Genomic DNA, 246,093 nt, shown 5'->3' with positions numbered 1-246,093 from the left:
AGTAAAAACTTTTGAATCCCACGACTGAGCAGCTCCTTCCCAGTTGTGCTTCTCAGGGTTTATTATTTTTTTTAAAAAAAAAAAGTTTTATTTTTTAATCAGGGTTTATTTAAAAAAACCCACAAAGTTTTGTTTTGTTTTCTCCTTACCTGTTTATAGGAGGGAAGCAAACCTTACAACTCCTTCAAAAGTCATGTACCTAACGAATCAGGGTGGAAAGAAAGAAAGAAAGAAAGAAAGAAAGAAAGAAAGAAAGAAAGAAAGAAAGAAAGAAGGAAGGAAGGAAGGAAGGAAGGAAGGAGGAAGGAAGGAAGGAAGGAAGGAAGGAAGGAAGGAAGGAAGAAAGAAAGAAAGAAAGAAAGAAAGAAAGAAAGAAAGAAAGAAAGAAAGAAAGAAAGAAAGAAAGAAAGAAAGAAGCCACATGGAATCGGAGGAGACAGACGGATCTCTATTTCCCATCCTCCTTGACATCAAGGTTTAGGTTAATAGAATTCAAAGTCTGGAGAGATTTGAGCAGAAAGCTGAATGGCCCCTTTGACATGCCTCCATTTCCGTCGGACGAGAGTCATGGTTCCCCTCCCCACCAAGTTATCTCTTACTGCTTCTTTCCTGACATCTGGAGGGTCCTTTACACAGGCTTTCTGGAGAAGTAATTGGATTTTGCTCAGGGGAAGCAGCAGACGCAGGATGGCCCGGTGAAGGACAAGCCGTGTCACGGAACAGATAGCCACATGGGTGGGATTTTCCCTCCAGAGCCCAATTACGGGGGACCGAAGATGCTGGTGGCATCGGTGGCTGGCAAGATCCATTCCTGCGGGAGGAGAGTTTGACCTGTCCAGTCATCACTATTGCAGCTCATTACAGAACATTTCCCTCCCAATTCATCCCTCTTAAAAGCCCCCCCAATCCTGCTGGGAGTCTTCAACTTACTACATGTATGGTATTCGGCTTTGTTCGGGTATTTTCCAACGTCATTATAGCTGTGCTTTTAAAGTTGTAGCAACGTTTTGGCAGAATCTCATCTGCCATCATGAAGCTTCTGTATTGTGTTCGTCTGGCAGACGAAAGAACACAATGCAGACGAACACTATACAGAAGCCTGATGATGGCAGATGAGATTCTGCCGAAACGTTGCTACAACTTTAAAAGCACAACTATAATGTCGTGGGAAAATACCCGAACAAAGCTGAATACCATACATGTAAGTACCCACGAAAACTTAAGAAATATCTATATCTGTATCTAATCTATATCTATACCTATATCTAATCTATATCTAATCTATATCTATATATCTATATCTATATCTCTATATCTAATATATATCTATATCTAATATATATCTAATCTATATCTATATATCTCTATCTCTATCTCTATATCTAATCTATATCTATATCTAATCTATATCTGTATCTAATCTATATCTATATCTAATCTATATCTATATCTATATATCTATATATCTATATCTAATCTATATCTATATCTAATCTATATCTATATATCTATATCTAATCTATATCTATATCTAATCTATATCTATATCTAATCTATATCTATATCTCTATATCTAATCTATATCTATATCTAATCTACATCTAATCTATATCTATATCTATATCTAATCTATATCTATATCTAATCTATATCTAATATATATATATCTAATCTATATCTATATCTATATCTAATCTATATCTAATCTATATCTATATCTAATCTATATCTAATCTATATCTATATCTAATCTATATCTAATCTATATCTATATCTAATCTATAGCCATAAAAAAGGCACCAGGTCTTATTTTGGGAGAATGTCATCCACTGACTAATTTCACTTACGCGCATCGCTCCCAGCCTCCTTTTCTCTGTCAGGGGCCTTCAGGAACTTCTTCTTCTGCGGCTGACAAGTCTTTTCTGGAGGCCTCTACAGCCAATAATGGAGTTCTGGATCAATCCAGACCTTTGTTCTCAGCTCCAGAGGCCTCCAGGAAAGCCTTGCCAGCCTTGCCGGCTGCAGAAGAAATGGGCCGGCAAGGCAGGTGTCGGGGTGCGTAAGGCCTGGCTACAACTGTCCAAAGTTAAGTAGTAGGGCAGCTCCACCCCACCATCCCTGCCCTAGTTTAGGGTGATTGCTGGAATCCTGACACTTTCCTTGCATTTGCATAACAAGTTAGTTATGATAATACCCATTTTCTGGATGTGTATAGTGCAACTGAGTGAGCGGTATTTGCATAACATAAGGAAAGAGAAAGGAAGGGAAGGGAGAAGATATGGCAATAGAGAAAAAGGGAAGGGAAGGAAAAGGAAAGGAGGTAGAAGAGAAGGAAAAGAAAGAAGGAAAGGAAAGGGAGAAGAAAGACCTGGCAATAGAGAAAAAGAGGGGAGGGGAGGCAAGGAGAAGGGAAGGGAGGAGAGGAAAGGAAAGGAGAGGAAAAGAGAAGAGAAAAGGAAGAGGGAAGGGAAGGGAAGAAAAGTCACTTTAGTGCAATGGTGAAGGTACTGCGATGGTGAGTTCTAATCCTGCCTTTGGCATGAAAGCTGACTGGGTGATTTGGGGCCAATTACTAGGAGACTATGAGTTCTAGTCCTGCCTTAGGCATGAAAGCTGGCTGGGTGATGGTGAGCCAATCACCAAGGGCCTGAGAGTTCTAGTCCCACATCAGGCCTGAAAGCCAGCTGGATGACTTTGGGCCAATCACCAGGAGACGGTGAGTTCTAGTCCCCCATTAGCCACCAAAGCCGGCTGGATCACTTTGAGGCAGTCATTTCAGCCCAACCCACCTCACAGGGTTGTTGTTGGGAGGAAAACAGGGGAGGAAAGAGCATGCATTAGGTATCTATTGCCCTGAGTTGTCTGTAAAAACAACACAGATGGAATGACGATAAATAAATGAGCAATAACCCAGTTTAAAAAGTTGGGGGAAACGGAAGTGTGTGTAGCGGCCCGCCAGCGTCCAGTGGGGCTGGTAGCAGATTCGGACACTGAGGAGGTTGTGGAAGAACCTGGGCCTGTCCTGGAGTCTGGGGAAGGCTTTGATGAGTGCTTTGTATCAGAGGCAGAGATGGGGCCAAGGCTGTCTGACAGTTATCAGCTGCCTTCGGAATCGGAGATCAGTGAGGAAGAAGAACAGCTGGAGCCTGTTCCCAGTGGGCTCACGCACAGAACTGCCAGATGAAGGGAACAGCTAAGGAACAAGGGCCCACTTGGACAGGTGGACTGTGAATGGCTCCTCCCATAGGGAATAAAAGAAGAGCGAAATGGGAGTGGGATTTTGCAGGAGACAATTATTTCATTTGGGTGAAGATCTGTTCTTGCATTCTTGCCAAGTATTGCCTGATACAGTGTGGCCTCTGAAAGATATCGGCCTGGCAACTCTCCAAGCCTGATCAAGGTCTGTAATTGTGAACTCTCTTGAAAGACTGTTGGCCGGGACTTCGCTGGAGAGGAATTCACTTTAACCTAAATAAAAGGGGTTTATCAGGACGAGGAATCGGCTTCGTGCTGTTGGAGAAACTTAGGCCAGAACAGTGCGCATCCCATGTACCCGATCTGTTGTGCGAACAGTCTCAAAACTTCCCGAGGCGAGAGCTGTTTTGCAAATACACCAAAGCTGGCATTGTGTAACGTTGTGCAATAAGGAAAAAAAAAACAACAAAAAACCCAGAGTGCAAAATCAATTCATAACGCCGACGATTATGCGAACAGATGCAATCCGAAATTACAGAAAGCTGTTTTGCTTACGTGCAAGTTTTGGAAGATGCCACTCCAAAAAAAATAAAAATAATAATCACAATATTTCTGTTCTTTTTTCTTCTTCTTCCTAAAGATGGGTGGGTTGGGGAAATAAAGAACCTCAAGACCCGCTTTTTCCCCCCCCCCCATCTGTCCCGTGCCTGCTAGCCAAGCGATAAACAGCTGGAGCTGAAGTCCAAACAATAATAATTAGAACGATTGTTCTCCTTCAGAATGGCGAATAAGCTGGGATTGGACTTCCCATTCAGCCTAGCACTTCTGCGTAATTGTAGATTGCCTTTTGCGATAATGACTGGTTTGTGCCAGCCTGGAATATATATGCCGTTTTTTGTGTGTGTTTTTTGCAACGCAAGCTATTTTTCCTATTTTGCATCGCTGAGCTCAAATATTTGGGTGGACGGCCGAGATCGGACTTTCTTTCGAATTCTGCTTCTCTGGTCTTCTCGCAAGGAAGCAGAAAAGATTTGTTATTTTCATACTTCATTAAGCGACCGTCCGAAGTTACAATAGCCCTGAAAAAAAGTGACCACGATGACTGCTTTTCACACTTACAAACCGTTGCAGAGTCTCCATGGTCCCCTGATCAAAACTCAGACACTTGGCAACTGACTTGTATCTATGACGGTTGCAGTGTGTGTGTGTGTTTTATGAAGTCGTGGTTTACGGTCCTGAACCATTAGTGTTGTGGCCGGCCAGCAGAGCTGGCGGCAGACTTGGACAGTCGGCAGACTCGGGACAGTGAGGTGGTTGGGAGGAACATGGGCCAGTTCTGGTTCTGGGGAAGGTTCTGACGGGGGCTCTGCGTCAGAGACAGAGATGGGGCCAGGGCTGTCTGACAGTTATCAGCTGCCTTCGGAATAGGAGATCAGTGAGGAAGAAGAACAGCTGGAGCCTGTTCCCAGTGGGCTCATGCACAGAACTGCCAGATGAAGGGAACAGCTGAGGAACAAGGGCCAACTCGGGGAATAAAGGCTCAGGTGGACAGTGAATGGCCCCCAGTGAACAAAGAGGAGCGAAAGGGGAGTCGGGTTTGCAAGAGACAATTAGTTCAATTCATTCGGGTGAAGATTTGTTCCTGACTTCTTGCCAAGTATTTGCTGCTACAGCATGGCGTTTGGAAGATATCAGCCTGGCAACTCTCCCAGCCTGATAAAGGTCTTTAGTTGTGAAATCTCTTTAAAGACTATTGGCCGGGACTTTGCTGGAGAGGAATTCCCTTGAACCTAAATAAAAGGGGTTTTATCGGGACGAGGAGTTCAGCTTCGTGATCTTGGGAAGGTCTAGGTCAGAACAATTAGGTACAAATTTATATTGAAGGAAAGTAGTTTCTCCTCGGCTTAAAACCATATTTTTAGTAACTGCTCTAAGTTACAACGGCACTGGAAAACAGTGACTTATGACCGTGTTTCATACTTACAACCTGTGCTTCATGGTCACATGATCAAAATTCAGACCCTTGTCATCTGACTCACATTTATGATGGCTGCAGTATCCTGGGGTCTTGTGATTCCTTTTTACGACCTTCTGCCAGAGTCACTATAACCACCGTGTGGCTAACTCAACGACCACCATGATTCACTCAACAACTGTGGGAAGAAACGGATGCCAAATTCACTTCATGGCTTTCTCACTTAACAACAGAAACGGGGAGGAGGCACTGTTGTGGTCGTAACTCAAGGACTACCCGGGTGCCTTTAAATCCCGCTCAGTCATGGATCACGCACACAAATCTGAGGGATGATGCAGAACCTTTTATTACAAAAATATCTTGCAAGCGAAAAACAAAACAAAACAAAACAAGAGTGAAAAAAATTATTAAGGTGCAAATTCATACAAACACATACTTTTCTGATCCACGACAAATATATCCCAACGACTTCAATAATGCCTCCCTCCCCCCCTCCCCTGGCCTTAGTTCCATTATCCTTCCTGCAAACCGAGGCCAAGCACTGAGGCTATTTCACAATCTGAGAGGGATGCTCACGGTTGTTTGGACTCCATGTCCCAGAATTCCTTTAGCTGTGGAGGATGGAATTCTGGGAATTGAAGGCCAAGGCTTCAAGCAGGCAATGCCAGGTGGGTGAAGGTTACTCTACATCAGGGATGTCCAGCCTTTTAAAGACTTGTGGACTTCAGCTCCCAGAATTCCCCAGCCAGCCATATTTTTAAGACTTGTGGACTTCAGCTCCCAGAATTCCAGTCAACTATATTTTTAAGACTTCAGCTCCCAGAATTCCCCAGCCAGCCACATTTTTAAGACTTGTGGACTTCAGCTCCCAGAATTCCAGAGTCAGCCATATTTTTAAGACTTGTGGACTTCAGCTCCCAGAATTCCCCAGCCAGCCACATTTTTAAGACTTGTGGACTTCAGCTCCCAGAATTCCCCAGCCAGCCATATTTTTAAGACTTGTGGACTTCAACTCTCAAAATTGCCCAGTCAGCCATATTTTTAAGACTTCAGCTCCCAGGATTCTATAGCCAGCATGACTGCTGGGGAATTCTGGGAGTTGAAGTCCACAAGTTTTAAAATATGCCCACAAGTCATCAAATATGGCTGACTGAGGAATTCTGGGAGCCGAAGTCCACAAATCTTAAGAGTCCCCAAGGTTGGACATCCCGGCTTTACACAATCATTAATCACTTCCCCATTCTCTGTTTTGCAGAATATTGGACCTGCTCACATTTTGACAACCCCCTTCCAAGCAACAGGCTCTTAAGCTTCCTTGTCACTGTGGGAGCGCTCGTAAGTTAAAGCAGTCAAACAGCTGGTGTGTGAGATCTTCGCCATGCTGGTGTGTCAGCCCCCAAGGGCAGCTGTGAGTCAACCCAAAGAGGCCACCTCCTTCTCCGTTGCCTTCATGAGCCTGCAAGCATCACAACCAGCTTTGTTCCACTCCACGGTGTGGCACAGCACGAGGGAGTGAGAACTCGGAGCCGAGCTGGATGAGACAGAGCAGAAGGGGAGGTGGAACGAAAGAGTCAAGCTTCAACAGTGGTTGCCTGCCAGAAGGAACATCTACCTTGGCTTTGTGGGACATGCCAAACCATTGTCTTTCCCAAAGGACGTGCCGTCCTTTAGTCCTTCCTCAGCAGGGATGGAGAAATGGAGGCCTTCAGATGTTGTAGAACTACAATGGCGAGAATGAGACCTCCTGGGAGATGTAGTTCTTCAAGGTCTGGAGTGCCTTGAAGTTCTCCCCTCACTTGGTTTCTGCAAACTAGGAAGGTCCGTGAGGATTTGATAGCTTGCCCCGATCCCTGAATTCCAGCCTCACATCTTCCCTCTTAGATCCTTAACATAGATACGACTTCTCCCCTCGTGTTTAAGAAAAAGCAGGGACCCTCTCCCCCCACAGCTCTACCAGGTGAACCTCCAAGGAAGGGTCAACTCCAAGGTTCTCTGATGGGCTCTTGAATGAGCTATGGTGAAAAGGGGATGTCATCGAACCCAAGATGAAGGAGGCCTTCAAAGGTTTGACGGGGAGCCAACCCAAAAGCAGCAGAGGACAGGAGGGAAGGAAGGTGAGAGGAATCTTCTGCCTTTGGAAGGAATGGCAGATCCCTCAAGAAGGTCCATGTCCTTTCCTGGGACCTGTTGAGATCTTTTGGGGATCCTCAAGACGGACACTGGTTGCAAGATGGACACGGGACTATTGGAAGACATCCCTTCTGCTTCCCTTCCTCCTTCCACGTCCACCAAAATGGGCAGTTAGTGTCCCTAAACATTATAGTTAAGGAGGAACACAACAAGGAGGACCTTGGGAAAAATATACCATCAAGAAGAATGTCGGTTGCTGGTAGCAGGAGCCACAGACAGTGGGTTGCAAAGGTTCGGAGCAGCCTTCCCCAGCTTGGCAACTTCTCAAGTAGTTGGGACTACAGCTCCTATCACCATCTGGAGGGCGTTGGACTTCTTCCCCAACGCTCAGGCCCTTCCTTGTTTTTTTCCCCCCTAATTCTCTTTTCACACTAGTGCTAAGTACACAGTACTACACTCACTTACAAAGAACGTACACAAATATTGGTATTTTTTTTTTTTTAGTTGTAAAAGGAGTATACAGTTATAATGTTGAACAGTCAACATAGCAGTACAGCAGCATCTCGTGAGGTGCCCCTAAACGGAGAGGTCTTCCAATCTTGGCAACTTTAAGACTGGTGGACTTCAACTCCCAGAATTCTGGGAGTTGAAGTCCACCAGTCTTAAAGTTGCCAAGTTTGGGGACCCCTGCCCTAACTTGTAAGGTAGGCAAAATAGACCTCCGTGTTTAGGGAGTGTCTTCTCCTTCCCTCTCTCTTATTCAACTGGACTTCCAGAATGGAGGAGTGAAAAAAAAATATATGAGTGACTTAAGGAAGATGGGAGTGAAAGAAAAACCAGCTCCACAGATCTGACGGGTCGGAAGAGAAGAAATCACAAAAATGAAGGGATGGGTTGACCTGCCCAGGTCAAACCACATCGAGCCCCCGTTTCTCCCTCTTTTCATCTGGAGATGTTTCCCAAAGCTCCATCCGCTTGGAAGGAGATCAAGAAGATATCCCATCCTCCCAAAGCCACCCCCAGCCTCGTTTACTTGCTCAACTGTGGTCCTTCTCGACACCCACCGGATGAATTCACAAGCGAACGTCTACGGTGGAGCTACAGAGAAGACACGGTGCACAATGTTGTAAACTGGGAGGATCTCCAAACGTGGCCACTTTTAAGACATTGTGGACTTCAACTCCCAGAATCCCCCCCCCCCCCCAGGCCAGCCAGCCAGCCACACTCTGGTCTAAACGTCTGGTCCAAATCCTCAACGATAATACAATTTCTCTCCCTGCTACCTTTCAAATGAAGTTCTAAGACAACGGTCTTCAAACTTGGCAAGTTTAAGACTTGTGGACTTCCAATTCCCAGAATTCCTGAGCTAACAATGACTGTGGAGGAGGAATTCTGGGAGTTGGAAGTCCACAAATCTTAAAGCTGTCAAGTCTGAAGACCCCTGTTTTACGATCTTAACCCCACGAGATGGCTGGGGTGGGGATTCTGGGAATCTTCAAAGTGGCCACGTTGGGAGACCCCTGCTGTAGACTGATCTTTTGGGAGACATACTGTCTTTTCTACGAGGATGGTGGAAAGAGCAGGGAGAGCCAACTTTCAGAAACACACACACACACACGCACACGCACACACACTCACACTCACAGATCTTTACCATTAAAGAGTTACTCTTAGCTTACTATGGGAGAAGGCCAGTAACAAAGATCGTGGATGGGTCAGGAACCCAAGTGATTATTCAGCGAGGTTCCCTAATTCCCTAAGGCCCGAGTAGGCCACCGAGGCTGCGATCCATCGTTTCCTTCAAATGAGAAGTCCTTAAGGGAAGAAATGTTGCGAAGAGGAAGAGGAGGAAGAAGAAGAAGAAGAAGAAGAAGAAGAAGAAGAAGAAGAAGAAGAAGAAGAAGAAGAAGAAGAAGAAGAAGAAGAAGAAGAAGAAGAAGAAGAAGAAGAAGAAGAAGAAGAAGAAGAAGGGAGAGTGACACTTGAGAAGGTTTTTCTACGGATTGTGGCCTTGCCAGCAAAAGCCCAACTGAAGCTAACTAAGCTAAAGAGGCACGTCTCGTCAAAGGAGAAACCGAGGAAGTATCTGCGGGGTTAGAGTAAAGCAAAATGAAAGAGACACCATCTTGGCCAAACATGGAGGCGTCTTGTGCCCAGAAGCACTTGGGAAGGAATCTTCTTCCTCCTCCCCTTCTCCTGAAGTCTAGTCAAAGACCTCGGAAGGGGGCAGTGCCCAATCCCAAAGGTTGGCTTGTTTTAGTTTTAGGGGTGAGCAGGGTCCCCCGACGGGAGGAAGGAATAACCTCAAGGTGGCATCTCAGCTGCTTGGGTGATCTCCAAGGCCAACGAGAAGGGCTTCCCCCAGGAGGAGCCGGACGCGGCAACTGGCCTGCATCCCCAGGCCGCTCGTAGTCTTGCTCACCGTCCTCGGCGGCGCGTTGACGAAGTTACGAGGAAGAGCGTGGAGGTGCTCGGGTGAGGGAAAAAAAGCCATGTTAGATCCGTCGTGACGTCTTCCCATCCGCTTGGCGAGCAGGGGAGGAAGAAGCTCACAAATAAACAAAACCAGGATGCAGCTGTGAGTAGCACCAAACAGTTTGCAAGGAACCTCCTCCGGGACCTGGGAGGAGCACGACACCGAGAGTCCAAGCCCTAGCCGAAGATTTCCCCCCCAACTCACTGGTCAGAGGTCCTTTCAAGCCCCCCTTAAGCAGCCACCTCTTCCTCCTCCTCCTCCTCTTCCGGAGAATCACTTATTCTGCACCTGGACGCTGGCGTACTCCGAGCTCGCTTCCTCGGCCTTCGGGGACGGCCGCTTGGGGGCTTTGTTCAGCTGCACCATATCCAAGTCCGCGTAGGTGACGTTGTCCTCGTTGGGCAAGGGTTGCACTGCCTGCAGGGTGGCGTACTCCGACTGCAGGGGGCTTTCCACCCCTGGGCAGGGTCTCTTCTGGGCCACCTTGTCAAAGTTTAGGTCTGCGTAGGCCATGTTGTTGGGGTCAGTGTCCTGTGTGAGCAGCAGCGGAAAGGGAGGGAAGGGAGGGGCAGAGGGGGAAAAAAAGTGGGGATGGAAGGAGAAAAGAGACATTTAAAAAATGTGGTTTTTTTTCTTGTAAGAAGAGAAGAGAACAGGTCAGGGTTGAATGGGGGGGTCCTTGGTGCTCTCTGAGGTTTCTTGCGGACGTTGCGTGACCCAACTGTCTGGGCTCCAACAAATCCACCCCGCATTCAAATCATAAGTCTCTAGCCGCATCTCTCAGAGAAAATAAAATTGATTTATTAGAAGTGGCCATGTTGGTGTTAGTTGGATGCAGCCGATACTAAAATACATCATTCATTTCCCCCTTTCACCCTGGTCTTCCCCTCACCCTCTGGATATATATTCTCCAATGGGACACATCCATAGCCAAGAGTCATCAATTGTGCTCTCCAACAACTTTGGGCTACCAGGGTAATTATCTAGGCACGTAAGGAATGCCTTGTTTTCCCCCACTCCTTTCTGGCAGCTAAAAAGACCAAAGGAATATCTTTTTAGTTGACAGCAGGTTTGATATTTATAATAATTTTGTCAGGGCTCCAACAAATCCACCCCCCATTCAAATCATAAGTCTCTATCCGCATCTCTCAGAGTTAAAAAAAAAAATTGTTTTATTAGGAATGGTCATGTTGGCTTTAGCTGGGTGCAGCCGACATTAAAATACACCATTCATTTCCCCCTTTGACCCTGGATGTATATTCTCCAATGGGACGCATCCATAGCCAAGAGGCATCAATCAGGCTCTCCAGTAATAAACTTGCGCGCCAACAGCTTCGGCTGCCTAGCAATTATCTGAGGCATTTAAGGAATGCACTGCTTTCCCACACACCCTTTCTGCGGGCAACTCAAATCACCAAAGGAGTATTTTTTTTTTTAAGTTGACACCAACTAGGGAACATCATCAGGGCTAGAAAGGGGTGGAGGAGAAGGGGAGGAATAACAGAATTGGAAGGGACCTTGGAGGTCTTCTAGTCCAACCCCCTGCCCAAGCAGAAAACCCTATGCCAGGGATAAGCTAACCTTTCGTCGTTGCATGCTGAAAGTGCAGCGCATGCGCAACCTCTCCCCGGCACACGTGCGCACGCCGCTCTGTGCTCCCCCGCATATGTGTCTCCCACATGCGCCCCGCCCCTGTGCCTGCGTGGCAGACACCCAACGATCAGCTGGCTGGCAGGAGGCGTGCGTGCATTACGCAGTGGGATTGAGCTGGGGCGACGGCTGGTGTGCCGGCACAGATGGCTCTGCTTGTCACTTCCGGCACGCGTGCGATAGGTTCGCCATCATGGCCCTAGACCATTTTAGACCACTGGTTTGTCCCATCTCCAGTGATGGGGCACCAACAACATCTAGAAGCAAGCAGTTCCACTGGTTAATAGCCCTCACCGTTAGGAAATTTCTCCTTAGTCCTAGGTTGCTTCTCTCCTTGGTGAGTTTCCACCCGTTGCTTCTTGTTCTACCCTCAGGTGCTTTGGAGAATAGCTCGACTCCTTCTTTTTGGGGGGGGCAGCCCCTTAAATATTCGAAGACTGCTATCATGTTTCCCCTAGTCCCGTGATGGTGAATGTATGGCACGCGTGCCAGAAGTAGCATGCAGAGCCATCTCTCTGGGCATGCCAACCGTTGCTCGTTGCTTTGGCCTGAATACACGCAAGAAACCAGAAGACCAGGGGGCTGGCACGCATGCGCTCACCGGAAACCGGAAGCTCAACTTCCCACGCGTGCATGTACTTTGGGGACCTGCTCTTCGCGCTGAAAAGGTTCGCCAACACCTGCCCTGGTCCTTCTTTTCATTAAAGTAGACCTACCCAATTCCAGCAACCATTCTTCATATATTTTAGCCTCCAGTCCCCTAACCATCTTCGTTGCTCTTCTCTGCACTCTTGTTTTTAACAGTCTCAACATGTTTTTTGTACGGTGGCAGCTAAAATTGGATGGAATATTCCAGATGTGGCCTTATACCACACTTGGGATGAGGACTATGGGGTCCTTGGGGCTCTCGGAGCTTCTCTGTTTTCTTGCAGACGTTTCATGACCCAACTAGGTAACATCATCAGCGCTAGAAGGGATTGGGATTTGCAAAGGAGAGGAGGAGGAGGAGAAGTGGGAGAAGGAGAGGAGGAGGAGGAGGAGGAAGAGGAGGAGGACTGTGGGATCCTTGGTGCTCTCTGAGCTTGGTTTTTTTTTCTTGCAGTCGTTTCATGACCCAACTAGGTAACATCATCAGTGATAGGAGGGAGTGGGTTTGCGAGGAGGAGGAGGAGGAAGAAGAGGAGGAGGAGGATGGTGATTGTGCGGTTCTTGAGGCTCTTTGGACTTGCTTGTTTTCTTGCAGATGTTTCATTACTCAACTAGGTAACATCAGTGCCAGGAAGGAGTGGGGGATTTGTTCTCTGTATATATCCTCCTCCTCCTCTTCCTCCCCCTCTTCTATTTCTCCTCCCCCCTGCAACCTCCTCCCCTTCTAGCACTGATGATGTTACCTAGTTGGATCATGAAATGTCTGCAAGAACACAACCCAGGCAACCAATCTCTGGGCGCCACAAGAAGCACAAGTGTTGTGCAATCCCGGGAGCTGTAATCCCGACATCTTCAAAAATGGCTAAGGTTGAGATCCCCTGGTGTAAATCCTCAAATATAAGGCTCCCCGCTGCTTTTAAATTAAGGTTTAAGATCTTAACACCACCGGCTTCGATCTGTCTACGCATGGTAGAATCCACGTTTTCTTAGCGAGCAATTTGAGATAAACAACATATGGCTTAGAAAGAGGCGTAAATCTGCCGGGGCTGCGATTCTAATTCTTCCCCCTTCCCGCTAAGTGAGCGGTCTTTCGAACGGGGAGCTTGTGTATGTGTGTGTGTGTGTGTGTGTGTTGGGTGGGTTGGATCCACTAGGCACAGCTCCCAGCATGCCTTGCAACAGGACACTAGGCTTACGGTTTGCAAGAACATAGAAGCACCAAATCCTAGGGCTGGAAGGGACCTCAGAAGGGTCGGCTAGTCCAAGAGTTGCCAATCTTTTAGACCCCCAGGGACCACCAAACTTGTAATTTTAAATCCTGAGGACCAGAGACCCTGGGAAAATCCCCCCAAAAGTCTGCAGGAAAATTCCCCACGCACTTTTCCTACAGGTCGATCGTTCTTTATTTGGGATCACAGGATACTGTCTCCAGCTCTGTCCTCAGGGGATGAGAGAGAGAGAGAGAGAAAGAGAGAGAGAGAGAGAGAAAGAGAGAGAGGGAGAGAGACTTTTGGCTTCATGCAAGGAAAGCAGCAGAAGCCGCAGAAGTCTTTCTTTCTCTCCCCCAAACTCTGCCAGAAATGAATCTTTGTGAGATTTGTCATGCCGGCGCAGCCTCTTGGAGCAGGAGGCCTTGCAGGGCCCCAAAGACTCATTTCTGGCAGAGTTTGGGGGAGAGAAAGAGAGACTTTTGCTGCTTTCCTTGCGTGCAGCCGAAAGCAGACGAAGAAAGGAGCGGAAAGAAGCAACCCAGAGGCCAGGTGAGGCGCGTGGGGTGAGTGGGGCAAGTTCCCCCCCTCTGCCCTTTCCCCCCTCCCCTCACTACCTCGTGTTCTTCGCAATGTAAGCGACGCAAGCCTTGTGTTCCCGCGGGCCATGTGGGCGGCGCTGCCTTGTGTTCCCCTGCAGCCTGGATTAATTGTTTTGGTGGCCACATTTCTCTACAGACCACCAAAAATTTATCACAGACCACCAGTGGTCCCCGGCCCACTGGTTGGCGACCACTGTTCAAGTCCAACCCGCTGCTCAACCTTATACAGGGAGTTGTCAACTTACAACCGTTCATTTAGTGACTGTTTTTAAGTTACGACAGCCCTGAAAAAAGGGGGGACTTGTATGACCGTTTTCCACACCAACGACCCTCGTAGCCTCCCCGCGGTCCTGTGATTTACATTCAGGACGATTGCCACCTCACAAATGACTCGCATTTACGACGGTTGCAGTATTGTCCCCGGGGACGGGCGAGATCCCCTTTTGCGACCATCCTGACGAGCAAAGTCCCCGGGGAAGCCGGATTCACTCTTAACGACCACCGGACTCATTTAAAAACGGCAGCGATTCACTTCACAAAAGCAGCAAGGGAAGTTGTAAAACAGGGCTAAACTCACCTAACAAATGTCTCACTGAGCAACATCAATTCTCTGGGCTCCATTGGTGGTCATAAGTCGAGGACTAACTGCACCATCCTGGTCAAATGGCTTCCCAGACATTTAAAAAAGAAAAAAAACACCCTCCAGTGATAATCTCTGGAGGCAAATAGTTCCCCCGTTTGATTCCCGCCTTCCTCACTGTCAGGATTTATTTATTTAGCATACGGCAGATCGTACATGGACTGCCAACACGGATTACCCTTTCCTCTAGACCAATAAAACACAATCAAATACAAATGTTAAAAAGATCTATATCGAAATACCAACGCGGTCTTCCAATATATGAGAGGCTGCCCCAGAGAGGAGGAAAGCGATTCTCCAAAGCACCCGAAGGCCAGACAAGGAATAATGGATGGAAACTGAACAAGGAGAGAGATTCAACCTGGAAATAAGGAGGAGGGATTTTCTGACAGGGAGAATCAAATATCATCAGATTTGGAAGGGGCCTTGGAGGTCATGGAGTCCAACCCCTTGCCCAAGCAGGAGACCCTACACCGTTTCCAGTGGTGGGATTAAAAAAAATAAATTACTACCGGTTCTGTGGGTGAGGCTTGGCGGGCGTGGCAGGGAAGGTTACTGCAAAATCCCCATTCCTTCCTCACCCCACTGACCTGCTTTCCAGCTCCGTTCTCCTGTGCAGGGCAACCCAAGGAGACAACCAGCCGATCAGCTGGGACTCAATGGGAGGCAGAGAAGAGATGGGGGTTGGCGGGGCCAGTCAGAGGCGGGATTTTCCGGTTCTCTGAACTACTCAAAATTTCCGCTACCGGTTCTCCAGAACTGGTCAGAACCTGATGAATGCCACCTCTGACCATTTCTGACACGGAAGTCCGGTCTCTTCTTGAAAGCTTCCAAGGGATGAAGCTCCCACGACTTCCAAAGGCAACTTCTGTCCCATGGGTTGATTGTTCTCACGGTCAGAAAGTTTCTCCTTGTTTCCAGGGGTTGGACTGGATGACCTGCAAGGTCCCTTCCAACTCTGTTAATCTACTAGATGGAGACTTATCAGCAACCTAGAACTGAGGAGAAATTTCCTTCCAGTGAGGACAATTAACCAGTGGAACAGCTTGTCACCAGAAGTTGTGGGTGCTTCAACCCTGGAGGTTTTCAAAGAAGAGACTGGACAACCCTTTGTCTGAAATGGTATAGGGTCCCCTGCATGAGCTGGGGGCTGGACTAGAAGACCTCCAAGGTCCCACACTCTGTTATTCCTGTTCCTGAATCTCCCCCTCTTTTTCCCCTTCTGCACTGATGTTATCTAGTTGGGGAATGAAACTGAGATGAGCCGGAGCGTAACACAAATGTAACAAAATCCAAAGCACAAATAAATGTCCTTTAATGCCTCCAACTTGGCCTCACCGTTCAATAATTGTCAGTTGGAGATAAAACATACTCAAAAATAGCCTTCAAAAAAAGCAATACAGTCCAAACTTAATGAGCAGAGAGCAGTGAAATAAAAAAACCAAACAATCTACAATGAAAAAATCTCCACAACGGACCAGGATAAGTAATGACCAACTCCAAGGAGATAACAAGGCACAGTCTGTTGGAACGACACCAACCAAGATAACTTCAGCCCAAAATAACACACGCTTTGCTTCTAGCAGCGCTGTGTTGTAATAGTCTCTCTTATAGTCTAGTCTCCCCAGCTGCAACCAATCAGGGGGATCATGGCCGCTTCCTCTCTCATAAGCCAAGTTGCTCCCTTCTCTGTTCCTCCCTGCTTGTTCTAGGATGAAGAGGGGATGGGCCTGGTTCTTCCTCTGGCTGCCCAGCTGGCCTCTGACACAACCTCGGGAGCCACACCTCCACTCCCTCTCGGCTGTTCCTCCCCTCCGTCAGAGTCCGACTCTACCAAGGGCACGACAGAAACTTCTGCAAGAAAACCGACCAAGTTCAGAGACCACCAAGGACACCCCCCCCTCCCCAGTTCAACCCCGAGCTACCCTCTTCTGATACAGGCTCTCCTGCTTGAGCAGGGCGGGGTTGGACTAGAGGACCTCTAAGTTCCCTTCCAACTCGGCTATTTCTGGTTCATCCTATGATTTAGCTCTCTCGATCCCTTTTATCATCTTCGTTGCTTTTCTCTGTAGCCCCCCCAGGAATGGATATCAGGGCTGGGGAGGGCCGGGCAGCTGTTCTCCCAATGATTCCAGCAGTTCTGGGATTTATTTCCCTGGTTCTTTTTGAAGACAAAGCCAGCCAGGCCTTTATTGTGGCAGCAAAATTGTCCCGTTTCTGCAGACAGCTGGAGACCCGCCGGGGATGGCGAGAAAGCAGTGACGGTGCCCCCCCCACCTCCCACCCGGGTGAAAGGGGGTGAAAGGAGGATTGGGGGAAAGCTTGGTTGGCTCAGCAAAATCGCACAATGGCGCCATTCAAAAACCTCCCTCTAAAAATACAACGCACGCACGGCTCTTTTTTTTTTTTTTTTTTTGCGCAGCTGGGCCTTTTCATAAAAAAATAAATAAAAACCTTTCGGGAAGACGGGGGAACGAAAGAAAATAATAATAATAAAAAACCAAAATCTGTGCAGCCAGCAATCTTGTGGAAAAAGGGGCCGATTTCTTCCCTCGACGACTTTCCGTTTTGTAACGTTACAAATATCGAGTTTGGAGGAGACGGATGGGATGGTGGATAGAAGGGAGGAAAAGTGGCTTAAAGGAGGGGAGAAAAAAAACCCCGTCGTTTAAAAAATAAATAAACCCAAACCAAGTTTTTAAAGTCCTCATGATGAAAATGCAAAGCTGCGGGGCTGGTTAGGGCCCTGAAAAATCCCTCTGCCCTGCCTTCGACTTCGTTGTTTTAAAAACATCCTTTGCCTGAAAAAAACAATTACTACCAACCTACTGACTACCTATAGTGAAAACTCCATTGACTCTGCTTCTAGTGGTTTACAATTACTACCGACCTGCCTTCCATGGAGGACCTGTATCCTGCACGAGTCAAAAAGAGGGCTGTGAAAATATTTACAGACCCCTCACATCCCGGACATAGTAAACTGTTTCAACTCCTTCCCTCAAAACGACGCTACAGAGCCCTGCACACCAGAACAACTAGACACGAGGGGAATTTTCCTCCGAACGCCATCACTCTGCTAAACAAATAACTCCCTCAACATTGTCCAACTATTTACTAAGGCTGTATTACTATTACTGTTAATCTTCTCATCATCACTCCTTATCACCCATCCCCTCCGACTTGTGACTGTATGACTGTGACTTTGTCGCTTGTATCCTTACGATTTATATTGACTGTTTCCTAGTATGATTTGATTGCTTATTGTACCCTATGACTATCATTAAGTGTTGGACCTGATGATTCTAGAAGAATGTCTCTTTTCTTTTATGTACACTGAGGGCATTTGCACCAAAGACAAATTCTTTGTGAGTCCAACCACACTTGGCCAATAAAGAATTCTATTCTATTCTGTTCCGTTCCGTTCCGTTCCGTTCCGTTCCATTCTATTCCTATTCCATTCCACTCCACTCCGTTCTAATTCTAATTCTAATTCTAATTCTAATTCTAATTCTAATTCTAATTCTAATTCTAATTCTAATTCTAATTCTAATTCTAATTCTAATTCTACTCTACTCTACTCTACTCTACTCTACTCTACTCTACTCTACTCTACTCTACTCTACTCTACTCTACTCTACTCTACTCTACTCCACTCCACTCCACTCCAGTCTAGTCTAGTCTAGCATAAGTACTATGTCAACTCATAAAATATTTCTATGGCTTTTTTAGAGTTGCCAACAGAAAGGGAGGGGGGAGCAGTGTGGCAGCTTGCAAACTGAAAGTGCATCCCATAAATAGTTTTTCAAAGATAGTAACTAGGTGACTGAAGTTTCTGCCCAGCAAAATTCTAACTGGAGAGCATGACTGATGACTCTGGGCTATGGAGGTGTCCCATTGGAGAGTATGAACTACGATACACCCAGAGGGAAAACCAGGGTCAAGGGTGACAATGAATGATGTGTCTCAGAGTCGGCTACACCTAGGTAGTGCCGTCATGTTAACTCCCAATAAATCTTTTTGGAGTTTTGGAAGTTTGGCCCAAGACTCATTATTTAAATGGGGGTATCTACTGGAGCCCTGACATACTGGTTTACTGAGTACAGAGAGTCCTCAATTTACAACAGTTCATTTAGTGAGAGTTCAAAGTCACAACGTCACTTAAAAAAAGGGACCGAGGACCGTTTTTCACACTTGTGACCTTTGCACGATCGGGTGACCAAAATTTGGAGGCTTGGCAAGGGGTTCATATTTATGACAGTCACAGAGTCTCCAGCTCACAGGAAACACCTTCCGTGACTTTCGGACAAGTGGGGAAGCCAGAAATGTTGGGCTCAATTACGGTCATAAGTTGAGGACTACCTGTTCACAAAATGTGACCTTGGGAAGGGGGGAGAAAATGGATGTCGGAGCTTCAAATCCGGGTCGTTTTGGAAATCCAATGTACTGGTAGCTTAACAACCGTGCCACAAATTGAACCACTGCAGGGGTTCACTTAACAGCAGCAACCAGAAAGCTATTGTGTCATGCCCCTGTTGGAATCTGATTCGGAGGGGGAGGCTGAGCAGCTGACAGGAAGTGGGAGTGTGGCTCCATTGGCTGTGGAGGAAACTGGGGAAGGGCACAGTCTGGCTGGGCAGAGTAGGGAAGAGGTAGAACAAGGGAGAGTTCAGAGGAAGACCCAGGCCCATCCCCTCTTCATCCTAGGGCACGCAAGGAGGAATGGAGAATGGAGCAACATGAGTTGCGTGGCTTATGAGGGAGGAAAGGGCCCTGATCCCCTTCATTAGCTGCAGCTGGGAACACAGTGTTTAAAAAGGGAGTTTGCGCACAGCAACTTGTTGGGAACCAATCATGTATTATCTTGTTTTGGCTTATCTGTGTTCCTGGCGTCTTCCCAACTATGTGTGTTTTGTTGGCCTTTCAAGCCTGCAATTCCTTCTCCTGCCCTGTCAAGTTAATTGCCGCAACGTGGTTTATTTGGATTTTTAGTTACAGTTTGTATGTACTTTGTTTTCAGACTGAATTTCCTCTACTTAAAGGCTGTTCCTGGGAGAGTTTTTTCTCCAGCCGAAGGTAACCTGGACATTGGGGGCAAAGTTGGAGGTATTAAAGGGACTTTTCTTACATATGTGACTGTGTTGCCTTTGTGCCACGACCCTTTGGGTCATCACAGGTTGTAAAATGGGGGAAAAATGGTCACAAGCCACCTTTTTCGGTGCCGTTGTAGAAACAAACTATTGGGGATTACCTGTCATTTTGATCGGCTGCTAAGCAACCCATCGTAAGTTGAGGACAACCTAGATGACGGCCAGCCGCAACCCATGAAACTCAATGTTGTTAAAAAAAAAAAGAGAGAGAGAGAGAGACAACCAGCCTAACTCATCCACCCCAATTATTTTCCTCTGCACCCCAAATTGTGTCCTCTTTTCTAATCCCCGCTACACATTTTAATCCGAAAAAGCTAAAAGGCCATTCAGGGTCACATTTGCCGACTCGCTTTGTCCCCCGTATAGTTTCCTGCTTGAGTGCGGGCAAATCTGGAACTTTTTAAGCCTGTTTGCCATTCGCCTGAAAATTCTGCTGAGTTGCAGAAAAATAAAGAGGAAGATTTTTAAGCTGTAAGATGAACCTCCTAGTCGGGCAATGAAAGCAGAAGCAATAAGCGAGGATTTCGGATTATTCCTGGCTGGTGATGACAACTATACTGAGAATTATTTTCCCCACTAAAAGAAATCTTTTTAGGGGCGTGCCTCGTTCCTTTATCTAGCTACTTCTGCTGTCCTATTAATTCCTAATTATAAGAGAATAACAGAAGAGTTGAAAGGGACCTTGGAGGTCTTCTAGTCCAACCCCCTGCTCAAGCAGAAGACACTATACTACTTCAGAAAAATGGTTTTCATGTCTCTTCTTAAAAACCTCCAGTGTTGGGGCATTCACAACTTCTGGTGGCAAGTTGTTCCACTGGTTAATTGTTCTCACTGTCAATAAATTTCTCCTTAGTTTTACATTGCTTCTCTCCTTGATGAGTTTCCATCCGTTGCTTCTTGTCCTGCCTTCTGGGGCTTTGGAGAATAGTTTGACCCCCCCCTCTTCTTTGGGGCAGCCCCTGAAATATTGGAAGACGGCTATCATATCACCCAAGTCTTTCTTTTCATTAAACTAGACATACCCAATTCCTGAAACCATTCTTCATATCAATCAATCAATCAATCAATCAATCAATCAATCCATCCTTCAATTAGCATAGACCTGAAAGGGACCTTGTAGGTCATCTAATCCAAACCCCTGCCCAAGCAGGAGACCTTACACCATTTCTGACAGATGGGAATCCAGTCTATTCTTGAAAGTCTCAAGGGATGAAGCTCCCACAACTTCCGAAGGCAACTTCTGTTCCATCAGTTGATTGTTCTCACTGTCAGAAAGTTTCTCCTTATTTCAGGGTGAATCTCTCCTTGGTCAGTTTCCATCCATTATTCCTGGTCTGACCTACAGGCGCTTTGGCTAAGAGCTTGACCCCTTCCTCCTCTCTGTGGCAGCCCCTCAAGTATTGGAAGACTGCTATCCTGTCTCCTTCTCTTCCCTAGACTAGCCAGGCCCAGTTCCTGCAACCGTTCATTGTATGTTTTAGTCTCCAGTCCCCTAATCTTGGTTGCTCTTCTCTGCCCTCTTTTTTTAGAGCAGAGGTCTCCAAACTTGGTGACTTTAAGACTTGTGGACTTCCACTCCCAGAATTCCTCAGCTAGCCATGCTGGCTGGGGAATTCTGGAAAGTCCTACAAGCCTCAAAAGCTGCCAAGTTTGGAGATCTCTGTTTGAGAGTCTCAACCTCTTTTTTACATCATGGTGACCAAAACTGGGTGCATTATTCCAAGTACGATTTTACCTAAGTATAAACACATGATCTTGATTCTATCCCTCTGTTAATGCAACCTAGGATTGTGTTGGCTTTTTTGGCAGCTGTCGCACTACGCTGGCTCATATTTAAGTGATTGTCCACTAGGACTCCAAGATCCTTCTGGAATCCTGCTTGGTATGCAAACCTTTCCTTGGTTGTCAAATCCACTCGTTGCTGTGCACAAAAACTTGCAGTTTTTCTCATCCCTGACAAGGTTAAAAATGTGTGGAACTCCCAGAATTTCCCAGCACCCATGTTGAATTTCTCTTATCTTCCTGGATGAGAAGGAAATGTCTTTGAAGAGAAACTCAGAAAGTCCAGTTGCCTCTTGGATGAAAAAACACACACCATCTTTGGTTCCGTTGTCTTAACTAAAAAAACCCACAACTATGTGTGGTGCTGTCACAACTCGAAACCCACCACTTCCCTTTATCTGCGTTGTGTTACGTGTCCAAAGAAGCAACATTTGTTTTTGTGATGTTTGTGTGTTGTATCACCGCCATTCGTGACTATTCGAAGTTGCAACGGCCTTGGAAAAAAGGGACTGGTGACCACTCCTCGCATTTATGACCGTTGCAATATCCCCCATGGTTACATAATCAAAATTTGGGAACTGTAGGACAATGGAAGCATCCCAGGATCACGTGATCCCAGCCAGCTTCAGACAAGCGGGCAATGGAGGAAGCCAGATCTGCTTAACAACCTCATGACTCACTTAACAATTGTGGTGATTTCCTTAATATCCATGGCTAAAAAAACCTGGTAAAACCAGGTATATCTTATTTAACAACCACGTTGTTTAGCAACTGCTCCAATTGTGGTTGTAAGTCAAAGACTGCCTCTAAAGGACCGGCTATTTTTTTTTATCGCCAAGTTTATAGTTTAAAATTTAGCTTCCTCCAATATGGGTAAGCCTTCGCTGTCTCTATTTAAGACAGGGGTCCCCAAACTTGGCCACTTTAAGACTTGTGGACTTCAACTCCCAGAATTCCTCAGCTAGCAAAGCAAAGCTAGCTGAGGAATTCTGGGACTTGAAGTCCACAAATCTTAAAGTGGCCAAGTTTGGAGACCTCTCTGACTTAAGACATATACCCCATAAATTAATTCCCCCCCTCCCCCAGCAGCTTTTAATAGGGCTTCACTTGGCAAGTACTTTACTTACATTTTAGTCCATTTAATTCCTTGCCGATTAACTTTGGAAAGATCAACAGGTTACAAAATTTACTTTGGCCTATAATTTTCAGAAAAGGGTTGTATTTTCCGGCATTTAGGTCGGTCCAAACTTCCTAAACCTCCCTTTAAAAGGTCTGAATTATGGCCTGCGAAAGAGAGCCTGGGCACTTTAAACCAATTTAATCCTTTCCCCATCATGTTAGGGTTGGTCCTTCCCTGGTTAGGAAGTCCACCTGGCCACATTTAAATTAAGTGTTCTGAGTATGAACAGGGCTATGATGTTTCTTATAGTAGAGAGCAGACAGCAAGAAAACACACACACACACACACACACACACAAACACACACACAAATAAAAGCTTTCAGAATATGTCAAGCTCAGTTCTTAGGAACTCAGCCCCTTTAGAGAAAAAAGGCATTGATTTAATTTTATAGCTGGTTTTTAGAAGCCCCTTTTGGATTGTCTGCGTGAAACAGAAAGAAATGCAATTTTTTCCACCACCACCACCCGCTTCCTTCTTATTGAAAATGTGACAAGAAGCAACGGGTGGAAAACGAGTGAAGGAGAAAAATAACCGAGAACGAAGGAGAAATTTCCTGACAGTGAGAGAGAACGATGAATCGCTGGAAGCTTTCGAGAAGACACTGGACTGGGCCACCTGTCAGAAATGGAGAAGGCTCTCCTGCTTGAGTTGGGGTGGTGGTGGAGGGGTGGACTAGATGACCTCCGAGGCCCCTTCCAACTCTTGTTATTCTGTTATCGAGGAGAGATCCGATCTTAAAACGAGGAGAAATTTCCAGACAGTGAGGACAATTAACCAGCGGGAACAACTTGTCTCCAGAAGTTGTGGGTACTTCATCTCTGGAGGTTTTAAAGAAGAGATTGGACAACCATTTTGTCTGAAACGATACAGGGTTTCCCGCTTGAGCAGGGGGTTGGACTAAATGACCTCCAAGGCCCCTTTGTCATGCCCCTGTTGGAATCTGATTCCGAGGGAGAGGTGGAACAACTGACAGGGAATAGGAGTGGGGCTCCGGTGGCTGTGGAGGAAACGGGGGAAGGGCACTGTCCGGCTGGGCGTTCAGAGGAAGACCCAGGCCCGCCGCCTCTTCATCCTAGGGCATGCAGGGAGGAACGGAGAAGGGAGCAACGTGAGTTGCATCGTTTACGAGGGAGGAAAGGGCCCTGATCCCCTTCATTGGCTGCAGCTGGGAAGACTGTTTAAAAGGGCAAACTGCCCAGGGCAACGTTGCTGGAAGCAAAGCATGAAATTACTTTGGTTTGTCAAGTCTTATCTGACTTCTGGTGTCCTCCCAAGTGTGTGTGTTTCATTCTCTTTTGACGTCTTCAATCCCTTAACCTGCCCTGTTTCGTTAATTGCTGCAGCTGTGGTTTGTGTTGGTTTTTATTTATAATTTAGATGTACTTTGGGTTCGGACAGAATTTCTTCCTTTTAAAAACTATTTTTGGGAGAGTTTTTTTTTTCTCCAGCCGATGATAACTGGACATTGGGGGCCAAGTTGGAGGTATTAAAGGGACTTGACCTATTTTTGTTGCTTTTGTGCCACGCCCCTTGTTATTCTCTTATCAGGGAGAGATCCAATCTTAAAACAAGGATAAATTTCCAGACAGTGAAGACGATTAACCAGTGGGAACGACTTGTCTCCAGAAGTTGTGGGTACTCCAACTCTGGAGATTGGATAACCATTATGTCTGAAACGATACAGGGTTTCCCGCTTGAGCAGAGGGTTGGACTAGATGACCTCCAAGGCCCCTTCCAAGTCTTGTTATTCTATCAAATTGCAAAGCGGGTAGTCCTCCACTTACAGCTATTCACTTCATGACCATTTGAAGTTACAAAGACACTGGAAAAAAAAAGTGACTTACGCTTACGACCGTCCTCGCGCTTACGACCGTCGCCCGCATTTCCCCACAGTCATGTGATCAAAATTCGGGCGACCTAACAGCCGGCATAGAGTTGCAGCATCCCAGGGTCGTGCGATTGTCGTTTGGGACCCCTCCCGGAGGGGGAGGGCTTCCCAGAAGCATGGGGAGGATGGATCTGCTTAATGGCCATGCAATTCGCTTAACAACCATGGCTACAAAGGTTATAAAAAATTTGGGATGAACCCCCTTGGAACGGTGTGGGAGTAGGAATGGATTTCCAGAGCAAAAATGGCAGACTACGGGAACCAGAACCACCGCTCAGGTGGCCCTGAGGACACAGATCAACCTCCAAGTGGCCACAACGACCCTCTAAAAGGATGCAAATGACCAGCTGTCTGCAAGGAATACGGATCCTCCTCTTTCCCCATCATCCTGTCAGAACTGAAAAAGCTTCTTGGATGAGAAGCGAAATGTCTTCAAAAGAAAACAAACAAACAAAGGAAATCCAGTTGCCCCTTGAAAATAGCACCTTTGGGACAAACCCTGACCTGGATGACTGAGAATATTTACAGACTTTTACCACCTCTTCGAAAATCTGCCCTACTAAAAAGATTTATGGTGTTAGGATAATGAGGCGTTTTCCCCCCTATTTTAATACAGTGATCCTTCAGAAAAAAATAACACCATTAATCACAGGATAATAATGGCCTATTTGTCTAGGCTGATCACATGTTCTCTCTCTTAAGTGCAAAAAAAAAGAAAAAAAGTTACACCAATTTAGGATGAAAATAATTCAGTTAGCTGGCTCAGTGTTACTGACTTGGAGAGGGATCTTGGATCTTGTGTTGTAAAGCATCTACAGTCATTCCATATTTTCCCAACCATTAGTGCCTGCTGTGGAATATTGTAAACACAGGCCAGATATGAATGGTTTTGATTATATTATCATCATTCAACTTCCTTTTTAAAAACTTGCCCCGCCTCCATCTATTCTCTGCCTCTAGAGTCTCAGTTGGGTCCTCTTTGGTTGCCCTGAATAGGAGAACGGAGCTGGAAAGCAGGTTAGTGGGATGGGGAGGGAATGGGGACTTTACAGTATCCTTCGCCTGCCACACCCACCAAGCCATGCCACACCCACCAAGCCATGCCACACCCACCAAGCCACACCCACAGAACCGGTAGTAAATTTTTTTGAATCCCACCACTGTTTTGGGACAATCTAAAACAATTATGTCCATTTGTCCAAAATAGTATAGGGTCTCCTGCTTGAGCAGGGGGCTGGACTACAAAACCTCACAAGGTCCCTTCCAACTCTGTTACGTTGTTAAAGGGTGTTCTGTTCCGTTGGTTAAAGCTATTTCACCCACCAAGAGCTGACCTCTATAATTATTATTTCTACGCAACATCTCCAAAAAAAAAAAAATTCTACCTGATTCATCGGCGGTGGAGACTTCTCAGCTTCGTGGAGCCTAAAGATAGAACCAAAAACTCAGATCACCAAGGGAGTCAATAGCAAATTTCACACGGTGACTTTTTAAAAACGAAATTAGAAACAACACCTAAAAAAATAAATCCAAAGTGGCCCAGATTTCATATAGGTCTCCATCTTGATCGTTGGCAGCTGCTGCAAAGGAAATGTGATATATATATATATATATATATATGAACCTTTGGGGGGTTTAATGGATAGAGAGCTTGGGGGAGGTGAAAAGGAATTTTCATGTTATCTATTCTGAAAGCAATAAGAATACAGGTTGTCATGGTCCTGTCGTAATCTGATTTGGAGGGGGAGGCTGAGCAGCTGGCAGGGAGTAGGAGTGTAGCTCCATTGGATGTGGAAGAAACTGGGGAAGGGCAAAATCCGGCTGGGCAGAGCAGGGGAGAAGTAGAACAAGGCAGAAGGAGTTCAGAGGAAGACCCAGGCCCGCCCCCTCTTCATCCTAGAGCACGCGGGGAGGAACGGAGAAGGGAGCAATGTGAGTTGCGTGGCTTATGGGAGAGGAAAGGGCCCTGATTCCCTTCATTAGCTGCAGCCGGGAAGACAGTGTATAACAAAAGGCAAGCTGCCTGCAGCAAGCTGTTGGGAGCAAATGTGAATTTATCTGATCTTGTTGTGGGTTAACTGGGTTCCTGGCGTCTTCCCAACTGTATGAGTTTTGCCGTGCTTTCAAATCTGAAATTCCTTCTCTTGCTCTGTCAAACTAATTAGTTCAGTTTGGTTTGTTTGGATTTTAAGTTGCAGTTTGTGTGTACTTTGTTTTGGACTGAATTTTCTACAGTTAAAAGGCTGGGAGAATTTTTCTGCAGGACATTGGGGTCAAAGTTGGAGATAATAAAGGGACTCTTCTTGCTTATTTGACTGTGTTGCCTTTGTGCCACGCCCCTTTGGGTCATCAAACAGATAGTCCTTGACTTGGAACAATTCGTTTAGTGACCGAAGTTAGAATAGCACTGAAAAATGTGACTTGTGAGAGTTTTTCACTCTTGATCAGCCACCATTGAACAAAATGGAGACACTTGGCAACGGATTCATATTTATGATGGTAGCTATGTCCTAGGATGACGTTGATCAACTCCTGAGACTTTCTGGCAAGCCAGTGTAGAAGCCAGACTTGCTTAACAACTGTGTGACTAACTGAACAACTGCTGTGATTCACAAGGTCGCAAAATGGGGCAAAACTCAATAAACGTCTCACTTAACGGCAAAGGTTGTGATTGTAAGTTGAGGGCTTATCTGTATTCTGTGCACAAAAATGGAAGGATACAGGTAGCCCGCACCTTACGACTGCAATTGAGCCAGTTATTAAGTGAAGAGACAGTTATTAAGTGAATTCTGGGAGTTGAAGTCTACGCATCTTCAAGAGTGAGCTTCAGCCATGAGCAAGGCTGTCTGGGGAATTCTGGGAATTGAAGTCCACACCTTTTCAAGTTGCCAAGGTTGAGAAGCACCGCTTCAAATTCTCAGATTCCAAGGAACTGATCATAATCTATGGGATATCGTCATTGGAAAGGCTGGATTTACCCTCACCCCTTCTTTCTAGATTAATTGGTCCACTGAAGCCACCTTCAGATTAATTGAGTTGGGTCATCTAGTCCAACCCACCTGCCCAAGACCCTACACCATTTCAGACAGACAGCAGTCCCAGTCTCTTCTTGAAAGCCTCCAGGGATGAAGCTCCCACAACTTCTGTTCCATGGGTTGATTGCTCTCGCTGTCAGGAAATATCTCTTTAGGGGCTTTAGAAAATAATTTTACCCCTTCCTCTCTGTGGCAGGCCTTTCAATATTGGAAGATTGCTATCCTCTCTCCCCTAGTCCTTCTCTTCCCTAGACAAGCCAGGCCCAGTTCCTGCAACCGTTCGTCGTATGTTTTAGCCTTCATCATCCTGGTTGCTCTTCTCTGCACTCTTTCTAGAGTCTCCACATCTTTTTGGTGACCAAAACTGCATGCAGTACTCTAGGTGTGGTCTTACTAAGGCTTTATAGAGGGGTATTAGTACCTCCTTTGATCTTGATTGTATCCCTCTGTTAATGCAATTTAGGATTGCATTAGCTTTTTTGGCGGCTGCCGCACACTGCTAGCTCCTATTTAGCGGGTTGTCCATTAAGACTCCAAGATCCCTCTCCCAGTTCCTGCTATTAAGCCTGGTTTCACCCAATCTATATGTGTACTTTTGATTTTTCTTGCCTAAGCGTAAGACTTTACTTTTTTTCTACATTGAATTTCATTTTGTTAGATATGGCCCCAGTGTTCTAGTCTGTCAAGAACCATCCATCCCTCCGAGCATTGCTGAACTACGCCTTCCACCATACTTCAGTAATTTGCATTTTGGCTGCTGCTGACTGGGAATACAGTTCAGCAATACATAAATGCTAGAGGTTCCTTAACCTTGATTTACAAGGAGAGATATCAGGGTTTAAGTTCCGCTCCAGCCGTTTTTCAACAGAAATCTTTAGACCAGCCATATAACAGGAACTTCTGTGAAGTTTTTCTGAGTCATCTACCTCAAGAGATTGGTATGTGGTTAATGTGAAATATGGAGATGGAAAAATATTACATATTGTTTTATGTTAAAGCCCCATATTTTAACTCAACTACGTTTTCATGTTGACTGCGGCTATTAGGTTTTTTTTAAAAAAATCTGCATATATTTTTTATTGATGACTTTCTTCTCTACTTTATTATGCATTTTGCTATTCATGTGAAAACACAAGGAACAGATTTAATATTAATCAATAAGTAAATATGTGTTTGCTACAAAGCCTTTAGCGACATAAATTCATAGACCCAGCTAGGTTCCCTGGAAAACATATTCAGGCCCTTAATAAAAGACCTGACATAAATTAAGTAATTAAACTTTATGGTTTGGATCAATGGGTTAGGATGCAATCATTTCTTTTTAAGGGCTGTATGTATCTCAGCTCTGCTCTCACTCAAGGTATCTGGCATTGCAAAAGGTTAATACAATCATAAATATACCCAGCACGTAATTAAAATGGAGGCCAAAAGAATAAAACACAGTTAATGAGAATTCCTGCTGAATGGGGAATTTTACCAGCTGGGGTGGCTAGGAAATACAGCGAGTGTTTCTGGGAAGGCAGTGGAGGCTTCTGGGAATCGTAGTTCCAAGTTTTTCTGGAAGATGGCTAGGTTGGAGAAAATGGATAATGCAACCTCCAAAAATATAGAGAACAATCTAAACCAGTGTTTCTCAAACTTTGCAACTTTAAGAGAGATGAATTTCAGCTCCCAGAATTCCCCAGCCAGCCTGGGGAATTCTGGGAGCTGAAGTCCATGTCTCTGAAAGTTACAAAGTTTGAGAAACATTAGGCATTTTTTGAAAAAGTGTAACATTAGATCCTTTTCCTAGCTGAGTTATTTTAGTCCCTGCTGTTGTGATTCTGAAATTGTTCCAACTTTTTTTCCATTATGTGCTGGGTTTATTTGCTTTTATTACGGTTGTGCTGTGATTGGATCACAATTCTGCCGGTTTTAATGAACGCGTCGCAGGTTTAAGAGCATGGTTGAGGGGGAATTTCTGACTGATTTTTGTGTTATGGCTGTTTCAATTCTCCCTTTGTCTCAGAAGTAAATCTAAATTGTCGAACAAGCAAAAAAATAATAATAATAGGGGGACTATTTCCCTCTGCCAGAAGTTTCCTAGAGCAGCGGTTGCCAACTGGTGGGCCACAAGAGAATTTTGGTGGGCCGCAGAGAAATCTCACCCCCAGAGCATCCTCCCCAAAGCAATTAATCCAGGCTGTGCAGAAACACAAGGCTACACCACCCACATGGCTCACGGGGACCCTCCCCACCCACTCAGTCCTTACCCACTAAACCTGCCCGCTAAATTGCTATTTTTCCTTTTTCCGACCATCAGCTGTCCTTCTGTGCCGGGAGATTTGGATTAGCTAGGAAGCAGGAAATGGTTGGATTTCTTGCTTTCTAGATCTTATTTAGATCTTTGGCTCTGCTTTTAAGCACAGCTGAACCTCCCTTAGGACTGAAGGTTCTATTATTCAGTGCAGACTCACGGCAAGCAAATTTGAGAGACCGAGCTAGTCGATGGCAGATAGATAGATCACTGAATGATTCTGTGAGCAACTCAATCTGCCTGCCTTTGCCTGCTTTGGGGTAAAAGTTGCTCTGTTTTTAATAAAAAATTCAATGGCCATAAAATGGAGCCAGAAACCTGGATTGTTTAGTCTTAGTCCCAGTGAAATCTCAGTGAGTCTCTGTTTCCTTCTGTTGGAGAGTACTGACGTTCCTCCATTTTTCCTTCTAATTGACTGATATTCTTGGATTTGATGTAAGTCTGTTACTGAACTGGTTTTGACACTGGACTTTGTTATTGGATTATCCCTGGACTAAAAACTGACTGATTTAACCTGTGAATGACTTTGGACTTATTTTGAACTTTGCTTAAACCTTTATTGAAAGTAAACAAACTACATTTACTATACAGTGTATCTGTGTGCTGTGTGTGTATTATTCAAACACTACTCTCAGATATGTCTCCCTGTATGCTCTCATTTCTCCTAACGGGGAATTACCTCAACAGTTGATACCCTAACATTTGCTAAGTAAAAACATGGCCCCAAATTTAACTTCACATCAGAAATAATGTCGGGCATTGTTGCTCAATCTTGGCATCTTTAAGATGGGTAGACTTCAACTCCCAGAATTCCCCAGACAACATGCTTTAAGATGGATGGACTCAGGGGTGGGGTTTAAAAATCCCAGTAAATGGTTCGCTGCCCAGTTGCTGGGTGGGCGTGGTCTACTGGTATTTCCGGGAGGGGCGTTTTTCGCCTTCCCAAGGGTCCAGAGGCTTCCCTGGGCCTCTGGGAGGGTGAAAACGGCCTCCCCCGGGCTCTGGAGGTCCTCTGGAAGATGGAAGCAGGCCCATTTCCGGACTTCCTGAAGGCCCGTTTTCCCTCTTGCCAGAGCCTCTGCGCACACCCTGCACTTACCTGCATCCAAAACAGGCTGCATGGAGACTCCTGGGAGGAAAGGGGAGGGTTGGGCAGGACCAGCCGGTTGGTTCAAATACTGGTTCAGTGAGCCAGATGCAAATTTAACATCTGGTTCGCCTGAACCGGTAGAATTCCACCTCTCGGTGGACTTTAACTCCCAAATTTCCCCAGCCAGCAAGCTTTAAGATGGGTGGACTTCAACTCCCAGAATTCCCTAGCCAGAAAGTTTTAATATCGGTGGACTTCAACTCCCAGGATTCCCCAGGCAACATGCCTAAAGATCGGTGGACCCCAGAATTCAACTCCCAGCAAGTTTTAATATAGGTGGACTTCAACTCCTAGAATTCACCAGACAACATGCTTTAAGATGGGTGGACTTCAACTCCCAGAATTCCCTAGCCAGCAAGTTTTAATATAGGTGGACTTCAACTCCCAGAATTCCCCAGGTAACATGCCTAAAGATCGGGGGACTTCAACTCCCAGAATTCCCTAGCCAGCAAGTTTTAATATAGGTGGACTTCAACTCCTAGAATTCGCCAGACAACATGTTTTAAGATGGGTGGACTTCAACTCCCAGAATTCCCTAGCTAGCAAGCTTAAGATATAAAGCATGCCAGATAGGGAATTCTGGGATTTGAAAGTCCACCTATCTGGCATGCTTTAAACTGAGTCCACTTCAACTCCCAGAATTCCCCAGCCGGCATGTTTTAAGATAGGTGGACTTCAACTCCCGGAGTTCCCCCAGCTGTAAAAAGGTCATTAAATCAGGTCGGTCACACAAGTAATCTGCTTTACGATCGTCGTGACTTACAACCTTAATGGGCCGGCTCCGCTACGGTTGTAATTGGAGGAGTGCCTATCTTTCCCAGTCAGACAAATCTGCCCATCGAAGGCTCAGTAAATGAAAGAGAAAAAAAGAGACTTCACACTTTTTATCTTGTTCCAAATACATGGCGAATTTACCCAATTACCTCCCCACAAACCTCCCCCGAAGTGCATTAAATGAATTAATTCCTCAAGCGCCAAAATGATAGATAGCGGAGAAATTCTTTTGTCTTCTTTCTGAAGAGGGCCGATCACATAGTGGAATAATTAAACTAATGTTTTGTCTGGGTGCTTAAATGGAATTTCCTATCGTCCGGCGCGTTTCGTGATTATCGGCTAAATCCAGAAGACATCAAGAGACGCGTTTGTTATTTTTTTTTTCTTTTTTCTTACATCAAGGAAAATTAAAGTAACACTTGGGAGGCTTCGCTCTCTACGATCAGGAAGAGAGACTCTTCAATGTAATTCCTGTGATTTTATGTTATTTTATTTTTTTAGACTCTTTTGCTCAAATTTTTTGGGACTTTTTTTTAAAAATAATCTCAGACGGTTGAAACACTCTCTAGTTAGTAACCTGTGAGATGGTTTCTGATCTCGTCCTCTTGAAGGCTGGAGTCGGGAAGCCGTTTTTTTTTTGGTAATCCTCTTTCCTATCGCAGGTTTTTCATCTCTCCGTAATAGCTTTTACATTCACGCTCTACACTTGATAAGTCTCTGCTTAGTCTGGGGTTTGTTCTTTATCGTAGCATGATGTCTGACCCAGGTTATTATGCTAATCCACAATACGCCTCTCCTTCTCTTTGTCCTTCTCTCTGTCCTTCTCCTTTCCCTCTTTTTTTTCTTTTTCTTCTCCTCTGCCTCCTCCTTTCTTTCCTTTCTTCTCCTTTCTTTCTTTTTTTTCTCCTCTTTCCCCTCTTTCTCCTCCCCATCTCACTTCTCTTCTCTTCCTCCTCCTCTTTTTCTCCTTCTCGTTCTTCCTTCCTCTTTCTCTTTTCTCCTTCTTCACTTTTTTCCACTTCCTTCCTCCTCCTTCCTCCTCTTTCTTCCTCTTCTCCCTCCCTCCTTCTCTCTTCCTCTTCCTCCTCCTTCTCTCCTTCACCTTTCTCCCTCCTTCTCGTCTTTCTCCTCCTTCCTTTCTCCTCTTTTCTTCCTCTTTCTCCTTCTTCCTCCTTTCTCTTCCTTCCTCTCCTCTAGTTTGCCACGTCCTTCCACTTCCTTTCTTCTCCTTCCTCCTCTCCTCTTTCTCCCTCCCTCCTTCTCTCTTCCTCTTTCTCCTCCTTCTCTCCTTCACCTTTCTCCCTCCTTCGCATCTTTCTCCTCTTTCCTCTCCTCTTCTCTTCCTTCCTCCTTCTTTCTCTTCGTTTCCTCTTCTCCTCTAGTTTGCCATGTCCTTCCTCTTCCTTTCTTTTCCTTCCTCCTCTCCTCTTTCTCCCTCTCCTCCCTCTCTCCTTCTTCTCTCCTTTTCTCTTCTCTTTTTCCTCCTTCTCCTCTTTCCTTCTTCCTTCTCCCTTCCTTCTTTCCCCCTCTTTCTTCTCCTCCTCCCTCCCTCTTCTCCACCACGTCCTTCTCCTTCCTCCCTTCTTCCTCTTGCACCATGTGGTGTGATTACACCCCCACCCCCGGAATGGCTTGCTAACCTGACTTTGAGTTAGCATGTTGTCTGCTCCACCTTGCTTTCCATAAATCCAGAGCGATGTCCAGATTGCAAAACGGAAACAGATTCGTGGTTTTCATCGAACAAAATTAGCCGCTGTTAAACAAACCAGTTTTAAACCCTGAATATTAGCCTAACTTTGGCCCAATTTGGTACCATCCATGGAACTGGTTGTAGAACCTGGGGGCTAAGACAGATGGAAACTATATTTCCATGCACCTGAAGTACAAACCAGGTTGCAATGGCCTCTTTAATTTTATTTTATTTTTTCCCCGAATATTTTGATTAAAAGAAAAAAAAAAGAGATTTACCTTACAGACGTGGAGTCTTTACCTAAAAGAAAGCAGGAGAAAAAACACATTAGAAGGAAGATCAATTTTGAAGGTTTCCAAAAATATCCTGCAAAACTTAAGATTCTCACAATAACAGGACAGCAGGAGAGCAAAGCAAATTTTTTTCTGAATTTTCTGACACTAGAGGTAGTCCTCGACTTACGACCACACGGGAGCCCAAAATTCCTATTGCTAAGTGAGATCACCAGGACTCCAACAAATCCACCCCCCATTCAAATTATAAGTCTCTAGCCGCATCTCAGAGAAAAGAAAATTGATTTATTGAAAGTGGCCATGTTGGTGTTAGTTGGATGCAGCCGATATTAAAATACATCATTCATTTCCCCCTGGACCCAGGTCTTCCCCTCACCCTCTGGATGTATATTCTCCAATGGGACACATCCATAGCCAAGAGTCATCAATCATGCTATCCAGTAAAAATCTTGCCTTCCGACAACTTTGGGCTGCCAGGGTGATTATCTAGGCATTTAAGGAATGCACCGTTTTCCCTTACTCCCTTTTTCTGGCAGCTAAAAAGACCAAAGGAGTCTCTTTCTAGTTGACAGAGACATTTGTTAACTGAGCTTTGCTCTGTTTTACGACCATCCTTGCCACGGTTGTTAGGTGAAACTGCTGCAGTTGTTCAGTTGGTCACGTGGCTGTTAGCTGAATCTGGCTTCCTCCTGGACTTTGCTTGTCAAGATGGTCGCAAAAAGGGGATCGCATGACACTGCGACCATCATAAATACCAGCCAGTTGCCAAACGGCCAAATTTTAATCACGTGACCACGAGGGGGAGGGCGTGGGGATACTGCAACAGTGTGAAAAACGGCCCTGAGCTAAATTTTCAGTGTCGTCGTAACTTCGAGCAGACCCTCAAACAAACTGTTGTAAGGCAGGAACTATTTGGATCAAAGGATCAGAATTTGAACTGGAAGGGACCTTGGAGGTCTTCTAGTCCAGCCCCTGTTATTTGTAACACCTTTTCCAGAAGTTCCTGCGGAACAAATTTGGGTGTCAGCCAAAACAGGCTAAACTCTGAGGCTAAATAAATTACAGCGAAGGCTGCCAGGCAGCTGAATCCTTAATAGCTTGGCGCCGTGCGATGCCAGTCAGGTTGGGAAAATGATCCGCCTTAGCCCATCCATCAGCTTCCTGCTCAAGGTGCTACAGATTTATCACCACAATGGGGTTTGTCAGGGAGAGCGTGTTCCTTAACAGCCGTAACTGGGAGAGGGATCTTGGAGTCTTAGTGGGCAACCAGTTAAATAGGAGACAGCCGTGTGCGGTGGCAGCCCAAAAAGCCAATGCAATCCTCAGCCGCATCACATCAGGAAAATTAACCATAGAAATTATGACAATTAGAGACACCACAGATAACAGATTATCAGAATTGGAAGGGACCTTGTAGGTCATCTAGTCCAACCCCCTGCCCAAGCAGGAGACCCTATACCAGGGGTGGGATTCAAAATTTTTAACAACCGGTTCTATGGGCGTGGCTTAGGTGGTGGGCGTGGCTTGCTGGTCATGTGACTGGGTGGACGTGGCTTGCTGGTTATATTATTGGCTGGGCGTGGCCAACTCAATAACACTCACATCGAGGCACGCATCTCCTTGCCTGGCCTCTCATGACTGTGGGGATGCTGCAACAGTCGTAAGTGTGAAAAATGGTCATAAGTCACATTTTTCAGTGCCATTGTAACTTTGAATGGTCCCTCCACACAAGCAAAGTACCAGCAAAGGAGGGGAAAAAAACTCCAGAGAAATTCCTGAGACAGGAAGTCTAGTCCTGCCAAAAATGTAATAAGGGTTAACTGAGAGGCAGTTTCTGTAAGCAACACCAGAATGTTTCCTTCCTGCCTTCCTTACAGGATTAGCCCAGTAATTTCTTCTAACAACTGGTTCTCCGAACTGCTTAGAAGGTTAACAACCGGTTCTAGCGAATAAGTGTGAACTGGTAGAATCCCACCCCTGCCCTACACCATTTCTGACAGATGGCAGTCCAATCTCTTTTTGAAGGTCTCAAGTGATGAAGCTCCTGCAACTTCGGAGGGCAACTTCTGTTCCCTCAGTTGATTGTTCTCACTGTCGAAAAGTTTCTCCTTGTTTCCAGGTTAAATCTGTCCTTGTTCAGTTTCCATCCATTATTCCTTGTTTGGCCTACAAGTGCTTTAGAAAATAGCTTGACCCCTTCCTCTCTGGAAGACTGCTATCATGTCTCCCTTGGTCCTTCTCTTCCCTAGACTATCCAGGCCCAGTTCCCGCAACCGTTCATTGTATGTTTTAGCCTCCAGTCCCTTCATCATCCTGGTTGCTCTTCTCTGTAATTTTTTCTAGAGTCTCAACGTCTTTTTTTATAATGTGGTGAACAAAACTGGACGCAGGACTCTAGGTGTGGTCTTACTAAGACCCTGTCCCACACAAAGACCCCGTCCTCACAATGGATGTAGATACCTTTAAAACATCATCAATCCAGGGGTGGGCTGCTACCGGTTTGCACCGATTTGGGCGAACTGGATGTCAATTTTACATCTGGTTTGACAAACTGGTAGTTGCAATGACTGGCTGGCCCTGCCCACTCTCCCAGGAGTCACCACATGGACACTTTGGGATCCCAGGTAAGCGCAGGGTCCATGCGGAGGCTTGGGGAGGGCGAAAAATGAGCCCCTCAGAGGCTTCGGAAGGCCGTAAACGGGCCTCTTTCTGGCCTCCAGAAAGCCTCCGAAGCCCATGGAAGGAGGAAATGGGCCTCCTGGAGGTTCTGGAAGGCCGTAAACGGGCCTGTTTCTGGCCTCCGGGGAGCCTCCGGAGCCAGCGGGGGGCATTTTTGCCTTCCTGGAGGCTCAAGGAAAGCCTCTGGAGCCTTGGGAGGCTGAAAAACGGGCCTCCTGAAAGTTCCCAAAGGCCAGAAACGGGGCCATTTCCAGCCTCCAGAGCCCGGGGAGGCCATTTTCGCCTGCCTGGAGGCTCAAAGAAAGCCTCTGGAGCCCGGGGAGGGTGAAAACAGCTCCCCCAGCCACGGTGCAGGAGGCCGACTAGGCCACGCCCACCCAGCAACCGCACAGAGAAGCGGTTGCTAAATTTTTTGAAGCCCACCCCTGCATCAGTCTCCAAGGTGATGATCACAGGATGGCCAACTTTCAGAACAGGCCCTCAAGCCACAAAGAGAACTGAACACGGATGTTTACCTTTGCTGTGTCTTGCTTGGATGAGGTAGATAACTGCAATCACCAACACAACCAGGAGTGCACACACCATCACCGCAATGATTACTATGGTTTTGCCATCTGCAGAAAGATTGCATGGGTTAGAGCGGCTTCCTTGAATGATCCTTTGACCATTGATTTACTAAATGTGTTTGTTGAAATATATACAGTATATGGATCTTTGGTTATTCGGGTTTTCTCCCGCGTAAGATTGGAAGTATCTAGGCAACGTTTCGATGAAGTCTCATTCATCATCTTCAGGCTTGTGTCTTCGGCTCTGTGCTTCTCAGAGTAATGTGAGCTTGCAGCTGCTTCTTCCTTTTAACTGCTAGTGGGGTTTGACTTGATTGGGTGGGGGCTTGGCTGTATTCTGATTGGGTGGGGGTGTGTTCTCATTGGTTGGGGTTTTGGCTGTGTTCTGATTGGGTGGGGGATTGGCCGTGTTCTGATTGGCTGGAGGTCCACCAAAGATCCACATACAAATACCCGCGAGAACCTCAGAAAACATATACAGTATATATATTGATTGTCCCAGTCCATCACGGTTCTGGGCACCTCACAAAATAAAAACCAAGAGAAAGCATCAACGACCTTCAGTGGAATAAAAACCTTCTCTAATGTGGTGGAATGTAGTCTGGATTCCGAGGAGGGAGGGGGCTGCTTTCCAGAGGGCAAGGAGGCAACAGAGCTTGCAATGTTGGCTGGCTGCAGGTGTCAACTTGTAAAGCATTCCTGGCCTGCTCTCGAGTTGCCATAGGCAGGAGGGGGAAAAAACTGATGGAGCAGCACTGCAGCCACAACCAGAAGCACATTCCACGCATACCTTCTTCAAGGCTGTATCCCAGGCTACCTGGACCAACCGGAGAGCCGTGATCGCTATAGCCCATGAAAGTGCTGCTCTGTTGGAGAATGTGATTTACGATACACCCTGGAGGGGGAGGGTGGAAACAGGGTCATAAGTGGCCCATAAATTACATGAGGCAGAGCTGACTTCATTTGGGTACGTGCTGACATGTTGCTCCTAATAAATAACTGGATTTCTTTTGAAACTTGGCTGGGGCTCATGGTTTCATTAGGGTATCCGTCAGAACCCTGACAGTGGAATTCTGGGAGTTGGAAGTCCACAAGCCTTAAAGTTCCCAAGGTTGTAGAAGACCCTGATCTGTAGCATCTCCAACCATGATGAGATTTATGGGTTAAAATGAGCTCTCTCAACAAAGCCCAGTCCTATATTACTCGTAGTGTCTACCTCTTGAGCTGGTAGACCATCAAGGCCACCATCAGAGAATGTTTCTGCTCCCTCCCTGTTATTTTCCGGAGAGTATAAGGAGAACCCCCTCTAACTACCGCTTTCTTTCTGTTTTACTAAGAGTTGTCACATCGTTTCTTCAAGGTCATCTCTGAAGTTCTCTACACTCAGCTTATTCTGACCTAGGCTTCCCCCAAAAGCCCTAAGCAGACTCTTTATCCCAGGAAAACCCCTTTTATTAAATGAAGGTGAATTTCACACATTCATTTTCAGCCAAAGGCCTGGCAAACAGTCTTTCAAAGGGTACAATTGGGAGCATAGAACTTATCTAGCCTGGAGAGCTACCAAGTAAATATTTCCAAACGCAGTGCTGACAAGGAAGGACTCAGCACAGAGTCTTTGGGATGCACAGACAGATCTTCACACTGCTGCAACGCATGAATTGTTTCCTGAAAAAGCCCCCTCCCCTTCTGCTCCTCTTTTAATCCCTATGGGAGGGGCCATTCACCGTTCACCTGTGGCTTTACTCCTGAGTCGGCCCTTGTTCCTTAGCTGTTCCCTTCTTCTGGCAGCTCGGCGCATGCGCACACTGGGAACAGGCTCCAGCTGCTCTTCTTCCCCGCTGATCTCCGACTCCAAAGGCAGCTGATAACTGCCAGACTGCCCTGACCCCATCTCTGCCTCTGAAGCAGAGCCCTCGTCCAAGCCTTCCTCAGCCTCCAGGACTGGCTCATGTTCCTCCCCAACCTCCTCACTGTCCGACTCTTGCTGCCAAGCTCCACTAGCCGCCAGCGAGCCACAACACAGCTGGGCCAACCTGCTCTAGTTCTAGAACTTCTCCACCTGGTCCCTGGGCTGAATCTTGGAACAACAGGCCCTTCACTCAAATATTTGGGAAGAATCTGGAGGGCCATGTTGTCCTCAAATGAAGAACGACCAAAGGATACATGACAGAATGAAACAAGGAAACAAGGTAGATGTGTAACAAAACCTCCGAAGAAGCAACCTCAAAGCCCACACTTACTTCCTGGACCACTGCCCAGATGTCTGTTGTCTTCAGATTGCTTGATCAAGAGCGTGGTGGTTTCGTTGACTGGAGACTGGGAATCATGCTGGACCTGGCAAAGGAACATGGAGAAATTCCTGTCTTCGGTGGCCAACATCTCAAGGTTGCTCTTGAGGGAAAAGGTCCCGTCGGGATTCGTGGTCTTCATGCCAACCTTTCCTTTTCTGGCTTGGGCATCCTTGGCAAACAACTCCACTTTCGCCTCTTTTGGATAAAAGCTTTCTGCGTTGCAGCTGACCATCACCGAGGCATTCAGCTGGACGGGGGAAGGTGGGTTGATCTCAAGACGTACTTTGGGAGGAACTGAGCAAAGAAAGCCAAAGAGATCAGTCAAAAGAACGTTGAACTCCTGGTTCCTAGACTGGCAAAGATTTAAACATCTTTTAAACATGTCTGCTAAATGTCGGAAATGTAATCAGACCCCTGGGTTTGTACTATCGTATACCCAAAGGCAAAAAAAATATGGGGACAAAAATACACATATGATTAGAAAAAAACAGTAAAGCAACATAAAACCAGAAATATTTCCTACCAGAAAAAAAAAATACAATAAAGGGAACACAGATCTAGTTTTACATGTGTTAACTGCAGCTAGAATTAGAATTTGCACAACAGTGGAAAAAATAAAGAGATCCCTACAGATGAAAATGTTATTAAAAAAATCAGAATGTGCAGAAATGGATAGACTAGCATTCAAAATTAAGGAGAAGGAATAAACTGAAAACCTTCTAACATGGGATTTGTTTTGTCAATGGCTAACTAATAGAAACAGAAGTTCGAAACTTAAAAGCAAGAAAGAATGATTAACTATATAAGGAAGGTTTATTAAAACGAATAAGTACCATTTCCCCCAAAATAAAACCCTGTCTTATATATATATATATTTTGCCACAAAAAAGGCACCAGGTCTTATTTTCAGGGGATGTCATCCACTGACCAACCTCACTTGCGTGCATCGCCCCCTGGCCTCCTTTTCGCCGTCAGAGTCCTTCAGGAATCTTTTCTTCTGTGGCTGGCAAGGCTTTCCTGAAGGCCTCTGCAGCCGATAACAGCTCTGGATTGATCCAGAGCTTTGTTATCTGCTCCAGAGGCCTTCAGGAAAGCCTTGCCAGCCTTGCCGGCTGCAGAAGAAATGGGCCGGCAAGGCAGGTGTCAGGGTGTCATCTCTCTCTGCAACCTACAGTTCACCTACCTCTTAAGATATCCCCAAGTGTGAAGGTCTGCTGTAGAGGACCATCCAATGATCTGTGTTGGATCTGGCAGGTCAGATGAGACTTCACGTCGCCTTCCTCCAGTGGTATTTCTACCGTGCTCTCTGCTCGGTAAGAGATGCTCTGCTTTTCATCAGAATTCAGGATGTTGGTTTGGGCACCCAGTATTTTTTTCCCATCCTTCAACCAGCTGACCGTGATCTCTTGTGGGGAGAATCCCCCTGTGGAGCAATTGAAGGAGGCCCGAGATCCCGCCGTGATTCTTCGTGTGGGGCCAAGAACCACAGGGTGGGATGGCTTGGCTGAAGGAGAAAGTAGAGAGAGAGAGAGACATCAGTTGATGTTCCTCACAGACAATACAAGAGGCCACGAGATGATTTTTGGCTGGAGAGACTCAACTTTCAACATGGGGATTACTCCCATGTGTCTCATGGTTGACTGGGAACACCTCCCTCCATCCTGTTGTGGCCCACCAGTGGTCAGTGGAGCTGGCGGCAGACTCGGACAGTGAGGAGGTTGGGGAGAAGCATAGGCCAGTCCTAGAGTCTGGGGAAGGCTCTGACGAAGGCTCTGCATCGGAGGCAGAGACGGGGCCAGGGCTGTCCAACAGTTATCAGCTGCCTTTGGAGTCGGAGATCAGTGAGGAAGAAGAACAGCTGGAGCCTGTTCCCAGTGTCTGCATGCACAGAGCTGCCCGAAGAAGGGAACAGCTAAGGAACAAGGGTTGACTTGGGAGCAAAGCCACAGGTGGACGGTGAATGGCTCCTCCCAGAGGGAATAAAGAGGAGCAAAAGGGGAGTGGGGCTTTGCAGGAGACAATTCGTTCAGTTCATTAAGGTGAAGATGTGTGTCTGACTACTTGCCAAGTACTGTCTGCTACAGTTTGGCATTTGGTAGTTATTGGCCTGGCAACTCTCCAAGCCTGATAAAGGTCTGTAGTTGTGAACTCTCTTGGAAGACGGTTTGCCGGGACTTTGCTGGAGAGGAATTCGCTGTAAACGAAATAAAGGGGGTTTTATTGGAACGAGGAGTCGGCTTCGTGCTTTTGGGAAACCTGGGTCAGAACACATACCCTGAAATGAAATGCGGAGGGCCACTTACCAATTACAGAGACCAGAGTGCCTTTCCCTGAAGCCAGCTCTCTCTCTTGGATCCCTGCTCTGAATTTCACACAATAGTAGGTCCCGGCATCTTCAGGCTGGACATTTTGGATGTTGATACTGAAGTCTGTGCTGGATCCTGGGATGACCCTGACCACCCGATTGGAAGCTCCTTCTTTATCGCTGTAAATGGGGGGCTGGCTTCTGTCCAACCCTTTGTACCACCGCACGCCTCCAGGTAAATTTCCTCCAGTCAGTCTACACCTTAGAGTAAGGTTCTCTCCAGCTTTCACCGATATGGTATCCGGAAGTTGGGTTACCTGTATATTCTGCCCTGTAACAACTGAAACAAAAAAGAGACACTTTTGTAACCGGGTTTCCTCTAGGAAGTGGTGACCTCTCTTCTGGAGACAGGGAACCACTCATGGTGCCCCTTTGGAGAAGAGAATCATTTGCCTTTTGTGAATGCAAACCACTTTATATACAGTTAAGGTCTTGGGATTTAAGAGCCAACCAGCAGTGAAGCTGATGCAATATAGGCTAGTACAATAAGAATGAATCGGCATAGCATGGTTATTTCCCTTTAAGACTAGGGATGGGTTCTATCCCTTTAAGAGGTGTTTATATAAAGGCAGCCATTAGAGGGCATGCTCTCTCTCCTTGTATCCTGTCTTCATTGCAGAGTTCTCCGTGTAGAGAAGATTGATTGCTTGTAATTGATTGCTTACCACGTATATTTCTGGATATAACTATTGTAACCATTGTTAAATGTCTAAATGTTTCTGTGTGCTCTGTTTTGCTCCTGGATTGTCCCATAATAGCAGTCAAGCTGCAGACACTCTGACATATACCACTTTATAATGCTTTGGTAAGGCCACCCTTAGAATACGGTATCCAGTTTTGGTCGCCAAGATGTAAAAAAGACGTTGAGACTCTGGAAAGAGTGCAACAAAGAACGGTTTCAGAATTTGGTATGTGTGTCTAGTCTAATGAAGGGAAGGACTAGGGTGACATGATAGCACTATTTCAGTGTTTGAGGGGCCACCACAAATAAGAAGTGGTCAACCTATTGAACTGTGGTGGCACAGTGGTCAGAGTGCAGTACTGCAGGCTACTTCTGCTGCCTGCCGGCTGCTAGCAATTTGGTAGTTCAAATTTCACCAGCTCAAGGTTGACTCAGCCTTCCAATCTTCCGAGGTGGGTAAAATGAGGAGCCAGATTGTTGGGGGCAATATGCTGACTCTGTAAATCACTTAGAGAGGGCTGTAAAAGCACTGTGAAGTGGTATATAAGTCTAAGTGCTGTTGCTATTCCCCAAAGCCCCAGAAGGCAGGACAAGAAGCAACGGATGGAAACTAATCAAGGAGAGAAGCAACCTAGAACTAAGGAGAAACTTCCTTGACAGTGAGAAAAATTAACCAATTGATTCATGACCAGTTGCTTAATGATTGTTCAAAATTAAGACAGGCATCTCCAGAGCCACTTACAACCCGTTTCTGGAATTGTCTAGCCTGTATAGACGCACACACACAGGCACATGGTTGCATTTTGGGCACTTGGCAATGAGTTCAGCTCTGCAGTTGGGTCTGTGACAAATTGCCATGGGACAACTCATCACAGCCAACTCACCCGACCAACTCGCCAAGTCACCATGCCAACGAGCCATGATCAACTTGCCATGGTCAACTAGTCATGGGCAACTCACCATGACCAACTTGCTATGGTCAACTAGCTCTGACCAACTCACCATGGTCAACTTGCCATGGGACAACTCATCATAGCCAACTCACTACAATCAACTCACCAAGTCCCCATGGCCAACACGCCACAGCCAACTGATCACGACCAAATAGCCATGGGAAAACTCACCACGGACAAGTCCCCATGGCCAACTGGTCATGGTCAAGTAGCCATGGTCAACTCACCGCAGCCAACTCACCATGTTCAACTAGCAACAGCCAATTCATCACGACTAACTCACCACAGCAGCTCACCATGGCCAACTCGCCGCGAGACCAGAGTTACACTCAAATAAATGGTGGAATAGAATCATTAAAGAATGGGTGCAAAAGGAGGGAGAGAATGCAATGAGAATGACAAACATTAAAATATTTTTATTATTTATTTTAAATAATTAAAATCGAACGGTCTAATTGTCCTGCAGCGAGTTGTCCCATTCCATTTGCAGTTCACATGGTCGTGATTTGCAATGTTTTCCCCCGTTTCCCGGTGCTTAAGTCTGGTTTTCAGTAACAAAACACCAGTTGGGAGAATCGGATTCACTTAATGGCCGTCGCATTTGCTTAACAACTGCGGAGCTTAAACAACCGCTGTCAAAAAAAAAATAGTTTTAACTTTGAATCTGGTCACAAGGATGCCTTGACTTCCAACTGCAACAATGTACAACTCTTCATTCCAAGATCAATTACCGTCATAAAGACGAGGACTACCTCTAACGACAAGGGAAGAATTGGTTTAAATCTCCCCCCCGCCCCAGTTCCTGTTATGGTAACTGTAAAACCACTTCCAGATTTTTGTTCTCTGTTGATAGGTATAGTGAAGGAGTGCCATCAAACTGTCTGCCTCGAGCACCTTGCCAAGGTAGAAAAACTGGATCATAAAATTGATTTTATGGCACTTTAAAGGAAAACGAAAACACCGTATTTTTTTTTTTTTACAGATGACTGTAATTGCATCAGACCAGAGAAGACGCCAGCTGCTCAATTCAAAGAAAAAAAGTCTTCCTTCCTTGAAATAATATAATACAATTTAAGGATGTTTCATTGCAACATTAATTTCTTGTTAGCACCTAAATCTCTTGCAAAGTGCTAGTTCTTAAAAACTGTCCCTGATGTTTCTGAATGTTTGCTCCCTTTTGCGCTTTGGGAATAGAATTTTTTTCAAAAAAAAAAATGCAGCATAAATGCAACCGTTCCTTGCAATTAAACAATTTCCAAAGCAAAAAGCGTTGTGGATTTTATGTTACACTTGATACACGCATTCCATCTTACAGTTATTGGCTTAGTGCCAGTAACTGTGAGAAGGATCTTAGAGCCCTAGTGAACAACCACTTAAATAGGAGATAGCAGTTTGCGGCGGCAGCCAAAAAAGCCAATGCAATCCTAGGTTACATCAATAGAAGGATAGAATCATTGCACGTGAAGTGTTAGTACCGCTTAGAATGTCTTATTAAGAGCACACTTGCAATGCTGCATTCAATTCTGGTCACCACAATATAAAAAAAGAATAGAAATAGACCCAGAATAGTAAAATAGAATAGAACAGAACAGAACAGAAACAACAGAACAGAACTGAAGAATAGAATAAGAATTAGAATAGAATAAGAATGCAATAGAATAAGGAATAGAATGGAATGGTAAAATAGAATAGAATTTACAATAGAATAGAATAAGAACTAGAATAGAATAGTAAAATAGAAAAGAATAAGAGTAGAGTAGAACAGAACAGACACAGAACAGAATCGAAGAATGGAATAAGAATTAGAATAGAACAAGAATTAGAATAGTAAAATAGAATAGAATTAGAATAGAATAAGAAACAGAATAGAATGGTAAAATAGAATAAAATAGAACAGAAACAGAACAGAAGAATAGAATAGAATAGAACATATGGAATGGAACGGAACAGAATAGAACAACAAAGTTGGAAGGGACCTTGGAGGTCATCTAGTCCAACCCCCTGCTCAGGCAGGACACCCTATACTATTTCAGACAAATGGTTGTTCTATCTCTTCTTAAAAACTTCCAGTGTTGGAGCCTCCACAACTTCTGGAGGCAAGTTATTCCACTGATTAATTGTTCTAATCTCTAAAAAAGATGTTGAGACTCTGGAAAGCGTGCGGAGAAGAGCAACGAAGATGATTAGGGGGCTGGAGGCTAAAACATACAATTGCAGGAATTGGGTATGTCTACTCTAATGAAAAGAAGGACTAGGGAGACATGGTAGCAGTTTTTCCAATATTTGAAGGGCTCCTACGAAGACGAGGGGGAAGAGGGGATCGAACTCTTTTCCAAAGCCCCAAAAGGCAGGACGAGAAACAATGGATGGAAATTAACCAAGAGACAAACAACCTAGAACTAAGGAGAAATTTTCTAACAGTGAGAGCAATCCACCAATGGAATGGCTTGACTTCCACAGCTTGTGGGTGCTCCAAACCTTGGTAATACCCAAGGAGCTTCTACAAAGAAGAGATGGTCAAAGCACCTGAAGACAGAATAAGAAGCAACAGGGGAAAGATGATCCAAGAAAGATCCAACCTAGAACTACGGAGAAATTTGAGAGAGAGAGAGAGAGAGAGAGAGAGAGAGAGAGAGAGAGAGAGAGAGAGAGAGAGAGATTTATTTGGTCTAACCTCTCTCTCTCCCTCCCTCTCTGTCATAAACACACACACACACACAAACACACAGACGCAGGGGTGGGATTCAAATTTCTTAACAACTGGTTCTGTGGGTGTGGCCTAAATTGTGGGTGTGGCTTGGTGGACATGTGACTGGCTGGGCATGGCTTGTATGTAAATATTATAAATATTTATGTAAATATGGATTTTTTTTTAATACAAAAGAGCAACTTTTACCCCAAATCAGGCAAAGCAGGCAGGCAGATTGAGTTGCTCACAGAATCACAGATTCATTCAGAGATCTATTTTTCTGCCATCGGCTACCTGAGTCTGTTGCATAAAATTTGCTTGCAAGCAAATTCACAAAATTAACTCACAACACACCATGTATGTAAATATCAAATTTTTTACTTTTTTTTTAAAAAAAGCAATTTTTACCCCAAAGCAGGCAAAGCAGGCAGGCAGATTGAGTTGCTCACAGAACCACAGATTCACTCAGAGGTCTGTGTTTCTGCCATCGGCTAGCTCAGTCTGCAACTGAATAACAGAACCTTCAGTCCTAAGGGAGGTTCGGCTCTGCTTTTAAGCAGAGCCAAAGATCTAAAGATTAGCTAGAAAGCAAGTAATCCAACGATTCTGTTCCATGCATTGATTATTCTCACCGTCAGGAAATTTCTCCTTATTTCTAGGTTGAATCTCTCCTAGATCAGTTTCCATCCATTATTCTTTGTCTGGTCTTCAGGTGCTTTGGAAAATAGCTTGATCCCTTCCTCCCTGTGGCAGCCCCTCAAATATTGGAAGACTTCTATCCTATCTGCCCTGGTCCTTCTCTTCCCTAGACTAGCCAGGCCCAGTGTCTGCAACTGTTCATCGTAACTTTTAGCCTTCAGTCCCCTAAATAATCTTTGTTGCTCTTCTCTGCACTCTTTCTAGAGTCCCAACCTCTTTTTTATAGTGTGGTGACCAAAACTGCATGCAGTACTCTAGGTGTGGTCTTACTAAGGTTTTATAGAGCGGTATTAGTACCTCCCTTGCTCTTGATTGTATCCCTCTGTGAAGCTTCTTGGATGAGAAGTGAAACGTCTTCAAAGAAAAACCATAAAGCGCTTTTTCCTCTTGAAAAAGCACCTTTGGGTCTATTATCCTATATTCCATGTTCTCTTATCTCCCAGGTTTTTTCAACACACTATCACACAAATGGAAAAGACGCTGTGGCTACCAGATAACAAAATTGTTCTGGGCATCTTTATTGCATACAAAGAACAAACTCAACCTTCCAATTCCTGCTGAATTGCAGGTAAGCGTACAATTTTGCTGTCTAATGCTTCGAGACTTCTGTTTTCACACTGTGTAATAGACATTCATATTCCACAATTAGGCTTTTAAACAAATGCATTTTTATGTAAATCAGCCGTGTGCTTTTGGGATAATGTACCCTGTGTCACTGAATTCCACAGCTGGGAGTAGAGTTGAGAAAAATAAAATCACAAAGAAACTCAGAAATTTCCCTGACTCTTCTAAGGACCAAGGTGGACATCGAAGAGAGCTGAAGATACAATTTCCGTAATTCAAGAAACGGTAAATGAAGATTTTCTTTAGGACAGATCAGGAAGCTGAAGCTCAAATATTTTGGCCACCAAACAAGAAGAAAAGACTCCTTGGAAAAGACCCCGATGTTGGAAAATTTGGAAGGCAAAAGGAGAGAAAGGGACAGTAGAGGATGAGATGGTTAGATTGGGTCATCGACGCAATGAACGAGAATTTGGGGAAACTCCAAGAAGTGGTGGAGGACCAGGGGTGGGATTCTACCAGTTCGCATCTATTCGCTAGAACCGGCTGTTAACATTCTAAGCAGTTTGGAGAACCGCTTGTTAGAAGAAATTACTGGGCTAATCCTGTAAGGAAGGCAGGAAGGAAACATTCTGGTATTGCTTACAGAAACTGCCTCTCCGTTAACCCTTATTACATTACAGACTAGACTTCCTGTCTCAGGAACTTCTCTGGAGTTTTTCCCCCCTCCTTTGCTGGTAGTTTGCTTGTGTGGAGGGACCATTCAAAGTTACAATGGCACTGAAAAAAGTGACTTATGACCATTTTTTCACATTTACAACTGTTGCAGCATCCCCACGGTCATGAAAGGCCAGGCAAGGAGAAGCGTGCCTCAATGTGAGTGATATTGAGTTGGCCACACCCAGCCAATAACATGACCACCAAGCCACGTCCACCACCTAAGTCACGCCCACAGAACCTGTTGTTAAAAATTTGAATCCCACCCCTGCGGAGGACAATGAGGGGGTGGTGGTTTGCTATGGTCCAAGCGATTACAAAGCTGAACATGGCTTAGCAACTGAATGATGGCACATTTTAAGAAGAGATCGGACAACCGTTTGTCTAAAATGTTATGGGACTTCCTGCTTAAGCAGTGAGTTGGACTATACCATTCCAGACAAGTGATTATCCAATCTTTTCTTAAAACCTCCAGTGATGGAGCACTCACAACTTCTGCAGGCAAGACATTCAGAATAAGAGAATAACAGAGTTGGAAGGGACCTTGGAGGTCTTCTAGTCCAACCCCCTGCTCAGGCGGTAAGCCCTATATCCATGATGGCAAACCTATGACACTCGTGCCACAAGCGGCACGCAGAGCCATTTGTGCAGGCACACAAGGCCCAGGCAAACTTACCTCACTGCGCATGCCTCCCAGCTGATTTTTTTTTTCGGCCTGCCAGAAGCTTGAGGGAAGCCTCTGCAGGCTTTGCAGGCCGAAAAATAGACCCGTTTCATCACTTCCTGTATTTCCGGAAATACCGGAAGTGATGAAACGGGCCCATTTTTCGGCCAGCAAAACCTGCAGAGGCTTCCCTCAAGCCTCTGGCAGGCCCAAAAAAGGCCTCAAACAGGCCAAAAATCAGCTAGGAGGCACAGTGCACGTAAGGAGGCATGCCCACCCCCACCGCATGCATTGCCTTCTGGATGCTGGCATGCGAGTGTGAGTGTGTGTGCAAGTTTTGGCACAGGAGCCCCAAAAGGTTAGCCACCACTGCCCTATATCATTTCAGACAAATGGTTATCCAACATCAACTTAAAAACTTCCAGTATTGGAGCATTCACAACCTCGAGGCAAGTTGTTCCACTGATTACTTGCTCTAACTGTCAGGAAAATTCTCTTTATTTCTAGGTGGCTTCTCTCCTTGTTTAGTTTCCATTTGTTGCTTCTTATTCTTTCTTCAGGTGCTTTGAAAAACAATTTAATCCCCTCTTCTTTGTGACAGCCCCTTAGATATTACCAAGGTTTATTCATTGACTAAACATGCTCCCTTGGACCTGTGTGTCTTTCTTACAACCACCCGCAACCTGCAACTGGAATCCACAAACTCCCAGCCTGGTGGATTCAGCTGAGCCTATGGTATATAGATAGTCCTCAACATACAACCATAATAGAACTGCCCCGTTAGAGTTATCAAAGGTCAGTCATGAGTGAGTCACCACATAAGTCAACCTGATTTTGTAACCTTTTCTTGCACTGGTCATTAAGCGAATGTGGCCATTGCAAAGTGAATGCTACAGTCATTAAGTGAACCCATTCTTCACCACAGGGCACTTTATCTATCCCTCTATATAAAAGCGAAATGTCACTCATGCATCATCACAAAATCTCCAGAATCGTAAAACCTACAAACTTGAAATTTGACACCTTTCGTCCTCTTGGCTTCTCGGTGCTCACTAAGAAAGGATTTTTCAAAATGACCATCAGAGCATTAGTACGAGGGCTATCCACAAAATAGATTACTTTTTGCGATAGAAAAAAAAAAACAAAGTGTAGGATTTCTTTTTTATTATATACACTTGAAAGTGACACTTAAATACTACTCTTCAACATATTCACCGAACAAATTGAGGCACTTATCATAGCGGTGAACAAGCTTTGTAATTCCATTGTCAAAAAATCTCAGCCGCCTGAGATTTGAGCCAGTCAGTCACGCCCGCCCGCAGTTCCGCGTCGTCGTCCAAGCGCTGTGTTCCAAGCCAGGTCTTCATCCTCGGAAACAAGTGGTAGTCGCTTGGTGCAAGATCGGGGCTGTAGGGCGGAGGAGGAAAAATCTCCCACTTGAAAGCATTCAGGACTTCTCGAGTGCCGTAATTCGGCCATTTTTAAACTTAATGCATCATTGCCGCACTCCACCTTCAGTGATGATGTTGTCCCCGTACACTTCACACAGTTGCCGAAAAATTTCAATCGGTTTATGGTTTTTTGCCAACAAAAACCTTATCACTGATCGCACCTCAGAACTCGCGGGATTTTCAATGGCAGCACACATTTCAAATGTTTGCTGTGAAATAACGGGCAACGATACGAACCTCCCACAAGCACGACTAGATGCAGACTGAGCGGCGGATGCACAGACCAAAGATGGCCGCGCTAGCTCTGCCCCTTCTTGCTACAGATGAAAACATAATCTATTTTGTGGATAGCCCTCGTATTTTGTATATTATTATTATTAACACACTCTGAGGCTAAGGAGTTCGACTTTCCCTCCCCACCTCAATGCAGTTGACCTAAGCCATGCCCATACTCCTTGTCTCTTCGCTCACACAGCAAATACTGCTTCAGTTTCCAAACAGCCCTCCACTCTCTCACACACTGACAGGATACTAGTCAGAGGAACACCGATGGATGCTGGTAGGCAGAGGCAGAATTTTTTTCTCCCTTATTTTCCTCCCCAAATGTAAGCCCAACCACATAGCTTCGTAGCGAAGCATAGTTATCGAGCTAGTTTATTATAAATGTGAATATACCTCCTTAGTACTTCCTTTGCTCTTGATTGTATCCCTCTGTTAATGCAGCTTAGGATTGCATTGGCTTTTTTGGCTGCTGCTGCACACGGCTTGCTCATATTTAGCTGGTTGTCCACTAAGACTCCAAGATCCGTCTCACAGTTCCTGCTATTGAGCCTGGTTTCACCCAGTCTATATGTGTACTTTTGGTTTTTCTTGCCTAAGTGTAAGACTTCACTTTTCTCTACATTGAATTTCACTCTCTATACTCTGGGAGACTTTTCTAAGCCAGGGTGAGCAAACCACAAACCCACAATTCTTTCCCCCATTGTGTTGTGGTTAGCCGGCAACAGGTGCAGATGGCTGAGGAGAGTGAGGACTCAGATGAGGGGCCAGGACCGTCAGAGAGTGGACTGCTGCCTTCAGAGATTGTGGGGGCTAGAAGCAGTGATGAGGAGTTTCCCGAGGAGCCTGTGCCAAGTGCACATGCACGAAGGATTACTCGGAGGAAAGAACAATTTCAGCAGTAAAGGCGACTCGGGCGTAAGGCTGCAAGGTAATGGCCCCTCCCTCAAGAGGATAAAAGCCAGGTTTGGAAAAGCGTTCTTTGCAGACGGCAAAGAAGCTCTTAAACTCAACTGGTGGACATTTTAATTCGTGTTTGGAGAATTTTGTAAATTAGTTCTTATCTCCGGGTTTTTGGCAGCCTTGACGAACAACTTGGCAAGCCTCTTTCTTGTCGGAGCTAATTAGTGCAAAGCAGCCTCCAGAACAGAATTCCTTATTAAACCTTAAAAGGTGGGGGCTGCTGCCTTTGTCTGTGTTTGCTCTTTGGGAACCCAGTTGGGTCAGAACACGTTGTGAGCAAATTCTTTTTTTTTTTCACCCATCACAAAAGCACATCCATCCTTCCTGCGGTTGGAAAAAAAAAAAACCCCAATGCTTGACTCTGCCAAACGGATCCATTCGCACAGCGCTCTGGACCTTTGCTAAACAACCACGTTACTGTTTATTGTGCCGTGCAAACATCCCTACTGTTTTGGGTCACACTCGACCAGCAAAAATGCAAATGGAGAATGTTAGGCACATTAAAAACCTAATGGGTTTAACAGTCCTTCAGCAATGAGCTGGTACGCACAAGTGGAAAAAAACAACAACCCCTTCACAAAAATAGTTTCACAGCTGTCTCTCTAATATTATCGCAGCTGTCAAAAAGGGCCAAATCCACAGAGAAGAGTCATCAGGACTGAAAGAAGCTGGTTTGGTTTTTTTTTTCGTTTTCATTTTTCTCCAGCAACTTTCTGCCAAGAAAATGGGAAATTAAGACTCTTGGGCAGACAGTCCCAGCTTAAAATGAAATAGAAATATCTAGAGCTACTACTACATTTTCACACGCAAGCGTTCCCAAATCTGCTCTATGTGGATCAATTGTTGGGTTGGTTGTGAGAGCGTCTCATGGGAGTGCTCACAAAATGGCTGCTGACAGGGGGATGGCCAGGTGTGACATGCCCTGTTTAGTGGGTGGACGCGAGTGGTGGGATTCAAATATTTTTTTCTACTACCAGTTCTGTGGGCGTAGTTTGGTGGGCATGGCAGGGGAAGGATATACTGCAAATTCCCCCTTTCCCTTCCCTCCCCACCGCACTAACCTGCTTTCCAGCTCCATTCTCCTGTGCAGGACAACCAAAGAAGACCCAGCCGATCAGCTGGGACTCGGAAGGCAGAGAATAAAGGGGGGGCGGCAATCAGATGCGGGATTTGCCAGTTCTCCGAACTACTCAAAATTTCTGCTACTGGTTCTCCAGAACTGGTGAGAACCGGCTGAATTCACCACCTCTAATGGCCTCCCTTCCAAACAAAGCTGCTGTCGGGATTCCGGCAGTTCCCCCAATTAAATCGTGAGTCTCAAGCCAAACTTCCAAAACTAAACAGGATTTATTGGGAGTAAACATGAGGGCACTACCTGGGTGTAGCCGACTCTGAGAGACATCCTGCATTGTCACCCTTGACCCTGGTTTTCCCCCACCCCTCTAGGTGTATCATAATTCATATTCTCCAATGGGATACCTCCATAGCCCAGAGTCATCAATCATGCTCTCTCCAGTTAGAATTTTGCTCAGCAGAAATTTTCAGTCACCTGGTTACTATGTGTGAAAACATTTATGGAATGCACTTTCAGTTTTGCAAGCTGCTGCACTGCTGGCAACTGTAAAAAGACCATAGAAACATTTTATGAGTTGACAACTAGATTATGTTTATTTTCTCAAAAAGGCTGCAAAATTTTATTCGGGGCTCAGAAACGGCCTGTGATGACCCGAGGCGTGACACAAATATAACAAAGTCACAAAAGTGGAATAAACTTGGGCCACACTGTCCAATTATTCTCGTCTGGATATCAAACTCTTTCAAAAACAGTCTACGAAGGGAGTAAATGCAGTCCGAACCTAAAGTAAACATAATTAGATTTTTTTTTAAAAAAAAAAACCATCACAAACCACAATGAACACAACAGGCCAGGATAATAAATTGCAGACTTCCAAAAGATAAGAAGCACACAAAGTTGGGAGGATGCCAAAACCCAGATGAGCCTCCGGTATTTTCACAAAAACAGGAAGTGACAAAACGGGGCTAGTTTTCGGCCTGCAAAGCTCCAGAAGCCTGCAGAAGCCTTCCTCAAGCTTTTGGGAGGCCGAAAAAGGCCTCAAACCCACAGAAAATCAGCTGTGAGGCGCAGTGCACATGCACAGTGAGGTAAATTTGCCTGCAGCTTGCATGCCGGCACAAATAGTTCTCCGTGCCATAGGTTCGCCATCATGGCCCTGTACCATTTGTGACCATCTCTCAGACTTATGACCGTTGAAGCATCCCCATGGTCAAAATTTAGAAGCTTGGCAGTTAATAGGAGATTATTGTTATTAATTCTTACGGTAATAATTAAAAAGTGATTACATTGTGATAAATTACTATCATGAATTAAAGAGGAGATAATTAAATGAGCTATAAGGCTGGTACATTCAAATTAGTAATTAAAGGGGAAAACTTTTGAATTATTAGAATTAAAATGGAACTTTTGGAATAATGAAATAAGAATATGTGATGAAATTGCAAATGTGACAGTTTAAAATATAAAGTGTAATGAATATGAAGATACGAGAATTATTTAAAATAAAAAGAAATAAGTTAAGGAAGGAATAGAAAATATATAAAATAAATTTGAAGAATATAAGAATATCTGAGAAAAATGTACAGAAAATATGAAATGTGATGATTTGATATGAAATCAAATGTGAAAGAGGAATATGGAACCGAGGTCATGTTGGTATGGAAATGTGAAAACCTGGAACCACTAAAAGAGGTGTTTTTGAACTCTTAAAAAATAAGAAACTTTTTTACAAAAAAATTTTTTTTAGAAGCTTGGCAACTGCTTCAGATTTATGACGGTTAGTCGTAGTGCCCCAAAATCACATGATCCCCTTTTGCGACTTTCTGACAAGCAAAGTCAATGGGGAAAGCCAGGTTCACTTAATAACCCGTGTGACTCACTTAACGAAACCGTGGCAATTTGCTTAATAACTGTGGCAGGAGAAGTCGTACAACGAGGCAAGACTCACTTAACAACTGTCTTGGGAGGCGCGCACGTGCACACTGCAGCTAAGGGGGTAGTGTTGCAAGCGCATCCGTGGGGGCGGAGAGGGTGCACTGCATTGTGGATGCCAGCGTGCGTGTGTGCTATCACGAGTGTGCACACTTTGGGCACACCACAACAAAAAAGTTCGCCATTACTGCCATAGACATACTTTATGAGTTGAAGGTAGCTTGTTTTTTTTTTTCTACTCTATCAGGCTTCACACAAGAGACGGTAAAATACTTTGAAAATCTCATTTTAAAGCTGAAGAAGCAGACTTCCAAAGGGCCCTGAACTCACCCAAATCTCAGCTAGGGTTTTAATGTTATAATTATCAATTTGTCAGACAGAGGAAACGATTAAATACACGATCGGTGGACATTGCTATTAATTATATTAACATGCTAATTTAATCATATCGGCAGACATTAATATTCATCCCGTTAATGCATCCCTTAATTTAATATTGGTATTAATATGTCAACTCAACGTAGTTTTAATGCGTGTAATTGGGGTGTGTGTGTGTTAAAACCCCCTTCGACCTGGTTCTACCCCCTGTGCAAGTTATCGTAGCCGGCTATTTCGTGGCTTATCGTCTTTGAATGAATCAAGATAAAATGTGGTTACAGTAAAGGAAAACCAAATTTAATTATACATGTATTAACAGCAGCTAGAATTGTGTTTGCTCCAAATTGGAAAAGCGATAAGATACCGATAAGAGGGAAAAGTAATTGAAAAAAAAAATCTGAATGTGCAGAAATGAATCGGTTAACATTGGTAATCAAAGAAAAAGAAGAAACGGAATATTACATGTTACGGGATTTATTTTATCAACGGTTAGTAAACAAAACAAATTAAAATGGACAAGATGTGTGGACAAGAATATATAAAGTAATAAGATAAGATTGTTAAAAAAATTGACATATTAGATAATACTTATAAGGAAATGTGTGTCAAGCCCCTGTTGGAATCTGATTTGGAGGGAGAGGCCGAGCAGCTGACAGGGAGTGGAGTGCGGCTCCGTTGGCTGGGGAAGAAACTGGGGAAGGGCAAAGTCCGGCTGGGCAGAGCAGGGAAGAGGTAGAACAAGGGAGAGAGAGTTCAGAGGAAGACCCAGGCCCACCCCCTTTTCATCCTAGGGCACGCAGGGAGGAATGGAGAAGGGAGCAATGTGAGTTGCATGGATTACAGGGGAGGAAAGGGCCCTGATCCCCTTCATTAGCTGCAGCTGGGAACAGAGTGTTTAAAAAGGGAAGCTGCTCACAGCAAGTTGATGGGAGAAAATTGTGAATTATCTGGCATCGTTGAGGCTTATCTGTGTTCCTGGAGTCTTCCCAACTGTGTTTGCAATTCCTTCTCCTGCCCTGTCAAGTTAATTACTGCAGCGTAGCGTGTGTGGATTTTTATTTACGGTTTGTATGTACTTTGTTTTAGGACTGAATTTCCTCCACTTAAAGACTGTTCTTGGGAGTTTTTTTCTCCAGCTGAAAGTAACCTGGACACTGGGGGCAAAGTTGGAGATAATAAAGAGACTCTTCTTACATATGTGATTGTGTTGCCTTTGTGACATGCCCCTTTGGGTCATCCACAATGTGATTATTGTTATATTGGTAAGAAAAGTGTTAATTATAATCGTAAGCACAAGAAATATGTACCTGATCGACACAAAGTTGAAATGGAATTATTGTACATATAAAATAAAAAACTTTTTGGGAAAAAATAAATAAAGAGAGAAAATGTGGACCGCTTGCCAAATTGTAATTTAAAGCAGACCGAATTACAGGTAGTCCTCGAATTACAGCCACAGCAGAACCCAAAATTTAGGTCGCTAAGCAAGACACTTGTGAAGTGAGCTTTGCCCTGTTTTATGAACTTTCTGGCCACAGTTGTTAAGCAAATCATTGCAGTTGTTAAGTGAATCCAGCTTCCCCATTGACTTTGCTTGTCAGAAGGTCGCAAAAGAAGGATCAGGTGAGTCCCCTGGGACGGTGTGACTGTCGTAAATACGAGTCAGTTGTCAAACATCTGAATTTTGATCACAAGACCATGGAGGATGCTGTAATGGTCGTAAGTGTGAAAAACTGAGATAAGTCGCTTTTTTTCAGTGATGTTGTAATTTTGAACGGTCAGTAAATGAACTGTTGTAAGTCGAGGACTATCTGTATAAGAAAAGAGAATACAGTCCTCGACTTACAACCATAAGTCTAGCAGCCATTCATAGTTACAATGGCACTAAAAAAAGCAACATGACCATTTTTCACACTTACGACCCGTCCTTGCACTTATAATCATTGCAGCACCCCACTGATCATGTGATCTCTCTCTCATCTCTCTCCCTCATCTGTCTGTCTGGTGTCTATTATCTGTCTGTCCATCTGTCTGTCTGTCTCTGTCTCTCTCTATCTAATCTATCCACTCACCCACCCATCTATCTATCCATCAATCCATCCACTCATCATCCATCCATCCATCCTGGCTTCCGAGACCGTAATTATGCACACGCTTATTTTGAAAACAAGTCTTGTTTTATTGCAACGCTGGTAATTATGTTCATTCTCAGCCAGTAATAAATGCCAAACAGTCCCTTGAAATAAGCACCCACCTTTCTTTCCTGTGAAGCGCTGTCAATAACAGAAACGCCAAATGAACTAGAAAAAAAAAAAAAACAACCAAAGTACGAAGAGCTTCAAAAATGAATCTGGACTGACCGAACGACTTTGCTTCCTGCAAAGGTTTCTCTACCTTTGCACCTCCTTTATCCCTTATGGGAGGGGCAATCACCTCCCAGCCTTACTCCCGAGTCGCCCCCTTTGTCTCAGCTGCTCTCGCCTTCTAGCAGCTCTGTGCACACGCGCCCTGGGAACAGGCTCCCCTTGCTCCTCTGCCTCGCTGCTGCCAGAGGCTCCGGAGTCAGCAACAACTCCCAGACGGTCCTGGCCCCATCTCTGCATCGGACACAGGACCCTTGTCTGAGTCCTCCCCAGATTCCCGGACTGGTCCCCGTTCTTCCTCATTGTCCGATTCCACTGCTGACTGCACCGGCTACCGGCAAACCACAACACATCCACCCAACCACCCAACCACCCATCTATCAAATCTGTCTACCCACCCACCCATCCAAGTGCAGTACTGCAGGCAAAGTCTGCCCACTGCGGTTCGATCCCGACCAGCTCCAGGTCGACTCAGCCTTCCGTCCTTCCGAGGTCAGTAAAATGAGGACCCAGATTGTTTGGGGGCAAGGCGGATTCTGTACACTGCTCAGAGAGGGCTGGGAAGCGTTGGGAAAAGCAGTATATGAATCTAAGCGCTGTGGCTATTCATTCAACCAATAATTTATGCACTCGCACACAATCACCTGCCGACAGCAGGTGACAAATTCACCTTGACCGACCTTGAAGAGTTGGAGCTGTCCATCACTTGCATTGGGGGGGCAAGGGGGGGCTACCAGAAAATCCCTGCTTAGCTGGAAAGTTAAAGAGTACCCTCACCCGCTATCTTCCCCATCCTCTCGGGTTTTAGTGTCTTATTTAATCTTCTTAATTTTAATCCCTTTGTATTACTTTTTGTTAACCTTTTTTATCATTTTATAAGCCACGCAGTCTCGCTGCAAGGGGTGAGAGGGGGGTAACATATACATCCTTGACTTACAACAGTTCATTTAGTGACCGTTCAAAGTTACAAGGGCGCTGCAAAAAAAGCGACACTTGCAACTCGGGGGGGGGGGGTCACGCGATCAAAATTTGGATGCTTGGCAACTTGGCTCAGAGTTATGACGGTTGCAGCATCCCTGAGTCGGGCGGTCCCTCTTTTACAACCTTCCGAAAAGCAGCCAATGGGAAAGCCAGGTTCGCTTAACAACCGTGTTGTCAACTCATAAAATATTTCTATGGTCTTTTTAGAGTTACCCACAGAAAGGGAGGGGTGAGCAGTGGGTAGGGTCGGGGTTCTGGCAGTTACTCCAATTAAATCATGAGCCGCGAGCCACACTCCCAAAACTAAAGAGAATTTATTTGAAGCTACCATTTTACGTCTGACATTAACCCTGGGCGTAGCCAACTCGGAGATACGTAATTCACCATCACCCTTGATCCTGCTTCTCCCCGCCACCCCTCTGGGTGTATCATCCAACGAAAAATGTCCATAGCTAAGAGTCATCAATCATGCTCTCCAATTAGATTTTTGCACGTCAGAAGCTTCAGTCATCTAATCGGTCTTTGAAGAAAATATGAATGGAATGTACTTTTGATTCCACACTGCCGCCCGCTCTTTGAAACTTCCCCTCCTTCTTTCTGTTGTCAACAATAAAACGTACATACAAAATGTTTTATGAGTTGACAGGCAGCTTGCATTCCATAAATGTTTTCAAAGATAGTTTCGAGGTGACCGAAATTTCTGCCGTGCAAAATTCTAACTGGAGAGTATGAGTGATGACTCTTGGCTATGGATGTGTCCCATTGGAGAACAGGAATTACGATACACCCTGAGGACTGGGGGGAAAACCAGGGTCAAGGGTGACAATGAATGATGTGCCTCAGACTACACCCAGGCAGTGCTGGCATGTTTACTCTTAATAAATCTTCTTTTAAGTTTTGGAAGTTCGGCTAGAGACTCATGATTTAAACTGCCGGAGCCCTGACATGTGTTACTAACTTAACACAGGCACTCTTCAAACTTACAACAGTTTGCTTAGTGACCGTTCAACATTACAACGGCCCTGAAAAAAAGGGACTTGTGACCTTTTTTCACAGTTATAGCATTTTCAGCACCCGTGTCAACTCGTAAAGCATTCCTGGATTGCTCCTGAGTTGCCAAAAGAAGGAGTGGGTGGGAGATCTGATGGAGTAACTCAGTTGCTATGACCAGAAGCACATTTTACATGCATACCTTTCTCCAGATTGTGTCCCAGGTTACCAGAGCCAGCCGAAGAGGTGTGTTTTTTTTACAGCCCGGAAAAGTGCTCAGTTGGAGAATGTAATTTGTGACACACCCTGGGAGGACGGGGGCGGGGGAAACGGGGTCATCGACGGGCAGTAAATTACGTAGGGCAGAGCCGACTGCACTTGGGAAAAGAGCCAACGTGTTGCTCCTAATAAATAATTGGATTTCTTTTAAAACTTGGCTCGAGGCTCATGAATTAATTAGGGCATCCATCGGAACCCATGACAACCCCCCGGCTCATGAGATCCAAATTCAGACGCTTGGCAACCGACTCGTATTTATGATGGCCGCACTGTCCCCAGGGACATATAATCTCCTTTTGCGACCTTCCGACAAGCCAAGTCAAGGGGGGAAGCCAGGTTTCACTTAACAACTGGGTGACTCACTTATCAACGGTGGCGATTCACTTAGCAGTGGAGGCGAGAGAGGTCGTAAAATGGGATAAAGCTCACTTAACCAAAGGTCTCACTTAGCCGCAGCAAGGGCGGTCCCAATGGCGGTCGTAAAGTGAGGACTATCTGAGCAGCTTGGCTGGATCCTTCCCCTTCCCCACCCTGAAGGGAGAGGTGCATTTTTCAGTCCTGCAATTAACTGAGATGCAGCTCCTGCCCCTTTGCTTACACCTGCTCAGTAGCTGAGACTCATCAAGATGCGGTAGAAGGAAAAAAAAAAAAACAGAGCTATTTTTAAAGCCCCAGAATCAGTGCATTTAGAAGTGAATTTTAATTAAGTCTCCACCGCAGGTTGCATTCCAATAATAAAGTTCTTCAGCCCCCTCCTCCCCGCCCGCCCCCTCCAAAAGGGCTGCCTCTGAGAGCAATGGAGCAGAGCTAACAGAGAAAATGTTCTACGAGATACAACACAGGCAGTGATTAATATTTATATGTATGTATGGGTGCAGGTATCTATCTATCTATCTATCTATCTATCTATCTATCTATCTATCTATCTATCTATCTATCTATCTATCTATCTATCTATCTCCCTACCCCCCTGTCTCTCTATCTCCCTACATCCATCCATCTATCTATCTATCTATCTATCTATCTATCTATCTATCTATCTATCTATCTATATAACATCTCTTGCGCTATCATCTAGCTATCTTCACAATGTATCAAATCTATCTATCTAATTTATCATCTATTTATATTAAATATCTTGCTCTCTGTCATCTATCTAGCTATCCTCTAGCTATCTTATCTATGTATCACATCAATCTATCATCTATTTATATCAAATTTCTCGCTCTTTCTATCATCTATCTAGCTATCTTCTAGCTGTCCTTCCTGTCTGTCTGTCTGTCTGTCTGTCTGTCTGTCTGTCTGTCTGTCTATCTATCTATCTATCTATCTATCTATCTATCTATCTATCTAATCTATCTATCATCTATATATTAAATATCTCGCTCTCTACATCTATCTAGCTATCCTTTAGCTATCTTATTTATGTATCACATCAATCTATCATCTATTTATATCAAATTTCTTGCTCTATCATCTATCTATCTTCTATCATATCTACTATCTATCTACCTACCTACCTACCTACCTATCATTTGTCATCCATCCATCCATCCATCCATCCATCCACCTACCTAGTTAAATAGATACAGATATATATTGCAGCATCCTCACGTGATTTACATTGGGATGCTTGACAACTGGTTCATACTTATGATGGTTGCAGTGTCCCAGGACCATGTGATCATCTTTTGCGACCTTCTAACGAGCAAAGTCAATGGGGAAAATCAGATTCACTTAACGACCGGGTTACAAACTTATCAACGTGATTTGCTTAGCAAATGGGGCAAGCGAAGTCGCAAAATGTGGCAAAACCCACTTAACAAATTCCTCCCTTAGCTACATAAATTCTGGGCTCAATTGCAGCCATAACGTAAGTCGAGGATCGTCTGTATTTCCTCAGGGATCTGACTTAATAATTGGTAGCCTTCTCCGGTTTTTTCCCCCCCGGTGTGTGTGTATGTGTGTGTGTGTGTGTGTGTGTGTGTGTGTGTTCCAGTTTAGTTCCAATAGTATTTATTTGGATGTGCTTAGATCTAATGCACATCCTTGACCTATTTTTCTCCATGTTCTTATTTCTTTAACCTTTCCCTGCATGGCTGAATAACCTCAGCCACACCATCCCAGTAGGATATTTTGCCTGAACTAAAATCTACCTTAATTTTAATTTCTGCTTCGAGGCAATGTTGGCAAACATTTTTTCTTTGCCATTTTAAGAAATAGCAGCGGGAATCAAAGCATTGCCACAAATAGGTGACTGGAGGGATGCAGGTTTTTGGAGCACGGCACACAAAGAATTAACAAGATCAACCATCCCCAAGCGATCAGTTTCCCGTTACATCGTGCAAAGAAAGTCTGCAACAGCAGATACTGTACAGAGGTACAACACCAAATGGAAAATCGTGCCAGCCGCAAACCCGTTCATAAAATACGTTCAAATGTTTGGGAATATAAAATTAGAAGGCTGAAAGGGAACTGGGATGGATGGCAGCAACCCGTAGCTCTAGAGCTGCATGCGGCTCTTTGGGCCTCTACTGTGGTTCCCTGTTGGGTGAGCCTACCACTGGCTGACCCCGCCCAGTCACTCCTCGCCTAGCCTGAGAAGGTAAAACACACACACACACACACACACACACACACAAATGAGAGTGAGAGGGAAACCCATTTCCCACAGAAAACATTGGGAACCACAAAACCCGGATAGGCATGGCCGGGGTGAGGGTATCATGTGACTGGGTGGGAATGACATTGAGTTCGCCTTGCCCACCCAGGTTTTGAGGCCCCTGGTGTTTTATTTTCTGTGGGAAATGGGTCCAAATGGCTCTTGGAGAGTTTAAGGTTGCAGCCCTCTGACCTTAGAAAGTCTTCTCACTCAACCTGCTGAGCAATGCTGCGGTTCTTATATGCCATCGTGGACTAATGGTTGTCCTGTCTATTTTTGAAAACTTCATGTAACATCCCAAAGGTGTGCTTTTTCACCTTTTTTTTTTAAAAAAAAACCTGTTCTGACCAAGGCGTCCTAAGACCATAATTAAGCACACGCTTAGTCCAAACAACTCTTGTTTTATTTCAACGCTGGGAATTATGTTCATTCCCAGCCTGTAATGAATCCCAAATAGCTCCTCGAGATAAGCACCCACCTTTCTCTCCTTTGAATTGCTGCCAACCGCTAAAGTGCCAAATTAACTGTAAAAAACCAACTGAAGTACAAAGTTCACACAGAGCTTCAAGGTTGAATCCGAACAGAGAGAACCAAGTTGCTTCCTGCAAAGGTTTCTCTACCTTTGCACCTGCTTTATCCCTTATGGGAGGGGCAATCATCTCCAAGCCTTACTCCCGAGTTGCCCCTTTTATCTCAGTTGCTCTTGTCTTCTGGCAGTTCTGTGCAGATGCACACTGGGAACAGGCTCCCATTGTTCCTCTGCCTCGCTGCTGTCAGACTCTGGAGGCTCCAGAGACAGCACACAACTCCCAGATGGTCCTGGCCCCATCTCTGCATCTGATACAGGACTCTTGTCCGAGTCCTTCCCAGACTCCCGGACTGGTTCCTGTTCTTCCCCACGGTCTGATTCCGCTGCCATCTGCACAGGCTGCCGTTGAACCCCAACAAAAGCACGCAGACACAAACTGAACAACGTGGTACAATGCAGTACAATGCAGTGAGCCATTTGCAGATCTGTACATCGGGGAAACAAAACAGTCACTTTGCAACGCGTGGTACAAGACAGGAGAAGAAACCCACCAGGACTAGATTCAACAACCCATTTGCATTTTGAAGACAGCAAAGTCCACATTTTGGACAGAGAGGAACTCTGGTTTGAAAGACGTGTCAAAGAATATCAGAATTGGAACAGCCCTCCCTCAACAGAGGGGGAGGGATACGACATCATCCATCTCCGGTCTACAACACGGTCCTTTCAGCAGATCCAAGAAGGCCCCACATCCGTTTGCACCACTCAGGTGACCCCGAGGACACAGTCAAACCTCCAAGTGGCCTCAACGACCCTCTAAAAGGATGCAAATGACCAGCTGTCTGCACAGAGTACAAATCCTTCCATCCTCCACCGTCCAGTCAGAGCTGAAGAAGATTCTTGGAGGAGAAGAGAAACATCTTCAAAAGTAAAACCAGAAAGTCCAAGAGTTGGGACAAATTGCATAGAATGTGAAGGATGTGTGTTTGTGTCGATTTTCGTAGTCATAATGTACGCTGAATTTAATTTCGTTGTACGAGGTGGCAAGGACAATAAAGTCACTAAACTAAACTAAACTAAAACCTTCCACTGGGTTGGGGGAAAGGAATGCTCACAATGAAAGCTAATTGGCAATTAAATAAACCAGCCCCAACGCCAGGTAGAAAATCAAGGTATTCCATGTAGGTAAACAAGACACGGTTTGCCAGAAGAGCCCAGTTTAAAGCAAAAAAGAAAAGAAAAAGAAAATTCTGTAAACAATGCTGTTCTCTTTAAAAAAAAAAAATCAATAGGAAGTGGATTAACTCTGCTAGCTTTAGCGTACATTGAAGGGTGGTAAAAAGGATCTGATCATTAAATTTCACTCATTAAAGTGCAGAAGGAACGGAGGAACTTGGTGCTTGGACTGTCAGTCCTTGACATACAACTGTTTTGGAGTGGAGAACAAGAGTGAAGTCGTGAAGTGGGTCAAAACACATGACCGTGCCTGGTTTTTTTTATCATTTTTGTGGCAGTCGTTAAGTGAATCACTCAATAAGCAGGAGGGGTGACCATTAAGCAGATCCGTTGCACGCTTATGACGATAAGCAGATCCACTTATAGTCATAAGTGTGAAAAACGGTCATAAGTCACTTTTTACAGGGCCATTGTGACTTCAAACACCACGAAATGAACTGTTGTAAGTCAAGAACAGTGTGAAAATGGTTATAAGTCACTTTTTTCAGGGCTGTTGTAACTTCCAATGGCCACTAAATGAACTGTTGTAAGTCAAGGACTTCCTGTCCTTGACTTCCTGTCCTTGATTTGCAACTGTTCATTTAGCGACCATTCGAAGTTACAACAGCCCTGAAAAAAAGTGACTTAGGACTGTTTTTTCACCCTTATGACCGCTGTAGCATCAGATGCTTGGGGACTGACTCACATTTATGACTGTTGCGGTGTCCTGGGGTCACACGATCCCCTTTTGTGACCTTCCTGACAAGCCAAGTCGATGGGGAAGCCAGATTCATTTAACAACCGCGTTACCGATTTAACAGCCGGGCGATTCACTTCATGACGGTGGCAAGACAGGTCATAAAAAGGAGCAAAATTCCCTTAACAACAAAAAATTCGGATCGTAAGTTGAGGACTACCTACACACGCTGGTTTGGGGTGAAAACATCACAAATTGTGGTTCACGGGACCGCAGGATATCTTGCTTAACAAACGTATGATTTAGTGACTGAAATTCCAGTCGCGATTAAGGATAATAATAAATTTGTCAACTAAAAAAAAAAAACTCTTTTGGTCTTTTTAGTTGCCAGCAGAAAGGGAGTGGGGGAAAGCAGTGCATTCCTTAAATGCTTCAGATAATTGCTAGGTGACCGAAGCTGTTGGCACGCAAGATTATTGCTGGAGAGCATGATGGATGACTCTTGGCTATGGATCCGTCCCATTGGAGAATATACATCCAGGGTCAAAGGGGGAAATGAATGGCGTATTTTAGTGTTGGCTGGACCCAGTTAATGTCAACATGGCTATTCCTAATAAAACAATTTCTTTTATTCTGAGAGATGCGGATAGAGACTTATGATTTGAACGGGGGTGGATTTGTTGGAGCTCTGACAAAATTATTATAAATATCAAACCTGCGGTCAACTAAAAAGAGACTCCTTTGGTCTTTCTAACTGCCAGCAGAAAGGGAGTTGGGGAAAACAGTGCATTCCTTAAATACCTAGATAATCACCCTGGTAGCCCAAAGTTGTCGGAGGGCAAGATTATTACTGGAGAGCATGATTGAGGACTCTTGGCTATGGATGTGTCCCATTTGAGAATACACATCCGGGGGGTGGGGGAAGACCAGGGTCAAGGGAGAAATGAATGATATATTTTAATATCGGCTGCATCCAGCTAACACCAACATGGCCACTTCCAATAAATCAGTTTTATTTTCTCTGAGAGATGCGGCTAGGGACTTATGATCTGAATGGGGGGTGGATTTGTTGGAGCTCTAACAAAATTATTATGTCAAACCTGCATTAAAATAAAAATAAAAAATCTAAAAAATTAAAATTATCCCCTGCATTCTCCCAGCAAGCGAGGCTAAGGAAGACTCTTTCCTGATGACAAAAACCCCAGTTTTGAGTATTTTTCAGCCGTGAATTGCCAGAGACAGCCAGACATAAACAGCCGGCTGCCTTTCGGTTCACCTAACAACTATCTGCAAAGTGAAAATTGGAAAATTCACATTTTGAAATGTCGGCTGTTATTCAAGGCGTACTTTTGTCCTTCGTACGACTCCTCTGTTGTTCTTGCTGCTGCTGTTGTTTTTTTTTTGTCTTCCTTTTGTTGCAGGGCTATTTGTATTTATATTTCCTGTAACTGGAACAGCGGTTTACCGAGAGCAATTACCAAACAAAAATTAATCTCATTTTGTGGCGTGCAAAAGAGGACCAGTGTCTTCAGGCAGGTACAAGGTCAAATTTCTAATGAACTGGATGGGGGAAAAAGAAAGGAACCCCCGTTGCTTTAAAGACGAAACTGTCTTTGGCACTTTCATAGTCCCTCCTGTTTTCATAGCTGTGTGTCCCCCCTTCCTTTCCTCTGTCTCCTTTCTTTCTTCCTTCCTTCCCTCCCTCTCACCCCTTCCCTTTTCTTCCCTTCTCTTTCTCCCTTCCACAACCTTCCTTCCTCCCTCCCTCTCTTCTTTCTGCTTCTTCCCTTCCCTTCCCTATCAATGTTCCATCTCTTCCCTTCTGTTTCCTTTCCTCTTCCTTTCCTTTCTCCTTCCCTCCTTTCCTCTTTCTCCTTTCTGGCTTCCCTTCCATATCAACTTCCCCCCTCCTTCCCTTCCCTTCTCCCTTCCTTTCCATATCAATCTCCCTTCCTCTCCCCTTCCTTCCCATCCCTCCCTCCCTTCTTCACACCCCTTCCCTTCCTTCCCTTTCCTCTTTCTCCCTTCCACAAGCTCCTTCCTTCCTCCTCCCTCTTTCTCTTTTTTCCTGCTTCTTCTTTCCCCTTCCCCATCAATTTTCCTTTCCTTTCCTTTCCTCTCCCTCTCCTCTCTCCTTTCCTCTCCTCTCCTCTCCTTTCCTTTCCTTTCCTCTCCTCTCTCCTCTCCTTTCCTTTCCTTTCCTTTCCTCTCCTCTCCTTTCCTTTCCTTTCCTTTCCTTTCCTTTCCTTTCCTTTCCTCTCCTCTCCTCTCCTCTCTCCTTTCCTTTCCTTTCCTTTCCTCTCCTCTCCTCTCTCTCCTTTCCTCCCTCTTTCTCCTTTCCGGCTTCCCTTCCATATCAACCTCCCTCTCTCCCTTCTTCCTTTCCTTTCCTTTCCTTTCCTTTCCTTTCCTTTCCTTTCCTTTCCTTTCCTTTCCTTTCCTTTCCTCTCCTCTCCTTCCTTTCCTTTCCTCTCCTCTCTCTCTCTCCTCTCCTTTCCTCCCTCTTTCTCCTTTCCGGCTTCCCTTCCATATCAACCTCCCTCTCTCCCTTCTTCCTCTCCTTTCCTTCCTTTCCTTTCCTCTCCTCTCCTTTCCTCCCTCTTTCTCCTTTCCGGCTTCCCTTCCATATCAACCTCCCTCTCTCCCTTCTTCCTTTCCTTTCCTTTCCTTTCCTTTCCTTTCCTTTCTTTTCCTTTCCTTTCCTCTCCTCTCTCTCCTTTCCTTTCCTCTCCTTCCTTTCCTTTCCTTTCCTTTCCTTCCTCTCCTTTCCTTCCTTTCCTTCCTTTCCTTTCCTTTCCTTTCCTTTCCCCTCCTTTCCTTTCCTCTCCTCTCCTCTCCTTTCCTCCCTCTTTCTCCTTTCCGGCTTCCTTCCATATCAACCTCCCTCTCTCCCTTCTTCCCTTCCCCATCAATCTTCCTTTCCTTTCCTTTCCTTTCCTTTCCTTTCCTTTCCTTTCCTTTCCTTTCCTTTCCTTTCCTTTCCTTTCCTTTCCTCCCTCTTTCTCCTTTCCGGCTTCCCTTCCATATCAACCTCCCTCTCTCCCTTCTTCCCTTCCCCATCAATCTTCCTTTCCTTTCCTTTCCTTTCCTTTCCTTTCCTTTCCTTTCCTTTCCTTTCCTTTCCTTTCCTTTCCTTTCCTTTCCTCCCTCTTTCTCCTTTCCGGCTTCCTTCCATATCAACCTCCCTCTCTCCCTTCTTCCCTTCCCCATCAATCTTCCTTTCCTTTCCTTTCCTTTCCTTTCCTTTCCTTTCCTTCCTTTCCTTTCCTTTCCTTTCCTTTCCCTCCTTTCCTTTCCTCTCCTCTCCTCTCCTTTCCTCCCTCTTTCTCCTTTCCGGCTTCCCTTCCATATCAACCTCCCTCTCTCCCTTCTTCCCTTCCCCATCAATCTTCCTTTCCTTTCCTTTCCTTTCCTTTCCTTTCCTTTCCTTTCCTTTCCTTTCCTTTCCTTTCCTTTCCTTTCCTTTCCTCCCTCTTTCTCCTTTCTGGCTTCCTTTCCATATCAACCTCCCTCCCTCCCCCCTTCCTATTTCGGCTTCCTCCTTCCTCCCCTCCCTTTTCTTTTTTCCTCCCTCCTCCTCTCCTCTCTCTCTCTCTCCCCCTTCCTTCTCCCCTCTTTCTCCAGCAGCTGCTATTCTTCCAAGCCTGGTGTGAATTTATCCTCCGCCTGTTTTGTTTCACATAAGCTCCTTGGTGGTGATATATAGCCCCCTCTCGCCCATTTCCCCTTTTCCACCCACCCCTCCATGGGTGAGCCTCCCACCCAGGCTGAACCATTTGCCAGAGCTCCTCTTCACACCCCTCTTCACATCGGGTAGGACACTAAAATGTGTGTGTTGGGGTGGGGGCGGCGGCCCTTTTTCCAACTAAGCCTTTTAATTTTATTAAAAGGGAGAAGCTTTTGAGAGTTGCTGGTCTCAGCTCTGCAGACCGAGAGCGTGTGCAATAAATCACCAAGCATGGGTGCGCACTAAATCATGAAATCAAGGGAAAATAGTAAGATTTGTGCTTAATGGAGATCCATTTCCTGCTATATACATCTACTTATATATATCGGTTTTATATGGCCACCCCTCTCGGGAAAGCCGGCGTACAGCGAAGTACGAAAAGAGTAAACATATAAAAACAAAGACATTTTTTAAAATAAACACAACGACAACCCAAGGGTGCACAATTAATCCTCGACATATAACCACAACGGAGCCAAATATTTCTGTGGCAAGCAGTTAAACTTATATATCAGTTTTATATGACCACCCCTCTCAGGAAAGCCGGCGTACAGAGAAGTAAGGAAAGAGTAAACATATAAAAACAAGTCATTTTTTTAAAATAAACATAACGACAACCCAACAAGGCATCAGAGTACACAATTAATCCTCGACATATAACCACAACGGAGCCAAATATTTCTGTGGCAAGCAGTTAAATGAGCTTTTGTCCCGTGTTTTGACCCTTTTTTTCCCGCCACGGCTATTAAGTGAATCACATGGTCGTTAAGCGAACCTAGCTTCTCCATTGATAAACAAGCTGGCTTTAGAATTCACAAGTTGTAGTCACGCCATGTTTTGCTTAACGATGAAATGGGAAGTGATATTGTAGGTCCGTCACGGTGCCATGATTTTCCCACTTAGTGACCGTGGCACTTCACGATGAGACTTTCTGATCCCAGTTCTGGTCGTTAAGTGAGGACTACCTCTGTTGGCTACATGTACTGGGAGTTCATTTAGTGACTGTTCAAGTTATGACAGCCCTGAAAAAAGCGACTTAGGACCATTTTTCACACTTATGACGGCTGCAGCATCCCCATGGTGAGGCGATCAAAATTCAGATGCTTGGCAACTGACTCATACTTATGACAGTTGCAGTTTCCTGGGGTCACATGATCCCCTTTTACGACCTTCTGACAAGCAGAGTCAACAAGGAAACAAGATTCACTTAACAACTGTGTTAACCATTGTGGTGATTCACTTAACAACAGGGCCTAGAAAAGTCATAAAATGGAGCCCAATTCACTTAACCACGGTCTCCCTTAGCAATGGGAATTTGGTGCTCAATTGTGGTCGTATGTGAAAGACAATCTGTCTCTTTGGTTCTAAACGAGAAATTAGGATTCATTAGGAGAAAGTGGGGAGAAAAATTAGATTTTGGGGGGCTCCACGTTAGGAAAAAATTGACCACTTTTGAGCGGTGATGAGACATTCTTTAGCAAATGCATTTAAATTCAGCATGAGACAGAGGCTGAAACCATATCACCCTCTGTTAGATTGCTATATATGAAGAACGGTTGAAGGATTTAGGTTTGGTGAGTCTAGAAAAAAGAAGGACCAGGGGTGACTTAGAAGTAGAAGTAGAATTCTTTTATTGGCCAAGTGTGATTGGGCACTCAAGGAATTTGTCTTGGTGCAAATGCTGTCAATGTACATAAAAGAAAAGATCCATTCATCAAGAGTCAAGAATCATCAGGTACAACACTTAATGATAGTCACAGGGTACAATAAGCAATCCAATCATACTAGGAAAAGTCAATATAAATCGTAAGGATACAAGCGACAAAGTTACAGTCATACAGTCACACGTGGGAGGGGATGGGTGATAAGGAGTGATGAGAAGATTAATAGTAATAGTAGTGCAGACTTTGTAAGTAGTTGGACAGTATTGTGGGAATGATTTGTTTAGCAGAGTGACGGCGTTGGGGAAAAACTGTCCTTGTGTCTAGTTGTTCTGGTGTGCAGGGCTCCATAGCATCATTTTGAGGGAAGGAATTGAAACAAGTTTATGTCCGGGATGTGAGTGGTCTGTAGATATTTTCACAGCCCTCTTTTTGACTCGTGCAGTATAAAAGTTCCTCCATGGAAGGCAGGTTGGTAGTAATTGTTTTTTTTCTGCAGTCCTAATTATCCTCTGAAGTCTGTGTCTGTCTTGTTGGGTTGCAGAACCAAACCAGACAGTTATAGAGGTGCAAATGATAGACTTGATAGCAGTCTTCCAGGCTTTGAGGGCCTACCCCAAAGAGGAGGGGGTCAACTTATTTTCCAAAGCCCCAGAAGGCAAGACAAAGAAACAACGAGCCAGCCGTGTGTGGCAGCAGCCGAAAAAGCTAATACAATCCTTGGCTGTATAAATAGAGGCATAGAATCAAAATTACGTGAAGTATTAATACCGCTTTATAAAGCCTTAGTAAGGCCACACCTGCAATCCTGCATCCAATTTTGATCCCCATACTACAAAACAGATGTTGAGGTTTTGGAAAAAGTGCAGAGAAGAGCAACTAAGATTATGAAGGGCCTGGAGGCTAAAAGGTACGAAGAACGGTTGTAGGAATTTGGTTTGGCTAGTTTAGAGAAAAGAAGAATTAAGGGGGGACAGGATAGCAGTCTTCCAATATCTCAGGGGCTGCCCCAAAGAAGAGGGAGTCAAGCTATTCTCCAAAGTACTTAAAGGCAGAAAACAAGAAACAATGGATGGAAAATAATCTAAGTTGTGGGCTCTCCATCACTGGAGGCTTTCAAGAAGAGACTGGACAGCCATTTGTCTGACATGATACAAGCAGTCCTGGACTCACAACATTTTGTTTAGTGACCATTTAAAGTTACAATGGTATTGAACAATGTGACTTATGACCGCTTTTCACAGTTACGACCCCTGCAACATCCTCATGATGATGCGATCCACGCTTCAGATGCTTGGCAACTGACTCGAATTGATGATGGTTCCAGCGTCCCTTTTTTTGCGACTTTCTGACCAGAAAACTCAACGGGGGGAAGCCAGATTCACTTAACAATCGTGTGACTCACTTATCAGCTGCCGAGATTCACTTTGCAGCGGTGGCAAGAAAGGTCGTAAAATGGAGGCAAAGCTCACTTCACAACTGTCTCTCGCTCAGCAACAGAAACCGTGGGCTCAGTTACAGTCATAAGTCGGGGAACTACCTGCAATACGGTCTCCTTCTTGAGCAGGGGGTTGGACTAGAAGACCCCTAAGGTCCCTTTCCAGGCTCTATTCTGAAGAGAGGTTGAATTGTGTCTGATGACATAGATTCGCTTTCTGTGAGTTGGATGACCTGAAAAAAAAAAAAATCTCTTCCCAGTATATAATTTAAGTAGGTAATTCCAGGTCAGGCAGACAAGACAGTCAATTTAATTTCCCCTTCAAAAAATTCCACTCTCTCCATTTTTAGTTTAAGGGAACCGGGCTTTTTGAAGCTGATTTGTTCTGATTTTAGTGGCTGTTTTCATGGGTTTTTTTTTAAATGTGCATTTGTTTTTGTTTTTTTTGCTGGACAGGGACTCCCAGATTCTTGCAATAGCTTCAGAAAAAAGGAACTACTGAGAGACGAACAGGATCAACTTCCATTCAAAGGACTCTTTTATCCTTCAGGACTAAAGAGATCCCAGAAACTCCTACCACCAGCTGTCCTCAAGGTGTGTTGGATTACAACATCTATCGTCCTCCAGATTGGCAGGACTTAGGTGACCGGAGTCCAAGCGATAAGGCTTGGGTGGTGGGGGGAGGAAATTGGCCTCTTTTAGGATGAAGCACATTTGAAGGGGTAGCATCTGGCCAAGCTTGTCTGGGCTTGAGAATCAAGTAGGGTTAGGCTATCCAGATGTTACAGAGTTAGTTGGTTTAAATGAAGAGGAGGAGGAGGAGGAGGAGGAGGAGGAAGAGGAGGAGGAGGAGGAGAGGAGGAGGAGGAGGAGGAGGAGGAGGAGGAGGAGGAGGAGGAGGAGGAGGAGGAGGAGGAGGAGGAGGAGGAGATGATCTCAGGGCGATCTAGGGATGACAGGATAGCAGTGTTCCAATATCTCAGGGGCTGCCCCAAAAAAGAGGGCAGTCAAGCTATTCTTCAAAGCCCCTGAGGGCAGGACAAGAAACAACGGATGGAAACTCATCAAGGAGAGAAGCAACCTAGAACTAAGGAGGAATTTCCTGACGGTTAGAACAATTAATCAGTGGAACAACTTGCCTCCAGAAGTTATGAATGCTCCAACACTGGAAGTTTTTAAGATGATGTTGGATAACCATTTGTCTGATGGTGGTGTAGGGTTTCCTGCCTAAGCAGGGAGTTGGACTAGAAGACCTCCATGGTCCCTTCCAACTCTGTTATTCTATTCTATAATTTAATATAAAGATGGAAGAAGAGGAGGAGGAGGAGGAGGAGGAGAAGATGAAGGAGAAGATGGAAGAGGAGGAGGAGGTGATGGAGAAGGAGAAGAAGGAGAAGATGAAGGTGAAGGGAAAGATGGAGGAAAAGGAGAAGATGGTGATGGAGAAGGAGGAGAAAGAGAAGATGAAACTGAAGGGAAAGATGGAGGAAGAGAAGGAGGAGGAGGAGGAAGAGGAAGGTGATGGAGAAGGAGAATATGAAGGAGAAGGGAAAGATGGAGGAAGAGGAGGAGGAAGAGGAGGAGAAGATGGAAGAAGAGGAGGTGGAGGCAATGGAGAAGGAGAAGGAGGAGAAAGAAGACAAAGGCGAAGAGAAAGATGGAGGAGGAGGAGAAGAAGATGGAAGAATATGACGATATGAAAGAGGAGGGGAAGGAGGAGATGAAGAAGATGGAAGAGAATGAGGAAGAAAAGATAGAGAAGAAGGAAAGGATAGAGGAAGGAGAATGAGAAGAGGAAGACAAAAGATGGAGAAGTAGAAGGAGGAGGGGAAGGAGACAAGGTATAAATTTCCCTTCTTTTTCTTCGAAAGATGATTTTTAACATCATTCGTGTTTCTCTGTCTCTCTGTCTCTCTCTTTCTCTCTCCACCGCTCCCTCCCTCATCCACCTATCCATTTATCTATCACCTCATTTGCAGGAGAAGGATGAAGGCAACACCTTCCCTGCGACTACAAGGTAGAGATGGAGAGGTTTGATTACCAACTACCAGAGAGAGAGAGAGAGAGAGAGAGAGAGGAGCCAGAGATAAATGAAAGACGGGGATGTTCACAGCCAGGTTCGCAAACAGCCAGGCAGCGTGTCAAGTCACCGTCTCTTTTTCACCCCACAAAATAGAAAATGAGGAGGAGGAGGAGGAGGAAGAGGGCCAACCTCTGACACGAAGATCTGCAAGGAGAGAGACTCTTTTGCACAGACGGATCTGAAGCGTTTACATTTCCAGCTCTCCCCGTTCAAAGCCGCAAATTGGCTTGAAGAGAAAAAAAGGAGACAGAGAAACGCTTTTCATGTGAACTTGAAAAAGAAAACAACTTTAAAAAAAAACACAGCAAGCAAGACAAGGTTTGAAGCTGGGCACCGTGTGGGCGCGAGAAACCCAGGTTTGGGGCTGTGTGTGTCGTGAGTGAAAAATCCCCTTAAAATAACAAACACCAGGGTTGTTTTGACATGTTTTGGGCGCACCACCAAGCGAAAAGAAAACTCAGTCTGTTTTATAGCCCGGCAGAACATGGTGAAACTCGGTTTTCTGGGCAGCTCTTACTGCAATGTTGATTCATTATTAATAGATCAATTAGGCCTTGGCTGAAGTCATCGCAATTATTCATAGAAAAGAACGTTCCTTAACACACACAGACACACACAGACAACCAGCTACAGGGCTGCAGAGTCCTCATTCCCAGCCATTTTTAAGATGTGGTGGACTTCAAGTCCCAGAATTCCCTGACCTGCACCTGTGCACTCCAACTCCCAGAATTCCCCAGCTGGCATACACAGACTTCCACACCCAGAATTCCCCAACTGACACATGTGGACTTCAACTCCCAGAATTCCCCATTTGGCACATGTGGACTCCAACTCCCAGAATTCCCAGCTGGCACACACTGACTTCCACTCCCAGAATTCCCAACTGACACATGTGGACTTCAACTCCCAGAATTCCCATTTGGTACATGTGGACTCCAACTCCCAGAATTCCCAGCTGGCACACACTGACTTCCATTCCCAGAATTCCCCAACTGACACATGTGGACTTCAACTCCCAGAATTCCCCATTTGGTACATGTGGACTCCAACTCCCAGAATTCCCTAATCTGAATGTGTGGACTTCAACTCCCAGAACGCCTCAGCTGGCACGTGTGAACACCTACTCCCAGAATTCCCCAGCTGGGGCATATGGACTCCAACTCCCAGAATTCCCCAGCCAGCACACACAGAGTTCAACTCCCAGAATTCCCCATTTGGTACATGCAAACTTCAACTCCCAGAATTCCCCAGCTAGCACATGCAGACTTCAACTCCCAGCTGACACATGTGGACTTCAACTCCCGGCATTCCCTAGCCGGCACATGTGGAACTAACTCCCAGAATCCTCTGTCTGGTATGTGCGGACTTCAACTCCCAGAATTCCCCAGCCAGCATCTGTGAACTTCAATTCGCCAGTATATGTGGACCAGCTCCCAACATTCCCTGGCTGGCACATGTGAATTTTAACTCCTAGAATTCCCCAGCCAGCTTGCTTTTGTGAACTTCAACTCTCAGAATTCTGGGAGTTGAAGTCCACAGGTCTTAAAAGTTGTTGCAATTGAGAGACACTGATTTTTAAAAATGCCTTGAACTAAATAGGTCAGATCTCAAGAACTATTGAAATGCTAGTCTAAATTTTCTGACTGGATATGTGCACTCCAACTCCCAGAACTCCCCATTTGGTATATGTGGACTTCAACTCCCAGAATTCCCCAGCCAGTATATGTGAACTTCAGTTCGCCAGCATGGGTAGACTTCAACTCTCAGAATGCTGGGAACTGAAGTCCACAATTTATTATCCATCAATTTATTCTCCAAAGCACCTGAGGGCAGGACAAGAAACAGAGTTGGCTTGCTGTCAGGATTCCAGCGATCGCCCTAATTAAATCATGAGCCTCGAGCCAAACTTCAAAAAACTTCGAAGAATTTATTAGGAGCGACATACTGGCATGACCTGTATGAAGCCAGACTCTGAGATATGTAATTTACAATCACCTATGACCCTGTTTCCCCCGACCCCTCTGGGTGTATCATTATTCAGATTGTCCAATGACACACGTTCATGGCCTGGGTGTCATCAATCATGCTCTCCAATAGAGGATTTTCATGCCCAGAATACCTGTGTCAGGATTCCGGAAGTTCCCCTCATTTAAAGCATGAGTCTCGAGCCAAACTTCCAAAACTTCCAAAAGGATTTATTGGGAGTTAACATACCAGCACTGCCTGGGTGTAGCCGACTCTGAGACACCTCATTCCTTGTCACCCTTGACCCTGGTTTTCCCCACACCCCCTGGGTGTATCGTAATTCATATTCTCCAATGGGACACCTCCATAGCCAAGAGTCATCAATCACGCTCTCCCGTTAGATATTTGCACGGCAGAAACTTCAGTCATCTAGTTACAACCTTTGGAAAATTATTTATGAAATGCGCTTTTGATTTCCAAGCTTCCACACGGCTTCCCCCTCCCTTTCTGTTGGCAACTCTTTTTAGACAATAGAAATATTTTATGAGTTGACAACCAGGACTAGAAGACCTCCAAGGTCCCTATTCCAACTCTATTTTGATTGATTGTTTGAAGTCTTAAAAGCTGATGTAATTGATGCAACACAACATTCACAGCTTCTGTAATGACGGCCCGTCGATAATGAGACGGGCAGAAATAAGGAACTGTCAATCCAATATCACTGAAGAGAAACGCACAGAAATGTTTCAACTCACCTTAGAGTTAAAGAACAAGGAAGACTCGGAATATTATACAGTTTTGGAAAATTGGTGTCAGTGGACAGATTGTACAGATTAAAGAAGATATATAGATATGTACTGTATATAAATAATTAGAAATATATGGAAAGGTGAAAGATAGATGTGTACTTATAGTTTTTGAAATTAGTCTTGATATATTTATACTTATATCTACATATACAGTATTTTATATTTTATTTATATATATATATATTTATGGATATACATTTATATATAGAAGAATGAGAATGAGAATTGTATACATATAATAGCTAGAAATGTATGAAAGAGTGTTTATGCAACAACGGGGTCTCAGTACTGTCAAAGACGATTGAGATTTGTAAAAAGCTATTTTTAAATTTATTTGTATTTTAATGTTTCAAAATTTCAATAAAGATTAAAAAAAAGAAAAAGAGAGAGAAACACAACAAATTCACAGCTTCTGTAATGACAGCCCGTCGCTAATGAGACGGGCAGAATATAAGGAACTGTCAATCCGACGCCACTGAAGAGAACCCAGAATTTGCAAATGGATAGAGAAAAAGAGACACCGAAACATCAGGTGCAAAAAACCCCAAATGCCCCCCCCAAAACCCTCATCAATAGGGCCAATGCCAATGTCCAAGGCGCCCCTCGCTTGGCGCACCGCCCCTGGCACCACCCCTGAACCTCATCACGCCAATGAATTATTGCTTTTGCACCGAATTAAATTCCCATCAACATTCTCACTCAAGGTTGAGTGTTGAAACCCGGCAACAGCTGGAAAGGGGGAGGCGCGATGCCCCTTCTTAATGAAAAATGGTGCAATTTTATGTTACGATTCCATTTGATCGGGTCTTGTTTTACGGTTTTTTAAAGTGTTTGTTTTCATTATGGGTGTGAGATGGAAGGAAGTGCACGCATGGCAAGGGCTGGTTAGTATTGGTTGCTCTCAGAGTGGTCTGACCCAGGCTTCGTAAATCGTAGTTATTCACAAACTTGTGTTAAAAGCAAAACCTATTTTATTGCAACGCCGGGAATTGTTTTGATTCACAGCCGGAATTAATCTCAAACAGTTCCCCAAGATAAGCACACACCTTTCAGTTCTGTTGAAGTGCTGCCATAAACAGAAGTATCCAATTAACTAAAAAAAGAAACCAACCAAAGTACAAGAAAAAAACAATCAAAGTACACAGAGCTTCAATGATGACTCGGAATTGATCGAACTACTTTGCTTCCTGCAAAGGTTTTGTCATCTTGGCCTGACTTTTATCCCTTATGGGAGGGACAATCACCTCCCAGCCTTACTCCCGAGTCACCCCTTTTGTTTCAGCTGCTCTCGCCTTCTAGCAGCTCTGTGCAAGCGCGCATTGGGAACAGGCTCCCCTTACTCCTCTACCTTGCTGATGCCAGACTCCAGAAGCTCCAGAGTCAGCACCCCACTCCCAGATGGTCCTGGCCCCATCTCTGCATTGGAAGCAGGACCCTCGTCCGACTCCTCTCCAGATTTCCGGACTGGTCCCTTTATTGCCCACTGTCCAATTCTACTGCTGGCTGCACCGGCAAACCACAACACATCCACCCAACCCCCCAACCCCCCATCTATCTAATCTGTCCACCCACCCACCCATCCAAGTGCAGTATTGCAGGCAAAGTCTGCCCACTGCAGTTCGATCCTGTCCGATTCCTCTGCCGTCTGCACCGGCTGCTGGCAAATCACAACACAGGGGTTTTTGGAGCTGGTGAGCGCTCGGATGGAAGCCCACCAGGAGATCCAGAGGTATAGATTAGCCCGGGAATGGGAAAAAGTGCCAAGCCACAGGCTTGCTTAGTGACAGAAATGTTGGCTCCGTTGTGGTCGTAAGTCAAGGATCTACCTGTACTGCAAAGGAACTAGGCTGAGCTGGGGAGAATCCGCTACACCTTGCCTCAGCGGGAATAAAAGCTACAAGTAAGCAGAGTGAGTCAGCCCAAGTAAGTAAATCCAATTTTTTTAAGGTGGCTTCTGGCTGTGTGTTTTAAAATGGATTTGAGCCTGTTTTTTTTTCTTCTTGTTTTATGAGGTGCTTTGCTGCTTCTTCTGTTCAAGCTGTTTTTAAAAGTTTCTCAGCAGTATTTTTTTTTTAATCGCACGCATATGGTTCGCTCCTGACTTCCAGCCCCTTGAAGACTATTCAAGGAACAGCAGGATACACACACAGCGTACTTATTTTAAATGGAGTCAAATAAAACGGGAAGGCTGCGCGAGGGGAGGAGGATAAAGGCAGGCCCCGAAATCTGAGCCAAAACTTCGTTGTTTAGCCTGGCTGGTTTATACAGGTAAGCCATCGTTTAGCCAACCCCGATGGGCACTAGGCAACTCGGTTGTTAAGCAAAGCTGTCCTTAAGCGAAACCAGGATGGGGCTTTCTTTAGCTTTACAGATCTGTTAAGACCATGATTGCCAGTCCTCAACTTATGACCACAATTGAGCCCATTCTCCCTCCCTCCCTCCCTCCTTCTCATTTCCTTTCCTTCCATCCTTCCTCCCTCCTTCCCTGCCTACATCCTCCTCTCCTCTCCTCTCCTCGTTCCTCTCCTTTCTTCCTCCTCCCTCCCACGTTCCTTCTCCTCCCATTCTTCCTTCCCTTTCCTTTCTTCCCTCCCTCCTCCCTTCATTTCTTCTCTCCCTCCCTTGTTCCTTCTCATCCCTCCCTCCTTCTTTCTCCTTCCCTCATTCTTTCTCCCTTCTTCCCTCCCTCATTCCTTCTTCCTTCTTTCCCTTTCTCCCTTCCTCATTTCTTTTCCTTTCATCCTTCCTCCCTCCTTCCCTGCCTGCATCCTCCTCTCCTCTCTGTTCCTCTCCTTCCTCCCTCCCTCCCTTATTCCTTCTCCTCCCATTCTTCCTTCCCTTCCCTTTCTTCCCTCCCTCCTCCCTTCATTTCTTCTCTCCCTCCCTTGTTCCTTCTCATCCCTCCCTCCCTTTCTCTTTCCCTCATTCTTTCTCCCTTCTTCCCTCCCTCATTCCTTCTTCCTTCTTTCCCTTTCTCCCTTCCTCATTTCTTTTCCTTTCATCCTTCCTCCCTCCTTCCCTGCCTGCATCCTCCTCTTCTCTCTGTTCCTCTCCTTCCTCCCTCCCTCCCTTATTCCTTCTCCCTCCCATTCTTCCTTCCTTCCCTTTCTTCCCTCTTCCTCATTCCTTCCTCCTATTCCTTCCCTTTCTTCCCTCCCTTATTCCTTCTCATCCCTCTCTCGTTCTTTCTCCTTCTCTCCTTCTCCCTCCCTCCTCATTCCTTCTTTCCTTTCTTCCCCTCCCTTGTTCCCTCTCCTCCCTCCCTCCCTCCCTTCCTTTCCTTCCTCCTTCCTCATTCCTTCCCCTCCCTCCTTCCCTTTCTCTCTCCTCTCATTTCTTTTCCTTTTATCCTTCCTCCTTCCTTCCCTGCCTGCATCCTCCTCTCCTCTCTGTTCCTCTCCTTTCTTCCTCCCACACTCCCTCATTCCTTCTCCTCTCGTTCTTTCTTCCCTTTCCTTTCTTCCCTCCCCCTCCCTCCTTTGTTCCTTCCCTTCCCTCCCTCCCTCCTTCTCTTTCTCCCTTCCTCATTCCTTCTCCTTCCTTCCTTCCCTCTCCTTTATTCCCTCCCTCCTTCCCTTTCTCCCCCCCCCTCATTCTTCTCCCTTCCTCCTTTCCTTCCTTCCTTCCTTCCATCCATCCATCCATCCTCCCTCCCTCCCTCCCTCCCAGATCAACCTCCTTCCCCTCCTATCTTCCATCTCTAAATGAACAACCCAATTTCCTTAGTATTGGGCTACAAAACAGGCAGCACAACAACCGATTGTGACATTCTTCTTATCTGGCAAATTTGTCTTCTTCCCTTTTTGGCATTTCCATCTGAAGTTCTGGCCGCTGTTCTGCTCAATGCTTTCAGAAAGAAAGAAAGAAAGAAATCTATTCCGACTTCCATCCTTGTTAATAATTCACACACACACACACACACACACACACACACACACACACACACACACACACACACACCATAAGTAGTTCATAATCGTCTGATGGGCTCGGCTACTTTTCCCGCAGCCGTCGCCTGCCAGGTTCCATATCCATCTCATCGAGAGGCCACAACGGCTCAACCTTGCCAACTTCTCAGGTGTGCACACCTCAACTCACAGAATGTTGCAGCCAACATGCTGGGACTCGGAGTCCATGGAGGTTGGCTGTGGAATTCTGGGAGTTGGAGTCCATAAAGGCTGGCAGTGGAATTCTGGGACTTGGAGTCCATGAATGCTGGTTGTGGAATTCTGGGACTTGGAGTCCATGAATGCTGGCAGTGGAATTCTGGGAGTTAGAGTCCATAAAGGCTGGCAGTGGAATTCTGGGACTTGGAGTCCATGAATGCTGGTTGTGGAATTCTGGGACTTGGAGTCCATGAATGCTGGTTGTGGAATTCTGGGACTTGGAGTCCATAAAGGCTGGCAGTGGAATTCTGGGACTAGGAGTCCATGAATGCTGGTTGTGGAATTCTGGGACTTGGAGTTCATGAATGCTGGTTGTGGAATTCTGGGACTTGGAGTCCATAAATGCTGGCGATGGAATTCTGGGAGTTAGAATCCATAAAGGCTGGCAGCGGAATTCTGGGACTTGGAGTCCATGAATGCTGCTTGTGGAATTCTGGGACTAGGAGTCCATGAATGCTGGTTGTGGAATTCTGGGACTTGGAGTCCATGGATGCTGGCGGTGGAATTCTGGGACTTGGAGTCCATGAATGCTGGTTGTGGAATTTTGGGACTAGGAGTCCATGGATGCTGGTTGTGGAATTCTGGGACTTGGAGTCCATAAAGGCTGGCGGTGGAATTCTGGGACTCGGAGTCCATGGATGCTGGCGGTGGAATTCTGGGACTTGGAGTCCACCAATGCGGATTGTAGAAGTCCACATGTCTTAAAGTTGGCAAGGTTGAGCACCACTGGTCTGACTTGGACTACAACCCCTCTAAACCCCAGCCAGCTTCTTGGAAATTTAGCGGACCAACGCTTTGTAGTGATGCTGGAAGGATCGAATATCACGCAGATATTCTCACTAAAAACGGTTCAAAATTAGGCCCAATGGCTAAATCCCTACAGCCTCATTGGCTGTCGGTTTGGACAATATTCTTGTTTTAAACAAAGAAAGGAGATCGACCAATTCCTTTATCCTTAAAGATTGACAGCTCCTCCCAACAAGCTGTTGCTATTGCATTTGTGTTTCGCAATACGAAAAACCATCGCACCAAAACATCACAAAAAAATTATGACACTAATCTGTTCTCCTAATGAGATCTCCTAATCTCCAGCATATTCCGCCCCATTTAAAGATGACTCTAGAGGTGAAAGTGGTGGTTAATTTCTATTTTAACCTCTCCATAATTGTGGTCTGCCGTTGTCATTTCACTACTGTCGAATTTTATCAGCGGACTGTTCAACAGAGAAAAAAATAATTCAGGGGACACTTCAATGGAATACTCTTCAGTACAAGTAGTCCTCAATTTACAACCATTTGTTTAGTGACCGAAGTTACAACGGCACTGAAAAAAAGTAACTCATTATGACCATTTTTCACACTTACGACCATTTCTGCCTTACATCATTCTCATAATTTGGAAGCTTTGACAATCGTTTCATATTTATGACGGTGTTCTGGGCTTACGTGATCGCCCTTTGGGACCTTCCGATGAGCAAAGTCAACGGGGAAGCCAGATTCACTTAATGACCGGGTTACTCACTTATCAACTGCAGCGATTCACTTAACAACCGTGGTATAAAAGGTTGTAAAAATGAGGCAAAAACTCACTTAACTAATATCTGACTCAACCACAGGAATTTTGGGGGCTCCATTGTGGTCATAAGTTGAGGGCCACCTGTACAGGTAATCCTCAACTTACAACCATCTGTTTAGTGACCGTTCAAAGTTAAGATGGCACTGAAAAATAGGGAATTACAAGGGTCCTCGCACTTATAACCACTGCAGCATCCCTGTAGTCACATGATCAAAATTCAGTCGCTTGGCCACTGACTCATATTTATGACAGTTGAGGGGGGGGAAATCACATGATCCCCTTTTGCGACTTTGTGATCGACAAAATCAACAAGAAAACCAGATTCCCTTAAACAACCACATGATTCACTTCACAACTCTGGCAAGAAAACGGAGCAAAACTCCACGGTCCTGCTTAGCAATGAACATGCTGGCTTCCACTGTGACTGTTAAGTCGAGGACAAACCTGTCGCCCAGACATTTTAAAATTGCTGCAGTTCAGAAATGCTGTAAGAGCAGCTAATGGTACTTACATGTGTGGTATTCAGCTTTGTTCGGGTATTTTCCCATGTCATTATAGTTGTGCTTTTAAAGTTGTAGCAATGTTTCAGCAGAATCTCATCTGCCATCATCAGGCTTCTGTACTGTGTTCGTCTGTGTATGTATATATATATATATATATATATATATATATATATATATATATATATATATATATATATATATATATATATATGATTTGGATTGTTCGGGTTTTCTCGCGTAAGATTCGAGTATCTAGGCAACGCTTCGATGAAGTCTCATTCATCATCTTCATCGAAACGTTGCTCAGATACTTCGAATCTTACGCGGAGAAAACCCAACAACCAAAGATCCACATATAAATACCATGAACCTCAGAAAACAAATATATATATATATTTAAATATATATATATTTAATTCCCACAAGCTTCCAATTGAAATTCCACACCAACACAGCAGCCACCAAACGCATCCTTAAAAGAACAGAACTGGCCCTAATTAGAAATGAACTTCACACGAAAAGGTTTCTCCTAGACCAAATCAACAAAGATCTCCTCACACTCCACCTCAGACTCAGCAACAAGATTCACCCTCTACTTTGGGACAAATCCAAACAACTTGCTGTCTGGAGAGCCGAAACACAGACCACCCTCAAGACAGATACTCACACCAACAAACTCAGGAAACTACAACAATGCCAGAAACCAACTCCCCCTCCCCCACAGCCACACATGAAACAAACATTGCACAACATCTCAGACAAGATCCTTACTGAAGCTGAAACCAAGGTCCTTTCAAAAGGATTCAACTTTGCTGTTGCTCCCAAACACATCCCCACAGAAACCATCATATGTGGAGTTGAAACCAGCCTGACCAAAACCAACCCTGATGATGCTAACAAAATCAGACTCGAAATCACCAACATCCTCTGCACTAGCAAACCACCCAAAAGCAACTTATCCAAAGAAGAACAAACTGCACTACTTAACCTGAAAGAAGACACCAGCATAATAATCCTACCAGCAGACAAGGGCAATGCGACAGTGGTTATGAACACATCTGACTACCAAACCAAGCTAACCAACCTACTCCAAGACCCCACATACAAACCCCTAAAGACAGACCCCACCACCTACCTAGAAAAAACTACCAAATCCAAAATAAAAGCCTCCCCCATCAGTGAAGAAATCCAGCAACGAATCATACCCAGAGAAAAATCATCCAGATGCCCCAAGCTTTATGGCCTCCCCAAAATACACAAAGAAGGAACCCCACTCAGACCAATAGTCAGCTCCATAGGCTCACCTCTACAAAACCTAGCCAAATTTCTCGCCAAACAACTACAACCTTATGCAGAATCCATCAACTCACACGTAAGAAACTCATTCCAGTTCATCGAGATCATAAAGAAACAAAACTTACAACCCAGCGACCTACTAGTAAGCTTCGATGTCATATCCCTCTTCACCCAAGTGCCAATAAAAGAAGCCTTGACAGCCATCCAAAACAAATACAACCCCCAAGCACATCCTAGATCTAACCAACCACTGCCTATCCAATACATACTTCACCTACAATGGACAAAAATACAAACAAATAGAAGGAGCACCCATGGGATCACCCTCTCACCTGTCATCGCTAACCTCTACATGGAACACTTTGAAACACAAGCTCTAGAAAAATACGACCACAAACCCAAACTCTGGCTCAGATACGTAGATGACACCTTCATAATCTGGCCACATGGGAAAGAAAAACTGAACAACTTCCTCACACACCTCAACAGCCTACACCCCAAAATACAATTCACCATGGAAACAGAAGCCAACAACCAACTTCCCTTCCTAGATGTCTTGGTATACAAAAGATCCAATGGCTCCCTAGGACACACCATCTACCAGAAGAAAACACACACTAACCGCTATCTACATGCACTCTCACACCACCACCCAGCACAGATCAATTCCGTAACCAAGACACTCATCTCCAGAACAAAATGCTTAGCCGATGAACAACACCAAAAACCGAACTACACACTCTCACCAACGTACTTACAGCCAATGGATTCCAAAGAAAGAAGATTACCCACCTAATCCAAAAAGAAACCCCAACCAAAATCCAAGACAGAGAACAAGAAAACGGCAAAGCCCTCCTCCCATATATAAAAGGCACTACAGACAAAATCAGCAAGATCCTCCAAAAACACAACATCAAAACAGCATTCTGCACAAACAGAAAAATATCCACCATCCTAAGAAACCCCAAAGACAAAATCGAATTAGAAAACCAAGGAGTATACGAAATCCCCTGCACTGCCTGCCCTACCACATACATTGGACAAACTAACAGAAGAATAAATGCACGCATTGAAGAACATAAGAACTCAATCAAAAAAGAAGAAACGACCTCTTCCCTGGTCCAACACCTCAAAGCCACAGGACATGAAATTGATTTTAAAAACACCAGAACTATCGCCAAAACCGAACACTTCAACAGCAGAATAATCAGAGAAGCCATAGAGATAGAAAAACGCCCACACAGCATGAACAAACGAGATGACACTTCCCGCCTTCCAGCCATTTGGAAACCCGCCCTCATGAACAGACGAGTACCTAACATGAAGAAGGACACCAGACCCACACCCATGATAGCCACACAAGATGCCACCACCACACTTCCATGTAGAAAACAGACTCTCACCCACTCAGAAGATGAGACACGACCATGGACCATAAGCTGCACTACAGCTGCATCACTACCCACTTCAAACCCCTCCGAGCCATACATGAAGCAAACCGACACCCACTATGAAGATGCAACAGGACCACGAACTAGAAGCCAAACAGCAAGATCACAACTCACCAGCTCAAATCCCCCAGCAACTAAGACTAACCGAGCACAGCCAAGCCCCCACCTGAACAGAACACGCCTCCAACCAATCATAACACGGCTAACCCCCAACCAATCAGAACACAACCAAACCCCCTACCAATGAGAACACACCCCACCCAATCAGAACACAGCCAAGCCCCCACCCAATCAAGTCCCACCCCACTGGCAGTTAAAAGGAGAAAGCAGCTGCAATCTCACATTACTCTGAAAAGCACAGAGCCGGAGACAGAAGCCTGAAGATGATGAATGAGACTTCATCGAAACGTTGCCTAGATACTTGAATCTTACGCGGGAGAAAACCCGAACAACCAAAGATCCATATATATATATATATATATATATATATATATATATATATATATATATATATATATATATATATATATATATATATATATATTTGTATGTGTGTGTGTGTGTCTCTGTGTGTGTGTATGTGTATGTGTATTTATTTATTTATTTATCTCCCCTCACCAGGCCAAAAAACATTTCACTCCAAAGCAGAGCTGAACAACTTTTGTGACATCCAGAGGCAGATAACCCCGAGAGCCATAATTAAGGAACAAATCTATATATATAAAAGCGAAAGACCACTCACGCATCATCACAAAATCTCCAGAACCATAAAGCCCACAAACATGAAATTTGGCACGTGTGTTCCTGGTGCTCACTAAAAAAGGATTTTTCCAAATGAACCACCAGAGCCATTAGTATTTCCTTTATTATTATTATTATTAACACGTTCTGAGGCTAAGGAGTTCTGCTCCCCCTCCCCACCTGAAAAGAAATCTCTTCCAAATGCAAAACACAAGCAGAGGAGAGGAGTTTCCGTTTCAGTTTCACAGCACCAAGCAGCTTTGGTGCAGAACAGTTCAGCTAAGCCACACCCAGGCTCCTTGCTGTCTCCTTCTTGCTCACACAGCAAATACTGTTTCAGTTTCCAAACAGCCTCCCACTCTCTCACACACTAAAAAAACTAAGCCCGACCACTTAGTTTCGTAGCGAAGCACGGGTATCAAGTTAGTCTATATTTATAAAAGCGAAATACCACTCATGCATCATCACAAAATCTCCAGAACCGTAAAGACTACAAACTTGAAATTCGGCCCGTATGTTCCTCTTGGCTTCTAAGGGCTCACTAAGAAAGGATTTTTCCAAATGACTATCAGAACATTTAGAGTATTTCCTATATTATTATTATTAACACGCTCTGATGCTAAGGAGTTCTACTCCCCCTCCCCACCTGAAAAGGACTCTCTTCCAACTGCCAGTTGCCTCACATTCCGTTACCTCAGTTCAAACCGGCAGACATTCCACTCCTTCCCTCAGGAGCAGCCTGGGGCTCCTTACAGGATTAAACGTCGGTCCCTCCCCAAAATGTCCATACCTTCCACCTATGGAACCACTTCCGGGCTCAAGATGGCGGGAGCGATAGTCCCTTATGTGTTTCAATCACCGACCACCACTGAGCCAATGGATTGTGAACCGGATTTCTCCTTCATATCCCGATCACAAAGTTTCATCGCGAAGCACCGGTAACCAGCTAGTATATATAAAAGATAAAAGTTTCCCCTCGCACATACATGCTAGTCATTTCTGGCTCTAGAGGACGGTGCTCATCTCCGTTATAAAGCCGAAGAGCCAGCGCTGTCCGAAGACGTCTCCGTGGTCATGTGGCCGGCATGACGGAACGCCGAAAGTGCATGGAACGCTGTTCCTTTCCCACCAAAGGGGTCCCTATTTTTCTACTTGCATTTTTTTACATGCTTTCGAACAGCTAGGTTGGCAGAAGCCGGGACCGGTAACGGGAGCTCACTCTATTATGCGGCGCTAGGGATTCGAACCACCAAACTGCCGACCTTTCTGATCGACAAGCTCAGCGTCTTAGCCACTGAGCCACAGCATCCCTTAGCTAGTATGTGTGTGTGTGTGTGTGTGTGTGTGTGTGTGTGTGTGTGTGTGTGTACATACATTTTAGAAGATTGCATTTCAGATGCCCTGGGGAATCTCAGAAAACCAAAAGAAGACATTAGTCACGACTAACCGAGGTTTGATGCGGGGAGAGCGGGGAGGGCTCTCAAATTGAGTAAATTTTGCAAGGGGTGTTTTCGAAGAAAATAAGAGACAACCAGCTTGCCTGCAGCCCCGGTGCAGAGTGAATGCACAGGATAGAAAATTTAATCATCATTTGATGAGAAGACAAGGATGGCTGGAAAAACCCTTCTGAAGAAGGGGGGGGGGGGAAAGGAACAGAGTTTTTCCAGCCTCTTTTTCCCCTCCCATTATTTTTTCCCCTTCATTTTTCAGTCAGGCAGATTTGTCCTCTGCACAACGAAGAAACAAAACGGTTCAGGGCGGTTTGTAAACGGAGAATCGGATAATCATCTTCTGAATCTTGCAGGGCAAAAGTGCGGTTGAAAACCTTGGCCCTCTGTAAGGATCAAATCATAGCCTGTTCGTCATAAACCAGAGTCACTTGTAATAACTGAGAGGCAGTTTGGTCTAGTGGTTAAGGCAGCAGGCTAGAAGCAAGGAGACTGTGAGTTCTAGTCCTGACTAATGCAGGAAAACTGGCAAGCTGATTTTGGGACAATGACCAGGTTGATGGTGAGTTCTAGTCCCGTCTTAGGCATGAAAGCTGGTTGGATGACGGTTTTGTCAAATTACCAGGAGACGGTGAGTTCTAGTCTCGCTTTAGGCATGAAAGCTAGCTAGGTGACTTTGGGCCAATCATCAGGAGCTGTGAGTTCTAGTTCCATCTTAGGCATGAAAGCCAACTGGGTAATTTTGGCCAACCACCAGGAGATTGGGAGTTCTAGTCCCGCCTTAGGCACGAAAGCCGACTGGGTGACTTTGGCCAATCACTAGGAGACGCTGAGTTCTAGTCCTGCCTTAGGCATGAAAGTTGACTGGGTGACTTTGGGCCAATCCCCAGGAGACATAGAGTTCTGATTCCATTTTAGGCATGAAAGCCCACTGGGTGACTTTGGGCCAATCACTAGGAGATGGTGAATCCTAGTCCCGCCTTAGGCATGAAAGACAGCTGGGTAACTTTTGGAGCAGTCATAAACCAAGTTACAACCATTGTACCCAGGGATGGGATTAAAAAATCCCATTTTAAATTTGTAAATTTAAAAATTAAATTTTGCTAAATTAAATTTGTAAATTTAAAAATTAAATTTTGCTAAATTTAAATTTTGGTAAATTTGCTGCCAGGTTACTGGGTGGGCCTGGCCATGGTGACCGTGACCTACTGGAACTTCCGAGAGGGCTGTTTTTTACCTTCCCCAGAATCCGGAGGCTTCCCTCGGGCCTCTGGGATGGCGAAAACCGCTTCTCCCAGGCTCTGGAGGCCCTCTGGAAGCCATAAACAGGCTCATTTTTGGACTTCCGGGTGGCCCCTGGGACTTCCGGATGGCCTTTCACCTTCCTAGATCCTCCGCGTGGACCCTGCACTTACCTGCATCCAAAACGGGCCACGTGGAGACTCCTGGGAGGGGAGGGTTGCGTGGGGCCACCCGGTCGGTTCAACGAACAAGATGTAAATTTAACATCCGGTTCGCCTGAACTGGTAGAATCCTCCCCCCTGATTGTACCACTCCCATAGTGACATGATCAGAATTTGCACGCTTGGCAACCAGTTCAATTTATGACCGTTGCAGCCTCTTACCGTCTTGCAGTCAGACCTGAGACTGGTTTCCAACAACCTTGCAGTCAATTGTGGAAACTGAATTTGCTTAACAACCACATGATTCACTTAATGACCACACAATCCTGGTTAAAGTGGTCATCAAATCAGGTCTGCTGGTCGTGGCACCATGGCCACAACATCCATTCTGGTCTCTTGATGATTCACTTAACAACCATATTGGATAGTGACCGAATTCCCCGTCCTGATTTTGGCCGTAAGTCGAGTACTACATATAGTCTGGAAATCCTACAGAGCAGTGCTTCTCAACCTTGGCAAATTGAAGATGTGTGGACTTCAAACTCCCAGAATTCCCCAGCAACCCCGCTGGCTGTGGAATTCTGGCTGTGGAATTCTGGGAGTTGATGTCCATTGTCAGAGTGTTTGCAGCGTGACTATCATTATGAGACAACCCAGGAGCAAAACACAGCACACAAGAGATTTAGACATTTAACAGTGGTTTGTCTGTAACAGAGATACGTATATGTGATAGGCAAAATACCATACAAGCGAGCAATCTTCTTAACACGGAGAACTCTGCAATGAATACCGGCCACATGGAGAGAGAACACGCCCTCTAATGGCTGCCTTTATATAAATACCTCTTAAAGGGGCAGAACCCATCCCCAGTCTTAAAGGGAAATACCCATGCTATGCTGAGTCATTCTTATTGCATCAGCCTATATAGTCCATCAGCTTCACTGTTGGTCGGCTCTTAAATCCCAAGACCTTAACATCCACACCGCTTCAAGCTGCCAAAGTTGAGAAATGAACTGTTCCAGACAGAAAGCAGCCACCGTAAATCCCAGGACAGGTTTATTTTAATGAAAATTTCAATTTAATCTCTTATTTCCCAGAGGAAAGTAACTCTATATTTACTAGAACTTTTTCTCCAAAAAGGACGAGAAAAGCAATCAATCACCCAGTCCTACTTATTTATCAAACTCCAGACAAAAATCTAAAATTAATACTCATTTTTCCCCAACTGGACAATTGTTTGTGACAGAAACCAGTTGCAAGGATGCCATATGCCCTCCCTCAATGTGTGTGTGTGTGTGAGACAACTTCCACAGGTGTGCACATATACAATACATAGGTAATCCTCAACATACAACAGTTCACTTCGTGATCGTTGGAAGTTACAATGGCGCTGAAAAAAATGGACCTGGGGCCGTTTTTCACACTTACTGACCCTTGCAGCTTCTCGGTGGCCACATCATCAAAAGTCAGACGTTTGGCAACTGACTCACATTTACGACGGTTGCGGTGTCCCAGGGGTCGTGTAAACCCCTTTTTACGACCTTCTGACAAGCAGAATCAACGGGGAGGCCAGAATCACTTAACCAGGTTACTAATTCAACAACCGCAATGATTCACTTAACAACCGTGGGACCAAAGGTCATAAAACGGGGGAAAAACTCACCTAAAAACTAATCTCGCTTGGCTCAATTCTGCTTGTAAGTCGAGAACTACCCGCCTGTGTGTATCTAAGAGAGCCAGACAAAGTCAGGAGGGAAGGGAAGAAAAGAGAGAAGAGAAGGCGATGATAACCAGCAAGGATTAATTAAAATTAATTGACCGTTTAATCACCATTTATTATTATTATTATTTTTTTAATTTACCCTCTGCTGTTATTGTTTTTATAAACAATGCAAGAGAAGGCTTCCAGACCTCGACGAGGCTTTTAGGAAGGGTGACCATTGTGTTGGAAAGGAGACAATGGAAGTGAAACATAATCACACAACAACAGAGTTGGTTGTGACCTTGGACGTCTTCTAATTCAGCTTGCAACCCCGAAGCAACTCAAATGAACAGATTAACGGAGCTGGAAGGGGCCTTGCAGGTCATCCAGTCCAACCCCTTGGGTTAGCAGGAGACCTTACCAACACCATTTCTGACCGATCTCTTCTTGAAAGCTTCCAGTGATGAAGTGAGTCTGGCCGAAACTGGAGACCCTCCACCAAACTCGGTTTCATTGAGGGCCACACCAAGGTTGTGTTTGACCTTGGGGAGGGGTGTGGCCAGCTCGACACCACTCGTGTGTGTGTGGGTCACCTGTGGTGGCCAAGTGCTAAGGCAGGACTTCTCTCAGACTCTCCCTCATTCATAACCAACCTTCCTTCCTTCCTTCCTTCCTTCCTTCCTTCCTCCCTTCAACATCCTTTCTTCATCAATATATCCCTTCCTTCCTTCCTCCCTCCCTTCAACTTCCTTCCTTCATCAATATATCCTATCCCTTCCTTCCTTCCTTCCTTCCTTCCTTCCTTCCTCCCTCCCTCCCTCCCTTCAACTTCCTTCCTTCATCAATATATCCTATCCTTTCCTTCCTTCCTTCCTTCCTTCCTTCCTTCCTTCCTTCCTTCCTTCCTCCTCTCTTCCCCTTTCCTTCCCTTTTCCTTTTCCTTTCTTCTTTCCTGCCCCTCTTTCCTTCTTTTTCCTTCCTCGCTTCTTCCCCTCTTCCTCCGTTTCTCTTTCTCTTTCCTCTTCCCCTTTCTCCTTTCCTGCCCCTTCTTGCATGTTCAAATGTAAAAGGGGAAACTGTTTCTCCTTTGGTTTTGTTTTGATTTTGTTTGGCTAGCCATCTGCTAGAGAAAACTGTCTCTCTCTGTGTGTGTGTGATCTGTGTATGTGTGTAGCCTCCCCAGACGCCGTTTTTTGGCCATGAACGGATTCCTGCCAGTGAAAATGGAGCCCGGGTTGGGTGGCCACCGCCTGGGAGAGCCCCGGACGGCCCTCCTGAGCTCCGTTTTTGCTGGCAGTGTGAGGCATCGCAGGCCGGTTCTTAGCTGTTTCCAGGACAACCCTGCAGGCCGGATCTAAGCACCCTGCAGGCCGGATATGGCCTGCAGGCCTTGAGTTTGACACTCCTGCCCTATACCATTCTGGACAAGTGACTGTCCAGTCTCTTCTTAAAAGCCTCCAGTGTTGGAGCTTCCACAACTTCTGGTGGCAAGCTGTGCCACGGGTTAATTACAGGTAATTCCGCAGGTGGTGAATTCACAGCCGGTTCAGACTGGTTGTAGAGAACCAGTAGCGGAAATTTTGAGTAGTTCGGAGAACCGGCCAATCCCACCTCTGACTGGCCCCGCCAACCCCGTCTCTTCTCTGCCTCCCATTGAGTCCCAGCTGATCGGCTGGGTCTCCTTTGGTTGCCCTGCCCAGGAGAACGGAGCTGGAAAGCAGGTTAGTGGGGTTTGGAACGACTGGGGATTTTGCAGTATCCTTCCCCTGCCAAGCCACGCCCACCAAGCCACGCCCACAGAACCGGTAGTACAAAATTTTTGAATCCCACCACTGGGTAGTCCTTGACTTACGACGACAATTTCGCCCCAAATTTATGTGGCTAGTTTTCCCCCGTTTAAAAACTTTCTTGCCCCATCCGTTAAGCGAATCACTGCAGTTGTTCATTGAGTAACTGGTTTGTTAAGTGAATCTGGATTTCCCCGTTGATTTGCTCATTGGAAAGTCGCAAAAGAGGAATCACGTGACTGCGGGGGACACCGCGACCGTCATAAATACAAGTCAGTTGCCAAGCATCTGAATTCAGGTCAGGTGACCTTGGGGATGCCGCAACGGTCATTAAGTGTGAAAAACGGTCATAAGTCCCTTTTTCCAGTGCCGCTGAAACTTTGTATGGTCACTAAATGAACTGTTGTAAGTTGAGGATTACCCTGTACAGCAAGATGGGTTTTCTACAGGTAGTTCTTGACTTACAACAGTTTGCTTAGTGTCCGTTCAAAGTTACGACATCGCTGCAAAAACAGACTTATGACTGTCGCACCATTCCCACGGTCACGCGATTTACATTCAGACGCTGGACAACTGTTTCATATTTATGACGGTTGCGTGATTCCCCTTTTGTGACTTTCTGGCAAGCAAAGCCAGATTCACTTAATGACCGTGGGACTCATTTTAACAACAGCGGTGGCAAGAAAAGTCGGAAAACTCACTTCACCGATGTCTCGCTTAGCGGCTTAAATTTTGGGCTCAACTGTGGTTGTAAGTGGAGGACTTACCTGTACTTTGGGAGGTGTGTGCGCGCGTGCGTGCGTGTGTGTGTGTGTGAAACACCAGTGGAAGGGTCTCTCTCTTGAGGGCCAGAGAGAGACGGAGCCATCCTGGTTTGGGGGCTTTTCAATCGCTACCGTTTACTTAGGCTGCCATGGCAACAGCCGGGTGAAGATTACATCAAAATTAAATATTAAATTTGGCATATGGTGCCTCGTCGGCTGTGGAGAATGGCTCTAATTTGCTAGCGCAGCTGTTCCCTTGCAGGAACATTCAGGGATAACAGGAAAGACGCGCCTGGTTCAGCAGACGTAAAGCAGTTTTTCTTCCTTTGTGTGTGTGTGTGTGTGTGTGTGTGTGTGTGTGTTTTAACAGATTTCGGGAGGAAAAACATTTGGAGCTGGGAATTGAGAGGCAGCACGTCTGCGATCAACCGTCTAGACTTGGGAAGGTCTTTGGAGCGTCACCCTGGAGCTGTGTAGCCACCGCGGCTACGGTGAAAATATTGGTCAGAGGATCTTCATGAACCGGAACAGAGCACGGTAATAAGGTCAGCCCATGAATAGGCATAGCAGCTAAGTCAGTAACAATGAGGACTGTTTCGAAACCGAAACTAGGCGTGGGTCTATATCCATGATGGTGAAACGCAGAGCCGCTTGTTCAGGCCCGCGAGCCCCGACCCAACATACCTGCACTGTGCATGTGTTTATAATCGTTGCTGCGTCCTGGGGTCGCTTGGTCCCCTTTCTGCGACCTTTTGAGAAGTAAAATCAATGGGGAAAGCAGATTCACTTAACAACCGGGTTACTCACTGAGCAACTGTGGCAAGAAAGGCCGCAAAACGGAGCAAGACTCACTTGACGAACTGTCTCACTTAACAACAGAAATGTTGGGCTCCGTTGTGGTCGTCAGTCGAGTCACAGCATCCCGTGATCACCATTTACGACGTTCCCCGGGGAAGGGTCTTCTGACAAGCAGAGGGACTGGAGGAAACCGGATTGCATTTAACAGTGGCATGATTCGCTTAACGACCGTGGCAAGAAAAACCATAAAACCGGCCGTGAATCATGCCATTGTTAAATGCAATCTGGTTTCCTCCAGTCCCTCTGCTTGTCAGAAGACCCTTCCCTGGGGAACGTCGTAAATGCTCACATCACTTAGCGACAGGCGTTCGGGTTGCGACTGTTGGTTCGAAGTCGAGGACTGCCTATAATCAAACAAAACAAGCCTTGTTGGTCTAATCCTACCGTTCATAATGTTGTGGCCTGTTGGCTGCCAGCCCCTCCAGCAAGCGAATGAGAGGAGGAGGGGGCTGGGAATCGGGGTCAGCATTAAGGCAACCTGAGAGCGCCGAGGGGGAAGAAGGAATGGAGCTGTCAGAGAGAGGGAGAGGGAGGGGGAGGGAGAGGGAAGGAGAGGGAGAGGCAGGGAGGGAGAGAGAGAGAGGAAGAGAGAGGGAGGGAGGCAGGGGGAGAGGGAGAGAGGGAGGGGGAGAGGGACGAGAGAGGAGAGAGAGAGGGAGGGAGAGAAAGAGGGAGAGAGAGAGGAAGAGGAGGGAGGGAGAGAGGAGGGAGGGAGAGAGAGGAGGGAGGGAAAGAGAGGGAGAGAGAGAGGAAGGGGAGAGGGATGGAGAGGGATGGAGAGGGAGGGGAGAGGGAGAGGAGAGAGGAGGGGGGAGAGAGGGGAGGGAGAGAGAGAGAGGGAGGGAGAGAGAGAGAGAGGAAGAGGGAAGGAGGGAGAGAGAGGGAGAGAGGGGGGAGAGAGAGAGGAAGAGAGAGGGAGGGAGAGAGGGAGGGAGAGAGAGAGAGAGAGGGAGGGGGAGGGAGGGAGGGAGGGAGGGGAGAGCGAGAGGGAGAAGGACGGGAGGGAGAGGGAGAGGCAGGGAGGGAGAGAGAGAGAGGAAGAGGGAAGAGGGAGAGAGAGGGAGAGAGAGGGGGAGAGAGGGAGGGAGAGAAAGAGAAGGAGGGGGGGGAGAGGAGAGGGAAAGAGAGAGAGGGAGAGAAAGAGAGAGGGGAGAGAGAGGGAGGGAGGAGGAGAGGAAGAGAGAGGGAGAGAGAGGGAGAGGGGGAGGGGAAGAGGAATGGAGGGAGAGAGAGAGGGAGAGGGGCCGAGGCGGTGCCTGGGCCGGCTGTCAGCCCTCAGATGGACAGTCAACAACCCCCAGGTCCAGAGGTGGCTGATGAGGAAGAGGAGGTACAGCTGGGTCCCATGCCTGACACACGGATGCACAGAAGGCAGAGGAGAGGAGAGCAGTGGAAATCTATGGGCCGGACCTTGGGACGGAAGAGCCACCGCTGCTGGCAAAGCCCCACCCCAGCTCTGGGGATAAAAGGCAGAGGGCGGAGATGAACAGTGGTGGCAGACAACTATTTATCTCCCTGCCAGACAGACTTGTTAGCCCGCTGTGAGAGCGATAATTTCCGCTGGGGCGGCTGGCGCTCCTAATAAAGGAATCATTGCTTCAACCACAGAGGGTTTGTAGCGTAGGGAGAGCTGGGTCAGAACTAATAATAACAACAACAATACTCTAAATAAAACTCTTCCGTACTCCGATCTTTAGCAACTTGCCTTAAATCGGAAACATCGTGACAACTAATTAGCGCCGCTCACCGCCGCCGCCAACCTCTGCCCACCGGATCCGTTCCTTCCCCGTAAACTCGAAGCAAGTGTTTCTAACCTGATTGTATAAATCATACCGCGACAGTCCAAACAAAACAGATCAAAACATCCCGCTGAAACAATGGCGACTTTATAAACAAGAGCCGACAGCAACGGAAACAAACATCAGACAAGAGACTCCTGTCTGTCTATCTATCTATCTATCTATCTATCTATCTAATCTATCTATCTATCTGTCATCTATCTATCTATCTGTCATCTATCTATCTCTGTCTGTCATCTATATTTATCTATCTATCTGTCATCTATATCTATATTAATCTGTCATCTATATCTATCATATCTATCTATCTATCTATCTATCTATCTATCTATTTGTCATCTATCTTTCTATCTCTGTCTGTCATCTATATTTATCTATCTATCTGTCATCTATATCTATATTAATCTGTCATCTATATCTATCATTCTATCTGTCTGTCTGTCTGTCTGTCTGTCGTCTGTCATCTGTATCTATCTGTCTATCTGTCTATCTATCTATCTATCTATCCATCCATCCATCCATCCATCCATCTGTCATCTATCTATCTCTGTCTGTCATCTATATTTATCTATCTGTCATCTATATCTATCATTCTATCTATCTATGTCTGTCTGTCATCTATCTATCTATCTATCTATCTATCTATCTATCTATCTATCCATCCATCCATCCATCCATCTGTCATTTATCTCATTTCTATCATCATCTATTATCTCTCATCTCTCTCTCTCTCTCTCTCTCTCTCTCTCTCTCTCTCTCTCTCTCTCTCTCTGTGTGTCTCTCTCCCTCTCTCCACCCATCCTTGCCTAGAGATTCTTGGATTCAACTCATCTTGACCTCCGGCTTCATTCAGGCCTGCAGAACTCAAACAGGCCTTTAAACACTAGGAGCGTCGTCTTTTTCCACTGCAGTAACCCAATCGCTGCTGAAATTACCTTAGCGCTGAGAGTTATTTCGGTCGTTACATAGATCGTTGTGGTTTTACGGAGGTTATGGATCAGGACATAGCAAATAAAAGGCTAAATACTCTCTGGCAGGGATATTTTGCTCCTTGCTCAGAGACAGAGGCATTTGGTCAAGTGTCGGGGCGGTGTCAGATGCCCAGACAACAATTGGTTCTTTTGGAGGCAGAGACAATGGACCGTAAAGAAAAGGGATTTTAAAGAGCATTATTAGCTCAAGCAAACAGATTTGAAGGCATAACATAAAAAGCAGATACACCAAGCAAGATAACGCCTAAATCTTTTACAGTCTGTCAAGATGTCAAACTCATAAAATATTCCTACGGTCTTTTTAGAGCAGCGTGGCAGCTTGGAAACCAAAAGTGCATTCCCATAAATGTTTTCAAAGATAGTAACTAGGTGACCGAAGTTTCTGCCGCACAAAATTCTAACTGGAGAGCCTGATTGATAATTCTGGGCTATGGAAGTGTCCCATTGGAGGATGTGAATTACGATACACCCAGAGGGGTGGGGGGGGGGAAACCAGGGTCAAGGGTGACAGTGAGTGATGTGCCTCAGAGTCGACTACACCCAGGCAGCGCTGGCCGGATTAATTCCCAATAAATCCCTTTTGAGTTTTGGAAATTTGGTTCGAGGCTCGTGATTTACATGGGGGTAACTGCTGGAAACCTGACATCAGGATCTCTTAAAAAACCAACATCAGAGCTAGCTCAAGGATGGCCAATTTCCACCGTTCCCAATGTTGATTTGAGCGCAGAAGCTCACCATGCGGAACAACCACCTTGCAAGTTTTGATCAAAAGTTGGCGCCAGAATTTCATGCCTTTGCTACGATCAGAAAGACGGCATGACCCGACTGCGTGGCACGTAACTCTGGGACGGGAACTAGAAATCTGAGATTTTCACAAGATGAAAAAATCAAACAAACATTGTAGCTGCGTGAAGATTTTCCCCCCCTTATGCAAAGTTTTTTTTTTAAAAAAAGGAAAGCATGCTAGCTTAGAATGAGCCTAAACTTCTAGCTTTTTCTTCATTTTTAAATATTTTTCTTTAGCAACTAAGATGATTAAAAGCCTGGAGATTAAAACATATGGAGAACGGTTGCAGGATTTGGGTTTGGCCAGTCAAGACAGAAAAGAAGGACTTGTGGGGACATGATAGCAGCGTTACAATATCTAAGGGGGTTGCCAGTAAGAGCGGGGGGTCCAACTTATTTTCCAAAGCAGCAGAAGATAAGAAACAATGGCTGGAAACTAACCAAAGAGAGAAGAAGCAACTTGGAAGTAAGGAGAAACTTTCTAATAGGGAGGAGAATTAACCAGGGGAACAACTTGCCTTCAGAAGTTGTGGGTGTGTCATCCCTGGAGTTTTTTTAAGAAGAGACTGGACAGGCATTTGTCTGAAATAGCCTGAAATAGCCTTGAGTAGTGGTCACCAAGCAAGGGGCCATGAAAAATTTTTGGTGGTCCGCAGAGAAATGTCCCCCCCAAAAAACAACGAATCCAGGCTGCGCAGGAACACAAGGCTTGCGTCGCTTGCATTGCGAACAACACGAGGTAGTGAGGGGAGGGGGGAAAGGGATGAAGGAGGGAACTTGCCCCGCTCACCCCACACAGCTGGCCTGGGCACCGGGCTGCTTCTTTCCGCTTCTTTCTTCTTCTGCTTTTGGCTGCACGCAAGGAAAGCAGCAAAAATCTCTCTTTCTCTCCCCCTAACTCCGCCAGAAATGAGTCTTTGGGACCCTGCAAGGCCTCCTGCTCCAAGAGGCTGCGCCAGTGCAACAAGTCTCGCAAAGACTCATTTCTGGTGGAGTTTGGGGGAGAGAAAGAAAGACTTCTGCTGCTTCTGCTGCTTTCCTTGCCCGAAGCCAAAAGTCTCTCTCACTCTCTCTCCCTGAGAACGGAGCTGGAGACGGCATCCTGCGATCCCAAATAAAGAACGATCGATCGGTAGGAAAACGGGATGGGGGATTTTCCTGCAGACCTTTTTTGGGGGGATTTTCCCACAGTCTTTGGGCCGAGGGATTTAAAATTACGAGTTTGGTGGCCCCTGAGATCCAAAAGGTTGGAGACCCCTGGCATAGAATATCTCCTGCTTGAGCAGTGGGTTGGACTAGAAGATCTCCAAGGTCCCTTCCAACTCTTCTCTGATTGATTGATATTGAAGTATAATAATCAAGCCAATATTTGCGGTTTGCTTCTGACATGATATGCTGCTGGAAATCATTTATTCGGAACTAAGCCTTGTTATTGGCCTCTGCTTATATTACTCTATACTGTCAGGAATTAGTTCTTGGGAATTAATTCCCGCTTAGTAAATTGTAGCCTTGATACGGGTTACTCTTAGTAGAAAGTTGGTTCTCTTGCTTCCGTGTCTCGCTTTTCTATTCTTGGCTGCAAAGCTATCCTTGAAAATATAGAAGAAACTGTAACCCAGGACTATCAGGCCCCATAGATAAAGGAACCCAAGAATAGGGAGTTTCCTGCCTCATAGATTATGAATCCTGCAAGCATTCTGTTCAATAAACAACTCGGTCAGGGAGGGAAACTTCCCCTGAACAAGGCTATGGGAATGCTCCATAGATAAGGTAGGCAGAGACAAGGACCTGAACAAAGAACACATTATCACATCGGTGATGAACTTTTCTCTCTGACTGGGTAAACTTTGTTTCTAACGGGGTAAAATGTGTATAATACTCTGAGTCACTCTTGCAGGGGGTGCGGCCATTCCTTACGTGCATTTTGTCTGTATGTTTTGGATATTTATTTGTTTGTCAAACATGTACAAGATAACAAGAGAAGAGCAACCAGGTTGATTGGGGACTGGAGGCTAAAACATACCATGAACTGGTTGCAGGAACTGGGCCTGGCTAGTCTAGGGGAGAGAAGGACCAGGGGAGACAGGAGAGCAGCCTTCCAATATTTGAGGGGTTGCCTCAGAGAGGAGGAAGGGGGTCAAGCTATTCTCCAAAGCACCTGAAGGCCAGACAAGGAATAATGGATGGAAACTGAACAAGGAGAGATTCAACCTGGAAATAAGGAGAAATTTACAGAAAGCACGAACAATTAATCAGTGTAATGGATCGCCTCCAGAGGTTGTGGGAGCCCCATCAATTGAGACTTTCAAGAAGAGACTGGACTGCCATCTGTCAGAAATGGTGTAGGGTCTCCTGCTTGGGCAGGGGTTTGGACTAGATGACCTACAAGGTCCCTTTCAACTCTGTTAATCTGTAATCTGCAAATAAGGTTAATAACTCTTAAAGCCTTTTTGGCAATGCTGTTACAGTGAGCTCTGGGGCTTAGATCGTTTGATATCGGTACTCCTAGGTCCTTGACAGAGTGAGGGTCATCTAGTATGAGATCGTTTCCTCCTAACTTGTATTTGGTCTTCTGATTTTTATTTTTTTTTGCCCATGTGTAGGACAGAGCATTTGTTAATTGAAATTTGGAGTTGCCAATCGCGTGACCATTCTGACACATTGACAAGGTCGCTTTGTCCGTGGTGTTAAATAATTTTATGTCATCAGCAAAGAGGACACAGCTGCTTTTAATGTTGTGACGTAGCTCATTGATGTAAAGCAGAAAGAGGGGGGGTCCTAAGACACTGCCTTGGGGATATAGTTTGGTCACCCAGTGTCATGCTCCTGTTGGAATTTGATTCCGAGGGGGTGGCCGAACAGCTGACAGGGAGTGGGAGTGTGGCTCCGGTGGCTGTGGAGGAAACTGGGGAAGGGCACAGTCCGGCTGGGCGTTCAGAGGAAGACCCAGGCCCACCCCCTCTTCATCCTAGGGCACGCAGGGAGGAATGGAGAAGGGAGCAACATGGGTTACGGGGGAGGAAAAGGCCCTGATCCCCTTCATGAGCTGCTGGGAAAACAGGATATAAAGGGTGTTTGCGCAACTGTGAGTGTTTCATTATCTTTTGGAAGTCTGCAATTCTTTATTCTGCCCTGTCTCGTTAATTGCTGCCTTGTGGTTTGTGTTGGTTTTTATTTATAATTTATGTGTACTGTGGGGTCGGACTGAATTTCTTCCCTTTTAAAACTGTTCTCGGGAGAGTTTTTTCTCCAGCCGATGATAACTGGACATTGGGGGCCGAGTTGGAGGCATTAAAGGGACTTTACCTACTTGTGTGACTTTGTTGCTTTTGTGCCACACCCCTTTGGGTCATCACACCCCATCCTTTTTCTTTGGCCATAAATAAAAGTTGATATTTTTTGCAAGCCTCCTTCTCGGAGTCTCACTCCCTTTGGCATCTCAGTGGCTCGGGGAAATGTCTGGGACCTTACAATAAGGAGGAGAAATTAAAATAGATCACTAAACTCCCCGCGATAACAATGATATGTCACATTGCCACTACATATGGAAAGGACAGGCCTTGTCTTGGCCAACAAGGGTCATTTTTCTTGTCTGGTGTTCATCAACAAACAGAAATTCAAGGCTAGCCACAAAGGAAGAACAGCATGAAAATGAGCAAAACAACTTAACACGGGAATATTCCTCATCAAGGTCCTTTAACCTTAGACGGACCCAGCCTCATTTCTTGTCTTTTATTTGTAATCTTTACAAGGCACTCCAGTGACATCAATTCTGAGTAATGAACCATTTCCCAAAATCACTACCTTGGGTTAATAGCCGGCAAGATAAATAATCAAGATAAATGTGACATCATCAGGAACCTCATCAAAAACCCAAACATAAATCCATCACCCCCACGTCCATACGTGAGCCAGGAATCCAAAGCACAGGATTACATTATCATGCGAGACACTCGTAAATTGCAGGGTAACCTCACACAAACAGAGAATCGGAACATTCAACCAGGCAGCAAAACAACTCAGAGATTCAGCTCAGAAATGCTGACAACCCATTCTGTCCCCTTCCTCTCTCTCAGATTTGATGCAACCTTGCAATGGCAGAATTGAAGGGATGGAGAATTACAGATGAACGGAGCTGAAAGGGACCTTGGAGGTCATGTAGTCCAACCCCCTGCTCAAGCAAGAGATCTTATGTCATTTGAGACAAATCGTTGTCCAATCTCTTCTTTAAAAATCTCCAGCGTTGGAGCATTTACAACTTCTGGTGGCAAGCAGTTTCACAGGTTAATTGTTCTCCCTGTCAGGAAATTTCTCCTTTAGTTCTAGGTTGCTTCTCTCCTTGATTAGTTTCCAATCCGTTGCTTTTTGTCCTGCCTTCAGGTGCTTTGGAGAATAACTTGACTCTCTTCTTTGGGCCAGCCCCTCAAATATTGGAAGACTGCTATCAGTCCTTCTTTTCATTAAATGAGACGCCCCCAATTCCTGCAACTGTTCGTCAATTAACAACCGTTATTTAGCAGATTTCATATGTTTTAATTTCTAGTCCTTTAATTGTCTTTGTTGCTCTTCTCTGCACTCTTGCCAGAATCTCAACGTCTTTTTTGTATTGTGGTGAACATCTTGAACCCAACTTAAAGTACCTTCATTAGATGGCTATTTATCTCCTCTTCAAGCCCATCCAGTGAAGGGAACCTTCTCAACTCCCCTAAACTTAAAAGGATGACAGGTGGCACGTAGAGACATTTGTGTGGGCACACGAGCCCCAGGCAAACTTACCTCACTGCGCACGCGCACGCCCCCCAACTGATTTTCAGGCCTGTTTCGCCCTACCAGAGGCTTGAGGGAAGCTTCTGCGGGCTGAAAAATAGGCCCATTTTGCCACTTCCTATATTGCTGGAAATACCAGAAGGGATGAAACGGGCCCATTTTTCATCCTGAAAAGCCTGCAGAGGCTTCCCTCAAGCCTCTGGCAGGCCCCCAAAAGGCCTGAAAATCAGCTGGGAGGTGAAGTGCAAGTAAGGGGGTGGCAGCCGGGGGAAATTACACGCGCATGTTCAGGGGGCATGGGGGGATTACGTGCATTGCCTTCTGGGTGCTGGCATGCGAGGATGAGCGTGCAAGCACATGCACAATTTTTGGCACAGGAGCCCAAAAAGGTTAGCCACCACTGCTTTGAGAGGCAGGGGTGGGATTCTACCAGTTTGGACCAGTTCTATAGAACCGGTTGTTACAATTCTGCACAGTTTGGCAAACCAGCAAATCGCACCACTAGCTGGCTCCTCCCCTCCCCCACCCACCCCGCCCAGGAGGCTTTCTTGAGGCCCAGTCAGGGGTGGTATTCAGGGGGTCGGGGAAGAGAGAAGTGGCCTGAAAGCAGAGCTGAACCTTCCTTAGGATTGAAACTTCTATTTTTCAGTGCAGACTCAGGCAGCAGATTGCAGAAAGGTAGATCTCTGAGTGAATCTGTGATTCTGCAAGCAGCTCAATCTGTCTACCTGTCTTGACTGATTTTGGAGAAAAGTTGCTCTTTTTTTAAAATAAAAAAATCAATCTTCACATATATATTTACAATATTTACATACAAGCCACACCCAGCAGTCACACGACCAAGCTACACCCACAAATTAGGCCACACCCACAGAACTGGTTAAGAAATTTGAATACCAACATTGGGCTCTTGAGAAATGCAGATTGGACATCTTCTTCCTGGCCTGTTTTTCAATCAATAGACACCACCACCCCCCGACAAGCTCTGCCACGCCTAGATTCAACTTCAACTTATTTGCTTCCTTCTTTTCTATTACTGACCTTCATTTAGAACTTGGAGAGATTTTATAGCATCAGAGAGAAAGGAGCAGCAGAATTCAGCCTCAGGAGAATACAGGTAGACCCTACAGTCTCAAGCCATACAGGTGTGTGAGAGTGACCAAGATTAAACCATTAAGGTTGAATCAATCAATCAGAACAGAGCTGGAAGGGACCTTGGAGGTCTTCTAGTCCAACCCCCCCCTGCTCAAACAAGTCTTTTCTTAAAAACCGCCAGGGACGAAGCGCCCCCAACTTCTGAAGGCAAGCCGTTCCACTGGTTAATCGTCCTGACCATTAGGAAGTTTCTCCTTAATTGTCCCAGAGGTGCTTATTTTTTTTCTTCCAAGAGGCAAGTGGACTTGTTTTTTTCTTTGAAGATGTTTTGCTTCTTATCCAAGAAGTTTTTCCAGCTCTGAAGCTTCTTGGATGAGAAGCGAAACATCTTCAAAGAAAAACCAGAAAGTCCAGTTGCCTCTTGAAAAAAGCACCTTTGGGGCAACCCTGGCCTGGATGATGGAGAAGCTCCATAGACATTTCTCCTTAATTCCAGGTTGCTTCTCTCCTTGATTCGTTTCCATCTATTGTTTCTTGCCTTCTGGTGCTTTGGAGAATAGCTTGACTCCCTTCTTCTTTGTGGCAGCTCCTCAAATACTGGAATGCTGCTATCATGTCACCCCTAGTCCTTTCTTTTTTCCAGACTGGCCATTACCTGCAACAGGTTCAAGAGTCTTCAAAGTTTAAGACTTGTGGACTTCAACGCCCAGAATTCCTGAGCTAGCATGACTGGAGGGGGAATTCTGGGAGTTGAAGTCCTCAAGTCTTCAAGCTGTCAAGTTTGAAGATCCCTGGTCTAGCATGGGGTCCTCAATGTCAGCCATTTTAAGACTTGTGGACTTCAACGCCCAGAATTCCTGAGCTAGCATGACTGGAGGAGGAATTCTGGGAGTTGAAGTCCTCAAGTCTTCAAGCTGTCAAGTTTGAAGATCCCTGGTCTAGCATGGGGTCCTCAACGTCAGCCATTTTAAGACTTGTGGACTTCAATGACCCCTGCTCCAGGCCTTTGATCATCTTAGTTGCTCTTCTCTGCACTTTTTCCTAAGTCTCTACATCTTTTTTAAAAAATGGTGAGCAAAACCGGATGTGGCCTGAGTAAGATTTTATAAAGCGGTACTAATACTTCACATGATTTTGATTCTGTGCTTACACAACCAAGGATTGTATTTTGTTGGCTGCCACCACACATTTAAATGCCTATGGAGATTCACAATCATACAGGTCATGGTTGTCCCAAAGGTACTTTTTTTCCAAGAAGCAGCTGGATTTTCTGGTTTTTCTTGGAAGACGTTTCGCTTCTCATCCAAGAAGCTTCTTCAGCTCTGACCGGATAGTGGGGAAGAATTTATATTCCTTGAAGAATGCTGGTCATTTGCATCCTAAAAAGATGCCAATGACCAGCATTCTTCAAGGAATATAAATATAAGTGACCATCGTTGAGGCCACTTGGAGGTTCTTCTGTGTCCTCAGGATCACCTGAGGGGTGCAAATGGATGGGGAGACGTCTTGGGACTGATGAAAGGATTGTGTTGTAGACTGAAGAGAGATGATGGCGTATCCCTCCCCCTCTGCTGAAGGCCGTTCAATTTGGACCTAAATGGCGCCTTTAAAACCATCCAAAATGTGCACTTTGCTGGACTTCAAAAAACAACAACAAGAAAGTCCAGTCGCCTCTTAAAAAAGCACTTTCGGAGACTTTGATGTTAGCTCTTCAAGAAGATCCAGTAAAAGCATAACTAAAACACAGCGCAAATAGTTCTGGCCAGGTTTCTTGCAAAACTGCCAAGACATTGCTAAGTGATTTAATTTTAATTAAGTCAGGATTCCAGATTTACAATACGGGCTGAATTTATCCTCAGGGCTTCTAAAATTTGATGCCTTTTTTTATTTTTTTGGTCCGGGGGTGGGGCACGCCATTTGATAAGCTAACGGCTGACTTTTCCAACAATTTCAAAATCCAGATAATCCAGTTCCGACTTTATATTCGCCTGGCAGGAAAACTAACCAGATCGTATTAATACAATTCCAGACTGATTGGAATTCATCAGCCTGTGCTGGCTGGAAGCTATGAATATTTATCCCAGGCAAAACAGGTGTGAAAGCTGGCAGATTTGGGGTGAGGTGGGGGAGGAACGGGAGGACCAAATTTCTCTCCCTCCCTCTCTCTCTCTTTTTCTCTCTGCATAAGTGAACCAAGTTTAGCTCTAATAGAATAAGGGAATAAGAGAGTTAAGGTGTCCCTGATGCTTTCTGGGCTTGGTTTTCTTGCAGATGGTTCATTAGCGAAACTAGATAACACCATCAGTGCTAATCAGGGGGTAGTTTTACTAGCACTAATGAGGTAACCTAGTTTGAGTAATGAAACATCTGCAAGAAAACAACCAAGTTCTGAGAGCACCAAGGACCCTACAGTTGTTGTCCTCCTCCTCCTCCTCCTCCTCCCCCCCCTCTCTTCTAGCACTGATGATGTTTCCTAGCTGGGTCATGAAACGTCTGCAACAAAACATGCAAGCTCAGAGAGCACCAAGGATCTTTCATTCCAACCCCTGAGCTACAAATATTCTTCTTTATTAATAACAGAGGTGGAAGGGACTTTGGTGGTCTTTTAGTAGCCCATCTAGGGGTATTAGGGTGGCTCGGTGGCTAAGAGGCTGAGCTGGTTGATCAGAAAGGTCAGCAGTTTGGTGGTTCGAATCCCCAGCGCTGCGTAACAGAGGGAGCTCCCGTTCCTTGTCCCGGCTTCTGCCAATCTAGCAGTTGGAAAGCACATAAAAAATGCAAGTAGGAAAATAGGGGCCATCTTTGGTGGGAAGGGAAGAGCGTTCCGTGCGCCTTCAAAGGCGATTAGTCATGCCAGCAGCCACATGACCACGGAGACGTCTTCGGACAGCGCTGGCTCTTCTTCGGCTTTGTAATGAAGATGAGCACTGGCGCCCCCTAGAGCTGGAAATGACTAGCACGTATGTGCGAGGGGAACCCCCCCCCTCTCTCTCATCCATCTCTCTCATCTATTTATCATCCATATCTATCTATCTATCTATCTATCTATCTATCTATCTATCTATCTATCTTTCATATGTCTCTCTCTCTCATCTATTTATCATATCTGTCTATCTATCTATCTATCTATCCATCCATCTATCTATCATCCATCTCTCTCATCTATCCATCCATCCTTCATCTCTATCTGTTTCATCTATTTATATCCATGTCTGTCCATATCTATCTATCTATCTATCTATCTATCTATCTATCTATCTATCTATCTATCATTCATATGTCTGTCTCTCTCTATCATATCTATCTATCTATCTATCTATCTATCTATCTATCTATCTATCTATCCATCCATCTATCTATCATCCATCTCTCTCATCTATCCATCCATCCTTCATCTCTATCTGTTTCATCTATTTATATCCATGTCTGTCCATATCTATCTATCTATGTATCTATGTATCTATGTATCTATCTATCTATCATCCATCCATCCATCCATCCATCCATCCATCCATCTATCTATCTATCTATCTATCTATCTATCTATCTATCTATCTATCTATCTATCTATCTATCTATCTATCTATCTTTCATATGTCTCTCTCCCTCATCTATTTATCATATCTATCTATCTATCTATCTATCTATCTATCTATCTATCTATCTATCTATCCATCCATCCATCCATCCATCCATCCATCCATCCATCCTTCTCATCTCTGTTTCATCTATTTATATCCATGTCTGTCCATATCTATCTATTTATCCATCCATCCACCCATCCATCCATCCACCCACCCACCCATCCATCTTATCTATAAATAATGTATTGATCGGCAATCTTACTGAAAGATAATTCTGGGCAGCTTACAATATTAAAAAGATAAGATATTATAAAACAGAATATGAACTAAATCATAGAAAAAAAGATAAATGTTAAACAAGGGGAATCCACCATTGATTCGTGCCTAAAAATAAAAGGAAAGTATTTTCTTTGGCTTGAATTCAAACCAAATTCAAGGTGTGGGGGGGGGAAACCTTTACCTGTACCTTAGTAGTCCACCCCCTACCATGTCAGACAAATGACCATCCAATCTCTTCTTAAAAACCTCCAGTGATGGAGCACCCACAATTTCTGGTGGCAAGCAGTTCCACTGGTTAATTGTCCTCACTGTTAGCAAGTTTCTCCTTAATTCCAGGTTGCTTCTCTCCTTGATGAGTTTCCTTCCGTTGTTTCTTGTCCAGCCTTCAGGGGCTTTGCAGAATAGCTTGACCCCCTTTTCTTTGTGGCAGCCCCTCAAAGATTGGACGATGCTATCATGTCACCCCCTACTCCTTCTTTACATTAAGTGCATCCCCCACGTTTCCTGTGGTGCCGGTAGAAACTCACTGGGGAGGCCAACGCACCACGCCCGCCTCTCTCATCGCAGCCGAAACGAACCGAAAACACCTCAGCCAAACCGAAAAGGCAGGAATTTGGATCCGCTGCTACTCCATCGTTCTCTTTCGACAGGCGGCATGTGTAGGATTGGCACCGTGTTCGGTGCGTGATGGGCTTTGGAGCACAATAACCCCTTCCCCAAATCCTCTTTTCCATCTGTCAACCACCTAGGGAGCTGCACGGCGCCAGGTGGGGAAAAAAATGCAGAAGGGCACGACAACAGGAAGGGGGGATATGCAGCTCAGTGGCAGCCGTGACAGCTGCCAATCTTCCTCAATGGCCTTTGGATGGAGGAGAGGAACTCGGCTAGGGAACAGGATGATTCACGCGATCAACGGCCTCTTAGTTATTTTTATGGATTGATAGTCTGAATTGTGTTTCTCCAGATTGGCAACTTGGAAGACTTGCAGACTTCGACTCCCAGAAGATGGCTGAGGAATTCTGGGCGTTGAAGGCCAGAGATGATGGCGGAAGAATTCTGGGGGAGGAAGGACACAGATGATGGCTGCGGAATCCTGGGAGTTGAAGTCCATAGATGATGGTTGTGGAATTCTGGGAGTTGAAGTCCGCAGGTGATGGCTGTGGAATTCTGGGGAGGAAGTCCATAGATAATGGATGTGGAATTCTGGGAGTTGAAATCCACACATGATGGCTGAGGAGTTTGGTAGGTTGGGCACAGTAGCTGAGGAATTCTGGGAGTTCAAGGCATGTTGGCTAGGGAGTTCTGGGAATTAAAAGCATGCAGGCATGCTGGCTAGAAAAATCTTCGTTTACACACCATCAAGTTGCCAAGGTTGAGAAACACTGGTCAAGGACTCTGCTGGTCACAGCATCTCCTCCTCCTGTTTTCCTCTGTAACAACAGCCCTGTGAGGTGGGCCAGGCTGAGAGAATGTCAACTGCCTAAGGGTGGGCTCAAACCTGGGTCTCTTCATTCCTAGTCCCAACCGTCTCCACTGGACCACCCCAGAAATGCTAGGGTGGGGAACAATGGTCCTTTTATGACTTGTGGATTTCAACTCCCAGAATTCCTCTGGCTGGCTGAGGAATTCTGGGAGTTGAAGTCCACAAGTCATGAAAAGCCCATAGTTCCCCACTCCTGGCTGAGGAATTCTGGGAGTTGAAGTCCACAAGTCATGAAAAGCCCATAGTTCCCATTCCTGGCTGAGGAATTCTGGGAGTTGAAGTCCACAAGTCATGAAAGGCCCATAGTTCCCCACTCCTGGCTGAGGAATTGTGGGAGTTGAAGTCCACAAGTCATGAAAAGCCCATAGTTCCCCACTCCTGGATGAGGAATTCTGGGAGTTGAAGTCCTTAAGTCATGAAAGGCCCATAGTTCCCCACTCCTGGCTGAGGAATTCTGGGAGTTGAAGTCCACAAGTCATGAAAGGCCCATAGTTCCCCACTCCTGGCTGAGGAATTCTGGGAGTTGAAGTCCACAAGTCATGAAATGCCCATAGTTCCCCACTCCTGGCTCAGGAATTCTGGGAGTTGAAGTCCACAAGTCATGAAAAGCCCATAGTTCCCCACTCCTGGATGAGGAATTCTGGGAGTTGAAGTCCAAAAGTCATGAAAGGCCCATAGTTCCCCACTCCTGACTGAGGAATTCTGGGAGTTGAAGTCCACAAGTCATGAAAGGCCCATAGTTCCCCACTCCTGGCTCAGGAATTCTGGGAGTTGAAGTCCACAAGTCATGAAATGCCCATAGTTCCCCACTCCTGGCTCAGGAATTCTGGGAGTTGAAGTCCACAAGTCATGAAAAGCCCATAGTTCCCCACTCCTGGATGAGGAATTCTGGGAGTTGAAGTCCAAAAGTCACAAAGGGACTATCGTTCCTCCTCTCTTCCATAGAGGGAGAGAAAGACTGGCCTAAAGTCCTCCAGGGATGTGTGTGTGCCAATTCTGACTTTTATTTAAAAAACTACAGAAATAATCATGTCTTGCCATGTCGTTCCTCCCCTCATTTGTAAAGTTTGTTTATCTGATCCTTGTTTGGTCGCTGATCTTTCCTCTGTCCTCTTTATTCAACACTTGTCTAAATCTGTGGTCGCTAAGAGAGACCCAATGACACATAATTAATCAACCAAGAAAACAGGAAGGGCATAATTGTTATAGCACAAGTAAGTGGCAACACCTGTTCAATCCTGACCAATCTCCTTCAAACAAAAATAATACAGCTAATCCTCACTTTACAATCACAAATTTGAGCCCCAATATTTTTTCGCCCCCAAAGCATCTCCTTTCTTTGGTTTTGGTGGAAATTACCATTTTCACACACCGTATTTCAAGTCAGTGGCAAGCAAACGTTTTTAGTTGCTTGGAAAGCATGATTTCTCGCTAGCATGATTTCAAAGAGGAAGAGCCATAAATAGAACACATAATTCCTCCTTTTTCTTTCTTCTTCTCTTCCCAGATCTGCCTCTGTCACTTGGACTAATTCGAGGCTTTTCATGCAAACGCCTTTTCTCCTACTCACAACTCAAGGACCAAACTCTTCATTTTTTCTTTTTACTTTTTGGAACCCGTTCCTGACTGTATCTACGCAGAGATGCTAAAAGCGTCACACCGGGATAACAACGTGAATTTTAAAGGAGGGGGTTGGCTCACTGCCGACATTCCTTAGTGTGATTCCAAAAAAAGAACACTGCGAGAAAACCAGCATTGTCTATGAAAATGGTCAGAAGAAAAAAAAAATCCTAAAAAATAAGGTTTCTCTTTCTTCCTTGCCAGCAACACAAAAAGGAACAAAGTAGAAGGTGAGAGATCCAGAAAATGATACACAGACTTACAGAGGCATGCTTTAATTTCCCAAGATTGTAAATCCTAGATGAAAATGGATGCGGAGATCGTAGAAATGCTATAGGGATTCCTGCCTAAGCAAGGGGTTGGACTAGAAGACCTCCAAGGTCCCTTCCAACTCTGTTATTCGATTTCTATTTGTCTAGAAAGGAGAGCTGTGTGAAGCTACACTGGGGAACTATCAGAAGGATAACAGATAATCAGAGTTGGAAGGGATCTTGTAGATCATCTAGTCCAACCCCTCGCCCAAGTGGGAGACCCTACACCATTTCTGACAGATGGCAGTCCCGTCTCTTCTTGAAAGTCTCAAGTGATGGCGCTCCCACAACTTCTGAAGGCAACTTCTGTTCCATTGGTTGATTGTTCTCATTGTCAGAAAGTTTCTCCTTATTTCTAGGTTAAATCTCTCCTTGTTCAGTTTCCATCCATTATTCTTTGTCTGCCCTTCGGGTGCTTTAGAAAATAGCTTGACCCCCTTCCTTCTCCCTGTGGCAGCCCCTCAAATATTGGAAGATGCTCTCCTGTCTCCCCTGGTCCTTCTCTTCCCTAGACTAGCCAGGCCCAGTTCCTGCAACTGTTCTTCATATGTTTTAGTCTCCAGTCCCCTAATCATCCCGGTTGCTCTTCTCTGTACTTGTTCTAGAGTCTCAACATCTTTTTTATAATGGGGTGAACAGAACTGGATGCAGTACTCTAGCTGTGTGGTCTTACTAGGGCTTTATAGAGTGGTATTAGTACCTCCCTTGATCTTGATTGTATCCCTCTGTTAATGCAATTTAGGATTGCATTAGCTTTTTTGGCCGCTGCTACACACTGCTGGCTCCTATTTATCTGGTTGTCCACTAAAACTCCAAGATCCCTCTCACAGTTCCTGCTATTGAGCCTGGTTTCACCCCAGTCTATATGTGTCCTTTGGGTTTTTCTTGCCTAAGTGTAGGACTTTACTTTTCTCTACATTGAATTTCATTTTGTTAGATAGGGCCTAGTATTCTAGTCTGTCAAGATCCATCTGGATCTTGAGGCTATCTTAGAAGCTTGCCAGCGCTTTTCCGGACTAGCACTTTTATCGGAAGACTTTATCGTGATCATAAATTTATTCTTCACACATTATAATTGGATTCCAATAACGTATTTCTCATACCAAAGGATCTTCACGGACTTGAACGCTGGGTCCTATCTAACAAAATGAAATTCAGTTGTGAAAAAAAAATAAGGTTCTATATTTAGGCAAGAAAAACCAAATGCACAGGTATAATGTAGGTGATACCGGGCTCAAAAGTGGTAATTTGTGAGAAGGATCTTAGAGTCCTAGCTGACAATCACTTATACATGAGCCTCTTGCCAAAAAAGCCAACATAATCCTAGGTTGTACAAACAGAGGGATAGAAATTATCATGACCATGTGAAGTGTTAATACCGCTTTATAACTGTGATCTTGGTAAGATCGGATGGAAATACTGCATCCAATTTTGGTCGCCGGGACCTAAGAGACTCTAGAAAGATTGTGCATTTCTGCAGATTCTAGTTTGTTTTTAATTACCTCTTTTTCTACAGGTGCTTCCTCATTTTCCTGTGTTCTGGGTATACAGTTCTTGCTGCCGTCAAGACATGTAATCTCTCTATATAAAAGCAAAATCCCACTCACGCATCATCACAAAATCTCCAGGACCATAAAGCCTACAAGCTTGAAATTGGGCACCTATGTTCCTCTTGGCTTCTAGGGGCTCACTAAGAAAGGATTTTTCCAAATGACCACCAGAGCATTAGTATTTCCTATATTATTATTAACACACTCTGATGCTAAGGAGTTCTACTCCCCCTCCCCACCTGAAAAGAAATCTCTCCCAAATGCAAAACACAAGCAGAGGAGTTTCAGTTTCATAGCACCAAGCAGCTTTAGTACAAAACATTTGAGCTAAGCCATGCCCAGGCTCCTTGCTGTCTCTTTCTTGCTCACACAGCAAATACTGTTTCAGTTTCCAAACAGCCCTCAGCTCTCTCATACACTGAAAAAACTAAGCCCGACCACTTAGTTTTGTAGTGAAGCACAGGTATCAAGCTAGTCAATATATATAAAAGCCAAGTACCACTCACACATCATCAGAAAATCTCCAGAACCGTAAAGCCTACAAACTTGACATTTGCCACATATGTTCCTCTTGGCTTCTAGGAGCTCACTAAGAAAGGATTTTTTGAAATGACCATCAGAGCATTTAGAGTATTTTCTATATTATTATTATTAACACACTCTGATGCTAAGGAGTTCTACTCCCCCTCCCCACCCGAAAAAAAGAAATATCTTCCAAATGCAAAACACAAGCAGAGGAGAGGCGTTTCAGTTTTAGTTTCACAGCTGCTGCAAGCAGCTTTAGTACGGAACAGTTGAGCTTTAGTACAGAGCAGTTGAGCTAAACCATGCCCAGGCTCCTTGCTGTCTCCTTCTTGCTCACACAGCAAATACTGTTTCAGGTTCCAAACAGCCCTCCACGCTCTCACAGACTGACAGGACGCTAGCCAGGAATGAATACCGATGGATGCTTGTAGGCAGAGGCAGAATTCCCCCCCAATATTTTCTTCCCCCAAAACTAAGCCCAACCAAATAGTTTTGGTGCGAAGCACGGGTATCGGGGGGAAATATTTACATCTTTACTTGGTCTCTTCCTAGTGGAATTGGTGGATCTACCTGGAAGTAAAACTCTGTGTATATCTATAGGCTGTGTCTATTCTTTTAGAAAGAAGTGCTGTAGCTGAGATATGATTTGAGACATGATAAATTGACTGATTTAGATAATTTTTTGACAGGTACTGATGAAAAGGTGATTAAAAAACTGTATGGATATTTATCAGAAATTAAACTAGAAGAAGAACAAGTTAAAGAAACTATGATTGCTTGGGGGAAGAATTTTGGATATGGGATTGATTTAGAGAAATGGTAAAAATTGGGGTCTCAAAATTATAAAATGACAATGTCAACAGCATATAAAGAAAATTTGTATAAGATGTTTTACAGGTGGCATTTTCCCCGGACAAGAATAGCCAGAATGTTCAAGAATAAATCCAAAAAATGTTGGAAATGTCATCAGACACCTGGCTCATATTACCATATGTGGTGGACTTGTGCGGATGCTAAAAAATACTGGACTAAAATCCACACGTGGTTGGAAAAAATGACAAAAAAGCATATAGACTTGAAACCAGAGATATTTTTATTGGGAATTTTATCTGAAATATATAGTAAAGTCTTGAAATACCCGATTGTAAATGTATTAACAGCGGCTAGGATTGTATTTGCTAAAAACTGGAAAAATGAGAAAATACCATCCCAGGAGGAAATCATTAAGAAAATATTGGAATGTGCTGAAATGAGTAGATTGACATTTGAAATTAGAGAACAAGAGGATAAACAATTTTATAATATTTGGGATCTTTTCTATCAATGGCTAGACAATAAAGTACAGTAATGAATTATGTAGACTTTTAGAAAATAATAAATATACAAAGATGTACTTCTTTCTTATTATATCTAAAAAATGATTTTAGGATAGATTTGGGATGATAATATGAACTGTTATAAGATCTAAGTAAATTATGGTTATCTTGTAAAACATGAATAAAAGTATAGTCAAATGATTAATGATTGGTTAATAATGATACTAAGGTATTTAATTTTTGATTGGCAATATGAGATTATATGTAATGTAATTGTAATTGAAGATTATGAAATGGAAGCACAAAACAATTTGTAAACCAACCGGCACACTGTATGTACACCTATGGAAGATAGCTTGATGTTTTTATGTTTTGTTTATGTTCGTTTTTAAAAACCAAAACTTTTATAAAAGAAAAGAAATGGGACATTACTTATGTCATTTTTTTCATAGTAAAGTTTAAAAGATTTTCTTTTAAAGAGTTGCAACTTTTAGCATTAAAAATGACTTGAAATTTCAAATAAATAAATAATAAAATAAATAAATAAATAAATATATTCCCTGTATCGTATTTTTTCTGGTACTATGCCTAACATAAAATATTTCTGGCTTACGGTCTTGTCTTTTTATTTCTTGAGCGAGTTGTTAATATTCGTGTCTGGCAGCAGTCCTGATTTCTCAGCAATTTTTTTATTTTTTTTGGTTTGTATCTTTGCACGCAGGGATGACAGCATACAGATAGTAAGTCCTTGACTTACAACGATTCACTTTGCGACCATTCAAAGTTACGACGGCACTGAATAAATGACCATTTTTCACACTTACGATCATCGCTGCATCCCCGTGATCCAAATTCAGGATGCTCGGCAACTGGCTCAATGGCGGTTGAGGATTACCTGTAGCTGGGACATCAGTTTCACGTCCTTTGTCAGGATTCCAGCAATCGCCCCAATTATATCATGATTCTCAAGCCAAACTTCAAAAAGCTTCAAAGGATTCATTAGAGGTGACATCCTGGCCCTGCCCTGTTATGAAGCCAACCCTGACCTATGTCATTTCCAGTTCCCTATCACTCTGTTTTCCCCCTCCCTCCTGGGTGTGTCATAAATCAGATTCTCCAATTGAGCACGTTCACAGGCTGGGTGTCAACAATCATATTATCCAATTAAGGATTTTTCCAGGCAGAAGCTCTGGTATTTTAGTTACAATCTTTTAAAGAGAAGAGTTGGAATGTACTTTCACTTCCAACTGCTGCACTTCTCTTCCAGATTTCTTTTCTTCCCTCCCCCACCCTTTTTAATGGCAACTACTAAAACAGGTGTAGGAATGTTTTATGAGCTGACAAACATATTGAAATATTGAATAACCAAACAATGAAGGATTATAAGTTGAACAAGCAAAGAATGGAAGATTTTAATTTGACATAAATGTTTGTATTATTATTAGAATTATATAAGCTTGCTCAGTGTAATAAATATGAAGATCTGGCACTTAAGAATGGGGGGGATTGGCATAAAAATAACATTGTCAGGATTCCAGCAATCGCCCTAATGAAATCATGATTCTCGAGCCAAACTTCAAAAAGCTTCAAATGATTTGTTAGAGGCAACATACTGGTTCTGCCCTGTGTAAAGCCAGTTCTGGCCTATGTCATTTCCAGGCCCCTGGGACCCTGTTTCCCCGCTCCCCCCCCTGGGTGTGTCACAAATCAGATTCTCCAACTGAGCGCCTTCACGGGTTGGGTATCATCAATCACATTCTCCAATTAAGCATTTTCCCGGGGCAAAAGCTCTGGTATTTTAGTTACAATCTTTTAAAGAGAAGAGTTGGAATGTACAGTACTTTCACTTCCAAACTGCTGCACTGCTCTTCCAGATGTCCTCCCCCCCCCCCCTTTTTAATGGCAACTACTAAAACAGGCATAGGAATGTTCTATAAGTTTACTTCGTTCTTAAACACTGCACGCTTTTTAAAACATGCTTTGTCATTTTATTCTGTTCGCTCTTTAGAAAGACATGGGTGGCTTCTTTCTCGCGGCTTTATTTTTATTTTTTTTAAAAATTGCATCCAATTAACGAGACCAAAAATACATCTATCACCCTGGAAGCCTTTAGAGGAAATTTCCTGGTGGTGTTGCATCCAAGGAAATCACATTTATGACAGCCTAAAGGCAGCTTCTTCCGCATCACGGCTGGCAGAGGCTTCCGAGAACTCAGCTCATACCAGATTTTTATCTCTTTATTCCGATGTAGCCACCCAGCTATGATGGATTTTGTGCCAGATGTGGCTTCCAGCAAGCAAAAAATTATGAAAAATGGGGATATTTTCAACATGGGGTTATTTTTTGTTTTTTGGGAGTGGAATCAAAGCAGAAAAAAACAACAACAATAGGCCTTTACCTGAACTGTAAATCAGGACTTTGAAAAGGAATGGGCTCAAGGCCAGCCAAGCTGAATGCCACGGAATCCTAGACTCGGGGGTGGGGCACAACAGAGGTCATCTACTCCCGCCTGCTGCTCAAAACAGGCAGTGCTCAACTTACGACGGGTCATTTGGTGACCGTTTGAGGTTATAGCAGCACTGAAAAATGTGACTTTTCACAGTTACAATCCCTGGGATCATGTGATCAAAATTCACGCTACTTGGTAGCTGGTTCACACTTATGACCATTGTTGTGTCTCAAGGTCATGCGATTCCCCCTTTGAGACCTTCTGACAAGCAAAGTCCAGCGGGAAAGCTGGATCCACTTAACAACCAGGTTACTAACTTATCGGCTGAGGTGACTCACTCAACAACAGTGGCAAGAAAGGTCGTAAAACAGGCTGAACTAACAAATGTTTCACTTAATCAGAGAAATGTTGGGCTCAATCGTGGTCGTACGTTGAGGGCTACCTAGACATGTAGTCCTCAACTTAAAAACAGTTCATTTAGTGACTATCCAAAGTTACAGCAGCACTGAAAAAAAGTGACTTATGACCGTTTTTCACACTTATGACCATTTCAGGATTGCCTAGAGCCATGATGGTAAACCTATGGCATGCCACAGGTGGCACGCAGAGCCATTTGTGCTGGCACGCGAGCTGCAGGCAAACGTACCTCACAGCTGATTTTTGGCAGGTTTGAGGCCTTTTTCAGCCTCCCAAAGGCTTGAGGAAAGTTTCTGCAGGCTTCGCAGGCTGAAAACTAGCGCTGTTTCATCACTTTCTGTTTTTCTGAAAATACCGGAAGTGACGCAATGGGGCTAGTTTTCAGCCTGCAAAGCCTGCAGAAGCCTTCCTCAAGTCTTTGGGAGGCTGAAAACGGCCTCAAACCTGCCAAAAATCAGCTGTGAGGTACAGTGCAGGTAAGGGGGGTGGCGGAGTGGGGGTGAGGATTGCACACACATGTGTAGAGGGCATGGGGAGCACATTGCCTTCTGTGTGCTGGCACGCGAGCACGTTTTGGCACAGGAGCCTAAAAAGGTTAGCTACCACTGCCCTAGGGTCACATAAGCAACGTTCAGATACTTGGCCACTGACTCGTACTTATGACAGGTGTCCCAGTGTCCCCTTTTGCGACCTTCTGAAGAGCAGCCAGGGGCAGCCAAATCCAATTAACGACTGGGCGACTAACAACAATCGCAGTGAATTCACTTAACAACTCTGGAAAGAATGGTCGGAAAGTGGGACAAAACTCACTTAACAACTGTCTCGGTTAGCAACTGGCTTTTTGGGCTCAACGGTGGTCATAAGTCGAGGACTAGCTACATTAAAGAACTCCTGACAGTCTGTAAGAGATTTGGGTATTATTTTGCTCGATATGTCTGGTTTTTAATGTTATGCTTTTGACTCGGTTTGTCGGAGTTAATAACAAAGCTTAAACATCTCTTTATTTCCTGGAGTGCTGCTTGTATTGGGATCCGAAAGGATCAATTGTCTGGGCGCTTGACCCCGGCCTCGACACTTGGCAAAACAGCAGGTGACGCAAACCAAGGAGCAATTGGGAAAAAAAAACCCCAAACAAACTGGATCACTTCTGAAGAGAATATTGAGAATATTTAGGGGGGGAGAGGATAACGCTGTTGAGACAGCGACAAGTTTTGATCTGTAGATAAAAGCAGACTAAGTATTACTTTATAGGTAACTCAAGGTGATAAACGTATCTAATCCTGCTAGTTTTTTCCTCACAACACCAATTCTGCGAAGTGGAATTTGGTGAGAATGGGCCAAAAGTCCCCCATCTTAGACGTTTGTGCCTAAGGCAGGACTAGAACTCACAGTCACCTGGGGATTGGCCCAAAGTCACCTAGTCATCCTTTGCGCCGAAGGGGAACTAGAGTTCCTCATCTTCTGCTGATTTGGCCAAAGCCACCCAGCCATCTTTTGTGCATAAGGAAGAACTAGAATTTCCCCATCACCTGGTGATTGGCCCATAGCCACCTAGTCATCTTTTGTGCCGAAGGTAGAACTAGAATTCATAATCTCCTGGTGATTGGCTCAAAGCCACCCAGCCAGCTTTCATGCCTAAAGCGGAACTAGAACTCACTGTCTCCTGGTGATTGGCCCAAAGCCCCCCAGCCGGCTTTCGTGCCTAAGGTGGAACTAGAACTCACAATCACCTGGTGATTGGCCCATAGCCACCTAGTCATCTTTTGTGCCAAAGGTAGAACTAGAATTCATAATCTCCTGGTGATTGGCTCAAAGTCACCTAACCAGCTTTCATGCCTAGAGCGGAGCCAGAACTCACTGTCTCCTGGTGATTGGCCCAAAGCCCCCAGGCCGGCTTTCGTGCCTAAGGTGGAACTAGAACTCACAATCACCTGGTGATTGGCTCATAGCCACCTAGTCATCTTTTGTGCCGAAGGTAGAACTAGAATTCATAATCTCCTGGTGATTGGCTCAAAGCCACCCAGCCAGCTTTCATGACTAAAGCGGAACTAGAACTCACTGTCTCCTGGTGATTGGCCCAAAGCCCCCCCCAGCCATCTTTTGTGCCTAAGGCAGAACTAGAATTCACCGTCTCCTGATTTCAAGGCTAAGAATGGGAGACTGGCAAAATAGGCTGATCAACTCAGGCGAAATGAATTCTGAGCCAGTCTTAAAAGTTTAAGATTCTAGTCCTTAAGAGACTTTTGAGGAAAGAGAGAACCGGCTCTCCTGTAGGGTTTGTTCCCACCTCTGTTTGAAGAGCTTCCAGTGCCAGGCCACGTCACCCTTGATAAGGCTGACTTGTAGCACAGGTCGAAGAGCCCTCTCTCCCAAAATGCTTTGGCAGACCCTTGGCCAAGCAGCGGGTGGACTAGAGGACCTCTGAGGGTGCCTCCAATGATATCATTCTAACTTGGGTCTGCCTGCAAATCCCAGGTACTGGAGCAAGGCAAAAATAACATAAAATAATAAAAATAGTGCCTGGCTGACTGCCTCTGATTCAATTTAATTTATACCGAATTAAAATAAAATCAATTAAACACAGCGTGATTGCTCTCTAAGTATTTAATAATTTCCTCCTGCTGTCACGTTTAAAATTACAATTTGATGGCACTTTGAGGGAAGTTTGAGGGGCCGCGCGCAACGCTGGGACATTGGATGATATTTTGGAAAGAAGATTCGGTGTAAAACATGCACTCCTACCTCAAAGTCTACTCCCGGTTTATTTCCAGGTGAAAATCTGGCTGAATTGCTTCTCAGAGCCGAAAGGATATCTAATCAGCTAAACCAAGGATCTCCACCAAACCTTGGAAACTTTAAGACGTAAATACATGCTGCTTGCCAAAATTTGATCATGTGGTTGTGGTCGTAAACGTGAGGACTGGTCATAAGCAACTGGTTTCCGTGCCGTGGTAACTCGAAATGCTCACTAAAAGAATCATTGTAAGGTGAGGACTCCCTATGATCTAATTTCTTGCGAACTGCTAGCCTTTCTCCGAACAGAACAGAAAAACGGAGTTGGAAGGGACCTTGTAGGTCATCCAGTCCAGCCCCCTGCCCAAGTAGGAGACCCTAGTACCGTGATGGCGAACCTAGGGCACGTGTGCCACAGGTGGCACGCAGAGCCAATTGTGCCGGCACGCGAGCTGCAGGCAAACTTACCTCACTGCGCAGGCGTGCGCCTCACAACTGATTTTCGGCCTGTTTGAGGCCTTTTTCGGCCTCCCAGAAGTTTCAAGAAGGTTTCTGCAGGATTTTCAGGCCAAAAATAGGCCCGTTTCATCACTTCCTGTTTTTCCAGAAATATGGGAAGTGACGAAACGGGCCTAGGGTTCATCCAGAAGAGCCTGCAGAAGCCTGCAGAAGCCTTCCTGAAGCCTCTGGGAGGCCGAAAAAGGCCTCAAACCGGCTGAAAATCAGCTGTGAGGCGCAGTGCAGGTAAGGGGTGCGGCAGAGGGGGTGGGAGGGAGATCAGTGGGTATTGCGTGTGCATTTGTAGGGGACATGGGCGCGCATTGCCTTCTGGAGGCTGGCACGCGAGCGCAAGCGTGCGCACAATTTTTGGCCATAGGAGCCCCAGAAAGTTTAGCCACCACTGCCCTAATACACACCATTTCTGAGGGATGGGCACCAATTCTCCTTAACCGCTTTATCTATCAAATTGCCAAAAGGTGGCTGGGAATTTGCCTGGGAGCAGAGTGGGGTTCGGCTGCTGCTACCGGTTCGCCCCGGTGTGGGCGACCCGGTTGCTAATTTTAGGGCTGGTTCGGCAAACCGGTAAAAATCCCACCTCTGCCTGGGCTCACACGGCCCCTTTTGGAGGCTAGGTAAGTACAGGGCCCACCCAGAGGCCTGGAGAGGGCAAAATATGGCCTTCCCAGAGGCTTGAAGAAAGCCCCCCCGGGGGGGAGAAAATGGCTCCCTGCTGCCATGGTGCAGGAGGTCGACTAGGCCATGCCCACCATGGCCACGCCAGAAACCGGGAAGAGAACCCTTTGCTCAAATTTTTGAAGGCCACCGCTGGCTCAGGAGACACGCTCTGCGAAGATGAGAAAGACAGGGAAAAAAGGATGGACTTCTCCCCTCCCTCCAACGGTCCCCCCTCACCCAATGCAAAGGAAATGTGCGACCCCCAAAATGGACAGAAGCTACACGAACACCTCCAGGGTGCTGGAAATCTTTTAATAAACATCACAATTTCTCCATTTTGGGGTGGTTGTTTTATTTTTTTTTTAAATTGCAATTCACCTAAGCCGAAAAATAATTTTTTGTTTTTAAAAAATCATCTCTTTCTGCAAGGTTAAAAAATCATCTCTTTCTGCAAGGTTGTAATGGTCAGACGTTGCCCATGGTGTTATTTTGCAACGAAACAACCAGCTGGGTTTCTTTAAAAAAAAAAAAAAGCACTCTTCCCTTTTTTGACCTCATGAGCACTTAAAAGGGAAATATTTGGTGTTTTTTTTTAAAAAAAATTTCATCTTCCGAGGCTGCACCGATCAGCCAACTCATTCCGAGGAACCCACCCCCCTAAATTCTATATATATAAAAGCAAAATACCACTCACGCATCATCACAAAATCTGCACAACCATAAAGCCTACAAACTTGAAATTTGGCACATATGTTCCTCTTGGCTTCTGGGTGCTCACTAAGAAAGGATTTTTCAAAGGCATTAGTATTTCCTATATTATTATTATAATTATTGTTATTATTATTATACACAAGAATGACAGTATAATAATAACAATAACAACAATTATAATGATAATATAGGAAATACTCTAAATGCTCTGATTGTGATTTTGAAAAATCCTTTCTTAGTGAGCACCCAGAAGCCACGAGGAACATATATTATTGCTGTTATTATTATTATTGTTATTATTATTATTATTACTAACACACTCTGATGCTAAGGAGTTCTATTTCCCCTCTCCACCTGAAAAGAAATCTCTTCCAAATGCAAAACACAAGCAGAGGAGTTTCAGTTTCACTTTCATAGCACCAAGCAGCTTTAGTGCAGAACAGTTGAGCTAAGCCACACCCAGGCTCCTCGCTGTCTCCTTCTTGCTTACACAGCAAATAGTGTTTCAGTTTCCAAACAGCCCTCAACTTTCTCACTCCCCACCTGAAAAGAAATATTTTCCAAATGCAAAACACAAGCAGAGGAGAGGAGTTTCAGTTTCAGAGCACCAAGCAGCTTTAGTACAGAACCGTTGAGCTAAGCCATGCCCAGGCTCCTTGCTGTCTCCTTCTTGCTCACATAACAAATACCGTTTCAGTTTCCAAACAGCCCTCAACTCTCTCACATACTGACAGGATGCTAGCCTGATGAATACCGATAGATGCTGGTTGGGCAGAGGCAAAAATTTTTCCACTTATTTTCCTCCCTAAAAACTAAGCTCGACCACATAGTTTCATAGCGAAGCATGGGGATCGAGCTAGTGATCCATAATTTGGGATCAGGGCAGGTACAAAAAGGTTTTAGAAGTGAAATGGTGTAACAGATCCTGAGGTTTCCAAAAAGTGGAAATTGGCAGCTGAAATGCAATAAACTGAATTCAGGGTCGGCGGACGAAGGCACCTGGCTGTGAGGTGAACTTCCTGCGCAACAGGAATCTTAAATTGGGCTGCTCCAAACAAAGGACTTTTATATCATGCTAGCATATTTCAATAATTCCTGCTACGTTTATCGCTTTGTCTATTGAAACCTTCCCAACAGACTAATTGCAGTGTTTCTTACAACCCAAAGGGGAACTCATCGAATTTGCAAATGATGCCAAACTGGCAGGGATAGCCAACCCCTCCAGAAGACAATCTCAGGATCCAAAAAGATCTGGACAAGCTTGAACAAAATGAATTTTATCCAACCAAATGAATTTTAATGGGGAGAAAAAGCAAAGCTTTTACATTGAAGCAGGAGAAAATCAAAGGTACAAGTAGATTAGGCGAGACCAGGGGTGAGATTCTACCAGTTTGCACCTATTCGCTAGAACCGGTTGTTAGCATTCTAAGCAGTTCGGAGAACCGGTTGTTAGAAGAAATTACAGGGCTAATCCTGTAAGGAAGGCAGGAAGGAAACATTCTGGTGTTGCTTATAGAAACTGCCTCTCCGTTAACCCTGATTACATTCTTGGCAGGACTAGACTTCCTGTCTCAGGAACTTCCCTGGAGTTTTTTTTCCCCTCCTTTGCTGGTGCTTTGCTTGTGTGGAGGGACCGTTCAAAGTTACAATGGCACTGAAAAAAGGGACTTATGGCCGTTTTTCAAACTTACGACTTTTGCAGCATCCCCACAGTCATGAGAGGCCAGGCGAGGAGATGTGTGCCTCGATGTGAGTGATATTGAGTTGGCCACACCCATCCAATAACCTGGCCGCCAAGCCACGCCCACCACCTAAGCCACGCCCACAGAACCGGTTGTTAAAAATTTTGAATCCCACCCCTGGGCGAGAACTGGCTCAACAGTAGTAACTATAAGAGGGACCTTGGAGTCTTGGTGGATGATTTGTGTTTATTTATTGATTTATTTTTATTTATTTGATTTGTCAATTGCTTACAAGATGATAGGTATAAGTATAACCCTAGTTATGAACATATGAAATGGATACATATAAGAAAAATAAAGAAACAATAGGACAGGAACAGAGGCATAGAAATCAAGATCACGTGAAGTATTAGTATATCGCTTTATGAAATCCTAGTGAAGCCACACCTGGAATACTGCAATCAATTTTGGTCATCATACTACAAAGAAGCTACTGGGACTTTGGAAAAAGTTCAGAGAAGAGCAACTAAGATGATCAAAAGCCTTGGAGGGCTAAAACATATGAAGAACAGCTGCAGGATTTGGGTTTGGCCAGTCTAAAGAAAGAAGGACTAGGGGTGACATGATAGCAGTGTTCCAGTATTTGAGGGGCTGCCACAAAGAAATTTAATCTCCAAAGCCCCTGAAGGCAGGACAAGAAACAACGGATGGAAATTAAACCAAGGAGATAAAGCAACTTGGAATTCAGGAGAAACTTCTTAACAGTGAGGACAATTAACCAGTGGAACTGCTTGACACCAGAAGTTGTGGGCGCTTTATCACTGGAGATTTTTAAGAAGAGACTGGACAGTCGCTGTTTGCAATGTGGCAACCAACACTGGATGTGGTATTGCAGATGTGGTCTTACTTAGGCTTTATAAAGCAACACTAATACTTCACGCGACCCACAACACAAACATTTTGCCTCTTTAAAAGCCCTGCAAGGGAATTATTTAGCGGAAGGGATTCCCCCTCCGGCTACTAAAGTCCTGCTTTTACCGCACCGTGTTAATTAGATCAGTGCACAACCCGTCCGGTAACACATCCAGTAAGCCAGGCGAACAGCAACACACCCAGTCCTCTGTGCTGGCCAGGAGGCGGGGGTGTAAATGAGTGAAACCAGGTGTGTGTATTTTGGAGAGATCCAGCTTTCATTAAAGAAGTAATTTGCCTGCGTTAATTTATACGGATGCTAACGAAGCAAAGGCAGTAGGTTTTTTTTTTTTTTTTGCCTACTAGCGTGGAGATGTACAATCTTGACCGATTATGGCACAGCCTCAGAGCAGGAGCATGACGCATCGTGTTTAAGGCACACACCTCGGGTCCGTGACAACTCTCACAAGACAATTCGCCGCAGGACAACTCGCCGAGATTGCACGGATATCAAAGAAAGGGTGGAAGAGAATCGTTAAAGGAAGGATGCAAAAGGAGGGACAGGATGAAATGTTGAATGGCACCAATTAAAATGGTTTTTCTTTATTTTAAAGAATGAAATGGAAGTGTTAAATTGTCCTGCAGTGAGTTGAGTCCTGGGGTGAGTTTGTTTTCCATTCATCTCCTTCCTTAATTCGAACTCGGTAGTACGCTTATCTCAAGTCTAGCTTCGTAAAAAAATTTTCCCTTGGCCAGGTGGGCTAGCATGCCCTTCATCAGGGGGAGGGGGTACACATTTTCCACTCTTCCTGGCACCCCTTTTGGTTCCAAATTCCATTATTCAGAATAATGTCAGGCTGTGCTCCATTCAACATCCAAGAAAGAAATACTTAGACTCTTTTAATTAGAGAAGAGATATCTTTTACTAGAAATGAAGCGGTAGCTACAGTAGAATTCTGTATCTGAGGAATTAGGCGCGTAAATCACATGTACAAAGTGATGGAATTGTTCCTACCCCCAATAGTTCAAATGAGTCTTCCAATTAAAAGTTGTGAATAACACCATGTGGACATCTGCAGGTGGTGGTGAAGTTTCTGTCCGTTGACCTTGGCGTACTTTGATAAAGGTTTGCAGCTGCGCAGAGAAGAGAAACCTAAGCAAGAATGCATTCTTCCCCCCTCCTCATTTTATACAACGCTAAGTTTTTCCACCTCCAGCTCCCTTCCCATACTTGTTCCCCCCTCCTCCCCCCGTTACTTATGGCAGCCGAAAGATGCAAAGCAGAAGTAGAAGATCTTGAAGGCTGACAGTTGATGTGAGTTGACCAGGGTAAGTTGGCCGGGATGAGTTGGCCATGGCGAGTTGGTCATAGTTGGCCACAGTGAGTTAGCTATGGTGAGTCAGCCATGATGAGTTGGCAATAGTGAATTGGCCATGATGAGTTGGCCATGGCAAGTTGGCCATGGTGAGTTGGCCAGGATGAGTTGGACATGGCAAGTTGGACATGGCGAGTTGGACATGGCGAGTTGGCCAGGGTGAGTTGGTCATAGTGAGTTGGCCATGATGAGTTGGCCACAGTGAGTTAGCCATGGTGAGTTGGCCACGGTGAGTTGCCATGATGAGTTGGCCATGGTCAGTTCACCATGGCGAGTTGGTCATAGTGAGTTGGCCACGGTGAGTCAACCACAGTGAGTTGACCATGGTGAGTTGGCCACGTTGAGTTGCCATGATGAGTTGGGCATGGTCAGTTCATCATGGCGAGTTGGTCATAGTGAGTTGGCCATGGTGAGTCAACCACAGTGAGTTAGCCATGGTGAGTTGGCCATGGTGAGTTGCCATGGTGAGTTGGCCATGGTCAGTTCACCATGGCGAGTTGGTCATAGTGAGTTGGCCACGGTGAGTCAACCACAGTGAGTTGACCATGGTGAGTTGGCTGCAGCAATTTGGCTGTGTCAAGTTGTCCCATTCCCCACACCTCTGGCAGCCTGCAGGAAACCCTCGACTTAGAACCAAATGGAGCTCCAAATTTCTCACCATAGGGCAAATCTGTAGGATCTATTCCCCCATTACCTTTGAAGGAAGGAAATCAGTGGTCCGCGATTTAGTTTAGCAATGGTTCAAGTTACATAGGTGCTGAAAAAGACATACGGGCAATCCTGGACTTAGGACCACAATTGAGCCCCAAATTTCTGTTGATAAACAAGATGTTGGTTCAGTGACTTTTGACCCACTTTATGACCTTTCTTGCTACCGTTGTTAAGTGATTCACTGCAATTGTTAAGTGATTCTGGCTTCCTCATTGGCTTTGCTTGTCAGAAGGTCGCAAAAGGGGATCAGTGAGATAGTTGTAAAGTGAGTTTTGTACCATTTTGTGACGTATCTCACCACCGTTGTTAAGCGAACCATAGTTGTTAAATTAGTAACATAGTTAAGAGATTCTGGCCTCCCCATTGATGTTCACATAAGAACTGTCTCGCTTAACAACAGAAATTTGAGGCTCAATTGTGGTTGTAAGTCGAGGACTTCCTGTAATTACAAGAATCTTGCAGGTTCTTGTCATGCACCTGTCGGAATCTGACTCAGAGGAGGAAGCCGAACAGCTGACAGGGAGTGGGAGTGTGGTTCCGTTGGCTATGGAAGAAACTGGGGTAGGGCAAAGTCCAGCAGGGCAGAGCAGGGGCGAGATAGAACAAGGGAGAGGGAATTCAGAGGAAAACCCAGGTCCACACCCTCTTCATCCTAGGACATGTAGGGAGGAACAGAGAAGGGAGCAACATGGGTTGCATGGCTTATCGGGGAGGAAAGGGCCTTGATTCCCTTCATTAGCTGCAGCTGGAAAAAAAGGCAAGCTGCGTGCAGCAAACTGTTGGGAGCAAACGTGAATTTATCTCATATTGTCGTGGTTTATCTGTGTTCCTGGCGTCTTCCCAGCTGTGTGAGTTTTGCCGTGCTTTTTTGCTGCAATTCCTTCTCCTGCCCTGTCAAGCTAATTACTTCAGTTTGGTTTGTTTGGATTTTAAGTTACAGTTTGTGTGTACCTTGTTTTGAACTGAATTTCCTCTAGTCAGAGGCTGTTCCTGGGAGAGTTTTTCTCCAGCCGAAGGTAACCTGGACATTGGGGGCAAAGTTGGAGATAATAAAGAGACTCTTCTTGCTTATTTGACTGTGTTGCCTTTGTGCCACGCCCCTTTGGGTCATCACAGTCCTGTTTGGGCTTCTCCCTTCCATCCCCCTGAGTTGCTTCTTAATTTTATTATTATTAGTGTATTTTTTTCTTTGCTTTTTGCCCCCCCGGGACTTAACTGGAATCTCCTATTTGAAGCCTCTCTCCTGAATCGAGCCCAGAGCGCCGGGCAAACAAACTCCAACGCTGGAAACAAAATCGAACGTATTTCAAAAGCCCGTAAATGCCAACTCTGCAAGATCAATGACAATCCTGCGCTGTAAATCGCTTTTTGAACGCTGGTAGCAAAACTATCCAAACCGTTTACGAGCAACAACACTAGGAGAGGCGTGTGAAAATGGTGCACGGGGAATTGATGTAATTTTTAATGTTAGATTATTCCTCCAATGTAGAAGGGCTGCCCAATTACCCAACCATTCAATATATAAAATTGTGAGCTTGGGTGGTGGCCAAGAGAAATTTCCTAAATAAATAAACGAGTCAAATAGGTCCTGGCCAACTAAAAGAAAATCAATACACAGGCAGGCATCACTAAAACGGGTCCAACAAACACCGTATTTCAAGATTTGAGAGAATAATCAGATTTTTCGACAGTTTATTTAGTGTCTGAGGCAGGATTAGAACTCAGAACCTCTTGGTGCCTTTAACCACTGGGCCAGTGTTTCTCAACTTTGTCAACTTGAAGATGAGTAGATTCCAATTCCCAGAATTCTCCAGCCAGCAATATGTGGACTTCAACTCCCAGAATTCTCCAGCCACATCATGCATAGACTTTAACTCCCAGAATTCCCAAGCCAGCAATATATGGATTTCAACTCCGAGAATTCACTAGCCAGAAAAATATGGACTTCAACTCCCAGAATTCCACAGCCAGCAATATATGGATTTCAACTCCCAGAATTCTCCAGGTATCAATGTGTGGATTTCAACTCCCAGAATTCCCCAGCCAGCAATATGTGGACTTCAATTCCCAGAATCCCCCAGCCAGGAAAATATGGATTTCAACTCCGAGAATTCACTAGCCAGCAATATATGGACCAACTCCTAGAATTCCCCAGCCAGCAATTTGTGGACTTCAACTCCCAGAATTCCCGGGCCAGGAACATGTGGATTTCAACGCCCAGAATTCCCTAGCCAGCAATATGTGAATTTCAACTCCCAGAATTCCCCAGCCAGCAATATGTGGACTCTATTTCCCAGAATCCCCCAGCCAGCAATATGTGGACTCTATTTCCCAGAATCCCCCAGCCAGCAATACATGGGTTTCAACTCTGAGAATTCACAAACCAGCCTGCTGGCTGGGGAATTCTGGGAGTTAAAATCCACACATTTTAAACTTGCCAAAGTTGAGAAATACTGTTTTAATGCAAGAGTGGAAAACAAATATTCAATTAGAAGAAGCAAAAATAATAAACGAGAGAAAATATTTCTCAGTTCCCCAAAGGTGTGATTTTTCACGGAATGTGTGCCTGTTAGGGATCCAAAAAAAAAAACCCAAAAAGCAGAAACAAACAGAACGAAAACAGAGAAATGTACCGTGTTCAACTAAAACTTTTATTTCTAGTCCTTTGAGCAAAAATGGGGAAGGATCTGTTAGAAATATTTCAAGCGAAAGCATCTGTGTGTCTGGAGAATTTGATCCTTCGTTTTCAAAGAAGAATGAAAATGATTTAGAGTGGAGTTGTTGTTTTTTCAAACAAAGCAATTTTAAGATATGTGGACTTCAGTTCCCAGAATTCCCCAGCCGTTAGCCATTGGGAATTTTGGGATTTGAAGCCCACACATTGTCAAGATTCCGGCAGTTACCCCCATTTAAATCACGAGTCTCGAGCCAAACTTCTAAAACTTCTAAAGGATTTATTGGGAGTAAACATGCCGGCACTGCCTGGGTGGAGCCGACTCTGAGACACACAATTGATTGTCACCCTTGACCCTGGTTTTTCCCACCCCCCACCCTCTGGGTGTATCGTAATTCCTATTCTCCAATGGGACACCTCCATAGCCCAGAGTCATCAATCATGCTCTTCAGTTAGAATTTTGCATGCAGAAACTTCCGTCACCTAGTTACTATCTTTGAAAACATTTATGGAATGCACTTTCAGTTTCCAAGCTGCTGCACTGCTCCCCCCTCCCTTTCTGTTGGCAACTCTAAAAAGACCATAGAAATATTTTAAAAGTTGACAAATATCTTTTTCAACATCAGAACACCGGGCTAAACCTATACAAGTGTCCTTGGACTTACAACAGTTTGTTTAATGACCATTCAAAGTTACAACGGCACTGAAAAAAGTGACTTATGACTATTTTTTCACCCTTATGACCATTGCAGCATCGCCAAAATCACATGATCTCAATGTGGAGACTTGCCAACTGACTCATTCTTATGACGGTCATAATATCTCACAAGGAAAGTCAATGGGGAAGCTAGATTCACTTAACAAGCATGTTGCTAACTTAACTGCAGTGATTCATTTAACAACCGTGGCAAGAAAAATTGCAAAACGGGCATTAACAAATGTCTCACTTAACAACTGAAATTTGGGCTCTGATCGTGTTTGTAAGCTGAGGACTCCTTGTTCACGTAGATCTTGATTCACAAGCAGAGTCACAACCAGTGGGCAGAATTTCCACTCAGCGAGATGGTTGTGAATTCTGCCGGTTTATAGGAAGTCATTAAGTGAAACGCTGCAGCTGTTAAAGTGAATCCGGCAGTCGCTGAGTGAATCTGGGTTTGTGACAATTCCATTACCTCAGGATTCTGCAATCGTCGTAAATACACGCCGATTTCCATAAGTCTGAATTTTGTTCCATTCGTTGTGATGCTGTGACCGTCATAAGTCTGAGGACCGGTCTGAAGCCATTTTTTTTCAGAGTCATATAACATCAAATGGTTGATAAATGAATGTAAATTGTTGTAAGTCAAGAACCGTGTTGACAAGGGGTGATTTTAAAAACAATTTTTTACCTCAGGCTTGGTAATGAAATTCAGAGTTCTGAGGATAATTAAGCTTACGAATTAGTTTCCCATGGCATCTTTCTCTTACAAACCCCAAACCATTTTGCATTCTTCAAAGGATTATTTTCTGTTACAGCACATTACCTTGAAATGAACTTTTTTTTTTATTTATTCTCTATTTTATGTCACTAGGTGTTTAAATGAGCCCATTAAAATGCAGTCTAGCATCAAAAATGTCGATCATATTTTTACTGCTTCGCTTGGATTAAAGCCAAATCTGGACCGGGCGTTTTTGACAGATTAAAAAAAGAATAAAATTATCTCTGCAGATGAACAATTAATATGATCCTCTTTAACAATCATGGCCCCCACAAAAAAAGGTTATAAAATAAGGCACAGCTGGATTGGCTTAAACACAGACATTCTAGTCCAGTGGTGGCTAACCTTTTTGGGCACCTGTGCCAAAAATTGTGTGCACACTTGTGTGCGCGCACTCACATGCCAGCACCCAGAAGGCAATGCATGCGTCCCCCACCCCACGCTCCCTTACCTGCACTGCACCTCACAGCTGATTTTCGGCCGGTTTGAGGCCTTTTTTGGTCTCCCAGAGGCTTGAAAAAAAGTCTCTGCAAGTTTTGCAGGCTGAATAATAGGTCCATTTCATCACTTCCGGATTACAGGAAGTGACAAAACGGGCCTATTATTTGTCCTGCAAAGCCTGCAGAAGCTTTTTTCAAGCCTATGGGAGGCTGAAAAAGGCCTCAAATCAGCTGAAGATCAGTTGTGAGGCACGTGCATGAGCAATGAGGTAAGTTTGCCTGCAACTCGCGTGCCAGCACAAATGGTTCTGTGTGCCACCTATGGTCATAAAGCAAGGATTTGTGATCCAAAGCTTGGAACTCTTACTCTAACTACTTTCCATATAGCTTTCCTTATATGCTTTTTATTTATTTTTATTTATTTTTATTTATTTGATTTGTCAATTGCTTACAAGATACAGGTATAAGTATATACATAGCTATGAATACGTGAAATGGGTACATATAAGAAAAATAAAAGAAACAATAGGACAGGGACGGTAGGCACGTCGGTGCGCTTATGCACGCCCCCTACAGGCCTCTTAGGAAAGGGGTGAGGTCAATAGTAGGCAGTCTAAGGTTAAAGTTTTTGGGGTTTGGGGAAGAAACCACAGAGTCAGGTAGAGTATTCCAGACATTGACCACTCTGTTGCTGAAGTTGTATTTCCTGCAATCAAGTTTGGTGCGGTTAATCTTGAGTTTGTATCTATTGTGTGCTCTTGTGTTGTTATGGTTGAAGCTGAAGTATTAATTGACAGGTAGGACATTGCAATGTATGATTTTATATACCATACTGAGATCAGACCGAAGACGGCGTAATTCCAGGTTTTCTAGGTCTAGAATTTCAAATCTGGTGGTATAAGGTATTCTATAACGAGTAGAGGAGTGGAGAACTCTTCTTGTGAAATGTTTCTGGACTTTCTCAACTGTGCTAATATCAGATACGTAATGTGGGTTCCAGACCAATGAGCTGTATTCAAGTATTGGTCTAGCAAATGTTTTGTATGCTCTAGGTAGTAGTGTGATATTACCAGAGAAAACGCTATGTAGGATTAGGTTAACAACTCTTAATGCCTTTTTGGCTATGTAGTTACAGTGGGCTCTAGCACTTAGTTCATTAGAGATGAGTATTCCAAGGTCCTTTACAGAGCTTGGATCATCAACAAGATCTTGACTATTCAGCTTGTATTTTATTTTCTGATTTTTTTTGCCAATATGTAAGACAGAGCATTTATTTGTTGAGATTTGAAATTGCCATTTGTTTGACCACTCTGATACATAGTCAAGATCTTTTTGAAGGGTAGCAGTATTGTCTGTGGTGTTGAATAGCTTTACATCATCAGTGAAGAGAACGCAGTTGCTCTTAATATGGTCACAGAGGTCATTTATGTAGAGTATGAAAAGAGTTGGTCCTAGAACACTGCCTTGGGGGGACACCCCTATTGATAGGTACAGAATTTGATAGGACACTCCCAATTTTGACCATTTGTTGTCCGTTTGACAGGAATGCTTCTATCCAGTTATGCAGTTGTCCAGAGATACCATAAGATTTTAGTTTTAGGAGTAGTTTGTCGTGTATCACTGAATCAAAGGCTTTACAGAAGTCTATGTAGATTGCGTCTATAGCTTTGCCCTGATATGTTTTTGCAGTGTAAGAGTTGCAGATTACAGGAAAGTTTTTTCCTGAAACCAAATTGTTTATTGGAGAGTAGGTTGTTTGTCTCTAAGTGGAGGATAATGGATTGGTTAATAATTGATTCCATGACTTTACAGGTGACGCAGCATAAAGAGATTGGTCTGTAATTTTCAACAAGGCTGGGGTTTCCCCTTTTGAAGATGGGGATGACTGTGGCTTGTGACCATAGATTTGGCAAGGAGCTGGTCCTGAAAGATTTTTCAAAGATCATGCTTAGAGGTTCGGCTATGGCAGTGGATAGCTTTTTTAAGAAGTAAGCACATATTCTGTCCGGTCCAAAAGACCGAGATGGTTTTAGATTGTGTAGTGCTTTTTCAACAATGTCTTCTGTAAAATCGATATGTATTAGATCATTGTAGTTGTCTGTGGTTCGACTAGGAAATACTGAGCATGATCCATTGCTGTTTACAAATACTGAGCCAAAGAATGTGTTACAGATGTTGCCTTTGATGGTGTCGTCATTGCAGTCTTTACCATTAGGTCCTACCAGGGGTGGGATGGACCTTGAATCTTTTAGTTTGTTGTTTACAAAATTGTAAAAAGCATGGGTGGAATTGGTGCAGAGGAGGTTTTCCTCTTGTTTAATGTGATAATTGGTGCATTCAGTTTTTATCTGGTGGCATAAATTTTTGTATTGGCTTTTGAAATTGGCAATGTGACCAGATTTGTTTTTCCGCCAGAGTGATCTCTTTTTGGATTGAAGTTTCCTTATTGTTATGGGTAATCTGTTTTTTGTTTTGTTTTGGGAGTTGTTGTTGGTACATATAGTTTGATGACTCTTTTGACTTCAAGTAAAAATACGTTGTAATGGTCTTCAACAGTACTGCATCCAGTGAATAGAGATTGCCAATCAAGGGATGAGAGATTGTTGTCTATAAGATCATAGTTGCCTTTTTTGAAGTTATAATTGGGGATTACATCATTGTGATGATTTTTGTTTGGGCGTATGTTGAGACAAAAGTCAAACATATTGTGGTCACTGCTGGAACAGGGTTCTTTAGTTTGTATTCCGTAAATTAAATTCAAACTATTGCAGAAGATGAGATCGAGGCAATTGTTTAGTCTATTGTTGTTGGTTACTAGTTGTTCCAGTCCCAGATTTGTTACAGCATTGTAGAAGGTTGTGTGTATGGGTTCAGTTGTACATTCATTTAGGGCCCAGTCAATATGAGGTAGATTGAAGTCACCAAGAAAGATAAAAGCATGTGGGCAGGATGCTGCCCATGTTAGTAGTGTATTTAGCTTGTTTACGATGTCATAATCAGGTGCTCTGTAACATAGTAAGAATCGAAATGTGATATTTAAGGATAGTTCACAGATGACAGTCTCAGGAATAGCAAGCTCCTGGGTAACTTAGATGTTTTTTAGATGTAAGGACTTTTTATAGAAGATAGCAACACCACCTCCTCTACGAATTTCACGATCTGATCGGTAAACACGATAGTCTCTTACTATGGTAATGGAGTCAGGGAGAGATGCGTTGAGCCATGTTTCACAGGCAAATATGATGTCAAATTTAGCCATATTTAGTAAGAGGAGAAATTCAGGTATTTTAGGCTTCTTGCATTGAGTAGCTTGCATTTAAGGCCAGCAGTAGTTGGAACTGAGGTAGTTAGGGGCATGCGTGCCTAGTGTTGGTGATGGTGGATTGGTTGAGGTAGGGTTGTGGTTGAGGGTTACAGGTTGAGTTGTGTGACTTACTTTTGATACAGTCAGCATGGTAGTCAATGTACAGGTCCTTCTCTCTCCATTGTCTAGACGTTTTTTGAATTCAGTGCAGGGTACACGGGGGCGGGCACGTTGCTGTATGGTTAGGTCACGGCGAGAACGGAGGTTCTTATGGTTGGTGTTGGTTTTGACAAGTGAATTTATAGTGTAAATGTAACAAGTGTCATATATTACCACAATAATATATTACCACATATATTACCACAGTAAGAAATATCATATAATTGATACTAAGTTCTATCCACATTTGTGATGGTTCGGGCCTAGAATCATCATACCTATGGCTGTTTCTGCCATTATATGACTCTGTTTTGGGAAGGCCAAATATTTTGTATGGGTTAAAATTAAAAATAAATGTCATATTTATCCTGTAAATACCCCCAAACTCCAGTCATAAGTACCCCACCCAAGACGATGAACAGGACAGATGGCATTAAATCAAAAGAGGTCCAGCTTTGGCCCTTTTAAGACCTGTAGACTTCAACTCCCAGAATTCCCCAGCCAGAATGTATGGACTTCAACTCCCAGAATTCCCCAGCCAGCATGCACAGACTTCAACTCCTAGATATTTTCAGCCAGCATGTCTGGATTTCAACTCCCAGAATTCCCCACCCAGCAATATGTGGACTTCAACTCCCAGAATTCCCCAGCCAGGAATATATTGATTTCAACTCCCAGAATTCCCCAGCCAGCAATGTCTGGATTTCAACTCCCAGAATTCCCCAGCCAGGAATATATTGATTTCAACTCCCAGAATTCCCCAGCCAGCAATGTCTGGACTTCAACTCCCAGAATTCACTAGCCAGCCTTCTGGCTGGGGAATTCTGGGAGTTGGTCCACACATCTTAAACTTGCCATGATTAAAAAACACTATTTTAAAGCAAGAGCAGAAAACAAATATTTAATTAGAAGAAGTAAAAATAACGAGAAAGATAATATTTTGGGACCCCCTTAAATCACATAATGCAATCGATTAAAGGGACAGTTGATTTCCTGGCTTTGATACCTCACTAAGTATCCAAGAACAAATCTTTCCTAATCTTAATGCCACTTTAGTTTTCTTCATGAGGGCGTAAAAATTGCACAGATTGGCAAATAGCATCACCCAAACTATTTAAGATGTTTGGGTGGGTTTAGGAAGTCAGCTCTTACAAGGACATGATTGCGTTGCCAAGATGCTTTAATCTTAAGGCTGGTTATCTCCTTCGCAAATTAAGGAAATGGCTTAATTCTTTAACCAGGTTATATATACAGGTGCACGTAGCTCAGAGGTGGTGAACTCAGCAGGTTCTGACCAGTTCTGGAGAACCGGTAGCAGAAATTTGGAGTAGTTTGGAGGACCGGCCAATCCCACCTCTGACTGGCCCCGCCCCCCTCTATTTTCTGCCTCCTGAGTCCCAGCTGATTGGCTGGGTCTCCTTTGGTTGCCCTGCACAGGAGAACGGAGCTGGAAAGCAGGTTAGCGGGGTGGGGAGGGAAGGAGGATTTTGCAGTATATCCTTCCCCTGCCAAGCCCACCAAGCCACGCCCACGGAACTGGTAGTGAAAACATTTGAATCCCACCACTGACGTAGCTGTCCAGTAACCACTACAATTGAGGCCAACATTTCAGTTGCTAAGCGAGACATCTGTTAAACAAGTTTTGCCCCTTTTCGCAACCGTTCTTGGCAAAGTCGTTAAGCGAATCGCTGCAGCTGTTAAGTTAGGAACACGGTCATAAAGTGAATCTGGCTTCCCCGTTGGCTTTGCTTGTCAGAAGGCCGCAAAAGGGGGCCGCGTGAGCCCAGGACACTGCAACCATCGTAAGTACGAGTCAGATGTCAAGCGTCCGAATTTCAATCAGGTGACCACCTGGATGCTGCAAATGGTCGTACGGGTGAAAACCGGTCGTAAGTCACTTTCTTTCAGTGCCGTTGTAATGTTGAACGGTCAGTAACCCGACTGTTGTTAAGTCTGTATTGCAACTCCCACCTCCCCTTTTCAATGCCTGATCCATTAAGGAAAGCCCTTCCCTCATTTACTTCCTCTGCCCGTTAAGTGACTGAGGGCTTGCCTCTCTTCTCTGACCGTTTTCTATACGGGAAGTCCTCGACATACATCCACCATAGAGCCCAGAATGAAATGAGGGTGCTGCCACAGTCGTACGTCACTTTTTTCAGTGCCACCTCTCAGGATTCCGGCAGTTACCCCCCAATTAAATCCTGAGTCTTGAGCCAAACTTCTAAAACTTCAGAAAGATTTATTGGGAGTTAACATGTCCGGCACTGCCTGGGTGTAGCCGACTCGGAGTCACATAATTTACTGTTACCTTTAACCCTGGTTTCCCCACCACCCCCTGGGTGTATCATATGTCATGCCCCTGTCAGAATCTGGTTCAGAGGAGGAGGCCAAGCAGCTGACAGGGAGTGGGAGTGGGGCTCCATTGGCTGTGGAAGAAACTGGGGAAGGGCACAATCCGGATGGGCAGAGTAGGGAAGTGGTAGAACAAGGGAAAGGGAATTCGGAGGAAGATCTAGGCCCACCCCTTCTTCATGCAGGGAGGATCGGAAAAGGGAGCAACTTGAGTTGTGTGGCTTACGGGGGAGGAAAGGGCCCTGATTCCCTTCATTAAGTGCAGCTGGGAACACAGTGTTTAAAAAGGGAAGATGCGCGCAGCAAACTGTTGGGAGCAAATCGTGAATTATCTGGTATCGTCAGGCTTATCTGTGTTCCTGGCATCTTCCCAACTGTGTGTGTTTTGCCGGCCTTTCACGTCTGCAATTCCTTCTCCTGCCCTGTCAAGTTAATTACTGCAGCGTGATTTATTTGGATTTTTAGTTACAGTTTGTATGTACTTTGTTTTCGGACTGAATTTCCTCCACTTAAAGACTGTTCTCCTGGGAGAGTTTTTCTCCAGCCAAAGGCAACCTGGACATTGGGGGCAAAGTTGGAGGTATTAAAGGGACTCTTCTTGCTTATTTGACTGCATTGCCTTTGTGCCACGCCCCTTTGGGTCATCACATCATAATTCATATTCTCCAGTGAGACACATCAATAGCCAAGAGTCCTCAATCGTGTTCTCCAGATAGATTTTTGGCCGGCAGAAACTTCAGTCACCCAGTTACGATCTCTGAAAAACTATGTATGGAATGCACTTTTGATTTCCAAGCTGCCGCAATGCTCTTTCAAACCCCTTTCCCCTATCCCTTTCTGTTGGCAACTCTAAAACAGCCATTGAAATGTTTTAATGTACATTCAAAATGTCATTAAACGAATAGCCCTAAGTCATGGACCGCCTCTACGGCCTTTTCACCAGCCTTTCCTTTCCTGACACCGGTGTCCACAATCCCGGGCACCAGCAGCGAAGAGTAAAAGACCTTTCAAACGTGATTTTCTTTAAACTCCAAAGTTCAGAAGTTCAGAAGTTGGTCTGATTAAGTTCCCGAAGCTCCCAATTATGTGAGCGCGGAGCTGCAACCCAATTAGCGGCTGCCAAGTTAGATAATCAGCATTTGTCGTCTCTAATCACGAAAGGCCAACAGCGTTCACTTAAATTATCCGTAGAGCTACACAAGCAGAAGGAAGGCGTCCAGGAACCCCACAGGCCGAAGTAAACAGCGGCGTTCCCACAACCAGCTTCGTAAGGTCACTTGAGACAGGGCTCACCAACCCTTGCCCCCACCCACCCCTGCACTGGGCCACTGGCACGCCAGAAACTGGGCTGCGCAAACCATGGAAGCCCCATCCATGGGATGCAGGCGGTATGAGAAACCACAGCTGCTCTGATATAGTTCGAAGTCTAAGTGCTATTGCTATCTATCTATCTATCTATCTATCTATCTATCTATCTATCTATCTATCTATCTATCATCTATCTATCTCTATCATCTACCAATCCATCCATCTGTTCATCCATCCATCCTTCTATCTGTTCATCCATCAATCCATCCATCCATCGTGTGAGGTCGGTTGGGTTGAGAGAGAAAGGGACTGGCCCAAAGTCATCCAGCTGGCTTTCATGCCTAAGGCAAAACTAGAACTCACCATCATTTGGTGATTGGCCCAAAATCACCCAGCTGGCTTTCATGCCTAAGGCGGGACTACAATTCCCAGTCTTCTGGTGATTGGCCAAAAGTTACCCAGCTGGCTTTCATGCCTAAAGCCGGACTAGAATTTCCAGTCTCCTGGTGATTGGCCCAAAGTCACCCACCCAGCTTTCCTGACTAAGGCAAAACTAGAACTCACCATCATCTGGTGATTGGCCCAAAATCACCCAGCTGGCTTTCATGCCTAAGACCGGACTACAATTCCCAGTCTCCTGGTGATTGGCCTAAAGTCACCCAGTTGGCTTTCATGCCTAAGGCCAGACTAGAATTCCCAGTCTCCTGATGATTGGGCTAAAGTCACCCAGCTGGCTTTGATGTCTAAGGCCTGACTAGAACTCCCAATCTCCTGGTGATTCACCCAAAGTCATCCAACTGTCTTACATGTCTAAGACTAGAACTCACTTTCTCCTGGTCCTTAGGCCAGCATCGTAACCACTACTAGACTAGACCAAAGTTATGCTCCTTAGCATATTTTATTTTGTATATAAACAAACAAAAAAAGGTCTTTGTATTCAGTCAGCCAAGCTGCCTAGAATCCCAACACAGATTCATTTATTCAATCAATTTTACATCTAGGCAAAAATAATTCAGCAAAGAAAATGAATGTGTCTGTTTACACGCCTTGGCATCTCCAGGGAGGAATGGTGTCACACGAGTCCTAACATTATCGCTCAAGTCATACGAATGACACCACGGCTATCATTTTCTGTCATGTCAAGAGCACACGTGTCATCATGGCTTTGCATGGGTGCACTGACCCATCCAGCCACTCATCTCCCTTACGTTAGAAAAAAATGAAACACCCTTTCAAAAACACCGTTTGTTCTTCGCATCTTTAATCAACACGACATTTCTTTTTAAGGAAAAAAAAACTTGCTTTTGTTTATACCAAGAGGGATTAAAAAATGATTAAACCCCGCAGCCTTAACTCACACACTTAATCAGTAATTAGCATTCAGAAATAGAACAGACCCCACAGAGCAAAACGGCAGGTAGGTCTGCCAAGTAGGATAAGCTGAAAAATAAACAGGCCACCTAACCATGGTTAATGCTAAGCAACCTTTGCATCAGGGGTGAGATTCTACCAGTTTGCACCTATTCGCTAGAACTGGTTGTTAGCATTCTAAGCAGTTTGGAGAACCGGTTGTTAGAAGAAATTACAGGGCTAATCCTGTAAGGAAGACAGGAAGGAAACATTCTGGTGTTGCTTACAGAAACTGTGTCTCCGTCAACCCTTATTACATTCTTGGCAGGACTGGAATTCCTGTCTCTGGAGCTTCTCTGGAGTTTTTCCCCCCTCCCTTGCTGGTGCTTTGCTTGTGTGGAGTGACCATTCAAAGTTACAATGGCACTGAAAAAAGTGACTTATGACCATTTTTCACACTTACGACTATTGCAGCATGAGAGGCCAGGAGAGGAGAAGCGTGCCTCGATGTGAGTGATGTTGAGTTGGCCATGCCCAGCCAATAACATGACCACCAAGCCATGCCCACCCAGTCACATGACCACCAAGCCACACCCACCACCTAAGCCATGCCCACAGAACTGGTTGTTAAAAAATTTGAATCCCACCCCTGCTTGGCATGTCATGGGAATACAAGCGTTGTGGCCCCACCAGCGGCTGATGGAGCTGGGAGTGTGAGGATCACTTAAATTACTTTTCTCAGTTGCCGTTGCGATTTCAAATGAATGGTTGTAACTTGAGGCCTCCCTGTAATCTTCATGGATTGCTCTTCTAGTCAGCAATGGACGATTGCTTGTGTCCCAACTAGGATAAAATGTGTCTGTCTTTACCCATTCACCAGAAAATGAGGATGTTGTTTTGTATTGTGGCTGTTTTATCACCACGTGGGAATTATATGCAGGCTTTTTGTGACCAGCTTCTGCAATTGCATTAAGCCTGACATTTAAACCATGAATCATGGTTTGTTGTGTGAACCCAGTGGGATGTGGCTCAGTAAACAAACCATGGTTAAACCCAACACCAGCCATACTTTGCTAGAAGGGTTTGTGACATAAAAGCTGCGTCTTGGATTTGACAGCTGGGTTCAACCCCAGACACTTAACCTGGTTCTCAAATTAAACTATTTTTTTCTGGGTTTGCACAATATAGGAAACTTAAATGAACCCAGCAGGCTGGGTTAACAAAACCTCCAATGGGGCTTGCTGAGTGATAGTGTTGTGGCCTACCAGCGGCTGACGGAGCTGTCAGTAGAATTGGACGGTAGTGAGAGGTTCGGGAGGAACCCAGGCCAGTCTTGGAGTCTGAGGAGGATTCGCATGAGGGCTCTGCATCGGAGGCAGAGGTGAGGCCAGGGCAGGCTGGCAGTCATCAGCTACCTTCAGACCCAGACAGCAGTGAGGCGGGGGAACTTCTGGAACCAATTTCCAGCCTGCGGATGCGCAGGGCTTCCAGAAGACAAGAACATTGAGGAAGCAGAGTCCACTCAGGAGTAAGGCCACATTGTGGAGATGATTGGCTCCTCCCATGGGACAAAAAAGAGGAGCGAATGGGACATGAGCCTTTGCAGGAAGCAATTAATTTGTCCGGTTGATTCAAGCTTTGAAAAAAAAAATTTTTTTTTTGCAGAAAAAGCAATGGCTACCAACCTGCCTTCCATGGAGGACCTGTATACTGCACGAGTCAAAAAGAGGTCTGGGACAATATCTACAGACCCCTCACATCCTGGACATAAACTGTTTCAACTCCTACCCTCAAAACGATGCTATAGAGCACTGCACACCAGAACAACTAGACACGAGGAGAGTTTTTTCCCCAAACGCCATCACTCTTCTAAACAAGTAATTCCCTAGACACTGTCCAACTATTTACAAAGTCTGCACTACTATCACTATTAATTTTCTCATCACTCCTTATCACCCATCTCCTCTCACTTGTGACTGTATGACTGAAACTTTGTCGCTTGTATCCTTACGATTTATATTGACTGTTTCCTAATATGATTTGATTGCTTATTGTACCCCAGGACTATCATTAAGTGTTGTACCTGATGACTCCTGACTCTTGACGAATGTATCTTTTCTTTTATGTACACTGAGAGCATTTGCACCAAGACAAATTCCTTGTGTGTCCAATCACTCTTGGCTATTCTATTCTATTCTATTCTATTCTATTCTATTCTGTTCTGTTCTGTTCTGTTCTGTTCTGTTCTATTCTATATTCTAATTCCCCTATAACTATCATTAAGTGATGTACCTGATGATTCTTGACTCTTGATGAAAGTATTTTTTCTTTTATGTACATTGAGAGCATTTGCACCAAGACAAATTCCTTGTGTGTCCAATCACACTTGGCCAATAAAATAATTCTATTCTATTCTGTTCTGTTCTGTTCTGTTCTGTTCTGTTCTGTTCTGTTCTGTTCTGTTCTATTCTATTCTATTCTACTCTACTCTATTCTAATTCTACTCTAGTCTACTCTACTCTACTCTACCCTACCCTACTCTAATTCTAATTCTAATTCTAATAGTTTGGCCTTGACCTACGCTTGGCCATTCATTCTCTGGCCGCATCCCAAGTGCAATAAGGTCGGTGTTTATAAACATTCCCCTGACTCTTTGTGAAGCCTTGCAGGCTGGGAATGAACGTAATTCACAGCTGTGGAAATAAAAGAGGTTTTGCGGGACTAAGATGGTGTTTCATGCTTTCTAAGGAAGCGTAGGTCAGAACAAGAAACGTGCTGGGACTGCCACCAACGGGGTTAAATGTACTTTGTGAGCAAAAACACAGCTTTCTTCTAATGTGCATGTATTGGGCCCGACCCACCAAAATTACTTCAATCCCTCCTGTGCGGCCTACCAAAATTTCTAAACTGAGTTAAGCCTTAACTGGGTTCAGCCTCCCATAAAGATTGATCTATCAGAGCTTTTTTTTTTTCCAACCTGGCCTGCTCCAGAACTGTTCAACTTCAACTCCCATAATCCTAGACAGCATGAAGAGTCCAGTTTCCTTCCCTGACAATAGGCGATGGGAACTGTAGTCCAGTGTTTCGTCAACCTTCACAATTTTAAGATGTGTGGACTTCACCTCCCATAATCCAAGCGAGTTTGAACAATGCAGCTATTATATTCCCTCACAATTGGGTGATGGGAACTGTAGTCCAGGATTTCCCAGCCTCACAACTTTAACTTGTGTGGATTCCATTCTCATCATCCTGGACAACATGGAGAATCCAGCTACCTTCTTTGATGATAGGCGATGGGAGTTGTAGTCTAGCGTTTCTCGACCTTAGCAACTTTAAGATGGATGGACTTCCACCCCCATAATTCTAGGCTGCGTTGGAGAATCCGGTTACCTTCCCTGACAATGGGTGATGGGAATTGTAGTCCAGTGTTTCCAACCTTGGCAATTTTAATACGTGTAGACTTCCAATCCCCATAATTCTAGACTGCATGGAGAATCCAGCGGCCTTCCCTGATAATAGGCGACTGGAACTATAGTCCAGTGTTTCCCAACCGTAGCAACTTTAAAGACGTATGGATTTCAACTCCCAGAATTCTCCAGCTAGCACTGCTGGCTGGGGAATTCTGGGAGTTGAAGTCCACATGTCTTCTTAAAGGCGTCAAACGTGGGGAAAACACGGCTGTGGTCTAACACAAGCCTTCAGCTAGTTAGCAAAAATAGCTTTAAAAAACTGAAGCCATGGGCTGCGTTGCTCTTTGGGCCGGACGAGAGTTGATAGACCTGCCCAGGCATCTATTTATAACACTCTTGAAAAGGCCAGCGCGCATTTAGCCAATGAACTCTGTTGCTCCGTTGCATGACTTGTCAGTGAAAAAGAGCCAGCGGTGTGAGCTGGCTGGGGGAAAAAAGACATTAAAAATCCCAGTTATTGGGTGCCTGAACAGGAGGATATGACCATCCGGGAGTTAGAAACGAAACAGTAAAAAATGAGATATTTTTTTTTAAAAAAAAATGGACGCCTTTAACTCTGATAATAGACAGCGGAGGAGAAATGGATGGGGTGGAAAAAGATGGCTCTTTTTGAAAAGGGGAAAGGATGTATCATAGAGCAATATTCTGAAGCTTGGGAAGATTAAAAGGTGTGGACTTCAACTCCCAGAATTCCTCAGTCACAGCATGCTGGCTGTGGAATTCTGGGAGTTGAAGTCCGCTATTCTGACCGGAGAATTCTGGGAGTTGAAGTCCGCTATTTGGGTTGGGGAATTCTTGGGAGCTGAAATCTGCCCATTCTGGCTGCGGAATTCTGGGACTTAAACTCCACCCATTCTGGCTGTGGAATTTTGGGACTTAAACTCCACCCATTCTGGCTGTGGAATTCTGGGAGTTGAAGTCCGCTATTCTGACCGGAGAATTCTGGGAGTTGAAGTCCGCTATTTGGGTTGGGGAATTCTGGGAGCTGAAGTCTGCCCATTCTCGCTGCGGAATTCTGGGACTTAAACTCCACCCATTCTGGCTGTGGAATTCTGGGAGTTGAAGTCTGCTATTCTGACTGGAGAATTCTGGGAGTTGAAGTCCACTATTCTGACCGGAGAATTCTGGGAGTTGAAGTCCGCTATTTGGGTTGGGGAATTCTGGGAGCTGAAATCCGCTATTTGGGTTGGGGAATTCTTGGGAGCTGAAATCCGCCCATTCTGGCTGCAGAATTCTGGGACTTAAACTCCACCCATTCTGGCTGTGGAATTTTGGGACTTAAACTCCACCCATTCTGGCTGTGGAATTCTGGGAGTTGAAGTCCGCTATTCTGACCGGAGAATTTTGGGAGTTGAAGTCTGCTATTTTGGTTGGGGAATTCTGGGAGCTGAAGTCCGCCCATTCTCGCTGCGGAATTCTGGGACTTAAACTCCACCCATTCTGGCTGTGGAATTCTGGGAGTTGAAGTCCGCTATTCTGACCGGAGAATTCTGGGAGTTGAAGTCCACTATTCTGACCGGAGAATTCTGGGAGTTGAAGTCCGCTATTTGAGTTGGGGAATTCTGGGAGCTGAAATCCGCCCATTCTGGCTGCGGAATTCTGGGACTTAAACTCCACCCATTCTGGCTGTGGAATTTTGGGACTTAAACTCCACCCATTCTGGCTGTAGAATTCTGGGAGTTGAAGTCCGCTATTCTGACCGGAGAATTTTGGGAGTTGAAGTCTGCTATTTTGGTTGGGGAATTCTGGGAGCTGAAGTCCGCCCATTCTGGCTGTGGAATTCTGGGAGTTCAAGTCCACTATTCTGACCGGAGAATTCTGGGAGTTGAAGTCTGCTATTTTGGTTGGGGAATTCTAGGAGCTGAAGTCCGCCCATTCTGGCTGTGGAATTCTGGGACTTAAACTCCACCCATTCTGGCTGTGGAATTCTGGGAGTTGGAAGTCTGCTATTCTGACTAGGGAATTCTGGGAGTTGAAGTCCGCTATTCTGACTAGGGAATTCTGGGAGTTGAAGTTCGCTATTCTGACTAAGGAATTCTGGGAGTTGGAAGTCCGCTATTCTGACTAGGGAATTCTGGGAGTCGAAGTCCTTCCATTGTGGCTGTGGAATTCTTGTGAGTTAAACTACACCCATTTTGACTAGGGAATTCTAGGAGCTTAAGTCTACACATTCTGACTTGGGAATTCTGGGAATTGCACAAATCTTACAAGGTCGAGAAACGCTCTCAGAGAAAACCATCAATCTTCTCTCTCTCTCTCCCTCCCTCTCCCCCTCCTCCTCTCCCCCCCCTCGTTATTTCCGCTTTTCTCTGTGTTTATGCCTATGGATGATGGGAGTTGGAGTCCAAGAATATCATCACTAGTGAGTTGTCAGCTACGCAACTCAGCTTTAGCACAATCAAGCAAGGTGATCAAGCTACTAGGACACCAAACCGGAGTTTTCCTGGCTGCTTTCATGAGAAGCACAGTGCTAACACCGTGCCTTTATGAGTTTGCCTCTACATGTATGGAATGTGTCGAATGGATCGTTGCCAACTTTGTTATTTACATTATTTTATACTACACGGTGCTTTCATTCTGCCGTTGCTTTGATCCAATGAGGCCCTCAGAGTTGTTTCGAAATTGGGCAGCCCTTAACTCTGAATAAATAAAAGCAAGCGGTTAATAGAAGCAGCAATTAAGGCAATAAATAAAGAAATAAATCCCTCCCCTCCATGTATTATTTTATTTATAAAAGGTTTGTGGGCTGCTCAAAGAAAAGAAAACCTTCCCAGAATAGCACTTAATACGCCGAAAATGCAAACCAACTCACATTTTAATGCACTATAATTCTAAGTCACGACCAAAATCTGACAAGGGAGCCTGAATATCCACCACAAAAAGAACTTAAAATAAAATAAAAAACAGAACAATTGTTCAAAACCCATTACAGGTAGTCCTTGACTTATAATGCTTCATTTAGTGACCGTTTAAAGTTGCAACGGCACTGAAAAGAGAGGCTTATGGCCGTTTTTCACACTTACGACCATTACGGCATCCCCGAGGCAAAAATTTGGACTCTTTGGCAACCGACTTGTATTTACGATGGTCACAGTGTCCCCCCGGAGGGGGAGGGGCACGTGATTCCCTTTTACAAGCTTCTGACAAGCAAAGTCAATGGGGAAGCCAGATTCACTTAACAACCAAGGGATTCACTTAACAAGTGCAATGATTCATTTAACAACCGCGGCAGGCAAGGTCACAAAACGGGGCAAATTTACTTAAGAACCGTGTGACCCACTGAACCGCTGCAACGATTCATTTAACTGTCGCGGGAAGGCAAGGTCGTGAAACGAGGGCTGACCCTCTGTTAGCAACTGCCTCGTTTAGCAGCGGGAAATTTGGTCGTCCGTTGACGACCATTTGCTCCATTGCGGCCGTAAGTTGAGGACGACAACTTCTATGCAGGCTTCTCCTATGTCAACTCATAAAATATTTCTATGGTCTTTTTAGAGTTGCCAACAGAAAGGGAGGGGGAGCAGTGTGACAGTTTGAAAATCGAAACTGCATTCCATAAATAGTTTTTCAAAGATAGTAACCAGGTGACTGAAGTTTCTGCCGTGCAAAATTCTAACTGGAGAGCATGATTGATGACTCTGGGCTATGGAGGTGTCCCATTGGAGAATATGAATTATGATACACCCAGAAGGGTGGGGGGAAACTAGGGTCAAGGGTGACAATGAATTATGTGTCTCAGAGTCGGCTACACCCAGGCAGCGCCAATGTTTACTCCTAATAAATCTTCTTTAAGTTTTTGTCATGCCCCTGGTGGAGACTGACTCTGAGGGAGAGGAGGAACAGCCGACAGGACTCCGGAGGTTGTGGAGGAGGCTGGGGAAGGGCAGAGGCCGGCTGGGCAGTCAGAGGAGGACCCAGGCCCATCCCCTCTCCATATTAGGGCACGTAGGGAGGAGAGGATAAGGGAGAAACGTGGTCTACAGGGGAGGAAAGGGCCTTGATCCTCTTCATGGGCTGTAGCTGTGACAACTGAATAAGAGGTCGGACATGCCTATGGGCGAACGCTGGAAGCAAAGCATGGAAATATCTCTAGTTTATGGTTCCTCTCTGAGTTTGGCGTCCTTTCCAGTGTGTGTATTGTTTGTGTTGTTTTTTACTCTTTAGAACTTAAACCGCATTTCCTCCTTCTGATAACTGCTCATGTGGGTGTTTTCTTGTCTCCAGTCACGGATATTTGGAGCTTGGAAGCAAAGTGAAGGAATAAAAAGGGGCTTCGCCGTTTTTTTGTGACTGTGTTTATTTTGTATCCCACCCTGGGTCATCACAGTTTTGAAAATTTGGCTAGAGACTTATGATTCAAATGGGGGAAACTGCTGGAGCTCCGACATCCTATTACATTTAAAGCTTTTTCCCCTTTAAAACACAAAAATAAAAATAAAACTACTTGATTTAATGCTTTGTCGTCCAGAGCATCCAGCCTGGTTTTTAATGGGTGTGTGTGCGTGTGTGTGTGTGTGTGTGTGTGAGAGAGAGAGAGAGAGAGAGTTCACAATTATCCCGAATCCATGTTTCACTTAATAGCCTCTCAAGTTATCTCTGCTTTTTGGGAAGCGGGCGAGGGTACTAATTAAAAAACACCTTTCATTTTAATTGGGTTTTCAGCCATTCTGTGCAAGGGCATCAGATCAGCCCAGCAGGATGTTTCTCTAAGTAGCTGAAATCAAATTTCCACCCTCTCCCTCTTTCCACTCTCACAAGATGATTTTTTTTTTAAATATAAAAGCAGATAATAAAGTCTTTACCTTATTTCTTTTTTTTTTCTTTTCCCCTATTTTACAGGAACAATTTTTTTTTTAAAAAAAGAAAAGCTCGGAAATCACGCAGACGACATAAATCTCACTTGGAAAATGCAGCTTTTTTGTGTGTGGGTTGCAAGCCGTCCTTCGTTGGGGCCTGCTTTCCTGCAAATTAAGGTCACAAAAAACCCCCTTTGGAACAGGAAGTCCTCGACTTACAACAGTTCATTTACTGACCATTCGAAGAGAGCACGAATATCCACTCTAAAAGGAGCTTAAAATCCCCCCCAAAAAACCCCAACAACGGTTTGACTGATTTCACAGCTACGGTGATTCGCTTAACAGCGGTGGCGAGAAAGGGGGTAAAATGGGGAGAAATGCACTCAACGGATGGGTCAACTCATAAAATAGTTCTATGGTCTTTTTAGAGATGCCAACGGAAAGGGAAGAGGAAGCAGTGCGGCTGTCAGAACTCCAACAAATCCACCTCCATTCAAATCGTAAGTCTCTAGCCGCATCTCTCAGAGAAAATAAAACTGATTTATTGGAAGTGGCCATGTTGGTGTTAGCTGGATGCAGCCGATATTAAAATATATCATTCATTTCTCCCTTGACCCAGGTCTTCCCCTCACCCTCTGGATATATATTCTCCAATGGGACACATCCATAGCCAAGAGTCCTCAATCATGCTATCCAGTAAAAATCTTGCCCTCCGACAACTTTGGGCTACCAGGGTGATTATCTAGGTATTTAAGGAATGCACTGTTTTCCTCAACTCCCTTTTTCTGGTAGCTAAAAAGACCAAAGGAGTATCTTTTTAGTTGACAGCGTCAGCTTGCAAACCGAAACTGCATTCCATAAATGTTTTGAAAGATAGTAACTAGGTGGCTGAAGTTTCTGCCGTGCAAAATTCTAACTGGAGAGAGCATGATTGATGACTCTGGGCTATGGAGGTGTCCCATTGGAGAATGTGAATTACGATACACCCAGGCGGTGGGGGGGGAAAACCAAGGGTGACAATGAATTGTGTGTCTCAGAGTCGGCTCCACCCAGGCAGTGCTGGCATGTTTACTCCCAATAAATCCTTTTGAAGTTTTGGAAGTTTGGCTCGAGACTCATAATTTAATTGGGGGAACTGCTGGAATCCTGACCGGATGTTTCACTGAGCAACAGAAATTTGGTCGTACAGTGGTTGTACGTTGAGGACTTGACTGTATTTGCAGCCACATGGAAATGTACCAGTAGGGTGGAACACAGTGTTATGTCACACTGAATCGGTTTAACTGTGAGACGTTTTAACATTTTTGTTATCTTCCCCTTTTCCAAGGAAAGCCACTGCCCACAATGCAACTCACCAATCCAGATGCAGATTTTTATCTTTGGGGTGAAGCAGATTTTTTTATTTTTTCATTTAACGTATGGGGAAATCCTCAGCTTACGACCAACATTTTGAGCCCCAACATTTCTGTGGCTAAGCCACGCGGTTGTTAAAGGGAACTCCCCCCGCCCTGTTTTAGGACCTTTCCTGCCCCTGTTGTTAAGCGAATCCCTGCAGCTGTTAAGTGAGGAACAATGGTCATTAAAAGCAGGACCAGGGGAGACGTGATACCATCTTCCAATATCTATGTGGCTGCCCTCAAAGAAGAAGGAGTCAAGCTATTCTCCAAAGCCCCAAAAGGCAAGATAAGAAGCAACGGATGGAAACGGATCAAGGAGAGAAGCAACTTAGAACTAAGGAGACATTTCCTGACATTGAGGACAATTAACCAGTGGAACAACTTGCCACCAGAAGTTGTGGGTTTTCCATCACTGGGGATTTTCAAGAAGAGGCTGCACAACGGTTCGTCTGAAAACGGTACAGGGTAGTGATTGCTTAACCTTTTCAGCATTGTGCCCAAAGCACGCATGCACATTGCCAAAACGCAATGCTTGGTGCAAGTCCCTGCACATATGCCACACACCCCATGCATGCTCCCCACCCCCCCCCCTGCATGCACAACAGAGGCCCAAAAACCAGCTGGCTGGCGGGAAGTGGGCACGCATGTGCAGCAGAGCTGAGCTGGGCCAACGGCTGGTGTGCCCAGAGAGAGTGCTCTGCATGGCATCCTTGGCACAGGTGCCATAGGTTCCGCCGTCACTATAGGGTCTGTTGCTTGACCAGATTCTGGACTAGAAAACCTCCAAATTCCCTTCCATCTCTTGTTAATCTTGTTATTCCGCGATTCTTCCCTTCGTCCCACGCCCCAAGGTCATCCTCGCAGACCACTAGAGGACGGGAACCTCAGGTCGTAAACCAGGAAGTCGAAGTGTCCTTCCTTAGGGCTACAGATATCTGCAAGAAAGGACTAGCACGTCGATTAAGGGGAAATTTTTAAGATTACTCAGAGTGAGATCACGGAGGGTTGGGCTGGTGGGTGGGAGAAGATGGCTGAAGGTTTCAGGAGAGCTGAGAATAGACTTTTAGCTATTCATTTCGGTGTCCAAACAGTCACCCATATTTCAGAAGGAGTTCAGTTCCCAGCAGGCGGGGGGACCTGCTAATTTTGAGAGGTCTTGAATAAGTGATCTCGAGTCAGCTAAATGGGTCCTGGAAAGGAAGATTTTTCAGGAAATTCCCAGGACTGCTGGCTAAACAACAAAAACGATAATAATCACCTTAGGAAACCATGGAAATGGCAACCACTTTTGTGTCATTGCCAAGAAAACGTACCGGGTCATGATTACTCATTCGTTACTCAAGCTTCTTTTGAACTTTTCACCTATATCCTTCGGGGTACCAACCTAGAACTAAGGAGGCATTTCCTGACAGCGAGGACAATTAATCAGAGTTGCCTCCAGAAGTTATAAATGCTTCAACACTGGAGGTTATTAAGAAGAGATTGGACAGCCACCTGCCTGGAATGGTATGGAGTATATGCAGTCTCTTGCTTGACCAGAAGGTTGGACTAGAAGACCTTCCTACTCTAGTCCAGCACCACGGTGGTGCAGTAGTTAGAGGGCAGTACTGCAGGCTACTTCTGCTGCCTGCTGGCTGCCTGCAATATTGGCAGTTCGAATCTTGCAGATGTTTCATTACAGGTAACAGATAATCAGAGTTGGAAGGGACCTTGTAGGTCATCTAGTCCAGCGGTCGCGGCTCACTGGTGGACTGTGAGGAAATTTGGGTGGGCCGCAGAGAAATCTCACCCCCAGAGCACCCTCACAAAAGCAATTGATCCAGGCTGTGCAGAAACACAAGGCTGCGCCGCCCACCTGGTCCACCAGAGCCTTCCCCGCCCACTCACTCCTTACCCGACAAACTTGCCTGCTAAGTTGCTATTTTTCTTTTTTTCCGACCATCATCTGTTCTGCTGTGCCGGGAGATTTAGATTAGCTAGGAAGCAAGAAATGGTTGGATTTCTTGCTTTCTAGCTAGTCTTTAGATCTTCCGCTCAGCACAGCCGAACCTCCCTTAGGACCGAAGGTTTGCTTGCAAGCAAATTCAGTGCAGACTCACAGCAAGCAAATTTGAGAGACTGAGCTGGCCGATGGCAGATAGATAGATAGATCACTGAATGATTCTGTGAGCAACTCAATCTGCCTGCTTTGCCTGATTTTGGGGGAAAAGTTGCTCTTTTTTATAAAAAAAAATCCAATATTTACATGCATGGTGTGTTGTGCGTTAATTTTGTGAGTTTGCTTGCAAGCAAATTTTATGTGACAGACTGAGCTAGCCAATGGCAGATAGATTTCTGAATGAATCTGTGATTCTGTGAGCAACTTAATCTGCCTGCCTGCTTTGCCTGATTTTGGGTAAAAGTTGCTCTTTTTTTATAAACAAATCACTATGTATATAAATATTTATAATATTTACATACAAGCCATGCCCAGCCAGTCACATGACCACCAAGCCACACCCACAAATTAGGCCATGCCCACAGAACTGGTTAGTGGTCCCTGGTATCTAAAATTATGAGTTTGGTGGTTCCTGAGGTCCAAAAGGTTGGTGACCACTGATCTAGTCCAACCCCCTCACCCAAGCAGGAGACCCTACACCATTTCTGACAGGTGGGAATCCAGTCTATTCTTGAAAGTCTCAAGTGATGGCACTCCCACAACTTCCGAAGGCTACTTCTGTTCCATTAGTTGATTGTTCTCACTGTCAGAAAATTCTTCCTTATTTCCAGGTTGAATTTCTCCCCTGATTTTCCATCCATGATTCCTTGTCTGGCCTTCAGGTGGTTTAGAAAATATCTTGACCCCCTTCCTCCTCTCTGTGGCAGCCCCTCAACTATTGGAAGATGCTATCATGTCTCCCTTGGTCCTTTTCTTCACTAGACTAGCCAGGCTCAGTTCCTGCAACCGTTCTTCATATGTTTTAGCCTCCAGTCTCCTCATCATCCTGGTTGCTCTTCTCTGCCCTTTTTCTAGAGCCTATGGCCCAGTGTTCTAGTCTGTCAAGATCCATCTGGATCTTGAGTCATGATCCACCTGGATCTTGAATCTCACCAGGCTCAAGGTCGACTCAGCCTTCCCTCCTTCCAAGGTGGTTAAAATGAGAACCCACATTGTTGGGGGTGGGGAAAGGCTGAGTAAGATCCTCCACCAACCTTGGTCCCGCTTGTGCACAACAAGGGCGAGAGCTTCACCAGCCATCCTCTACTCCCCCTACCCGCCTTGGTAAACCAGAGGTGAATTGAATTCTCTTGCACAAAATTAATAAGCCGCGGTGACAAGGTTGAGCGAGTTGCATTTGTGGGAACTCTATACAAAGTGGTTTCTTGTGAAGGAGGAGAGGAACTCGAATAGACGGCCAGAAGAAGGAGAGGAAGGAAGCAGAAACGAGAAGTTGGACGTGGTCCACACTTTGCTCAATCTTTCTACCGCAAATGTTTTGCCTTACGTCTGCCTCCCCAGAAAGAAAGAAAAAAAAAACACAGATGCTAATTGATAAGGGACTTGTGATCGGTCTTGCCCATAAGCCACATTGTGATGACCCAAAGGGGCGTGGCACAAAGGCAACACAGTCAGATAATCCGTAGGAGTCCCTTTATTAGCTCCAACTTTGCCCCCAATGTCCTGGTTACCTTCTGGGCTGGAGAAAAACTCTCCCAGGTACAGCCTTTGGCTGCAGAAAATCAAGTCCAAAACGTGGTCAACACAAACTGTAACTATAGGTCCAATCGAGGTAAAGTGAGGTAATTTATCCGGCAGGGCAGGAGCAAGAATTCCAGACGTGAAAGGCATGGCAATAACTCAGCACGATTAGGAGGATGCCAGGAACGCAAATAACCAAAGTCAACAAAAGATAAACTCACGTTTGTTCCCAGCAGCTGCCGCGCTTAGCATGCATCTTTTTAAAACTCTCTTCCCAGCTGTGGCTCATGAAGGAAATCAGGGCCCTTTCCTTCCCCGTAAGCCATGCAACCCATATTGCTCCCTACTCTGTTCCTCCCTGTGTGCCCTAGGATGAAGAGGGGATGGCCTTGGGTCTTCTTCTAAATTCCCTCTCCTTTGTTCTACCTCTTCCCTGCTCTGCCCAGCCAGACTTTGCTCTTCTCCAGTTTCCTCCACAGCCAACGGAGCCACACCTCTGCTCGCTGTCAGCTGTTCGTCTTCACCCTCAGATTCAGACTCTGTCAGGGGCATGACACACATCTGCATAACCCACCATCTGTTCCCCTCCCTCTTCCTCCCTTCTCTTCAGAATTTAAATGTGAGAATGTGCAGAAATAAATAGGTTAACACTTGCAATTAAAGAGAAGGAACAAACTGAATATAATATGATATGGGAATCATTTTATCGATGGTTAGAGAAGAAATATGAAAGTTAGAAACAAAAGATGACCAGTGAAATAGACAATATGTTAGTAGAAGTTAATAAATCAAGATGAGGATTATTATGACAATTAGATATATCATGTATATTAGTAATAAGTTAGAGTAGAGAATTAATACTGATGTAAATGATTATGGGTGGAAACTTTGATTGTTGTCGCACAAGATATTTGTTCCCGGATGACACACTGTTTAAATGGAAGATGGATTGTTTGTTTTGTTTAAAATTAAAAAAAATTGATAAAAAAGAAGAAGAATTTAAATGCTAGATTAGGATCTGTAGCCAGGCCTGATGTCTGATGAATGAGCTAAAGTTTGCAACAAGCCTGTGGCTTGGAATAAAATTGCTTATTTGGGAAAGGGAGCGCAGATGGTCTTCGACTTACAACCATTTACAAAAAATGACTTATGGCTATTTTTCACACTTAACGACCATTGCAGAATCTCCAAGGTCAAGTAATCAAAATTCAGGCACTTGGGAAATGGCATGTATGATGGTTGCGCTGTGCCGGGGTCTTGTGTTCACTGTGGGATGGAAGGAGAAGAACATTGGTGAAGAAAGGAAGACATCAGTGGGTTTGCCAGATCCACTGATCCCCACATCCCCTGGGGAAACCAACTTGATAGGCAGGATCCTGCTTTCTGTTGGCCAAGAAAAATAGCGGCCTTGACAAGATACTCAATATTCCAGATGATCATGTTTGTCCTTCCTCAAGGTCAATACTCCAGAAGACCTTGTTGCTTCTTTCAGAAGGTTTATATTCCAGAAAACCATGTTTGTTCTCCCACAAGATCAACATTCCAGATGATCACATTGGTTCTTTCAGAAAATCAATATTTCAGAGAACCGTTTCTTTTCCCACAAGATCAATATTCTAGAGAACCACGTTTGCCCTTACACGAGGTCAGCATTCCAGAAGATATTTCTGCTTCCATAATGTCAACCTTCCAGAAGACCAATTTCGTCTTCCCATGAGGTCGATCTTCCTGAAGACGACACTGATTCTTTCAGAAGCTCAATTTTCCAGATCATATTTGTTCTCCACAAGGTCTGTATTCCAAAAGACCAAACTGGTTGTCCAACCAGGTCAACATTTCCCCACCAGGCCCAAAAATCTGCACAAGAGAATTTTCTGGCTGTGGAGCTGCAGAAATCAGGTGGCAAGTTTCACCAAGCTCTGTCGTAACATATGACCACACTTCCATGATTGACGCAATGTTAACAAGAAGGAGATCTGAAGCACAGATCTGAGCCTCTGAGAGGACCTTGAAATCACCCAGCTGCCTTTCATGCCTAAGGCCGGACTAGAACTCCCAGTCTCCTGGTGATTGGCCTAAACTCACCCAGCTGTCTTTCATGCCTAAGGTGGGACTAGAACTCACAGTCTCCTGGTGATTGGCCCAAAGTCACCCAGCTGTCTTTCATGCCTAAGGCCGGACTAGAACTCCCAGTCTCCTGGTGATTGGCCGGCCTTTCACTAGGCGGACTCCCAGTCTCCTGGTGATTGGCCTAAACTCACCCAGCTGCCTTTCATGCCTAAAGCCGGACTAGAACTCCCAGTCTCCTGGTGATTGGCCTAAGCTCACCCAGCTGGCTTTCATGCCTAAGGCCGGACTAGGACTCCCAGTCTCCTGGTGATTGGCCTAAACTCACCCAGCTGCCTTTCATGCCTAAAGCCGGACTAGAACTCCCAGTCTCCTGGTGATTGGCCTAAACTCACCCAGCTGCCTTTCATGCCTAAGGCCGGACTAGAACTCCCAGTCTCCAGGTTTCTAACCTGATGCCTTAACCCAGGAGTCCCCAACCTGTGGGCTATGTCCCACTATCTGGGCTACAGCCCGTTTTGCAACAGGGCCACACCAACAGCAGGCGAGCGGGCACGCATGCAGCTCCATTTCCGCGAATGGTAGACACTCGCACACACAAGCACAACTCCATTTTTGCTTGCCCGGAACCTTCTTCTCACCACCCCCCTGGTCCGTCCACGCCAGAAATGTTGGGGACCATGGCCTTAACCCTTAAGACCAAACCGGCTTTCTTCCCAATGAACAGGGTTTAGGGTTGTATCTTTTATGTTTATTCCTCAACACACACACACACACACACACAATTTTATATCACAAGAGAGCCAAGGCACTCCAGCCATCCCTCTGTGCCCAGAAGACATTCAAGAAATGAACTTTGCAAATCTTATGTCAGCTCCCTTCTGGAGTATATCCCATAATACTTATAATACTTATAATTAATAATACTTTTGGAGTATTATTCCAGTATTTGAGAGACTGCCACAAAGAAGAAGGGGTCAAATTATTCTCCGATGCACCTTGAGGGCAGGACAAGAAATAATGGTTGGAAACTAATCAAGGAGAGAAGCAACTTGGAATTCAGGAGAAACTTCCTAACAGTGAGGACAATTAACCAGTGGAACTGCTTGCCACCAGAAGTTGTGGCCGTTCCATCACCGGAGGCCTTTAAGAAGAGATTAGACAGCCGTTGGCCTGAAATGGTATAGGGCAGAGGTCTCCACACTTGGCAACTTTAAGATTTGTGGACTTCAACTCCCAGAATTCTCCAGCCAGCTATAATTCTGGGAGTTGAAAGTCCACAAGTCTTAAAGTTGCCAAGTTTGGGGTCCTCTGGTATAGGGTCTGCTGCTTGAGCAGGGGGCTGGACTAGAAGACCTCCAAGGTTCCTCCCAGCTCTATTCTGATTCTGATCAAGGAGAGAAGCAACCTGGAATGAAGGAGAAACTTCCTGACAGGGAGGACAATTAACCGGTGGAACAGCTCGCCACCAGAAAGTTGTGGGTGCTCCAAGTTGCGGAGGTTTTTAAGAAGGAATTGGACAGTCACTTGTCTGAAATGGTATAGGATCCCCTTCTTTAGCAGGGGGCTGGACTAGAAGGCCTTTAAGGTCCCTTCCAGCTGCATTCTGATTGATTGATTGTATATTGTTGACTTCTGCACGAGCCTGTGCAAAGCCACCTGCCCATGGGGCATTTCAGGACACTTGTTTCAGAGTCAAATGTCCTTTTTCTGTCCATTCGGCAGAAAACTCTCTGTGTGTGTTTCGTGGTTTTGCCTGCTACGTGACTCATGGTGTTTTCTTATTTGGCAGACTTTGATGTTCCAGCTTTGCATTTGAGACAGGAAGAGGAGAAGAGAAAAGAGAAGGATGTCTGGACCGGCCATCCACCTCCAACACATCCGTTGCTTAGTCCATCCAAATCACTCAAAATAGAAGATACGCTGGTCTCCATCATAGCCATTGGACGTGCCTCTAGACCAAGGGTCTCCAAACTTGGCAAGTTTAAGACTTGTGGCTCCCAGAATCCCCGAATCAGCTCAGGATTCTGAGAAATGAAGTCCACGCATGCTGTGAATTCTAGAAAATGGAAGTCCACCGATCTTCAAGGGGCCCTAGTTCCCCATCTCTGGTTTAGACCCACTAAGGAGACAGTTTAGTACGGGGGTTGCCAACCTTTTGGACCTCAGGGACCACCAAATTCATAATTCTGAGCCCCTTGGAGCATAGACCCTGGGAAAATCCCTAAAAAAAGTCTGCAGGAAAATCCCCCACTTCATTTTCCAACAGACACACACACACACACACACACACACACACACAGAGAAAGACAAAGAGAGACACACAGAGAGAGAGAGAGAGACAGAGACAGAGAGACAGAGACAGAGAGACAGAGACAGACAAAGAGAGACAGAGAGAGAGACAGAGACAGAGAGAGAAAGAGACATATATATATATATAGATAGAGAGAGAGAGAGAGAGACAGACAGACAGAGACAGAGACAGAGACACAGAGAAAGAGAGAGAGAGAGAGACAGACACACACAGACACACACACACACACAGACACAGACAGACAGACAGAGACAGACAGAGAGAGAGAGAGAGAGAGAGAGACTGAGACTGAGACTTTTGGCTTCATGCAAGGAAAGCAGCAGAAGCCGCAGAAGTCTTTCTTTCTCTCTCCTCAAACTCCACCAGAAAGGAGTCTTTGCCGGCGCAGCCTCTTGGAGCAGGAGGCCTTGCAGGGTCCCAAACACTCATTTCTGGCGGAGTTTGGGGGAGAGAAGGAAAGACTTTGGCTGCTTTCCTTGCGTGCAGCCAAAAGCAGAAGAAGGAAGAGGCAGAAAGAAGCAGCCCGGTGGCCAGGCCAGGCGTGTGGGGTGAGTGGGGCAACTTCCCTCCCTCCGCCCTTTCCCCCTCCCCTCACTACCTCGTGTTGTTTCGCAATGCAAGCGACACAAGCCTTGTGTTCCTGTGCAGCCTGGATTAATTGCTTTCGGGGGGGAACATTTCTCTGCAGACCGCCAACATTTTCTCGCGGACCACCAGTGCTCCCCGGTCCACCTGGTTGGCGACCACCGATTTGGTACATTCCCCCATCCCAAGTCTGAAACAGTTGGTGAGAATCTAGGGCAGCATTTCCTCAAACGTGCAACTTTAAGACTGTGTTGGCTGGGGACTTCAACTCCCAGAATTCCCCAGCCAGAGCAACCGGTTGGTGGGACAACCGAAGAGCTACCAATTCAGACAAACAAGCTAACAGTAAACCATGGCCTAGTCGAAGAACCCACCACGAACAGTCTCAACAACACTGACAGGGCAAATCAATAGTACTGTATTTAAACAGAGAGCAAACCCCTCCCTCCCTTCTAGCCCTGATGATGTTACCTAGTTGGGTCATGAAACACCTGCAAGAAAAACAACCAAGCTCAGTTATGAAGGGAAGGAGGGAGGAGGGGAAGGAAGGAATGGGAGGCAGCGAGGCAGCAAGGCAGGGAAAGAAGGAAGGAAGGAAGGAAGGAAGGAAGGAAGGAAGGAAGGAAGGAAGGAAGGAAGGAAGGAAGGAAGGAAGGAAGGTAGATTAAATGTGAGGAAAGAAGGTTAATTTGGAGGAAGGAAGGAAGGAAAGAAGGAAGGAAGGTAAATTAACACAGAAAGAAAAATTTGAGGGAAGAAAAGAAAAGAAAGAAAGAAAGAAAGAAAGAAAGAAAGAAAGAAAGAAAGAAAGAAAGAAAGAAAGAAAGAAAGAAAGAAAGAAAATGGATTAACGTGGAGGAAAGAAGGTAAATGTGGAGGGGAGGAAGGAAATTTCATGTTGAGGAAGGAAGGAAGGAAGGATGGAAGGAAGGAAGGAAGGACAGAAAGAAGGAAAGACAGAAAGAAAGAAAGAAAGAAAGAAAGAAAGAAAGAAAGAAAGAAAGAAATGAAAGAGGAAGAAAGAAAGAAAGGAAATTCAGATAGAAAGAAAAAACAGAAATAAAGATAGAAAGAAAGAAAGAAAATGGATTAACGTGGAGGAAAGAAGGTAAATGTGGAGGGGAGGAAGGAAATTTCATGTTGAGGGAGGAAGGAAGGAAGGAGGGGAAGGAAACACAGAAAGAAAGAAAAGAAAGAAAAGAAAGAAAGAAAGAAAGAAAGAAAGAAAGAAAGAAAGAAAGAAAGAAAGAAAGAGGAGGGAAGAAGGTAAATGTGGAGGGGAGGAAGGAAATTTCATGTTGAGGCAGGAAGGAAGGAAGGAAGGGAAGGAAGGAAGGAAGGAAGGAAGGAAGGAAGGAAGGAAGGAAGGGCTACAAGCCAAGTCCCATTTGCACAACTCAACCCCCTGCTCAATCATCACAACATCAAAGGAGCCGGCCTGCCCACAGAGCCTGGCTGGTTCCATCAAACCTCCCCTTCAGTCTTGCGCAAGGGAGCAGCCTGTCCTCACACCCAGCGCAGAGTCACATGCAGGTGGTGTGTGAGTGAATCAGCCTTGCAGAAAAGGAGAGGCGAGGAGGAAGGAACGAAGAGAACCACACGAACCGCAGGCAGGGGATGTGTTTCGCCTACAGAAAAGGCCAGGCTGCAGACATTCCCCTTCCTAGTAGGAAGGCAGGCAGGCAGGCAGGCAGGCACAGGAAGGGTGTGTGTGTGTGTGTGTGTGTGTGTGTGTGTGTGTGTGTGTGTGTGTGTGTGTGTGTGTGTGTGTGTGTGCAGAGCTCAACATCCTTAGCTATAAATTCATGGCTGGTATCACAATTTCTCTCTCCTTCTTTCTTTCTCTCTCTGTCTTTTTCTCTCTGTCTCTTTCTCTCCCTGTCTCTCTCATCCTTTTTTTCTCTCTCTCTCTCTGTCTTCTCCTTCCTTGTTTCTTTCTCTGTCTCTTTCCCTCTCCTTCTTTCTCTCCCTTTCTTTCTTCCCCACCTTTCTCTCCTCTCTCCCTTTCTTTCTCCCTTTCTCTGTCTTTCTCTCTCTTTCTCTCCCTTTCTTTTCTTCTCTCCTCTTTTCTCTCTCTTTCTCTCCCAGTCTCTCTCACTCTTTCTCTCTCTCTTTCTGTCTTCTCTTTCCTTGTTCCTTTCTCTGTCTCTTTCCCTCTCCTTCTTTCTCTCCCCTTCTTTCTTTCCCCCACTTTCTCTCCCGCTCCCTCTCTTTCTTTTTCACTTTCTTTCTCTATCTTTCTCTCCATCTCTCTCTCTATATATGTCTCTCTTTCTCTCCCTTTCTTTTTCTCTCCCTCTTTGTTCTCTCTTTCTTTCTCTCTGTCTCTCTTTCTCTGTCTCCCACTCTCTTTCTTTCTCGTGCTCTCTTGTTCTCTCTCTCCCTCTGCAGCCCACAGCTGCTGCAGTGCCGCTTCCCTCGCACACTTGCTCCAGGGAGAACAACACAGAACGTCACAAATACACAAAGCTTTTCAGAGTCGTCCCCCCGCCCTCTTCTGAGGCCTGCTGGCCATCACGCTCGCACACACTGTGACTGGCACCGCAACCTTGTGCAATCAGGTGATCCGACGTGCAATCTCAAACAGCTGCATCCCTCCCAGGTCAGCTCAGGTCCACTGCGTTTCTGGCACTTGTTTACCTTGGTCCCTTCCAGGTGAGTCCTCGATTTATGGCCACCATTAAGTTCCCCCACATTTCCACTGCTAAAGCGGAACAGTTGCTAAGGGAGTTTTCCTCCACTTTACGATCTTCTTGGCCGCCATTGTTAAGCGCATCGCCACGGGTGTTCAGTGAGGAAGTCCACAACTTACGACAGCCGCCATTCATCCTCTTTGAACGAGTTTTGTTCAGCCAGCCCAGGAGGCTGTTGAGTTTTTGATCCTAGATAGAGCCAGATATTTCTCTCTCTTTCTGGACACAGTGAGAATATACCTGGCTAAACAAAACTCCGCCCTGGCGAAAGGAAAGGCATTCAGCCAGTAAAGCCAGCTCCATTCACTTGCCCAGATTCCACCCCGCAAGGGACGATGGGGGTCGTGTTAAAAGAGGACGAATGGCGGTCGTCGTAAGTTTGAGGACTTCCTGCATTTGGCTCCGGGAAGTCCGCTTCAGACAGCTTCATTCCACTGCTTGGAGCAACCTCGAAAGGAACACCGCCAGCTGCGTTTCACTTTTCCCATTAATCTGTCATCGCAATAGACCGCTAAAGTAGCAACGGGCAATTTATCTCAGGCTGGGAAAGGAAGGGCTCTTAAAAGATGAAAGTTCCCTGCCTTGAACTGGCTGCAAAAAAAATAACGCATTATTTCTTTCTCGTTCTTGCCCAACACAATTTGGGGGGAGGAGGAGGCGGTGGGTAGGTGGGAAACATGGAAGGATCCAACCTTAAGACTTCTTCTTTGGGCTTCTCTTTTTTTGCCAAAGGTCTGAAAAGCAGCCACGGTGTGGATTTTATCCAAAGCCCCAGATCTAATTTTATTTTTATTTATTTCTTCGTCAAGCGATCTATAAGATAACAGATAGAAGTATAGGGGCAGAACGTAGTTATGAATACATGAAATGGATACGTATAAGGAAAATAAAACAAAAATAAATACATAAAAGAAACGAAAGAAACAACCGGACAGGGACGGGAGGCGCGTTGGTGCGCTTATGCACGCCCCCCCCTACAGACCTCTTAGGAAAGGGGTGAGGTCAATTTACACCTGCACTTGCCCAATTCTCAAGACCCAAAGGTGCTTTTTCAAAAGGCAGGCAGGCATTCAGGAGGTAACTATTAATATAGAATAGGAATATATAGTAGAATGGAATGGAATGGAATGGAATGGAATGGAATGGAATGAATGGAATGGAATGGAATGGAATAGAATAGAAAATATGGAATGGAATAGAATAGAATAGAGAATGGAATGGAATGGAATGGAATAGAACAGAATAGAATAGAAAATATGAATGGAATAGAATAGAATAGAATAGAGTATGGAATGGAATGGAATGGAATAGAATAGAATAGAAAATATGGAATGGAATAGAATAGAATAGAGTATGGAATGGAATGGAATGGAATGGAATGGAATGGAATGGAATAGAATAGAATAGAATAGAATAGAATAGAATAGAATAGAATAGGAATATAGGATAGGATAGGATAGGATAGAATAGAATAGAATAGAATAGAAAATATGGAATGGAATAGAATAGAATAGAATATAGTATGGAATGGAATAGGATAGGATAGGAATATAGGATAGGATAGGAATATAGAATAGAATAGGCTAGGCTAGGCTAGGCTAGGATAGAATAGAATAGAATAGAATAGAATAGAATAGAATAGGAATAAAGGATAGGATAGGATAGGATAGGATAGAATAGGAAGATAGAATAGAATAGAAATATAAAATAGAATAGGAAAATAGAACAGAAAAACAGAATAGAATAGAATAGAATAGAATCGGAATAGAATAAACTGGAAGGGACCTTGGAGGTCTTCTAGTCCAACCCCCCTGCTCAAGCAGGAGAATCTATACCATTTCAGACAAGCGTCCAGTCTCTTCTTAAAATCCTCCAGTGATGGAATCACCCACAACTTCTGGAGGCAAGCAGTTCCACTGGCTAATTGTTCTCCCTGTCAGGAAATTTCTCCTTAGTTCTAAGTTGCTTCTCTCCCTGATTAGTTTCCATCCGTCGTTTTCTTTTCTTGCCTTCAGCTGCTTTGGGAAATAAATGGACCCCCTCTTCTTTGGGGCAGCTCCTCAAATACTGGGATGCAACTATCACGTCCCCTCCCCGCAAGGCCTTCTTTTCTTCACCCAAATCCTGCAACTTTTCTCCAAAAGTTTTAGCCTCCAGGAGGCCTTTTAATCCTCTTAGTTGCTCTCCTCTGCACTTTTTCCAAAGTCTCAACATCCTTTTTTTTTTTCCGTAATGAGGTGACCAAAACTGGATGCAGGATTCCAGGTGTGGCCTCACTAAGGCTTTATAAAGCGGGACTAATACTTCACCTGGTTTTGATTCGATGCCTTTGTTTATACTAGTCCAGCTGCCTCTTGAAAAAAGCACCTTTGGGGACAAACCACGATCCGGATGACTGAGAATCTCCACCGAGCCACCGAGCAATAAAGGACTTTATGGAAGTTTGCATCAGCTGTGAGGGTTTAGCGATGCCCTTTGGGATGAATGAGGCAGGAGCGTGAATGGATTTCCAGAACAACCATCGCAAGACTACAGAGCCCATTTGCCGCTTCCGTCTCTGAGAGGCAAACAAGACAGACTCGTCCCCTACAGCCTGCGCCCGGGTTCAACATGGAAAGGAAGGGACACAACAGAGAGAAACATCCTGCAGAATGCACGGCTCCAACTTCTCAATGGAAGGAGGAGACGGATTAAGTTCACAACTGAGGTTTCGAAAGAGAGAAAGAGAGAGAGAGAGAGAAAGAGAGAGAGAGAGAGAGAGAGAGAGACCGGAACGCAAACGCCAAGAGCTGAAATCTACCAACAGAAGTATTTAACAGATAATCAGAGTTGGAAGGGACCTTGTAGGTCATCTAGTCCAACCCTCCCCCCAAGCAGGAGACCCTACATCATTTCTGACAGATGGCAGTCCAATCTCTTCTTGAAGGTCTCAAGTGATGACGTTCCCACAACTTCTGAAGGCAACTTCTGTTCCATGGGATGAATGTTCTCACTGTCAGAAAGTTTCTCCTTATTTCTAAGTTGAATCTCTCCTTGATCAGTTTCCATCCATTATTTTTCTCTGCCCTGGAAAATAGCTTGACCGCCTCCTCAAATATTGGCAGACTGCTCTCCTGTCTCCCCTGGTCCTTCTCTTCCATAGTCTAGCCAGGCCCAGTTCCTGCAACTGTTCTTCGTATGTTTTAGTCTCCACTCCCCGAATCATCCTGGTTGGTCTTTTCTGCCCTCTTTCTAGAGCCTCAACCTCTTTTGTATAGTGTAGTGACCAAAACTGGATGCAGTACTTAGGTGTGGAACCTTCCCCTGAATGTGATTGTGGTGTTATCCAGGAGACACCGGTTCATTTAGGCCCGCGACTTACGACCACAACAGAGCCCAAAATTTACGTCGAAGTTAAACGACATCGGAAAAAATAAGGATTGATTGACACTCTGGGATCATTATACAGCATTCCCCCCTAGGGTCATGTGATCAAAATCTAGGTGCTTGGCCGCTGACTCACACTTATGACGGTTGCTCAAATATTGGAAGACCGCTATCCTGTCTCCCCTGGTCCTTCTCTTCACTAGACTAGCTATGCCCAGTTCCTGCAAGTATTCATTGTATATTTTAGTTTCCAGTCCCCTCATCATCTTCATTGCTCTTCTCTATCCTTTTTTCAAGAGTCTCAACCTCTTTTTTACATTTCTTCTTTGGGGCAGCCCCTCAAATATTGGAATGTTGGTATCATGTCACCCCATCCTTCTTTTCCATCCGTGGTTTGCTCAGATGTCTTTCTTTCTTTCTTTCTTTCTTTCTTTCTTTCTTTCTTTCTTTCTTTCTTTCTTTCTTTCTTTCTTTCTGTCTGTCTGTCTGCCTGCCTTTCTTTCTTTCTTTCTTTCTTTCTTTCTTTCTTTCTTTCTTTCTTTCTTTCTTTCACTTGGGAAAATAGCTTGACCCCTTCCTCCTCTCTGTGGCAGTCCTTCAAATATTGGAAGGCTGCTCTCCTGTCTCCCCTGGTCCTTCTCTTCCCTAGACTAGCCAGGCCCAGTTCCTGCAACCGTTTGTTGTATGTTTTAGCCTCCAGTCCCCTCATCAGCCTGGTTGCTCTTCTCTACACTCTTTGTAGAGTCTCAACCTCTTTTTTTAATAGATGGAACAGGTGTTGGAACAGGTCACAGGATTGATAAAGAAGGCACAACAAACACAACACAACTAGAGTAAAGAGTGAGAGCGGGGGAAAGGCAACCTTTCTACCCTACAGCTGCCTTAAACAGTGCCAGAAAGTCCAGTGGCCTCTTGAAAAAGCACCTTCGGGATAACTGTGACCTGGATGACTGAGAATCACTACAGACTCCATTCTCAAAACATAGCCATGCACCCCAGTTAATTTGGGGAAGCGGTCATCTGAACTCTAAGGCAAAAACCCAGAACAGAAATGGCTTAAGTCAAGAAGCCATTCAGCTCATAACCCCCTCGGTTTCTTAAACCATCTGTATACAACAACAACAACACGCAACGAAGGGCTTTGTGGTCTCTAGATCAGGGATATCCAATCCTGGCAACTTTTAAGACTGGTGGACTTCAACTCCCAGAATTCTAGGACTTCAACTCCCAGAATTCTAGGAATTCTGGGAGTTGAAGTCCACCAGTCTTCAAGCGGCCAAGGTTGGAGACCCCCTGCGTTAGATTTCCTGTTCCAAAGTCAGTGAAGAAGACAAAGTGACAAAAGGGGATCATGTGACACCCACCCAGACACTGCGACCGTTGTTGTAATGACGAGGCAGTCAAGTTGTTTGATCATGATCAACTGAATCATGATGATCTTTATTGGAGTCTAGCCTTGCATTTATACACATTTTTAGTTATCCTCCATCACTGGTTAACTTTGGTTACTGCTTAACTTTCGTTACTGTTTAGCACAGTAATCCATACACTTAATTATCTCTAGTTAAAGTCTAACATATGTTGACTTCCTCTCTCTAATCCTCCTTTAGGTTAGTGACTTTGTTTACCTGAGTTGTATTTGCTTGGAAACATTCTTGATCGGAGGTTTGCCATCCGAGATTGGAACATTCCTGCAATTACAACTCTACAGACCGTCATGTGAGTCAGTGGCCAAGGATCCAGGTTTTGATCACATGATTCCTGGGGGGGGATGCTTTCCTGGAGTGTGAAAAATAATCCTCTATGTCATTTAACTTCAACGTAAATTTTGGGCTCCATTGTGGTCGTAAGTCGAGGACATATGTGTCTCGTGGGGAACACCACAATCACATTCAGGAGAAGAGTCCTGCATCCAGTTTTGGCCACCACACTATAAAAAAGATGTTGAGACTCTGGAAAGAGGGCAGAGAAGAGCAACCAGGATGATCAGGGGACTGGAGGCTAAAACATACGATGAACGGTTGCAGGAACTGGGCCTGGCTAGTCTAGGGAAGAGAAGGACCAGGGGAGACAGGAGAGCAGTCTTTCAATATTTGAGGGGCTGCCACAGAGAGGAGGGTGGGGGTGTCAAGCTATTCTCCAAGGCATCTGAAGGCCAGACAAGGAACAATGGATGGAAACTGACCAAGGAGAGATTTAACCTGGAAATAAGGAGAAACTTTCTGACAGTGAGAACCATCAACCCATGGAACAGAAGTTGCCTTCGGAATTTGTGGGAGCGCCATCACTTGAGACTTTCAAGAAGACTGCCCTTTGTCAGAAATGGTGTAGGGTCTCCTGCATGGGCAGGGGTATGGACTAGATGATCTACAAGGTCCCTTTCAACTCTGTTAATCTGTAATCCCACCTCCATCGTACATGTATCATACGATGATGATACACATTACTACTGCACGTCCTCAGTCCTTCTACTCCATGCATTTAATGCCAGATGCTAAACAATGGGGTTAGACTAGATGACCTACAAGGTCACTTCCAACTCTGTTATTCTGTATCTGTCTGTCTGTCTGTCTGTCTATCTATCTATCTATCTATCTATCTATCTATCTATCTATCTATCTATCTGTCTGTCTCTCTATGTCTGTGTATCTGTCTGTCTGTCTGTCTGTCTATCTATCTATCTATCTATCTATCTATCTATCTATCTATGTATCTATCTATCTATCTATCTATCTGTCTGTCTGTCTGTCTGTCTGTCTGTCTGTCTATCTACAGTATCTATGTATCATCTGTCTATCTGTCTACCTGTCTGTCTGTCTGTCTGTCTGTCTGTCCGTCCATCTGTCTGTCTGTCTGTCTGTCTACCTGTCTGTCTGGCTATCTACAGTATCTATGTATCATCTGTCTGTCTGTCTGTCTATCTATCTACAGTATCTGTCTGTCTGTCGGTCGGTCTGCCTGCCTGCCTGCCTGTCTGTCTACAGTATCTATGTATCATCTGTCTGTCTGTCTGTCTGTCTACAGTGTCTGTCTGTCTGTCTGTCTGTCTGTCTGTCTGTCTGTCTGTCTGTCTGTCTATCTATCTATCTATCTATCTATCTATCTATCTATCTATCTATCTATCTATCTATCTATCTATCTATCTACAGTATCTATGTATCATCTATCTATCTGTCTATCTTCTATGAAGAACCTGGGCCTGGCTAGTCTAGGGAAGAGAAGGGGAGACAGGAGAGCACCTTCCAATATTTGAGGGGCTGCCACAGAGAGGAGGAGGGATTCAAGCTATTTTCTAAAGGACCCAAAGGCCAAACAAGGCACAATGGATGGAAACTGACCAAGGAGAGATTCAACCTGGAAATAAGGAGAAACTTTCGGACAGTGAGAACAATCAACCCATGGAACAGAAGTTGCCCTCGGAAGTTGTGGGAGCTTCATCCCTGGAAGCTTTCAAGAAGAGACTGGATTGTCAGAAATGGTGTTGGGCAGGGGGTTGGACTAGATGACATACAAGGTCCCTTCCAACCAGTGGTGGGATTCAAATTTTTTTACTACCGGTTCTGTGGACGTGGCTTGGTGGGCATGGCAAGGGAAGGATACCGTAAAATCTCCAGTCAGAGGTGGGATTTGGTCGGTTCTCCAAACTACTCAAAGTTTCCACTACCGGTTCTCCAGAACTGGTCAGAACCTGCTTCAGCTCTGCTTCCAACCCTGTTAATCTGTAATCCCACCTCCATCGTACTTGTATCATCCTACTGCAGGTCCTCAGCCGTTCTCTCCTTGCCTTTCATGCCAGACGCTAAACAATGACAGCTGACCCACAACGACAATAAGCATGTCAATAGTCCTTGCTCACCCGCTCCTCCCAAATTCTCCTATTGGGTGGGTGGAGTGTCGGCACAGGAGGCATTCATTCTCAAGAACCATGGGCAGAATACAAAGGGGGCAGTCAAACGTGGTTGATTTTGTCTCTATGTTGCGTCTCCTGCAAATCACTGGATTTTTTTTTTGCACCAGGCCTTGAAAAATACACAACCAGCCCTTTCTTTCTCCTATGGGGATCATCAGTCTGGAGGAGAAGCAACCAGCCAAGTTCGGCCCTCAACCTTAAAAGCTTTTGGTCAACAACATCTTCCCAAACCCACAAGGAAAACGTGCCTTGCTTTTTTTAAACACACACACACACCTAATTTTTACAGTGCTAATACGGTTTGTGATGTGTGAGTCATGGCTTGTACGCCCACCTACTCCTTCCGTCCAGCACCGTAGGAAAGCCACAGTAAAAATCTCTCCTAGGCCTGCCTGCCTGCCTTCCTTCCTTCCTTTCTCTTTCTTCCTTTCCTTCCTTCATTCCTTCCTGCCCTTCTTTCCTTTCCTTCTTTCTTTCTTTCTCTTTTTTCCTCTTCCTTCTTTCTTTCTCTTTCTTCCTTTCTTTCTTTCTTTCTTTCTTTCTTTCTTTCTTTCTTCCTTCCTTCCTTCCTTCCTTCTTTCTTGCCTTTCTTTCTTCCTTCCTTTCTTTTTCTGTTTCTTTCTTTCCTTCCTTCCTTCTTTTATTTCCTTCCTTCCTTTTTCTTTCTCTTTCTTTCTCTTTTTCTTTTCCTTCCTCTTTTCTTTCTCTTTCTTTCTTTCTTTCTTCCTTCCTTCCTTCCTTCCTTCCTTCCTTCCTTCCTTCCTTCCTTCCTTCCTTCCTTCCTTCCTTCTTTCTTGCCTTTCTTCTTCTTCCCTTCCTTTCTTTTTCTGTTTCTTTCTTTCCTTCCTTCCCTTCTTTTATTTCCTTCCTTCCTTTTTTTTCTTTCTTTTCTTTCTCTTCTTTTCTTTTCCTTCCTCTTTCTCTTTCTTTCTTTCTTTCTTTCTTTCTTTCTTTCTTTCTTTCTTTCTTTCTTTCTTTCTTTCTTTCTTTCTTTCTTTCTTCCTTCCTTCCTTCCTTCCTTCCTTCCTTCCTTTCTTTTGTCTTTTTTCCTCCCTTCCTTTTCTTCTTTCTTTCACTTATTATTTTGTAATAGAGGAAGCTGCAATGGTCACAAGTGTGAAAAATTGACATCAGTCACGCTTTTTCAGTGTAACTAAGTGAATGGTTGTAAAGTCGAGGAATACCTGTACAGGAAGTCCTCAACTGACAACAGTCCGTTTTATGACCAGTCGAAGTTACGACGGCACTGAAAAAAATTCCTTAGGACCATTTTTCACACTTACGACCGTTTCAGCATCCCCACAGTCAGGTGATTTATATTCGGATCCTTGACGACTGACTCGTCCTTGTGACTAGTTTGCATTGTTCCCAGGGTCACGCAATCCCCTTCTGCGACCTTCTGACAAAGTCAACAGGGAAGCCAGATTCACTTAATGACCGTGTTAATCATTTAAACGACTGCAGCAATTCGCTTAATGACCATGGCAAGAAAGGTTGTAAAAGGGAGCGGTGGGGTGGGAAACTCACTGAACAAATTTCTCACTTAGCAACTTAAATTCTGGCCTCCCTTTTGGTCGTACGTTGAGGACCAGTGGTAAATCTTCCTTGTTTTATAACCAAGCTTATAAAACCTGTTCCTTGATGAAGAAGCTTTTGTTTTAAAAGCAAGGTTTATACCAAGGATGGGTCTAATGTGTGGCACCTTTAGGGCCTGTGGACTTCAATCCCAGAAGTCCCCAGCCAATTAAAAAGTCATTGAGTTAACAGGATAACAAACTTGGAAGGGTCCTTAGAGGTCCTCTAGGCCAACCCCCTCCTACCTTTGCACATGAAGGAAACTTTATACCAGGGGGGTCCAACCTTGGCCACTTTTAAGACTTGTGGCCAAGATTTTAAGATCCACCCCCATATTCCCAGAATTCCCAGCATGTGTGGCCTTCATTACCCAGAATTCTGGGCTGGCTGGGGAATCCTGGGAGTTGAAGTCCACAGGTCTTAAAAGTGGCCAAGGTTGGACACCCCTGGTATAAAGTCTCCTTCTTGAGCAGGTGGGTTGGACTACTGGACCTCTAAAGTCCCTTCCAACTTTGTTATCCTAATAATTAATTGGCTTTAAAAAATAATAATAAATTTTTATGCTTTAAAAACCAAAAATACAAAACTCTCATTTCCATTAACAGTACTTGTGTCATTGTATATACATGTTTCTCGTTTTTGTGACTATACAACATTTTTATCCTTATTCCCCACCCATTCATACCACCTCTCCCATATCGCGTAATATTCTAAATCGTCCTTGCCTCTTAATTCCATAGTGAATTTGTCTAGCTCTACGCAATCTATTATTATTTATTATTTTTGAATTCAAGCTTCATCTGGTGGTATTTTTAACCACCCTTCCAGCTTTGTGCAAAAGTGATTCTTCAGATGTGTACCGTGATGTCTCTTTTATCTGTGCTCAAATTCCCCTTTAATCATACCTAATAGGAATGTTTCAATCTATGGTTTGTCATCTCCAGAAGCCATCTCTGTACCTTCTTCCAATACCCCTGGTATCAAGTCTCCTCCTTGAGCAGGAGGGGTTGGGATAGAGGACCTCTAAGGTCCCTTCCAACTTTGTTATCCTGTTAATTCATTGGCTTTTTCACTGGCTGGGAGTTGAAGTCCAAAGTTGGACATCCCTCCTTTATACCTTCTTCTCCCCAACTCTTTCTCACACAAAGGCCAGCCATTCAGCCCCTCCCCGTACGCCTCTCCCCCCAGACCCAATACATTTCATTCAGAAAAAATTCAGAAAGGACCCTCCTCTTATTTTGCACACCCAAAGCAGTTGCCACCCTCTCCCACCCCTGAGAACTTCCCCTCTCTTCCATGCCATTTTTTTTTTTTTTTGACTTCCTGGCCCCCAGCCGGAAGAAAAGTGGCACGAGGCCCAGTGAGAAACTTTCCAAGCCAGAAACTAAAATGTAGCCTTTTATATATATATCTAGAGAGAGAGATCAACACATTTTTCATGGTTTTTTTTGGTCTTTTGGTTGATTATTTTTAAGGCGAGAGGGGAGGAGCCTCAGAATCGAACACCAAGCCACCATAAATCAATATTAATCAATCAATCAATCAATAACAAAGGTCTTCAGGTTGAATAAATCAATAAATGTGTTTCTTAAGGCAGAGAGGAAGAGAAGAGGGCAAGAGCCCCAGAGACCAATGCCAGGCCACCGTCAATCAATCAATCAATCACAAAGGTCTTCAGGTTGAGTAAATCAATAAATCAATAAATAATAAATATGTTTGGACTGATTTTTTTTCTTAAGGCAGAGAGGAAGAGAAGAGGGCAAGAGCCAGAGAGTCCAATGCCAGGCCACCGTAAATCAATCAATCAATCAATCAATTAATCAATCACAAAGGTCTTCAGGTTGAGTAAATCAATAAATCAATAAATAATAAATGAGTTTGGATTGATTTTTTTTCTTAAGGCAGAGAAGAAAAGAAGAGGGCAAGAGCCCCAGAGTCAAACATCAGATCACCATAAATCAATCAATGAATGAATCAATCAATCAATGAATCAATCAATCACAAAGGTCTTCAGATTGAGCAAATCAATAAATAATAAAGGTCTTTGGATTGTATTATTTTTTTCTTAAAGCAGAGAGGTAAAGAATAGGGCAGGAAGTCCCGGAGTCAAATACCGAGCCACAGTAAATCAATCTATCAATCAAACCCATCAATCAATCAATCAATCAAAACAGTCTTCGGGTTGAATAAATAAACAAACAAACAATGGTCTCTCTGTTGTTGTTTTCTTAAGGCAGAGAGGAAGAGGAGAGGGCAGGAGGTCCCGTAGTCCAACATGGGGCTCCATAGTTAATCAATCCATCCACCCTAACAGGTCTCTTGAGTTGAATGAATGAATGAATAAATAAATAAAGGTCTTGGACTTGATTCTTTTTAAAGGCTGGGAGAAGGAAGGCAAAAGAGAGCAGGAGGCCCGGCGAATAAATAAATAAGTCAATAAAATAAATAAATACATGCAAACCTGCACGCGCGCATGGACACACTGCAAACGTGGCGCTCGCCTGCCCCCCCAAAAAACCCCTCCACCGACAACAAATCACACCACTCGAAATGTCAAAACTCCCGCAAAAACAGCGCAAAAAACAACAACCCCAAACACGACCGCTTGTTTTTTCCGTTTTGTTTACCTGTCCAGCCGGAAAGCAGCAAAGGCGCCAAGAGAGAGACCCAAAGACCCCGGGAAACCGCGCCGGCCGTTTCCATCATCCTTTTCTTTCTTTCTTTCTTTTTTTGGACGCTGCCCGGAGTGGAGGAAGAAGATGAAAGACGGCAGCGATGACGAAGAAGAAGAAAAAAAGAAGGGAGGGGAAAAAAATAGAAATTTGAGAAGTGGAGGAAGGAGGGAGAGAGGGAGGACGAGCTGTGGGGGGGGGGAGGATGCTCTTAAGGTGAGGGGGGGGCAGGAAGGCAGCCAGTCAGCCTCCGTTTCCAAAATGGGGGTGGTTGGGTTTGCCAGTCCCAGTTCCTTGCCTACCAGCATCGGAGGAAGGAAGGGGGGGGGAGAGGGGGAGGACCAGCCCCAGGTCTCCCTCTCTCCCCCTTCCTCCCTGCAAGCAAACAAACCCAGGACAAACAGAGAGAGAGAGAGAGAGACAGAGAGAGAGAGAGACAGAGAGAGAGAGACAGACAGAGAGAACAAAAGAGAGAAAGAGAGAGAGAGACAGAGAATGAGAGAGAGAGAGAGACAGACAGAGAGAACGAAAGAGAGAGAGAGAGACATACAGAGAGAACGAAAGAGAGAGAGAGAGAGAACGAAAGAGAGAGAGAGAAAGAGAAATCTGCAAGCAAACAAACCCGGATCAGACAGACATCCATCCATCCATCCATCCATCCATCTATCTATCTATCAATCAATCAATCTATCTGCAAGCAAACAAACAAACCCAGGTCAGAAAGATAGAAATAGAGACAGAGAGAGAGGGAGGGAGAGAGGAAGGAAGGAAGGAAGGAAGGAAGGAAGGAAGGAAGGAAGGAAGGAAGTAGATAAGCAGGAGGGAGAGAGGAAAGCAGGCAGGAAGGCAGGGAGAGAGAGAGGAAGGAAGGAAGGAAGGAAGGAAGGAAGGAAGGAAGGAAGGAAGGAATGGGAATATTGGGGGGGTGTCTCTGGCGCCCTCTGACCTGCGTGTGTTTGCTTGCAGACGTTTCGGCGGATTCGATGCGCGCTGCTCTTGTTCCCCAGTTTGGGTCCCGAAACGTCTGCACAAGCAAACAAGCCAGCTTGGAGAGCTCCGAAGGGACCCCACCCCCCCCTCCACCTCCCCCAGTCCAAGTCCAGTGACTGGGAAGACTAGAAGTTACGACCGCTACCCCAAACTCCCCGGCGTTTCTTCCTCCGGACACGTCCGAAGGTGGCCGGACTGGGGTTAGTAGGGGGAAAAGGGGTTTCAATCCGGAGTAGTTCATAAAACCGGGTTCAAGTCACGGTGAGGGGTGGGGGTGGGGGGGGGCGTGCGGGTGGGAGAGGCAAAGGAAGGGGCTCTCTGGAAGTCTGAAGACAACCCCCCCCAAAAAGAGAAAGGAGGCACGTCCGCGCTCTTTCCAACCTCTCCCCCTCCGCTTCCCCGAGACCCCCAACCCACCTACTCATTCCCCCACTCACCGGGGGAGGAGGGGGGCCGAGAGAAGGAGACCCCCGTTGGCTTCTTGGTCCGGGGATCCGAACCGGGCGACCCCGATCCCAGCCCGGAGGGGCGGGCTGATGGTGGTGGTGGTGGGTCGGGGGGCTTCCCGAAGGCTCGGTTACCGCTGGAGCCCCGGGAAGAGATGAAGGCAGCCCGGGGAAGTCAGGCGATGGAGAGGGGGGCGGCGGCGAGGGGAGGTCGTGTTGGCTCGAGCCCCCCACACACACCAAGCCGCCCTGGCTGGCTTTGCCCGCAAGCAGCCAGCCGGGAAGAAAAGAGAGAGAGAGAGAGAGAGAGAGAGAGAGAGGAGGAATGGGGAGGAAGGGAGGAGGAGGAGGAGGAGGACGGGGGGGCTGGGCTTTCACCTCGGCCGCCCCGCTGGCTCCTGCCTCGCTCCGCAGCTCGCCGTCTGTGCGGCTGCCGGTTGAGCAAGAGAAGAAGACCCCTCCCCAACCCTCAAGCACACACACACACACACACACACACACACACACGGAGAGACTTCTGTTGCCTAGCATTGGCTGGGCTCAATTTGGGGGAAGAGGAGTGGGAAGGCTGTGGGAGGGGGGTGAGTGAGTGGGGGTGAGTGGGGGTGGGTGGAGAGGCAGACGTCCCTCCTCCCTCTCCTCCTCCTCCTCCTTTCCCTCCCCTCTATCCCTCCCTCCCTCCTTCCCACCGCCTCCCTCCTCCTCTCCCCCTTTCGAGGGAGGGGCTCCCCGCTCGCAAGGAAGCGCCTGGAATCTCGCAAGTTGCAAGCTGGAAGAGAGAGAGCAGAGAGCGGAGTTGATTTGAGGAAGGGGTGGGGGAGAAGGAAAGAGGGAGGGAGGGAGGGGGAGAGGGGTGGGTGGTGGTCGGAGTTGCTGCAGGGCTGTAAGGTTTGGGGTGCGGGGTGGGGCCGAGGGGAGGGGAAGGGAGGGGGCGCCCAGGCTAAGGTCACCTCTGCTGTGGAGGCGGAGCGGTGGGTTTCCCTTAAGGTGGGCTGCTCGGGGGGGGGGGGGGCCCGCCTGCACCGCGCCCTACCCCGCTGCCTGGAAGATCCTGCCCGGAGAAAGAAACGGGGCTGAGTAGCTGCTCCTCCCGGCCCCGCGGCGGTGCCAGCTGTCCCCCCTCTCCCCGGAAAGTGCCGGCCCAAGCCCGGCCGTGCAGAAAACCTCACCTCCCCGCGATCCCTCGGCGGAGCTCGCTCTCTTGACTTTGGGCGAGAGAGGCCTCGGCGAGCGTCCCGGCGGTTGGGTTGGATCGGGAAGGAAGGAAGGAAGGAAGGAAGGAAGGGGAAGGGAGGACGGCCGGGGGGCGGGGGGACGGGGGGCAGGAAATCGGCAGGAGGCGGAGGGACGGTCAAAGCTCCGCGAAAGAGGAACCGGCGGCGGGTAGGCCGGCCACGGTCTCTTGGAGGGCTGGAAAGGGCAGAGAGGGTGGGGGGAGGGAAGGGAGGAAAAGTAGATAAGCGGGAGGGAGAGAGAAAGAGAAGGCAGGGAGAGAGAGAGAAGGAAGGAAGGAAGGAAGGAAGGAAGGAAGGAAGGAAAAGTAGATAAGAAGGAGGAGAGAGGAAAGAAGGCAAGGAGAGAGAGAGGAAGGAAGGCAGGAAGGCAGGAAGGAAGGAAAGGAAAAGTACATAAGCAGGAGGGAGAGAGGAAAGAGAAGGCAGGAAGGCAGGGAGAGAAAAAAGGAAGGAAGGAAGGAAGGAAGGAAGGAAAAGTACATAAGCAGGAGGGAGAGAGGAAAGAGAAGGCAGGAAGGCAGGGAGAGAAGAGGAAGGAAGGAAGGAAAGGAAAAGTACATAAGCAGGAGGGAGAGAGGAAAGAGAAGGCAGGGAGAGAGAGAGGAAGGAAGGAAGGAAGGAAGGAAAAAAGTAGATAAGAAGGAGGGAGAGAGGAAAGAAGGCAAGGAGAGAGAGGAGGAGGAAGGCAGGAAGGCAGGAAGGAAGGAAAGGAAAAGTACATAAGCAGGAGGGAGAGAGGAAAGAGAAGGCAGGAAGGCAGGGAGAGAAAAAAAAGGAAGGAAGGAAGGAAGGAAGGAAGGAAAAGTACATAAGCAAGAGGGAGAGAGGAAGAGAAGGCAGGAAGGCAGGGAGAGAAAGAGGAAGGAAGGAAGGAAAGGAAAAGTACATAAGCAGGAGGGAGAGAGGAAAGAGAAGGCAGGGAGAGAAAAAGGAAAGAAGGAAGGAAGGAAGGAAGGGAAGGAAGGAAGGAAGGAAGGAAGGAAGGAAGGAAGGAAGGAGGGGTAGATAAGCAGGAGGGAGAGAAGGAAAAGAGAAGGCAGGAAGGCAGGGAGAGAAAGGAAGGAAGGAAGGAAGGAGAAGGAAGGAAGGAAGGAAGGAAAAATCGATAAGCAGGAAAGAGGGAAGAAGGCAGGGGAGAGAGAGAGGAAGGAAGGAAGGAAAGAAGGAAGAAAGGCAGCAGGAGGGAGAGAGATGGAAAGAAGGAGGGAAGATAGAGGGGAGGCAAGAAGGAAGGGCAGGAGGGAGGGAAATGGAAAGGAGGAAGAGAAAGGAAGGATGGAAGGAAGAGAGCAGACAGGTTGGAAGAAAGGGAGAAAGGAAGGAGGCAGTACAGAAGGGAAAAACAAAGGAAGGAATTGAGGGAGGCAGGTGGAAAGAAGGGCAGGAGGAAGGAAGGAAGGAAGCAGAGAGGAAATAAAGTTCCGCCATTGTCCTGAAATCTGGAGCCTTTTTAAAGCGGTATTCCGGCCACGCAGGGTCCTATTGTGGTCTGTTCCATCCTAGAAAGTGAGACGCCTTCCTTCTACCCCATGGAAGGAAGGGCAGTGCTGATCCTCTCAAGCAGCCCCATTTCCAAGGATTCTGGACTTGCGGCTTCTCAACTGCCTTGGCTTCCACCTGGAACTTAGGAAAGAAAATATCTGCCTTGCTCTGTTTGTAGCATGTGTGCAAAGCTTATTTTTAACCCCCACCTTAAGATTGATGGACTTCAACTCCCAGAATTCCTCAGTCAACAAGTCTGGCCTGGGGAATTCTGGGAGCTGGAAGTCCGCCTGTGTAAAATTCCCAGGGCTGAGAAACGCAGCACTGAACAGTCATTCAAGTCAGAGTAGGTTTGCGGAGTAATATTGTAATAATATTGTTAATATTACATGAATGCATAATAAGCATAGTAAGCCGCCCAGAGCTCCTTGATATGGAGGTGAGTGGCCTTACATTTAATACATTTAGTAACTTTGAGCCACTCACCAGGAGACTCTGAGTTCTAGTCTCACCTTAGTCATGAAAGCAGGCTTGGTGACTGAACCAATTACCAGGAGACAGTGAGTTCTAATCCTGCCTTAGGCAAGAAAGCAGGCGGGGTGACTTGCTCAGTCTATCTTAGCCCAACCCACCTCACAGGGTGGTTGTTGTGGGGAAAGTCGGAAGAAGAGGTATTAGGTACGTTAAGTGCTTTGCATTGTTTATAAAAATAAACAAATATGGGATGTAAGTAAATAAACAAATGACACATGATGCCATCCTGGTTGCTCTCCGAGGCCACGAGGAACCCATCGGATGAGGCTGCAGAAATAATACACCAAGCTTATGCAACTTCTTACGTTGCATCGAAACAAATTGTGTGGTTGCTGAGAAAGGTTATGTAAATCGTTTGTGGAGAACAAGTCTGGCTCTGTAGGCTACGCAAAATGACTTCTGTTTTCTGGATTTGCGGGGAATCGTTGCAGCCTAACACAAGAGCAACACTTTAGAGATGGAGACATGAAGAATAACAAGGGTGGGAAGGGACCCTGGAGGTCATCTAAACCAGTGGTCGCCAGCCAGTGGGCTGGGGACCACTTGTGGTCCGCGAGAAAACTTGGGTGGTCGACAGAGAAATGTCCCACCCCCAAAGCAATTAATCCAGGCTGCGCGGGAACACAAGGCTTGCGTCGCTTGCATTGCAAACAACACGAGGTAGTGAGGGGAAAGGGCAGAGTGGGGGAACTTGCCCCACTCACCCCACTCGCCTGGCCTGGCCACCGGGCTGCTTCTTTCCGCTTCTTTCTTCTTCTGCTTTTGGCTGCACGCAAGGAAAACAGCCAAAGTCTCTCTTTCTCTCCCCCAAACTCTGCCAGAAATGAGTCTTGGGGACCCTGCAAGGCCTCCTGCTCCAAGAGACTGCGCTGGCACGACAAGTCTCGCAAAGATTCATTTCTGGCAGAGTTTGGGGGAGAGAAAGAAAGACTTCTGCTGCTTTCCTTGCATGAAGCCAAAAGTCTCTTTCTCTCCCCCCCTGAGAACGGGGCTGGAGACAGTATCCTGCGATCCCAAATAAGGAACAATCGATCGGTAAGAAAACAGGGCGGGGAATTTTCTTGCAGACTTTTTGGGGGATTTTCTCAGGGTCTCAGGGTCCGCGGGATTTAAAATTATGGGTTTGGTGGTCCCTGAGGTCCAAAAGATTTGTGACCCCTGGTCTAAAGGTACAAAACTTGGCTGGGGAATTCTGGGAGTTGAAGTCCACAAGTCTTAAAGTAGCCAAGTTTGAACACCTTGGTTTAAAGTCCACCAGTCTTCAAAGTGGCCAAAGTTGGAGCTGCCTGAACTAGACATACTGAATTCCTGCAATCGTTTGTTGTATGTTTTAAGCTCCAGCCCTTTAATCAACTTCTTCTTCTCTCTTTTCTAGAGTCTCAACATCTTTTTTATACGCTAGTGATAAATAGTCCTTCTCTATCTCCGGTTATGATAAATGGTTGCCTTTTAGGTGGGTAAAAGCTGTAACCGGTCAATATGGTGAAGGAATCTTTCTGCTCTTCTCGTAATGCACATTTCAGAAAAAGTTTATTTTGCCTGACTAGAAACTTTGAACCCTTTGGTGTGACTATTTTTACAGCTGTGCCGCCATCTTTTCCAAACTCGGTTCAAAAATCTCACACTGTCGGGCCAGAAATGCATTCTCACACAAATCGATTAACCGGGGCATTTAAAGACTGGGCACCTAGCTGCCATCTGTTCTGACCTAGGCTTCCTTAGAAAGCATAAAACACAACCTTAGTCCCGGCAAAACCTCTTTTATTTCCAGAGCTGTGAATTATGTTCGTTCCCAGCGTGCAAGGCTTCACAAACAAGTCTTTCAGGAGAATGTTTATAAACACCCACCTTACCGCACTTGGGATGCAGCCAGAGACCAAATGGCCCAACACAGGGCAAGGCCACACTTGCCACAGAGTCAAACAGAACTTTACAAAGCTTGAATTGACCGGACAAACTAATTGCTTCCTGCAAAAGCTCACATCCCGTTCGGTCCTCTTTTATGTCCCATGGGAGGGGCCAATCATCTCCAAGGTGTGGCCTTACTCCTGAATCAACCGTGCTGCCTCAATTGTTCTTGTCTTCTGGTAGCCCTGCGCATCTGCAGGCTGGGAACCGGTTCCAGAAGCTCCCCTGCCTCACTGCTATCTGGGTCTGAAGGTAGCTGATGACTGCTAGCCTGCCCTGGCCCCACCTCTGCCTCCGATGCAGAGCCCTCATGCGAACCCTCCTCAGACTCCAAGACTGGCCTGGGTTCCTCCCCAACCTCCTCACTACCGTCCGATTCTGCTGCCAGCTCCGTCAGCCGCTGGTGGGCCACAACACTATCACTCAACAAGCCGTATTGGAGATTTTGTTAACCCAGCCTGCTAGGTTCATTTAAGTTTCCTAAATTGTGCAAACCCAGAAAAAAATAGTTTAATTCGAGAACCAGGTTAAGTGTCTGGGGTCGAACCCAGCTGTCAAATCCAAGACGCAGTATTTATGTCACAAACCCTTCTAGCAAAGTATGGCTGGTGTTGGGATTAACCATGGTTTGTTTACTGAGCCACATCCCACTGGGCTCACTGAACACAACAAGCCGTGATTCATGGTTTTAAGGCCACAGGGTCCATTGTAATGCAATTGCAGAATTGCTGGCCATGAAAAGCCTGCATATAACAATAGCACTTAGACTTATACACCACTTTCTAAGCAGTTTACAGAACCAGCCTATCGCCCCCAACAATCTGGGTCCTCATTTTACCCACCTCAGAAAGATGGAAGGCTGAGTCAACCTTGAGCCTGGTGAGATTCGAACTGGAAAATTGCAGTAGGAATAGCTTGCAGTACTGCACTCTAACCACTGCACCACCATAGCTCTTAATTAATATAATTAAAATTATTATAATTCCCCCATGGTGATAAAATGGCGGCAATACACAACAACACATCCTTGTTTTCTGGTTAGTGGGTGAAGACGGACATATTAAGATCAGGGATGGGATTCGAAAATCCCAGCAACCGGTTCGCTGCCCAGTTGCTGGGTGGGCGTGGCCATGGTGGGCGTGGCCTACCAGAACTTCCAGGAGCACCATTTCCCCCCTTCCCCAGAGCCCGGAAGCTTCCCTTGGGCCTCCAGGAGGGTGAAAACAGCCTCCCCCAGCTCCGGAGGGCCTCCGGAAGCCGGAAACAGGTCTGTTTCTGGACTTCCGGAACTTCCGGATCGGCCCGTTTTTTGCCCCCCCCAGAGCCTCCACACAGATCCTGCACTTACCTGCATCCAAAACATGGAGACTCCGGGGAGGGGAGGGGAGCGGAGGGCGAGGCCAGCCAGTTGGTTCAGCTACTGCAGTGGTGGCTAACCTTTTTAAGCTCCTGTGCTGAAAAGTGGGCCTGGAAATACAGGAAGTGATGAAACCGGCCTGTTTTTCGGCCTCCGAAGGCTGCAGAGACTTCCCTTGAGCCTCAGGGAGGCCGAAAAAAGGCCTGAAACGGGCTGAAAATCAGCTGGGAGGCATGCGCATGTGCAGCGAGGTAAGCTTACCTGGGGCAAACTTTGTGCCCGCACAAATGGCTCCGTGTGCCACCCGTGGCACGTGTACCACAGGTTCGCCATCATGGAACTACCGGTTTACTCGAACTGGTCCGAACCAGTAGATTTCAACCCCTGTATTAGATCCTGGTTTGGACACAAGCAATCATCCATTGCTGGCTAGAAGAGCCATCCATGAAAATTACAAGTAGACCTCAACTTACAACCATTCCTTTGAAGTCACAACGGCAGCTGAGAAAAGTAATTTCACCGTCATAAATGTGAGGATCACACTTATGATGGTCGCAATATCCCCAGGCTCCTGGGATCAAAATATGACAACCAGCATGTATTCGTGACAATGGCAGCATCCCAGGAGTGTCGGGAATCACGATTTACAACCTCCCAGCTGTTTTTCGACAAGCGAAATCGAGGGAGACAGCCGGATACGGATAATGGCGGTGTATTTCTGTTACCGACTGCAGGGACTCGCTTAACAACTGCAACGATTTTCTTACCAACCATGCCCCCCCTCCCCCCCCGGCCAAAAAGTTGAATTAGATCTGACACAGCTCACTTCAACAGCAGCCTAGCTTAGCCATTGGTCACCACGTTACAGAAAAGAGATTGAGAGTTTGGAAAAAGTGCAGAGAAGAGCAACTAAGAGGATGGGAAACCTGGAGGAAACAGAAGAAGAAGATTTGCAGGATTTGGGGTAAGGCTGGTTTCATGAAAAGAAGGACAGGATAGCAGGGTTGCAATATTTGAGGGGCTGCCACAAAGAATAGAATAGAATAGAATAGAATAGAATAGAATAGAATAGAATAGAATAGAATAGAATAGAATAGAATAGGAATAAGAGTGGAGTGGAGTGGAGTGGATGAATGGAGTGGAATGGAATGGAATGGAATGGAATGGAATGGAATAGGGGGAATGAATAGAAATAGGAATAAGAGTAGGAGTGGAGTGGAGTGGAATGGAATGGAATGGAATGGAATAGAATAGAATAGAATAGAGGAGTAGAATGGAGAATAGAATAGAATAGAATAGAATAGGAATAAGAGTGGAGTGGAGTGGAGTGGAGTGGAATGGAATGGAATAGAATAGAATAGGAATAAGAGTGAGAGTGGAGTGGAGTGGAATGGAATGAATGGATGGAATGGAATAGAATAGAATAAGAGTAGAATAGGAATAGAATAGAATAGAATAGAATAGAATAGAATAGGATAGGACAGGACAGGACAGGACAGAATAGAATTCTTTTATTGGCCAAGTGTGATTGGACACACAAGGAATTTGTCTTGGTGTAAATACTCTCAGTATACATGAAAGAAAAGAGACATTTGTCAGGAGTCGAGAATCATAAGGTGGGGGAATCAACCTATTTTCCAAATCCCCCAGAGACAAGACGGAGAAACAATGGATGGAAACTGATCAAGGAGAGAAATGCTCCAACACTGGAATTTTTTTACGAGAGACTGGACTGGTCCATTCCAGCTCTATTCTGGTTGAGCAGAGGGGTGGACTAGAAAACCTCCAAGGTACCTTCCAGCTCCTCCTATTCTGCAGAGGGATGGACTAGAACAGGGGTCTCCAACCTTGGCAACTTGAAGACTTGTGGACTTCAACTCCCAGAATTCCTCAGCCAGCAAAGCTGGCTGGGGAATTCTGGGAGTTGAAGTCCTCCAGGCTTCAAGTTGGCAAAGTTGGAGACCCCTGGACTAGAAGATCCCCAAGGTACGTTCCAGCTCCTATTCTGCTTCAGCAGAGGGCTGGACTAGAAGACCTCCAAGGTCCCACCTCTATTCTGCTTGAGAGGTGGGTTGGACTGGAAGACCTCAAGATCCCTTCCAGCTCTATTTTGCTTGAACGGGGCTGGACTAGAAGTCCTCTGAGGTCCCTTCTAGCTCCTATTGTGCTTGATCGGATGCCAATTCTGGCCCTTACTGGAGGGCTGTCGATAGAGGGAGAGGCAGAATTGAATGCAGGTTTTTTTTTCCCCCATCTGTCTTGCAACTCCCGTATGTCTTTCCACCCACACCCCCACCAAGAATGGAGCCATTGATTCTTCTAGCTCCTGGACTGATGTGCGATACGGACCCTTAAATAGGGGGTCTGTCTATCGGGTGGCACTGACACCCTCCTACCTCCTCCGGGGATGAGTGGGTGGTATTGTCTGCTGGAGAAGTGGGAGCCGTCGCCAAGCTCCAGAGCTGTGCCAAAATCCCCAAGGGATGAGGTGGGGTGAGACCATCAAATGCACACACACACACACACACACACCCCAGGCAAGGGAAAGGATAATATTTGTCATCACAATTTTTCCAGCAAAAATTTTTTTGGGGGGTAACCCTTCAGAGCACAGGGCTCTGAAAGAGAAAAACATTCTTGATGACATGAGAATAGAATAGAAATAGAATAGAATAATAGAATAGAATAGAATAGAATAGAATAGAATAGAATAGAATAATAGAACAGAATAGAATAGAATAGAATAGAATAGAATAGAATAGAATAGAATAATAGAACAGAATAGAATAGAATAGAATAGAATAGAATAGAATAGAATAGAATTGAATTCTTTTATTGGCCAAGTGTGATTGGACACACAAGGAATTTGTCTTGGTGCAAATGCTCTCAGTGTACATAAAAGAAAAGATTCATTCATCAAGAGTCAAGAATCATCAGGTACAACGCTAATGATACTCATAGGGTAAAATAAGCAATTAAATCATACTTGGAGACAGTCAATCAAAATAGAATAGAATAGAATAGAATAGAATAGAATAGAATTAGAATTCTTTTATTGGCCAAGTGTGATTGGACACACAAGGAATTTGTCTTGGTGCAAATGCTCTCAGTGTACATAAAAGAAAAGATTCATTCGTCAAGAATCAAGAATCATCAGGTACAACACTTAATGATAGTCATAGGGTAAAATAAGCAATTAAATCATACTTGGAGACAGTCAATCAAAATAGAATAGAATAGAATAGAACAGAATAGGAATAGGAATAGAATTCATTATTGGCCAAGTGTGATTGGACACACAAGGAATTTGTCTTAGGTGCAAATGCCCTCAGTGTACATAAAAGAGAAGATACATTCTTCAAGAATCATCAGGTACAACACTTAATGATAGTCATAGGGTACAATAAGCAATCAATCATAATAGGAAACAGTCCTTATAAATCGTAAGGATACAAGCGACAAGGTTATAGTCATACAGTCACAAGTGGGAGGGGATGGGTGGTAAGGAGTGATGAGAAGATTAACAGTAATAGTAGTGCAGTCTTTGTAAATAGTTGGACAATGTTGAAGGAATTACTTGTCTAGTAGAGTGATGGCATTGGGGAAAAAAACTATCCTTGAGTCTAATTGTTCTGGTGTGCAGTGCTCTATAGCATCATTCTGAGGGTGTGAGTCAGTTGCCAAGCATCTGAATTTTGTTCATGTGACCATGGGGATGCAGGGCAATAAAGATCAGGCTAGAAACAACACCAGAATGTTTCCTTCCTTCCTTCCTTCCAGGATGAGCCCTGTAAAGTGGGAAAAAAACAAAAGGAGATTTCTTCCAACAACCGGTTCTCCGAACTGCTTAGAAAGTTAACAACTAGTTCTCGCGAACAGGTGCGAACCTGGTTGAATCCCACCCCTACACCGCGGGTAGAGGTGGGCAGCACATACTGTTACAACAGGTTCGCTGAAAATGTGAGTGCGCGGCTGCAAAACCAAGGGGATTTCCTGCGTTCGCGGAAGGCAGCTGGGCTGCACAGGCTGGGCGAGCGAGCCAGATATATGCAACGGACAGGGGTGGGCTTCAAAAAATTTAGCAAAGGGTTCTCTGCCCGGTTGCTGGGTGGACGTGGCCATGGTGGGCGTGGCCTAGTTGGCCTTCTGCACCACAGCAGGGGGGGGTGTTTTTGTCCTCCCCGGGTTCCGGAGGCTTTCTTCGAGCCTCCGGGAGGGTGAAAATGGCCTACCCAGGCTCCGGAGGCTCTCTGGAAGCTGGAAACGGGCCTATTTCTGGCCTTCCTGAACTTTCAGGAGGCCTGTTTTTTGCCTTCCCCAAGACTCCATGCAGGCCCTGCACTTCCCTGCATCCAAAATGAGCCACGTGGGGACTGCTGGGAAGGGAGGGGTGGGCGGGGCCAGCCAGGATTTGGGGGATTTGGGGATTCTCCAAACTGCCCAAAATCTTAGCTAGGGGCTCTCCCAAAGAGAGTTTTCTGGGGGTGCCTGAAAGTCCAAAAAGTCAAAATGGCCACCGCGTGATCGTAGACCTGCCCATTTTGTCAGTGTTACAACCAAACGGAAGGCGGGGCCTTTGATTTCTGTCCGCCATCTTGACTCTATTGACCTTTCTGGACAGAAAGACATGGCTCATGTTTCGTGGCATGCCACAAATTAAGGGGATTTGTGGTAAGATACTGCGGACCCCGCCAGCAGCCCACCCCAGGGAACAGGATAGCACCAGGGTTGGGAGGCGGGCCCCAGCCGGTGGTCATAACTACCAGCAGGGGCCTTGAGTTTGACACCCCTGCCCGGTACCATTTCTTCTTAAAAATCCCCAGCAAATCCTGCCCCTAAAACACTTGGCCTGCGAGATGAGAATAACCATTTAGCTCCAAGTCTTCAGAGAAAGAGAGAGAGAAAGAGAGAGTGAGAAATCTCAGAGCCCTTTTTTTCCGCCCTCTGGTTCAATTTCCCTATTTAGGAAGTCATTAACGAGAAAAAAAAAACCAGCCTCTTCTCCATTTGACAGACAGTTCTGCAAAAATTGGATTTTTTCCCCCTCCTCCCCTTCTTTATTTAGCCTATTATTTGCAGCCCAATCCCTTTGGCGATTCTCAGCCAAATTCTCAGGGGACAATACCACTTTTCGTATTTAAAAATGACCAGTAAGGCTCTCTTGTCATTGATCTGAATAGGCTGTAAGAGTTTTTCTTCTCTCTCTCTCTCTTTTTGGGTTTTTTTTTTCCCCCTTCCTCCTTCGCTTCTGGTTCTCCTTCACTCCTCTGCCCACCATCCTGACATACATTTTGGGGGTAAGGAAAATAGATCCGCCCAAAGTGCAGCTTGTTCAGCTGAGCGTTTAAACCCCAGAGTTCCTCTCTAATAAATTATGAAAACCCAAAAATGTTGGGGAAGATCGCCAGAGCAGAAAGCAGGAAAGCCGGACTTCCCCAGGTGGAATAAATAAATAAAGACGATAAAAAGAAGCAAAACACACTCCAGAAAGAAAGAAAGAAGGGGGAAAAAAAAGCAATTTTGCAAAGCCAATTTCACGTTCATTGGGTTTTTTTTTTAAAAAAAATTTTTTTTCCCCCCTTAACTGGGTTTTATAAGCCAGGTTTTCCAGCAGGTTTTGCAGGCTTGAGAGAGTTTTCTGGGGTGCCTGAAAGTAAAAAAAGTCAAAATGGCCACCGCGTGATCGTAGCCCCGCCCATTTTGTCAGTGTTACAACCGAACGGAAGGGCGGGGCCTTTGATTTCTGGCTGCCATCTTGACTCTTTTGACCTTTCTGGACAGAAAGACATGGCTCAAGTTTTGTGGCATGCCACAAATTAAGGGGATTTGTGGTGAGGTACTAATTAGGAGGCCACTGATGAGCAATATTCCACCCCATGGAAGATCCTTGGTTGCGGTGTCTCGAGTTTTGTTGTTTTATTTATGTAGGTATCTGTTTCTGTTGTGGTTCGCCAGCAGCAGGCAGGGACAGCTGAGGTCTCAGAGAGCGAGGACTTGGGTGAGGGGCCTGCATGTGATGCAGGGAAGGGGCCAGGACCATCAGGGAGTGGAGTGCTGCCTTCGGAGGTGGTGGAGGCTGGCAGCAATGAGGAAGAGGTCCCCGAGGAGCCTGTGCCCAGTGAGCGTGTGCGCAGGGCTGCTCGAAGGAAAGAGTAGCTGCAGTAGCACGAGTAACTCAGGAGTAAGGCTGCAAGGTAATGGCCCCTCCCTGAGGAGATAAAAGCCAGCTGAGAATCAGAGGTTCTTTGCAGGAAGCAAAGAAGTTTTTGCACTCAAGCCTTGTGGACGTTCGGATTCTCTTAGTTTGTGTTTGGAGACTCTCTGTGTTTGAACTATTTCTTGGCAACTTGATCTGTTGTTCTTGGCAGCCTTGCACCACCTTGGCAAGACTCGTTCTTATCAGAGACAATTAGTTTGAAACAGACTTTTAACTGGGAAGGAGCAGAAGTCGTAAAGAATCATTAAAAGGTTTTGCTGTTACCTCCATTTTGTGTTTGTTTCCTTGGAACAAGGTTTGGGTCAGAACAGTTTCTTTCTTTCTTGCCTCTATTATCCTCAACTTATGACCACACTTTACGTTGCTGAGTGAGAAATTTGTTTCGTCACGTTTTTACAACTTTTTCTCACTGCTGTTTGTTAAGTGAATCACTGCGGCTGTTAAACTAGTCACGCCATCGTTAAGTGAACCACGGCTTCTCCCAAGAACTCTGCTTGCCGGGAGGTCGCAAAAGGGGACACACACACACCCCGGGGACGCTGCAACCGTCGTAAATACGAGTCCGTTGGCAAGCGGCCTGAATTTGAATGATGTGACCCTGTGCAACAGTCGTAAGTCTGCAAAATTGTCATACGTCCCTTTTTTTCCCCCCAGCGCCATCATTAACTTCAAACAGTCACTAAATGAACTGTTGCAAGTTGAGGACGGCCTATATTTTTACAAATGATTTAAGACGGTGAACATCTCCAAGATACCTCCCTCTTTCTATTGTCCCCAAAGAACGAAAAATTCCTGGCTCAATTATGGTCGTAAGTCGAGAACTACCTTCCTATTCATTCTTTCTCTTATATAGAGATAACAGATAACACATAATCAGAGTTGGAAGGGACCTTGTAGGTCATCTACTCCAACCCCCCGCCCAAGCAGGAGACCCTACACCATTTCTGACAGATGGCAGTCCAGTCTCTTCTTGAAAGTCTCAAGTGATGAAGCTCCCACAACTTCTGAAGGCAACTTCTGTTCCATGGGTTGATTGTTCTCCCTGTCAGAAAGTTTCTCCTTATTTCCAGGTTGAATCTCTCCTTGTTCAGTTTCCATCCATTATTCTTTGTTCAGGAGCTCTAGAAAATAGCTTGACCCCCTCCTCCTCTCTGTGGCAGCCCCTCAAATATTGGAAGATGCTCTCCTGCCTCCCCTGGTCCTTCTCTTCCCTAGACCAGCCGTGCAATTCCTGTAACCGTTCTTCATATGTTTTAGTCTCCAGTCCCCTAATCATCCTGGTTGCTCTTCTCTGCACTTTTCCTAGAGTCTCAACATCTTTTTTATAGTGTGGTGACCAAAACTGGATGCAGTACTCTAGGTGTAACCTTACTAAGGCTTTACAGAGTGGTATTAGTACCTCCCTTGATCTCGATTGTATCCCTCTGTTGATGCAACTTAGGATTGCGTTAGCTTTTTTGGCTGCTGCTGCACACGGCTGGCTCCTACTTATCTTGACTTACAGCTGTTGACTTACAACCTTGACTTACAACCGTTCGTTTAGTGACTGTTTGAAGCTACAACCGTAATGAAAAAAGCGACTTACGACCAGTTTTCACACTTAACGACCGTTGCAGCATCCCCAGGGTCACATGATCAAAATCCAGAGGCTCGGCAACTGGCATGTACTTAACGACAGTTGCCATGTCCTGGAGTCAACGGGGAAACCAGATTCACTTAACAACTGTAGCAAGAAATGTCGTCAAATGGAGCCAAACTCACTATAAACAACTGTCTCGGGGCACAACAGATATTTGGCATTTAATTGTAGTCATACGTTGAGGACTACCTGTACAGGTAATTCTGGACTTATAACATTTGGTTTAATGACCTATCAAAGTTACAACGGTCATGGAAAAAAAATGACTAATGACTTAGTGGTGGCATTCAAATTTTTTTACTACTGATTCTATGGGTGTGGCTTAGTGGGTGTGGCAGGGGAAGGATATACTGCAAACCCCCCTCCCCACCCCACTAACCTGCTTTCCAGCTCCGTTCTCCTGTGCAGGGCAACCAAAGGAGACCCAGCCAATCAGCTGGGACTCAATGGGAGGCAGAGAAGAGATGGGGGCGGGGCCAGTCAGAGGTGGGATTGGCCGGTTCTCGTGAACCAGTCAGAACCTGCTGAATACCACCTCTGTTAATGACCATTTTTCACACTTACAACTGTTGCGGTAATCCTGTGGTCACATGAGAGAGAGAGAGAAATTGGATGGATGGATGGATGGATGGATGGATGGATGGATGGATGGATGGAGAGAAACAGACAGACAATCAGACCTGATGCCTTTTTGCATTTGTTTTAGTATTTAATGTTTTAATATTTATTATTTTAATGGTAAAGCTGCCCAGAGTTGCTTTTCAGAATGAGATGGGCAGCATATAAATTTAATAGATAGTTAGATAGTTAGACAGTTAGATAGATAGATAGATAGATAGATAGATAGATAGATAGATAGATAGATAGATAGATAGATACCCAGAGAGAGGGGGCTAAAATATATGAAGAACAGTTGCAGAAATTGGATAGATAGATAAATGATAAGAGATGATAGATAGATGATAGATAAATTATATGATAAATAGATAAGGATAGATATAGATAAATGATGATAGATAGAATAGATGATAGATAGATAAATGATTGATAGACAGATGATAAATAAATGTTAAGAGATGATATAGATAGATAAATGAGAGATAGATGATAGACAGCTGATAGATAATTGATGATAGATAAATAAATAGGTAGGTAGGTAGATAGATAGATAGATAGATAGATAAGATAGATAAATAGATAGATAGATAGGTAGATAGATAGATAGAGGGGGAGGGAAGAGACAGACAGATTAATCCAAATGGAATGTAAACTATTTATAACCCAGTACAGTAAACACAACTAACCAGTGGTGGGATTCAATTATTTTTTACTAGTGGTTCTGTGGGCGTGGCAGGGAAAGGATACTGTAAAACCTCCAGTCAGAGGTGGGATTTGCCGGTTCTCCGAACTACTCAAAATTTCCGCTACCGGTTCTCCAGAACTGGTCAGAACCGGCTGAATTCACCACCTCCGCAACTCACCCCGGAAGATAGTAGTAGGGATTAGTCGGAGAGTAAACCTCAAGGTGTAAAACAGGGCTTGACTTTCCTTCCTGCATTGCATTGTGATCGGAAGCTCCCTTTTCCATTCCTTTGTGTTCCAAACTTCCGCATCTCCCTATGTTCTTGCGATTTGTATATTTCCCTCCTGCCTTTTCTCGGGGTTATTTTTTTTCCCCCGGCTTCCTTAAAAAGAAAAAAAAACAACAACAATATTAACTCCGGATTCCTAGAATGATCTAATAACGGGAGCACAATTATTATTATTATTTTAAATTATTTTTTTTTGCTTTTCAGGGAGATTATCTCTCGCTGGAAATTTCTTCTTCTTCTTCTTGCTTTCTGCATCTGCAACTGTTTTCAGCAGGTGTTTGATTGTATTTTATTCTTCGGAGGCACCTCTAATTACCGTGTTGGTTTTTCCCTCCCCTTTTATCTTTCAAAAGAGAGAAATTTTTTTAACTTCTTCTGGAAGTTAGAAAAAGAGAAGAGGAAAGCGGTAAGGAAAAAAAATACCCCTGCATACCCTCCTAAAACAGGAACGGGCTAATTAATGGGGTATGTTGTAATAAACAAATAATTACAGGGACAAAAAATAAGGAACATGTGTATATATACAATATGTATGTATGTATGTGTGTGTGTACAATATATATATATATATATATATTCTAATTAAGTTAGTAGGGGACCTTGGCTTGAATCAACTCACATCAGGTAAACACTACTGAAGCATTCTATCTGTAGGCAGGTATTGTTGAATAATAAGCAGCTATATCCAGCGTTGTGCGCAACCATCATTTAAATTTAGTTCCACTTGACTTGATTATGGAAAAGCGATGCGGCTTTGTGGGGAAAAAAAACACAGCAGTCCAGTTATTGGAATTACAGTAGACCAGCCTGCTTTTATAGGATGTAATTCAAGGAGAGAAACTATGCCATTTTCAGACCAATGGCTGTCCAAGCTCTTCTTAAAAGCCCCCCAGGGATGAAGCTAGTCTCCCTTTATTTCTTTTGTCGGTAAATTTAAATGGAGCGCCCAAAATAGTTATCCCGGAAGTGACCGCCTGCGAAGGCTCCTGGATTGGGGCTGGAAAGCAAAAGCGGAAGCTCCGTCTCATATTTGGGTAGACCAGGTTGCGCTGCTAGACTGGTTTCATTGGGAAAAACACCCCAGAAATAGAAACACCCACAACTTGTAGTGGGAAGCCGTTCCACTGGTCAATTGTTCTCACTGGTAGAAAATTTCTCCTTAGTTCTAGGTTGCTTCTCTCCTTAACAGAACAACAGAAGAATGGAGTTGGAAGGGACCTTGGAGGTCTTCTAGTCTACCCCCTGCTCAAGCAGGAGACCCTATTCCATTCTGGACGAATGGCTGTCCAATCTCTTTTTAAAAACCTTTCATGACGGAGCACTTACAACTTCTAGTGGGAAGCTGTTCCACTGGTTAATTCTTCTCACCGTTAGGGAGTCTCTCATACATTCCAGGTTGTTTCTTTCCTTGATAAGTTTCCAATCCATTGCTTTTTGTCCTGCCTTCAGGGGCTTTGGAGAATAGCTTGACTCCCTCTTCTTTGGGGCAGCCCCTGAGATATTGGAAGACCGCTATCCTGTCAACCCTAGTACCTTTTTTGCATTAAACTACAGTAGACATTCCCAATTCCTGCAGCCGTTCTTCGTATGTTTTAGCCTCCGGTCCCCAAATCATCTTTGTTGCTCTTCGCTGCACTCTTTCCAGAGTCTCAACACCTTTTTTAACATTGTGGTCAGAGTTGGTGAATTCAGCCAGTTCTGACCGGTTCTGGAGAACCGTTAGCGGAAATTTTGAGTAGTTCAGAGAACCGGCAAATGCTGCCTCTGACTGGCCCCGCCTCCATCTATTCTCCGCCTCCTGAGTCCCAGCTGATTGGCTGGGTCTTCTTTGGTTGCCCTACACAGGAGAATGGAGCTGGAAAGCAGGTTAGTGGGGTGGGGTGGGAATGGGGATTTTACAGTATATCCTTCCCCTGCCATGCCCACCAAGCCACACCCACCACGCCATGCCATGCCATGCCCACCAAGCCACGCCCACAAAACCAGTAGTCAAAATTTTTGAGTCCCCACCAATGCTTGTGGTGACCAAAATTGGATGCAATACATTGGATGTATTCTAGGTCTGGCCTTACCAAGTGTGATGACCCAAAGGGGCGTGGCACAAAAGTAACAAAGTTGCAAAAGTAGGTAAAGTCCCTTTAATTCCTCCAACTTGGTCCCCGATGTCCAGTTATCATTGGCTGGAGAACAAACTCTCCCCAGTTTTGAAAGGGAAGAAATTCAGTCCAAACCCAAAGTATGTCTAAATTATAAATAAAAACAAACACAAACCACAGCTGCAGCAATTAACGGGACAGGGCAGGATAAGGAATTGAAGATGTCAAAAGATAATGAAATACACACAGTTGGGAGGAGGCCAGAACCCAGATAAGACGTGACAAACAAAGATAATGCACACTTTGCTTCCAGCAAAGTGCTGTGCGCAAACACCCTTTATATCCTAGCTGCAGCTAATTAAGGGAATCAGGGCCTTTTTCTCCCCCGTAACCCATGTTACTCCCTTCTCCATTCCTCCCTGCGTGCCCTAGGATGAAGAGGGGTGCGCCTGGGTTTTCCTCTGAATGCCCAGCTGGACTGTGCCCTTCCCCAGTTTTCTCCCCAGCCACCGGAGCCACACTCCCACTCCCTGTCAGCTGTTCACACTCTTCCTCGGAATCAGATGCCAACAGGAATGACATCATGGCACAATATAAAGCGGTGCGAACACTTCACGCGATCCTGATTTCTATCCCCCTGTTAATGCTTTGATTCAAAACATGGCTCACCGTATGAATTATCTGAAGACGTTTGCGAGGGTCTTTAGCCCAGTCAGGGAGAATAAAAGATCAATAATTCAGGAGAGACGCACTGGTGCCAATCTCGCTCCGATTTAGACCATCTACCGGCGCTGTCCTAGAAATCTTTGCAGCTTTATTCAGTTCCTGGCTCCCTGCAAAGGCACCAGGCTGCGTTGTGGTATCGGAGAAGAGGCAGGAGTGACAAACGCAACAATGACAACAGGAGAGGAGGTCAAGAGAGAAAGCGCTCGCTTTCTCTCAAGCTGACCGCGTATAAAGCAAGTTATTTGTTTGATAGGGATAAAATGAATGAGGATTCCATCATAAAACAAATCGATGCACTTATGGTTTAAATTGCTAAACCCACACAGAATCATAAGCTTCTTGGCAGGAGATAAAACACTAGACCTTACATGGAAGCCTATAGATATAGACTTGTGGAATCCTAGGGTTGAAAGGGGCCTTAAAGGTCTTCTAGTCCAACCCCCTGCTCAAGCAGGAGACCCTGCCCTACACCATTTCAGATAGTTGTCCAATCTCTTCTTGAAGACCTCCAACTTCTTTTCACCAATTAATTATTCTCTCTGTCAAGATGTTGTTGCGGTATCCGACCCGTTGTGACCCCACGGACAAGGTTCCCCCAGGCCTTCCTGTCCTCTACCATCTTCTGGAGTCCATTTAAGCTCACGCCGACTTCCTTCAGTGACTCCATCCAGCCACCTCCTTCTCTGCCTTCTTCCCTTCTTCTTCTATTGTCCTCCAGCATTCGGCTCTTCTCCAGGGAGTCCTTCCTTCCTTCTCATGAGTTGGCCAAAGTCTTTGACTTTCATCTTCAGGATCTGGCCTTCTAAAGAGCAGCCAGGGTGGATCTTCTCTAGGACTGACCGGTTGGATCGCCTTGCAGTCCAAGGGACTCGCGGGAGTTTTCTTCAGCACCAGAGTTCAAAGGCCTCCATTATTTGGCGCTCAGCCTTCTTTATGGTCCAACTTTCCCAGCCATACATTGCAACTGGGAAAATGATAGCCTTGACTCTACGCCCCTTTGTTGGCAGGGGGACATCTCTGCTTTTGAGGGTGCTGTCTAGATTTGCCGTAGCTTTCCTCCCCAGGAGCAAGTCCCCATCTGCGGTGATCTTGGAGCCCAGAGCTGTCCAGATATTTTTCCTTATTTATAGGACGGTTCTCTCCTTGATTAGTTTCCACCTGTTGTTCTTATTCCGCCCTCAGCTGTTTTGGAGAATAGTTCGACCCCCTGTTCCCTGTGACAAGTCCCTCAAGTATTGGGAGAGGCTAACACGTCTCCCTTAAGGCTAAAGGTATCTGGTTTCCTTAGTTATTCATCTGTACAGTTGGAACTTCCCCTGCTACCGCAAAGCAGTCTTCCAAGATCTCAGGGGCTGCCCCCCAAAGAAGAGGGAGTCAAGCTATTCTCCAAAGCACCTAAAGGAGAAAAAAGTAACAATTGGTGGAAACTAAACAAGGAGAGAAGCAACTTAGAACTAAGGAGGAATTTCCTGACTCTTAGAACAACTTGCCTCTACAAGTTGTGGGTGCTCAAACACTGGAAGTTTTCAAGAAGAGATTGGACAACCATTTGTCTGAAATGGTCTAAGGGGGTTGGACTAAAAGACCTCCAAGGTCCCTTCCAACTATTCTATTCTATTCTATTCTATTCTATTCTATTCTATTCTATTCTATTCTATTCTATTCTATTCTATTCTATTCCATTCCATTCCATTCCATTCCATTCCATTCCATTCCATCTATTCTGTTCTGTTCTTTTCTGTTCCATTCTGTTCCATTCTGTTCTGTTCCGTTCTATTCCATTCCATTCCATTCCATTCCATTCTATTCTATTCTATTCTATTCAGAGGGGCATCAAACTCAATTTCATTGAGAGCCACCTCAGGGTTGTGTTTGACCTTGGGGAGGGGGGGCAGAGGGCGTGGCCAGGGGGCATGGCCAGCTCAGTGTCACGCATCGAGGGTCTGTTTTTCGGACATGACGGCCTCCTGCAGCCCTCTGCCAATGAAAACGGAGTTCACGGCCCCGAAATGGAGGCTGGGAGGGCTCTGCGCAGCCAGATCTAAGCATCCCACCAGCCAGATCTAAGGAATAACAATAGCACTTGGACTTATATACCGCTTCACAGTGCTTTACAACTTTACAGCAGTTTACAGAGTCAGCCTCTTGCCCCCAATCATCTGGGTACTCGTTTTAACCACCTTGGAAGGACGGAAGGCTGAGTCGACCTTTAGAAGGAAGGAAGAAAGGAAGGAAGGAAGGAAGGAAGGAAGGAAGGAAGGAAGGAAGGAAGGAAGAAAGGAAGGAAGTGTTCCATATTAGCAGGCTTGAAACCCTGCGTTCCCATTGGTCCGTTTCAACCGCTACCTGATTGGTCAGCCTGGGCGGTTATGATTGGCTCGCTAAGGATCTGCCACGATTGGTTAAAACCAAGTGCGGGAGACTTAAAGCAATGTCATTGGCCGCCAAGCCACGGCGAGCTCTATAAAAGCCGCCGCGACTGCTATTGTCTGAGTCCGATCTATCCTATGAATAAAGAGCTGTTGTTTACTGAACCCGAGTCTCTCGTCTCTGAAACCCGACCTTCCGAACTTAACAGGAAGGAAGGAAGGAAAAAAGGAAGGAAAGAAAGAAATGGGAAAGAAGGAAGGAAGGAATAGCCCTTAGACTTATATGCTGCTTCACAGTGCTTTCCAGTCCTCTCTAAGCGGTTTACAGAGTCAGCCTCTTGCCCCCAACAATCTGGGTCCTCATTTTACCCACCTCGGAAGGAGGGAAGGCTGAGTCCAGCCTTGAGCCTGGTGAGATTTGAACTTCCAAATTGCAGGCAGCCGGCAGCCAGCAGAAGTAGCTTGCAGTACTGCCCCCCAACCACTGCACCAGATCCTGCCCCTGGGCCTTGAGTTTGACACCCCTACCATTTCAGACAATTGGTTGATATAAGCCCAATAAACCACTTTGAAAGCCCAGAGAACATTTTCCTCCTCCTCCTCCTCCTCCTCCTCCTCCTCCTCCTCCTCCTCCTCCTCCTCCTCCTCCTCCTCCTCCTCCTCCTCCTCCTCCTCCTCCTCTCTTATGCCAAACAGAATTAAGTTAGGGGTCACCTTAATTTGCTACTCAAGGTTTCCTTTCGGTCCTGGCCTTGATTTCCCCTTTTACTAAAGGTTCCTGGTGTGCCTTCTCCAAGGTCACCTTTACACTGGAGCCCATCAGTATCTGATTAGTTCCTCCTATCACACTCACCACCACAACCTAGCAACACTAATTAATAGATTTCTAAGGCCCATTTCAACCCCTCCATTCATAATTAAAGCCACTCCCTTCTTGTCCCCGTTCGTCAACGATGGAGATCACCTTCCTTCTGCAACCTTCTACGTTCGTTGGCTTTCACGGGCACTTCCACGTTCTCCTTTTACGCCGTTGATTCAGTCTCGACTCTCTACTCATCACGCAATCCAAGAAGATGACCTCTTGTACCCCACAGATGCCATCCGAAGGATCATAGATCTTTGACCTTGAGCGCTCACCGTGGCCTTGATCCACCCCAGCTTTTGAGAGAGATCAAGAAGAAACGGGAGAATTTCAACGAACGCTAGGCAGCGTAGCAACGAAGTCCTCGGAAAACATATATTGCGACGACTGGTGAACGTTGCTAAAAAGGACCAGAGATCAAAATTGCGCAGGCAATGCTTTTATTATCCGGATAATTATCTGGATGGAATTAAATAACAAAAGAGGCAATTTTTAAAACCCTTTCCTCCCCGGGTGTGCCAGGGTGAGAGGAGGCCACGGTGTTTACGAGTTTCCAAGGGCACCCAAGATTGAAGCGTATCCTTTGATCTGTTCTTATCCCAGCTGTTTTTCAAAGAAGCTCTGAAAATAATAACGGCAAAATGCAGAGTGTTTATTTGCTAGCTTTGAACTTTCCGTTCGGGCATCTGTGCGTACCCATCGGGGCGAAAATGCTTTGTTTTCCCCATGTAAAGAGTTTCCACTGTGGTTGTTTTATTTTTTTTCTAATTGGGGGCAGCAATAAAATATTCAGCACCTTTGAGTGGAGAGGTTTCGTGGCGCTTTGAAAAATTGGAACAGGATCTGCGCAGCATCTCCCGGCTTCAATTTTGACTCTTGCAAAGCGGCTGATTCTTTCAAAAATAAAATAAAATTAAAGCCCTTGAGTTAGCAGCAATTCCTTTAGTGACTGTTCCGTGGTTGGATTCAATTTTTTTTTTTTTACTATGGGAGGCGGAGAATAGGTGGGGGCGGGGCCAATCATAGGTGGTATTTGCTGGTTCTCCGAACTACTCAAAATTTCCGCTACTAGTTCTCCAGAACTGGTCAGAACCTATTGAATACCCACCTCTGGACCAGTCCAAGTTGCAACGACCCCCCCAAAAAAGTGATTTACGGTTATTTTCCGGACTTAACAACTGTTGCAACACCCCCACGATCACATGATCATAGACATAGAATAACACAGTTGGGAGGGACCTTGTAGGTCATCTAGTCCAGTGGTCGCCAACCAGTGGGGTTTTTTTGGTGGTCCACAGAGAAATGTTACCCCCAAAGCAATTAATCCAGGCTGCGCGGGAACACAAGGTTTGCACCGCTTGCATTGCAAACAACACGAGGTAGTGAGGGGAGGGGGAAAGGGGGAGGAGGGGAACTTGCCTCACTCACCCCACACACCTGGCCTCTCCTGGCCATGCCTGGCCTGGGCTGCTTCTTTCCGCTTCTTTCTTCTTCTGGTTTTGGCTGCATGCAAGGAAAGCAGCCAAAGTCTTCCTTTCTCTCCCCAAACTCCGCCAGAAATGAGTCTTTGGGACCTTGCAAGACCTCCTGCTCCAAGAGGCTGTGCTGGTGCGACAAGTCTTGCAAAGACTCATTTCTGGCGGAGTCTGGGGGAGAGAAAGAAAGACTTCTGCTGCTTCTGCTGCTTTCCTTGCATGAAGCCAAAAGTCTCTCTTTCTCTCTCTCTCTCTCTTTCTCCCCCTAAGAACGGAGCTGGAGACGGTATCCTGCAATCCCAAATAAAGAAGGATCGGTAGGAAACAGGGTGGGGAATTTTCCTGCAGACTTTTGGGGGGGATTTTCCTAGGGTCTCTGGTCCACGGGATTTAAAATTATGAATTTGGTGGTCCCTGAGGTCCAAAAGGTTGGCGACCCCTGACCTAGTCCAAGCCCCCGCCCAACCAGGAGACGCTACACAATTTCTGATTGATGGCAGTCCAGTCTCTTCTTGAAAGCCTCCAGGGATGAAGCTCCCACAACCACTGGAGGCGATCCATTACACTGATTAATTGTTCACACTCTCCGTAAATTTCTCCTTATTTCCAGGTTCGGTTTCCAGCCATTATTCCTTGTCTGGCCTTCGGGTGCCTTGGTGAATAGCTTGACCCCTTCCTCCTCTGTGTGGCAGCCCCTCAAATACTGGAAGACCACTATCATGTCACCCCTGGTCCTTGGACGCTTGGCAAACAGCTCATATTTATGACAGTCAAAGCATCCCGCCGGTCACACTATCTCCTTTGGCGACGTTCTGATGAGCAAAGTCAATGAGGAAGCCCTGATTCACTTAACAACCATGGGAGTAATTTCACAACCGCAGGGATTTACTGAACCGCCGTGGCAAGAGAGGTTGGAAAACGGAGACGAAACTCACTTAACAACCGTCTTGCTCCGCAGTGTAAATTTTGGGCTCCTCCATTGCGGTCATAAGTTGAGTGGTGCAGTGGCGTAGAGGTAGAGCTCTCGCCTCCCAATCAGCAGGCTGTGGGTTCGATCCTGGGTAGAGGCAGTGTTGTGGTCCAACAGTGGCCAGATTTGGACAGTGAGGAGGTTGGGATGGGACCTGGGTCCAGTCCTGGAGTCTGAGGAAGGCTCTGACGAATGCTCTGTGTCAGAGGCAGAGATGGGGACAGGATTGTCCGACAGTTATCAACTGCCTTCGGAGTCAGACATCAGTGAGGCAGAAGAGCAGCTGGAGCCTGTTCCCAGTGTGCACATGCACAGAACTGCCAGACAAAGGGAATAGCTGAGGAACAAGGGCCGACTCAGTAGTAAAGCCACTTCCATAGAGCAAGTGGCCCCTTCCATAGAGTTTAAAAGAGGAGCAAAAGGAGAATGGGGCTTTGCAGGGGTGTCAAGCCCGAAATTGACATAAGTGTAGCCATTTTAGTTAGGCTTAGTACATAGTCTTTTTCTTACTTTCTCTGTGGCAGTCATGGGAGAAGGGTTTCGGGCTCGCCACATTCCTAAGGGCGGGGGACTGAAGATAAAGAGAGTGTTTTGGCTAAGTGATTCTTCTTCCCGTGGGAAACCGAGCTATTGGTAATTAGGCCCCTTGAGGTGAAGATTTTTGACATCAAGCAATGTTGAATTACTTCCATTGGGGGATGTGATTTTTGGGGGTTGTTTCTAACTTGTAGTATTGTGGGGTAATTCTGGGTTGTGTCTGATCCGGAATTACCGTGGACTTTGCCAATTTGATGCTTTCCTAAATAAAAGAAATTGTTTTGGAAGATGGACTTCGTTCTTTTCTTTTTAAATGGATTTCATCACTTGGAAACCTGACGAGGAGACAATTAGATCACTCCGGCATGCTTGCCAAGTATTGGGGCGTTTGAAAGATAACAGATAATCAGAGTTGGAAGGGACCTTATAGGTCATCTAGTCCAACCCCCCACCCACCCAAGCAGGAGATCCTACACCATTTCTGACAGATGGGAGTCCAATCTCTTCTTGAAGGTCTCAAGTGATGGCGCTCCCACAACCTCTAAAGGCAACTTCTGTTCCATGGATTGATGGTTCTCCCTGTCAGAAAGTTTCTCCTCATTTTTGCAGGTTGAATCTCTCTCCTTGTTCAGTTTCCATCCATTATTTCCTTGTCTTTAGAAAATAGCTTGACCCCTTCCTCCTCTCTGGAGCAGCCCCTCAAATATTGGAATATAGGCCTGGCTCCTCTCCAAGCTTGATAAAGGTTTGTAATTGGGAATTATTGTGAAAGATTGTTGGCTGGGACTTTGTTAAAGAGGAAATTCACTGTAAAGCAAATAAAAGGGAGTTATCAGGACTGAAACTCAACTTCGGGCTGTTGGAGAAAAGCCTAAATCAGAACAGGCAGATATTTCTCTCTCTGGGCACAATGAGAATATATCTGCTGAACAGAAACTCCTCACTGGCGACAGGAAAGGCATCCGGCCATTAAAAACACTCAGCTCCATTCAATCACCCAGACTCCACCCCGATGCAAGGGATTATGGAGCCGTTAAAAGAAGAAGAGGATGATTACAGTTGTAAAAGTTGAACTTCCCCGTCCAGGTTTATAGGTTGACTGCATCGTTCTTGGAACCCATGACAAAAGCTCCAACTCATTCTTGACGCAATTGTTGGAAGAAATATCCCTCTGGTTCAGTTCCAAGCCAGGAGTAAGACATTGGAAACATGGAGGCTGATTGGAAAGAGGGTTGAATGATGGAGTAGAACCACACGGGTTTTGGATTAGCTGACCGCATGGAGTTGAGAGAGGGTGGCTGTGATGACCCAGGATGTGGCACAAAGGCAACACAGTCAGATAATCCGTAGGTGTCCCTTTATTTATCTCCAACTTTGCCACCCAAAGTCCTGGTTACCTTCTGGCCTGGAGAAAAACTCTCCCAGGAACCGCCTTTGGCTGGCTGCCGAGATTCAAGTCCAAAACGTGGTCAACAAAAACTGGAACTATAAGTCCAATCAAGGTAAAAATGAGGTAATTAATCCGGCAGGGCAGGAGCAAGAATTCCAGGCGTGAAAGGCACGGCAATAACTCAACACGGTTGGGAAGACACCAGGAACACAGATAAGCAAAGTCAACACAAGATAAACTCACGTTTGCTCCCAGCAGTTGCCGCACACAGCCTGCGTTTCTTTAAACTTTCTTCCCTGGTGTGGCTAATGAAGGGAATCAGGGCCCTTTCCTCCCCCGTAAGCCATACAATCCATGTTGCTCTCTTCTCCATTCCTCCCTGCATGCCCTACAGTGAAGATGGGGTGGGCCTGGGTTTTCCTCTGAATTCCCTCTCCCTTGTTCTACCTCTCCCTTGTTCTACCTCTTCCCCTGCTCTGCCCAGCCAGACTTTGCCCTCCCCCAGTTTCCTCCACAGCCAATGGAGCTTGAACTTCCTGTTCCTGTGCAAAAACATGTATTCTATTGGTTGTTGTAGGGGTCATAGCTAACTTCGTAGGTTGTCTGAGCTCCCAGAATTGGTTGAAATTTGCTGGGTGATACTGTCAGGGTTCTGACGAATGCTCTCATTAATTCATGAGCCTCAAGCTAAGTTTCAAAAGAAATCCAATTATTTGTTAGGAGCAACACGTCGGCACTTTTCCCAAGTGCAAGTTGGCTCTGCCCTATGTAATTTACTTCCCACCGATGACCCTCTTTCCCCACTTCTCCCAGGGTGTGTCATAAATCACATTCTCCAACAAAGCCCTTTCGCAGGCTGTGGAAAACATGCCTCTCTGGCTGTGTTTGGTAACTTGAGACACAATTGGGAGAAAGCTATGCATGGAAAGTGCTTCTGGTCATAGCAACCAAACTACTCCATCAGATCTCTTTCTTATGGCAACTCAAAAGCAAGCCAAGTATGCCGTACGAGTTGACATATGCAATATCCCAGGTGATTGTGCCATGTGTTGAACTCTGTATCAAGCCCAAAATTGACATATGCGTAGCCATTTTATTTAGCCTTATTATATATTTCTTTTATTTCTTTCTCTTTGCTAGTTATGGGGCGGGGGGAAGGGTTTTGGGCTTGCCACATTCCTGAGGTGGGAGGAGTGGAGATAGAGTTGTTTAGGCTAGGTGGCTCTCCTTCCCGTGGGAACAGAAGCTGACCCTGCTGAGACCTGGAGGTGGAGATTGATGACACACCAGGCAACGTTGATTTACTTCTATCGGGGAATGTTATTTATTGGGGCTGTTTCTAACTTCCAATATTATGTGGTGTAATTCCGGGTTGTGTCAGATCTGGAATTACAACAGACTTTGCCAATTTGATGCTTTCCTAAATAAAAGAAATTGTTTTGGAAGACGGACTTTGCCCTTTTTAAAAACAAACAAACAATGGATTTCATCACTTGGAAACCTAACACTGGGTTTCTGTCTCCCTTAAGAGTCCTGTTTCTCTTTAAGGGGAAATATTCTGCCTTTTATTTCATTCTTCTAGGAGAGGGGTGGGTGTTTGCTTTGTACTCTTATTTTCTTTGGGGGAGAAAAAAAATCTATTTTTTTTCCCTCTGACTGCATCCATTACTGCTCTTGCAAGCAATTTTATGCTGCCCAAAATGAGCTTTTTTCCAAAATTGCTGGTTGTTCAGAATCGCGGGGAGGAACAAGCGATGAGAAAGTGGCACTAGACTAAACAATTGGGATTAGCAAGCCAGGGTGTTTTTCTACAAAATCAAGGCCTCTTGAGTGGGTACCAGCTTCTTGCTGACTTCATCACATACTGCTAGTCCGCAACGTATGACAATCCTCTACTCTTTTCTACTCTATTCTCTATTCTCTTTTCTTTATTCTACTCTACTCTACTCTACTCTACTCTACTCTACTCTACTCTACTCTACTCTACTCTACCCTACTCTACTTTACTCTATTCTACTTCATTCTACTCTACTCTACTCCACCCCACTCCTCTCCGCTCCACTCCACTCTATATTTGTTTATTCTCTGTTCTGTTCTTTTCTACTCTACTCTTTTCTACTCTATTCTCTATTCTCTACTCTACTCTACTCTCTACTCTATTCTACTCTACTCTACTCTACTCTACTCTACTCTACTCCACTCCATTCTACTCTACTCCATTCCATTCCACTCCACTCCACTCTATATTTTTTTAATTTTCTATTCTATTCTATTCTATTCTATTCTATTCTATTCTATTCTATTCTATTCTATTCTATTCTACTCTTTATTCTCTATTCTCTGCTCCACTCCACTCTATAGTTTTTAATTCTCTATTTTTCTATTCCACTCTACTCTTTTTCTAGTCTATTCTCTATTCTTCTCTCCTCTCTATTTCCTGTTCTATTCTACTGTACTCCTGTTCTACTGTACTCTATTCTCTATTCTTTATTCTCTATTCTCTGTTCTGTTCTGTTCTGTTCTGTTCTACTCTACTCTACTCTATTCTACTCTACTCTACTCTACACTCTACTCTGCTCTACTCTACTCTCTATTCTACTCTACTCTACTCTACACTCTACTTTGCTCTACTCTACTCTCTACTCTACTCTACTCTATTCTATTCTACTATACTCTCTACTCTGCTCTACTCTACTCTCTACTCTACTCTACTCTCTACTCTGCCCTACTCAACTCTACTCTACTCTACTCTACTCTACTCTACTCTACTCTATTCCTACAAAATCAGATGCAGCGATACAACGCCTCGCTTATCATCTGCAGGGCTTAAAGTCCAGTGCATCTTTCAATTGTAAGTCAAGGACTCCCTTGCAAAGAGACTGCAGTGTCTGAGGACTGGCCAGTGCATGCTGGGAATTGTAGTCCCATGTCTTAAAATTGCTGAGGTTGACAAACCAGCCTTGGTTGCACTGCGTTGTTTATGTTTGTTTAATTATTATGTGGGGTGCTGCTATTTAAATTGCTGCATTTATGCATTTATTTATGGTGTTCTTGTTGCATTTGCATGCATCATTAGCTATCCCAGAGGCTCCAGTTTGAGATCAGCCGCCCTAGAAATGATTTGAATAAATAAATAAGGGTCCTTTGGGAAAAAAAAAAACCCAGCAAGGTGTAGAATACTATTAAATAATAATCCAGGCATACAAACAGTTTTAGCTATTTAGGTAGTCCTCGACTTATGAACAAATTTTTGGGTGCTGGCTGGAAGTGACAAGAGTGCTGAAAAAAGTGACTTATGACCGTTTTTCACACTTAACCACCGTTGCAGCATCCCTACGATCACCTGATCAAAATGCAGATGCCTGGCAAATGATTCATATTTATGACGGTTGCCGCATCCCTTTTGCGATCAACGGGGAAGCCCGGTTCATTTCACAAATGTGTGAATAACTTAACAGTGGTTAGTGATCTTCTTAACAACTGTAGCCAGGAAGGTCACAAAAAAGCTCAATAATATCTCACTTAGCAACAAAAATTAGGGGCTCAGTTGTGGCCGAAAGTGGAAGGCTACTTGCATATGTAATTTTATTTATCACTCGTAGGGTGAGTTTCCAAAATAATTCACCGGTCTGGGGTTTTATATTTGGCTATACGTTTTATGGGCTGTGTTTGTGGATTTTTATGCACTCGTGCTGTGTTCTATGTCTAGTAGATGAAAAGAAAGGCTGGGGTTGACATGAAAGCAGTCTTCCAATATCTCAGGGTGTTGCCCCAAAGAAGAGGGAGTCAAGCTATTCTTCAACGCACCTGAGGGCAGGACAAGAAGCAATGGGTGGAAACTAATCAGGGAGAGAAGCAACTTAGAATTAAGAAGAAATTTCCTGACTTTTAGAACAATTAACCAGTGGAACTGCTTGTCTCCAGAAGTTGGGAATGCGCAAACACTGGTGGCTTTTAGATAACCATTTTGCCTGAAATGGTATAAGTGCTCCTGCTCTCTGGAGGGAGATGGACTAGAAGACCTTCAAGGTTCCCTTCCAACTCTGTTATTCTGTTCTGTCCTTATCAAGGAGGAATAGAACTAACTAAGGGGAAACTTCCTGACATTAAGGACAATTAAATCAGTGGGATGACTTGACTCCAGACGTTGTGGGGGCTCCGTCACTGGAGGCTTTTCAGAAGAATCTGGACACCAGCAGAAGACCTTGCGCCCCTTGTCCAGGATGGCCTAGGATCTCCTTCTGGAGATGGGGGTCAGACTAGAAGACCTCCAAGGGCCCTGCCCGCTCTGCTATTCTCTGACGCCATTACAAAATGAGAATAATGGAGAACATCAAATCCTATCATGGCTTGCCACAATTGTAGATTCCTTGCTACCTGACCTGCTGTTTCAAAAATGCCCAGGAGTGCCAGAGAGAGAGAGAGAGAGGGAGGGAGGGAGGGAGGGAGGGAGGGAGAGAGAGAGAGAGAGAGAGAGAGAGAGAGAGAGAGAGAGAGAGAGAGAGATGCATAGTTTACTTGGAAAAGGACGAGATATGTCGAAAAACAGGTGTTTATTCCACCCACCCAATCCGTGTCTCTCCTCTTGGAGAAGCCAGAGAGTTGTTAGATGACGTTGGTGCGCTCGCTCTCGCAGAAATTGTGCGGTGCGGGAGGAGAAAGCCTGCTGTGTTTCAGGGAACATTGTGTGACTGCGGTTATGTGTCCTCCCCTCCTCCCTTCCCTCAACCCCGCCCCCCTCACCGTTCCTCAGTGTGCAGCCGCATTTGAACCGAGAACAGAAAATGCTCAGCGTAGCACGAACGTCTTTCAATGCCACAAAAGACACACACAAAAAAACAGGGTGGCATGATCTCCAGCCCATCTGGGAGACACACACACACACACACACACACACACAGAGAGAGAGAGAGAGAGAGATGTCGTTTTGAAATCTTTAAATCCAGGCGGTCGTCGACGTGTGACCACAGCCAAGCTCCAAATTGCCCCGGGCCTAAGCGAGACCATTCATTAAGCGGAGCATGGTCCCGTTTTACAGCCTTCCTTGCCAGAGCTAGGAAGTTGCATCCCTGCCGTTGTTTCGTTCGTCCCACAGTCGTTAAGTGAACCTGGTTCTCCCTCCCCAGTCGGCTCGGCTTGTTGGAAGCGTCAGCTCTGGAAGCCGTATTGAGATCCGATTCTCCCACGCCGCCACAATTGAGCCCTGGGAAAGTGGGAGGGGGGGGAAATTTCTTGGAGTGTATGCAGTTAGACATAATAACATTCTTTTGTCTAAGTCAAGGTCATGTCCTTTCTGCACCTGGGTGAGGGGGAAGTCTCAAGTTGGGACGGAAGGTGATTGGGGCCTATGATGCGATGATGGGGGCAGAGGAAGGATTTGTAGTTTTTACTTATCGTGAGGAAGCCCAGAACTTTCAGATTTGAGATTCACCCAGTTGGTGCCAGTTTACTATCCCAAATAAAAAGGAATCTTTGAGAAGAGTCGTCGGGTGGAATGGAGGGTTGGCGGAAGGCTGACAGGAAGATTGTACACGGAGGTGGCGTGAGTCAGTGGTGAAATGCTACCAGTTCGGCCCGGCTCACCCAAACCGGTAGTAAAAAAAAAGAAGCCTCCGGTGATCAACGGAGAGCAGAAAGAAGAGAAAAGCGCAGGATTGATCCTCTCAACCACCCTTGTGCTTTATCCTCTCAGCTGATGGGTGAGGCAGAGGCTCAGCTGGTGTTTGTAAAAGCTGCACATGTGTGTGCGAAGTGCGCGATCCTTGAATTGGTAGGGAAACTGGCAGGATCCCACTACTGGCGTGAAGTCTCACGGGGATGCCGTCGTAAATACGAGTCAGTTGCCATGTGTCTGAGTTTTGATCACAGGACCCCAGGGATGCGGCAAAGGTTGGGAGTGTGAAAACCAGTCACTTTCGGTAACTTTGAACGGTCAGACAATGGACTGTTGTAAGCCGAGGCCTTCCTGTATCATAAAACACAGCTGCTGCCTCTCAGCTCGGCCAACCTCACAGGGTTGTTGTTACAGTAGAAAAAATAGGAATAAAAAGACGGAATATTATTATTATTACGGCTTTTTGAAGGAAGGGAGCATGTATAAATTCCCCCCGGATTTCTAAAAAGTGAACAAAAATGCACATCAACCCTACTACACAATTATCCCTCTGTGTGTTCCTGGTCATTTCTGCTCTTTTTCACAGTGGTGACAGCAACCCAGACGTAAGCCCTCTGCGAACTTCTAAACATCCTGCTTCTGTGTCGTCCTCATTTAGCGACCTCCTCGTTCAGGGACCATTCACAGCAGTGGTGGGATTCACATTTTTTTTTTACTACCAGTTCTGTGGGCGTGGCTTGGTGGGTGTGGCAGGGGAAGGATACTTCAAAATCCCATTCCCTCTCCACCCCACTAACCTGCTTTCCAGCTCCGTTCTCCTGTGCAGGGCAACCAAAGGAGACCCAGCCGATCAGCTGGGACTTGAGAGGCGGAGAAGAGATGGGGGCAGAGCCAGTTAGAGGTGGGATTTGCCAGTTCTCTGAACTACTCAACATTTCCGCTACCGGTTCTCCAGAACTGGTCAGAACCTGCTGAATCTACCACCTCTGGTTCACAGATAACAACAGTGATGAAAGCGATCCCAGCATGGACGATTTGCAGGCCTGTAAAACAAAGGAAAGTTGGAAGAAGGGATGGTAAGCAGAGTCATGGTTTCACTTAGCGACTGACTTACGATTGATTACTTAGTGACTGGAGTTATGACCTACCAGAAAATAGAACAAGGGGTTTTCAAACCTGACAGCTTTAAGACTTCAACTCCCAGAATTCCTCCTCCAGTCATGTTAGCTCGGGAATTCTGGGAGCTGGAAGTCCACAAGTGTTAAAGCGGTCAAGTTGGAAGACCCTTGGAATAAAACAACAGAGTTGGAAGGGACCTTGGAGGTCTTCTAGTCCAACCCCCTGCCCAAGAAGCTTTCCTAAATAAAAGAAATTATTTTGGAAGATGGACTTTGTTTTTTTTCTTTTTAAATGGATTTCATCACTTGGAAACCTGACAAAAACTTTATACCATTTCAGGCAAATGGCTGTCCAGTCTCTTCTTGAAAACCTCCAGTGTTGGAGCATTTATAACTTCTGGTGGCAAGCAGTTCCACAGATTAATTGTTCTCACTATCAGGAAATTTCTCCTTAATTCCAGGTTGCTTCTTTCTTTGGTTAATTTCTATCCGTTGCTTCTTGTCCTGCCTTCAGGGGCTTTGGAGAATAGCTTGACTCCCTCTTCTTTGGGGCAGCCTCTCAGATATTGGAAGACTGCTATCATGTCTCCCCTAGTCCTTCTTTTCATCATAGTTTGCCTCCAGAGGTCGTGAATGCTCCAACACTGAAGGTTTTCACAAAGAGAATGGACAACCGTTTGTCTGAAGTGGTGTAGGGTTTCCTGCCTGATCAGAGGGTCAGACTAGAAGCCTTCCAAGGTACCTTCCAACTCTTGTTATTCTGATTACCTGAAATGGCCGAGTGACCGGTTCTCATTGTAGTCACTCAGCGAGTACTACTATCCGTGCTTTTGAAAACGAGGTTGTTCATGGAATTTAAAAACGAAGAGGAGTCAGAGTATTATGAGATCTGGAATTTTTGGTACAGTTGGTTGGAAGGTAAACATGAAAGGAACAAAACAAAATCAAATGAAAAGGTGTGATGGAAATTAGCAACATTGCACGCAACTATGTTTGTAAATCTATAATTGAATGGAACTTTGTGTTATATATATTAATGAAAGGAACAAAACAAAATCAAATGAAAAGGTGTGATGGAAATTAGCAACATTGCACGCAACTATGTTTGTAAATCTATAATTGAATGGAACTTTGTGTTATATATATTAATGTAATAAGCGTGAATGATTATTCTACAAAATTTGAGAGATGTCAAATTGACTGAACACTGTCTTGCCTACGTTGCGATAAGCGGAATGTTTGGTTTTATTGTATTTGTATAAATTTGTTTAATAAAGTACTTTTTATAAAAGAAGAAAAGAAAACGGGAATGTTTTCTCGTCCTGCTTTTTGTGGTGGACGAAGCTACATGTCAAACGAGGTCATTTTACATTGGAAGGGTGGATCATCTGACTCGCTGGACAATCTGGAGCCACAGCTTTGCCGGCCTGCGACACTGTGTTGATTTACTAGGACAACATGTTTCACTTCGCAGGGCTTTGAAGCCAGTGCCACAATGAATAAAGTCCGCTTTTGTGTTAGCTTCCCTTTGATGAAGTGCGTTCAGGCGCCAGAGCCAAGAGCACGTGGTTTGGGTGAGAGCACAATTGGGACAAGGGTTCCTTTGAGGTCATCGTGATCCCAAACACTTTGGGGATTTGCAAATCAATCAATCAATCAGGATAGAGCTGCGAGGGTCCTTTGAAGTCTTCTAGTCCACCTCGCCACCCCTTGCCCAAGCAGGAGACCAGGGGTGGGATTCTACCTGGCCAGTCCGGTTCTACAGAACTGGGTTGTTATAATTTCTGCCCAGTTTGGAGAACCAACAAATCGCGCCACTGCCTGGCCCTGCCCTGCCCGGTCACTCCTTACCTGGCATGAGCGCCATCAAACTTGCGTGCATTTGGTAAGTTGCTATTTTTCCTTCCCCCTCTCCCGACCATCAGCTGTTCTGCTGTGTCTGGAGATTTAGATGAGCTAGAAAGTAGGAAGTCGTTGGATTGCTTGCTTTCTAGCTAATCTAAAAGCAGAGCTGAACCTTCCTTAGGAAGCTTCTGTTTTTCAGTGCAGACTCAGGTAGCAGATTGCAGAAAGATAGATCTCTGAGTGAATCTGTGATTCTGGGAGCAACTCAATCTGCCTGCCTGCTTTGCCTGATTTTGGGTAAAAGTTGCTCTTTTTTAAATAAAAAGATCAATATTTAGATCAATATTTATAATATTTACATACAAGCCACGCCCACCCAGTCACATGACCACCAAGGCATGCCCAGTCAGCAAGCCATGCCCACCCAGTCACATGACCACCAAGACACACCCACAAATTAGGCCAGGCCCACCAAACCAGTTGTTAAGAAATTTGAATCCCACCCCTGCAGGAGACCCTCTACCATTTCAGACATGTGGCTGTCTAATCTCTTCTTAAAAACTTCCAGTGACCCACAATTTTCTGGTGGCGTGCTGTTCCACCGGTTAATTATTAGGAAGTTTCTCCTTAATTCTAGGTTGCCTCTCTCCTTGATCAGAATCAGAATAGAGCTGGAAGGAACCTTGGAGGTCTTCTAGTCCAGCCCCCTACTCAAGCAGGAGACCCTATACCAGGGGTCTCCAAACTTGGCAAATTTAAGACTTGTGGACTTCAACTCAGGGGTGGGATTCTACAGATTCGTACCTATTCACTAGATCTGGTTGTTAACATTCTAAGCAGTTCGGAGAACTGGTTGTTAGAAGAAATTACTGGGCTAATCCTGTAAGGAGGGCAGGAAGGAAACATTCTGGTGTTGCTTACAGAAACTGCCTCTCCATTAACCCTTATTACATTCTTGGCAGGACTAGACTTCCTGTCTCTGGAACTTCTCTGGAGTTTTCTTTCCCCTCCTTTGCTGGTATTTTGCTTGTGTGGAGAGACCATTCAAAGCTACAATGGCACTGAAAAAAAGTGACTTATGACCCTTTTTCACACTTACGACTGTTGCAGCATCCCCACAGTCATGAGAGGCCAGGCGAGGAGATGCATGCCTCAATGTGAGTGATGTTGAGTTGGCCACACCCACCCAGTCACATGACCACCAAGCCACGCCCACCACCTAAGCCACACCCACAGAACCGGTTGTTAAAAAAATTTGAATCCCATCCCTGCTTCAACTCCCAGAATTATAGCTGGCTGGAGAATTCACTGCCCAATCTCTCCTTAAAAACCTCCAATAATGAATCACGACAACTTCAGGAGTTAATTGTCCTCATTGTTAGAAAGTTTCTCCTTAATTCCAGGTTGCTTCTCTCCTTGGTTAGTTTCCATCCGTTGTTTCTTCCCCGGCCTTCAGCTGCTTTGGAAAATAAATTCACCCCTCCTCTTGGTGGCAGCCCTTCAAATACTGAAATATTGTCCTCTCTAACTCTTCTTTTCTCTAGACTAGCCAAACCTAAATTCTGTAACCATTCTTCATATGTTTTAGCCTCCGGGGCCCTTAATCATCTTAATTGCTCTTCTCTGCACTTTTTTTCAAAGTCTCAACATCTTTTTTTTTTTGTAATGTGGTTAACCAAAACTGGATGCCGGATTCCAGGTGTGGCCTTACTAAGGTTTAATAAACGGTACTAATACTTCACGTGATTTGGATACTACGCCTCAGTTTATGTAGGATTGTATTAGCTTTTCTGGCTGCCGCCGCACACAGCTGGCTCATATATAAGGGATTGTCCATTAGGGCCCCACAGTTACTACTATTAAGCCAGGTTTCACCTCATCTGTACTTGTATCTTTGGTATTTCCTGCCCTGGTGTAAAACTTTGCTTTTCTTCGCATGAAAATTGCATTTTGCTGGATAGGGCCCATTGTTCAAGTCTGTCAAGATCTTTTTGGATCCCAAGCTTGTCTTCTGGGGTGTTGGGCTATTCCTGCCAGCTTAAGGTCATCTGCACATTTGACGTTCCCCTTCTATTCTCTCACTTAAGTCATTTATGAAGATTTTGAAGAGTACTGGGCCTAAAAGGGAACTTTGTCTTATACCGTTATCATGCCCCCCCGCCACATCTTGAAGCACGCTGCCTGGGGAATTCTGGGAGTTGAAGTCCACCCCTCTTAAAACATGCTGTCTAAGGAATTTCTGGGAGTCGAAGTCCATCCATCTTAAAGGATGCTGGGTGGGAATTCTGGGAGTTGAAGTCCATCCATCTTAAAGGATGCTAGCTGGGAATTCTGGGAGTTGAAGTCCACCCCTCTTAAAGGTGCTGCTTGGAGAATTGTGGAGTTGAAGTCCGTCCATCTTAAAGGATGCTAGCCGGGGAATTCTGGGAGTTGAAGTCCACCCCTCTTAAAGGTGCTGCTTGGAGAATTGTGGAGTCGAAGTCCTTCCATCTTAAAGGATGCTAGCTGGGAATTCTGGGAGTTGAAGTCCATCCATCTTAAAGGTGCTGCTTGGAGAATTGTGGAGTTGAAGTCCATCCATCTTAAAGGATGCTAGCTGGGGAATTCTGGGAGTTGAAGTCCACCCCTCTTAAAGGTGCTGCTTGGAGAATTGTGGAGTTGAAGTCCGTCCATCTTAAAGGATGCTAGCCGGGAATTCTGGGAGCTGAAGTCCACCCTCTTAAAGGTGCTGCTTGGAGAATTGTGGAGTCGAAGTCCTTCCATCTTAAAGGATGCTAGCTGGGGAATTCTGGGAGTTGAAGTCCATCCATCTTAAAGGTGCTGCTTGGAGAATTGTGGAGTTGAAGTCCATCCATCTTAAAGGATGCTAGCTGGGGAATTCTGGGAGTTGAAGTCCACCCTCTTAAAGGTGCTGCTTGGAGAATTGTGGAGTTGAAGTCCGTCCATCTTAAAGGATGCTAGCCAGGGAATTCTGGGAGTTGAAGTCCATCCATCTTAAAGGATGCTAGCTGCGGAATTCTGGGAGCTGAAGTCCATCCATCTTAAAGGTGCTGCTTGGAGAATTGTGGAGTCGAAGTCCGTCCATCTTAAAGGATGCTAGCTGGGGAATTCTGGGAGTTGAAGTCCATCCATCTTAAAGGTGCTGCTTGGAGAATTCTGGGAGTTGAAGTCCATCCATCTTAAAGGTGCTGCTTGGAGAATTGTGGAGTCGAAGTCCATCCATCTTAAAGGTGCTGCTTGGAGAATTGTGGAGTTGAAGTCCGTCCATCTTAAAGGATGCTAGCCAGGGAATTCTGGGAGTCGAAGTCCTTCCATCTTAAAGGATGCTAGCTGGGGAATTCTGGGAGTTAAAGTCCATCCATCTTAAAGGTGCTGCTTGGAGAATTGTGGAGTCGAAGTTGTTAAGTTTGGGCAATGAGAGGCTGAACCAGAGCATGAGTGCAACAAGTACTTTATTATAACAATAAAGGGCTGACCGTGCTTGCCACGCCTGGAACTGGCTCGCAGCAATCAGCAACTGGTTGGATCCCGCAGCCCGCTTTTATAGCTGGCTGCTGGGAAGAACCAACCAATGGGTGAAAGGGAAAGGTCGCCCACGCAAAGGGACTGGACCTGAGTGAGAACTCCTAGAGTCCTCAGGACATAACACCCCCTTCCCCCAGATGCGAACATGCATAGTCCTTGAGGTAGACAGGGGGCTTGTGTTGGCGCCCGGGCAGGCGCAGCTCGGGAACATTGTCTGTCTGTTCAGGGTCAGTCTGTGACGGTAGAGCCGGCAGGGTGTCACCAACGTGCTCTCCGGCTCGGGCATCCCCGGGACTCGCAGGGTTGGTTACTGGGAATGAGCTCCCGTGGACTGGATCGGGCTGGTCAACCCTCTGGGCGCTGTTGTCTGAGTTCGGGCTGTCAGGAACGACTGTAGGTGCGAACTGGTCGTTGGGCACGATGTGGCTGTGAGGCAGATGAGGAGGTTCCCCTTCGTCTGGTGACTCTGGATCCCTGCTGGCAAGGGTGCTGAGGCACCTCCGCAGTTGGTCTATGTGCCTCCTCCAGACGCGGCCATCCTCCAGCCTGACCCTATACGACCTCGGCCCGGTGATGGCTATGACCTCGCCTGGAATCCATAGTGGGTCCCCAGAGAAGTTCCTCGCGAATACTGGCTCCTGTAAAATAAAATGTCTAACCCCCGATGAGGAAGCAAGGGGAGAGTCAGGGCAGTATTGTGGGTGAAGTCTGTCCAATACAGTCCTCAGGCGCCGGCCCATCAGGAGCTCCGCTGGGGACTTATTGGTGACTGAACAAGGGGTTGAGTGCTGGCTCATCAGGAACCGCGAGAGTTTGTGGTGCCAGTCATCCCTGCTGAACCTGGCGAGGGCTTCTTTAGTGGTCCTGACGGCTCTTTCAGCCAACCCATTACTGGCAGGATGAAATGGGGCTGTGAAAATGTGGCGGATACCCAGGTTGGCAGCGAAACGGCTGAACTCGGTCGATGCGAACTGTGGGCCATTGTCGGAGACAATGGAGTCGGGTAGTCCGTGCGTTACGAACAGGCGCGTTAACACGTTGGTGATTGCTAGTGTGGTGGTCGTGGATAGCTGCGCTACGTCAATCCATTTGGAATAGGCGTCCACGACCACTAGGAACATCTTCCCATGCAAGGGGCCGGCCAGATCGATATGAATTCTAGACCAAGGGGCGCTGGCACTCTCCCATCTGGTAGGGGTGGCAATGGGGGGAGCAGGACGGGATTCCTGACAGATGTTGCAGGAACTTACCCAATTGACAATGTCCTCGTCGAGACCCGGCCACCACACGTAGCTGCGTGCTAATGCCTTCATTCTCACGATGCCAGGGTGTCCCTCGTGCAACGCCTCCAGGACTCGGGTGCGCAGCGAGATCGGGATGACCACTCGAGTGCCCCATAGTAGACAACCCTGCAAACTGGACAGCTCCTGCATGCGTAGTCTTAAAGGGTGTGAATTTGTTTTCAACGCGTTGCCCCCGGCCACCCCCTCCTCATCCAGTCGAGCACCTGGCGGCGTTTGGTCTGCCTTGGTTTTTAGCAGCAATGTCAAGGGCAGTGATGGGCAGGTCCAACTGGGTGATCTCGAAAATAGCGTTGACAGGAGCGGGGTCTTCAGCCGGAGCGGGTAAGGGGCAGCGACTGAGAGCGTCGGCGTGGGACAGTGTTTTGCCCGGGCGGTGTATAAGTTTGTAGGAGTAGGCTGCTAGGAAGAGTGTCCACCTTGTCATCCTAGGGGAAAGGACCTGAGGGGTCTGTTTGTCCCCGGCCAGTAGGCCCAGGAGGGGCTTGTGGTCCGTAACCAGTTCGAAAAAATGGCCAAAAAGAAATTCGTGAAATTTTTCACGGCCGCAACAGCTGCTAGGGCTTCCTTGTCGATCTGGCTGTAATTGCGCTCCGTGGCAGAGAGCGTCCTTGAGAAAAAGGCGATGGGAGCCTCGGCACCATTGGGAAGTCTGTGACTAAGTACCGCCCCAATTCCAAAAGGGGATGCGTCTGCTGCCAGTACTAAAGGAAGGTTAGGGTCGGTGGATAAGCACCGCCTCCGGCGTGAGTAGTGATTTGACGGCGTTAAACGCCTGGTCTTCTTTGTGCCCCCAGTGCCAAGGTGACTTTTTATCCAGTAATCTGTGTAGGGGTTCGGCTACTAAGGCTTTATGGGGCAAGAAGGATGCGTAAAAGTTCAGCAGCCCCAAGAAAGCTTGTAGCTCAGTTTTGGAGGTTGGAGTGGGGGCCTCGTGGATTGCCCTAACCTTGGACTCCAGGGGGTGAATGCCAGAGGCGTCAATTTTATAACCCAGAAAGTCCACCTGTCTAGTGGCAATGGAACATTTTTCTTTTTTCAACTTGAGGCCATGCTGTCTGAACCGCTCTAACACTGCTCGCACTCTCTGGAAGAGTTGGGGTCTGTCCCTGGCCGAGACCAAGATGTCGTCGAAGTAGGGTACTACACCAGGGAGGCCCTGTAAAATCCGCTCCATGAGGGATTGAAAAAATACCTGGGGCAACACTAACGCCAAATTGGAGATGCTTGCATCGGAAGGCACCCTGTGAGTGACGATGGTCTGGAGTTCCGCTGTTTGGTTATCAACAGGGAACTGCTGATATGCTTGAGACATGTCCAATTTAACAAAATTCTGCCTGGCTCGAATGTGTGCAATAAATGCTGAATGACGGGCACAGGGTAAGCGCTAACTTGTAAATATTTATTGATTGTTGTCTTGTAGTCCGAGCAAATTCTCAGGCTACCGTCTTTTTTGAGGGTGTGACAATGGGCGTCTCCCACTTGGCGAAATCTGTTGGCTCAATGACCCCTTGTTTTAATAGTTTATCCAATTCAGCGTCTAGTTTTGGCCGAATAGCGAATGGGACTCTACACGTTTTAGTCTGATTGGGACTGCCTGGGGTCAACTGAGAATGAGATGGGGGTTCCATTATAACACCCCAGCTCCTCGCTGAACACATCTGCGTAATCAGCGAATAAGGAGTCAGTGTCTAAGGTTGAGACAGCATGGACTCCTGTTAGCCCTAGGCCGAGGTGGGAAACCAATCGAGCCCCAATAAGGTGGGTAGATTGCCGTTAACTACCACTAGAGGTAGGTGACCTTTAAAAGTTCTAAAACTGACAAGGAACTTGCCTCTGCCGATCACAGGAATGGTCTTCCCCTGGTAGTCCTTCAGGCCAAACTGGCATCTTTGAAGCCGGCTAGTAGATAGGCTGGGGTGGAGTCTCTTGAGGGTGTTCCACGAAATTATTGAGAGCGCTGACCCTGTGTCAGCCTCCATGTGGCACGGTTTACCTTCTAGGGAAACGGAGAGAGAAATTTTACTAACAGTGTGGCAAGTGCGCTTGGCAAGGCGGTGCGTGCGACAGTTTAATACTTGCCTCTGCGGTCCCGCGTGCGAGGACGGGGGTCTGTGTGCAGCGCTTTGGGGGGCTTGGCAGACTCTCGCGATGTGCCCCCTCTTATGGCAGTTGTTGCAGGTGGCTCCTTTAAACTTGCAGGTGGCCCTTTGATGCGATCCCCACAGGCTAGGCACAGGGTGATGTGCTTGGGTGGACCGGTGTTTTCTTGTTTGGTCCCTACCTGCGGCCGTCTGTCGTTGGAGAGGCGGTGGACGTCGTTTTCATCGCTGAGGGTTTCCTCTGCTACCACCTCCTCGGAGTGGACTGGGAGTGATGTCAGCTTGGCACTTGGGCCCTGTATTTCGGTGGCTGAGTTCGTTGCCAGCTCGGCTGCCAAGGCCTCCTCGACTGCTTGTGCGAGGTTGAGGTCTTTTTGCGAGAAGGCGCCTCTGTAGGTGGAGGTCCTTGACCCCACGCAGACTAATTGATCGAGGAGCATGTCCTCCAGGTAGGTTCCAAACCCGCAATGCAGTGCTGCTGTTCTGAGAGCGGCCATATATTGATTGATGGTCTCTTTGCTCGGTTGCTTCCTCATACAGAAAGTGAACCTCCTGGCGATCTGTGAGGGCCTGGGAGCATAGTGGTTGTGAGGATCTCAAGCAACTCCGGACCACGGAACGTTTTTCAACTCCCCTTGGAGCTACGCGCTGCGGCAGTATCGTAAACGGTGGCTCCGCAGTGGATTAGGAAATAGGATTTTTCTGATGCTCTCCCGCATCCGCCAGGCCGACCGCATCGATGTAATGATTGAAGCGGTTCTTATACGATTCCCACTTCTCTTCGTCTGGTTTGAACGCTGGGAATACTGGATTGGAACTCATGGTGCTGGGACCGGCTGAGCTACCTGTGGAAAAATCTCTCTGGGACAACGGGCAAGGTTTTAGTGCTCGTGGTATGCAAGTGATTTCAGCTCTGGAGAGGCTTTTCACTATCCTCTCTCTCTCTCTGGGTTAACCACGTTGGCTGTTAGCCGTTGGTGGTGTCTAGATTCGCGCCAGTGTGGGCGTTAGTGACTTCGCTACAGCGCTGTGCTGTGTCTCTCTTAGGTTTGAAATTCAAATGACAACCGTTTTCTTCACTTGCTGACCGCTTTCTCTGTCGGCGGATCAGCGTTCGCTTCTCTTCGCTTGCTGACCGCTTTCTCTGTCGGCGGATCAGCGTTTGCTCTTTTTGCGTGCTGACCGCTCTCTCTGGCTGCGGATCAGCGTTGCTCTTAATGCCGGCCGATCGCTCTCTCTGGCTGCGGATCGGCGGCTAGTGACTCAGCGGTTGCATGGTGCTACTGGTAGCCATCCCATCCTCGTCGCCAGTGTTAAGTTTGGGCAATGAGAGGCTGAACCAGAGCATGAGTGACCTTTAAAAGTTCTAAAACTGACAAGGAACTTGCCTCTGCCGATCACAGGAATGGTCTTCCACTGGTAGTCCTTCAGGCCAAACTGGCATCTTTGAAGCCGGCTAGTAGATAGGCTGGGGTGGGAGTCTCTTGAGGGTGTTCCACGAAATTATTGAGAGCGCTGACCCTGTGTCAACCTCCATGTGGCACGGTTTACCTCTAGGGAAAACGGAGAGAGAAATTTTACTAACAGTGTGGCAAGTGCGCTGGCAAGGCGGTGCGTGCGACAGTTTAATACTTGCCTCTGCGGTCCCGCGTGCGAGGACGGGGTCTGTGTGCAGCGCTTTGGGGGCTTGGCAGACTCTCGCGATGTGCCCCCCTCTTATGGCAGTTGTTGCAGGTGGCTCCTTTAAACTTGCAGGTGGCCCTTTTGATGCGATCCCCCACAGGCTAGGCACAGGGTGATGTGCTTGGGTGGACCGGTGTTTTCTTGTTTGGTCCCTACCTGCGGCCGTCCTGTCGTTGGAGAGGCGGTGGACGCTGTTTACATCGCTGAGGGTTTCTCTGCTACCACCTCCTCGGAGTGGACTGGGAGTGATGTCAGCTTGGCACTTGGGCCCTGTATTTCGGTGGCTGAGTTCGTTGCCAGCTCGGGCTGCCAAGGCCTCCTCGACTGCTTGTGCGAGGTTGAGGTCTTTTTTTTGCGAGAAGGCGCCTCTGTAGGTGGAGGTCCTTGACCCCGCAGACTAATTGATCGAGGAGCATGTCCTCCAGGTAGGTTCCAAACCCGCAATGCAGTGCTGCTGTTCTGAGAGCGGCCATATATTGATTGATGGTCTCTTTACTCGATTGCTTCCTCATACAGAAAGTGAACCTCCTGGGCAGCGATCTGTGAGGGCCTGGGAGCATAGTGGTTAGTGAGGATCTCAAGCAACTCGGACCACGGAACGCTTTTCAACTCCCTTGGAGCTACGGTGCGCCATGCAGTATCGGTAACGGTGGCTCCGCAGTAGATTAGGAAATAGGATTTTTCTGATGCTCTCCCGCATCCGCCAGGCCGACCGCATCGATGTAATGATTGAAGCGGTTCTTATACGATTCCCACTTCTCTTCGTCTGGTTTGAACGCCGGGAATACTGGATTGGAACTCATGGTGCTGGGACCGGCTGAGCTACCTGTGGAAAATCTCTGGGACAACGGGCAAGGTTTTAGTGCTCGTGGTATGCAAGTGATTTCAGCTCTGGAGAGGCTTTTCACTATCCTCTCTCTCTCTCTGGGTTAACCACGTTGGCTGTTAGCCGTTGGTGGTGTCTAGATTCGCGCCAGTGTGGGCGTTAGTGACTTCGCTACAGCGCTGTGCTGTGTCTCTCTTAGGTTTGAAATTCAAATGACAACCGCTTGAATTTCGCGCCTGATACAGAGCGGCGTGCGGCTCGCAGCGCTTCACTTTCCCTGTAGCTGGGCTAACAAGCGGCTACAGACGCTTCTAACTTTCGAACCTGACCGCTTTCTCTGGCTGCGGATCAGCGTCGCTTCTCTTCACTTGCTGACCGCTTTCTGGGCGGATCAGCGTGCTCGCTTCGCTTGCTGACCGCTTTCTGTCGGGCGGATCAGCACCGCTCTCTCTGGCTGCGGATCAGCGCGTTTTAATGCCGGCCGATCGCTCTCTCTGGCTGCGGATCGGCGGCTAGTGACTCAGCGGTTGCATGGTGCTACTGGTAGCCATCCCATCCTCGTCGCCAGTGTTAAGTTTGGGCAATGAGAGGCTGAACCAGAGCATGAGTGCAACAAGTACTTTATTATAACAATAAAGGGCTGACCGTGCTTGCCACGCCTGGAACTGGCTCGCAGCAATCAGCAACTGGTTGGATCCCGCAGCCCGCTTTTATAGCTGGCTGCTGGGAAGAACCAACCAATGGGTGAAAGGGAAAGGTCGCCCACGCAAAGGGACTGGACCTGAGTGAGAACTCCTAGAGTCCTCAGGACATAACAGAAGTCCATCCATCTTAAAGGTGCTGCTTGGAGAATTGTGGAGTTGAAGTCTGTCCATCTTAAAGGATGCTAGCCAGGGAATTCTGGGAGTCGAAGTCCGTCCATCTTAAAGGATGCTAGCCAGGGAATTCTGGGAGCTGAAGTCCATCCATCTTAAAGGTGCTGCTTGGAGAATTGTGGAGTTGAAGTCCGTCCATCTTAAAGGATGCTAGCCAGGGAATTCTGGGAGTCGAAGTCCGTCCATCTTAAAGGATGCTAGCTGGGGAATTCTGGGAGTTAAAGTCCATCCATCTTAAAGGTGCTGCTTGGAGAATTGTGGAGTCGAAGTCCATCCATCTTAAAGGATGCTAGCTGGGGAATTCTGGGAGTTGAAGTCCATCCATCTTAAAGGATGCTAGCTGGGGAATTCTGGGAGCTGAAGTCCATCCATCTTAAAGGTGCTGCTTGGAGAATTGTGGAGTCGAAGTCCATCCATCTTAAAGGATGCTAGCTGGGGAATTCTGGGAGTTGAAGTCCATCCATCTTAAAGGTGCTGCTTGGAGAATTCTGGGAGTTGAAGTCCATCCATCTTAAAGGATGCTAGCTGGGGAATTCTGGGAGTTAAAGTCCTTCCATCTTAAAGGATGCTGGGTGGGAATTCTGGGAGTTGAAGTCCATCCATCTTAAAGGTGCTGCTTGGAGAATTCTGGGAGTTGAAGTCCATCCATCTTAAAGGATGCTAGCTGGGGAATTCTGGGAGTTGAAGTCCATCCATCTTAAAGGATGCTAGCTGGGGAATTCTGGGAGTTGAAGTCCATCCATCTTAAAGGATGCTAGCTGGGGAATTCTGGGAGTTAAAGTCCATCCATCTTAAAGGTGCTGCTTGGAGAATTGTGGAGTCGAAGTCCATCCATCTTAAAGGATGCTAGCTGGGGAATTCTGGGAGTTGAAGTCCATCCATCTTAAAGGTGCTGCTTGGAGAATTCTGGGAGTTGAAGTCCATCCATCTTAAAGGATGCTAGCTGGGGAATTCTGGGAGTTAAAGTCCTTCCATCTTAAAGGATGCTGGGTGGGAATTCTGGGAGTTGAAGTCCATCCATCTTAAAGGTGCTGCTTGGAGAATTCTGGGAGTTGAAGTCCATCCATCTTAAAGGATGCTAGCTGGGGAATTCTGGGAGTTGAAGTCCATCCATCTTAAAGGATGCTAGCTGGGGAATTCTGGGAGTTGAAGTCCATCCATCTTAAAGGATGCTAGCTGGGGAATTCTGGGAGTTAAAGTCCATCCATCTTAAAGGTGCTGCTTGGAGAATTGTGGAGTTGAAGTCTGTCCATCTTAAAGGATGCTAGCCAGGGAATTCTGGGAGTCAAGTCCGTCCATCTTAAAGGATGCTAGCTGGGGAATTCTGGGAGTTAAAGTCCATCCATCTTAAAGGTGCTGCTTGGAGAATTGTGGAGTCGAAGTCCATCCATCTTAAAGGATGCTAGCTGGGGAATTCTGGGAGTCGAAGTCCATCCATCTTAAAGGTGCTGCTTGGAGAATTGTGGAGTCGAAGTCCGTCCATCTTAAAGGATGCTAGCTGGGGAATTCTGGGAGTTGAAGTCCATCCATCTTAAAGGATGCTAGCTGCGGAATTCTGGGAGCTGAAGTCCATCCATCTTAAAGGTGCTGCTTGGAGAATTGTGGAGTCGAAGTCCATCCATCTTAAAGGATGCTAGCTGGGGAATTCTGGGAGTTGAAGTCCATCCATCTTAAAGGTGCTGCTTGGAGAATTCTGGGAGTTGAAGTCCACCCATCTTAAAGTGGCCAAGGTTGGGAAACCCTGGTTTATATGGCTCACTCACTGAAAGAATTTCTGTGCCTTCTTTGCAATCTGCAAAATCAAACCAGAATTTTCTGCAGCAACTCAGCTCCGTTCCCGAAAGTGCGTGGAGTCTTTCAGGAAATATAATGCCATAATTAGTAGTTTCCCTCTAGGAATCAAACACCCACAGCACGAAGGCAACGCGCCCTCCCCTTTGAGGCAAAGGTGGATTCATAGCGCCAGGTTTTATTCTGGGGCTATGCAAAGTGAGCTTTTGAATTCCCACCCACTTTCTCTCTTTTTTTAGGAAAAAAAGAATACAAACTGCTCAAATCCGTGGGAATCCTTGACTTACAACCGCAACGGAGCCCAAGATTTCTGTGGCTAAGCAAGGCAGTTGTGAAGGGAGCTTTGCCACATGTTACGACCGTTCTTGCTCCCGTTGTAAAGGGAACCGCTGCCGTTGTTAAGTGAGTAACACGGTCGTTAAATGAATCCGGCTTCCCCCTCGAGTTTTCTTGACAGAAGCTTCCAAAAGGGAATCGCGTGACTCTGGAGCCATCGCGGCCATTATAACTGTGAATCAGTCACCAAGCATCCAAACATTAAATTCACGTGACCTTGGAGATGCTGCAACGGTCATAAGTGTGAAAAATGGACACAAGTCCCTTTTTTCAGTGCCGTTGTTGTAACTTCAAACGGTCACTAAGTGAACAATGTAAGTCGAGGACCGCCAATATGGGGTCTCCTGTTGGAGCAGGGGGTTGGTCTAGAAGACATCTGAGGGCCCTTTCCACTCTATTATCTAGTCTAACTCCCCCTGCCCAAGCGGGAGACCCTACACCATTTCTGACCGATGGCAGTCCAGTCTCTTCTTGAAGGCCTCAAGTGATGAACCTCCCACAACTTCTGAGGGCATCTTCTGTTCCATTGGTCGATTGTTCTCACTGTCAGAAAGTTTCTCCTTATTTCCAGGTTGAATCTCTTCTTGATAAAAGAATAACAGAGTTGGAAGAGACCTTGGAGGTCATCTACTCCAACCCCCTGCCCAAGCAGGAGACCTTACACCATTTCTGACAGGTGGGAGTCCAATCTCTTCTTGAAAGCCTCCAGGGATGAAGCTCCCACAACTTCTGAGGGCAACTTCTGTTCCATGGGTTGATTGTTCTCACTGTCAGAAAATTCCTCCTTATTTCCAGGTTGAATCTCTCCTTGTTCAGTTTCCATCCATTGTTCCTTGTCTGGCCTTCAGGTGCTTTGGAAAATAGCTTGACCTCCTTCCTCCTCCCTGTGGCAGCCCCTCAAATATTGGAAGATTTTCTCCTGTCTCCCCTGGTCCTTCTCTTCACCAGACTATCCAGGCCCAGTTCCTGCAACCGTTCATTGCATGTTTGAGCCTCCAGTCCCCTAATCATCCAAGTTGCTCTTCTCTGCCCTCTTTCTAGAGTCTCAGCACCGTTTTTATAGTGTGGTGACCAAAACTGAATGCAGTACTCAAGGTGTGGCCTTACTAAGGCTTGACAGAGTGGTATTAAACACTCCCCTAGTTCCATCTCGCACCGCAACCAGCCCGCAAAAGATATTAATTTGGACGCCGCCATTTCGGTACGTCCTGATTTTCACACTGCACCCGGAATAAATGCCATTGTTTTCAAAAAGTTCCGAATAAAGACTGTTCAGGGAATAAATAACCTTCTGCGATTCGCCAAGGAGGCAAGCTAAGTGCAGCAGAAGATGAAAATTGCCGCGTTTCCACTCAGAATTAAGGAAAATGCAATGCAAGGGTAAGAGAGCAAAGCAGGGATGGGGTGGTGGTGGAAAGAGATGGAGCGGGGAACACTCCCGCTAGGAAAAACGGCAAGGAAAACAAATTAAACACCCTTTCTAATCCGAGTGAAGCGAAGATATTGTGAATTTCCTCTAGGACTGTATTGAAAGCTGCTATCAATGCTGCGAAAAACAGCTGTGGCTTGTTTGGTATGGTAGAAGAAAGGGGAAAGGGAAGACGTGAATTTTATGTTATTTTTATTTAACAGATAACAGAGTCGGGAGGGACCTTGTAGGTCATCCAGTCCAACCCCCTGCCCACGCAGGAGACCCTACTCCATTTCTGACCGATGGCAGTCCAGTCTCTTCTTGAAAGTCTCAAGTGATGAAGCTCCCACAACTTCCGAGGGCAACTTCTGTTCCGTGGGTTGATTGTTCTCACTGTCAGAAAGTTTCTCCTTATTTCCAGGTTGAATCTCTCCTTGATCAGCTTCCATCCACTGGTCTTTGTCTAGCCTTCCAAGGTTCCTTGGAAAATAGCTTGACCTCCTCTCTGGGGCAGCCCCTCAAGTATTGGAAGATGCTCTCCTGTCTCCCCTGGTCCTTCTCTTCACTAGCCCAGTTCCTGCAACCGTTCTTCATATGTTTTAGCCTCCAGTCCCCTCATCATCCTGGTTGCTCTTCTCTGCACTTTTTCTAGAGTCTCAATATCTTTTTTATGATGTGGTGACCAAAACTGGATGCAGGACTCTAGGTGTGGTCTTACTAAGGCTTTATAGAGGGGTGTTAGTACCTCCCTTGATCTTGATTGTATCCCTCTGTTAATGCAACTTAGGATTGCATTAGCCTTTTTGGCTACTACTGCACACCGCTGGCTCCTATTTAGCTGGTTGTCCACTAAGACTCCAAGATCCGTCTCCCAGTTCCTGCTATTGAGCCTGGTTTCACCCAGTCTATCTGTGTCCTTTTGGTTTTTCTTGCCTAAGTGCAGGACTTTACTTTTCTCTACATTGAATTTCATTTTGTTAGATACGGCCCAGTGTTCTCGTCTGTCAAGATCCATCTGGATCTTGATCCGATATTCTTGGGTGCTGGCTATACCTGCCATATTTTTTTTAATGGAAATCCAGCCCGGATTTCTACATTTCAGCATGGGTTGCCATAATGCGCTTTGCAGATCATCCTGAACTTACAACCGTTTGTTTAGCAACGATTTGAAGTGACAGCAGCACCGAGAAAAGGGACTCATCATGACTGTTTTTCAAACTTACAACGGTGGCAGCCTCCCCGTGGTCACCTGATGAAAAATTCAGAGGCTCGGCAACTGACTCGTATTTATGACGGTTGTAGTGTCCCCGGGATGGGGTCACCCAATCCCCTTTTGTGACCTTTGGACGAGGCAAGTCAACGGGGGGAAGGCGGATTCACTTAACAACCATGTGACTCACTGAACAACTGCAGAGATTCATTTAAGGACAGTGGCAAGAAAGGTTGTAAAATGAAGGAAAGCTCCCTTAACAACCGTCTCACTTAGCAATGGAAAGTTTGGACTGAATTGTGGTCATAAGTCGAGGATTACCTGTAATTTCAAGCTGCTATTAACATAGAAGACAGTTGTGGCATTTTACATAGAAGATGGGGGGAAAGGAAGGTGTAAATTTGCGTTTTTTACAGAAATCCACCCACATTTGTATGCTCAGGATGGATTTCTGCACAAGTCCTCCACATACGACCACAATGGAGCCCCAAATTTCTGCGGCTAAGTGAGACATTTGGATTTTGCCCCATTTTATGATGTGTCTTGCAACCGTTGTTAAGTGAATTGCTGCAGTTGTTCAGTTAGTCACACCATTCTCAAGTGAACCTGGCTTCCTTATTGACTTTGCTTGTCAGAAGATCGTAAAAGGGGATCGTGTGACACCCCCTCCCTGGGGACCCGGCAACCGTCATAAGTGTGAGTCATTTGCCGAGCATCTGAATTTTGATCACTTGACGCTGGGGATACTGCAAGCACTGTAAGTGGGGAAAACGGTCATAGGTTACTTTTTCTGTGCCATTGCACCTGTGAACTGTCACTTCCCTGTTTCCTCCAAAATGAACCCTAGCCTGAAAATAAGCCCTAGCCTGATTTTTTTTAGCATGGTCCTAATATAAGCCCTACCCCAAAATAAAGCCTATCCTGATTTTTAGCATGGTCCTAATATAAGCCCTACCCCCAAAATAAGGCCCACCCTGATTTTAACATGTTCCAAATATAAGCCCTACCCCCAAAATAAGGCCCACTCTGATTTTTAACATGCTCCTAATATAAGCTCTACCCCAAAAATAAGGCCCACCCTAATTTTTAACATATTCCAAATATAAGCCCTACCCCCAAAATAAGGCCCACCCTGATTTTTAACATGTTCCAAGTATAAGCCCTACCCCCAAAATAAGCCACAGTCAAGGTCATCATCAGCAAGGACATGGCCAGCACTGGAGGCAGTGAGGGAATGGGGGCCGATGGTATCTGGCAGCAGCTGCAGCCTGCGCAGCACAGGTGTGCTCATTACCTGTCCAAGCAGCAGGTGGAGACAGAGGCAGCGGGCGGGAGGGGGGAAGGCATGCTATCTGGATGCATCGCGCTGTCAGGATTCCAGAAATCGCCCTAATTAAATCATGATTCTTGAGCCAAACTTCAAAAAACTTCAAAGGATTCATTAGAGGCAACATCCCGGCCCTGCCCTGTATGAAGCCAATTCTGACCTACATCATTTCCAGTCCCCTGGGACCCTGTTTTCCCCCTCCCCCCTGGGTGTGTCATAAATCAGATTCTCAAAATTGAGCACCTTCACGGGCTGCGTGTCATCAATCACGTTCTCCAATTAAATATGTTTGTGGGCAAAAGCTCTGGTATCTTAGTTACAATCTTTTAAAGAGAAGAGTTGGAATGTACTTTAGCTTCCAAACCTTTTCTGCTCCATTGTGGCTTTGAGCAAGCAAAACAGTACAGGGGAAAAAAAAATACGCCATTCCCTGAAAATAAGCCCTAGTGTTTATTTTGCTTTTTGTTTTATTTTATTTTTTTTATTTTTAACATACAATAAATCCATTCCATTTCAAACATGTGTCGATTAGGTACATATTTCATGTGCTTACAATTGATAATAATACTCTTCTTATCAATATAACAATAGTCACATTCCCATATAAGTAATATCCAATATATCTACCGTGTTTCTCCAACAATACGGCCTCCCCCAATAGGTGCTGTCTGCGTTGACCTCAGCGTTGGTGGGGAACTTCGTATTGGGAGACCTTCCACCATTGCTTTCCCTTCTCCCCGTGCTGCTGCGGCATTTAAAGCAACGCCGAGGCGTTTGGTGCAGCCATGCATGGCCAGCCAGGGCTCCTCCCTGCAACCGGAGCCCAGCGGAGGCACTTGGCTTCAGGTGTTCCTGAAGGCAAAGCCAATTCTTTAAAAACGACGCCCTACTACCGGTACGACAAAGCCTCCCCTGCCCGAGAGGGCAGCCCAACCCCACGTGGGGAGGTGAATCTCCTGGGGCTGCAGCACAGGATCGGCCCACCCTGGGAGAAGCGCCCAACCGCCATCCCTGCCTGGTGCTGGGCAGAGCGCAAAGAACTTCGCCTGGGGTGCCCAGCACAGCTGACAGGCAGGCCCTCCTGCCGGCAGCGGAGCTTTCACCGGACCCTCCGCTCATCCCGCCAGAGCCATGCGGGCTGGGCAGAGCTGGGAAAGCAAGCTGCAGGTGCGCATCCACCTGCCAACCGAAAGAGCCGGGCCAACCTGAGCTTGGCTTTCTTCCCAAGTCCCTCAAAGCCCAAACCCAAAGGGGGCACTGGGAGAGGCTGCCCAAGGCGATAATAGTGCCCACCTGTCTGCGGACAGTGAGGCGAGGCGATGGCCTGCGCTACATCTTCCTCTTTGCTGAGCCCTGCTGAGTCAGCGTCTCTGCCCGATGCCCGTGCCGCTGAAGCATTTGGAGCTGCCGGTGTGTTTGGAGATGCGTGGGGACAGGGACGGGCTGGGTGAGGGGTGGAAAGGACGGGCGGCTTTGGGCTCTCTCCGCCAGACCTGCCGGCCAGGGAAGCAGCGCTGCTGCCACCTCGCCTCCCTGTCCGTGGACAGGTGGGCGCTATCATCGCCCCAGGCAGCCTCTCTCAGTGGCCCCTTTGGGTTTGGGCTTTGAGGGACTTGGGAAGGAAGCCAAGCTCAGGTCGACCCGGCTCTTTCGGTTGGCAGGTGGGTGCACACCCGTGGCTCACTTTCCCAACTTTGCCCAGCCCACACAGCTCTGGCGGGATGAGCAGAGGGTCCGGCAGGGAGGTGCTCGCTGCCTTGATGAGATCTCCACCATCAGGCAGGAGGGCCTGCCTGTCAGCTGTGCTGGGCACCCCAGGCGAAGCTCTTCGCGCTGCGCTGCGGCCCCGGGAGATTCGCCTCCCCACGTGGGGTTGGGCTGCCCTCTCGGGCAGGGAAGTCTTTGTCGTACTGGTACTAGGGCGTCGTTTTTAAAGAATTGGCTTTGCCTTCGAAGGCAAAGGGAAGGCAGCGACAGGAGCGCCTGAAGCCGAGTGTCTCCGCTGGGCTCCGGTTGCAGGGAGGAACCCTGGCTGGCCACGCATGGCTGCGCCAAAAGCCGCAGCATTGCTCTAAACGCCACAGCAGCACGGGGAGAAGGAAAAGCAATGGTGGCGGAAGGTTTCCCAGTACAAAGTGCCCCACCAACGCCGAGGTCAACATCCAAGCCATTCGCTGCCCGCCCGCCCAAGGATGCAAGCAGGGGGGAATTAAGTCACCCCCGAAAAGGCAGCCTAGCCGTTTTTTCGGGGGTCAAAAAAAAAATAAGGCCCGGCCTTATTTTGTGAGAAACACGGTATATCACAAGCTTCGCTTATTGCATTATAAATACATCTAGTCCATTTTAATTTGTTTTATTTTCCAACCATTGATAAAACAAATCCCATACCATATAATATTCCGGTTCTTCTTTTTTCTTTAATTTCTATTGTTAATCTATTCATTTCTGCACAGTCAAATATTGTTTTCAATGACTTTTCCCTCTCTTGGTATCTTGTCACTTTTCCAATTCTGAGCAAATACAATTCTAGCTGCTGTTAATACATGTATGATGAAGTATGTTTTTTCTTTACTGTAACCTTCGGGTACAGTAAATAAAAATATTTCAGGTGCCCTAGTGTTTATTTTGGAGCCTCCCAAAATATAAGACTGGGTCTTATTTTTGAGGAAACACCGGTAAATGAATTGTAACCTGAGGATGGCTTATAACAGTGGTCCCCAACCTTTTTTGTACCAGGGACCAGTTTCAGGATTATTCATTCTTCGTGGCCCAGTACAAAATGATCCACGGACCGGGACCGGCATCAGCACGCACGACCAAGGCAAGGCGAGCTGAGCGACCGGCCAGCCAACCATCCCCCGCTTCTCCCCGCCACCTTCAACTCCTCCTTTGTACCTTCTCACGGTTGATGGGCTTTTCAGGCTCTTTCTTAATCTCCTCCTGAGTAACGCGAGACTCCACTGCCTTCGGGACGGCTCTTCATTCAAAGCCACCCCCCCTTCAACGAAACTAAGGTGCGAGGATTCCTTCAGCACCCAAACACCGCTTTCCAACCGATGACCGACAAGCTCACCTGGAAGCACTTTCTCAAGTGCCGTCAAAACAAGATGGCGGCACCCAAGTAAAATAGGCCCTACTTTCATTCTTTGCGGCCTGGTACAAAATTATCCATGGACCGGTACCGGTCCAGGGCCCGGTGGTTGGGGACCCCTGGTTTATAATACCAGGGTTGCTTTTGAAAAATCAAGGAACCAACAGTTCTCCCAAAAAATCCTTGGAAGAAAAATAAAACTGGCAAGAAGAGCCAGACTGCGATTTTAACCTCTTATTTTTGGCAAGGGAATGACAAAAATGTATTTATTCTCCTTCCAAATGTTTTCCAGCACCAGCAAAGGTGTCAACAGAATTGTTTCCTATTTTATTTTAATGCAGACTTTTTTCCTTTTTCTTTTTTAAAAAAGGTGTAGACTCAACAGTCATATGCAGTACAGTGTCATATTTTATGAGTCTCGATGTCACAAATCTTTTTTTAAAAGATGCAGCTCTTGTTTTGCAGAATAGGAGCAGGCACAAAAGGAGCCTTGGAGCTTGAAAAATAAGATTCATCTCACACACACACACACACACACACACACACACACACACACACAATATTGAATGGTACTGAAGGTTACTGTGACTTTTGCATCTTTAAAAAAAAAGTCTGCAGGCTTTCAACCAAATATGTGTATGGAATTGCATTTTCTATTTAGGATATATTTATTTTTATGCAGCTGTGCCAAGTAGCCACATTTGGGTCAAGAAGTGTGGTTTTTTTTTTTGTTTTTTAAATAAAGTATAGATTATTAATTTTTCTTACTATTGTACAGAGGTCTAGATGCATTTTCCCCTGCTTTCCACAGGTTTCCTGGAGAAAGGAAAGGGAAGGGAAGAGAAGGGAAGGGAAGGGAAGGGAAGGAAAGGAAAGGAAGAAGAAAGACATGGCAAGGTGATAGAGAAAAAGGGAAGGGAAGGAGGGGGGAGAAGGAAGGAAGTTGACGTGGAAGAGAAAAGAGGAAAGGAAAGGAAAGGAAGAAGGAAAGGAAATAGAGAAGGGAAGGGAAGGAGAGGGAGGGAGGGAGGAAGGAAAGAAGGAAGGAAGGTTGATGTGAAAGAAAAAAAGGGGAAAGGGACGAAAGAAAGGAAGAATGAAAGGAAATAGAAAAGGAAAGGAAGGAAAGAAGAAAGATATGGCAAGATAATAGAGAAAAGGGGAAGGGAAGGGAAGGAGGGGGAAGAAAGAAGGAAGTTGATGGAAGAGAAAAAGAGGAAAGGAAAGGAAAGGAAGAAGGAAAGGAAATAGAGAAGGAAAGAAAAGGGAAGGGAAGGAGAGGGAGGGAGGGAGGAAAGAAAGAAGGAAGGAAAGTTGATGTGGAAGAGAAAAAGGGGAAAGAGACGAAAGGAAAGGAAGAATGAAAGGAAATAGAAAAGGAAAGGGAAGGAAAGAAGAAAGATATGGCAAGATAATAGAGAAAAGGGGAAGGGAAGGAGAGGAAAGGGAAGAAGGAAGGAAGGTTGGTATGGAAGACAAAAGGGGGAAAGGGACGAAAGGAAGAATGAAAGGAAATAGAAAAGGGAAGGGAAGAAGAAGAAAGACATAGCGAGGTGATAGAGAAAAAGGGAAAGGAAGGGAAGGAAAGGGAAGAAGGAAGGAATGAAGGAAAGAAGGAAGGTTGATGTGGAAGAGAAAAAGAGGAAAAAGGGAAGAAAGGAAAGAAGAAGAAAGACATGACAAGGTAATAAAGGGAAAGGGAAAGGAAAAAGTTATATCATGTTAGGATTCCACCTACCCCTATTTCATCTCACCCACCTTTTCTGACAACATCTTTATATCTCCCTTCTGGGATGTCCACATATTATTATAGAGACCACCAAGAAACCCCAGAATTGTGAGCTTAAAAAAAAAAAAGAATCCAGAAGAAAATAACAGCACAGCCCTTTTCCCATTATTGATGCTACAAATAGATAGTCCTCAACTTACAATCATTCATTTGGGGACTGTTCAAAGTTACAACAGCACCGAAAGAAGTGACCTACAACCCATTTCTCCACACTTACAACCGTTGCACCCACCCTCAGGGTCACATGATCAAAATGTAGACACTTGGCCACCGACTCATACTTATGACCTTGTGATCAGCTTTTGTGATCTTCCATCAAGCAAAGTCCACGGGGAAGTCAGGGATTCACTTAACAACCTTGGTCCTCGCTTAGCAACTGCCATGATTCACTTCACAATGGGGACAAAACTCACAGCTGTCTCGCTTAGCAGAAGACCTGCTGGGCTCCCTTGTTGTAAGTCGAGGACTTTGCCTGCGGTTGCTTCCCTCAGAGTGACAAAAAAAAAAAAAAAAGAGTTGAGCTCGATTCAAGGGGGTTGTTTATTTTTATACAAATTACCACTCCTTGTTGTGTGTTTGTGATGCACCAGCAACCCTAACCCTCCCTGCACGCCTCAGGTAGGTAACTATCTGTTGTGAATGCTAATCAGCAGCCTGACAATATTTAGCTTGACAAAATTATAAAGTGCACGAGAAATAATTAAACACACGTATAAGAAGAACGGGAGTAATCACGACGTCTGTATCTCATTAATTTGATTTTCATTAGAATCAGGATGCTTTAAAATTCGGGTTCTGCCCCATCCTGGTCTATTTCTTGGAGCGGATCCTGGGGTTGCAAAGACCGAGTGTGCCAGTGGTGGTATTCAGCCGGTTCACACCGGTTCAACAGAACCGGTAGCAAGGCTTTGGCAAGGGTCGCCGAACCAATGGTGGTAACTTCTGGCTGACCAGGCCCCCGACTGGGTGTTCTGACCCAAGCCTTGTTCAAATCAAAGAAACACAAAGTATACATAAAAGCAAACCTTTTTAATGCGTCTCTGTGAATTCTGTCCATTCACAGCAAAGAGTCATTAAAACTAATTGTCCCAGATAAGAGCAAACCCTTTGAAGGTCGTGAAAGGCTGCCCAAAACACAAGATTAATTGCAGGGAAATATACAAAACCAAAAATCTCTGAACACAAACCAGAATAGACAGGACTTCCACCAATACTTGAAAGAGTTGAAAGAACTTCTTTGCTTCCTGCAAAGAAGCCAACCCCGAAGGCTGGCTTTTATCCCTTATGGGAGGGGCCATCACCTTGCAGCCTTACTCCCGAGTTTCCTGTGCTGCAGCAGCAGCTTTTTCCGTTGAGTAGCCCTGCGCACACGTGCACTAAACACATGCTCCTCATGGGCCTCTTCATCACTGCTGCCAAACTCCACGACCTCCAAAGGCAGCACTGCACTCTCTGATAGTCCTGGCCCCATCCCTGCACCCTCATCCGAATCCTCGCTCTCCGAGGCCTCAGTCATCCGCACCTGCTGCCAGTGAACCACAACACCTGGTCACCTGCTTGCCCCACCTGCCTGCTGCTCACTCACCATGCCTGCCTGATGCTTGTTCCTCCCAGTCACTCCTTAAGGTATTCCTTCTTTTTTTTTCCTCTCCCGACGATCAGCTGTTCTGACGATCAGCTGTATCGGGATTCCCCTCGCTTACTTAATGCTTTGCCCAGGAGGCTTCCCCGAGGCCCAGGAAGGCAAAAAATGGAGGGTTGTGTGTGTGTGTGTGTGTGTGTGCAGCCCCGCTGCCTGCCTCCATTTTTTGCCTTCCTGCGCCCCAGGGAAGCCTTCTGGGAGCAAAAATGCTCCCCAGGAGGCTTTTCTGAGGCCCAGAAGGCCCCAAAACAGTGAGTTAACAGATCTGTTAACAGATAATCAGAGTTGGAAGGGACCTTGTAGGTCAACTAGTCCAACTCCCCCGCCCAAGCGGGAGACTCTACACCATTTCTGACAGATGGGAGTCCAATCTCTTCTTGAAAGTCTCAAGTGATGGCGCTCCCACAATTTCCGAAGGCAACTTCTGTTCCATGGGTTGATCGTTCTCCCTATCAGAAAATTCCTCCTTATTTCCAGGTTAAATCTCTCCTTGTTCAGTTTCCATCCATTATTCCTTGTCTGGCCTACTGGCACTTTAGAAAATAGCTTGACCCCTTCCTCCTCTCTGCGGTAGCCCCTCAAATATTGGAAGGCTGCTATCCTGTCTCCCCTGGTCCTTCTCTTTACCAGACTATCCAGGCCCAGTTCCTGCAACCGTTCATCCTATGTTTTAGCCTCCAGTCCCCTCATCACCCTGGTTGCTCTTCTCTGTACTTTTTCTAGAGTCTCAACCTCTTTTTTATAGCCTGGTGGCCAAAACTGGATGCAGTACTCTAGGTGTGGTCTTACTAAGGCTTTGTAGAGTGGTATTAGTACTTCCCCTGATCTTAAGGGTGTGTGTGTGTGTTTGTGTGCTGCAAAAAGCAAAAAATAAACCATGCCCAGCCAGTCACATGCCCATGCCCCCTAGCCACACCCACAGGACCGGTAATCAAAAAATTTGAATCCCACCCCTGGAGTGTGCCCCCACCCCCAACACACCATGGTTTGCAAGCCAAGTAAAATTCAAAGTTTGCACATTCGGTGCAAGCTTTGGTTAGATTCATGCCCAAGCAAATGTGTTAATTAATCCTGAAGATGCTACAATAGGCTCTAGGGATTTCTGTCACCTCTGCACACACACCCCCATTTCATATGGGTGCTTCTTCCTTAGCAAAGAATTGTTTGGATTGGTTGCCAACGTGCAAAATAGTCCTTCCAAAATTGGAAAAGGGAAAGCTGCTGTTTTAAGTGCGCAAACTCGCCAGAGGCCTCTTGAGCGCGCACAACATCGTTGGGTTTTTCCTTCCGAGATCTACGAAATGGGGACAGCCACAGGAAGCCCGCAGGAGGAGGAAGCGCTGCTTCTAAATGTCATTTTCCCCTTTGGAACACCTGAAAGACTCAGGGATGAACTCAGGGGGTGGGCTGCATTCACACAATAGTCTGATGAGTGAATTAATCTGCGTTCTGGATTCACACGATAAACTGTTCAACACACCCAACGGAAGTTGGATCGTCCCTGGTGCTCTCTGAGTGTGGTTGCTGTTTTGCAGACGTTTCACAACCTGACTAGGGAACATCATCAGAGCTAGAAAGGAGGGGGGTTTCCAGGGAGGAGGAGGAAGAAGAGGAGGAGGAGGAGGAGGACTGTGGGGTCCTTGGTGCCCTCTGGGCTTGGCTGCTTTCTTATAGATGTTTTATAACCTGACTAAGTAACATCATCAGTGCTAGAAAAGAGTGGGATATGCAGAGAGGAGGAGGAGGAGGAGGAGGAGGAGGAAGAGGAAGAGGGGGAGGACTGTATGGTCCTTGGTGCTCTCTGGGCTTGGCTGCTTTCTTGCAGACGTTTCATAACCAGAGGAGGAGGAGACGGGGAAGCAGAGGTGGCACCCAGCAGGTTCTGGAGAACCGGAAGCGGAAATTTTGAGTCGTTCAGAGAACCAGCCAATCCCACCTCTGACTGGCCCCGCCAACCCCGTCTCTTCTCTGCCTCCCATTGAGTCCCAGCTGATTGGCTGGGTCTTCTTGGGTTGCCCTGCACAGGAGAACAGAGCTGGAAAGCAGGTTAGTGGGGATTTTGCAGTATCCTTCCCCTGCCATGCCCAACAAGACACGCCCACCAAACAAGCCACACCCACCAAGCCAAACCACGCCCACCAAGCCATGCCCACAGAACCGGTAGTAAAAAAAATTTTTTGAATCCCACCACTGGGGAGGGGGGAGCGGGAGGAGGACGAGGAGGAGACTACGGGGTCCTTGGCTGCTTTCTTGCAGACATTTCATAACCGTACTAGGTAACATCATCAGTGCTACAAGGGAATAGGATTTGCTCTCTATTTATATTGTTGTTGTTAGTTGCGAAGTCGTGTCCGACCCATCACAACCCCGTGGACAACGTTCCTCCAGGCCTTCCTGTCATCTACCATCTTCTGGAGCCCATTTCAGCTCACGCCGACTTGCTTCAGTGACTCCATCCAGCCACCTCCTCCTCCGCCTTCTTCCCTTCTTCTTCTATTGCCCTCCAGCATTCGGCTCTTCTCCAGGGAGTCCTTCCTTCCTTCTCATGAGGTGGCCAAAGTTTTTGAGTGTCCTCTTCAGGATCTGGCCTTCTAGAGAGCAGCCAGGGTGGATCTCCTCTAGGACTGACCGGTTGGATCGCCTTGCAGTCCAAGGGACTCGCGGGAGTTTTCTCCAGCCCCAGAGTTCGAAGGCCTCCATTCGTTGAGGTTCAGCCTTCCTTATGGTCCAACTTTCCCAGCCATACATTGCAACTGGGAAAACGATAGCCTTGACTCTGCGCCCCTTTTGTTGGCAGGGGGACGTCTCTGCTTTTGAGGGTGCTGTCTAGATCTGCCGTAGCTTTCCTCCCCAGGAGCAAGCATCTTTTGATATCTTTTTCTTTTTAATAAACTTTACTAGTCTTTTACGTTGTTTAAAAACAAAGAGATAATCATGACATTCACAGTTCTGCGACATCCATCTCTATCCATTTCTATCCTTTGGGCATATTTACAAATATATACAATTTTGTGCGAATCTGTACATTTAATCTAGAAGTTGCTTATCTTCAGTTCCTTCATTTGCTGTCTCTCTTAATTTGACCCAATTTGACCCTTTCCCCCAAATTCTATAGTATTCAGACTCCTCTTTCTCTTGTACCATTCAAGTCAATTTGTCCATTTCAGCACATGCCATCGGTTTTTTTTGAATAATCAGTTCATCCGAGGGTACGCGGTGGTGCTTCCAGCACTGAGCATAAGCTATTCTGGCAGCCGTTAAAATATGTAATACAATATGTGTAATACGAAAGGGTTAGGGTAATAAATATACGTTATGTTTTTTTCCATATTCCTTTGTAAATATCCCTAAAAAGAATAATTCTGGTTCCAATTCTTGTTACGCATCTTTTGATATCTCGGCTGCAGTCCCTACCTGCGGTGGAGCCCAGGAAAATAAAATCTGTCCCCTTCTCCATTTCTTCCTAATCTATTTGCCAGGGATTGAGAGAGCCGGATGCCACGATCTTAGTTTTCTTAATGTTGAGTTTGAAGGCAACTTTTGCACTCACATCCTTCACCTGCATCAACGGGCTGTTTAGTTCCTCTTCGCTTTCTGCCACTGGTGTGGCATCATCTACATATCTGAGGTTGTCGATATTTCTCCACACACCCCCGTCATTTATTTACTAGCGGCTTTTCTTGTCAATTTTGGTGGGAATGTTCTTGGCGGCTCCGTGATTAGGCTGCTGTTTACTGCTCGATTGTTCGTCTGAGTTGGTAGTTCCTTGACTGTCCTACCAATGCTAAACAGAGAGCAAATCCCACACCCTTCAAATACTGATGATGCTACCAGGGGTGGGATTCAAATTTTATGACAACAGGTTCTGTAAGCGTGGCTAAGTTGGTGGACGTGTTATTGGCTGGGCGTGGCCAACTCAACATCACTCGCATCGAGTCGCGCATCTCCTCGCCTGGCCTCTCATGACTGTGGGGATGCTGCAACAGTCGTAAGTGTGAAAAACGGTCATACGTCACTTTTTTCAGTGCCATTGTGACTTGGAATGGTCACTCCACACAAGCAAAGTTACCAGCAAAGGAGGGGGAAAAAACTCCAGAGAAGGTCCAGAGACAGGAATTCCAGTCCTGCCAAGAATGTAATAAGGGTTAACGGAGAGGCAGTTTCTGTAAGCAACACCAGAATGTTTCCTTCCTGCCTTCCTTACAGGATTAGCCCAGTAATTTCTTCTAAAAAACGGTTCTCCGAATGGCTTAGAATGTTAACAACTGGTTCTAGCGAATAGGCGCAAACTGGTAGAATCCCACCCCTGGATGTTACCTAGTTGGATTATGAAATGTCCGCAAGAAAACAGCCAAGCTCAGAGAGAACCAAGGACCCCATAGTCGTCCTCCTCCTCCTCCTCCACTCCATATACCCTACTCCCTTCTAGCACTGAGGATGTTGCCTAGTTGGGTCACGAAACATCTGCAAGAAAACTCCCAAGCTCAGAAAGCACCAGAGACTTCACAATCTTCTTCTCCTCCTTCTCCTCCTTCTCCTCCTCCACCTCCACCACCACCTCTTCCTCCTCCTTCCTTCTTCCTCCTCCTCCTCCACTTCCTCCTCCTTCTTCCTCCTCCCTCCTCCCTCCTCCTCTTCCTCCTCTTCCTCCTCCTTCTTCTTCCTCCTCCTCTTCTTCTTCCTCCTCCTCCACTTCCTCCTCCTCCTCCTCCTTCTTCTTCCTCCGCCTCTTCCTCCTCCTCTCTCCCCCCCTCTCTACTCTCTGCACACCCCACTCCTTCCTATCACTGATGATGTTTCCTAGTTGGATCACAAAACATCTGCAAGAAAACAGCCAAGCTCAGGGAGCACCAAGGACTCCATAGTCCTCCTCCTCCTCCTCCTCCTCCTCCTTCTCCACTTTTTCTTGCCTGGCTGGCTGTGGAATTCTGGGAGTTGAAGTCCAGGAGTCTTAAGGTGGCCAAGGCTGCATATCCTTGTATCAGAGATTGTACCTTCTTCAGAGGGAGAATTAACTTCTTCTTCTCAGACATGGTCATTCATTTAGGAATACAGTTAATAATCATTATTCCTAATGCATCCAATAGCTGGAACCCTTCTGTTCTCATCAGGATTCTCTTTCCACCCTTCTCAACAGCGAGAGCTGGAAAATACTGGATAAAAAAGGGCTCCTGAAATATTAATTGAAGCAAGTGCCTTTTCAGAGTCTTGTGATGAAAGCTTGAGTGCCTTTCTCTGGGGCTTCATTGCCATAGTAGAAGTTAGGGGCGGGCAGGAGAGGGTTAATTTTCCTAGCTGTTTTCCCCCCTCCTTTTCAAAACCTTTTGTTGGTTTCCTTTGCTTTCTTGGGAGCAAAATGCAAATAAAACCCTATGGAATTCAGTTATTAGCTGGCTACCATGGTATTTATGCAATATAAAGTAGAAAGGTTTCATGCTACTCTGATTTAAATAGCTTACATCTTGAAAGGTAAGGAGATAGAGGTTTATATAAATGTTAAATATAAATAGAATTTGAAAAAGGCGACTTGACATTGAAGTGATTTGACATCATGAATTCTACATTACAGCTAAATATGGGATAAATAAATATGTAGAAAGATAGATAGACGATCGGGGGTACGTAAGCAAGATAGATAGATAGATAGATAGATAGATAGATAGATAGATAGATAGATAGATAGATAGATAGACAGACTAAATGAGAATAGAATGGAATGGAACGGAATGGAACGGAACAGAATAGAATAAGGAATAGAATAGAATAGAATAGAATAGAATAGAATAGAATAGAATAGAATAGAATAGAATAGAATAGAACAAAACAAACAGAATAGAAAATAATTATTTATTGGCCAAGTGTGATTGGACACACAAGGAATTTGTCTCCAGTGTATAAGCTCCCACTGTACATCTAAAACAACAAAGTGATAAATCATCATAAAATACATTAATCATAACTCACAACAGCTAGTGATGGTCACAGGATACTAAATAAGCAATTAATATAAATCATAAGATAGATAGATAAATAGAAAGTAGATGATAAACGTAGATAAGTGAGATAGATAGATAGATAGATAGATAGATAGATAGATAGATAGATAGATAGATAGATAGATAGACAGACAGACAGACTAAATGAGAATAGAATGGAATGGAACGGAATGGAACGGAACAGAATAGAATAAGGAATAGAATAGAATAGAATAGAATAGAATAGAATAGAACAAAACAAAAGAAAACAAAACAAAACAAAACAAAACAGAATAGAAAATAATTATTTATTGGCCAAGTGTGATTGGACACACAAGGAATTTGTCTCCAGTGTATAAGCTCCCATTGTACATGTAAAACAACAAAGTGATAAATCATCATAAAATACATTAATCATAACTCACAACAGCTAGTGATGGTCACAGGATACTAAATAAGCAATTAATATAAATCATAAGATAGATCGATAAATAGAAAGTAGATGATAAACATAGATAAGTGAGATAGATAGATAGATAGATAGATAGATAGATAGATAGACAGACAGACTAAATGAGAATAGAATGGAATGGAACGGAATGGAACGGAACAGAATAGAGTAAGGAATAGAATAGAATAGAATAGAATAGAATAGAATAGAATAGAATAGAATAGAATAGAATAGAACAAAACAAACAGAATAGAAAATAATTATTTATTGGCCAAGTGTGATTGGACACACAAGGAATTTGTCTCCAGTGTATAAGCTCCCACTGTACATCTAAAACAACAAAGTGATAAATCATCATAAAATACATTAATCATAACTCACAACAGCTAGTGATGGTCACAGGATACTAAATTAGTAATTAATATAAATCATAAGATAGATCGATAAATAGAAAGTAGATGATAAACGTAGATAAGTGAGATAGATAGATAGACAGACAGACAGACAGACAGACAGACACGCAGACAATGATGGATGGATGGACGGACAGACGGACAGACAGAGTTGAGGAGTGCTTGGTGCTGTCTGGATTTGGTTGTTTTCTTGCAGATGTTTCATTACCCAAACTAGGGAAACCTCATCAGTGCTCAGGAAACACTAAGGATCCCTCACTTCAATGCTCAGCTTCAAATATTCCCCTTTACTGGACGGACAGAAAGACAGAGGAGCTTATTCATTTATCACATTTATATGCCACCCCATCTCAACGTTTCAGCCACTCCAGTTGGCGTAGGCTATATTTTTTTTTTATAAATATTAAACAGCACCGCGTCCCATCTTTCATTTCCCTTAAAAGCAGACCTTTCGTTGGCCTCGGTTGATCCTGGAGGGATCAGAGAAATAGCGTCTCCAAGCCCTTTTCGGTGGGAAATCCAGCCTCCCCATAAACTCTGATGGAGCAGACAGGCGCTTAATAAAGTGGCAAGTAAAAAAAAAAAACCCCCCAAATATGTTGCTGATTGATTCAATAAATATGCTTCCGAACGATGCTGGATGTCAAAATAACTCAACGCTTTTGAGCTTTTCTTTAGAAGCCTCCTAAAAGGCACGTCCTTCAATTAATATTTCAAAAGCTTTTTAGCTCGTATTCTCTAGCTCACTGCTGGGATGGGTGAGAGGGAAATCCAAATGAGTCTAAAGGGAGGAAAAATCCAATTTTTTCTTTTTTTTTTGGCGCAATTAGAAATGAGGCTTAGGAGGTACAGGTAGTCCTCGACTTACGACCATAACGGAGCACCAAATTGCGACCACAATACGTGCTCAATTTTCGGTTCTGCGCTAGGTGAACTGAGTGTTAAATTATGCGATTCTATCCCTCTGTTAATGCGGCCTAGGATTGCACTGGCATTTTTGGTGGTGCACCAGCGGCAGACAGCTGACTCACACCATGTTTCCCCCAAAATAAGACCCTGTCTTATATTTTTCTTGCCACCGAAGAAGGCACCAGGTCTTATTTTCGGGGGATGTCATCCACCGATTAACCTCACTTGCGCACGTCACCTCCGACCTCCTTTTCGCTGTCAGAGGCCTTCAGGAACTTCTTCTTCTGTGGCCAAAAAGGCTTTCCTGAAGGCCTCTGCGGTTGATAACAGAGCTTTGGATCGATCCACAGCTCTGTTATCGGGGTGTGTGAGGCCTGGCTACACCTGTCCAAAGGTAAGTAGTAGGGCAGCTCCACTTCCCCCATCCCCACCCTGGCTTAATTTTTACCCGTCCACTCTGGAGTGGGTGGTATCTTAATTAGGGCTTATTTTGGGGGGTAGGGCTTATATTGGACACACGTATAAAAATCAAGGTAGGACTTACTTTCAGGGTAGGCCGTATTTTGGGGGAAACAGGGGTATTTAAGTGGTGATCCACTAGGACTCCTCTCACAGTTACTGCTCTTCATCCAGGTACCACTTATTCTACACCTGCGCATTCGGTTTTGTTTGCCTAACTGGGACCAAGGCCTTACTGAATGTCTGGTTTAGTGAAAAGAAGGAGTCGGGGTAGCCATGTTCCACTATTTGAGGGAACAGACGAAGCGGGGGAGTCGACCTATTCTCCAAAGCCCCTGAAGGCAGGACAAGAAGAAAGAGATGGAAACTAATCAGGTAGAGATCCAACCGAGAATTGAGGAGAAACCTCCTAACGGTGAGGATAATTAACTAGTGGAAGGGCTTGCCTCCAGCCATGGTGTCTGCTCCATCACTGCAGGTTTTTCAGAAGATATTGGACAGCCATTTGTTCAGAATGGTATTGAGAGTCTCCTGCTTAAGCGGTGGGTTGGACTAGAAGACCTCCAAGGTCCCTCCCAACTTCTATTCTATCCTATCCTATCCTATCCTATCCTATCCTATCCTATCCTATCCTATCCTATCCTATCCTATCCTATTCCCTTCCCTTCCCTTCCATCCCATTTCATTCCATTCTATATTCAATCCTATCCTATCCTTTTCCATTCCCTCTTCTCTTCTCTTCTCTTCTCTTCTCTTCTCTTCTCTTCTCTTCTCTTCTTCTTCCATTCCATTCCATTCCATTCCATTCCATTCCATTCCATTCCATGTGAATTGTGAATGCTCCAACACTGGAAGTTTTCAAGAAGAGATTGGACAACCATTTGTCTGAAATGGTCTAAGGTCTAAGGGGGTTGGACTAAAAGACCTCCAAGGTCCCTTCCAACTATTCTATTCTATTCTATTCTATTCTATTCTATTCTATTCTATTCTATTCTATTCTATTCTATTCTATTCTATTCTATTCCCTTCCCTTCCCTTCCCTTCCCTTCCCTTCCTTCCTTCTCTTCCCTTCCCTTCCCTTCCCTTCCATTTTCTCTCCTGTATTCTCTCCTCTCCTCTGTTCTCCCCTCCCTTCCTCTCCTCTCCTTTTTCAAATATCTCTGAAATGATTACCCGGCGAATCACAGATTGTTCAGCATTTCTCTACTTTTTTACAACAGTTTGCAATGGATGGGGGTAAGGCTGCAATGTGAGGGAGAAGCCCCCGTAGCTCTCCGCTCATTGAAGCCCATCTCTACCTTACCGACCTTGGCAAACCTCCCAAATCCCCTCTCCCTCCCCTCTTTATTGAAGACAGGGCTGCCAAACTCTGGGAAAACACTTCGAATCTACCGAAGGCAAAGCACTAAAATCAGTTGCTGTGACGACAAGGAAGCTTTCCCCAACAGAATGTCAGGTGACAAATGAGCAAACCTGCCTTTGTGCCAGAGTTGGAAAGGAAGACAAAGTGCCAATTTTGAATGTCTTCTGGCTGGGGGAGAGTTTCATTTATATTGGGGGCATGACTGGAACCAATACCCCTGTTCATGCCCCTGTCGGAATCTGATTCGGAGGGGGAGGCTGAGCAGCTGACAGGGAGTGGTAGTGTGGCTCCATTGGCTGTGGAAGAAACTGGGGAAGGGCAAAGTCCGGCTGGGCAGAGCAGGGGAGAGGTAGAACAAGGGAGAGGGAATTCAGAGGAAGATCAAGGCCCACCCCCTCTTCATCCTAGGGCAGACAGGGAGAAACAGAGAAGGGAGCAACATGAGTTGAGTGGCTTACTGGGGAGGAAAGGGCCCTGATTCCCTTCATTAGCTGCAGATGGGAACACAGTGTTTAAAAAGGGAGTTTGCGCACAGCAACTTGTTGGGAACCAATCACGTATTATCTTGTTTTGTCGAGGCTTATCTGGGTTCCTGGCATCTTCCCAACTGTGTGTGCTTTGTTGGCCTTTGAAGTCTGCAATTCCTTCTCCTGCCCTGTCCAGTTAATTGCCGCAGCGTAGTTTGTGTGGATTTTTAGTTACAGTTTGTACGTACTTTGTTTTTGGACTCAATTTCCTCCACCTAAAGACTGTTCTTGGGAATTTTTTCTCCAGCCAAAGGTAACCTGGACATTGGGGGGAGGGCGAGGGGGGGGCAAAGTTGGAGGTATTAAAGGGACTTTTCTTACATATGTGACTGTGTTGCCTTTGTGCCACGCCCTGGGCCATCACAACCCTACTGTTTCTGGTCTGATCTATTCAAAGTGACTCTGTGTTCATTTATCCCAAGGAAATGACCCCCCCGCAAAATCCCACGACTGACTGGCCGCCTCCTACCCTGCCCTGCCTCTCCCAGGAGTCCCCACATGGCCTGTTTTGGATGCAGGGAAGTGCAGGGTGCGCACAGAGTCTCGGGGAAGGCAAAAATTGGGCCTCCCGGAAGTTTGGGAAGGCCATAAACTGGCCTGTTTCTGGCTTCCAGAGAGCCTCCGGAGCCCGGGGAGGCAGTTTTTGCCCTCCTGGTGGTTGTGGAAAGCCTCCGGAGCCTGGGTAAGGCAAAAACACCCCCCCACACACACACCATGGTGCAGAAGGCCGACTAGGCCACACCCACACAGCGACTGGGCAGAGAACCCTTTGCTAAAATTTTTGAAGCCCACCCCGATTTGCATCCTTTTAGAGAGATGTTGAGGCCGCTTGTATCTTCAGGATCAACTGAGGAGTCCAAAATTGCCTTGGTCAAAATTGAACAGCCCTCTCTCAACCAAGGTGAGGGAGGATATGACATCATTTATCTCCAGTCTACAACATGGTCCTTTCACCACTTCCAAGAAGGCTCCACACCCATTTGCACAACTCGGGTGTCCCTAATAAGAGCACTGATAAACCTACAAGGGGTCTCAACGACCCTCTAAAAGGAGGCAAACGACCAGCGATCTGCAAGAAGCGTAAATTCTTCCATTCCTCACCCTCTGGTCAGAGCCGAAGAAGCTTCTTGGATGAGGAGTGATATGTCTTCAAAAGAAAAAACAAGAAAGTCTAGTTGCCTCCCGAAAAAAGCCCCATTGGGACAACCAAGACCTGGATGATGGAGAAACTCTACGTACTGTTAACTATACAATTTGGGATGAACACCCTCGGAATGGTGTAGGGGTAGGATTGGATTTCCAGAGGAAAAATTGTAGGCTACAAGGAACCCTTTGCACCACTCGGGTGACCCTGAGGACACAGATAAACCTCCAAGTGGCCTCAATGACCCACTAAAAGGATGCAAAGGACCAGCTGTCTGCAAGGAATATAAACCCTTCTACCCTTCACCATCCAGTCAGAGCTGAAGAAGCATCTTATTTATTTATTTATTTATTTGTTTAAACTGATCTGATCTGATTTGATTTGATTTGTCAATTGCTTACAAGATAGTAGGCATAAGTATAAACATGAGTACGAACAAAGGAAAAAGGTATGAATAAATGGGGACAGTAGGACAGGAATGGTAGCACGATGGTGCACTTGGACTGTTCCCATTTATTCGTACTCCTTTATTATTATACTTACAGACCCCCTCCCATCCTGGACATAAACTGTTTCAACTCCTTCCCTCAAAATGACGCTTTAGAGCCCTGCACACCAGAACAACTAGACACAAGGACGGTTTTTTCCCCTAACGCCATCACTCTGCTAAACAAACAGTTCTACAGAGGAATGATGGAGTCTGTCATCTGTACCTCTGTAACTGTCTGGTTTGGTTCTGCAACCCAACAAGACAGACACAGATTTCAGAGGATAATTAGGACTGCAGAAAAAAAAAACAATTACTACCCACCTGCCTGCCACGGAGGACCTGTATCCTGCACGAGTCAAAAAGAGGGCTGTGAAAATATTTACAGATCCTTCACATCCTGGACACAATCTGTTTCCCTCAAAATGACGCTAGAGCACTGCACATCAGAACAATTGGACAAAAGGAGAGTTTTTCCCCAAAAGCCATCACTCTGCTGAACAAATAATTCCCTCAACACTGTCCAACTATTTAAAAAGTTTGCACTACTATTGCTATTAATCTTCTCACCACTCCTTATCGCCCATCCCCTCCCACTTGTGACTGTATGAATGTAACTTTATCGCTTGTATCCTTACGTTTTATATTGACTGTTTCTTAGTATGATTTGATTGCTTATTGTACCCTATCACTACCATTAAGTGTTGTATCTGATGATTCTTGACTCTTGATGAATGTCTCTTTTCTTTTATGTACACTGAGAGCATTTGCACCAAGGCAAATTCCTTGTGTGTCCAATCACACTTGGCCAATAGAGAATTCTCTATTCTATTCTATTCTATTCTATTCTATTCTATTCTATTCTATTCTATTCTATTCTATTCTATTCTATTCTATTCTAATTGTACCCTATGACTATCATTAAGTGTTGGACCTGATGATTCTTGACTCTTGACGAATGTCTCTTTTCTTTTATGTCCACTGAGAGCATTTGCACCAAAACAAATTCCTCGTGTGTCCAATCACACTTGGCCAATAGAGAATTCTATTCTATTCTATGTTTATATATTATGTTCATACTTATACTTGTTTTCTCCTATATGCTTGACAAACAAAATAAAATAAAATAAAATAAATAAAATAATAAAATAAAATAAAATAAAATAAAATAAAATAAAATAATAAAATAAAATAAAATAAAATAAAATAAAATAAAATAAAATAAAATAAAATGAAATAAAATAAAATGAAATGAAATAAATGAAATGAAATGAAATGAAATGAAATAAAATAATATAAATGAAATGAAATAAAATAAAATAAAATAAATGTTGGGTGAAGCAGTACAGCCAGCCCCCTCCCTTAAATATTCAGGGTTAGGTCGTCTGCAACCAAAACTCTTTCTCACCCATCACTTCTCATTTAGTAAGTCTAGCGCCCTGCCAATCTCTAATAAAAGACATGCAATGCAACTATGGCAGGTATAAAAAAAAACAACAACTTTCCAACTTTCTTTTTGCACACACACACACACACACACACACACACACACACACACACAAAACCCCCCAAAATCTTTTCTAACAGCCTGGGCTAGAAATAGTGTCTGCAGATCACACCTGCCTGGCTTCCTAAAAATATAAAATCTGGTAGTCAGATGATTGTCTGATTTTTGAACGTTGATCGGGGGAAAGCAAGCGAGATTCTCCAGGGCTGACCATTCACTGCTATGGAGCTGAATATGGAAAAACAAGGACATCAGCCTGGCAACTGAATACAGGTAGTTCTTGACTTACAACAGCTCATTTAGTGACCGTTCAAAGTTACAACGGCACAGAAAAAAGGGACCCCCGGACCCATTTTTCACACTTAATGACTGTTGCTGCATCCCCAAAGACACATGATCAGAATTCAGACGCTTGGCAACAGGCTTGTACTTATGACGGTTAAAATATCCCCTTGATGACTTTCTGACAATGGGGTAGCCAGACTCACGTAACAACCAGGTCACTGGTTTAACAGCTGCAATGACTCACTGAACAACTGCGGCAAGGAAGGTCGAAAAATGGGGCAGAACTCACTTAACGAATGTTTCACTTAGCAACAGAAATTTTCAGCTCAGTTGTGGTTGTAAGTCGAAGACCACCTAGAACAGAACAGAACGCAGAATAGAACAGAACAGAATAGAATGCAGAATAGAACAGAATAGAATAGGAATGCAGAACAGAACACAACACAGCAGAATAGAATAGAATAGAATAGAATAGAATAGAATAGAATAGAATAGAATAGAATAGAATAGAATGCAGAATAAAATAGAATAGAATAGGAATGCAGAATAGAATAGAATAGAACAGAACAGAATAGAATAGAACAGAAATAGAATGCAGAATAGAATAGAATGCAGAATAGAACACAACAGAATAGAATAGAATGCAGAATAGAATAGAATAGAATAGGAATGCAGAATAGAACGCAGAATAGAATGCAGAATAGAATAGAATGCAGAATAGAATAGAATAGAATAGGAATGCAGAATAGAACACAACACAGCAGAATAGAATAGAATGCAGAATAAAATAGAATAGAATAGGAATGCAGAATAGAATAGAACAGAACAGAATAGAATAGAATAGAACAGAAATAGAATGCAGAATAGAATAGAATGCAGAATAGAACACAACAGAATAGAATAGGAATGCAGAATAGAACGCAGAATAGAATGCAGAATAGAATAGAATGCAGAATAGAATAGAATGCAGAATAGAACAGGAATAGAATGCAGAATAGAATGCAGACTAGAATAGAACGCAGAATAGAATAGAATAAGAATTCAGAATAGAACAGAACAGAACAGAACACAGTATCAACAATCGTTCTGCATAGCAACAGAAATTCTGGTCCCAATTGTGATCGTAAGTTGAGGACTGCTTGCATATTTCCTCTCAAAAAGAGTTTTCTTCTTTCCGGCTGGGGAATTTTATCACCGGGCTCCTCTATTCCACATTAGCTAAATTGCAAAGTTTCACTTTCAGTGGATAAATGTTTTTTTGGCAAACCACAGGCAGTCTTATTAGCACAATACGTTTCTTTGTGGTCTAGACTTAATAAGAAGAATTGAATTAATCCCATCTTGATACTAAATTAGATACTATATGGATCTTTTTTAAAAACAAAATCTATAATTACTTTTTCCCTTCCTCCTTTCTTTCACATTTTGTTTCTTTTAATCTCTGTAATTAGTGGAGGTGTTTGTAAAAACAACTAATCTCTGGTATATTTTGGAGTTCTTCTGGTGGTTTGTTAAACCTCATCAATGAAATGTAAGGGGGAAAAAAGAATGAAAAAGGCATTTTCATTAAGGGATAAATGTTTATACATTAGAAACTACGGAGG

The 246,093-nt window shown here is 45.4% G+C and overlaps 1 protein-coding gene across 2 annotated transcripts; it reads right to left on the bottom strand.

Annotated features, from left to right (window-relative positions):
• Positions 1 to 5,498: 5,498 nt before the first annotated feature.
• Positions 5,499 to 174,343, bottom strand: LOC113434267 (tyrosine-protein phosphatase non-receptor type substrate 1). Of its 2 annotated transcripts, none has more exons than XM_026697335.2 (9): positions 174,264 to 174,343; positions 171,614 to 171,723; positions 41,601 to 41,942; positions 40,481 to 40,801; positions 39,247 to 39,591; positions 36,956 to 37,054; positions 33,747 to 33,768; positions 25,909 to 25,948; positions 5,499 to 10,307 (listed from the first exon to the last, which is right to left on the bottom strand). In XM_026697335.2, exons 2-9 carry the CDS (start codon positions 171,690 to 171,692, stop codon positions 10,050 to 10,052), a joined length of 1,506 nt encoding a protein of 501 aa, XP_026553120.2. In that variant the 5' UTR covers positions 171,693 to 171,723; positions 174,264 to 174,343; the 3' UTR covers positions 5,499 to 10,049. The 2 variants fall into 2 exon arrangements, with proteins under 2 accessions (XP_026553120.2, XP_087784980.1); XM_087928854.1 differs by lacking the exon at positions 174,264 to 174,343 and adding an exon at positions 172,605 to 172,690.
• Between the last annotated feature and the right edge of the window lie 71,750 nt (positions 174,344 to 246,093).

The sequence above is a fragment of the Pseudonaja textilis genome, chromosome 3 (assembly GCF_049901715.1).
Source record: "Pseudonaja textilis isolate UNSWEBS1 chromosome 3, rPseTex1.2, whole genome shotgun sequence".
NCBI classification, from domain to species: Eukaryota; Metazoa; Chordata; class Lepidosauria; order Squamata; family Elapidae; genus Pseudonaja; species Pseudonaja textilis.
Note: the sequence above shows the minus strand (reverse complement) of the source record. Positions and strands in the feature narration are given on the sequence as shown.

Coding starts and splice junctions, on each gene's coding strand:
- LOC113434267 (XM_026697335.2), bottom strand. CDS start 171,692: ATGATGGAAACGGCCGGCGCGGTTTCCCGGGGTCTTTGGGTCTCTCTC. Junction 41,943..171,613: donor GCTGCTTTCCGGCTGGACAG/GTAAACAAAACG, acceptor TTTTTGTTTCAG/TTGTTACAGGGCAGAATATA. Junction 25,949..33,746: donor AAAGACTCCACGTCTGTAAG/GTAAATCTCTTT, acceptor TTCTATCTTTAG/GCTCCACGAAGCTGAGAAGT.